Here is a 245,000-nt window from a genome sequence, read left to right as displayed (position 1 = left end):
TAGCATCACTGTAACAAGGAATAAACTGGATTTACTTCCAGTTTACTAATAGCTGTATTAAAACATTTTTTTTTTTTAAGTGGTTAAGTGGATTTTTGTGAAAAGTGCGTGGGCATTCTTTGAAAATGTACAGGAGATGCATATCTGGTTTCTGGGTTGCATATCTGGATTGGAAGCCCACTTTAAATGTAATCGCTGATGGCCATAAACATCGCGAAATTCCCACACTTACCTGACCGTCAAACTGTCGCCTCCAATCTACCTGTCAAATGTCCCGACGGTAAATACATTGGTTAAACACAAGCATTTTATGGTATTTTGAAATAACTTTACTTATTTTAATATAATGTGCTTCTAAATGCATCTAAGAAAACCTAGCAAACCTGGGGACAGCATGCGACAGCGCCCACAATAAGCAACGATACCTGGCGACAAGCCAGCTGTCACCGAGAAATTTCACTCCGGATGATTTCTTAGCGACGCGCCGAGATCCACTATGATTCTTGGAAGACTCCTCACGATCATGCCCACGACACCCGGTGAACTGTTGGTGACAGCCTAGTCGCTGGCAGTCGCCTTAAAATCGCCTAAAGTGGGACAAGCCTTTAACTGATTTCATAGTTCATCTTTCTCGCATGTACATATAATGTATCAGGACTCTTAGGTGCATTATTTTGAAGAAAAGCCAAAGTTGTTCCTTGTGTCCCAAATAATCATAAAATGCAGGCCAGGTGCATCATGGTTGTTTGATGAAGCTTACTCTGTACAAATTGGCTGCATGACCACAGTGGAGAGACTACAAGCAGATAGATTTGGCTGTAGAGGGTATGGAATCACCGGATTGTGAAAGAGTTGCGGTAGAGTTGCAGCTTTACAGCGCTTACACGCCCGAGACCCGGGTTCGATCCCGACTACGGGTGCTGTCCGTACGGAGTTTGTACGTTCTCCCCGTGACCTATGTGGGTTTTCTCCGAGATCTTCGATTTCCTCCCACACTCTAAAGACGTAGAAGTTTGCAGTTTGATTGGCTTTGTATAAATGTAAAAATTGTCCCTAGTGTGTGTCGGATAGTGTTAATGTGCGGGGATTGCTGGTCAGTGTGGACTCCGTGGGCCGAAGGGCCTGTTTCCACGTTGTATCTTTAAACTAAACTAAACTAAACTAAACTAAGCTAAATAATATTGTTTCTTCCTTAAGGGAAAGAAGCTCTCTCCCTCCAAAACAGATTGTTGATCATGCGTTTTGCCTCTGGAACCTCTGCTGTGACAGATACCCTGAGGTTTGAAGACGGGTCTCGACCCGAAACGTCACCTATTCCTTTTCTCCAGAGATGCTGTCTGACCCACTGAGTTACTCCAGCTTTTTGTGTCTATCTTCGGTTTAAACCAGCATTTGCAGTTGCTTCCTACAGATACCCTACATGAGATTATCTGCTCTGCCACTTTACCACACATAGCCTGGGCTCCATCAGGTCTGGGAACCAGCCCTCATTCTCCTCAGCCCTTCCACATCTGAAAGAAATCTGCAACCACACTTGCAAAACAACATTTTAATTACATTATATAATTTTGTGATCGTTAGTAGCAAATATTCCACACTCACGCCCACTTAGATGTCCACACACAGAACAGCATTCAATGTCTCTTAGTTCTAGCCATATAATGGGAAACTAAGGGTACAAATTTACAAACTCAGTAAACATATATGAACTGATATGGCCTCCGTCTCTCCCCCTGCACTGATTTCCTTAAATATAGATAAACATAGTTGACCAAGCGCAGGCTCGGCGATCGTTTCACTGAAATCTCCACTCAATCTGCCTACACCTACATAATCTCCCGGTTGCTAAACACTTTAATGCCCCCTCCCATTCCCATACTGACCTTTCTGTTCTGGTCTCCTCCACTGTCAGAGTGAGGCCCAGCCCAAATTGGAGGAACAGCGCCCCCTATTTCGCATGGTCCCCAGCGATATGAATATTGTCTTCGCCTTCCCCGAATCGCGGGGCTTGGGTCGGCCCGCCGCGGACCTTTCACCGTCCGGCGCGGCGTTTCAATGTCGGGAGCCCCGACCGCCCCGATGTGGCAACTCCAACAGCCTGACCGTGGGAGAAGACGGCAGGGGAAGAGAAAAAGACATTCTGGCCTTCCATCACAGTGAGGAGGTGACTGGAGGAGACTCACTGTGATGGATGTTTCTTTTGTTTGGTGTTGGTTTATGATTGTATGTGTTATTGCATATTTTTATTGCTTATTTTTATTGGTCTTATTGTTGAACTGCGGGTAATTTTTCATTTCACTGCACATTTATGTGTATGTGACAAATAAATTGACTATTGACTATTAACTATTGACTTATTGAACTTCAAGCAACCCTTGTTTTCCCTCTCTCTAGATCTCTCCCGCATCCTACTTCTCCAACCAGTTTGACTGTCCTTCTGATTCCATTTTTATCTTTGGATGCTTCAGTGTCACCTTCCCCTAGCTAACGATGATCTATTCGACATTTTCCTTAAGCTTCCTAACCATTGATGTCTAGTTTTCACACCTAACCCTTCCATATCGCTGTGTCTCCCTCTCCCCGACTCTCAGTCTGAAGAAGGGTCTCGATCCGAAACGTCACCCATTCCGTCACCCAGAGATGCTGCCTGTCCCGCTGAGTTATCCCAGCATTTTGTGTCTGTCTTCGGTGTAAACCACCATCTGCAGTTCCCTCCCACACAAAAAACATAATTGACCCAGAGTGGTGCCAACTGGCCAATTTGAGCGATTGATCAATAGACCTAAACTAAAGGCCCTGTATTCATATTGCACCTCACACTTCCTCAGGGAGTTCCAAACTGTTTTAAATATTTTTTGTCATGATTCTAACTCAGCAAAATAAAATCTGCACATAAGGGCATGATCTTTCCAAGTATCCCAACGAAATTTATTTTAAGACTAGTCACAGATTTAATATGGGAAGTGCAACAACTAATTTCCACATTGCAAAAACAACCGTATGATCTGCTTTAGTAATGGTGCATGAAGAACAGACACTGCTCAAAACTCAGTCAAAATAGTGTGGTGGAACTTTTTACTTCCACCTGGTAGAATAAATAGGGCCCCTGTTCAACATCCAATCCTGGGACCATTCCCTTCAATAGTGTGGCATTGCACTGGACTGCCAAAGTACATTTTGGCACTGAGCTTCAATGTTTGTTTTATTGTCACGTGTACCAGGTACAGTGAAATACAGTTTTTGCATACAGCTCGGCAAGATTATCCCCATGGAGAAGCACAATCTCCCGGATAGTGCAGAATGATCACAACAGCCCTCTTAGTCCATATGCAAAAAGCTCCGCCATTTTGGCTGCAAAAGGGACAGATGAACAACTTACGAATAGAGACTCGAAACTCTGCCTGCATTTTGAAGCTACCATATCATTATATCCGTTCCTCTGCTGGAAGAGATTGATTTCAGGTGTTCCTGCCTCTGCCAGGGTCCGTGCCAGTTAGTATCAGTTTGTATAGACTGGTGTCTATCCACCAGTCATCGAGCTATACAGCGTGGAAACAGACTCTTCGGCCCACCTTGAGCATGCTGACCAAGTCGGCATACTGGGCTAGTCCCATTTGCCTGCATTTAGCCCAGAGCACTCTTCCTATCCTTGCACCTGTCCATGTGTCTTTTAATTTGTAATTATAGCTTCTAGAGGTTCCTCTGGCAGCTTGTTCCAGACCCCTGCAGTGGGACTTGATCCCAGAACCTTCTGGCAAGAGTACAATCGACAGAGCCTCAGCTGACAGCATTCTAACAGTCAAGGAAAGTGTTAAGCAACAGGCTAATAACCTCAGGAGGCATCCTGCCCCGAAACAGGCTGCAAGTCGACCCCATGCCATATGAAGGACAAGGGCGTCATTTTGACTTTTGACAAAATTCCTCTGCAGTCACGATGAGTAGCTTCAACCTCAGGTCTCTGGCTCGATGCTGCCGAGGACCTAGGGAGATGAGGAGGAATTTCTTTATTCAGAGGGTGGTGAAACCGTGGAATTCATTGCCACAGATGGCGGTGGAGTCCAAGTCATTGAGTATTTTAAATGCGGAGATTGAGAGGTTCTTGTTTAGTAAGGGCGGCAAAGGATATGGGGAGAAGACAGGAGAATGGGATTGAGAGGGAAAGATAGTTCAGCCATGGTCGAATGGTGGAACAGACTCAAGAATGAATGAAGAATGAATGAATGAATGAATGAATGAATGAATGAATGAATAAGTTTATTGGCCAAGTATGTGCAGATACAAGGAATGTGCCTTGGTGCTCCGCTCACAAATGACAACACAAACATGCAGTTAACAATTAAGAATAAAGCATAAACACATCAAAACAATAAGGATACAACATTACGGTCTAAACATGTGGGTGAAAATAAACCAGAGCAAAAAAGAGACTACAGACTTTGGTTATTGAGTAGAACTATCACTCGTGGAGAAAAGCTGTTTTTATGTCCGGCTGTGGCTGCTTTGACAGTCCGGAGTCGCCTTCCAGAGGGAAGTGCTTCAAAGAGTTTGTGGCCAGGGTGAGAGGGGTCAGAGATGATCTTGCCCGCTCGCTTCCTGGCCCTTGCAGTGTACAGTTCGTCAATGGGGGGAAGGTTGGCCGAATGGCCAAGTTCTGTTCCTATTGTCTTATAGTACTTTAGGTGGGTCAATGATAAGAGGAAGGATAGTTCAGATAATTGGTAAAAGGGACAGAGAGAAGTTGAGCAGACGTTTTTTTAACATCTACTTAACATTACTGCCCAGATTTGGCTTCCGCCGGCAACCCAAAGCCTTTTCCCATTTGTTCAATTTGCCGTTGCACCTTGAGGTCCTGGATTATTTTCGGAGCAAATTGCTGAACTTTTGAGTGTAAAAGGCATCTGGAATCTCAATGAGGATGGAAACTAACTGGGAATCTGTAACCAAATTGACCAATTGGACAAATAAAACACAAAGTGCTGGAATAACTCAACGGGTCGGGTAACATCTCCGGAGTGCATGGTAAAGTGATGGTTCACGTCAGGACCCTTCTTCAGACTGATTGTGGGGGAGGGGGAGAAAACTGGAAAGGAGTTAGGTGTGGGACCAAGCCTGGCAAGTGATAGGTCACGGGGGGGGGGGGGGGGGGGGAGTGAGAGGGGGTGGCAGAGAATCCTTCGTTGGAGAGAGAAGACTTCACAGCGAAGTAGTAAGGTGGAGACGCAAGGAAATGCAGATCTGGTTTACAAAAAAACACCAAGTGATAGAATAATTCAGCGGGTCAGGCAAATTAAATGTCACAGATAGACACAAAAAGTAACTGGAGTAACTCAGCGGGACAAGGCAGCATCTCTGGAGAGAAGGAATGGGTGTCGTTTCGGGTCAAGCCTTTTTCTTCTCTCCAGAGAGATGCTGCCTGTCCCGCTGAGTTACTACTCCAGCTCATTGTGTCTACCTTCGGTTTAAGCCAGCATCTGCAGTTGCTTCCTACCAAATTCAATGTCATATCAGGTATAGAAAGGGAATGCAGAGAGAAAAAAAAAGCTAGATTATGAGGGGAGAATAAAATGGACTGGGAGGAGGATTTGTTTTACAACTGACTTTTAATTCTGCCATTTTTAATATTTTAAACAACAAATAAAACCTGAAGAAAAGAGATTCAAGAGTGGATTCTTAGTCAGAAACGTTGACAGGCAGCAAATGACATTATTGCGTCCTTAAAAGAAAACAGACATGAAATGATAAAGTATAATTTTCTCCACTGAGTGAAAATTCAATTCAAGAGTAAAAATTGCTTTCCCAAGATTGTTATGGAGTGCCATTTGTTCTGGCATCAAATGTTAGATTTTTAACCTTCCCCTCACTCTAAAGTTGTTCCAGCAATGATGCCCAATTGACAGCATATATCATTAGCCATCAACAATACTTGCAGAGCAAAAACTGTCCTTTATTGATGACTTTATGTGGTCTAAGTATTGCTGGTCCTGGAACAGAGCTGATTGGAAAACCTACCCCAATATTGCACTACTTTGTTTGAATATAAAAATTCTGAACAGAACTAACAGCGATTCCACATCAAATGTGTTTGCATTTGGAACATCCTCGAGCAAGAAAAGAAAAAACCCTGTTAAATGCGGGATTTTATTTAGTTGCAGCTTTTGGCTTGAAAATTCCTGACATTCCATGAATAAAACACAGTTATTTGTAGCAGTCAGAGGATGAATGTTCAGGGGAGAGAACCACTCCCATGGTCACTTGAAGTAGTTCGCCTTAATCCACAGCCACCCTTCAAGACTCACTTCTGGGTGTCTGCCTTTTGCAAGCCACACTCTCCTTGTTTGCCTTCTCGGCTGTGTCCACCGGGACACACACAGCCTTTTCCCGTTGAGGAGGGTCAGCAATTCAAAACAGAACATAATGCACAGCGGGCGTGCCTTACAAAGCATGTCAAATAGTCCTTCGTAATGAAAGCCTGTCTAATGGCTCACTTTATTTGTTTACAAAATGCTGGAGTAACTCAGCATGTCAGGCAGCATCTCAGGAGAGAAGGAATGGGCGACGTTTCGGGTCGAGACCCTTCTTCAGACTGATGTCAGGGGGGCGGGACAAAGGAAGGATATAGGTGGAAACAGGAAGATAGAGGGAGATCTGGGAAGGGGGAGGGGAAGAGAGAGACAGAGGAACTATCTAAAGTTGGAGAAGTCGATGTTCATACCACTGGGCTGCAAGCTGCCCAAGCGAAATTTGAGGTGCTGTTCCTCCAATTTCCGGTGGGCCTCACAATGGCACTGGAGGAGGCCCATGACAGAAAGGTCAGACTGGGAGTGGGAGGGGGAATTGAAGTGCTCAGCCACCGGGAGACCAGTTTGGCCAACGCGGACCGAGCGCAGGTGTTGAGCGAAACGATCGCCGAGCCTGCGCTTGGTTTCGCCGATGTAAATAAGTTGACATCTGGAGCAGCGGATGTAATAGATGAGGTTGGAGGAGGTGCAGGTGAACTTCTGTCTCACCTGGAAAGACTGTTTGGGTCCTTGGATGGAGTTTCACAAAATGCTGGAGTAACTCAGCGGGTCAGGCAGCATCTCAGGAGAGAAAGAATGGGTGACATTTCGGGGTCGAGACCCTTCTTCAGACTTTATTTGTTTCATTGGACCAGCCAGGTTCAATCCTTGGACTGAAGATAGACACTAAAAGCTGGAGTAACTCAGCGGGTCAGACAGCTACTCTGGAGAAAAGGGTTACGTGATGTTTCGGGTCGAGACCCTTCCTACACGTTCCTTGCCCTCTTGGCTTGATTTGATGGGTTCGTCTGCCACGCTCCTTTCCTTCAGCTGAGGCCGACCCAGTTTTTTCCTTTCCCTTCCGAAACTACAGTGCTGCCTCACAGCACCAGAGACCCGGGATCGCTCCTGCCCTTGGCTGCTGTTTGCACGTTCTCCCTTTGACTGCTTGGAATTCCTCTGGGCGTTCCGGTTTCCTCCCATATCCCAAAGACACACGTGCTTGTAGGTTAATTTGCCCCTGTAAGTTGACTCTAATAGGCAGGGAGTGAGTGGATGCAAAAGTAGGATAACATAGAGCTAGTGTGAACAGGTGATTGATGGTCAGCACGGACTCAGTGGGCCAAAGGCCTGTTTCCAAGCTGTATTTCTAAACTGAATTAAAATTAAACTTGGGGAAGGGGTTTTCAACTCTGGTAGAATTTGAGGTTTCATCTCATGGCTTTTAACTCCTTCATCGACTCAACTATTTGTAGTCCCCTATCTGGGGTTGCCAACTTTCCAACTCATGATCTCCCCAGACTCAGTCTGAAGAAGAGTCATGAAACATATAAAATTCTCAGAGGATTGGACAGGGGAGATGCAGGAAAAATGTTCCTGATGTTGGGGGAGTCCAGAACCAGGGGTCACAGTCTAAGAATAAGGGGTAGGCACTCAAGGAATGAGATGAGGAATGGGTGACGTTTCCGGGTCGAGACCCTTCTTCAGACAGATGTCAGTGTTAAAGGGAGATGCATAGATAAGGAAGTGTAAGGTGTGAAGCCAGGACAAAAGGGGTGGAGATCTAGGAACATTTTGCATAGATCATTGTTAGCTGAGAGAAAGTAAGAACAAAGCAAACAGAGACAAAATGTAGTCGGAGACAGTCAGGCAGGTCGGAGAACTGGGAAGGGGGAGGGATGGAGAGAGGGGGAAAGCAAGGGTTACGAGGTTAGAGAAGTCAATGTTCATACCACTGGGGTGGCCCACTGAGTTACTCCAGCACTTTGTGTCTATCTTCGGTTTAAACCAGCATCTGCAGTTCCTTCCTACACTATCCTACAAGGGATGACAAGTTGGAAGCAAAGAGATACCCCTGACATCCAGAGAGTGGCCACAGAAAGCTGCAGGTTGTGGCCTGGGGTTTTTTAAGGAATTATGTGCAAGGTGAGATCCAGCATTTTGTGTCTATCTTCAGTATAAACCAGCATCTGCAGTTCCTTTCTTCACATTTTGAATGTTAAGACTGTCATTTTCAGAAAAGGCAAAGAGGCAATGCTTACTTCATAACAGCTTAATAGACACAAAATGCTCAAGTAACAGGGGCGTTACGGTGGCGCAGCGGTAGAGTTGCTGCACTCACAGCGCTCACAGCGCCAGAGACCCGGGTTCGATGACTATGGGTGCTGCCTGTACGGAGTTTGTACGCTCTCCCCGTGACCGCGTGGGTTTTCTCCGAGATCTTTGGTTTCCTCCCACACTCCAAAGACGCAGACGTACGGGTATGTAGGTTAATTGGCTTGCTGTATGTGTAAATTGTCCCCAGTGTGTGTAGGATAGTGTTGATGTGTGGGGATCGCTGGTCGGCACGGATTCAGTCGGCCGAAGGGCCTGTTTCCATGCTGTATCTCTAAACTAAACCAAACTCAACGGGATAGGGAGCATCTCTGGAGAGAAGGCAAGGAAGACGTTTGGGGTAGCAGCTTCTGCAGTTCCTTCAGTCAAATTATACCAGCTTGTTTAGTTTGGAAAACAGCCACATCTAGGGAAATTCTGTCTATTGTCAGAAGAAAAATATTTGGTTCTTTCTCTCACAAGACGTCATTTTACAGATTCAAAAGTAAAATCTGTTGATAAATAATGTCCATAGCTCATTTCCAGGCATTTTTACTAAAGTAAAACTGGACATGAGAAATAAATTGACAGAGATTAACTGGTGTAGATGTTTTTAATTCACCATCCAACTTCTTAAATCTTGTAAACTCAGGACCCTATTAAATGTAGGTTCAGCGGTAGAGTTGCTGCCTTACAGTGTCCGAGACCCGGGATCGATCCTGACTACGGGTGCCTGTCTGTGTGGAGTTTGCACGTTCTCCCCGTGACCTGTGTGGGTTTTCTCTGGGCGCTCCGGTTTCCTCCCACACTCCAAAGACGTACAGGTTTGTAGGTGAATTGGCTTGGTATAATTGCAAATTGTCCCTAATGAGTGTAGGATAGTGTTAGTGTGCGGGGATCACTGGTCGGTGGGCTGAAGGGCCTGTTTGCGTGCTGTATCTCTAAACTAAACTAAACTAAACTAAACTAAACTAAACTAAACTCTGGCGGATTTGTGTGGTGTCTCACAAGACAAGCAGAAGAGATAAGAGTGATGGTCACACGTTTCTGTGGCTGTACATAAAAAGGTACATTTCTTCAGTCAGCCTGTCTCCTATTCAGTTAAGGTGACTTTGTGATGTGTGGAATGATGCTTGGCACGGTTTTATCTGGACCTCTGACAACTTTAGACACAGGCGACGATGTGGTTATTTTTGGAAAGTCGTGTTCACTCCCAGGTTTTTCATTGTTTGGATAATTTCCTTTCTAATCCTGCCTATTTATCAACTCTTGAAACAATTAAACGCACTGCTCCATTCTCACACCAAATTGTAAACATGAAGGTGCACATTTTCTCTCTGAGCCAAACTACATTGATCCCTATTTGGTTAAAGGCTCGAGCTGTATTGCACTATATGGCAGGTTAAAACATAAAACATAAAATGTTGGACAACTATTTGAAAAGGCTTTATTTGGGAAAAAAGGAAAACTTGAGGAACTTCAGCCCCAGCTTTCCTCAGTCCAGGCTCCCACGAACTGCCTCTGGGTTCCTGTCTGCTATGTGAAACTTGAAAATGTGCATGCAGCATACATGCCAAGAATTAGCAAATGCTAAAGATAGACACAAAATGCTGGAGTAACTCAGCGGGCGAGGCAGCATCCCTGGAGACTGAAAAATGGTCTACGGCTCCCTCGCCAACAATCTGTCTTGTCCTTTTCTTCCTTTGTTGTTGTTTTTAGTTTGTGTTAAATGTATGTTTTAGTGTATCTTTAGCTTGTTTTATGTGGGGGAGGAGGCTGGGAGGGGGGGATTGGGGGAAACTTTTTAATCTCTTATCTCCGTTTTAATCTATTTTTTCCGTATCGTATCTCCATCCGCACTGCGGCCAAACATCGAGGAGCTGGCGGCCTCTTCCTGGGGATCGACTTCGGGAGCTCCAGCCGCGGGTGCCTGCAGCACTTACCATCGTGGAGCTGGTGGTCCCTGTCGGGGATCGACTTCGGGAGCTCCAACCGCGGGAGCCTGCGGACTTTAACATCGTGGAGCTCGCCGTCCCTGGTCAGGGACCGACTTCGGGAGCTCCAGGCCGCGGGAGCTTCGGCCACCCCAATCGCGGCACCTTCGATCGTCAGTTGCGGGAGCTTCGATCGCCCCGACTGCGGATGGTTTGATTGCCCCCACCGTGGGAGAATAAAGAGGGAAGCAGATTAGATTTTTTTGCCTTCCAGCACAGTGAGAAACGTGGGGAATCCGCTATGGTGGATGTTTATGGTAATTTTAATGTAGTTGTGTATCTGGCTGCTTTTCTTAGTATGACTGTATGGTAAATCAAATTTCACTGTACCTTAATTGGTACACGTGACAATAAAATACCTTTGAACCTTTGAACCTTTGACTCGAAACGTCACCCTTTCCTTCTCTCCAGAGATGCTGCCTGTCCCACTGAATTACTCCAGCGCTTTGTGTCTATCTTTGGTGTAACCCAGCACCTGCAGTTCCTTCCTAGACGTTGGCAAAACCTAACTGGATGACTATCTCAGGGAATCTTTTAAGGTTATCATTTTGGGGTTCTCATAAATATAAAGAATAGAGTCATACAGCATGGAAACAGGCCCTTCGGCCCAGCTTGCCCATGCTGACCTAGATGCCCCATCTCGTCCCACCTGCCTGCGTTTGGGAGATGAATGGATTTCTCATTCGCAAAATGGTAGCAAATTAATAAAAGAGTTCCCAGTTGATCATGTCCAAGATAACGCCTCCAAATGCTGGTCATTTGTGCCTCTCATCATTTTGCACAGTCTATCCATTTGTAGCCTCCGCCCTCTGTAAATCCCAGTCCATTCAAACTCTGCAACTCGCCAGGCCCCTCATCCATCCTTACCGGCCCATGCTGACTCCAGTGGCATGCACCGGGATTTAACATGATCATTGGAAGGGACATGTTGACCAGTTCAACACTCAACGTTCAAACATCAACCTGGGGCTCGCTGGGGTTGAGCTGGGATCTGTGCATGTCAGGCTGCAGATTTGAAATGCTGCTTTTAAATCCGTCTGTCCCTCTCAGGAGCGGAGGTTCCTCCGTGTCTGATGATAACATTAGTGGAATGGGAATGCAGTGGATGTTTGATGTGAACTATCTAATCAAAACTGACTTGCTGGGCATGGAGGATTAAATTATATCCTCACATACTCAGAGCTAAATTTAGGCTGAGAGACGTCATGGATTAGTTTTTATTTTCCCTGGGATGTTATTGCCGTTGGTAAAGCCAGTGTTTATTTCCCAGTAGGCTGGATTGTTGCACCATTGCAGTCCTCATGAGGACATTACTGAGGACTGCAACCGCAGGAGATGCAACACCTGTCCCTTTACCTCCCCCCTCAACTCCATCCAAGGACCCAAACAGTCTTTCCAGGTGAGACAGAGGTTCACCTGCACCTCCTCCAACCTCATCTATTGCATCTGCAGCTCCAGATGTCAACTTATTTACATCGGCGAAACCAAACGCAGGCTCGGCGATCGCTTCGCTCAACACCTGTGCTCGGTCCACGTTAACCAATCTGATCTCACGGTGGCCGAGCACTTCAACTCCCCCTCCCATTCCCAGTCAGACCTTTCTGTCATGGGCCTCCTCCAGTGCCATAGTGAGGCCCACCGGAAATTGGAGGAACAGCACCTCATATTTCGCCTGGGCAGCTTGCAGCCCAGTGGTATGAACATTGACTTCTCCAACTTCCCCTCTCTCTTCCCCTCCCCCTTCCCAGATCTCCCTCTATCTTCCTGTCTCCACCTATATCCTTCCTTTGTCCCGCCCCCCTGACATCAGTCTGAAGAAGGGTCTCGACTTGAAACGTTGCCCATTCCTTCTCTCCTGAGATGCTGCCTGACCTGCTGAGTTACTCCAGCATTTTGTGAATAAATACCTTCGATTTGTACCAGCATCTGCAGTTATTTTCTTATATTATACTCCCACAGTGAGGTCAGGTAGGTATCTGCACCACTTTCATCCAAAAAAGAAAAAGCATTGTAAATATATTTCCAAGTTCATGTGTACCATAAAAACAATCTGGGTGGTGCCATTGAATTAGTCTTGGTAAATTACTACAGAACATGTTGTGGGATAGTTTAGTTTAGTTTAGTTTAGTTTAGAGATACAGCGCAGAAAAAGGCCCTTCGGCCCACCGAGTCCGCACCGACCAGCAATCCCCATACACTAACACTACCCTACACTCTACGGACAATTTACAATCTTTACCGAAGCCAATTAACTTAACGACCTGTACGTCTTTGGAGGGTGGGAGGAAAACAGAGAACACCCGGAGAAAACCCACGCAGGTCACGGGGAGAACGTACAAGCTCCGTACAGGCAGCACCCGTAGTCAGGATCGAACCTGGGTTTCTGGCGCTGTAAGGCAGCAACTCTACCGCAGCGCCACCGTGCCGCAACCACAACTGTACAAACCACAACTGCAGCGTGGCAGTGTTGAATATGTGAATGTTTAGAGTGGTGGGACAAAGATTCTGGCTGAGTTGATAAGAATGGTGTTGAATTTATTTTGTGTAGTGGGAGTTGCACTCCAACATTCTGGTGGAGGACCTTCCAACACAGTCCTGCCTTGTCCCCTGTGAATAGTGAAAGGTGGCTGGAGGGACAGGAGGTGATTGTTCATTGTGGCAATACAGTAACTCTTTGACCTACTCTTGAAACAAAATTATTGTTGGTGAAATATTTCTAACATTTTATGGCGAGTCCGAAACTTGCTAGTTGTAGACGAAGTTTATTGCAGCCGCAATACACGAATACAGAATCAAAACAACAAGTTACAGGACAACCAATATAAACTTACTGTCTTCCTTGAAGACTTCGCCGAACTGGCTAAATCGGGCGCCAAACGCGCACCTGACATCGCTGGCCAATCAGCGATGTCGTTTGCTGGACCAATCCTCATGGTCGCGTTCCCACGTGACCTCGCTGGCCAATCCGAGGGTTCGACGACCTGGACCATTCTCTATGGTCGCTACATGACCCCCCCCAGAACCCGAGGTGCGGAACCTAGCAGGGAGCCGGATTTCGCGACCATAACGAGTACGGAGAGGGACAGCCTGAACCACAGGAGTCGGAGGTTCCGGACTTGGTGGAACAGCCGGAACGGGAGGTTCTGGAGGAACTACCGGAACGGGGGGTCCTGGAGGAACTGCCGAAACGGGGGGTCCTAGGGGAACTGCCGAAACTGGAGGTCCCGGAGGAACTGTCGGAATGGGGGTTTGTGGACTGGGCGGAACTAACGGAGGCCGGCCTCTTCTAGGGGTTTGACCGACCAGGACTGGTTGATCTGGGTCCAAATGGGCAGGTTTGAGCCGGGACACCGAGACGAGTTCACTCTTGCCGCCCATGTCTAAGGTGAAAGTAGCCGTTCCCTTACGTAAAACCCGAAACGGCCCTTGATAGACCCTCTGCAACGGGGCGCGATGGGCATCTTTACGCAAAAAAACAAACTCACAGTCCTTCAGGGAAGACGGTTCATGTACCATGGGACACCCATGACGTGAAGTCGGCACTGGAGCCAGGGAGCCCACCCGTTCCCGGAGAGCTGCTAACGCTGATGGGACTGTAGGGAGCAGGGCTGAAGTGTCCGGAAACAGATCTCCAGGTACTCGAAGGGTCGAGCCATATACCAGCTCTGCGGACGACGCACCGAGATCTGGCTTAGGAGCCGTCCGGATGCCCAACAGAACCCAAGGGAGTTGGTCTACCCAGTCTGGGCCTTCAAGCCTTGCACAGAGGGACGCCTTAAGTTGGCGGTGGAACCTTTCTACGAGTCCATTTGCCTGGGGGTGATATGCAGTTGTGGGTTGCAATTTGGACCCGTACAGTTCCGCCAGCGCGGCCCAGAGGGACGAAGTGAACTGTGGTCCTCTGTCAGTTGTAATAACTGCCGGGACCCCGAAACGAGCTACCCAGTGAAGGGCCAAAGTCCTAGCACAAGACGCTGACGAGATATCACACAATGGGAAAGCCTCTGGCCACCGGGTGAACCGATCCACCACCGTGAGGAGGTGGGTGTAGCCCCGGGAGGAAGGCAAAGGCCCGACCAAATCCACGTGGATGTGGAAAAAACGAAAAGCCGGGACTTCGAAATCCTGTACGGGGGGCTGGACGTGGCGCTGGACCTTAGCGGTCTGACAGGGCACGCAGGAACGTGCCCATCCCGCTACCTGTTTCCGCAGGCCATGCCAGACAAACCTTGCTGCCACCAAGGCAGAGGTGGAGCGGATGGACGGGTGTGCCAGCCCATGAATGGCATCGAAAACCCGGCGCTGAAGGGAGGGCGGTACTACCGGCCTGGGGCGAGGAAGAGAAACATCGCACCAGACTTTCGTGCCCTCCGACCCACAAGCTACCTGGGCCAACTTCAATCCCGAAGTGGTGGACTGGTACGTCGAAACGGTATCCGCCAGGAGCTGTGCCTCCGCGAGCTCCTGGGGATCCACTTCGCAGTCCACCGCCGAAATAGGGGGAAAAGCAGGTCTAGACAGGGCGTCAGCAACGGCATTCAGCTTACCCGCGATATGACGGACATCTGTGGTAAATTCTGAGATAGCAGTCAGGTGCCGCTGCTGGCGGGCCGACCATGGGTCAGACAATTTCAAAAAAGCAAATGTTAATGGCTTGTGGTCCGTAAATGCCACAAATGGGCGGCCCTCGAGGAAATACCTGAAATGACGGACAGCTAAATGGAGAGCTAGAAGCTCTCGGTCAAATGCGCTATATTTCAGCTCGGCCGAATTTAGTTGCCGGCTGAAAAACGCTAAAGGCTGCCAACGGCCACCAACCTGCTGCTCCAGAACCCCGCCCACCGCCACGTCAGAAGCGTCAACCGTCAGGGCCGTGGGGGCGGAGGGGCTCGGATGGACCAGCATGGTGGCGTCTGCCAAGGCTGCCTTAGCTGCCGTAAAAGCCGACTCTGCGGCCGGGGACCACAACAACTCTACCGGATTACCTGCAAGGCATTGGAAAAGCGGGCGCAGGACTCGCGCCGCTGCCGGAACGAATCTATGGTAGAAATTAACCATGCCTACGAACTCCTGCAGCCCTTTTACTGTGGTAGGCCTGGGGAAAGCCCGGATAGCCTCCACCTTCTCTGGCAAAGGGACAGCGCCGGCAGAGGTAATTCTGTGACCTAGAAAATCGAGAGCAGGCAGGCCGAATTGACATTTGGAGGGTTGAATAATGAGCCTGTGGTCTTGGAGCCGCTGGAACACGGTCCACAAATGGGCCTGGTGTTCTTGCACTGAGGGGCTGGCTACCAGGATGTCGTCTAAATAAATAAACACAAAGGGGAAACCCCTGCCCACGCGGTCCATCAGTCGCTGGAAAGCCTGTGCCGCGTTCTTTAAACCGAAAGGCATACGCAACCATTCAAACAACCCGAACGGAGTAATAGTTGCAGTTTTTTGTATGTCCTCCGGTCGCACCGGAATCTGATGGTATCCTCGCACCAAATCGATTTTGGAAAACACCACCGCTCCTTCCAGTCCAGATGAAAAGTCCTGTAGGTGCGGTATGGGGTAGCGATCAGCCGTGGTGACAGCATTGAGACGCCGATAATCGCCACATGGCCTCCACCCCCCAGATGCCTTGGAGACCATGTGTAACGGCGAGGCCCACGGGCTGTCAGACTGACGAACAATTCCCATTTCCTCCATCTTCCTGAACTCCGCCCGTGCCACCACCAGTTTGTCTGGCGGTAGTCTCCTGGCCCGAGCGAAAACGGGAGGGCCTTCAGTGCGGATGTGATGGACTACACCGTGCTTAGCTGAAGGTGCGTCAAAACGTTGGACGAGCAGCTCTGGGAACTCTGCCAGAATCGCAGCATACGAGTCGGGGGCCGCGACGACGGCCTGGACAGTAGGGCTGGGCGAGGAGGCGATTGCCGGAGCGACGTGCTCGTCTTCAGCAGCGGGTCGGAGGTCGTTACCGCGGACATCAGGAACCAGTGAAAAAGCCCAGAGAAAATCTGCGCCCAGGATCGCTTGTTTGACGTCGGCTATGATGAATGGCCATTCGTACGTGCGGAGGCCTAAAGCAAGGGACATCTTCCGTGTGCCGAAAGTGCGAATTGGGCTGCCGTTAACCGCGATGAGGGTGGGACCTGTCTTACCCGATCTGGTTTCGAGGTCGGTCGGCGGCACTATGCTGACGATGGCTCCGGTGTCTACCAAAAATTCTGTGTCCGTGAATCGATCATGGACATAGAGGCGCCGGTTCTGGCCAATCGTAACTGCCCCTATGTACAATCGGCCGAGGCATTTCCCGCGAAGGTACAAGGCAAACGACAGTTGCGGGATTCGTTACCCCATCGTAGGTGATAATAGCACCAGCCGCGCTTGTGCGGATCTTTTTGGCGGGCTTTCGGGGAATTGGCGGGAGACGTGGCGCCATCTTTCCGTCGCTGTGGCGTGGTCACCGATGTCGAGACTTTGTTGATGGAATCACTGGCCTTGTTTTTTCCCGCTATGAGCGCGTCCGCTTTCGCTGCATATGCTTCGGGGTCCTTAAAAGAACAATCCGTAAGCAGCAGTCGGACATCCTCGGGAAGTTTCTCGCGGAATGCCTGTTCAAACATCGGGCAATCCGTATGCTCACCGGCTAGCACCATCATTTCAGCCATGCGGACGGAAGGCAGTTGGTCTCCAAGCTCCGGTAGGTGCAGAAGTTTTGCCGCACCACCATGCTTATTTAACCCGAAGGTTCGCAGTAATGCCTTCTTCATGGTTTCGTATTTGTCTTCCGCAGGTGAAGTTATGATAAACCGCATCATGCGCTTGGTTGTGTCCGGCGATAGAGCGCTGACGAGGTAGAAGTACTTCGTGGAATCGTCCGACACCTTCTTTATGTGGAATTGAGCCTCGGCGTGGATAAACCAAGCTTGCGGTGCGTACGTCCAAAATAACGGAAGATGAACGCCTGCCGCGCCTGACTCCGGTGTGCCCTGCTCGGTCATCGTCAACGAGGCGTCGGGTTCCTGCTCAGTTGGTGATCGTCCAGATCACGTTCGGGGTCACCAATATGGCGAGTCCGAAACTTGCTAGTTGTAGACGAAGTTTATTGCAGCCGCAATACACGAATACAGAATCAAAACAACAAGTTACAGGACAACCAATATAAACTTACTGTCTTCCTTGAAGACTTCGCCGAACTGGCTAAATCGGGCGCCAAACGCGCACCTGACATCGCTGGCCAATCAGCGATGTCGTTTGCTGGACCAATCCTCATGGTCGCGTTCCCACGTGACCTCGCTGGCCAATCCGAGGGTTCGACGACCTGGACCATTCTCTATGGTCGCTACAATTTTCTGTTTTCTGTTCTTTTTTATTTTCAGTTTTCCAGCACAAGCTGGGTTACCCAAACTTGTTGACTGCTATATTCATTTCCAAGCTCTTCAATGTGCACAAGTGTAAGACGAGGTGCTGTTCCTCAAGCCCATGTCAATGGTCAATCAATGGCCAATGGTGCTTTATTGTCGCATGTGCAAACGCCCAGCGAAATTTAAGATTGACACAAAAAGCTGGAGTAACTCAGTGGGACAGGCAGCATCTCTGGAGAGAAGGAATAGGTCGAGGCCCTTCTTCAGGCAAAGATGTCAAAGTGGGAGTGAGAGTACGAAGGAGAATTAAAGTGATTGGCAACTAGAAGTAAAGCAGAAGTCATACAATATGCAATTCCCACACAGGGGAGACAACGTTGTGAACGCTGAATGTAATATATTAGATTGGAAAAAAATGCATGTGAATTGGTGACTCACCTGGAAGGACTGTTTGAGTCCCTGGATACTGGGAAGAGATGAGATGAAAGGCCAGGTGGTGTATCCCCTGAGCCTGCATAGGAAAGTACCCTGAGATGGGATTGGTGCAGTTGGAAGTGTGAAAGAGAGTTGCTGAGGGAACAGTCACTTGGGAATACCAAAGGAGAGAAGCGAGGAAGATGAGTTTGGTAATGGAATCTCTCTGTTCCCAATCAAGAAGGATTTTCTTGACGACAGAGCAAATAGAGAACAACTTTTCACCACACCAATCTCGAGAGCTAGTTGCACAAGACTGGCTAAAACAGACAACCTCCAATTTTCCTCTTCTGTTCCCGAAGCAACTGGCCTTTACTGGAATATTTTAATTCATGAAAAATCCAAGCGGGGTATGTGTGAGAATTGCAGCATCTGTGTTGAGCTTTCTTTACCGCTGGTGATTCATTTGAAAACTACTGCCATCATATGCATTTGCACCTCTTTCATTTAAAGCAAATATCTGGATCGGGAAGGTCACTCCCTGGCTAAGTCACCTGAGTGCAGCTCACCTTTAAATGGAGTTGCCAAGCCTCCAGAATTGTACTGGGCACACCAGAAATCTGAAATTACTCCCCTGATTGCTGGCATGAGTTACATGAGAAAAGATGGTTTGCTAAACTCTTTAGGGCCTGTCCCACTTAGGTGATTTTTTAGATGACTGTCATAGTGGAAGCAGGTCGCCGAAAAAACAGCGACTAGACCCCCGTATGACAATGTCTACGACAAGCTACATCAACCTACCACCTAGTCGACATCAAGCTACGTCAAGCTACCGACAACGAGCGACCCAATCGTCGTGAGTAGGGTGTCCACTTAAGACCGCACCTACGACAACCTACGACCCTGTCGGCGACAACTGAAGACAATTCACGTCATCTTCGCCTCCGGTTTTGACGCCGGTACCTGTCGCCGGTTGACGTAGGTTGACCTAGGTAGTCACCAATGGAATTCACCGAGGTCAGCACCAGCGACAACCTACGTCGCCTGGCGACAACCTACGACAGCACCTACGTCAGGAGACGTCAAGCTACGCTCATCGGCGTCGAACCCACTGTCGCCGAAATTTTTTCAACATTCTGAAAATCCAGCGGTGACTAGAAAGACGCTACAACTCTTTGGGCAACTGAGGAGACGACCCACGACCATACAGGCGTCACCACGGCGACCGTGTGGGGACAGCCTAGTCGCCCGTAGTCACCTAAAAAATCGTCTAAGTGGGACAGGGGTTTGTAACTCCCCCTCCCATTCCCACACTGACCTTTCAGTCCTCGGCCTCCTCCATTGTCAGAGTGAGGCCCAGTGCAAATTGGAGGAACAGCACCTCATATTTCGCTTGGGCAGCTTGCACCCCAGCTGTATGAGTATTAATTTCTCTAACTTAAAGTAACCTTTGCTTTCTATCTCTCCATCCCTCCCCCCATTCCCAGTTCTCCGAACAGTTTGACTGTCCTTGAATACATTTTATCTCTGTTTGCTTTGCTGTTACCTTCTCCTGATCTATTCTACATTTTCCTTGCTATCTATCCCCTTTGTCTCGTTTTCTCACCTCACGCTTCTTTTTCTCTGTATCTCCCTCTCCCCTGACTCAGTCTGAAGAAGGGCCTCGACCCGAGACGTCACCCATTCCTTCTCTCCGGCGACGTTGCCTGGCCCTTGGTCAACCCCGTATTTGCAGCGGGAGTCAGACTGGTGCATTTGGAAGGTGCAATGTTCTGTCTGTGAGAAGCGTGTAGAGCAGACAGCCTGTTTCTTTGTTATCGTCACGTGTTCTAAGATACAGTGAAAAGCTTTTGTTTGCCTTCTATCCAGTCAAAAAAGGATTATATATGAATACAATGAAGCTGTCCAATACAATACAATATATCTTTATTGTCATTGTACAGGGGTACAACGAGATTGGGAATGTTCCTCCCATACGATGCAATAATTTAATTAGCTAGTCAGTATTAATTTAAACAACCCAATGAAACAAATTGTAACAGAATAAAGTGCAAGTAGATCTGTGCCAGCTCACTGTGCGATGTGACCATCCGGCTCAGCAGGACCTGTTCATAGCAGCTATGGCCCTGGGGATGAAGCTGTTCCTGAGTCTGGAGGTGCGGGCGTAGAAGGCCTTGTATCGTCTGCCCGATGGAAGGAGTTCGAACAGACTGTTGCAGGGGTGTGAAGAGTCTTTGAGGATGCTGGTGGCTTTTCTGAGGCCACAATACAAAGTTAAAGGATAAAGATCCTTTTGTCCATGGACAGGCATTTGCTAAGTGCATCATTCATGATGTGCCCAGCGCCCGGTATAACACACATGGAGGATGCAGTATTTGACAGCAGGAAGGACCCCTCCCTCCACTTCCCCAGATCTATTGCTATTTAAAGGGTTCATCATTTACCTGCAGTCTAGTTGCTGATGGTTGGTTAGATTGGTGCATGGTGCTTCTAGACTTCTTTTGAGTTGACTCAGCCAGCTCATATAGTTTGTGCAGGAAGGAACTGCAGATGCTGGTTTACACGGAAGATAGACAATAAAGTGCTGGAGGAACTCAGCGGGACAGGCAGTATCCCTGGATAGAAGGAATGGGTGATGTTTCGGGTCGAGACCCTTCTTCAGACTGAGAGTCAGGGAGAGGGAGACACAGAGATAAGGAAGTGTAAGGTGTGAAAAGGAGACATCAAAGGGGATATGGATCAAGGAACATGTAAAATAGATCATTGTTAGCTAGGAGAAGGTGCTGGTGCCATGGCTTCTGCCGCTCTCAGTCACTTTGAGGACCTTTAGGAGTCATTCCTCTAGAAATGCAGCATAACAGAGAATGAGGAAAGGACTTTTTAGTTTTTGAGTTTGTAGTTTTTAGAGATTACAGCATGCAAACAGGCTATTTGGCCCACCGAGTCTATGCCGACCAGCAATCACCCGCACACTAGATCTATCCTACAATTTACAGAAGCCAATTAACCTACAAACCTGCACATCTTTGGAGTGTGGGAGGAACCAGAGCACCTGGAGAAAACCCACCCGGTCACAGGGAGAACGCACAAACTGCATGCAGACAGCAGCTGTCGTCAGAATCAAACCAGGTCTCAGGGGCTGAAAGACAGCAACTCAACCACTGTGCTACTGTGTAGAGAAGAACTACTGTATGTGGTGGAAGTCAGGAAAAAGAAAGAGGTGCCTCTGCTGGAGACCCCATTCACTCATATCATATCACATATATACAGCCGGAAACAGGCCTTTTCGGCCCTCCAAGTCCGTGCCGCCCAGTGATCCCCATACATTAACACTATCCTACACCCACTAGGGACAATTTTTACATTTACCCAGCCAATTAACCTACATACATATAACATATAACATATAACAACTACAGCATGGAAACAGGCCTGTCCGGCCCTACCAGTCCACGCCGACCATTCTCCCTGACCTAGTCTCATCTACCTGCACTCAGACCATAACCCTCCAATCCCCTCCTATCCATATACCTATCCAATTTACTCTTAAATAATAAAATCGAGCCAGCCTCCACCACTTCCACCGGAAGCCCATTCCATACAGCCACAACCCTCTGAGTAAAGAAGTTCCCCCTCATGTTACCCCTAAACCTTTGTCCCTCAATTCTGAAGCTATGTCCCCTTGTTGGAATCTTCCCCACTCTCAAAGGGAAAAGCCTACCCACGTCAACTCTGTCCGTCCCTCTCATAATTTTAAAAACCTCAATCAAGTCCCCCCTCAACCTTCTACGCTCCAAAGAATAAAGACCCAACCTGTTCAACCTCTCTCTGTAGCCTAAGTGCTGAAACCCAGGCAACATTCTAGTAAATCTCCTCTGTACCCTCTCCATTTTGTCGACATCCTTCCTATAATTTGGCGACCAGAACTGCACACCATACTCCAGATTCGGCCTCACCAATGCCCTGTACAATTTCAACATTACATCCCAACTTCTATACTCGATGCTCTGATTTATAAAGGCAAGCATACCAAACGCCTTCTTCACCACCCTATCCACATGAGATTCCACCTTCAGGGAACAATGCACAGTTATTCCCAGATCCCTCCGTTCCACTGCATTCCTCAATTCCCTACCATTTACCCTGTACGTCCTATTTTGATTTGTCCTACCAAAATGCAGCACCTCACACTTATCAGCATTAAACTCCATCTGCCATCTTTCAGCCCACCCTTCCAAAAGGCCCAAGTCTCTCTGTAGACTTTGAAAATCTACCTCACTATCAACTACTCCGCCTATCTTAGTATCATCTGCATATTTACTAATCCAATTTGCCACACCATCATCCAGATCATTAATGTAAATGACAAACAACAGTGGACCCAACACAGATCCTTGGGGCACTCCACTAGACACTGGCCTCCAACCTGACATACAATTGTCAACCGTTACCCTCTGGTATCTCCCATTCAGCCATTGTTGAATCCATCTTGCAACCTCACTATTAATACCCAACGATTTAACCTTCTTAATCAACCTTCCATGTGGAACCTTGTCAAATGCCTTACTGAAGTCCATATAGACAACATCCACAGCCTTGCCCTTATCAACTTCCCTGGTAACCTCTTCAAAAAATTCAAGAAGATTAGTCAAACATGACCTTCCAGGCACAAATCCATGTTGACTGTTTCTAATCAGGCCTTGATTATCCAAATAATTATATATATTGTCCCTAAGTATCTTTTCCATTAATTTTCCCACCACAGACGTCAAACTAATAGGTCTATAATTGCTAGGTTTACTTTTAGAACCTTTTTTAAACAAAGGCACAACATGCGCAATGCGCCAATCTTCCGGCACCATCCCTATTTCTAATGACGTTTGAAATATTTCCGTCATAGCCCCTGCTATTTCTGCACTAACTTCCCTCAATGTCCTAGGGAATATCCTATCAGGACCTGGAGACTTATCCAATTTTATATTCTTCAAAAGTGTCCGTACCTCCTCTTCTTTAATCATCCTAATTTCCATCACTACTCTACTTGTTTCGCTTACTTCACATAATTCAATATCCTTCTCCTCGGTAAATACCGAAGAAAAGAAATTGTTTAATATCTCCCCCATTTCTTCCGGCTCAGCACATAGCTGTCCACTCTGACTCTCTAATGGACCAATTGTATCCGTCACTATCCTTTTGCTATTGACATATCTGTAGAACCCCTTGGGGTTTACTTTTACATTACTTGCCAAAGCAGCCTCATATCTTTTTTTCGCTTTTCTAATTTCCTTTTTAAGATTCCTTTTACATTCTTTATATTCCTCAAGAACCTCATTTACTCCCTGCCGCTTATATTTATTGTATATCTCCCTCTTTTTCCGAACCAAGTGTCCAATTTCCCTGGAAAACCACGGCTCTTTCAAATTATTATTCTTTCCTTTCCACCGAACAGGGACATAAAGACTCTGTACTCTCAAAATTTCACCTTTAAATATCCTCCATTTCTCTATTATATCCTTTTCATAAAACAACAATTTCCATTTCACTCCTTTTAAATCCTTTCTCATCTCCTCAAAATTAGCCTTTCTCCAATCCAAAATCTCAACCCTTGGTCCAGATTTGACCTTCTCCATAATGATATTGAAACTAATGGCATTATGATCACTAGACCCAAAGTGCTCCTCAACACATACCTCCGTCACCTGACCCATCTCATTTCCTAACAGGAGGTCCAACACTGCCCCATCTCTGGTAGGCACCTCTACGTATTGCTGCAAAAAACTATCCTGCACACATTTTACAAACTCCAAACCATCCAGCCCTTTAACAGAATGTGATTCCCAGTCTATATACGGAAAAATGAAATCACCCACAATCACCACTCTGTGCTTACTACTAATATCTGCTATCTCCTTACATATTTGCTCTTCCAATTCTCGTTCCCTATTTGGCGGTCTATAATACACCCCTATAAGTGTTGCTAAACCTTTCTCATTTCTGAGTTCCACCCAAACAGCCTCCTTAATCGAGCCTTCTAGTCTGTCCTGCCAAAGCACTGCTGTGATATCCTCCCTGACAAGCAATGCAACACCCCCACCTCTTGCCCCTCCGATTCTATCACATCTGAAACAATGAAATCCTGGAATATTTAATTGCCAATCGCAACCCTCCTGCAACCATGTTTCACTGATCGCCACAACATCATACTTCCAGATGTCAATCCAGGCTCTAAGCTCATCCACCTTTCTTACAATGCTCCTAGCATTAAAATATACACATTTAAGGGACCCATCATTTCTTATTCTCAGTTTATTTCTTTTCCCTTCTTTCTCTCCTACATATTGGGTCTGAGTGTTTCCCTTTTCTGCCTCCTGCCTCACGCACTGCCTATTAGCTATCTGTGTTTGAGTCCCTCCCCCCAACCGTACTAGTTTAAAGTCTCCGCAGTTATTTTAGCAAATCTCCCCGCCAGGATATTGGTTCCCCTCGGGTTCAGATGCAACCCGTCCTTTTTGTACAGGTCATACTTCCCCCAGAAGAGGTCCCAATGATCCAGAAACTTGAAACCCTGCTCCCTGCACCAGTTCCTCAGCCACGTATTTATCCTCCACCTCACTCCATTCCTATTCTCACTATCGCGTGGCACAAGCAGTAAGCCTGAGATTATTACTTTGGAAGTCCTTTTTTTTAACTCTCTTCCTAGCCCCCTGAATTCTCTTTTCAGGACCTCTTCCCTTATCCTACCTATATTGTTGGTACCTATATGTACCACGACCTCTGGCTCCTCTCCCTCCCCTTTCAGGATATCCTGGACACGCTCAGACACATCCCGGACACCGGCACCAGGGAGGCAAACCACCATCCGGGTCTCCCGACTGCGTCCACAGAAACGCCTATCTGACCCCCTCACTATAGAGTCCCCTATTACTACTGCTCTCCTCTTCCTTTCCCTACCCTTCTGAGCAACAGGGCCGGACTCCTTGCCAGAGGCCCGGGCACCGTCGTTGCCCCCAGGTAGGCTGTCCCCCCCAACAGTACTTAAACAGGAGTACTTATTTCCAAGGGGTACAGCCACCGGGGTACTCCCTAGTCCCTGCCTCTGTTCCTTGCCCCCCCTAACAGTGACCCACTTGTCTACCTCCCGTGGTCTAGGAGTGACCACCTCCCTGTAACTCCTATCTATAACCTCCTCACTCTCCCTGATCAGACGGAGGTCATCAATCTGCCGCTCCAGGTTCCTAATACGGTCCCTTAGGAGCCCCATCTCGTCACACCTGGCGCAGATGTGGATGTCTGGAAGACTATCAGACTCCCAGATTCCCCACATCTGACACCCAGAACAAAAAACTGCCCTGGCAGTCATACTCTCCAAACAAAGCCCCGCGCTCGGTTACTAAACCTACCGCCCGGCCGCTACTCCAACCGCTCCAACCGCCCACCCAAAAGAACTGAGTGATCTCCTGGGAGAGGCGAAAAACCGGATAAAAAACCCAGGCCAATTTGGGAAAAAATCCGGGAAATTCCTCTCCGACCCCAAGCTAGGCGATCGAAACTAGTCCGGGAGATCACACAGGTCTTACTCCTTACTATCCCCACACAATCCCCACACAATCCCCACACACTACTTCCCAAGCAACACAGCTTGGTGCTGCTTGCTGCTGCTTGCTGCTGCTGCTGCTTGCTACTGCTGCTGCTTGCTGCTGCTTGCTGCTGCTGCCTGTACGTCTTTGGAGTACGTCTCATTTAGTACGTCTCATCATCTACAACCGGTGATTCAATGGAAAGATTTTACTGGGATGCACTAAATGCTCCAGTCACACCTACATCTGCACAGCAGGGCTAGAGATGGTGGCTGCTCAGGTTATCGTGGCCACTTTGACTCTTGCTGGGCTGAAGCTGGAAATGCAAACAATGCTCAGAGATTGTTCCTACTGTGCAAGGGAGCTTGATAGATGTTCCCTGCACAAAGGCAGTTGAGTACACCTTACTCTACCTGCAAGACTCCAGGGCATGCTTGTGGATTTACCAAGAAATTGGGTTTCTCAACAGTGGAAGAAATGTAGAAAATAGAAAATGTTGGTGCCAGTGCGTGCATTCGTATCGCATTGCAAACCACAGATGCGATCTCAGTGGGTGTAACCCACCAAGACTGCTGCCCTGCTACGCTGGTGCAAGATTAAACATAGACTATTTGATTGCATCATTGAAAGATACAGCATGGAAACAGGCCCTTCCACCTGCCAAATCCACACCGACCATTGATCCTTTCACACCAGTTCTACGTCATCCCACTTTTTTTTAGATTTTTAGATTTAGAGATACAGCGCGGAAACAGGCCCTTCGGCCCACCGAGTCCACGCCGCCCAGCGATCCCCGCACACTAACACTATCCTACACACACTAGGGACAGTTTTTACATTTACCCAATCAATTAATCTACATACCTGTACGTCTTTGGAGTGTGGGAGGAAACCGAAGATCTCGGAGAAAACCCATGCAGGTCACGGGGAGAACGTACAAACTCCGTACAGTTTAAGGATAAGGAAGTCTTTTAGGACCGAGATGAGAAAGTTTTTTTTCACACAGAGAGTGGTGAATCTGTGGAATTCTCTGCCACAGAAGGTAGTTGAGGCCAGTTCATTGGCTATATTTAAGAGGGAGTTAGATGTGGCCCTTGTGGCTAAAGGGATCAGGGGGTATGGAGAGAAGGCAGGTAACAGATACTGAGTTGGATGATCAGCCATGATCATATTGAATGGCGGTGCAGGCTCGAAGGGCCGAATGGCCTACTCCTGCACCTATTTCCTATGTTTCTATGTTTCTATGTACAGACGGCGCCCGTAGTCAGGATCGAACCTGAGTCTCCGGCGCTGCATTCGCTGTAAGGCAGCAACTCTACCGTGCCGCCCTGCATCCACTCCCTGAGCATTAGGGGTAATTTTCCGAGGCCAACAAACTTACAACTCGCACATCCTTGGGATGTGGGAGGAAACCGGACGAGCTGCTGGAAGAAATCCACAGATTTTAAAGGAATCAAGGGGTATGGCACAACGCAGGAAAAAGATGCCAAGGAGCAGGCCAGAGATGATGCTGATGAAGGCGCAGAGATTTGTTGTCTCGCCACCAGAACACGAGGTTCTCGATCTCCTTCCTACGCTCCAACTCATCCAGGTGTGCAGTGCTGCCTGAGCTCACCGGAGCGCCACTCCTGCACCTCTGTAAACAAAAGCCAAAATAAACAGCGGGGAATTTTAACCGCGGCCGCTCAGGCACCAGTAACAGCTCCGGCACCTAAAACATTAGCACCGCAACACTGGTCTCATCATCATTTGATATCTGGCCCACAGTGGTGGTGTCGTCTGCCAATTTGAAAATTGAAAAGTCTGAAGAAGGGCCTCGACCCGAAACGTCACCCTTTCCTTCTCTCCAGAGATGTTGCCTGTCCCGCTGAGTTACTCCAGCATTTTGTGTCTATGATGTTGAAGAATGCGAGAGCAGGGGCTAAATAGCTGCCATCTGCTCCTAATTGCCTGGTTATGTTCACACACCCACAAACACAGCGTGCGCTCATCCCACCTCCACATTAGCTTCTAGATTATGCAAATTGGTCGTGTCCAGGTGGCTGACTTGCATGCACCACAAAAAACAAAAGAAATAGATGCAAGAATAGATCCTTCAGCCACTTTTGCCAGCTGTGCCATTCAACCAGGTCGTGGCTGATCTGGCACCTCAGGGCCATTTTCCCGAACTAACCCCTGAAGCCTTGTTTCCCCCAGATCAATCAAATCTCAGCCGAGAAAATACTCAGTGACTGAGACTCCAGGGCCTCATAGTTTCCCACGATGATGATGATGATGATGAAGATGATGATATTGTCTTGATAAAGTGAAATCTTTGTTTTACATACAATACACAAAGTAAAGGGCATCGACAAAATTACAAAAGTATTCAATATAGTCTCGATAGTCCCTCTTCATTCTCGGTGACCCCCCCCACCCCCCCACCCCCCTTCCGTGCCCATCTGGGCCCCTCTTTGTTCTCCCCCCAGGAATGAGTGGGTTAACATATGATGAGCATTTGATGGCACTGGGCCTGTATACGCTGGAGTTTAGAAGGATGCGCGGGGGACAATAGACAATAGGCAATAGGTGCAGGAGGAGGCCATTCGGCCCTTCAAGCCAGCACCGCTATTCAATGTGATCATGGCTGATCATTCTTAATCAGTAGCCCGTTCCTGCCTTCTCCCCATACCCCCTGACTCCGCTATCCTTAAGAGCTCTATCTAGCTCTCCCTTGAATGCACTCAGAGAATTGGCCTCCACTGCCTTCTGAGGCAGAGATGTCCACAGATTCACAACTCTCTGACTGAAAATGTTTTTCCTCATCTCCATTCTAAATGGCCTACCCCTTATTCTTTAAAAAATGGCCCCTGGTTCTGTCCCAACATTGGGAACATGTTTCCTGCCTCTAACGTGTCCAACCCCTTAATAATCTTATACGTTTCAATAAGATCCCCTCTCATCCTTCTAAATTCCGATGTATTCAAGCCTAGCCGCTCCAGTCTTTCAACATCAATGAAACATACCGAATAGTGAAAAGCTTGGATGTGGAGAGGATATTTCCACTAGTGGGAAAGGCTAGGACAGAGGTCGTAGCTTCAGAATTAAAGGACGTTCCTTTGGGAAGGAGGTAAGGAGGAATTTCTTTAGTCAGAGTGTGGTGAATCTGTGGAATTCTTTGCCACAGAAGGTTGTGGAGGCCAAGTCAATGGCCATTTAGAATGGAGATGAGGAAAAACTTTTTCACCCAGAGAGTTGAGAATCCGTGGAATTCTCTGCCACAGGAGACAGTGGAGGCCAATTTGCTGGATGTTTTCAAGTGATAGCTCTTAGGGCTAATGGAATCAAGGGATATGGGGAGCAAGTCAGAACGAGATACTGATTTTGGATGATCAGCCATGATCATAATGGATGATCATAGTATTTTTAACACAGAGATAGATAGATTCTTGATTAGTACGGGTGTCGTGGGTTATGGGAAGATGGAAGGTGAATGGGGTTAGGAGGGAGAGATAGATCAGCCATGATTGAATGGTGGAGTAGACATGATGGGCCGAATGGCCTAATTCTGCTTCGATCACATGACCTTAAGACCCCGCAAGGTCATAAGGTCATAACTTTTTCAGTCAGAGAGTTGTGAATCTGTGGAATTCTCTGCTTCAGAAGGCAGTGGAGGCCACGTCTCTGAATGCATTCAAGAAAGAGCTGGATAGAGCTCTTAACGATAGCGGAGTCAGGGGGTATGGGGAGAAGGCAGGAACGGGGTACTGATTGAGAATGATCAGCCATGATCACATTGAATGGTGGTGCTGGCTCGAAGGGCCGAATGGCCTCCTCCTGCACCTATTGTCCATTGTCTATTGTCCCTCTTTGTTCTCTCGGCGACCGCCCCTCTCCCCCCGCTAGGTTCCTCTTTATTCCAGATTCTGAAGATTCACTCTCGGGGATCCTTATCTTCATATCTAGTCAAGTCAAGCCAATTTTATTTGTATCGCACATTTAAAAACAACCCACGTTGACCAAAGTGCTGTACATCAGTGCAGATACTAAGAACGAACATACAATGGCACACAAACATAACAACACATACATAAACAGTTCACAGCGCCCCCTCAGAGGGCCTCAAACGCTAGGGAGTAGAAATAGGTTTTGAGCCTGGACTTAAAGGAGTCGATGGAGGGGGCAGTTCTGATGGGGAGAGTGATGCTGTTCCACAGTCTCGGAGCTGCAACCGCAAAAGCGCGGTCACCCCTGAGCTTAAGCCTAGACCGCGGGATAGTCAGTAGCCCCAAGTCGGCCAACCTGAGGGATCTGGAGATAGAGTGGTGGGTTAGAAGATTTTTGATATGTGGGGGGGGCAAGCCCGTTTAGGGCTTTGTATGTGAATAGGAGGAGCTTGAAGTTGATTCTGTACCGTACTGAGAGCCAGTGGAGAGAGGCCAGAATCGGGGTGATGTGGTCCCTTTTACGGGTACCCGTCAGGAGTCTCGCTGCGCCATTTTGGACCAATTGCAGGCGGGACAGGGATGATTGGCTGATCCCAGTGTATAGGGATATCTACAGTGTATAGTATATCTACTTTGCCATTGGTGGGGCAAGGTAATTTCCACTCGCTCCCTGCTATACTCCCCCCTCGTTTCCAGATTGTCGAGAGGAGAAAGGGCTCTGATAGTGAAAGATTTGTGCTTACATTCTCCGCACTTGCAAATGTGTAAAGAATGGGGATTGAGGGGGAACAATATCAATTGCACACTGGAAAAAAAAATAGCATTTCTACAAACCATTTCCTGACCGAATGATATGTAAAAACATTTCAGCAACAGTCTTGCAAGACAGGAAACACGGCAGCAAGCTCCAACTACGCAACAATGTGATATATAACTCTTCCAGTGATATTGACTAAACAATAAATATTGGCTAAAACACCAAGGGTAAATCTCCTCTAATCCTTTAAATAGTCCCATGGGTTCTCTTACATCTTCCAGATTAGCCAAGCAGGACCTCAGTTTAGTATCTCGTCTGAAAAGTAGTGCCGCACTTACTGCCTCTCTGAATTGTAAGCTTAGATGTTAATGCTAATATGTGAAGTGGTAACTGCAGGCGCAAGGGAGAATGCTCTTCATCACAGCTGACTACATGAGGGACACCTCTACCTCATGAAGATCCAGTCGGAGGAGGCTACCACACCCAAGGCAGAAAAATGGAAGTTGCCAGATGAAGAAAGCAATACCCCAGGACATCATCCTGAAAACATGTTGGAAGAGGGGACTTTATCTACGCTCTGGAGAGAATCCAGAGGAGTTTTACAAGAATGATCGCAGGAATGAGAGGGTTAACCTATGATGAGCGTTTGTCGGCACTGGGCCTGTACTCGCTGGAGTTTAGAAGGATGAGGGGGGGGCCTCATTGAAATGTACAGAATAGTGAAAGGCTTGGATATAGTGGATGTGGAGAGGATGTTTCCACTGGTGGGAGAGTCTGGGACTAGAGGTCACAACCTCAGAATTAAAGGACTTTCCTTTAGGAAGGAGATGAGGAGGAATTTCTTTAGTCAGAGGGTGTTGAACCTGTGGAGTTCTTTGCCACAGAAGGCTGTGGGAAGTCAATGGATATTTTTAAAGCAGAGATAGATAGATTCTTGATTAGTTATGGGGAGAAGGCAGGAGAATGGGATTAAGAGAGACAGATCAACCATGATTGAATGGCAGAGTAGACTTAACGGGCCAAATGGCCTAATTCTGCTCCTATCACTTATGACCTTATGAGATTGCACTTTGGGCAGAAAAAGAAGATAATTGTTCTTCTGTGTGGTTTGCCTTTGATGTTAAGGGAAGCCCAATGCTAGGTGGAGAGGTATGTACAATCAACACATCAAAAGGTTAGGTGGACTGCAAAGTTCTGTGCAACTTTCCTGGGCAGTGAATGGTGCTACTACGTAGGTGCGGGCTCTTGTCTGTATCCAAACGTTCACTTCACACCGTTTCGGGGCTTAGGGGAGAATCAATGGGCACAGGTCGCAGGGGAATTAAAACATTGATTTGATTTTGGCAGTGGATCCCTGGGCTTTAAAAATAAGCATTTTGCGACTAATGGCAATTCTGCCCAAAGGAGCAATTAATGCTGCCAAGAATCCAATCCGCCAGCTTAGTGACAAAGACCTTACATTAATTACAGTTAACGTGTCGGTATTCACAATACTGTAATGAAAACCATGCAGCTTTTTAAAAATATATTTCTTCTGCGCCGACATGTGTGTTTTGAGACAGAGACTGTGCAACAGGATGTGGTTTGAGCTCAGTGCACTAAGGCTGGCTTGCAACAGGTTTCCTGTCGAGCTGAGTGAGACTGACTGACTGGTGGAGGCTTGGAGCCGTTATCTATTTCCCCGCTGTCCAGCTTGTCCTCCTCCAGTGCCTCACTTCCTTGGTTTATCACAGCATTTCCTGAACGCAAATCGATAAACCACTGACATGCAGTGGAAAGGGGGGGAAGAAAAATGTTTTTAAACAACTTTTCCAGCGAGGCTGATGTTTAAACTCAACGTTGCACAGGCCTGAGTGTGAGTGAGAGACTTGAAGCGGTGGAAACTTCAGCGACAGACTGACCGACTGGCTGACAACAGGCGGACCAGCCTCCAGTGGGGAAAGGACAAGCCAAGGAATCCCAGCCGTCCCTCCTCGCCCACAATGTGGACTCTGCAGGGATCATTGTGTGTCAGGAAGATGTGAGTCTGCACTTGCCCCCCCCCCCCCGAGTCTGAGATTTGCTGGGATTTTGAGTGGAGTTTGTTTGTTTGTTTGTTGTTGTTGTTAAAAGAGACAAAGCCCATGGTTGTTTTCGGATAGAGCACTTTGAGCCCAGGATTTACTGAAGTCGACTTTGTCCACTCATGAAGAACAAGGCAGCCAAGCAGAGGGGAAAGCGGAAGGGTGCGAAGGACTCGGCGTTTGCCTGTGACCTGGGAGAATACTTGCACAACTCCAGCCAGGATGGTAAAGTAAACCATTTATTCCAACAATGTTTTTGTACAAGCTGCTTTAGGGATGGGGGTGTGGGGGATTAGCCCATCCCTGCGCTCTACCACTGGACCCCACACTTCTGTTGTAAACCATGTCTCGGCTAACCCAGTGAAAGGGACATTTATTTCAACTGGAAGGTATTTATTCACAAAATGCTGGAGTAACTCAGCAGCAAGTCAGGCAGCAAGTCAGGTCTGTCATAGAAACATAGAAAATAGGTGCAGGAGTAGGCCATTCGGCCCTTCGAGCCTGCACCGCCATTCAATATGATCATGGCTGATCATCCAACTCAGTATCTGTTACCTGCCTTCTCTCCATACCCCCTGATCCCTTTAGCCACAAGGGCCACATCTAACTCCCTCTTAAATATAGCCAATGAACTGGCCTCAACTACCTTCTGTGGCAGAGAATTCCACAGATTCACCACTCTCTGTGTGAAAAAAAACTTTCTCATCTCGGTCCTAAAAGACTTCCCCCTTATCCTTAAACTGTGACCCCTTGTTCTGGACTTCCCCAACATCGGGAACAATCCTCCTGCATCTAGCCTGTCCAACCCCTTAAGGTGTCGCTACTACCCCTCTGTGATTTCTCCTGCCTCCACATTTATTTCAACATTTGTATCTCCCAAATGACACAACGTGAAATGAAACGTCTGTATTTTACGCCGTACTGATTATAACATCAAAAAACAAACGTGGAGTTTCAGCTGAAATGCTGTGCATTGAGAAGCCTTGGAGTTGATGTCTGTATCGTGCATACAATTAGCTTCGGAGCTGCGGTATTACAACGCTCTCCATTATCTCAAACGCTCTGCAGTTGTTGGATCGTCACTGTTTGTTTGTCTGTTGTCTTGTCGTGCCTGTAGCGGGACAGCGTTGTTTTTGTGGAATGAAACGCAAAGGTCAACGAGGTGCATTAACTAACGCACAGTGCCTGCCTTAAATGGTCATGTGTGCTGGCCGGAACCCATTGTAGCAACTTTTTTATGCAGTTTTAAACTGACACTGTGTGGTTGGTGGCTGATATTTAGACCGCAATCGCACAAGAGAAGTGGGGTCAGGAGTAATTTGTCACATCAGCGCCTTCCCGTGACTGGATGTGGCAGAGAGAGCGAGGGGGGTGGGATGGGAGGGAGAGATGGATAGCCGCAGGCTGTGTGTGTGTGTGTGTATGTGTGTGTGTGTGTGTGTGTGTGTGTGTATGTGTGTGTGTCTATGTGTGTGTGTGTGTGTATGTATGTGTGTGTGTCTGTGTATGTGTGTGTGTCTGTATGTGTGTGTATGTATGTGTGTGTATGTGTGTGTGTGTATGTGTGTGTATGTGTCTGTGTATGTATGTGTGTGTGTGTGTGTGTGTGTGTGTGTATGTGTGTGTGAAAGTTTACTGCCCCTAAAGCTGGCGACTGATTTCAACCCACACGTTGAGATCTTGGGCGAGTTCCCAAACAGCTGGCGAGCAGATTTTTCCCCCCTCTCCAGTAACCTGCACTGTTAGTTACTTGTAACTTGTGACTAATGAAAGGAAAGTCCATGGCTGAAAATCCACAGGCACTGGCAGGTGGGAAAAAATAACAGTTGCTGTGAAACCAGGAGGTTCAGCGGACGTTGAGTGTGCCAGTGGAACTGATGCAGAGAGAGGGAGAGGGAGAGAGAGAGAGAGACAATAGATAATAGGTGCAGGAGGAGGCCATTCGGCCCTTCGAGACAGCACCGCCATTCAATGTGATCATGGCTGATCATTCTCAATCAGTACCCCATTCCTGCCTTCTCCCCATACCCCCTGACTCCGCTATCCTTAAGAGCTCTACCAGCTCTCTCTTGAATGCATTCAGAGAATTGGCCTCCACTGCCTTCTGAGGCAGAGAATTCCACAGATTCACAACTCTCTGACTGAAAAAGTTTTTCCTCATCTCCGTTCTAAATGGCCTACCCCTTATTCTTAAACTGTGGCCCCTGGTTCTGGACTCCCCCAACATTGGGAACATGTTTCCTGCCTCTAACGTGTCCAACCCCTTAATAATCTTATACATTTCGATAAGATCCCCTCTCATCCTTCTAAATTCCAGTGTATACACAGAGAGAGAGAGAGAGAGAGAGAGAGAGAGAGAGAGAGAGAGAGAGAGAGAGAGAGAGAGAGAGATTGCTTGGTGTTCTTGAATCCATAAATCAGTATAAATACCACCTCTTCCCTATGGTTGTAGACAGGAACAATGTCCCCCAACCCTGCCTGGCAGTCACATCACATGCCATGAATTGGTTACTGTTCATTTTGCTCGCATTGTTCTTTTCTTAAAAAGTACATTGACAAAGTGGGTGAATCTATCTGTTGGGAGGAGAGTCAAAGGAATGGCTCGTCGATTGATTGATTGATTTAAAGATACAACGTGGAAACGAGCCCATCAAGTCCATCGACCATCCCCTTCGCTCCCTGTCATCCCACCTTTGAGTCCACTGGGTGCAATTCACAGTGGCCAATTAACCTCCAATTAACGTGGGAGGAAACGGGCACGCAGGGGAAACTGGAGCATGCGGTCACAGCGAGAATGTACAAACTGCACACCGAGGTCAGGATGGAGTCTGGATCTGTGGCGCTGTGCTCCACTGCACCCAGCTCACCCCACTGACAGTTTCCTCTTTATTTTGTTGGGACGCAGAGGTTTCTCATCATAAACCTGAATTTCTACTTGTCCCAGGATTCAGATCCTCTCTGTCCCAATCACAAGTAACGCTGCATCGCCCCAGTCCTGACCACCGTCTGAATTTAACCAACACACCAAGTGCCCAACAGAAAAACGCTTGAAATACCCAGCAGGTCAGGCCGTATCTGTGGGAAGAGACCTGTGAAGTATTCCCAACATTTCCTCCTTTCTTTTTTCACTTCTAGTATCTTCGAGATTTGTTTTTGATTTTTCAAGTGCTGGGCGGGTGGCAAATAAATAAGGGCTGATTTCTTTGCTTCGCTCATGCTAGTAGCTCCGAATCTCTCCAAGTTTCGAATTGGCAGCCTCATTGAAAACACGTGATGCCTAGATGTTTTGGGCTCCTTGTAAATGTCAATTCATCTCCAAAACCCAGTTACAGAGGCTTGCAATGGGCGGACACTTGGGAAGGCCTAGTATTAACCCTGCAGGGGCCTATATCAAGATTCCACAGAAATACCGTGTGCCACTTACTTGGAGCGCAGGAGGATGAGGGGTGATCTTACAGAGGTGTATAAAATCATGAGAGGAATAGATCGGATAGATGCACAGAGTCTCTTGCGCAGAGTAGGTGAATTGTGGACCAGAGGACATAGGTTTAAGGTAAAGGGGAAAAGATTTAATAGGAATCTGAGGGGTATCTTTTTCACAAAAAAGGGTGGTGGGTGTATGGAACAAGCTGCCAGAGGAGGTAGTTGAGGCAGGGACTATCCCAACATTTAAGAAACAGCTAGAGAGTTACATGGATGGGACAGGTTTGGAGGGATATGGACCAAACGCGGGCAGGTGGGACAATTGTAGTTGGGACATGTTGGCTTGTGCGGGCAAGTTGGGCCAAAGGGCCTGTTTCCACGCTGTATCACTCTGTGACTCTATGACACTATATCCTCAGAAAACAGGGAACTATGCAGCGCTCTGCTGCCGATCGATTAGCTCCTCCTCAATGCACCTTTACTCAGCCGTGATGCTCTTCATTCTTTACACTTACTAAACTGTGTCTTGTGTGCTATCTCCTGCTTTTCCAGCCAGGGTAATGATATTTGCTCATGTGCTTTTGGATACAGTCGTGCAATAAACTGACTGTGTTATCTTTACTAATGGAACAGGGGAGGTTCAATGGGATGAGTTAATAAGCATTAATGTAGTGGATTGTCATTACTTGCATTATCAGAAATTAAACCTGACCCATTAATATGTACAGCGATAGATCTAAAAAAATACTAATATCAAGGTCCAACTGTAAAACCACACGATGCTTCATTTAATTAACAAGAAGGCAAATTTGCATTTATGTTGCTTCTTTGATAATCGCAGTAACCAGTCCTGTTATCATAGTTTAACACTGAGTCACCAAAAGGCTTTGTATAATCGTTGAAAACACGTGGCAGGTCAGGCAGCATCTGTGGAAAAAGAAACTGAGTTAATGCTTCAAGCCATGGACCTTTTGAACTGAGAAAGCAAGGTAAAAGAGTTGCTTTTCAGTTGTCGGGGAAGGTGACAAAAGGGATGGATCGGAGAAAGGGGATATTTGTGACAGGGTGCAGCCATGTAAAATTGGTTAATAGGCCAATTAACAGGTAATTACATTCTACCATATGTTGCTAAGAGCAATGAGGTGGCCTGTTCACCCACCCACCACCTTCTGAAGAAGGGTCTCGACACCTATTCCTTCTCTCCAGATATGCCACCTGTCCTGCTGAGTTACTCCAGCATTTTGTGTTCTGTCTTCGGTTTAAACCAGCATCTGCAGTTCCTTCCCACACATCAGTTGTATCGCTCACTTTGTTAATCAAAGCACTCTCGCATCAGTAATATAAGAAAATAACTGCAGATGCTGGTACAAATCGAAGGTATTTATTCACAAAATGCTGGAGTAACTCAGCAGGTCAGGCAGCATCTCGGGAGAGAAGGAATGGGTGACGTTTCGGGTCGAGACCCTTCTTCAGACTGATGTCAGGGGGGCGGGACAAAGGAAGGATATAGGTGGAGACAGGAAGATAGAGGGAGATCTGGGAAGGGGGAGGGGAAGAGAGGGACAGAGGAACTATCTAAAGTTGGAGAAGTCGATGTTCATACCACTGGGCTCAGTAATGGTCAGTAAGTGAGATCCAACATGGAATTTTTGTACAGGAAGGAACTGCAGATGCTGGTTTAAACCGAAGATAGACACAAAATGCTGGAGTAACTCAGCGGGACAGGCAGCATCTCTGGAGAGAGGGAATAGGTGACGTTTCGGGTCGAGACCCTACTTGTCGTCAATCCATTCTCCCTCTGCAGTGAGATGTAAGAACCACAGATGCTTAAGATAGTTAAGCTATTCTTAGCTGCCTGGGAAATGTTCCAAGCGCATTATTGCTATTATTATGTTGTTTTTATTTCCAATGTCAAAATCTAATTCTCTGGAAAAAGATTTTGAGGAAGATTTTTAACCTTTTAGTTTTTGTGAGAATTATACACAGATATAATCTTTCTCAACAGAGTGGCGGGTGTTGCTCAAGGGCAGCGATCTCGAAATTGAAGTGTTTCTTTGGCAATTGCTTTACACTGTGGTGCAGGAAGACCTTGTGTGTCGTTATGTGGGGACAAGGTTGTGTAGTGTGTTAACCTGCTATTTTTTTAATGCAATTTGGCAGGGAAGGTTTAATTACAATATGAATCCATAGAATAAGTAGTCCTTCTTGGCATCTTGTGTAATGGCTGAGGTTTCTCGCAAAGAAAAATGGAAAATGCTAAAAACATTCAGCAGGTCAAACAGCATCTGTGAGGAGAATTAATTATCAGTTTCGTTTCTGTCTCCAAAACCTTTCTGATTTTTTTTTGAAGTTCCAGTATCTGCAGTCTTTTTCTCCTCTTGCTTTTTTCAAACAAACAATTTGTGCTGTAGATAGACACAAAAATGCTGGAGTAACTCAGCGGGTCAGACAGCATCTCTGGAGAAAAGGAGTAGGTGACATTTTGGGTCGAGACACTTCTTCAGACTGAGAGTCGAGGGAAAGGGAAACAAGAGATATAAGTCGTGATGTAGAGAGATATAGAACAAATGAATTAAATATACAAAAAAGTGACGATGATAAAGGCAGTGGTCCACTGTTGGATGTGGGCTAGGTGAAAACCAGTTGTACAGACAGTGAAACTAGTACAATGACTGGGGTGGAGAGGGACGGAGAGAGAGAGGGGATGCAAGTTTTACTTGAAGTTAGAGAAATCAATTCTCATACTGCTCGCTGGGTTGTAAGCTGCCCAAGTGAAATATGAGCTGCTTTTGAGCAATTGGATATCACAAAACTCTCTCTTCACAGTGTGGATGGGCACTTTAATGGCAGCTTGTAGAGTTGAACAAACATGTTACTCTGTGATGTGTACCTCTGTGGTTTGGTCTATAATTGGGACCTTCGTTCTGCATATCCATTACTCGTGATGAGCAAAGAACCCTTCATTGTTAGGTGAATCTTGAGTCGTTAATTTAGTAGAGCTATTTCAGAATCGGGCAAGTAAAGAGAATAAAGAGTGCAATAGAGAGTCAGAGTCACACTGAAACAGTCATACTGGTGACTAAGCCAGAAAACCTCCTCGGCAATAATCTTGCACTACATTTTATTCTCCGCACAATCCCCCCTCCCACCCTGATTCTACCACTATCCCACCCCTCCCCCCCACCCCAGATTCTACCACTCACCGTTATATTAGGGGGCATTTACAGTGGTCTATTCACCTGACAACCAGCAAGTCTTTGGGATGTTGTAGGTAACTGGGGCACTTGGAGGGAACAAGAAGAACATGCAAACTCCACACAGACAGCACCCGAGGCCGGGATCGAACCTGGGTTTCTGGAGCCCTGTGGCTCCAGTTATAATAAATTGCACCACTGTGCCACCAAAGTTTGTGTTTCCAATAGAGTTGTACTATTTCATTACAAGTTACTGCACTGCTAAGGACCAGAGCCACAGCATTCAATTATTATAAAGTTATTTCATGTCTCTTCAAGGGATTAGGATGAATGTTTTCTTTAGCTTTCATCATTCTGAAAATGATTATATTCCAACAGGCAATTTATGTGATGTTTCCAAAGAATTGTTCGTTCCCATGGCGTGGTACAAATTGAAAGCTGCGTAGTTTTACAGCGGCTTTTAAACGTGAACATTCTATTCATGTGCCTGGATCAATCATCAAGACATTTTTAATCCAGTTTTAACAGAAGTGGCCATTCAGCCCATTGAGTCCATACTGACCCTTATAGAATATTGCGGTCAGCCTTATTCCCCATTCTTCATCTGAAGATGTGCGGGGAACGGTTTCTACACACAGCGTTGTGTGCACGGGGTCACTGCTAGGGATGGTGTGGGAGGCATATACAAAAGAGGCTTTTAGATAGGCACATATGAGTAATACTTAGTCCCAGGAGATTAACTTGGCATTATATTCAGCATGGTAATTGTGGTTTGAAGGGCTGTTCCTGTGCTGCACTGTTCTGTGGTCTATATTCATCTGATATGCAAGAACAATTTTCAGTATCATCAAATGCTTGAGCTCCCTCGTCATCCAAGGACTCCCGGCTTTGATTCCTCAGAGTTTTTCTCTTGTGCGACTATCCCCAGTCGATACCTGAAGACCCCTCTTAAAGACTGGACTGTTCTTTTCAAGTTTGTCCTGTCAATCTTTGGATTAATTTTACACTGGCAAGTCTTATCATCCCGTCGAAGTTTGCCTTCCTCCAGTTCACACGGCCCACTTTCGATTGACGCCTCACAAGCATTCCGTAATGGGAAAACCAGAACTGCACACAATGGTGGTGCAGCGGGTAGAGCTGCTGTCTCACTGCGCCAGAGACCCAGGTTCGATCCTGACCTCGGATGCTCTGTGTTGAATTTGTATGTTCTTCCCTGGGACCGCCTGGGTTTTCTCCAGGCCTTCCAGTTTCCTTCTACATCCCAAAGACGTGCGGGTTTGCAGGTTGCTCTTAATGTGTAGGGAGTGGGTGAGAAAGTAGGATAGAAACATAGAAGCATTGCAAATAGGTGCAGGAGTGGGCCATTCGGCCCTTCGAGCCTGCACCGCCATTCAATATGATCATGGCTGATCATCCAACTCAGTATCCCGTACCTGCCTTCTCTCCATACCCCCTGATCCCCTTAGCCACAAGGGCCACATCTAACTCCCTCTTAAATACAGCCAATGAACTGGCCTCAACTACCCTCTGTGGCAGAGAATTCCACAGATTCACCACACTGTGTGAAAAAAAACTTTCTCATCTCGGTCCTAAAAGACTTCCCCCTTATCCTTAAACTGTGACCCCTTGTTCTGGACTTCCCCAGCATCGGGAACAATCTTCCTGCATCTAGCCTGTCCAACCCCTGAAGAATTTTGTACGTTTCTATAAGATCCCCCCTCAATCTTCTAAATTCCAGCGAGTACAAGCCGAGTCTATCCAGTCTTTCTTCATATGAAAGTCCTGCCATCCCAGGAATCAATCTGGTGAACCTTCTCTGTACTCCCTCTATGGCAAGGACAACATAGAACTAGTGTGAACAAATGATCGATGGTCGTCGTGGACTCAATGGGTCTTTGCCCCTGTTTCTATGCTGTATCTCTAAACTAAACTAAAATTCCAAAAATCATATCATATCATATCATATATATACAGCCGGAAACAGGCCTTTTCGGCCCACCAAGTCCGTGCTGCCCAACGATCCCCGTACATTAACACTATCCTACACCCACTAGGGACAATTTTTACATTTACCCAGCCAATTAACCTACATACCTGTACGTCTTTGGAGTGTGGGAGGAAACCGAAGATCTCGGAGAAAACCCACGCAGGTCACGGGGAGAACGTACAAACTCCTTACAGTGCAGCACCCGTAGTCAGGATCGAACCTGAGTCTCTGGCGCTGCATTCGCTGTAAAGCAGCAACTCTATGTGACATTGGTCCTCAGCGGTCTGCTGTATGTAAGCCATTAAATGGTAAGTGTATTCAGCCGAGCTGTTACACAATCCAAAATGAGATAAAAGGCCCTTCAGTTAGAAATGATGTTGGGTCTTATATCTTTTGCAGATCCAGAGTCGTTCAGGAATGCCCTGCTCATTCAACAAATCACTGACTTCCTCAGACAGACCTAATCAAAAGCAATGTATCAAGTAAAATAACAACAAATTATACCAGGGCCAAAAGTGCCCAAGAATTAAAGTGCGGGAAGGAACTGCAGATGCTGGTTTACGCCGAAGATAGACACAAAGTGCTGGAGTAACTCAGCGGGACAGGCAGCATCTCGGGAGAGAAGGAACGGGTGACATTTTGGGTCGAGACCCTTCTTCGGAAGGGTGTCGACCCGAAACGTCACCCATTCCTTCTCTCCCGAGATGCTGCCTGACCGGCTGAGTTACTCCAGCATTTTGTGTCTATCTTAGAAATGTGGAATGGTTCATTGTTGGCTGAGGAGAAGGTGACAATGAGGCATACAAACAGTAAAATTAATCAGGACAGTGAAACTAATTGGAGAACTAAAGGTGGGAGAGGGACAGAGAGATCATAAGGCCATAAGTAATAGGAGCAGAATTAGGCCATTCGGCCCAGCAAGTTTACTCTACCATTTCAAGCATGGCTGATCTATCTCTCCCTCCATTCTCCCATTCTCCTGCCTTCTCCCCAGACAGAGAGGGAAAGCAAGGGTTACTTCAGAGAAATCAATATTCATACTGCTTGCAAGAATAAAAGTCTTGTGTTTCTTGGAAATGTTCGAGCTTTTACACTCAAATTGGAGTTGTGCAGATTAAGAGCTCGACAGAAAACTAAGACTTCTGTGAGTCTATTTATCTCTCAGTCACCCCCCCCCCCCCCCCCCACCCCCACCTCCTCTACATCCCATGAATCCAAGCCTTTCCACCCCCCAAACTCTTCTGGTTGTCAAGCAGTGAGGCAATCTGCTTGAAAAGCCCGTAGCAACTGGAGAGACCGGGAATCATTCACCTTTCCAACACCAATCAGGTTCGGGAACAATCCCGTACTCTGTTAGCTCGTCCCCTCATGACCTTGCCAACTCTCTGACCCGCACCATTCTCCCCTCTTCAACAAACGTATAAGATTATTAAGGGGTTGGACACGTTAGAGGCAGGAGACATGTTCCCAATGTTGGGGGAGTCTAGAACAAGGGGCCACAGTTTAAGAATAAGGGGTAGGCCATTTAGAACGGAGATGAGGAAAAACTTTTTCAGTCAGAGAGTTGTGAATCTGTGGAATTCTCTGCCTCAGAAGGCAGTGGAGGCCAATTCTCTGAATGCATTCAAGAGAGAGCTAGATAGAGCTCTTAAGGATAGCGGAGTCAGGGGGTATGGGGAGAAGGCAGGAACGGGGTACTGATTGAGGATGATCAGCCATGATCACGTTGAATGGCGGTGCTGGCTCGAAGGGCCGAATGGCCTCCTCCTGCACCTATTGTCTATTGTCTATAACGTCCCCTCATCCCTGCCCCAGCACAAACTCATGCAAGTTGCCAGATGCCTCTACAGACACAAGGCATCAAATCCACCACCGAAAAGTCTCCAGGTTTATGAATTAAAATGGGGGCCACGGACAATGAAAAACACCATGTGCAGCAGACTATCCCAACCTTGATGGGATTGATGCACTTGATGGGATTGATGCACTTGATGGGATTGATGCACTTGATGGGATTGATGCACTTGATGGGATTGATGCACTTGATGGGATTGATGCACTTGATGGGATTGATGCACTTGATGGGATTGATGCACTTGATGGAATGGATTCTAAATTCTCATCAGTGCCAAGAATAAACTTTGAAATGATAAGCATTCCCTGAAGGTATTTTTATATGCAAAGGGTCTTGAACTTCGGGCACACTCAGTGTAAACATGGATTTCATGTAAAGCTCCTCTCAACCCATAGGACTGGTAGAGTCCAATGAAATGCATGTCTGTGAATCTGGCATCAGTTTAAATGTGATCATCACAACGGTAGAAATAGAGCTGCTACATGGATCTCATTGTCCCACCAGCTGAGCTCAACAACGGCCAAATTTAGTCACATCTTAAGATGACAAATGGGCTGCAAAGATTTAATGTGCAGATGGGAACGCAGAGAGACGGAGGAGTTTGTATTGCAGGGCAGCTGGTCTGGGTTAAACGGCGGAGATGTGGGAATCAACGAACATGTTGAAATGTCGCCAGATTATTTTGGGGAATCAGGGATTACCCAGCCTGTGAAAGGAGCGAGGCTTTTCTTTTGCTCCATTCATCTGACTCTGAGCCAGGCCCCCTTGGGTCCAAACCTGAGGATTCTGCGCATGGGACTGGGCAGAGAAATAACCCACACAGTCTCTGTTGTCGTCTTTAACTAACCGTTTTGGATTCAGGGCTACAAACTCATAGCAATTAATCTCCCCTTCAATAACCCCCCCCCCCTTGCCCCCCCCCCCCCCCCCCCCCGCCCCCCGCCAACCTCTCAAAATAACCAGCATTAAAATCAGGGATGAACTGTGTGTTGTGTTTGAGTTACCATCTCAGTCAGGAAACACCATTGACACACTCATAAAGAACTCAGCAGGCGGTCTTTGTATTTTTGGAACATCACTGAGAAATTAATTGTCTATTAAACCTATCAGATCTGACAGTTATAGTTTTAATAAATCCTGCTTTATAAGATGTGGACTTGTACGTAAGACCAGTTATCGTGCAGATATGGGGATAAGACTTCCTGTGTACTTGGTGGTCTACGACAGGTGTAATCTGGACAAAAAAAGTTAATACCCTGTGTAAAAGAACATTTTACAAACTGGGAAGTACATTCTGTCAAAAATTTAAGTCAATTTGACCCGCTGATTTAAAGCACTGATTTTCAGGCAAGAAACGTAGTAACATAGAAAATAGGTGCAGGAATAGGCCATTCGGCCCTTTGAGCCAGCATCGCCATTTAATATGATCATGGCTGATCATCCAAAATCAGTACCCCGTTCCTGTTTTCTCCCCATACCCCTTGGTTTTGTTAGCCCTAAGAGCTAAATCTAACTCTCTCTTGAAAACATCCAGTGAATTGGCCTCCACTGCCTTCTGTGGCAGAGAATTCCACAAATTCACAACTCTCTGAGCGAAGAATTTGTTCCTCATCTCAGTCCTAAATGGCCTACCCGTTATTCTTAAACTGTGACCCCTGGTTCTGGCCTCCCCCGACATGGGGAACATTTTTCCTGCCAAGGAGTTATGAGCAGATATTTGAAGTTAGTGCCGGCCAGTATTTCTAGGAACACTATCGCCAGTGCCCCTCTGTAAATCTTCACTGTCTTGCTCCAACCCAGACAAGAAGTACAATTGTCGCTTTGCCAGATATGCCCTGTTGTGTTCCTTGGCTCATATGCGTTGCTGTTCACTGAGGCAAGCAACAGGAATGGAAATTACACCAGTCAACACTCAGCTAACAGGAGCTGGTACAAGAACACTTACACCACACGATACCTGTAGGCCTTGAAGAGTTACATTCAAATATACTAAATGTGTTTGTGAAAAGATTTCTACTCCATACAAACCACCAGCTATATATATATATATATATATATATATATATTGAATTAACTCAGCAAACAACATGTATATGTAAAATTATTAAATCGACTATTCTTCAGACCTGAAACGTCACCCATTCCTTCTCTCTGGAGATGCTGCCTGTCCCGCTGAGCTACTCCAGCTTTTTGTGTCTATCTTCGGTTTAAACCAGCATCTGCTGGTTCCTTCCTATAAATGTACTCGTTGTCCAGACCCCTCATCTAGCATTCCAGGGTTCCAGTGTTTCAATGTTTCGGACATGATAAGAGAGAAAGGTAAAAAAGTTGGAGGAGTTGCATGATTAGTCAGGGGGAATGTCACAGTCAGAGAGGACATACTGATGGGTTCATCTACTGAGGCAATGTGGGTAGAGCTCAAAACTAAGAAACATGCAGTCGCTCTAATGGTATTATACTACAGGCTAATGGTATTATACTATAGGGTTGCCAACTGCCCCGTATTAGCCGGGACATCCCGTATAATGGGCTAAATTTGTGTGTCCCGTACGGGACCGCCCTTGTCCCATATTAGGCCCGGGGGGCGCTGTAGGCCCGGACACTGTAGGCCCGTGGGCCACTGTAGGCCCAGACAGTGTAGGCTAACAGAGTGTGTTCGGGGAGCGGGGCCGAGTGTGTTCGCCTAACGGAGGTTGCATAGCAACCTGCCTCCCAGCCCGGGCGGCCGCCATTGGTGGAACCGGAGCATGTGCCGCTGGCTGGGTGAGGTCACATCAGGCGTGGGCAGTGACGTCACCTTGTCCCGTCTTTGGGAGTTTGAAAGTTGGCAACCCAACTTCCCAATAGCCAGCGGGAGATGGTGGAAGAGAGGAGCGGATTGCAGAAAGGTGCCAAACTAACAGGGTTGTTGTGGTGGGTGACTTTGTACCCACTGGAGCTTGCATTGGGAAATGAGCTTGGCCAGGTTACTGCTATCTCAGAGGACGACCATTTTGGTGTCAGTGATTATGACTCCATTTTGTACCTAATTCCACCTGGATTAAATAAATTCTTGACCTTTGGGGAAAGTACTCAAGGGGGGTAAAACAGATGATAACATTGCTAGGCAAGAGATGAGGATAGTGGATTGGGAGCAGCTGTTATTCTGTATGTCTACATCAGGCATGTGGGAGTTGTTTAAAGAGCAGTTGATCAGAGTTCAGCACTGGCATGTTCCAGTGAGTAGGAGGGATAAGGATGGCAAGGGCTGGGAACAGTGGAATGCCAGAGCTGTTGTAAATTTGGTCAAAAATAAAAAGGAAGCATATGTAAGGTTGAGGAAGACGAAACCAAACAGGGGCTTTGAGGAATATGAAGCAAGCAGGAAAGAACTCTAGCAGGCAATTAAAGGAGCCAAAGGGGCCATGAAATATCTTGGCATAAACTGAACGATAATCCCCCTGTTTTTTACATGTACATTAAAAACACAAAGATATCTAGGGAGAAGGTGGGACTGCCGAAGGGAATTAATGCTTGGAGGAGGAGATGTAGGCAAGCTACTAAATTAGTTCTTTGCATCTGTACTCACCAAAGTGAAGGACATGCATAGTCAAAGGTATCACAAAATGCTGGAGTAACTCAGCAGGTCAGGCAGCATCTAGGAGAGAGGGAATGGGTGACGTTTCGGGTCGAGACCTTTCTTCAGACTGATGTCGGGGGGGCGGGACAAAGAAAGGATATAGGTGGAGACTGGAAGACAGTGGGAGATCTGGGAAGGAGGAGGGGAAGGGAGGGACAGAGGAACCTCTCTAAAGTTGGAGAAGTCAATGTTCATACCGCTGGGCTGTAAGCTGCCCAAGCGAAATATGATGTGCAGTTCCTATATATGTATATGTATATCCTGACATGTATAGTCAGATCAGTGAGGGAAGTTTGAGATCAAAATGGAAGTGGCATTGGTTCTCTTGAAAAGCGCTAAGGTGGATAAATCCCCAGGGCCTGATGGGATCTATCCCAGGTTATTGAGAGAGGCAAGAGAGGAGATTGCAGGAGCTTGCCGAAGATCTTTGTATCCTCTCTCGCCTCAGGCGAGTTCCCTGAGGACTGGAGAGTCGCCAATGATGTTCGTTGTTTAAGGAGGGAAGTAGAGATAATGCAGGAAATTATAGGCCTGTGAGCCTCGAGTCAGTGGTTCAGGATAGGATTTACTTGCATTGGGAAGAAAACAATCAGCATAGCATAGTCTGCGGCAGAAGTATCTTACTCATTCGAGTTTTTTTGCGGTGCTAAAGGTGACTGATGAGGATAAGGCAGCGGATGGTTGCCTACATGGATTTTAGTAAGGCATTTGATTAAGTCCACGTGTAGGAAGGAACTGCCGATGCTGGTTTCAACCGAAGGCACAAAAAGCTGGAGTAACTCAGCGGGTCAGACGGCATCTCTGGAGAAAAGGAATAGGTGATGTTTCGGGTCGAGACACTTCATCAAGAGAGTCAAGAGTGCTTTATTGTCATATGTCCCAGATAGAGCAATGACATTCTTACTTGCAGCAGCACAACAGAATATGTGAACATAGTGCACTGTAAACAATATGATAAATGAGAGAAAGAAAAAGTTCAGTGTATATATACACATACTCACAAATATACATATACAGTATATAGATCATTATATATACTGTGTATACACACACACACACATATATATGCACAGTATATAATATATACACATATATACACACACACACGTGCACACACACACACATATATATATATATATATATATATACACACACACACACATATATATACATACATGGGGAGAATTTGGAGGCTTTGGAGAGGGTGCAGAAGAGGTTCACCAGAATGCTGCCTAGATTAGCGGGTATTAAAAATAAGGGGAGATTGCAGAGATTTGGATTGTTCCTCTGTAGTGTGGGAGGGTGAAGGGAGATGTGATTGAAGTACATAAAATAATGAGAGGCATAGATAGGGTAGACAATCAGAACCTTTTATTCCTGGAGACATCAAACACGAAGAGGCCTAGCTTCAACATCAGAGGGAAAGAGTGTGGAGGAGATGTGTGGGGGGGGAGGGGGGGTTAGCAAAGATTGGTGGGAATCTGGGACATGCTGCCAGGGTGATGGTACAAACACATACAATATTGTTGTTTAAGAGACTATTAGGCGCATGAATATGCAGGGAATGGAAAGATGTGATCACATGCAGGCTCAGGAGATTAACCTGACATCATGTTTGGCCCAGACATTGTGGGCTAAACGGACTGTTTCTGTGCTGTGCTGCCCCATGTTCTGTACAGATCCTCCTCTAGAAAATAAACCTCCCATCTGTCCACTATCCATTCCAAGAATAGATAATTCCCATAAAATATTCCTCCTTCTTGCACAGCAGTGAAGAAAGCTAATGGCATGTTGACCTTCATAACGAGAAGAGTTGAGTATAGGAACAAAGAGGTCCTTCTGCAATTGTACAGGGCCCTGGTGAGACCACACCTGGAGTATTGTGTGCAGTTTTGTTCTCCTAATTTGAGGAAGAACATTCATGCTATTGAGGTCGTGCAGCATAGGTTCACAAGGTTAATTCCCGGGATGGCGGGACTGTCATATAATTGTATTCACTGGAATTTAGAAGGATGAGAGGGGATCTTACAGAAACATATAAGATTATTAAGGGGTTGGACACGTTAGAGGCAGGAAACATGTTCCCAATGTTGGGGGAGTCCAGAACAAGGGGCCACAGTTTAAGAATAAGGGGTAGGCCATTTAGAACTGAGATGAGGAAAAACATTTTCAGTCAGAGAGTTGTGAATCTGTGGAATTCTCTGCCTCAGAAGGCAGTGGAGGCCAATTCTCTGAATGCATTCAAGAGAGAGCTAGATAGAGCTCTTAAGGATAGCGGGGTCAGGAGGTATGGGGAGAAGGCAGGAATGGGGTACTGATTGAGAATGATCAGCCATGATTACATTGAATGGCGGTGCTGGCTCGAAGGGCCGAATGGCCTCCTCCTGCACCTATTGTCTATTGTCTATTGTCTATCATATTAAATGGTGATGCTGGCTTGAAGGGCCGAATGGCCTTCTGCACCTATTTTCTATGTTTCCATGTCTGTGTTTCTGACGTCCTGCATGTGACTCGACCAGAAGAAGACCTTACCATGACGACTACTTGTGTGGGGTATCGTCTTGCTTTCACTTGCCCTGAGTGAAACCACTCCACATTATTCATTGCCAACTTACCCTTGCCAGGGAATGTTTGTGTCATTGAGTTTGATGCGATGAAAAACCCTTCAGAAGTAAGTCAAACACAAGAAAAGAAGAATCGTGTGTGGCCAATTTTGCCTTCGGGGACAGTTTTGTGACCTAACTACTTTGAATGGTCGGTGAACTTTAACCAGAAATGTTAACATCCAAGTACAAATGTTTCCTGAAAAAGTTAAACATGTAAACATTTGAAAACATTTATTGCAGGAAATATAATAAACCTTAACTAAATATTGTACGAAATTTAGCACTGGCTGTCTATTAGTGTAAGAAAATAACTGCAGATGCTGGTACAAATCGAAGGTATTTATTTCACAAAATGCTGGAGTAACTCAGCAGGTCAGGCAGCATCTCAGGAGAGAAGGAATGGGTGACGTTTCGGGTCGAGACCCTTCTTCAGACTGATGTCAGGGGGGTGGGACAAAGGAAGGATATAGGTGGAGACGGGAAGATAGAGGGAGAACTGGGAAGGGGGAGGGGAAGAGCGGGACAGAGGCACTATCTAAAGTTGGAGAAGTCGATGTTCATACCGCTGGGCTGCAAGCTGCCCAAGCGAAATATGAGGTGCTGTTCCTCCAATTTCTGGTGGGCCTCACTATGGCTGTCTATTGGCAGTGTTAAACCCTTTTATAAATTTCAGCAATTATTTCCAACAATAAATATTTCATGAACATTGATCAGCATTTGAAGAGTGGAGTAAATTTTGGTAAATGTAGTTAAAGCCTTTGAGAGATGTTTTGAAAGAACTGTATGGATCCTCGCCTTAAAGTGGGCATTCAGGAATGGTGCAATGAGGGTTGTGGATGTATATTTCCTCTGACCCTTGCCTAATTCTGGCTGGCAGGTTTGAGAATTGAGAGGCAGCAGCTGCAGCCAGGGGATTGTGGAAATATGTCCAGCAGTCGAGGGGCGTTGAGACGGCTTTAGGTGTGATCAGCAGAGGGGCGCTCTGGAGCCTGGCTTTGGGGAGCTGGAGGATTCCTCATGAGAACTCATGGACTCCACAATCCACGAAGAAAACTGAAGTCGAATTAATAAAGTGTGGACGAGTTGCAACATCGCTGTTCCAGTGACCTGGGTTCAATACTGAGCTTCAGCGCAGTCTGCGTGGAGTTTGAACGTTCTTCTTGTGACTTCTTCGATTTCATCCCTCACCCAAAGATGTGCAGTTTGGTGGGTCAGTTAATTATTGTAGTTGAGTGGTAAACTCTAGCGGGGAGTTGATGGGAACGTGTGGAGGTCAGGTTACAGGTAGAATTAGTGGATAAACGGGAGCTGGCATAACGTTAAGGAGCTGAATGGCTTCCTTCTTTGTCCATATCATGACACAATACAAAAATATCTGGAAAAAAAAATCCTGAAAGTGATACGCTTTCTATTTTTTCCCTTTACTGCAAGGAGAAAATTTAAAAAAACGAATAACTCAGCAGAATTTTCGTTCGTTATTTGATAGCATGAAAGCAAACACCTTAAAAGGGCCGCACGGTGGCGCAGCGGTAGAGTTGCTGCCTTACAGCGAATGCAGCGCCGGAGACTCAGGTTCGATCCTGACTACGGGCGCCGTAGTTTGTACGTTCTCCCCGTGACCTGCGTGGGTTTTCTCCGAGATGTTCGGTTTCCTCCCACACTCCAAAGACGTGCAGGTTTGTAGGTTAATTGACTGGGTAAATGTAAAAATTGTCCCTAGTGTGTGTAGGATAGTGTTAGTGTGCGGGGATCGCTGGGCGGCGCGGACTCGGTGGGCCGAAGGGCCTGTTTCTGCGCTGTATCTCTAAATCTAAATCTAAAAAAAAAGATATAATGATTTCTAGTAAGTCATGTTCCACCAATGTTCTTAATCCAACTTTGTGGTCCAAACTAGTGTAGCCATTTTGGATGCGGGAATGCACAAATGGAAGAATATACTGTTCGGATCACAAGAGAATAAATAGTCCATCATTCTACTAAAGCGACTTGTCTCAATGATTACTGCCCGGTAGTTCTACCAGCGACCACAATGAAGTGCTTCCAAAGATTGGAAATGGCCCACTCTGTACCAGCCTCCCAGACCACCGACACCCATTACAATTTGCCCACAGGAAAAGCAGGTCCACAGAGCACAGCATCTTCCTTGCCCGACATTCAGCTCGGCATCACCTTGACAATTAGAACACCTACGTCACTGGCAATAGCTCAGCCTTCTACATCGATTAAGCTCACGTCTGAGATCTTGGACCTTGACTTTGGGGCCTCCATATGCAACTAACTTTTAGACTTCCTGACCAGCAGACCTCAGTTACTTAGAATTGGTTGGAACATTTCTTCCACCCTCAACACTGGAGTCCTTCAGAATTGTATGTTCAGCCTCCTCCTGTCAGCCATTCTTGGAGACAATGAATGCAAGAATGGTTAAAGAGGTAGGTTTTACTGCATCCTGTGGGAGCCAAGGGAAGTGGACAGGCTATGAGGTTTAAGGAGAAAATTCCAAAAATACAGTGCTAGGAGGAAGAAGCAAAGATACTAGAGGAGCAAGATGAACCACTCCGTTGAAATCGCCTATACTGAAGTGTAATACGCAAAGGAGCGTAACGTCCACCATTTTAGGAAGCAAAACCTGCCATTCGCTATGCCTCTCGCAGTGTAATCAGCGTTTTGGGGAAACAGTATGTGTGATGATACCATAAAAATGCAGAATATATCCCATCTATCAATTCACAGATTTTTGTTATTTTTCTTTTTAAATGTTTCTGCAAGTTTCTGCCTACTAAAATGGCGCCATGACATACTACGGTTTTTAGGGTCGAGTGGTTTATCTTGCTCTGCTCTATTATCTTTGTGAAGAAGCATGGAAGGATTAACTGGATAGTTGTTTCAACGTGTTGGCATGAGCATGATGGAGTGAGTGGTCCCATTTCTGTACTATATTAATCATGTTTGGGAATCATTGAAGAAAATTGTCAGTCCTATCTGCTCACTGGTAAGTGCCATTTATTGTTACTGCCTTCAGGGTAAAATTGTATCGCAGGTCCAGACCCTATTCATTGCAAAACATGATGGAAATGGAAATCATTTCACGAGAGAGTATTTTCTGAATTACATTCAGAGTGTGAGTTGGTGTGCTGGGAGTTCTCAGTCTGCAATTTAATCCAGAAATCTGGCTGCTTTAATCAAGCACTTCGAATAACAAACAAGTAACTTACAAAATGCAGACATTCCTCGGGCTGTCAGCTCTGAACCAGCAGGTTCCTGAGCTGCAGTTCATTAATCATCTTTGCACCATAATCCTGGATAATACCACTAAATCACATCATTCAGAACATCGAAGATCAAGCATTCATAAAGTCACCAGCAGAAATCCCATAATCCGATTACAACTTTATTCCTGCTTTCTAATGTGCAACATCTGCACCGACACAGGAATGTTACAGATGGGCTAATATTTTATTCTATTGACATTCTGGAAATTGGTCGAACTCTCCAAAAGGGAAGCTGATTAGATTCCATTTTCTAGGCAGAGAAACATTGTTTACCTGCGAGAAGTTACTGGTTCTGCATCAGATCCTGGAGAAAGAATTTATATTTGATGCAAATGGGCATTGACGTCAGGTCGCATTCCAGCTCAGTTTCTACTTTGATGCATCATAAGAACAGAAAAAAATCAAAGGAATAAAGGAACAAAAGTTGCCTGAACCGCCCTTCAAATCCTCAGCCTTTCAATTGAGTCGTGGCTGATCCTTTACTTCAATGGTCATATCACCACTTTCCCCCCCCTCATACGTCGATGTGTCTAGAAATCTATTTATATTCTCCCTTCAAGAATAGAGTCTGAAGAAGGGTCTCGATCCGAAGCGTCACCCATTCCTTCTCTCCAGACATGCTGCCTGTCCCGCTGAGTTACTCCACCATTTTGCGTTCGTCTTCGCAGCTTCCACATCGCTGTTCTCAGAGTCGTGTTGGACTTTGTTGGGGCCCTTACACTTTATTTATCTGCCCTTTCTCTGTAGCTGCTGCACTGTATTCTACATCTTGTGTCCCATCTCTTTTTGCACTACCTGTTGCACGCACTCATGCAAAGTTGGACTGTACACGTGTGTGGTACAATTTGCCTGGACAGCCTGCAAAACTAGGTTTTCCAATGTATCTCGGTACACGTGACAATAATAAACCAAATATCAAATAAATATATTTTCGGAGACTTGCCCTCGGTGGTAGAGAACTTGCAAGAGTTCAACGTTATGTGAATAAACAAATTTCTCCTCCTCTCAGTCCAAATTCTCATCCCCTGCACTGCGAACCTCGCGTCAGTCCGAAACAGGGTCTCGACGCGAAACGTCACCCATTCCTTCTCTCCAGAGATGCTGCCTGTCCCGCCCAGTTACTCCAGCTTTTTGTGTCTACCTCTGTTTTAAACCAGCATCTGCAATTCCTTCATAAGCAGTGGGCCTTTATGGCCAAGCTTAGACTCTACATTTGTCACAACCTGGAACTTGAATTACACAAAATGGTGCCAGAAACGTGGCGATTTTTGCATACTGTCTCAGTGCAATCTCCTTTTCCGACACTCTTGTACTTTAAGTATGATTGTGCACATGTATAGTAAGATTTTTACTGAATTGCAAAAAAAGAATTTCACTGTATCTAGGTACATGTGGCCATAAAGTGCCATTTGAACTACTGGACCATTGAAATGGCGTCTCGTAGTTATGTGCGGCACGGTGGCGCAGCGGTAGAGTTGCTGCCTTACAGCGAATGCAGCGCCGGAGATTCAGGTTCGATCCCGGTGCCGTCTGTACGGAGTTTGTACGTTCTCCCCGTGACCTTCGTGGGTTTTCTCCGAGATCTTCGGTTTCCTCCCACACTCCAAAGATGTACAGGTTTGTAGGTTAATTGGCTGGGCAAATGTAAAAATTGTCCCTAGTGTGTGTAGGATAGTGTTAATGTGCAGGGATCGCTGGGCGGCGCGGACCCGGTGGGCCGAAGGGCCTGTTTCCGCGCTGTATCTCTAAATCTAAAAAAATCGAAATCCCCTTCTTCCTACCAGGGGAAGCATCTTTTCTGCATCCAGGCTGTTTACCCCTGTCAGCATTATATGCATGTCAACGAGATATCCTCTCATTTTTCCAAATTCCATCAAATCTAAACAACCCGATCTCTCCTCATTGAGCATTCTGCCTTCCCAGGAATCAGTCTGGTGAACCAACTTCTCCACTGTAACCCTTCAAGTCTACTTGTCCCCATGTACGGTGACTAAAGCAGCACACAATACACCCAGTGTGTTCTCACCCAATGTTCTACAATCAAATCCTCTTTCAATGAAGGCCAACATACTATTTGTCCTGAAGGTCGACACAAAGAGCTGGAGTAACTCAACTGAAGAAGGGTCTCGACCCGAAACATTACCTATTCCTTTTCTCCAGAGATGCTGTGTGACCCGCCTGGTTACTTCGGCTTTTTGTGTCTATCTTCAGTTTAAACCAGCATCTGTAGTTCCTTCCTATACTATGTGTTCTTTTGCACTTGGATATTTTCCCAGTGACTAGTGTTGAAGGATACTTTGTACATTGTGTTGCTTGGGCTCCACTGCCACTGTGCTGCCCTGTGAACTATTTCCTATCTTCACAAATGAGTCTACGAAGTTGTAATTATTCCCTTGCTGGGCTTGCTTCCCTTGTTGTGGCATTATTGGAATAACCAATTGTTGTTAGAATGGCTCTTGTGAGACTTTCTGCGGTGAGTTTAACTAATTTTAATAACACAAGCCCAATAATGAATTGAAACTCAAAGGAAGTTTGAGCTGTCTTTTTCACAAGGCAAGCTGCAAAGAAGTATAAATCATTGTGTAATCTGAGACTTCTTGTTCTGTCCATTCCTTCTCACATCTCAATGGATGATTTTAACATAACTGACCACCATTATGTGTAAGAAGGAACAGAAAATGCTGCTTTAAACCGAAGATAGACAAAAAAATGCTGGAGTAACTCAGCGGGACAGGCAGCATCTCTGGATAGAAGGAATGGGTAACGTTTAGGGCTGAGACCCCATCTGAAGAATGGTCTCGACCCGAAACATCAGCTATTCCTTCTACACAGAGATGCTGCCTGTCCCGCTGAGTTACTGCAGCATTTTGTGACCGCCATTATTTCCCCTATTGAATGCATGTACCTCTTAAAAGGCAAAACTATCTCAAACATGAATGGAAACCTAAATAATGAAGACCAAATAAAAAAAACTTTTTTTGTGATGCAAACTAATTTTTAATTATTATATAAATTATAATTATTATATAAATTATAATTATTTCATTATAATCAATCCCCCAGGTAAATAGTCATTTCCCCACAGTACATTCGTAATGAAGATAGATACAAAATGCTGGAGTAACTCAGCGGGACAGGCAGCATCTCTGGAGAGAAGGAATGGGTGACGTTTCAGGTTGAGACCCTTCGATGGTTTCGTTCCTTCTCTCCAGAGATGCTGCCTGTCCCGCTGAGTTACTCCAGCATTGTGTGACTATCTTCGGTTTAAACCAGCGTCTGCAGTTCCTTCCTGGTACACTTCAATGACAGCCCGGATCAGCCAGGGAGAAATACTGCTACTTAGCCTCTTAAATACAGACTTTGTATTCTTTGCCAGTCCTGTCATCTAATTTCTAACTTTAGCATCAAGTCAATCAGTGGCAAGAAGGCATGCCAGCCAAATAAACTACCGGATGTGACACACGTACAAAGGCACTTGCAATCCCCATTCATGTACCAGGCATTTGACCTTCTGCATGGAAATCCAGCTTGTGTTTTTATAGCTCTTTAATTATCTTTACTGCACAGTATTCGGAGATGGAAGTGCGTGTCTGCGTGTGTTGAATAAGCTTGGCGTCACGATTTTGTTGATATTAGCTCCCATCAGATGGTCTATCCTACAGTGAGATTTCAGAGGGGATGGTTTGGGTTTATTTACTCTTGCTGAAATCGGGGCCTCCATTGGCATCTGACCAGTGATACAGACATTACAACAGTCAATGTTGGGGGCAAAGGACTCTGAGCAATTGTTCAGGTATTCCAGCAGAGCAAATACCCATTTCCCATTGTTTGAGGAATGTTAACAGTAGCTCAGACAGCAGCACTCTTGTCTACATTCACAGAATCCCCGCCAAAGATACTAGAGGAGCAAGATGGACCACTCCGTTGAAATCGCCTATACTGAAGTATAGTACGCAAAGGAGCATAACGTCCGCCATTTTAGTAAGCAAGCCCTGCGATCGCTATGCCTCTCGCAGTGTAATCAGTGTTTTGGGGGAACAGTATGTATGGTGATACCATAAAAATGCAGAATATATCTCATCTATCAATTCACAGGTTTTTGTTATTTTTCTTTTTAAATGTTTCTGCAAGTTTCTGCCTACTAAAATGGCGCCATGACATACTACGGTTTTTAGAGTCGAGTGGTCTATCTCGCTCTGCTCTATTATCTTTGATTCCAGCTGAGACTCCAGTGCAGTGGTGAGGGGATGGTTGGCTCTTGTTGAAGTGGGGCCCTTCTCCTTCTTCTGTCGTATGTCTTTTAGACCTGCAGCTCCGTTGAGGCGAGCCAGGCCAACGTGTCATCGTCCAGGTCAATCAGACCTCGTTCACCTCGTTCACGTGTCGTGGGCCGTGAGGTCTACCCCTCCACCATGGGGACGGAGGACAGTGCAGTCGAAAATGCCGTGCTGCGCTGTTTGCTGGTCTGCTCCACACACGCAGGCTGTTGATGAACGCAACCCCCAACAATGCACGTTGGCGTTGAACCGGCCGACCCCTGTGTGGAGCCGGTTCAGGGCGACCCACTCTTTGCGGGGCATGTCCGAGCCGGGTGGGGCTGTGGTGTTCGGTGCGACAGTGAATTGAGGAGGTGGCGATGTCTGTTCCCAGCTGGTTCTCCATGTTCCTAGTATGTTGTAACCGGAGCCACAGAGGGTCGCAGCATGACGGGAGAAAGGGTGACGAGATGACAGGCGTTGAGGTCCCAGTTGCTGTGAATCCTGGACGAGGTGGTGCAAAGGATGTTTGGCGTCCGATGGGGCCTTGCACACCAGCCTATGAGTGAAGAACTCTCTGCGAAGCTTGGCGGGTGCGATACCTGTGAGCACCGGCAGGAGATCCGTCGGAGTAGGGCGTAGGCAGCCAGTGATGATCCGCACGGTGTCGTTGAGGGTGGCGTCTAGCTTGCTGGTATGAGCGCTGCGGCACCATGCTGGGGCGGCGTACTCAGCGGCGCTGTACACGAGTGCAAGAGCACTGGTTCGAAGAGTAGATGTCCTGGTGCCCCATGACGATCCGGCCAAGCAACGCAGGAGGAATTCGCGTGTTAGTAGTTGTAAATGGAGAAGTCTAACATGGATTGGACAACTGTCTTTAGACTGATGCTGCTATGTGACGTTTCAGGTTCTAATAATTCAACATTTATACAAAATAATATACTTTAGAAATAGAAGAGTTTCTATTGAGGAAGATGTCCCTGGAAGGTTCTTGTTGCTTTCAAAATCAGCAGAAATTCAAAGTAAGCTTTACACGAGACCAAGCTCAGACTGGGTAATAGTTCCGCTGAATACCTTCGCTCAGTCCGCTTGGGCCTACACTATCTCCCGGTTGCTAAACACTTTAACTCCCCCTCCCATTCCCACACTGACCTTTCTGTCCTGGGCCTCCCCCATTGTCAGAGTCAGGCCAAACACAAATTGGACGAACAGCACCTCATATTTTGCTTGTGCAGCTCACACCCCACCGGTATGAATTTTGACTTCTCTAACTTGAAGTAACCCTTGCTTCTTTCCTACTCTCTTTGTTCCACCCCCACCCTAGTTCTCTGACTAGTTTCACTGTCCTCCTGATTATTTTACTGACTGTGTGCCACGTTGTCACCTCCCCCCAGCCAACGATCAACCATTGTACATTTCCTTATCATCGTCTGCTTTGATCTCTTCTTTCCACACCTTAAATGTTCTTTGTACCCTTCCATATCTCGAGTTTCCCTCTCCCCTGACTCGCAGTCTGAAGAAGGGTCTCGACCCGAAATGTCACCCATTCCTTCTCTCCAGAGATGCTGCCTGTCCCACTGAGTTACTCCAGCATTTTGTGTCTATCTTCGGTGTAAACAGCATCTGCAGCTCCTTCCTTCACCAATTCACCACTTTGATTGAGACAATGCCATTTCATTCATACATCCTGGAGGGAACATTTTTGCGTCAGCTACATCTCTTTTCCTGTTTGGCTTTTGCGGATCTTTCTCTTTATATACAAAAACAAATCTTGTATTTGTTAGGTTTGTGTCGAATGCTGTGATGCAACTTATAACATGTTTCCTTAAAAATTCCATGTTTGCTATGGAATAACTGTTAACCTTTGACATTTGCTTTGGAAAAACAATGGACTGCAGTTGGATTTCTGACAAAAAGTGGACTTCATTTCCATGTGTTTTTTTTTTGTATCCTTTGTATAACAGGATAGAGTTTGAAACTATTTTTTGTTTGGGATCCCTTGATTCTGCTGAGTTTAAAATCGGTTCTGCAATGCTCTAGCCCCTGGATTTAGAAAATCCCTAAAATAAATAAATAGACTGCATTTGTTCAAATCAGACCCATCCGTTTAAAGAAAAGTCCCAGCCTGAAACGTCACCTGTCCAATTCCCTCCACAGTTGCTGCCTGACCCGCTGAGTTCCTCCAGCAGGTTTTTGTTTTCATCAGTTGTATATAATTCCTTCCAGTTGAATTATGGCTCAAGGTTAATGAAGATATTTGGCCATACATAATTAGTTGTCCTCATTGACAGTGTTAACATTCTTCCGTGAAGGCTCCACCTTGTGATGTTCCATCTATAAATATCATGCAGGAAGATCTTTGCACAGTGTGTGGTAATGTTTGCTGAGAGTTTCTGCTGTCCGAAACAATTTGTTGGGCCGGTCGGCTCATTAAGCCTTCTGGTTGATTTTTAAATGTCGAGGTTCAATAAAATCGGCAGCTGGTGGACATGGAAAGTAGATGCATGTCTGTGGGTTGGTGTTCGTTAAAGACAATAAATATAAAAGTACACTGGGAATACAGAGCACTCCTGAAATACATCAAGAGCGATGTATCTGAATGTTTACCCATTAGTTGTGGTTCTGTTCAGTCATTTCAAACACACCCTTGATTTATACTTTCCTTACGGAGAAAGAATTAATAACCTCTTTTTTTAACCAGCTGCTAAGCAAAATAGCAATTCAGTAATTAGAATAAAATAGTATTTTTGAGAAGCTCAAGTTTTTAATTCCCAGTCAAAGCCATACAAAATTCTCCGTCTAATATACATTTTTAAATTTCTAAAAATATAGGCCAGATAAAATAGACTCTGTCTTTGTGCATTTTAGGAAAGTAGAGCTTCACAAATATCTGAGTGGATCAGTTGTAATGGTATGTTATATAATCTCAGTGGTGGGGGTTCTACATTTAGGGTTGCCAACTGTCCCGTATTAGCCAGGACATCCCGTATTTTGGGCTAAATTGTTTTGTCCCTTACAGGACTGCCCTTGTCCCGTATTAGGCCCAGACGGCGCTGCAGGCACAGACACTGTAGGCCCTGACACTGTAGGCCCGACGCTGTAGGCTCAGACACTGTAGCCCAGGGGCCACTGCAATCCCTGACAGTGTAGGCCCGAGGTTGCATAGCAACCCACCTCCCGGTCCGGGCAGCCGCCATTGGTGGAGCGGGAGTGCGTGGCCACTGGCTGGGTGAGGTCACGTGGGACGCGGGGCGGTGACATCACCTTGTTCCGTATTTGGGAGCGAGGAAGTTGGCAACCCTATCTATATTCCATTTATTGACCTGTACAGAATCACCTATTAAATATAAACCTTTACAACCTATTCACAGAAGTCAAACATTCTGAAGATTTCAGTGCTGGCTAACCTTTGAGAAGTGCGGCAACTTCCAATGTCTTAAATTCAGAATAACAGTATCACCCATCCAAAAAGAAATCAGGAATATAATAATATGAACCATTTGTAATACTGTGCATTAGAAGACTAACTAGTAAAATACAAAAAATAAAATAGAATGGAATATCAGATTATTTTGCTCGCCATGTCTTGCAACCATAATATATCTGAAAAGACATGAGTTATAAGAAATCTTAATGTAAGTGGAGATTAGCTATCGTTTGGTTTAAACTGAAAGTCAGAATTTAAAGTCATTTAGAAAAAGGGCAAATGGTCTGCCAAGCATTTTAGGTGTAGCATCACCTGTGAAACTTCATCAGCTTCACAAGAAGTCCACACAGGCATAAGTCTCGTTAACTGTAAAATCTCTATCTAAATTTCTAAGCCACGAAGAGATATAATGAGAGCTGACAAACCCTTTAGATTGCTGCAGGTTGCACTGACTCTCTTCATGTCAAATAAGAAATCAGGATTAGCACAGTGAAAAGCTTTCGTTGTACGCTATCCAGTCAGCAGACAGACTATATGTGATAGACACAAAAAGCTGGAGTAACTCAGCGGGACAGGCAGCATCTCTGGAGAGATGGAATAGGTGACGTTTCGGGTCGAGACCCTTCATGATTATAATACATGATTACAATCGAGCCATTTACAGTGGATAGATACGTGACACGGGAATAACATTTAGACAATAGACAATAGACAATATGTGCAGGAGTAGGCCATTCGGCCCTTCGTGCCAGCACCGCCATTCAATGTGATCATGGCTGATAATTCTCAATCAGTACCCCGTTCCTGCCTTCTCCCCATACCCCCTGACTCCGCTATCCTTAAGAGCTCTATCTAGACTTTAGTGCAAGGTAAAGCCAGCAAAGTCCGATCAAAGATAGTCTAAGGGTCACCCATGAGGTAGATAGTTGTTCAGCACTGCTCTCTGGTTGTGGTAGGATGATTCAGTTCCCTGAATCTGGAGGCGTGTGTTTTCACATTTCTATTAGATTATATTGGCATTATTGCAATTATTCTGCTACTAGATCATATTGAGTATGGCATATTGTTGCAAAATATTGTGCTTTTCATTCTCATGATCAATAATTGTGCATTTAACTAAATAACATCATAAAAATAACAGTGGGGCTTTATAAAATGCATCTGAAGTATTTATAGCTTTGGTGTATTGTTACTGGGCACCACTAAATTTAGATCTGCTTTGAACAATGAGTACTGGCAAGAGGGACACTTTGAAATCTGCACTTCCTTTGTATAACTGATCCTCAATCGACATGGGAGGAGACACAACTCATGGAATGTTGTCAGGACAGGAATTCACCGTGACACTTTAAGTCTGTTTTGAAAGTTATTTTTTAATAAAACATTTTGCTCAGCAGTTTTATCCCCCAAACAAGTTGTGATTAAAAACAACATAAAACAACCATCATCGCTACCTGTGAGAACAGCTTACACGACTTACGATGCATCGACTTACGATATGTCGACTTTACGATGGTGTACAATTGATACACATTCAGTAGAAACCGTACTTTGAATTTTGAATTTTGATCTTTTCGGGCTAGCGATATGCGTTTATGACTTACGATATTTTCAATTTACGATGGGTTTATCGGAGCGTAACCCCACGATACGTTGAGGAGCACCTGTATTTGTTTGTTTTTAATTAAGTCCCAAGGAAGCTAAATACATGGATGTGATTTACTTCAGTTCATGCTGCAGGACAAAGTCAAGCCTCTGATTTCTCTAACTTCAAATAACCCTGGCATTCCCTCTCTCTACATCCCTCCCCCACCCAAGTTTCACCAGCTTCTCGTTTTCACCCAACATACAAGCTAACAATGGCCTGTTTCTTTTGTCATCGTTTCTTTTTTGCATATCTTTCATTCATTGTTCTTTATCTCTCTAAATCATCGTCTATATCTCTCGTTTCCCCTATCCCTAAACTATCTGAAGAAGGGTCTCGACATGAAACGTCACCCATTCCTTCTCTCCAAAGATGCTGCCTGACCCGCTGAGTTACTCCAGCCTTTTGTGTCTATCCTCTGTACTGGTGGTGTAAGAAAATAACTGCAGATGCTGGTGCAAATTGAAGGTATTTATTCACAAAATGAGGTGCTGTTTCTCCAATTTCCGGTGGGCCTCACTATGGCACTGGAGAAGGCCCATGACAGAAAGATCAGACTGGGAGTGGGAGGGGGAAGTTGAAGTGCTCAGCCACCGGGAGATCAGGTTGGTTAAGGTGGACTGAGCGAAGGTGTTGAGCGAAACGATCGCCGAGCCTGCGTTTGGTTTCGCCGATGTAAAGAAGTTGACATCTAGAGCAGCAGATGCAATAGATGAGGTCGGAGGAGGTGCAGGTGAACCTCTGACTCACCTGGAAAGACTGTTTGGGTCCTTGGATGGAGTTGAGGGGGGAGGTAAAGGGACAGGTGTTGCATCTCCTGTTGCAGGGGAAAATGCCCGGGGATGGGGTGGTTTGGGTAGGAAGGGACGAGTGGACCAGGGAGTTACGGAGGGAGCGGTCTCTGCGGAACGCAGAAAGGGGAGGGGATGGGAAGATGTGGCCAGTGGTGGGGTCCCGTTGTAGGTGACGGAAATGTTGGCGGATGATTTGTTGGATACGCCGGCTGGTGGGGTGGAAGGTGAGAACGAGGGGGATTCTGTCCTTGTTACGAGTGGGGGGAGGGAGAGCGGAGCTGCGGGATGTAGAAGAGACCCTAGTGAGAGCCTCATCTATAATGGAAGAGGGTACACCTCTGTGCTGGTGGAGGCTTTGCCCTTCAAGATGGGTTCACCGGGCCTGCACCCCAGTGGCAGTCTCTGTTTCTGGGTGAACTCTCAGGCTTCTCACTGCCAGGTGGCAGGTGCAGTGTGCGGGGGATGGTGGTGGGGGATGATGGTGGGGGGGGATGGTGGTGGGGGGGGGGGGGGGTAGGGGGGTGGTTGTTTCTGAACACCAGTTTTGTTCCTTCATTTGCTGTCCACGCTGTTGCTCGCATCGCCGCTGGAGAGTGGGCGAGGAGCAAGGATACGTTCTCCAAACCTCCCTCCCAAAACCGAGCCGGGATTCTGGCAGTCTGGGTGTGGAAGCTCTTAAGTGCCCAGGTCATCTGTTTGGTCGTGTTGGCACCATTCCAGCTCCGAAATGTGCCCTGTGGCTGCATCATGCTGTGAAGGCTGGCACTGCTAACACTTACTCAGTGTCCTGCTTACCTCTGTGTTGGTTGTTCCACATGGATCCACTGTAGAGAGAACCCAAGCATTCTCCCCGCTGCACTGTCAGAGACAGAGTGAATCAGGCACCACACGGCCGCCAACCCCTTGCACTTGGAAACATAGAAACATAGCAACATAGAAGATAGGTGCAGGAGGGGGCCATTTTGCCCTTTGAGCCACCACCCCCATTCATTGTGATCATGGCTTATCATCCGCAATCAATACCCCGTGCCTGCCTTCTCCCCATATCCCTTGATTCCGCTAGCCCCTCGAGCTCTATCTAACTCTCTTTTAAATCCATCCAGTGAATTGGCCTCCACTGCCTTCTGTGGCAGAGAATTCCACAAATTCACAACTCTCTGGGTGAAAAAGTTTTTTCTCACCTCAGTTTTAAATGGCCTCCCCTTTATTCTTAGACTGTAGCCCCTGGTTCTGGACTCCCCCAACAGTGGGAACATTATTCCTGCATCTAGTTTGTCCAGTCCTTTTATAATTTTATACATCTCTATACGATCCCCTCTCATCCTTCCAAACTCCAGTGAATACAAGCCCAGTCTTTCCAATCTTTCCTCACATGACAGTTCTGCCATCCCGCAGATTAACCTCGTGAACTTACGCTGCACTGCCTCAATAGCAAGGACGTCCTTCCTCAAATCAGGAGACCGAAACTGTACACAATACTCCACATGTGGTCTCACCAGGGCCCTGTACAACTGCAGAAGGACTCTTTACTCCTATACTCAAATCCTCTCGTGATGAAGGCCAACGTGCCATTAGCTTTCTTCACGTGATTGCACGGTGGAGATTATGAGAATCAGCACTCAATTCCCTTCCCCACAAGCCAATGGGCGTTTCAGATTTATCTTTTAGTTTAGAAAGGAAGGTTTAGGTTTATTATTGCCAAGTGTACAGAAGTACAATGAAAAGTTCTGCATGCTACCTAATTCAATCAGAAACACACTACATAAATATATTCAAGCCAAGCTCAAGTACAATAGGTAAAGCAAAGGGAAGGATGTAGAGTGCAGAACATAGATCTCAACCTTTCCTTCCTCTACTCCTCTCTCCAAGGTTCGTGATCCAGCTCACATCAATGGTGTCATCTGCAAACTTAGACATGGAGTTGGAGCTGAGTTTGGCTGCAGAGTCATGAGTGTATAGAGAATATAGAAGGGGACTGAGGATGCATCCTTGCAGGGCACCGGTGTGGAGAGTTATCATGGAGGAGGTGTTGACACCTGTCCTCACTCAATGCCTTCTGTGGGTCAGAAAGTCATGGATCCAGTGGCAGAGGGGGGTGCTGACTCTTAAGGCCTGGAGTTTGAAGATGGACTTTGGGTGGGATTACGGTGTTGAAGGCAGAGCTATGGTGGATAAATAGGAGTCTAATGCAGGTCCTTGTTGTCTAGACATTCCAGAGATGAGCTTAGGGCCAGGGGGATGGTGTCAGCCGTGGACCTGTTGCAACGCTGGGCAAACCGCGGTGGATTAAGGCCGTCTGGCCTTCAGTCAATGTGCACCATCACCAGTCTCTCCAAGCACTTCATGGTGGTATTTCTGCCTGATGCCAGTGGTATTGACTCACCTGGGCCGTGTACAAAGAGGGAATTCAGTCAGAGAGAACACCCTCGTCTAAGGATGCCCACAAGATATTCCATCAGTTAGTTTAAGTTAACGGAAAATCATTCAGAGACGGTCACGATGCATGTGATTTTTTTCCTTTCTGTTTTTCTCCAGTCACTCATCCCAGGTAGGACACAAAATAAAGGAGGGGCAGAATAAATGTTCCAATGAACCTTTTATAGCCCACCAAGTGGAAAATCCCCTTGATTCATAATGTCCTTCGTTAATACATATCGCATCACACTTGTGAAGGACCCACTTGCAGAAGCAAGTTGCTGATACTCTGGTATACCAAATTACAAAGTCTTACAGAGACATATAAAATTATAAAAGGACTGGACAAGCTAGATGCAGGAAAAATGTTCCCAATGTTGGGGGAATCCAGAACCAGGGGCCACAGTCTTAGAATAAAGGGGAGGCCATTTAAAACTGAGGTGAGAAGGAACTTTTTCACCCAGAGAGTTGAGAATTTGTGGAATTCTCTGCCACAGTGGGCAGTGGAGGCCAAATCACTGGATGGATTTAAGAGAGAGTTAGATAGAGCTCTAGGGGCTAGTGGGATCCAGGGATATGGGGAGAAGGCAGGCACGGGTCACTGATTGTGGATGATCAGCCATGATCACAATGAATGGCGGTGCTGGCTCAAAGGGCCGAATGGCCTCCTCCTGCACCCATTTTCTATGTTTCTATGTTACGAATATCAAGAATGCTGCACTTAGAAACCCACATTGTGGATTGCTCGAGTGAAGTTGGAAAACTCCACAGGATATGATCAACATATTTCCGTCAGTTTGTGATCCTTTGTCATTGTGTTACCAAGGGGCCACTGCTGAGATATTTGTTCAATATTCCTTTGACTGCCTCATTGTTTCTTACTAACAATGGGGAGAAAAAAAAATCTAATGGCAAAAAGAACATTTTCAGTTTGGCACAGATTTATGGCCTTCCAGCAAACGGACAAGTGCGTGGATTCAGAAAATACACAACGCAGAGATAGTAGTTCAGAAATCCAGGCCCGTGAGCACAATCCACTCATCTGTGGGAGCCATCTGAATACGAATACATGTTTATATCTATCATCTGCGTATGCTTGAAATGTACAACAGATAATCTGATGGTACATTGCAAATGCGTCGTAATTTTGATGAGCAATCCTACCCTGAATCTCCCTCTGTCAATATTAAAGATACGGAGCAAGATGAACCACTCTGTTGAAATCGCCTATACTGAAGTGTAGCACGCAAAGGAGTGTAACTGCCGCCATTTTAGTAAGCAAAACCCGCCGTTCGCTATGCCTCTCGCAGTGTAATCAGTGTGGGGGAACAGTATGTGTGATGAGCTAGATAGAGCTCTTAAGGATAGCGGAGTCAGGGAGTATGGGGAGAAGGCAGGAACAGGGTACTGATTGAGAATGATCAGCCATGATCACATTGAATGGCGGTGCGTACAGGCTCGAAGGGCCGAATGGCCACCTCCTGCACCTATTGTCTATTGTCTATTGTCGATGATACCATAAAAATGCAGAATATATCTCATCTACCAATTCACAGATTTTTGTTATTTTTCTTTTAAAATGTTTCTGCAAGTTTCTGCCTACTAAAATGGCGCCGTGACATACTACGGTTTTTAGGGTCGAGTGGTCTATCTTGTTCCTTTAGTATCTTTGGTCAATATGCAGATCAGTGATCGCGAAAGGAACTTAACTCAAATTGACCTGTATTTGCTCCCACCCATCCTGTCCAGCTAAAGTGGTCACTGAAACTCATTCATAATAGGAGCTCGAGTTGGCCACATGCCCCTCAAGCCTGCCCAGCCATTCAATATATCATGGCTTATCTGCCCCAGGCTTCATCTCCTCCATCCCTCAGTTCTCCAGACCCCTCAATTCCCTGCTCCTGCAAAAATGTATTTACCTTATCTTGAAATGCTCTCTTAGCCTCTACGTGGTGGAGAATTCCAGATATTCAACACCCTCTCCAAGATGGGTCATGTACAAGTGGACCACTTATGGTCAGCTCAGAGATCTGTGCACAAGTGGTCATTCAGGGTCCGTGTCTGAGAGTTGTCACCAGGACGCTGCAGGAGTAAGTTGCCCAATACGTTTTTAATTCCACAACTTGGTAAGTTAAGAATTGGAAATCAGTTTTGTTTTCCAAAAATGTGTCAACCGAAGATAGACACAAAATGCTGGAGCAACTCAGCGGGACAGGCAGCATCTCTGGAGGGAAGGAATGGGTGACGTTTGGGTCGAGTCCCTTCTTCAGACCCTTCTGTCCTCCAGAGATGCTGCCTGTCCCGCTGAGTTACTCCAGCATTTTGTGTCTATCTTCGGTGTCAATGTTGGGGGAGTCCAGAACAAGGGGCCACAGTTTAAGAATAAGGGGTAGGCCATTTAGAACTGAGATGAGGAAACACTTTTTCAATCAGAGAGTTGTGAATCTGTGGAATTCTCTGCCTCAGAAGGCAGTGGAGGCCAATTCTCTGAATGCATTCAAGAGAGAGCTAGATAGAGCTCTTAAGGATAGCGGAGTCAGGGGGTATGAGGAGAAGGCAGGAACGGGGTACTGATTGAGAATGATCAGCCATGATCACATTGAATGGTGGTGCTGGCTCGAAGGGCCAAATGGCCTCCTCCTGCACCTATTGTCTATTTTCTATCTGAACCCAGCCTGACCTATGCTTTGACTTCAACCTCCCAACCAATGAGATTGTCCTGCCTCTGTAAGTGCCCTCTGATAATCCACTGTCTTCTCAAGGCTATTAATGGTGGCCAATAACTGCTAGCAAGCCTACATCTAAGAGTGCCTTTTAAGTAAGTGCATCTGTTCCTTTTGAATATTCGTATTAGTGTGTGCGTGCTGTGAACTTCCACCTTGTGGTTTCCTGCTCCTGGCGGTTGAGAGTGTTGCCTCATCATTCACCAGAGTTGCAACAGCATTGGCTAATAAAGAATGCTTGTAAATGAGATCAGCTTTTTTGTAAGCTGTCTGTTTTTGTTAAGTTGGCCTCACAGGTTACAGCGGCCTCAATCTGTGGGTAACTTCTAATATCATTACCGTCAGTAACTCACAGTCTGTGCTTGAAAGAGCTGAGACCAAGCACATCTGTACTCTGATACACCACTACTGCTGATGTCGTGGTGCTGATGTTATCAGGATGCATCACAGCTTGGTTGGGGAACAGGTCCATCCAAGACCGCAAGAAATTGCAGCGAATTGTAGGCACAGCCCACACCATCACTCAAAACAACCTCCCTTCCATTGGCTCCATTTATACCTCACGTGGAACCCCATCCACACACAGCCTCCGGCAGCTCACTCCACCACCCCTTCGTGTTCCCTTGGAGATGGAGCCAACATAGTCAGGGATTATTTTCACTCTTGTCATTCCCTTTGCACTCCTCTCCCACCAGACAGTAGATTCAAAAGCAGGTATCACCAGATTTAGGAACAGCTTCTTCCCCTCTGTTATCAGGCTACTGAACCGTCCAACCCATAAGCTAGCGTGTACTGCCGATCTTCCAACCTACCTCATTGCGGACGATGCAACTTTTCTATGAAACTATAATGCTACAATGGGACAACGTTATGTTCAGATTGAACACTGATTTTCCGGCAACTGGTGTTCTGCCCGTCCCTATAACCCGGGCAAAATTACGAGAGCTCAGTTGAAATTCCCTGAGCGGCCACAGGAGGCGTTGCGAGTGGTGAGCGCTCCTTTTTGTTGTGTCCCTCCCTCGTGAAAGAATTAGTTGTTTACATCCAAACACTGAAATCCCTCCTTGGCCTTTGTCTAATTCTATCTCTGCTGGCTCGATGTTGAAGTTTATTGTGTTTCAACTCTGCCTGGGCCCCACGCACCACCCCACGACGCGTCCTCTCACCATTCATCCAACCTTCCTCTTACCCTCTGGGACTCTGAACCTCCTGTCAAGCATTCTCTAACTTACTGGGCACCTTTGAAAGGCTGCTTCCCAAAATCCCTTTTCAACTATGCTCTCGATCTTCTATCTGAGCTGTTCTGCAAATACAAAACAGGAGACCCTCGTTTTAACAACCCCCTTATTATGGATTTCGGAAATAGCGGACAGACCTGCCGACCTATCGTTAAGTAACGATGATCGAGGAAACGGGCCATCGTTGGCTGTGGGCCAGGTGTTAGTGAGTTATACAGACAATGAAACTCACCAGGACGACAGTGAAACTAGTGCAATGACCAGGGTGGGGGAAGGACAGAGAGAGAGAGGATGCAAAGGGTTACTTGAAGTTCAATTCTCATACCACTGGGTTGTAAGCTGCCCGCGCGGACAATGGCCGTTTCCTCGATCATCATTACTTTTTTTGCATATCTTTCATTCCTTTGCTCTATATCTCTCTACTAGACCAAGTGGACCCATTGGGCCCAAACCTCTCCTGCATTGGTGCAGATTTAAACTTGAAAATGTGAATAACTTTAAAAATATAACACCGATTTCAATGAAACCTCTTCCATTAGCACCAAAGGGACGACGGTGAGTAAGGTGGGCCTAAAATTGTCGCGCTATCGTGTACCGTTTTGGCTGTAGTTCAGGAACAAACAAACAAACAAATGAGAGCTTTAGTATATAGATATCACTATATCTCTCCTTTCCCTTTCCCCTGACTCAGTCTGAAGAAGGGTCTCGACCCAAAATGTTACCTATTCCTTTTCTCCACAGATACTATCAGACCCGCTGAGTCACAGCAGCATTTTGTGTCTATCTTTGGTGTGAACCAGCATCTGCAGTTCCTTCCTACACACTTAAAGCCAAACTGGATGAGTTGTACAGATGAGGTCTATCACCTTGTCCATCACCTTGCAACTATGGAGACACAAATCAGATTCTGCTGCCGAGATCTTAAAACCTGAGCTGATAAACTTCAATAAATGGAAGGTATTTATTCACAAAATGCTGGAGTAACTCAGCAGGTCAGGTTCACCTGCACCTCCTCCAACCTCATCTATTGCATCCGCTGCTCCAGATGTCAACTTATTTACATCGGCGAAACCAAGCGCAGGCTCGGCGATCGCTTCGCTCAACACCTGCGCTCGGTCCGCGTTGGCCAAACTGGTCTCCCGGTGGCCGAGCACTTCAACTCCCCCTCCCATTCCCAGTCTGACCTTTCTGTCATGGGCCTCCTCCAGTGCCATAGTGAGGCCCACCGGAAATTGGAGGAACAGCACCTCATATTTCGCCTGGGCAGCTTGCAGCCCAGTGGTATGAACATTGACTTCTCCAACTTTAGATAGTTCCTCTGTCCCTCTCTTCCCCTCCTCCTTCCCATATCTCCCTCTATCTTCCTGTCTCCACCTATATCCTTCCTTTGTCCCGCCCCCCTGACATCAATCTGAAGAAGGGTCTCGACCCGAAACGTCACCCATTCCTTCTCTCCTGAGATGCTGCCTGACCTGCTGAGTTACTCCAGCATTTTGTGAATAAATACCTTTGATTTGTACCAGCATCTGCAGTTATTGTCTTAAACTTCAATAAATGCGTCTGTAACTGTCTGCTGGATCTGTCAGGTTTAGATTTGAACTGCAGTGAAAATGTGAACTGTAGGGCCGAGAATGTTAACCCAACTGACATACCAGCCAGTGCAAAAACTATCCTGTCTTGGCCAGCAACCGTTTTTAGATGTAAAATGAGTGAAAGTATTCAGAAAACTATCCATGGAGATTTTAAAAATTCAACTGATGGAAGCTTTTGATAATTAACGGCCAAAATCGAAATACTGTGCCTTTTTAGTATAATTCAAACTCGCACATCAATGTACAGTCTCATACTGTTTAAAGTTATGAATACAGCAATTCATGGGCTCGGTTTGGGTGAGTCTCTGCCTTTTTCATTCATCCTATTTGGGCCGTCTCCAAAACTAAGTAGAAAAACATTTGCAGACAGTGGTGTGTGTGGACTGAATCCCGTCTAGAGCTGGGTTACTATGGATATCACCACAACACCCAGCATGAGCCATGGGTGGAACCTCAGTGAATATCTGTCCAGAGTTGGGAAAAGAGTGGGAGTTTTAGGGAAGGTGAAGCTGCAGCCAGTTTGACAGGGTGGGTTGCTGGGTCATAAGTGATTGGAGTAGAATTAGGCCATTCGGCCCATCAAGTCTACTCCGCCATTCAATCATGGCTGATCTGTCTCTCCCTCCCAACCCCATTCTCCTGCCTTCTCCCCATAACCTCTGACACCCGTACTAATCAAGAATCTATCTATCCCTGCCTCAAAAATATCCACTGACTTGGCCTCCACAGCCTTCTGTGGCAAAGAATTCCACAAATTCACCACCCTCTGACTGAAGAAACTCCTCTTCATCTCCTTCCTTAAAGAACGTCCTTTAATTCTGGGGCTGTGACCTCTGGTCCTAGACTCTCCCACTAGTGGAAACATCCTCTCCACATCCACTCTATCCAGGCCTTTCACTATTCTGTACGTTTCAATGAGGTCCTCCCTGTGGGTGGGAGGGTGTGTGGGAGGAACTGTTGACGGAACTACATAAGACCAGGAACTGTAGCAAAGCCGAAAAGCTGCACTGTTGGCGGGTAGAATTGAGAAGTGAACACTTTCTCCCAATTCTTTAGCTGCGGTATGCCCAGAGGGACAATCTGCCAAACACTGTGCCGGAGAGTATACTCCAGAGATGCTGCCTGTCCCGCTGAGACACTCCAGCTTTTCGTGTCTATCTTCGATTTAAACCAGCATCTGCAGTTCCTTCTTACACACTGTGCCAGGGAAGCCAGAGTTTTTTCGTATTTGGGAAAATAAAGCTCATGGTTGATTTTTTTGACAAAAGTAATGTACTTTCCTGCCGCTGGCTGCTGGAACAAAGCGTGAGTGGAGAACGGCGGCAGGTAGTGCACAACACTGTGACTTGTTGATCACAGTCTTCCGCGTCAGTAAAGACGCCCTCTCCCCTCCAGACAACTCCACCCCTGGTCATTTTCTCATTTGTCAAAGGGTTGTGAGTGCTGCTCGTATCCAATCTCCCATGGCCAGGCAGGCAGGTGGAGGGATGTATGTAGAATCATCAGAGACGCACATCAGCTTGGCTCAAGTTAGGAGCAGGGGACGTACAACGAGATCTGGGTGCCCTAGTGCACCAGTCACTGAAAGGAAGCATGCAGGTACAGCAGGCAGTGAAGAAAGCCAGTGGAATGTTGGCCTTCATAACAAGAGGAGTTGAGTATAGGAGCAAAGAGGTCCTTCTGCAGTTGTACAGGGCCTTAGTGAGACCGCACCTGGAGTACTGTGTGCAGTTTTGGTCTCCAAATTTGAGGAAGGATATTCTTGCTATTGAGGGCATGCAGCGTAGGTTTACTAGGTTAATTCCCGGAATGGCGGGACTATCATATGTTGAAAGACTGGAGCGACTAGGCTTGTATACACTGGAATTTAGAAGGATGAGAGGAGATCTTATCGAAACGTATAAGATTATTAAAGGGTTGGACAAAGACCCCTTCACCCAGAGGGTGAAGAACTTTTTCACCCAGAGAGTGGTTGGAGTCTGGAACTCACTGCCTGGGGTGGTGGTGGAGGCGGGAACACTCACAACGTTTAAGAGGCATTTGGATGGGCACTTGAAATGCTACAACATTCAGGGCTACGTCCAAATGCGGGAAAATGGGATTAAAATTAGACTGTGTTTGGTATCGGGCGGCGCGGACACGATGGGCCGAAGGGCCTCTTTCTGTGCTGTAGGACTCTATGACTCTATGACTCTATGACTCTATGACACGTTAGAGGCAGGAAACATGTTCCCAATGTTGGGGGAGTCCAGAACAAGGGGCCACAGTTTAAGAATAAGGGGTAGGCCATTTAGAACTGAGATGAGGAAAAACCTTTTCAGTCAGAGAGTTGTGAATCTGTGGAATTCTCTGCCTCAGAAGGCAGTGGAGGCCAATTCTCTGAATGCATTCAAGAGAGAGCTGGATAGAGCTCTTAAGGATAGCGGAGTCAGGGGGTATGGGGAGAAGGCAGGAACGGGGTACTGATTGAGAATGATCAGCCATGATCACATTGAATGGCGGTGCTGGCTCGAAGGGCCGAATGGCCTCCTCCTGCACCTATTGTCTATTGTCTATTGTCATTCTCCACATTTTCTCACTTGCATTCTCCCACACTCACTCTCGTCCCAGTTTCTTATTCTGACTTTGTGTCCCTTTCCTCCCTCCTCGTCTCCATCTCCGGCCCTTCCTTCTAATTGTCCCCAGTTTCCCTCGTCTCTGCGTTTTAGCCCTCCCGTCCATGGTCTCCCTTCTGAAGTCTGGAGAAGGGTTTCAATCCGAAACGTGGCCTGTTCCTTTTCTCCGGAGATGCTGTCTGACCCGTTGGGCGACTCCAGCATTTTGTGTCTCCCTTCAGCCTGTTCGTCTCCCTAACCCTTTCTTATACACGGCACATGCCTTGGTGAGCAGACCATCAGAAGAATAAGCAGGGCACGTGCACCAGGACAAGTTACTGCAAAGCAAAACATGCAAACATAGCATGACGATGACTGGCAAAGAACATGAGTGCCATAAGGTACCAGGCAGTGGCCGTTTCAACAAGGGAGTTGAACCGTCTGAACCCATCACTGTTAGAAACATAGAAACATAGAAACATAGAAAAATAGAAACATAGAAAAATAGAAACATAGAAAATAGGTGCAGGAGTAGGCCATTCGGCCCTTCGAACCTGCACCGCCATTCAATATGATCATGGCTGATCATCCAACTCAGTATCCCGTACCTGCCTTCTCTCCATCCCCCCTGATCCCTTTAACCACAAGGGCCACATCTAACTCCCTCTTAAATATAGCCAATGAACTGGCCTCAACTACCTTCTGTGTGAAAAAAAAGTTTCTCATCTCGGTCCTAAAAGACTTCCCCCTTATCCTTAAACTGTGACCCCTTGTTCTGGACTTCCCCTACATCGGGAACAATCTTCCTGCATCTAGCCTGTCCAACCCCTTAAGAATTTTGTAAGTTTCTATAAGATCCCCCCTCAATCTTCTAAATTCCAGCGAGTACAAGCCGAGTCTATCCAATCTTTCTTCATATGAAAGTCCTGCCATCCCAGGAATCAATCTGGTGAACCTTCTCTGTACTCCCTCTATGGCAAGAATGTCTTTCCTCAGATTAGGAGACCAAAACTGTACGCAATACTCCAGGTGTGGTCTCACCAATGCCCTGTACAACTGCAGCAGAACCTCCCTGCTCCTATACTCAAATCCCCTTGCTATGAATGCCAACATACCATTCGCTTTCTTCACTGCCTGCTGCACCTGCATGCCTACTTTCAATGACTGGTGTACCACGACACCCAGGTCTCGTTGCATCTCCCCTTTTCCTAATCGGCCACCATTCAGATAATAGTCTGCTTTCCTGTTCTTGCCACCAAAGTTGTCGGGTCCTTGTCACAAGCATGCTGGATATCATTTGCTCGTCACTAAAGATGTCCCTTCAGAAAGGTGCCTGCTGCAGCCACATCAGCAACTTCAGAGCAGAGCGAGGAAACATCAAGATCATCGTGGCCATGACTTTTGACGCACACAACTTCCTCCAAGTTGGGACTGAAAATATTTGTAACAGGGGCGTCAGAGTGGCGCAGTGGTAGAGCTACTGCCTGACCGTGCCAGATACCCGGGTTCCATCCTGACTACGGGCGCTGTTTGTACGGAGTTTGTACCTTCTCCCCGTGACCTGCGTGGGCTTTCTTCGAGATCTTCGGTTTCCCCCCACACTCCAAAGACGTGCAGGTTTGGAGGGCTTGGTATAAAAATGTAAATTGTCCCTGGTGTGTGTAGGATAGGGTTAGTATGCGGGGGATCGCTGGTCGGTGGGCCGAAGGGCATGTTTCTACGCTGTACATAAACTAAACTAAACTCAACTCGGAGTTTTCCAAGTCCTGTTCCATAAGGGAGATTGCAAAGACATCTTTAAAGAAAGCTCAAGACATTCTTGCCGGAACCAGCAGATTTCTTGCTGGGGACCATCAGACAGAGAGAGGGTACAACTTTACCCGGATCACACCCATCCCCTTCTCTCTCATGCAGGGGAAGCGTTCAGTGAATGTTGTACAATCATTTTGTTGTTCTGTCTCCAGTTCCTGGCAATGTACTGTGAATATGGGCACTGAGGCTTTTGTTAGATGAGAAACGCAAGAGTTTAATGAACCATGTGAATGTTGCATATCAGTTCTGAATGAAAGAGGTTGATGATGGGGGCTGTGGTGAATTGAACAGTGAGACAAGTAGTGTATTGGAGAGGGTATGCAATTTGTCCATGCATTCAGTGAGCTTTGATAGTTCTTTGTGGTCATTGAAGTTCTTCCAGCACTGCATTCAGGAATCTGAGCCTTACAGCACTGAGTTCCATTAATATCTCTTACTGCTACCGTTGGAATGTGGTCTTCTTGCAGTCCCTCCAACTGGCCCACAGATTCAGCCTTACAAATGCATGCATGTTGTGCCATGTGTCCCTGTTTCCCAGTATATGACAGACCAGAAGGACACCAGCTAAAAAGCTAGAAGAACACAAAATGCTGGAGTAACTCAGCGGGACAGGCAGTGTTTCTGGAGAGAAGGAATGGGTGACGTTTTGGGTCCAGACCCTTCCTCAGATTCTTCAGACTCCCACTTTGTGTCTATCTGAGATATTCCCAGTTGCTACCCAGACCTAACCCCTCAATCAGCTCAAGTGAAATAGAGTATATGCTTCAGAATGCTCTTTATGGGAACTGGCTATGAGAAGAATGTCTGAAGAAGGGTCTCGTTCCGAAACGTCACCCATTCCTTCTCTCCAGAGATGCTGCCTGTCCCGCTGAGTTACTCCAGCATTTTGTGCCTATCTTCTGTTTAAACCAGCGCCTGCAGTTCCTTCCTACACATGTTGCCGGCTAAAATGCTGCCCCGATGTCGAGTAACTCCGAGCAGAAACTTTCAGCAGAAGAAACCCAACGATTACTGGACAAAGTCTGAAGAAGGATCCTGACCCAAAACTCCACCTATCTGTCCCCTCCACAGATCCAGCCTGACCTGCTGAATTACTCCAGCACTTTGTATTTTGCTCAAGATCCCAGCATCTACAGTTCCTTGTACCTCTGATAATTGGTCCTCCTTACTGTGCCCACCAATCTAAAGCGCATCCAGCAGGAGCTCAATGCTGAAACAAGCCATAATACAAAATGGTGGAAATGTAGAAACAAGGAACTGCAGATGCTGGATTACAACAAAGGACACAAAGTGCTGGAGTAACTCAGCGGGCCAGGCAGCATCTCTGGACAACATGGATGGGTGACGTTTTGGGTAGGGACACTTCTTCAGACCAATTAATACAATTGGAATGACTCAACCATGGGAATACTATTGAATGGAGGTGACATCTGACTCAAATAATTTGGAGTTAAAGATATTTTGACCTATTCTACAATCAACAAGAGGTGAAGAGAATGATTTAATCAAATCTCTAAAGAGTATTTGGACGTAGCAAGAGCCTGCTCTGAGGGAGCCGGTCCAGCAAGCCGACAAATTTTGTTCCATCATATCCAGATGAAGCATCACCTCCCACGTAGAAACATAGAGAACAGGTGCAGGAGTAGGCCATTCGGCCCATCGAGCCAGCACTGTCACTCAATGTGATCATGGCTGATCATCCAAAATCAGTACCCCGTTCCTGCTTTCTCCCCACATCCCATGTTTCCGTTAGTCTTAAGAGCTGAATCTAACTCTCTCTTGAAAACATCTTGCAGTATTTGGCAAACTTCATCCAGCAATTGTGCCATTGCGGCATCCTGAAGGATCACTCCTGCCAAGCCAGGGCGAACACCAGTTGGCTAGCAACACCCCTCACCCCATCCACGGACATTACTGACGCCAAGGCCAATTAATTGGCAGATACCCGGGAGGTAACAAGATACTTCAGCACCTTGTGTGTACGAAGGAACTGCAGGTGCTGGTTGAAACCGAAGATAGACACAAAAATCTGGCGTCATTCAGCGGGTCAGACAGCATCTCTGGAGAGAAGGATTAGGTGACGTTTCGGGTCAAGACCCGGATCTGAAGAAGGGTCACCTATTCCTTTACTGCTGTCTGACCCTGGACTCTGACTCTGACTCTGAATCTTGTATACACTGGAATTTAGAAGGATGAGAGGAGATCTTATCAAAACGTATAAGATTATTAAGGGGTTGGACACGTTAGAGGCAGGAAACATGTTCCCAATGTTGGGGGAGTCCAGAACAAGGGGCCACGGTTTAAGAATAAGGGGTAGGCCATTTAGAACTGAGATGAGGAAAAACTTTTTCAGTCAGAGAGTTGTGAATCTGTGGAATTCTCTGCCTCAGAAGGCAGTGGAGGCCAACTCTCTGAATGCATTAAAGAGAGAGCTAGATAGAGCTCTTAAGGATAGCGGAGTCAGGGGGTATGGGGAGAAGGCAGGAATGAGGTACTGATTGAGAATGATCAGCCATGATCACATTGCTGGTGCTGGCTCGAAGGGCCGAAAGGCCTCCTCCTGCACCTATTGTCTATTGTCTATCGACCCGCTGAGTTACTATCCTTACTTCAGGTACATACTGTAGGAAGCCTATATGTGGTTGTACAACTCTCTCATGCAGGAAGGTAGTTGTTGTAACAAATTAAATTTGACAATGTATCCGATTATAACACTTCGAGATGTACAATTACCTCCTAACATGCGATGGAGAACGTTTACTTCAATACAGAATACATTACCATGTATGGATGTAAGAATCACATTAAATATATACTGAGCCCCTTTCAGAGTGGAAGAGTCAGGAAGTCATGTCCCTGCTTTATAAAACTTTGGTTAGGTCACATTTGGTGTATTGCGTGCTGTTTTTACAGTTCTTACATTACAGGAAGGAAGTGGAGGCTTTTGAGAGTGTGCAGAGTACATTACCAGGAAGTTGCCTGGATCAGAGGGTATCAGTTACAAGGAGAGGTTGAACAAACTTAGATTGTTTTCTCAGGAGCATCAGAGGGTGAGATAGAGGTATGTAAAATTATGAGTGGCATAATGGATAAGGTAGACAATTAGAACTTCATTCCCAGAGTCAAAATGTCCAAGACCAGAGGGCATAGCTTTAAGGTGAGAGGGACAACGTTTCAAGGGCAAGTTTTTTACACAGAGATTGGTGGGTGCCATATAAAATTATACAAGCTAGAGGCAGGAAAAATGTCCCAATGTTGGGCGAGTCCAGAACCAGGGGCCACAGTCTTAGAATAAAGGGGAGGCCATTTAAAACTGAGGTGAGAAAAAACTTTTTCACCCAGAGAGTTGTGAATTTGTGGAATTCTCTGCCACAGAGGGCAGTGGAGGCCAAATCACTGGATGGATTTAAGAGAGAGTTAGATAGAGCTCTAGAGGCTAGTGGAATCAAGGGATATGGGGAGAAGGCAGGCACGGGGTATTGATTAGGGGCGATCAGCCACGATCACAATGAATGGCGGTGCTGGCTTAAAGGGCCGAATGGCCTCCTCCTGCACCTATTTTCTATGTTTCTATGGAACACCCTGCCATGGTTGGTGTTGGAGGCAGATATATTGGAGTTGTTCTGTGGCTTTTAGATAGTCACATGGATATACAGGGAATGGAAAGATATGGATCACTTGCAGGCAGAGGAAATTAGTTTAATTTGGCATTATGTGCAGCACATACATTGTGGGCCGAAGGGCCTGTTCCTACATTGTATACTTATCTGCTTTACTTCGACAATAAACTTGAATGTGAAATGTAGACTGTGTGTCTGAAGAGTTTTGTAAATTTCAAAAACAAACTTTATTCAGAATAAAAATATGTGCGGCATAAAAAATTGTGCAAAAACTCTTTGTACATTCTCTATACATTCAACAGACACAGCCAGTGGTGTTTGCATCTCTCTTTAAAGAGAACACCTCATGTGTGTGCTCACCAAGATTGGAAATCTACCTATGACAGGCACAAAATGCTGGAGTAACTCAGCGGGACAGGCAGCATATCTGGAGCGAAGGAATGGGTGACGTTTCGAGTCGAGACCCTCCTTCAGACTTCAGATTCTCCATTTGAGTCTGAAGAAGGGTCCCGACCCAAAACGCCGCCCATTCCTTCTCTCCACACATAGAAAACATAGAAACATAGAAAATAGGTGCAGGAGTAGGCCATTCGGCCCTTCGAGCCTGCACCGCCATTCAATATGATCATGGCTGATCATCCAGCTCAGTAACCTATACCTGCCTTCTCTCCATACCCCCTGATCCCTTTAGCAAAAAGGGCCACATCTAACTCCCTCTTAAATATAGCCAATGAACTGGCCTCAACTACCTTCTGTGGCAGAGAATTCCACAGACTCACCACTCTGTGTGAAGAAATGTTTTCTCATCTCGGTCCTAAAAGACTTCCCCCTTATCCTTAAGCTGTGACCCCTGGTTCTGGACTTCCCCAACATCGGGAACAATCTTCCCGCATCTAGCCTCTCCAACACCTTAAGAATTTTATATGTTTCTAAAGATGCTGCGTGTCCCGCCGAGTTGCCCCAGCAGTTTGTGGCTGTCTTTGATTTAAACCAGCATCCGCAGTTCCTTCCTGCACATTTGGAAATCTGTCTGACAGAATGCAGAGCCAACTTTGCCGTTTCCACAAGACTCCACTCCGACCTCTGCTTGTAAATGGTGAGAGCTATCGCTCTGTACAATACTCTTCCCAGGCGGTGCTTTGCACCATTCTAGGCGGCGAGCCTACATCTGTTACATTTTCAACACCACAGGAACACTCGTGTGTTGGGTGTGTTGCCTTTTCTTCACTGAAACAAACAACCAGCCTTCACTTCCTGTGACCTCAACCTTCCTGTTTGCAATGGAAACAGCCATTCAAAGCCTCGATTTAGCAATTACACAATGCAAGCAATGAGTTAGTGTTAAAAGTGTCAACCCCAGCAGCAACAAGGCCGCACTTGGACAGTGTCAGCAAAAACATCTCGATACACCTGTGATGGGCAGTGGACAAATACTATTACTGCCAGCAGGAGGAGATTTTCCATTAAACTTTTTATCTTAAACTTTTCTCTCTGGTTAAACAACAGGCAGCACGGTAGTGCATTTGGTAGAGCTTCTGCCTCACAGGGCCAGAGACACCGGTTCAATCCTGACCTTGGCTGCTGTCTGTGTGGAGTTTGCACGTTCTCGCTGCGACTGTGTGGGTTTTCTCCGGGTGCTCTGCTTTCCTCCCACATCCCAAAGGCGTGCAAGTTAGTAGGTTAATTGGCCTCTGCAAATTGTCCCGAGTGTGCAGGAAGGGGATGAGAAAGTGGGATAGGAGGACTAGTGTGAATGGGTGATCGAAGGACCGGTTTCCAAGCTTTTTAAGTTTTAGTTTCGGAGATGCAGCGTGGAAACAGGCCCTTCGGCCCAGAGAGTCTGCGCCGACCGGCGATCCCCTCATTCACTATCGTACACACACGAGGGACAATTTTTACAGTTATACCAAGCTAATTGACCTACAAACCTGTACATCTTTGGAGTGTGGGAGGAAACTGGACACCCGGACAAAACCCACACAGGTCACAGGGAGAACGTACAAACTCCATGCAGACACGCACCCCTAGTCAGGATCAAAGCTGGGTCTCTGGCACCTTAAGGCAGTAACTGCGCCACCGTACCGCGACTAAATTCTCTACCACAGAAGGTAGTTGAGGCCAGTTCATTGGCTATATTTAAGAGGGAGTTAGATGTGGCCCTTGTGGCTAAAGGGATCGGGGGTATGGAGAGAAGGCAGGTACAGGTTACTGAGCTGGATGATCAGCCATGATCATATTGAATGGCGGTGCAGGCTCGAAGGGTCGAATGGCCTACTCCTGCACCTATTTTCTATGTTTCTATGTTTAAACATTCTTCTGGGACAATCTAAGCATGACCTATTGCACCCATTTTAAAAAAAATCTTTTTCATGTTACACCCTATACATTTTCTGTTCATTCAGAGATTTCTTTCAAACTATCTAAAGTTTCAAAGCCTTTCTTTGCGTCGGCTCAACATTTTATCGTTTTTGCAGCTTAATTCGCATCACTGCATTATTTAAGAAGAATTCAAAGCACTGGACAGACTGAATTATTAAGTGTTTTGAAGGCAAGGTGCCAAGGTGAGGTCTGGGATCTGTAAATGCCAACGATTTTGACATGCACATTTCAGCACCAAGACAAACAGGCAAAAAGGTGGCTTTGCGACCTCATAAAATGAGGAAAAACTTTTTCACTCAGAGTTGTGAATCTGTGGAATTCTCTGCCTCAGAAGGCAGTGGAGGCCGATTCTCTGAATGCATTCGAGAGCTAGATGGAGCTCTTAAGGATAGCGGAGTCAGGGGGTATGGGGAGAATAAGAAAATAACTGCAGATGCTGGTACAAATCGAAGGTATTTATTCACAAAATGCTGGAGTAACTCAGCAGGTCAGGCAGCATCTCGGGAGAGATGGGTGACATTTCGGGTCGAGACCCTTCTTCAGACTCAGTATGGGGAGAAGGCAGGAACAATGATCAGCCATGATCACATTGAATGGCGGTGCAGGCTCGAAGGGTCGATTGGCCTACTCCTGCACCTATTATCTATTGTCTATTGTAAACAGGACAAACTGCTCAAGCAGCGATATTTTGCAAAAGGTCAACTTCATGTAACAACTCAATTCTCTGCGTGTGGTGTTATGAGATTATGCCATTGGGAAGAGGACAATGAAGGTTTCTATGTGCATGACCCTCCAAAGCCAGACACCCGAATTCCATCCCGTCTTCGGGTGCTGTCGATGTAGAGTTTGCATGCTCTCCCTGTGACTGCATGGGTTTCCTCCCATGTCCCCAAATCGTGCAGGTTTATAGTTTAATTGGACGCTGTAAATCACCCCTTGCGTCTGTGTAGGAAAGAACTGCAGATGCTGGTTTAAATCGAAGGTAGACTCAAAAGACGCATTTTGTGTCTCATTCCAGCTTTTTGTGTCGACCATACCCCTAGTGTTTACTGGGACAATTAGTGCGAACGGGGGACCAATGGTTGGTGTGGACTTGGTGGGCCGAAGGGCCTGTTTCCACGCTGTATTTCTAGACTAAATTAAGTAGCTTGTGCTCTGCATGAAGGGGGACTGGGGGACTGTGGAATGCATAGATTTCCAGAGGGTACTCAGTAAGTACTGCATGGAAAATAACAGCTTATGCCAGAGGAGTCAACTTACTGGTAAGGAAGGCTGGCTGGCTCATGCGGGAAACAGTGGGATGACATTAGATAGACACAAAAAGCTGGAGTTACTCAGCAGGACAGGCAGCGTCTCTGGAGCGAAGGAATGGGTGACGTTTCGGGCTGAGACCCTTCTTCAGACATCAGTGGTCTTTTTCTGTTGGCAACCGTGGTGTGCTGTCAGGGTCATTATTCGGACCTCAGCTTTTCACAATTTATACAAGTAATTAATAGCAAGGTATGGTGAGTACATTTACTCAAGTACGCACAAGGACAGGCAAGAAAGTAAGTTGTAAAGATAAAATGAGGAGGCTACAAAGGAAACATGGGTGGCCTATTGAGGGAGCAATGAGTTGGCAAATGGAAATGTGAACTTTTTCATTTTAGTTTAGCATATTATCGTCACGTGCACTGAAAAGCTTTTTTTGTTTGGCAAGAAACTTAAGAAGCAGCATTTTATCTAAAGGGCAAAGGATTGCAGAGCTGGCCAGTGTAAAGGGCTCTTGTGACCTTGTGCATCACTCTCGAAAGACCAGTCACCAGTTTGATACAGTAAACGGGAAAACGAACCGAACATAGCATGTATTGATAGGGGAATCAATTTCAAATGTAGGCTTCAGTTAATACCAGAAACAAAGTCCGCAGGGCATTTGAAATTACTTAAAGATATACCTTTTGCAATGTGCTGGGGAGGTTTTGCATTTCACCCTTTGCACAGATAACCACCATTTTACATCGACACGACAATGTTGCATTCATTCCGATCCACGACCAAGATCCCGTCCTACCCACATCCCAATAAATTCTGATTCCTGTCTCTTTACTCCTCCCAATTACACTGTCAATAGACAATAGGTGCAGGAGGAGGCCATTCGGCCCTTCGAGCCAGCACCGCCATTCAATGTGATCATGGCTGATCATTCTCAATCAGTACCCCGTTCCTGCCTTCTCCCCATACCCCCTGACTCCGCTATCCTTAAGAGCTCTATCTAGCTTCATTGTTGCAACATTCCTGGATAGACTGACAAAAGAAACAGTTTGCATGCAAACAAGTTACATACCCGAGAAACACCCTTTCATTCTATTATTTGCTCGGTATGATTCCACAGTAAACACGGAACTATTTACACACTGTACCACAAGAAGTGGTGAGCCCCAGACGCAGCAACTACATTTGAAAAGACATCCAGGTCCTTAAACCTGTGGGTAAACATTTGCATTTATTCACAAAATGCTGGAGTAACTCAGCAGGTCAGGCAACATCTCGGGAGAGAAGGAATGAGTGACGTTTCGGGTCGAGACCCTTCTTCAGACTGATGTCAGGGGGGCGGGACAAAGGAAGGATATAGGTGGAGACAGGAAGATAGAGGGAGAACTGGGAAGGGGGAGGGGAAGGGAGGGACAGAGGAACTATCTAAAGTTGGAGAAGTCGATGTTCATACCACTGGGCTGCAAACTGCCCAGGCGAAATATGAGGTGCTGTTCCTCCAATTTCCGGTGGGCCTCACTATGGCACTGCAAGAGGCCCATGACAGAAAGGTCAGACTGGGAATGGGAGGGGGAGTTGAAGTGCTCGACCTCCGGGAGATCAGTTTGGTTAATGCGGACCGAGCGCAGGTGTTCAGCAAAGCGATCGCCGAGCCTGCACTTGGTTTCTCCGATGTAAATAAGTTGACATCTAGAACAGCGGATGCAATAGATGAGGTTGGAGGAGGTGCAGGTGAACCTTTGTCTCACCTGGTAAACATATGCATGTATGTCCGTTTCTATTATCTAGATGGCTTGCTGGAATGAGAGTGGTGGGGGAGTGATGGCACACATTGCCCCATCTCCCCTCCCTCCCCAAGCTATTTAGGATTGCTTTCTCTGGAACATCGGATGTTCAGGAGAGACTTGATGAATAAAGTATATAAAATTATGAGAGACATAAATAGGGTCGACAGAATCTTTTTCCCAGCGTGGAAATATCCACCACTAGAGGGCACAGCTATAAGGTGAGAGGGGGAAAGGTTAATGAAGAGGTGCAGGGCGTTTTTTACACAGTGTCGGGGGCCTGGAACACACTGTGATGGTGGAGGCTTATACGATGGTGTCCTTTTAAGAGGTTTTTGGATAGGCACTTGGAAGTGTGGGGAATAGTGGGTTATGGATCATGTGCAGGAAGATGAGACCATCATGTTCAGCACAAACATTGTGGGCTGATGGAAGGGGTGCCAACTATCTCACTCCCAAATACGGGACAAGGTGACGTCACCGCCCCGCGCCCCACGTGACCTCACCCAGCCCGCGGCCACGTGCTCCTGCTCCACCAATGGCAGCCACCCGGGCCGGGAGGCGGGTTGCTATGCAACCTCCGTTAGGCGGCGCCCGGGCCTCCGGACCTACACTGTTCAGACCTACACTGTCTGGGCTTACACTGTCCAGGCCTACAGCAACCGGGCCTACAGCGCCCCCGGGCCTAATAAGGGACAAGGGCGTTCCCGTACAGAACAAACCAATTTAGCCCAAAATACGGGATGTCCGGGCTAATACGGGACAGTTGGCAACCCTCACTGAAGGGTTTATTCCTGTGCTGTACTGTTCTATGTTCTATGTGCTAAGGAGAAAGATGTTGGATGCATTGAGCATTGAAGCTAATTTTCACCTTTTCGTTTTAAACAGTTCCTCAAGTCCTCAAAAGCTGTGCCGAATTCATTGAGGAACATGGCATTGTAGATGGTGTTTACAGACACTCAGGGATTACATCCAACATTCAAAAGCTAAGGTAAGGCATCGCTTCCACCAGTTTCATTTGGATTTAACAGTGTGACAATGCAGGAGTGGGACACGGGTTTAGGACAACAGTCCAAATTGGAATTGCAGGAGATGAAAGTTACCATCTGTTTTACTGGTGTCATTCCCTCTTGACCCAGATGCCATATTTGAAAAGATAGATGCCAAGGAATGTTAATGAGAAGCTGAACACACATTGTTTTGGCTTCAGAAGATAGACTCAAAATGCTGGAGTAACTCAGTGGAACAGGCACCTTCTCTGGAGAGAAGGAACGGGTGGCGTTTCAGGTTGAGACCCTTCTTCAGACTGAAAGTCAGAGGAGAGGGAGTTGTGAGATATGGAAGGGCAAGGTGTGAAAATTACAGATCAAAGCAGAAGCTGCTCAAGGAAATGAAGAATGGTTCATTGTTGGCTGAGGGGAAGGTGACAATGAGGTATTTAAACAGTAAGATTAATCAGGAGGACAGTGAAACTAGTCGGAGAACTATGGTGGGGCTGGGACAGAGGGAGGGAAAGCAAGGGTCACTTGAAGTTAGGAGAAGTCAATATTCATACCGCTGGGGTGTAAGATGCCCAAGTGAAATATGAGGGGCTGTTCCTCCTAATTTGCGTTGGGCCTCACTTTGACAGTGCAGGAGGACAGAAAGGTCAGTATGGGAATGGGAGGGGGAGTTAAAGTGTTTAGCAACTGGGAAATCGCTTAGGCCTAGGCAGACTGAGCGGAGGTGTTCAGCTAAACGATCGCTGAGTCTGCGCTTGGTCTCACCGACATAAAGAAACAGAATTACATTGTGTTTGCCCGAGTTCCTGTTTGACCAGGGTATTAGTACTGTGTAGGAAGGAATGGGTTAATCCGAAGATAGACACAAAAAGCTGGAGTAACTCAGCGGGTCAGGCAGCATCTCTGGAAAAAAGGAATAGGTGACGTCTCGATCTGAAACGTCACCGATTATTTTTCTCCAAAGATGCTCCCTGACCCGCTGAGTTACTCCAGCATTTTGTGTCCATCTTCAGGATATTAGTAATGCCTGGTTATACTCAGTTCAGTGGTGGCACCCTCGGTTCTGAACTAACGCCTTCTTGACCTAGTCCTTGGAACTAAACATTCTTGACTAAAGGGCTTGAAAATTTATAAGGTAAAATGCTTTGTATTATTTTTGATATATGAAAAAGCACCTTAATAATTACCAAACCCCACCCCCCCCAAAAAAAAATGCCGGAATAACTCAACAACAACTTATGCGGAGAGACAATAAAGATTTCGAATCTGCAAAGCTTTTGATTTTCATTTAATAAATATCAAAATTGATTTTAAACAAATATCTATCATCAGGATATTAGTAATGCCTGGTTATACTCAGTGGAGACACATAGTATAAGACAATAACTGCAGATGCTGATGCAAATCGAAGGTATTTATTCACAAAATGCTGGAGTAACTCAGCAGGTCAGGCAGCATCTCAGGAGAGAAGGAATGGGTGACGTTTCGGGTTGAGACCCTTCTTCAGACTTCTTCAGTGGAGACACCCTCAGTTCTGAACTAATGCCTTCTTGACCTGGTCCTTGGGCTTTATTTATTTATTTATTTATCTATTCGCTTGTTTATTTATTTATTTATTTTTATTTATCTATTTATCTGTCTATATATATTTATCTATCTACTCACTCGTCCATTTATTTACTTACGTATCTGTCTACTTATTTATTTATTTATTTATCTATTCGCCTGTTTATTTATTTATCTGCCTGTTTATTTATTTATTTATTTATTTGACATGTCTATTTATTTGTTTATTTATTTATTAGTTTAGTTATTTATTTGCTGAATCTTTTATATGGAGGTAGAAGATACTTGATGTCTGTTTTAATTTAATTTTAAACAGGCGAATAGATAAATAAATAAATAAATAAATAAGTAGACAGATACGTAAGTAAATTTTTGTCGACGCTGATTATCTTTATTTATATGCTGTAACTGTAATTCTTTTTGTGCACAACCCGCAGGCATTGCCACTTTCATTTCACTGCACATCGTGTATGTGTATATGACAAATAAATTTGACTTGACTTGACTTATTCCAACTCCAAGAGGGATCTGATACAAAATGGGGTTAGTTGCTTCTTCACCTCTTCACACGAGCACAAGCTTTGATGAAATGGAACCCACTCTTGCAGTTCATGGTGCTGACGCTGTCAGGACAATTCAAGCACAACAATTGCTGACCATGGGGCAACAGGGCCAGATGGCCCAGGCAAGGAAGTGTTTGAATTAGGTAGACACAAAATGCTGGAGTAACTCAGCAGGTCAGGCAGCATCTTTGGAGAGAAGGGATGGGTTGCGTTTCGGGTCGAGACCCTTCTTCAGACTGATGTCAGGGGATGGGGCGGGACAAAGATAGGATGTAGTAGGAGACGGGAAGACTGGTTTGAGAACTGGGAAGGGGATAGAGAGGGAAGCGTGGCCGTAGTCGGAGGGCAGGAGTGTACAGTGTGTGCTCCGAGTCCGCATGAAATTAATCTGAGCCGCTGTCATCCTGGGACAAAGCACACTCCCAGCCCCCAAACCCAACACAAAGTCCCGTATAAAGTGCAGATACGTCTTGTTTGGGTAACTATAGTGAGCGTGTAACACACTCCCACTCGTGACACAAAACTGAATGACTATATTAATTGTTAACAAAGGGAAGAATGTGACCTGGAGATACTCTCCTTTAAATAGCGCAATGGAATATTTTACACAAAGCAAACAGGCAGCTAGAACTCACAGTTTAGCTTCTTGGCAATGTGGGATTCCCTCCCTCTGATCATGCGCTCACAGCCAAAACGACATCTTAAAGTCTGTCCTGTGTTGGAAGTGAGAATACTTCCAGCCAACACATTTCCATTGCTATCACTAAGCATCGTCTTCAATTATCGGTAAGCTTTATACGACCTTGTTTAGTATCTTGCTCTACCATTTTGCATTTACATTATCATTCTACTTGTACATTCATCTGGAAATTAGTTTTAGCCTGTGCACAAATGTGCAGAACCTCTGCTATTTGAATTAGTAAGGGGAACGTGCTTGGTGCCTTCCATCACAACAGAATTATTATTCAGAGCAAGACTTTGGCTTAGCAATGCATCAGGGTCATGATGTTAAAAGAAAGAAGCTGGGTGTAGTGGAAAGTTGATTTTAATACTGGACGTGCTTATTACAGACAATGGAAATCAAAGAGTCATTGCCATATTACACACTCGCTTAAAATTGGAATTACTCCTCAGTCTTCTGTTAATAGAACATAGAACAGTAGAGCCCAGGAATGAGCCCTTTGTCCCACAATATCTGTGGTCAACATGATGCCAAGACCAACTAATCTCATCTGCCTCATGAGATCCATATTCCTCCATTCTCTGCATATCCATGTCATGGAGTCATAGAGTGATGCAGTGTGGAGATACAGGCCCATCAGCCCAACTTGCCCACACCGGCCAACATGCCCCAGCTACACTAATCCCACCAGGCAGCATTTGGTCCATATCCCCCCCAAACCTGTCCTATCCAAGTCATGTCAAGTCAAGTCAAATTTATTTGTCACATACACATACACGATGTGCAGTGAAATGAAAGTGGCAATGCATGCGGATTGTGCACAAAAAAGAATTACAGTTACAGCATATAAATAAAGTTAATAAGTTACTATAGTGTAGACAAAAATCCATGCACCTGTCTAACTGTTTCTTAAACGTTGGGATAGTCCCAGCCTCAACTACCTCCTCTGGCAGCTTGTTCCATACACTCACCACTCTTTGTGTGAAAAAGTTACCCCTCAGATTCCTATTCAATCTTTTCCCCTTCACCTTAAACCTATGTCCTCTGGTGCTCGATTCCCCTACTCTAGGCAAGGGAGTCTGTGCATCTAGTGCATGTGCATAAGCGGAAGTGGCGGCGCCTAACGGCTGCGGCTTGCTAGCAGTCTGTTCGTCTTTTTTCCTTTTTTTTTGTTGTGTGTCGGTGTTGGGATGGTTTTTGTATATTTTTTTTTGGTTGTGTATGTGTGGGGGGTGGTGGTGTGGGTGGGGGGTGGTGGGGTGGGGTGGGGTGGGGGAAACTTTTCTCTTCCTCTCGGCTGCGGGGCCTAACATCGCCCGGTGCGGCTCGGCCGCTGGACTTTACATCGCCCGGTGCGGCTTGGCTGCTGGACTTAACAGTGCCCGGTGCGGCTCGGCCGCGGGACTTTTCATCGCCCGGTGCGGCTTGGCCGTGGGACTTTACATCGCCCGGTGCGGCTTGGCCGCTGGACTTGACAGTGCCCGGTGCGGCTCGGCCGCGGGACTTTTCATCGCCCGGTGCGGCTTGGCCGCGGGACTTTGCATCGCTGGTGCGGCTCGGCCGCTGGACTTGACAGTGCCCGGTGCAGCTCGGCTGCGGGGCCTAACATCGCCCGGTGCGGCCGGGACTTTGCATCGCCCGGTGCAGCTTGGCCGCGGGACTTTTCATCGCTGGTGCTGCTCGGCCGCGAGACTTAACATCGCCCGGTGCGGCTCGACCACGGGACTTAGCTGCGCAAGGCTTGGTCGCGGGGCCTTTCGTCGCCCGGCTCGGCCGCGAGACGTTTCGGCGCCCGGTGCGATTCGGCCGCGGGGACTTCCATCCCCTTGCGGGGACTGTGCGGGTCGGTCGGGGACGAGCTGTCTGACCGTGGGCGTGGGGAAGAGAGTGGAAGTTTTGTTGCCTCCATCACAGTGAGGGGGTGTTTGGAGTCACTGTGATGGACGTTTGTGTTGGGGTCATGTGTCTTGTGTTCTTTTTTTTATGACTGCTATGTAGTTTCGTTCGGTACCTCGGTACCGAATGACAAATAAAGCTCTGTTATACCGTTATACTGTTATCTGAAAGCCTTTTAAAATACCACTATCGTAGAAATGTCCGCCACCTCTCATGGCAGTGCACCACTCTCTGTGTAATAGACCTGCCCTGCACATTTCCTCTAAAGTTTGCACTTCTTATCTTAAATCTGTGCCCTCTAATCCTTGACATTACTACCCTGGGAATGTGTCCTCAGCAGAGGCCTTACCTTTGTTCCCCTCCTCCCCCACATCAACGAGTTCTGGGTCAGCCATGACGTGGAGCTCTTCTTCCGCCGCCTCCGAGCCTTTTTCCATGGGAAGGAGTCCTCACCCCCCAGTGATGACCCCTTCTCCCGTCTCCAGCTGACCCCCTCCTCTTGGACCCCCCCTGGTTGGCCAACTACCCTCACTAGAACTTTTCATCCCCAACTGCCTGCGTGACATTAACTGCCTCAAATTCTCCACTCCCCTGACTCACTCTAACCTCTCCCCTCCTGAATGTGCAGCCCTCCACTCACTCCGCAACAACTCGGACTTAGTCATCAAACCCGCTGACAAGTGAGGTGCTGTGGTAGTCTGGCGTGCTGACCTCTACCGGACCGAGGCCAGACGTCAACTCTCAGACACCTCTTCCTACTTGTCCCTGGACCATGACCCCACCGACAAACACCGGACCTTAATCATCAGCACCATCACGGACCTCACCATCTCCGGCGATCTACCCTCCAATGCCTCTCCTCCTCCACCCTGGGAAAAGGTTCAGAGGAGACACTATTTGTTGAAAAGTTATTTTAACTTGTTTTGTTCTATATTTTGTTAACATTTAAATCTTTAAAGCCTACATTGATTCAGTTTTGGTGCTTGCTTTCAAGTTACCCATACTCTTGAAACATTTCCGTTAGAATTTAGGAACACTTTCAATAACTGAACTGAAAGCAATTATCATCAGATTGTTTTTTGCATACGAGATCTTATTATCAAGATTTCAATTCAATCTTCAAAATTCATAATACATCATAACAGATCTCATTCACAAAATGCTGGAGTAACTCAGCAGGTCAGGCAGCATCTCGGGAGAGAAGGAATGGGCGACGTTTCGGGTCGAGACCCTTCTTCAGACTGATGCAGACTGATAACAGATCTCATGTTCACGTTTAAAACATTAAGCAAGTATAATAAATAATTAGTATTTATTATTGGAACTGATTGATCAACTGCAGTGCACAATGTAATATGCAAGTGATTAAAAGTTTTTCTCAGCTGATCTTTCTCACATTTCCAAGTGATTTGACTTCCCAACAATTCCATCCCAGTGCATGGAACAAATTCAGCCTCTTAAAGGATCTTTCAATAGACAATAGACAATAGGTGCAAGAGTAGGCCATTCGGCCCTTCGAGCCGGCACCGCCATTCAATGTGATCATGGCTGATCATTCTCAATCAGTACCTTGTTCCTGCCCTCTCCCCATACCCCCTGACTCCGCTATCATTAAGAGCATTCATCATAGGGCCATGGATTGTTTTTTTTTTTTTTGTAACGGACAGAGTCAGGTTAAAAAGAGCCCGCCACACTCTTTGAAGAATACTTCACCCATCAATTAGGTAGGGTCTTTCCTCTCACTTCCAGTTCAAAAATAAGTTTGAAATAACTTTAGAATATATTTAAGATGAAGATAGACACCAAAAGCTGGAGTAACTCAGCGGGACAGGCAGCATCTCTGGAGAGAAGCAATGGGTGACGTTTCGGGTCGAGACCCGATTTATACTATAGAATAATATTCTATATATTCCTCCTATTCACATAAAAGCCCTAAACAGGCTTCCCCCGCACCACCCCCCCCCCCCCCCCCCCCATATCAAAAATCTTCTAACCCACCACTCTATCTCCAGGTCCCTCAGGTCGGCCGACTTGGGGCTACTCACTATCCCGCGGTCTAGGCTTAAGCTGAGGGGTGACCGCTCTTTTGCGGTTGCAGCTCCTAGACTGTGGAACAGCATCCCTCTCCCCATCAGAACTGCCCCCTCCATCGACTCCTTTAAGTCCAGGCTCAAAACCTATTTCTACTCCCTAGCGTTTGAGGCCCCCTGAGGGGGCGCTGTGAACTGTTTATGTATGTGCTGTTATATTTATGTGCCATTGTATGTTCGTTCTTAATACCTGAACTGATGTACAGCAATTTGGTCAACGTGGGTTGTTTTTAAATGTGCGATACAAATAAAATTGACTTGACTTGACTTGAGAATAATATAGTTCAATATACTATTGAAACAAGCATCTGAACCGCACTTGTGTTGAGACATTCGTTCTTACCCAAAAATCGAGAGAGATATTTTGATTTTTGTCATGCATTCTTTCGCAAATGAAGTGGTTGGGAAAGTGCCACAAAATGCAGTGGCCACCGTAGTCTGAAAACACTTATTGAGCTCATGATCTGTGAAAATAAAGGACAGTGCGTAGATGGAAACATTGTCACTCTCAAGGCCCCAGAGAGAAACAAAACATCCTGAGTTCAATATGCATGGCTGCTTATTCATGACCACTGCACTAAAGCCACGTCTGTACCCTATGACACTGTGGGATAGACACGAAATGCTGGGGTAACTCAGCGGGTCAGGCAGCATCTCTGGAGAGAAGGAATGGGTGACGTTTCGGGTCGAGACCCTTCTTCAGACTCCATCATGGGATGGCATTGTCCACAAGGATTGGAACCGTTGAAGAATGCTGTCACCACCTTCTCATGGGTGGTGGAGAGGGCAAAACATTCCTGCCTCCTTTTTGATATCCAAATCCCAGAATCAATTAAGAAGTATTTTCCATAAAGAACACGCATAAACTATCATTACAAAATTATAGAGTGCAAAGGATGAATCGACATGTGAACGTGAAATGGTTGCAGAAGGAGTCCAGAAGGTACAACAGGCAGTGAAGAAAGCTAATGGCATGTTGGCCTTCATAACAAGAGGATTTCAGTATTGGAGCAAAGAGATTCTTCTGCAGTTGTATAGGGCCCTGGTAAGACCACATCTGGACTATTGTGTACAGTTTTAGTCTCCTAATTTGAGGAAGGACATCCTTGTAATTGAGGCAGTGCAGCGTAGGTTCATGAGATTGATCCCTGGGATGGTGGGACTGTCATATGAGGAAAGATTGAAAAGACTAGGCTTGTATTCACTGGAGTTTAGAAGGATGAGAGGGGACCTTATAGAGACATATAAAATTATAAAAAGGACTGGACAAGCTAGATGCAGGAAAAATGTTCCCAATGGAACTTCTTTACTCAGAGGGTTGTGGCTGTATGGAATGGGCTTCCGGTGGAAGTGGTGGAGGCTGACTCGATTTTATTATTTAAGAGTAAATTGGATAGGTATATGGATAGGAGGGGATTGGAGGGTTATGGTCTGAGTGCAGGTAGATGAGACTAGGTCAGGGAGAATGGTCGGCGTGGACTGGTAGGGCCGGACAGGCCTGTTTCCATGCTAAAAAATTTTTTAATAATAATTTATAATAAAAAAAATGTTGGGGGAGTCCAGAACCAGGGGCCACAGTCTTAGAATAAAGGGGAGGCCATTTAAAACTGAGGTGAGAAGGAACTTTTTCACTCAGAGAGTTGTGAATTTGTGGAATTCTCTGCCACAGAGGCAGTGGAGGCCAAATCACTGGATGAATTTAAGAGAGAGTTAGATAGAGCTCTGGGGGCTAGTGGAACCAAGGGAGAAGTTGGGCACAGGTTACTGATTGTGGATGATCAGCCATGATCACAATGAATGGTGGTGCTGGCTTGAAGGGCCGAATGGCCTCCCTTGCTTTTTATGTTTCTATGTTTCTCCCCATAACCTCTGACATCTGTACTAATCAAGAAGCTATCTATCTCTGCCTTAAAAATATCCACTGACTTGACCTCCATAGCCTTCTGTGGCAAATAATTCCACAGATTCATCACCCTCTGACAAAATAAAATTTCCCTCATCTCCTTCCTAAAAGAACGTCCTTTAATTCTATGACCTCTAATCCTAGACTCTCCCACTAATGGAAACATCCTCTCCACATCCACTCTATCCAAGCCTTTCACGATTCTGTATGTTTCAATGAGGTCCCCCCTCATTCTTCTAAACTCCAGTGAGTGCAGGCCCAGTGCTGACAAACGCTCATCATAGGTTAGCCTACTCATTCCTGATTTCAAGGGATGTATGGGTCAAAATCATGCAAATGACACATGCGTAGATGGGCAACCTGGGTTTTCCCATGCAGGACCGCACTTGTCCCCTATTAGGCCCAGGGGGCGCTGTAGGCCCGGACGCTGTAGGCCCGGACACTGTAGGCCTGAACATTGTAGGCCCGGGGCTCACTGTAGGCCCAGACACTGTAGGCCTGGACATTGTAGGCCCAGGAGTCGCTGGAGGCCTGGACAGTGACTCTATAGCTCTAAGTCTGTTTTTTCCACCTTGTTACACCCTAGCCTGGGTAAATCCAGGGTTGGAAATTCTTCTTTGGCTGTCTCACACCACCAAACCTGTCCCAACCTCACCATCACCTCTACGATATACCATCAAGAATGAGGATAGGCATTGAGCAGATGGGAATACTGGTGCTGTAAAGGGACTGAAATGTTTTTTGAGACAGATACAAAATGGACGTATTATTTTGCTGCACCTGACTCAGGACCGCGGCACTATTCCATTCCACACCACCTTCACCTTCAGAAACGTGGCATAAGACAGCAGAACTGGAAAGGAGGCACAGAATTACTCAGCACAGAAATATTCCTCACCTTATCCCGCCAAATAATTGAGCTGCAATTGTGCTGAGAAATAATAGAGACACATTATTGATAGGTTCATGTGAACCCCCTTTCAAAACAAATTCAACAAAACGGCACAATGGCACAGCGGTAGAATTGCTGCCTTACAGCGCCAGAGCCCCAGGTTCGATGTTGACCTGTGACCTGTGTGGGTTTTCTCCTGGAGCTCTTGTTTCCTCCCACATCCCAGAGATGCACAGGTTCGTAAGTTAGTCGGTTTGATAAAATTGTAAATTGTCCCATGTGTGTGTGTAGGATAGTGTTAATGTGCAGGGATCGCTGGTCGGTGCGGACTCGATGGGCTGAAGGGCCTGTTTCTGCACTGTATCGCTAAACTAAACTGAACTAAAACATTGCCTAATGTCATCCCCTTAGCTATTAATATTTACAGAGCCATTCCTTCTTAAGTAGCCAAAGTTAAAACAGTTATTCCAGCACCCATTCTCCTACATTACCAAGCAACAAAGGGCCAACAGGTGCTATGACCGCTCCATGTGCTTCAAAGGCTGAAAGACGGTGGCGCAGCGGTAGAGTTGCTGCCTTACAGCGAATGCGGCGCCGGAGACTCAGATTCGATCCTGACTACGGGCGCCGTCTGTACGGAGTTTGTACGTTCTCCCCGTGACCTGCGTGGGTTATCTCCGACATCTTCGGTTTCCTCCCACGCTCCAAAGACGTACAGGTATGTAGGTTAATTGGCTGGGCAAATGTTAAAAAAATTGTCCCTAGTGTGTGTGTAGGATAGTGTTAGCTGGGCGGCGCAGACCCGGTGGGCTGAAGGGCCTGTTTCCGCGCTGTATCTCTAAATCTAAAATCTAAAACGCCAATCTTCCTGTCACCAAACCTTAGTGCAATAGCAACCAGCAGTCAGGCACATGAAACGACCATTAACAATGTGAAAACATGAATTATCGTTTGTGGACCAGTATTATGTATGACACATGTCGTATTTTGGGGATAGTGTTTGATAGATATTTTCATTGGTGTTCTGAGTCAGTAATATTTGCAACCAGCCATGAAACACCTCGAGTAAGTCAGTCACCGTGGGAGCTCGTTTAGCCATGGGCAGGTCACGTTACTTTTAGCATTGCTTGAGGCAAGTTGAGAGAGTTCACAAATAACAGGCTGCAGTGTGGTTCATCTCACTAACTCCCACACCCGCTGTCTCACGCTGAACACATCCGCAGGTGGGTGTCACACCAAAGTGTTCCACCAAGTGGGTTCTCAGAGTCACAGCTGCAAATAGCTGTGAGTTGCAGGCCCATCCGTCTCTATTGCTGCTGAGAGTCACACAACACCAAAGGAGGTTATCCAGCCCTTCAACCTTGTGTCAATTGTTCGTAGAATTTCCCCAATTACACCTCCCACTCCATATAATCTTCATAGTCCTCCAGTCCCTTATTCTGTTGGAATCCAATTCCACTGCATACTGTCTAAGAAGGAACTGCAGATGCAGGTTTAAACCATAGACACAAAAAGCTGGAGTAACTCAGCGGGACAGGCAGCATCTCTGCAGAGAAGGAATGGATGATGTTTCGGGTCGAGATCCTTCTTCAGGAGAAGGGTCTCGACCGAGGGTCTCGACTCGAAACGTCACCCATTCCTTCTCTCCAGAGATGCTGCCTGTCCCACTGAGTTACTCCAGCATTTTGTGTCTATCCCCACTACATACTGAATCTGCATCTGAAGAAGGGTCATGACTCGAAAAATCACCCATTTCTTTTCTCCAGAGATGCTGCCTGATCCGCTCAGTTACTCCAACCTTTTGTGTCTATCTTCTGCATCTCAATATGGAGCAATATGTTGCATTCAGTAAATGCTTTCATCAAAAATCGCAAACAACTTAGATTTAAAGCTCCTTCGTACTGACTACGTTTATGGTGAAACCATCAGTACTGTTCCGCTATTCTAGGCCTCTGTTACTAGAAAGGGAGCAGGTTCCTTCAGAGGTCAAGTGGCAATGCTCCCGGCTCATACTGGAGAACAAAAGATCAGAACAAGGCCGGGCAGAACGGTGGCGCAGCGGTAGAGTTGCTGCCTTATAGCCCCAGAGACCCGGGTTCGATCCAGGCTACATGTGCTGTTTGTACGGAGTTTATACGTTCTCCCGTGACCGCGTGGGTTTTCTCCGAGATCTTCGGTTTCCTCCCACGCTCCATAAACCTACTGGTTTGTAAGTTCATTGGCTTGGTATAAGTGTAGGTTGTCCCTAGTGTGTGTAGGATAGAGTTAGTGTGCTGGGATCGCTGGCCGGCGTGGACTCGGTGGGCCGAAGGGCCTGTTTTTGCATTGTATCTCTACAACTGAAACTAAACTAAATGGTTTGCATTTCAACTGGTACCTTGGGACAGAATTCTGATACAACCTCAACACTGCAAAGTATTGTCCAAATTCAATTTCCCATTTTCTTTGCCTTAGACCGTGAATGTTGGCTGTATTACTTGACACTCCGGTGTGTTAGTTATCTTACAGAATCTTGACGAAAAGATCACTTCATCAAAACATACGTTTTGTAGAACAGTACAGTACAAAAGCATGCCTTGTAGCCGCAGAGTCCACGTCAAACATGATACCAAGTTAAACGCATCTCCTCTGCCTGCATGTGATCCATGGGCCTCTATTCTCTGCACATCCATGCGCCTATCCAAACCCTCTTTAATGCCACTATCGTGTCTGCCTAATATTGAGGCTCTATAAGGCGCTGGTCAGGCCACACTTGGAATATTGTGAGCAATTCTGGGCCCCATATCTGAGGAAGGATGTGCTGGCTCTGGAGAAGGGTCCAGAGGAGGTTTACAAGAATGATCCCAGGAATCAGTAGGTCTACCTTCAACCTATGATGAGCGTTTGTCGGCACTGGGCCTGTACTCGCTGGAGTTTAGAAGAACGAGGGGGGGCCTCATTGAAACGTACAGAATAGTGAAAGCCTTGGATAGAGTGGATGTGGAGAGGATGTTTCCACTGGTGGAAGAGTCTGGGACTAGAGGTCACAACCTCAGAATTGAAGGACTTCTTTTAGGAGATGAGGAGAAATTTCTTTAGTCAGAGGGTGGTGAATCTGCGGAATTCTTTGTCACAGAAGGCCAAGTCAGTGGATATTTTTAAGGCAGAGATACATAGATTCCTTGTGTAGGAAGGAACTGCAGATGCTGGTTTAAATCGAAGGTAGACACAAAATGCTGGAGTAACTCAGTTGGACAGGCAGCATCTCTGGAGAGAAGGAATGGATGATGTTTCGGGTCGAGACCCTTCTTCAGATTGATGTCAGGAGAGTGAGTGGTACAGAGATAAAATATTAGATAAGTACAGGTGTCAGAGGTTATGGGGTGAAGGCAGGAGAATGGGGTTAGTAGGGAGAGATAGATCAGCCATGATTGAATGGCGGAGTAGACTTGATGGGCCGAATGGCCCAATTCTACTCCTATTCCTTATGACCTTTTGACCTCTCCCACCAGCCCGAACGCATTCCAGGCACCCACCACTCTGTGGTGTCGAAAAGGAAAACAGAAACAGATAATTATTTTCTAAACTCAGGAAAAGCAGTATTTTGTAATGGTTCTCTCATTTGTCGGTGCACATCGAGTGACATAAATCAAATCTAAATTCATTGGCTGTTGGAGGTTGGCATTGTCACCCTGAGAATGGCAGTCCCTGATTTTCACCCTAGAGAACAACGAACTTTTAATTTAATAATAATAATATATTCCTTTCACAAAATGCTGGAGTAACTCAGCAGGTCAGGCAGCATCTCAGGAGAGAAGGAATGGGTGATGTTTCGGGTCGAGACCCTTCTTCAGTCTGAAGAAGGGTCTCGACCCAAAACATCGCCCATTCCTTCTCACCCGAGATGCTGCCTGACCTGCTGAGTTACTCCAGCATTTTGTGAATAAATACCTTCGATTTGTACCAGCATCTGCAGTTATTTTCTTATACTAAATATATTCTAGGATATTTTTTACATGTCTGCCTGATTTGTTGGATATAACAGTTAGAACTTGCATTTTTATTACTTTCAAATTTCCAGAGATATATAGTCCAGTTCCGAGATACAGTAAAACTATTGGGAAATTCCCAGAGGTCAGGAATTTTACTCTCCCAGTTGGCAGAGTAATTCATTTTCCATTAGCCACTCTTTTGTAAAATTGTTTCTTTGGATAACTCAAGCTGGGCATGGCTTTTTAGACAAGGATTAGCTTCTTCTTTAAACTTGAACAAAATGGGCTTCAGATAGTGATGTTCAAAATTGTGTTTATGTGTGGGGATCACTGGTCGGCACGGACCCGGTGGGCCGAAGGGCCTGTTTCCGCGCTGTATCTCTAAACTAAACTAATCAGAGTAGAAGGAACTGTTCCTGATTCTGGTACGGCACGGTTTCAAGTTTTTGTACCTTTTGCCCAGCGGGAGCAGGGAGAAGAAGGAATGACCAGGGTGGGACACATCTTTGATTATGTTGGCTGCTTTTACAAGGCAGCATGGATTGTAGATGGAGATGGATTCACCGATGAGGAGTCTGGTCTGTATGGTGGACTGGGCCACATTTACAGCTCTCTCCAATATCTTGCGATCTTAGCAGAGCTGTTCCCAAACCAGGCTGTGGTGGAAACCCCCGTATGTTGTACTCGCTGGAATTTAGAAGATTGAGGGGGGATCTTATAGAAACTTACAAAATTCTTAAGGGGTTGGACAGGCTAGATGCAGGAAGATTGTTCCCTATGTTGGGGAAGTCCAGAACAAGGGGTCACAGTTTAAGGATAAGGGGGAAGTCTTTTAGGACCGAGATGAGAAAGTTTTTTTTCACACAGAGAGTGGTGAGTCTGTGGAATTCTCTGCCACAGAGGGTAGTTGAGGCCAGTTCATTGGCTATATTTAAGAAGTTAGATGTGGCCCTTGTGGCTAAAGGGATCAGTGGGTATGGAGAGAAGGCAGGTACGGGATACTGAGTTGAATGATCAGCCATGATCATATTGAATGGCGGTGCAGGCTCGAAGGGCCGAATGGCCTACTCCTGCACCTATTTTCTATGTTTCTATGTTTCTGTGCTGCATCTGTAGAAGTTTACAGGTATTCCCCAACTAGCGATGCTTCGACTTACGATCTTTCGACTTTACAATGGTGTAAACGCTGTGCAACGGCAGCAACCCGTGATCAGGAATATTAAATCCATTTCGACAGATGATATTTTGGGTTAGCGATGGGTTTATCGGAACGTAACCCCATTGTAAATTGAGGAGCACCTGTCACGGGCGATATGCCAGATTTTCCCAGTCTTTTAACGATGAAGACGTGTGGATGTGCCTTCCAATCTGTTACCATGTAAGGAAATAACTGCAGATGCTGGTACAAATCGAAGGTATTTATTCACAAAATGCTGGAGTAACTCAGCAGGTCGGGCAGCATCTCAGGAGAGAAGGAATGGGCGACGTTTCGGGTCGAGACCCTTCTTCAGACTGATGTCAGGGGGGCGGGACAAAGGAAGGATATAGGTGGAGACAGGAAGATAGAGGGAGAACTGGGAAGGGGAAGGGGAAGAGAGGGACAGAGGTGTAATGTACTCTGTAAGACCCTGTTGTGGCTAGCACAATGAATATACGCCCGACATCTTGTAAGAAGATTTTATTACTGATCCTTCACCAGGAAGGTCACCTGACCTCAGTCACAAGGCACAAGCCCATTGGCCAGCTTCTGCTCTTGGCCTCAAGGGGGCACTGGCATTTACATTACATATACATCACAAGAGGGACAGAGGAATTACATCAATAATAATAATAATAATAATAATAATGCATTACATTTGTGTAGCACTTTTCTAAACACTCAAAGACGCTTTACAAGGTTTACTAAAACATAAAAGAAAATAAATAGATAAATAAGTAAACGAAGAGAAAAGGAAAAAGAAGGTGAGGTAACGGTCAGTGATTGAAGGCAGTCAATGTATTTATTCACAAAATGCTGGAGTAACTCAGAGGAATTACATCAATGTGGTCGGTCGACGAGAGATTGTTGGTAATATTCACACCAAGGAGCGTGAAACTCTCAAACATTTATACATCCACGCCATTGATGCTGATTGGAGCATGGGCTTTACCCACACTTCCTGAAGTCAATGACTAGCTCCTCAGTCTTGCTGACATCGAGGGAGAGGTTGTTGTGCTGACACCATGTTACCAAGTATTCTATCTCCCTCCTTTACTCTGCCTCGTCATTGCTCGTGATTCACCCCCGACACAGTGTTGCTCTCTGCAAACTTGTCGATGGACTCAGAGCCACATTCGGCTGCACGCTTGTGACTGTACAGGGAGAATAGTTGAGGACTGAGGACGCATCAGGGCGGTCACGACGGCGCAGCGGTAGTAGAGTTGCTGCCTTACAGCGCATGCAGCGCCGGAGACCCGGGTTCCATCCCGACTACGGCTGCTGTCTCTACCGAGTTTGTACGTTCTCCCCGTGAGTTTTCTCCGAGATCTTCGGTTTCCTCACACACTCCAAAGACTCCAACGGTTTGTAGGTTAATTGGCCTGGTAAATGTTTTCAAAAAAAATCCCCCCAGTGGGTGTAGGACAGTGTTAATGTGCGAGGATCGCTGGGCGGCGCGGACCCGGTGGGCCGAAAGGGCCTGTTTCTGCGCTGTATGTCTAAACTAAAAACTAAAGATTCTTGCAGGGAAGCGATGTTGAGAGTTGCTGTGAAGGAGGTTGGTTTCTCTCCTCAGTGATTGTGGGCCGTGAGTCGAGGGTCCAGCAGCAGAGAGGGGGGAGGGAAGGTCGCTGATTCCTGGGCCCGGGAGTGTGCAGATGATTTTAAATGGGATTTTAGTGTTGAAGGTGGAGCAGCCGCTGATAAATAAGAGTTTAGCAAGGGCATAGGTGCCCTTGTTGGTTCTGGAAACATAGTTATCCCCATTGTTATTGCAGCTGCTCAAAGCTGATAACATCTGCTCAAAGAAGGTAATGGTTATTATTAGGTTGCACATTAAAAATGTGTCACCTTTTTCTCTGTGCTTCTTGGTGTTTGCCATTTATTATGGCCCCAGTTCTTGTCGTGTTTACCTGAGCCTCTGCCAGCTGCTCAGGCTGATTTATGTCACAGATACACCTGTTACTTGTGAAGCTTCATCAGCCTTCATTTCAGTTTAGTTTAGTTCAGTTTAGAGATACAGCGCGGAAACAGGCCCTTCGGCCCACCGGGTCCGCGCCGACCAGCGATCCCCGCACATTAACACTATCCTGCACGCACCAGGGACAGTTTTAACATTTCTCCCAAGCCAATTTACCTACAAACCTGCACGTCTTTGGAGTGTGGGGGGAAACCGAAGATCTCGGAGAAAACCCACGCAAGTCACGGGGAGAACGTACAAACTCCCTACTGACAGCATGGGACAGTCGGGATGGAACCCGGGTCTCTGGCGCTGCAAGCGCTGTAAGGCAGCACCTCTACCAGAGCAGCACCAGACCTCCACAATTTATAATTGACTTAATGAGATCTCTTTAATTTTGGGTTATAACATCGTATTATCGGATTGGCCTCCTGTTATTGACTTCACTTCAGAATTGTGGGTAGTCATGTATGACAGTTTCTCCTCCAAAACATGTTCAAGCCTCCCCATCCTTCTTCAGGGACAATCAACCATTCATCTTGGCCTGATACTGTTTTGCATTATTGCACAGGGATAATGGTGGCAGTAATCCACACATTGCACCCTCTAGCTTGACCGCTCTCTCGGGGAGTGGCCATAATGCAGAGCCAGGCACAGCAAGAACACAAACTATTTGCAACAGGCCGATGCCTCCTTTCAGTAGTTTAGTTTAGGGATACAGCGAGGAAGCAGGCCCTTTGGCCCATCGAATCTGCCCCGACCAGCGATCCCCGCACACTAACACTATTCTACACACACTAGGGACAATTTACATTTCTCCCAAGCCAATTAACCTACGTCTTTGGAGTGTGGGAGGAAACCGAAGATCTCGAAGAAAACCCAAGCAAGTCACGGGGAGAACGTACAAACTCTGTACAGACAAGCACGCGTAGTCAGGATCAAACCCGGGTCTCTGGCTCTGTAAAGCAGTAGTTGTACCACTGCGCCACCGTGCCGCCCGAAAATAGACCCCTTCAGTTATTGAAAGAATCAGAGACTACTGTATTGAAAAAAAATTAATGATGGAGACAAAGAGACACTGAGATATCAGCAATACGGGTGCTGCACTGTAAGGAGTTTGTACGTTCTCCCCGTGACCTGCGTGGGTTTTCTCCGAGATCTTCGGTTTCCTCCCACACTCCAGGTTAATTGGCTGGGTAAAGGTAAAAATTGTCCCTAGTGGGTGTAGGATAGTGTTAATGTGCGGGGATCGCTGGGCGGCACGGACTTGGTGGGCCGAAAAGGCCTGTTTCCAGCTGTATATATATGATATGATATGATAAGTATTATTATGGTAAATGTTGAAGCATTTTACAAACATTCATTGGTGCCTGTGCAAACATTCATAAAAAGAATACAGAGCAGACACGTCGTGATAAAACTAATTTGTCCGCACCGTATACATTATAGGGGTCCCAGAATATCCAAATGTACCTTTGCCTTCAGCACTGAAGCAAAGTGACCTACGTTGTGTGATTGTGTAAGGAGGAACTGCAGATGCTGGTTTAAACCGAAGATCAACACAAAAAGCTGGAGTAACTCAGCGGGACAGGCAGCATCTCAGGATAGAAGGAATGGGTGACGTTTTGGGTCGAATCTGAAGAAGGGTCTTGACCCCATGATCACAATAAATGGCGGTGATGGCCGGAAGGGCCAAATGGCCTCCTCCTTTTGGACACTTCATAAAGGTGACCGCGCTTTTGCGGTTGCAGCTCCTAGACTGTGGAATAGCATCCCTCTCCCCATCAGAACTGCCCCCTCCATCTTCTCCTTTAAGTCCAGGCTCAAAACCCATTTCTACTCCCTAGCGTTTGAGGCCCTCTGAGGGGGCGCTGTGAACTGTTTATGTATGTGCTGTTATGTTTGTGTGCCATTGTACGTCCGGCGCGGCCTGGAACGTGGCAACGACACCAGCCTGACCGCGGGAGAGGACGGCAGGGGAAGGGAAAAGACATTCTGGCCTTCCATCACAGTGAGGAGGGGACTGGAGGAGACTCACTGTGATGGATGTTTCTTTTTTTTGTGTGTTGGTTGGGGTTGTGTAATTTGCTTGTTTTATTGCTTTTAATATTGGACTAAATTTCGTCCAAAAAACTTGTTTTTGGATGACAAATAAAGATATCTTGAATCTTGAATCTTCTTAGTACCTGAACTGATGTACAGCACTTTGGTCAACGTGGGTTGTTTTTAAATGTGCTATACAAATAAAATTGACTTGACTTGACTTGACTCCTGCACCTATTTTCTATGTTTCTATGTTTCTATGACCTGACACGTCACCCATTCCTTCTATCCAGTGACGCTGCCTGTCCCGCTGAGTTACTCCAGCATGTTGGGTTTCTGTCTGATGTGAACCATGTTGTGAGGCACCACATTTTCACTGTGAATGTCTGGTCCATCTCAATATCTCACCGTCACAACCTCTTGCTTCTGGTGTTGCAGGCAGGAGTTTGGCACCGAGCAGCTGCCTGACTTGACGAAGGAAGTGTACCTGCAAGATATCCACTGTGTGGGTTCCCTCTGCAAGCTCTATTTCCGAGAGTTACCCAATCCTCTCCTCACATATGAGCTCTACAAGAAATTCACAGTGAGTACGCTTTGTCTTCTATCTCTGCAGTGTGCTCCTTTCTCCTCCTCCTCGGGTGATGTTATCTCAGTTGCTTGTGTCAAGGTGCAACTGTAACCTCTGCCCGCCACCCCTTCACCGTACCTCGGGACACGTGACAAGAAACTAAACTAAACTAAACTTCACCCTGTGTAGGATGGGTGGTGCAGCGGCAGAGTTGCTGCCTTACAGCCCTTGCAGCGCCAGAAACCCGGGTTCGATCCCGACTACGGGTGCTTGTCTGTGCAGAGTTTGTACGTTCTCCCCGTGACCGCGTGGGTTTTCTCCGAGATCTTCAGTTTCTTTCCACACTCCAAAGACATACAGGTTTGCAGGTTAATTGGTTTGGTATAAGTGTAAATTGTCCCAAGAGTGTGCATGTTAGTGTGTGAGGATCACTGGTCGGTGCGGACTTGGTGGGCCGAAGGGCCTGTTTCTCTAAGCTAAACTGAACTGCAGATGCCAGTTTACAACAAAGATAGACACAAAATGCTGGAGAAACTCAGCGGGACAGGCAGCATCTCTGGAGAGAAGGAATGGGTGACGTTTTGGGTCGAGACCCTACTATACCCTTCGTCTATTATGCAACCCCAGATGGCGTGTACTGATGGGGTCTTTGGTCCGTAGGGAGAGGGAGGGACCACAAATGATCCTGACATTAGTCACTTGCAACTGGGAGTGAAGGTTTGCAAAAAGCGGTCACCATCACGGCAAACCTTTCTTTGGCTTTTGCTGCCCAGTGAAATCTGAGCTGGAATCAGTCTGACTTCAGGCTGGAGGCCGCGCTCGGCTTTGCGTTTTTCTGCATTGGAGAGTAGGCACACTGTCTCAGCAAGGAGGCCAGACTCCTGGTGTGCAGACGAAGTCGCCCGCAGGAATGAAGGCAGGAACGGGGTACTGATTGAGAGTGATCAGCCATGATCGCATTGAATGGTGGTGCTGGCTCGAAGGGCTGAATGGCCTACTCCTGCACCTATTGTCTATTGTCTATTGTCTATAATGAGGGGCCAGCACCTGGTGACAAAGGGCAAATTGGAAATTTATGGCTCAACCATTAATGGCAGTCATGAGCTCATTAAAGTCCATCTCACTGTCATTGCTGAAGCTCAGAGACATTGAAACATAGAAACATAGAAAATAGGTGCAGGAGTAAGCCATTCGGCCCTTCGAGCCTGCACCACCATTCAATATGATCATGGCTGATCATCCAACTCAGTATCCTATACCTGCCTTCTCTCCATACCCCTGATCCCTTTAGCCACAAGGGCCACATCTAACTCCCTCTTAAATATAGCCAATGAACTGGCCTCAACTACCTTCTGTGGCAGAGAATTCCACAGATTCACCACTCTGTGTGAAAAAAAAGTTCTCATCTCGGTCCTAAAAGACTTCCCCCTTATCCTTAAACTGTGACCCCTTGTTCTGGACTTCCCCAACATCGGGAACAATCTTCCTGCATCTAGCCTGTGCAAACCCCTTAAGAATTTTGTAAGTTTCTATAAGATCCCCCCTCAATCTTCTAAATTCCAGCGAATACAAGCCGAGTCTATCCAGACTTTCTTCATATGAAAGTCCTGCCATCCCAGGAATCAATCTGGTGAACCTTCTCTGTACTCCCTCTATGGCAAGAATGTCTTTCCTCAGATTAGGAGACCAAAACTGCACGCAATACTACAGGTGTGGTCTCACCAATGCCCTGTACAACTGCAGCAGAACCTCCCTGCTCCTATACTCAAATCCCCTCGCTAAGAATGCCAACTTACCATTCGCTTTCTTCACTGCCTGCTGCACCTGCATGCCTACTTTCAATGACTGGTGTACCACGACACCCAGGTCTCGTGAGGTTCACATGGTGCTGAGTGTAAGATGCTCGGCAAATATGAAGGATTTGTGTCTCATGGCCAGCTGGCTTACTGACTTTTCCTCAACAGCTACTCATTGCAAAGCAAAGGCTTTTACTTTCACTTTAGAACTGTGAGTGATCCATGTCCATTTGGCTTCCTGGTGGCCCCATGAGTGGCTGTAAAATGAACAGCATTGCGAAAGTGCACACAAGGGTAAATGCAGGAGCAACAAAAAGCAGATGGACCCCTTTATGTGTCTGATTTATGAAGTGTCCAGATCTCAGGCTGAACAAGCAAGGCCAGGCCACTGGCATGTACAGTTGCATTATAATATTTAATCCTAATATGATTGCCTTGGATCAGAATTTCACAACTTTGACAGAGATTCAACTTGCACCACAAAGGGAGCCAATAAAACCTGCTACTCCATAGTCCTGGAAACCTGGCCTGAGCAAGTAGACCTTACGAAGGAATGATTAGTTATGTATTGGGTGTGATTGGCTGGCAATCCCCACACATTGTGCATTATCTCTCGTGTTGGCACATAGAAACATAGAAAATAGGTGCAGGAGTAGGCCATTCAGCCCCACGAGCCTGCACTGCCATTCAATATGATCATGGCTGATCATCCAACTCAGTAACCTATACCTGCCTTCTCTCCATACCCCCTGATCCCTTTAGCCACAAGGGCCACATCTAACTCCCTCTTAAATATAGCCAATGAACTGGCCTCAACTACCTTCTGTGGCAGAGAATTCCACAGACTCACCACTCTGTGTGAAGAAATGTTTTCTCATCTCGGTCCTAAAAGACTTCCCCCTTATCCTTAAGCTGTGACCCCTGGTTCTGGACTTCCCCAACATCGGGAACAATCTTCCCGCATCTAGCCTCTCCAACCCCTTAAGAATTTTATATGTTTCTATAAGATCCCCATATGTTTCTATTAATGGACAGCCTTACGTTCTGTGCGCCAAGCCCAGCTGCTTCCCCAGTCTGAGAACCATTTTAACACCCCTTCCCATTCCTACATCGACCCTTCTGTCCTTGGCCTGCTCCATTGCCAGAGCGAGCCCACCTCAAACTGGAAGAGCAGCACCACATATTCGGCTTGGGTAACTTAGGCAGGTTTGAAATGCAGATGCTGGTTTATACCGAAGATAAGACACATAATGCTGGAGTAACTAAGTGGGTCAGGCAGCAGATGTTTTGGATCGGAACCCTTCTTTGTCTATCCAACAGTGTGGACATTGAATTCTCCAATTTCAAGTAATGCCCCATCGAACACTGTCTCTTTCCCTTGCCCCCCCCCCTCCTTAGATTAGATCTTAGATTCCCCGCCTTATCCTTCAATCCATCTATCCATCTTATTTCTCCTTCCCTATGTCTTCTTCCACCTACATCCCTCCCTCTGGCTTTACATTTCAGTCTTCCACTCTTCTAATCTGACACCCATATGCCTCGTTTTCACTTCTAACCTCTGTCATGTACTCCACCCATCTGCCTATCAACCCCACCCCCCCCACCCCCCACATGTATCCACCTATCGCTCGGCAGACATGCCGAGCTCCTCGACTCTTTTCCAGCTTTCTCCCCACTAGTCTGCCTCAGAAATCTGTGGAGGCCAATTCTCTGAATGCATTCAAGAGAGAGCTAGATAGAGCTCTTAAGGATAGCGGAGTCAGGGGGTATGGGGAGAAGGCAGGAACGGGGTACTGATTGAGAATGATCAGCCATGATCACATTGAATGGCGGTGCTGGCTCGCAGGGCTGAATGGCCTCCTCCTGCACCTATTGTCTATTTTCAATTGTCTAGTCCAACCAGTCTGAAGAAGGGTCTTGCCCCGAAATGTCCATTTTTCCCAAAGAAGCTGTCTGACCCACCGAGTTCCCCCAGCACATTGTGTTTTGGTCAAGATTCCAGCATCTCCAGCTTCTTGTGTCTCCAGCCGTACTTTTTTTTTTTAACTTTCATGCCCGCCTCTCGCTTTCTCCTTGACATGTTTGGGCGGTGATATTGCATGCCGTGAGGCTGGGAAAGGACAGGATGAGAGAGACGAGAAGGTGGCTATGGAAGAATCCTAACCACATTGGGGAGGGTTTATTACTAATCATCATCAACATGTTGCCAGCTCTCAGGAAAGATTGAAACAGAGGAGGCTCAGAGCTATCTAATTATGAGGGACCTGAGCAGAGTTAAGAAGAAGAATTTATTTCCCCAAGCAGATGAGACAAAAATAGGATGTATAGAATTATTATAATTGATTCAAGAAATAGGAGGGGGGGGGATGAGAAAAAAACCTTTTCATCAGTTGTTGGTAAGGGTATGGAACTCCTTGTTTAGTTTAGTTTAGAGATACAGCGCAGAAACAGGCCCTACTGCCCAATGAGTCTGCGCCGACCAGCGATCCCCGCACATTAACACAACCCTACACTAGGGATAGTTTTACATTTATACCAAGCCAATTAACTTACAAAACGTGTACGTCTTTGGAGTGTGGGAGGAAACCAAAGTTCTCGGAGAAAACCCACGGGGAGAACGTACAGACTCCGTACAGACAGCACCCGTAGTCAGGATGGAATCCGGGTCTCTGGCGCTGCAAGCGCTGTAAGGCAGCAACTCTACCGTTGCACCCACGGATAGTGCAGTTTGAAAGTGCTGTCAAGGCAGAAGCTGGAGACACATTTAAGCAGTAACCTGCATGTGCACTTGAAGAATCAAAACGTGTAGGAAGGAACTGCAGATTCTGGTTCCAACTGGATAGACACAAAAAGCTGGAGGAACTCAGCGGGTCAGACAGCATCTCTGGAGAAAAGGTATCGGTGACGTTTCGGATCGGGTCTGAAGAAAGGTCTCGACACGAAGCATCACCTATGCATTTTGTCCAGAGATGCTGTCTGGCCCGTCGATTTACTCCGGCTTTCTGTGTCTATCTAGAGAATCATAACTGCAGGGTTTTGACCCAAATGTTGGAAAGTGAGATTAGAGGGGAGACCTCTTGTTCAACCAGCAGAGAGAGTCACATTGAGCCAAGTCACCTTGCTCTGTGCTGTATATTTTCTTTGCGTCTATGAATACACATAAATACTAGGTTAATTCCCGGAATGGCGGGACTGTCATATGTTGAAAGACTGAATCGACTAGGCTTGTATACACTGGAATCAGAAGGATGAGAGGAGATCTTATCGAAACGTTTAAGATTATTAAGGGATTGGACACGTTAGAGGCAGGAAACATGTTCCCAATGTTGGGGGAGTCCAGAACAAGGGGCCACAGTTTAAGAATAAGAGGTAGGCCATTTAGAACTGAGACGAGGAAAAACTTTTTCAGTCAGAGAGTTGTGAATCTGTGGAATTCTCTGCCTCAGGAGGCAGAGGATGCCAATTCTCTGAATGCATTCAAGAGATAGAGCTCTTAAGGATAGCGGAGTCAGGGGGTATGGGGAGAAGGCAGGAATGAGGTACTGATTGAGAATGATCAGCCATGATCACATTGAATGGCGGTGCTGGCTCGAAGGGCCGAATGGCCTCCTCCTGCACCTATTGTCTATTGTCTAAATGTAAGCTTCATGAACTCTCAGACATACATTCATCTGCACAAATAAAACGCATGTCCAAAGGCATGAGCACGTGCATGTATAGAAAGAGAGATGTGTTCACACACAAAGATTTGCACTGATAGACTTTTTACAAACATATTCACAGAGCCAAGTGCTCATCATGTTCACAAGTCCAAACTTACAAGTTGGCGAAGGTCAATCAGCTAATGTGGCTGCTGTGTTGATTGATCTCTACCTCAGTTCCATTTATACATTCTTCCTTCATATCCCTTGATATGCAGCCAAAACATGAAGCTTTGAGACTTCCATTTGGCTCAAGCTTCTGGAAGGGAGGTGAGTGGATGGTGAGTGGGCTTGGCAGGGAAGGATAGCAGGGCCCCACTAGTTTTCCTCACCTTGCCCATCAGTAAACACCTACCTGGATAAGCGCACATTTACTTTACTTATGCAGCATGGAAACAAGGCCCTTCGGCGCACAATTACACTATCCTACACACACAAGGGACAATTTACATTGAAACCAATCCAATTAACCTACAAACCAGGTAGACACAAAATGCTGGAGTAACTCAGGGGGTCAGGCAGCAACTCTGGAGAGAAGGAATGGGTGACGCTTCGGGTCGAGAAACGTCACCCATTCCTTCTATCCAGAGATGCTGCCTGACCCGCTGAGTTACTCCAGCATTTTGTGTCTACCTTCGATTTAAACCAGCATCTGCAGTTTTCTTTCCTACACAGCCTACAAACCAGTAGGTCTTTGGAGTGTGGGAGGAAACCGATGATCTCGGAGATAGCCCACGCGGTCACGGGAAGAACGTACAAACTCCGTACAGACAGCACCCGTAGCCGGTATCGAACCCGGGTCGACAGTACTGCAGGCACTGCAAGGCAGCAACTCTACCACTGTGCCACGTTGTTCAGCTTAAACATTATGCTTTATCCCTGTCACTGAGTAGCTTTGAAATTCAAAGAACTGGACCATGAATAAATGTTTATCAAATAGCATTGTTGATTAAATCTTTTGCTTGATAGCTCGAGGTCTGGTTTGTAATTTTCATTACAGTATTTTTTACTATGCAGTAACATGAAGTTCTGAAACCAAATGGAACTGGTTTAACAGCAATGAAGATAGAATAATATTTTTGTATAGGAAGCAACTGCTGATGCTGCTTTACACCGAATATGGACACAAAATGTTGGAGTAACTCAGTGGGGACAGAGAAGGAATGGGTGACATTTCGGGTCATGACCCTTCTGCAATGGATTCCAACAATCTCACAAAGGGACCGATTTACTGGGACGGGCTAGATGTGTGTTTTGATGAACCTTCATCCAGTTCCATTTCGCCAGTGTAAATGGGCAGACTATGGGTGTGCTTGTCCCACGTCACCGAGTCCTGTTGTTTCCACCCTCAGGAGGCCGTTGCTGCTCAGTCAGAGGAGGAACAGCTGGAGAAGATCCAAAATGTCATCAAAGAGCTACCTCCCCCACATTACAGGTAATAAAACCAGCCGACAGTCACACTCTGTAAATCACCGCCGGGCTCGCGGCTGATCAGTCAAAACCAAGCCCCGTGCGCTTCTTATTGCACTAAGCACTCTTCAGGCAACTAACACGCAAGGAAACTCTCAACTAAAAAATGTCTGTGAGATGAAACAATCCCAATTGGAAGCACAGGCAAAAATGCATCAAAAAGTAGGAAAAATAATGATGGCATCCTCTTCTAAAGATGCTCTTCCCACTTATGTTGTACTTCGTGGTCCGGTATCTGTTGTACCTTTGTTGTGACTCTGGACGGACCACAAGTACACGTGTTTAAAAGGTTATAATGCTGGAGCTTAAATCCAGGCTGTTTATTCCAAGGCCACCTGGAACCAGAGTGGCCACCTCATTCTCTTATATAGACATTACTACACAGGCAAACAAAGTAGTCCTGGTGATACAATAAAGTAGTCCCTGCAATATCACAACAACTTACTAGTGTCCTTTTGATCCCCGAAAGTTATGCAGCTTTGAAAGATATGTCAATCGTGCATATTTTCTATGTTGGAAAGTATGTTCAGGGAGGATTTCTCAAGCCCTCTTCTCAATGATGCATTAGACACTCAGGATTCGACATCAACAGGAGAGAGTTTGAACCATGGTGAGATCTGGCTTTGTGCAGGAAGAGACTGCAAATGCTGGTTTAAACCGAAGATAGACACAAAACGCTGGAGTAACTCAGCAGGACAGGCAGCATATCTGGAGAGAAGGAATGGGTTTTATCGGCTTTGTTCTGCTGAAGCCCTGCATTGCTTGTGTTGTTACACTGGTAACATCTGTGGCATTCCTGATTAAGTGTTTAGCCTGACAGCCAGGGAGGGCTGGGTTGTTGATCAAAGACACGAGTTCGAATCCCATCATGGGAACAGGAGAATATAAAATTAAATAATTAAATAAATATGGAATTGCTAAAGAAAAAAAGTTGACTCTCAGTAAAAGTAACCATAAAAGTATCGGAATAACATAAAACCACATCAAGGTCACAAATTACATTCAGAAAAATAAATCTTCTGTCTACTTCTTCTGAGCTCCATGTGACTCTGTACTCTATAATGGAATGAAAATGTTGCACATAATATACGGGTCGTGGATATTTTATTGATTTTTCCTGTATTTGTGGATCGGTTCATGCAGATATTTCATTCCCATCTTTTAACATTTTAGTATAATTCAAAAATCATCCTTTTTTCAATAAAATGCCGGTAAACCTGTTCATAATTTTCTCCCCGTCTTTTTCCTCCCACAGAACTTTGGAATACCTGAGCAAACATTTGACACACATTGCTTCCTTTAGCGGCGAGACAAACATGCACTCCAGGAACCTGGCCCTTGTATGGGCTCCCAATCTCCTGAGGTAAGCTACTAAGGTTAACTCATTCTTATTTACAAGCATGTGTTTCGCTGTGCAGGAGGGGATGGAATTATCATTTTACACCAAAAGACTGAAGATGCTGGGAATTTGGAATGAAACCAGAAAACTCCAAAGGCATTCAGCACATCAGCTTGCAACTGTGGAGAGAGAAACATTCTTTGAGTGTGCAGGAAGGAACTGCAGGTGCCGGTTTAAACCGAAGATAGACATGAAAAGGTGGAGTAACTCAGCGGGTCAGTCAGCACCTTGAGAGAGAGAGAAAAAGAATAGGTGACGTTTCGGGTCGAGACGCTTCTTCAAACTGAGAGTTAGGAGAAAGGGAGATGAGAGATATAGACGATGATGTAGAGAGAGATTTAGAAAAATGAATGAAAGGTATGCAAAAAAGTAATGATGATCAAAGTAATGGTCCATTGTTGGCTGTGGTGACAATGAAACTCACCAGGATGACAGTGAAACTAGTACAATGACCAGGGTGGGGAAGGGAGAGAGAGGGGATGCAAGGGTTACTTGACGGAAATCAATATCCATACCGCTGGATTGTTAGCTGCCCAAGCACAACACTCTTTGATATTTTTTCAGATACAGATGCAGCGCGGAAACAGGCCTTTTCGGCCCACCAAGTCCGCGCCACCCAGCGATCCCCGCACATTAACACTTCTTTGATATTTTTTTGCTATTCTTTGATTCTTTGAATGATTATCAGTGTGGTTTAACAGGTTCCGACTCTGTGAATTTGAACTTATCCTAAATTCTGCTGTCTAAATCGTAGCTCACACCAATACTTGTGCAACCTGCACTGACTCCCTGACCTGTGCTCCCCAGAGCTAACATTTTCATTATTGTCTTCAAATCCTTCCTTAGCTCAATAGAACTATTTCTCTAACACTCCAACATATCTATAATCCCCATTTCATGCACAATGATAGAAACACCTTCAGCTATCTAGGCCATAAACACTGAATTCCATCCTTCAAACATTTTTCTGCTCACTCCTTAACATTACCTCATTGACCATTCTGTTTCTTCCGACCTGCCATATTATTATGTGGTTTAGTGTCAACGAGGGGTGCCAACTGTAGCACTCCAAATACGAGACAAGGTGATGTCACCGCCCCGCGACCCACGTGACCTCACCCAGCCAGCGGCCACGTGCTCCTGCCCCACCAATGGTGGCCGCCTGGGCCGGGAGGTGGATTGCTACGCAATCTCCGTCAGGCGGCGTCCGGGCCTCCGGGCCTACACTGTCCCAACATACACTGTCAGGCACAGATTTTAACCAGCATCCGCAGTTTTTTTCCTACTATGCTGTCCGGGCCTACGGTGTCTCGGCCTACAGCGCCCCCTGGGCCTAATACGGGACAAGGGCGGTCCCGTAGGGGACAAGCCAATTTAGCCCAAAATACCGGATGTCCCGGCTAATACGGGACAATTGGTACCCGTAGGTTAAGCCAAAGAGTCTGTGACTTAACTAGTTGCCGTTTGTTGTTCAACTCCCCCCTCCCCCTCCCAGTCTGACCTTTCTGTCATGGGCCTCCTCCAGTGCCATAGTGAGGCCCACCGGAAATTGGAGGAACAGCACCTCATATTTCGTTTGGGCAGCTTGCAGCCCAGAGGTATGAACATTGACTTCTCCAACTTTAGATAGTTCCTCTGTCCCTCTCTCCCCCCACCTCCCCCTTCCCAGTTCTCCCTCTATCTTCCTGTCTCCACCTATATCCTTCCTTTGTCCCGCCCCCCTGACATCAGTCTGAAGAAGGGTCTCGACCCGAAACGTCACCCATTCCTTCTCTCCTGAGATGCTGCCTGACCTGCTGAGTTACTCCAGCATTTTGTGAAATAAATACCCGCCGTTTGTTGTTCAGTCGTTCTGATTGCAGGACTTTCTCTGCCCTGTCACTGTCCCCACCATATGGTCCAATCACATTGTGGAAGGCCCTGTTACTATGCAGGGGTGCTCTGCGCTGGAGGGGGCCACAATTGCACAGTTGGCGATCCACAGAGGTGAGTCACAGTGCAGGTGGTTCACCCTTGGACACAGATTCTGGGCCAATAGTTCAGCTCAATGATCTCCCAACAGAAAAAGGGAAATCCCTCTCCCAGAAACCCACATAAATCCCTCCCCCATTCTCGTTCTCCGACCAATCTGACTGTCCTGATTAAATTTTATCTTTATAAGCCTTGTTGTCATTTTCCCATCTAATCCACTTTTCTTGAACTGCGTCCCCTTTGATCTCCCTTTTTCACACCTTACCCGTCCATATCTCTGTGTCTCCCTCACCCCTGACTCTTAGTCTGAAGAAGGGTCTTGACCCGAAACGTCGGCCATTCTTTCTAACAAGAGATGCTGCCTGTCCCGCTGAGTTACTCCAGCATTTTGTGTCTGTCTTCGGTGTAAACCAGCATCTGCAGTTCCTTCCTACAAACTTTATACGCACGCAGGTTTTAAACAGGGTGCAGAGGGAGAGGAAGTGGGGACGTAAAACACATCCATTCAAAGCACAAGTGTAATCCTGAGCTACTCTGATATCCCTTGATTCCATTGATATTCAGAAAGCCATTGATCTTAGTTTTGATCACAATCAACCACTGATATTCACAACTCTCTGGGATAGACAGTTCCAAAAATGTAATACCTTTTGTAGAGAAATGTCTCTTCATTTCATTTCCAAAAGACCTTCCCTTTATTATGAAACTGTGGCCCCTGGTTCTGGACTCCTCAGCCAGGAGAAACAGCCTCCCCATGTACACTCTGGCAAACCCTCCCCATGTCCACTCTGGCAAACACCCTCCCCATGTCCACTCTGGCAAACACCCTCCCCATGTCCACTCTGGCAAACACTCTCCCCATGTCCACTCTGGCAAACCCCATGTCCACTCTGGCAAACACCCTCCCCATGTCCACTCTGGCAAACCCTCCCCATGTCCACTCTGGCAAACACCCTCCCCATGTCCACTCTGGCAAACCCTCCCCATGTCCACTCTGGCAAACACCCTCCCCATGTCCACTCTGGCAAACACCCTCCCCATGTCCACTCTGGCAAACCCTCCCCATGTCCACTCTGGCAAACACCCTCCCCATGTCCACTCTGGCAAACCCCATGTCCACTCTGGCAAACATCCTCCCCATGTCCACTCTGGCAAACCCTCGCCATGTCCACTCTGGCAAACATCCTCAACATTTTGGATATTTTCATGAGGTTATTCTTCCAAATGTGAAACAGGGTGGTCACGGTGGCGCAGCGGTAGAGTTGCTGCCTTACAGCGAATGCAGCGCCGGAGACCCGGGTTCAATCCCGACTACAGGTGCTGTCTGTATGGAGTTTGTACATTCTCCCTGTGATCTGCATGGATTTTCTCAGAGATCTTCGATTTCCTCCCACACTCCAAAGACGTACAGGTTTGTAGGTTAATTGGCTTGGTAAATGTAAAAATTGTCCCTAGTGGGTGTAGGATAGTGTTAATGTGCGGGGATCGCTGGGCGGCGCGGACCCGGTGGGCCGAAAGGGCCTGTTTCCGCACTGTATCTATAAACTTGGTTCTTGGTTCTTGCTCCTCCAAAATATTCCAAATGGAATTTAAACTGGAGGTGAGCTAAACTAAACTAGACTAAACTAAACTAAAACAGATGCCCGCCCTTTATTATTGTTAGTGATGATGGGACCAATAAAAGAACAGAGATGGGTTTTCCTCAAGACTTCTCGCCTAACTGTTCCAAGTTCCCCAGTCTTCATGTCTTTCTGCAAGGTAAAACAGAGGAGAAATACTGGTTGAGGACCTTGCCCATCTCCTGCGGCTCCACACAGAGGTGACTGGTTTGGCTTCTGAGGGGCCTATTCTCTCTCTCCTTACCTTCTTTACCTTGATGTAGATAAAGTCTCTCTACGATTCTCCTTAAGAATCTCCTCTTAGGATCTTGGCAGACTATAACCTGCCCACTTTTAGTGCTCCTGATTTCCTTCTTAAGTATGCTCCTCTGTGCCCTAAACTCCTCCAGGGATACACTTGATCCCAAAGATAGACACAAAATGCCGGAGTAACTCAGCGGGACAGGCAGCATCTCAGGAGAGCAGGAATGGGTCGAGACCTTTCTTCAGACTTCAGACTAATGCACTTGATCCCAGCTGCCGATATCTCGCTATGTGCCTCCTTCCTTTTTGCTCAATTTCTCTCATCATCCATGCTTCCTTACTCCCAGGTGCCTTGGCCCTCACTCTAACAGGAAGATGCGTGCCCTGAACTCCGGGTCATCCACACTTTTCAAAGCATCCCACTTTCCGGACGTTTCTTTGCCTGCCAGCAATCTACTCCAATCAACTTGAGCAAGTTTCTGTCTGATACCATCAAAGTTGGCCTTGTCTCAATTTAGAATTTTAACTTGTGGGCTCTTCCCGTCTTTATCCTTAACTATGATAAAGCTAATAGAAGGTATTTATTCACAAAATGCTGGAGTAACTCAGCAGGTCAGGCAGCCTCAGGAGAGAAGGAATGGGCGACGTTTCGGGTCGAGACCCTTCTTCAGTCTGAAGAAGGGTCTCGACCCGAAACATCACCCATTCCTTCTCTCCTGAGATGCTGCCTGACCTGTTGAGTTACTCCAGCATTTTGTGAATAAATACCTTCGATTTGTACCAGCATCTGCAGTTATTTTCTTACACTATAAAGCTAATAGAACTCTGGTCGCTGGTCCCAAAAGACTGCCACTGATACTTCAGTCACTTGCTCTTCCCAATTTCCTAAGAGTAGATCAAACTTTGCTGTCTCCCTCTACATATTGCCTGAAGAAACGTTCCTGAATACACTGGACAAACTCCACCCCATGTAAGCTCTTGGCGCTATTGTACCTGCCCTGGTGTTTAGGAAGAGCAGTCTTGCCTGCAAGATCCTAGCTGGAGCCTGCTACGAACAGCCTTCCCTTATTTTCTGCTTTCATATGGAAAGAGCTAGAGAGGGCGTAAATAGCAGCAGCAGAATTATTTTCAGTGAAGCAGAGATTCTGATCTGTAATTGGCGGATTCAAACGTTGAGTCTGCAACTCAGAAAATGAGTTGCTGCTCCTCAAGTTTACATTGGTACCATGTTGGGCCAAATAGGCAGCGAATTCAGAGTGGGAGTCAGGCAGGAAAGTAATCTGGTTAGTAAGAGGAAGCTTGGTCTGAATGGAAATGTGCTTTGTAGTGTTCAGCCAAAGTCCATTTGTTCTCGCCATTATCGAGAGTCAAATTACCCACATTCATTCCTTGTGCTAGTTTGCTCCCACTCACTGTTGAATATAAATAGTCTGTAAATTATGAACTGGAAAAGCCATCGCACGCTTACAGAGAGCATTGTTGTGTAACATTGAAATTTACCATCCATTAGTCCAAAGCAAACATGAAAAAGGGACCATTTCCAGCAGCCAGACTACCTTCAGAAGTTGTTCACTGGCTTGAAAATCCAAACCTGCCCAAGGGGACTCATTCAAGTCCTTGTTGGTTCTTCATTTTAGAATAAACGCTTAGGCCAGCGCTGTGACAATGTTTATAAACAGGAACAACTAACGTGTGGTCTGAGGATACACCAACTCAAATCCTCGCTGTCCCAGGACCCCACTCAGGCAGCGAGGGCACATCAAACGCCACGTGGGCAAGTTTGATCCACACTTAATGAGCAGCAAGACCTGTGGTGAACAGAGAACCCACCCATCCAGTGGCACAAGAGCACTTCTGCTGACTGCATTGTATTATAACACTCCACCTTCTTTAAACTTCACCGCTCATGCGAGAGGCTTCAACCAGCAACTTGCACACAGGGTGGTGGGTGTATGGAACGAGCTGCCGGCGGAGGTAGTTGAAGCAGGTACTATCACAACATTTACTCAGGCAGGTACATGGAGAGGAAAGGTTTAGGAGGATTTGTGCCAAACATGGGCAAATGGGACGAGCTTCGATGGGGCATCTTGATCGGCGTGGACAGGTTGGGCCGCAGGGCTCATTTATGTGCTGCATCACTTTTGACTGCTCTTCCTAAACACCAGAGGAAGTGGTTGAGGCAGTTACAATAACATTTAAAAGGCATCTGCTTAGGTACAAGGACAGGAACGATTCAGAGGATTTGTGTCCAACATGGGAGAAATGGAACTGGTTTAAATGGGCAACTCAATTGGCATTGACGAGTTGGGTCAAATGGCCTTTTTCCATGCTGTATGATTGTATAACGTCTATGACATGACCCCTGCTGTGCACAAACTCTCGCACCTTCAGGTGTGTCTCGGCAGGGGCACTACCCTTTACACCTTTCCTACCACTCGGTGCGCGAAGCTCCCTGCCACACACACACATCCACAGACACACACAAACACACATACACACACACACACACACACACACACACACACACACACACACACACACACACACACACACACACACATCCTCACACACACACAATCCACACACAATCCACACACACACACACACACACACACAGGCACACACACACACACACACACACAGGCACACACACACACTCACACACACACATCCACACACAAACACACACACACACACACACACATCCTCACACACACACACACACACACACACACACACACACACACACACATCCTCACACACACACACACATCCACACACAATCCACACACACACACACACAGGCACACACACACACACACACACACACATCCACACACAATCCACACACACACACACACACACATCCACACACACAGGCACACACACACACATCCACGCACACACACACACACACACACACACATCCACACACACAGGCACGCACACACACACACACAGACTCTGTCTCCAAACTATCTGCTGATTTTGCCACCGTTATGAGGGCTCCAGGTTTGACTGTGGAAGGATGTGAGGATGGGGAAGCCTTGTGCCTGTCCTCTGACCCCCAGATAACACCTTGCGTACATCGCCAGATGTTTGCTATTAGTGTTATCAGGCTGATTTTGATACAGAGCTATACAGAAAGTTTACTGTGGATAAAGACTTGAAGACTAGGGAACTTGGGACTGTTAATGAATTGTCTTGCAGACAGTCGATATTACAGTTGAGGAGGTGCTGAACATCGAAAGGCATTTGAAGGTGGACAAATCGTCTGGGCCTGATCAGATATAAATGAGGACACTGTGTGCAGCTAAAGAAATTCCAGGCGCCCTGGCTGAGCTATACAAATCATCATTAGATATGAGTGAGGTGCCGGAAGACTGGAGGGTAACTTATGTTGTGCCTCTGTTTAAGAAGGGCTGCGAGGAAAAGCCCGGGAACTATAGACCAGTGAGCCTGGTATCTGTGGTAGGCGAGTTATTGGTGAATATTCCGAGGGATAAGACATAGCTGCATTTGGGTAGACGGGATAGTCAGCATGGTTTTGAAGGTGGGACATCAGGTCTCACAAATTTGATTTAGAGTGTTTTTTAAAGAAATAACTGAAAAGGTTTATGAGGACAAGAGCCATAGACATGTTCTATATGGACCTGCAAGGCATTTGGTAAGGTTCCACATGGTAGGCTGCTCTAGAAGGTCATATCGTATGGAATCCAGGGAGAGCTAGCCAACTGGATAGAGAATTGACTTCATGGAAGGAAGCAGAAGGTAATGGTGAAAGGTTGATTTTCAGACTTCTTCTTTCGTGTCCATCATCCATGTTATAAATGTGACATCACTGTCATCGTCCGTCCTGAAGAGGGCGCAAGCTACCAGCGACAATCAGTGGGAGCCATCACTTGTACAGTAGATGATGGTGGTAGCAGAATTAGCTCAGGGCACTTCCAGTTTCCAGCCCCGCGATGTGGACGTTTCTGCTATGGGGCCTTTTTCAGAATGGATGTCTGGGACTAGTGGTGTGCGTAAGGGACCCGTGCTGGGCCCTTTGCTGGTGGTAGTTTATATCAACAATTTGCTTGAGAATATTCAAGGCATGTTTGCAGTTGACACTAAAGTGTGTGGCACCGTAGATAGTGAAGATGGTAATCGAAATTTGCAGCAAGTGGGCTGAGAAATGTTTAATGGATTTTAATGGATTTATTACTGGATTTACGTTCTTTCCAGAAGAATCAGAATCAGAATAACCTTTATTGTCATCCAAGGAAACAAGTCTTTTGGATGAGATTTCGTCACCCACAGTCCAACAATAAGAGCAATAAAAATAAGCAATTCCACACACAATCACAAACCAACACGAAACAAAAAGAAACATCCATCACAGTGAGTCTCCTCCAGTCACCTCCTCACTGTGATGGAAGGCCAGAATGTCTTTTCTCTTCCCTGCCTTCTTCTCCCGTGGTCAGGCTGTTGAAGTTGCCACGTTCCAGGCCGCGCCGGATGGTGAAAGGTCCGCGGCGGGCCGAAATGCATTGGAAGCGCCAACTGTTTAATCTGACCGACGGTCCGTTTATTCACAGGTCAAAAGAAATAGAAGGTTCTGGATATAACAACGATGCTGCATTTCTAGAGGTGCGAGTTCAGTCCATTGTTATCGAGTTCATCCTGAATCACGTCCATCAGCTGTTCAACAGCAACGCCACGCAGATCAAGCAAGACGTTGAAGGTAGGACTGAAGCGGCAACAGTGAGGACTACATTACAATCTGCACACAGTCCCCAGCCCCGGCCCCAGCCCCAGCTGTACCGTCTCAATGTGCCAACTGTTGTGATACTGGGCCCTTCAGCCCAAACCCACACGGAACAAGTGCGTAGGAAGGAACTGCAGATGCTGGTTTAACCTGAAGATAGACACAAGATACCGGAGTAACTCAGTGGGACAGGCAGCATCTCTGGAGAGAAGGGATGAGTGATGTCATGGGTCGAGACCCCGTTTGATGAAGGGTCTTGACGTGAGACCGTTCCTCCTATCCAGAGCTGCTAGCCTGACCCGCTGAGTTACTCCAGCATTTTGTGTCTATCCCCTGGAGAACAAGTCAGGGACAAGCTTGAGATTTTCTTAGGGCCTTATCACATCCTCAGGACACACAGAGCATCTTACTGCCAAATTACAATAGACAATAGGTGCAGGAGGAGGCCATTCGGCCCTTCGAGCCAGCACCGCCATTCAATGTGATCATGGCTGATCATTCTCAATCAGTACCCTGTTCCTGCCTTCTCCCCATACCCCCTCACTCCGCTATCCTTAAGAGCTCTATCTAGCTCTCTCTTGAATGCATTCAGAGAATTGGCCTCCACTGCCTTCTGAGGCAGAGAATTCCACAGATTTACAACTCTGACTGAAAAAGTTTTCCCTCATTTTTCCTTACTTGCTTGTGAAATGCAAATCAAAAAATACTGCAGAGGCTCTGAAATTTGAAATAAAAACAGAAAATGCCTGAATCACTCAGCGGGTCAGGCAGCATCAGTAGACAGAGGCACAGAGTCCATGTTTCATGTCCAATGATCTGACATCTAACAAAGGGCCTGAGACCTGAACATTTTACCCTGCTCATCTTTGCACAGATGCCACCTAATCTGCTAGTTGCACCATTTCCTGCGTGTATTTATGAAAGGCAGTGATTTCTGTTATCTTGCCAAATATTATAACTGGTTACAAGTGTCTTTGCGTGGGTAGGGTGAAGCTGCTGCCTATCATGACTCGTGAACCTTTAGGAATATGGGTGAGGGAGGGAGGGAATGGTGCGGTTGGAGTTCCGAGTGGGAGCGTAGTGTGGGGTGGGAGTGGGTAGTTTTAGTGGGAGACACAGAATGCACAGGTTCTGTCATGTTTGAGAAGCAGAGAGGAATATGGTGCAGAGTCAGAGGATGAGGGGAGATTAGAGGTTGGTGAGGAATAGAAAGACCATTTGAATGTGCGGAGCTACCGTGAGCTGTGCAGGGAGTGGAGTGCTTGGAGAGGGGTTAGGTTTAGAGAATACAGTGGGGTGAGTCAGCACAAGGGCACTCAGTGAGGTGGAGGTGGTGCAGTGCTGGAAAATATTCCATGCGACACATTCCAGGACCTGGTCAGGAAAATGCTCTCAGTGGCACTAAAGTCGATCTCACCTGCCTCGCAAGTTCTGCACGAGCATTCCTGCCAAATGCAGGGCGCACATCTGCGAGGAGGTCTGGTCTTCTATAGTCCAACTGTGCATTGTGTCGCTCGACATGAGTGGATGTCTCCAGGTGTAAGTGTGGGGCGGGCACGGGACTCGGGCGGCACGGTGGCGCAGCGGTAGAGTTGCTGCCTTACAGCGAATGCAGCGCCGGAGACTCAGGTTCGATCCTGACTACGGGCACCGTCTGTACGGAGTTTGTACGTTCTCCCCGTCACCTGCGTGGGTTTTCTCCGAGATCTTCGGTTTCCTCCCACCCTGCAAAGACGTACAGGTATGTAGGTTAATTGGCTGTGTAAAATGTAAAAATTGTTCCTAGTGTGTGTAGGATAGTGTTAATGTGCGGGGATCGCTGGGCGGCGCGGACCTGGTGGGCCGAAGAGCCTGTTTCCGCGCTGTATCTCTAAAATCCAAAATAAAATCTAAAAAAAAATCTAAAGCAGCGCTCTCTTTGAGAACTATGCAACACGTACCCGACCACATATAGATCAGGCTTCTGGTTGAATTCCTTTGCACGCTCAAGAGTTTTCACTGGTGTGCAGAATAATTCTTCGGTCTCTATGGTGGCGCCACGGCAGAGTTGCTGCCTTACAGCGCTTGCAGCGTCGGAGACCTGGGTTCCATCCCGACTACGGGTGCTCTCTGTACGGAGTTTGGACGTTCTCCCCGTGACCTGCGTGGGTTTTTCTCCGAGACCTTCGGTTTCCTCCCACACTCCAAAGTCACATAGGTACAGTAAGTAGGTAAATTGGCTTGGTAAAAAGTACAAATTGTAATAATTGTCCTTGGTGTGTGTACGATCGTGTTAATTTGCGGGGATCGCTGGTCGGCGCGGACCCAGTGGGCCGAAGGGCCTGTTTCCACGCTGTATCTCCAACCTAAACTAGACTACAGTTGCACTGGGTCTAGCTGAAGAGCAGGAATAGAGAATAGGTGAAGTAGCATCTTAGTGACAATCAGCACACTGTTTGAAATACTTTATCCCACAGCACACAATCCTGTCGCTAAATGCAAGTCACTTCCGATTGTATCGCCGTCCATGAAGCTTTTATCCCTGGAGGAGGCCCAGGCCAGGACCTTGAAGCCTGACCACCCGGCCCGACTGGAGAAGATACACAGTGCGCCGATGAACACTGGCCCTGCCGCCGGGACCATTTACCACACGGTCATCGATCTGCCGGACCCCAGGTAAATACGCTTTGCAAAGCCCGTTACTTCCCTGGATACATACAGTGTGTGGTGTGGAGACACAAGGGAAATCTCCAGTAGACATTCACGTGGCAATCCGCCCCTCTGAGAAACTCCCACCAGGTTCCCACCAACCGCGGATAGCCTGGCGCCGTCTCAACAGACTGCGGACAGGCGTGGGGAGGAGCAGAGGGCGGCACGGTGGCGCAGCGGTAGAGTTGCTGCCTTACAGCGAATGCAGCGCCGGAGACTCAGGTTCGATCCTGACTACGGGCTCCGTCTGTACGGAGTTTGTACGTTCTCCCCGTGACCTGCGTGGGTTTTCTCCGAGATCTTCGGTTTCCTCCCACACTCCAAAGACGTACAGGTTAATTGGCTGGGTAAATGTAAAAATTGTCCCTAGTGTGTGTAGGATAGTGTTAGTGTGCGGGGATCGCTGGGCGGCGCGGACCCGGTGGGCCGAAGGGCCTGTTTCCGCACTATCTCTAAATCTAAAAACAAAATCTAAAACAATCGAAGGTGCTGAAGTGGGGTTACACTGAAGATGTGGCAGACTGTGAGTGTGGACGGGGCCTCCAGACTGTGGAACATCTCCTGAGCTGTGACGTGCTGCATGGCACACGCATTGTAAAGGATCTTGCAGAGGCCAACCACGAGGCACTAAACATTTGCTCGCAGTTGGCAAACAGTTGTGTGATGACACGAATAAAAAAAAACTTTCATGGAGTGCTCCAAATTCGCAGCTGAAACGTTACAGCAGCTTGCAAGCTTTGTGGCTCGCACAATGAACGCAGCGGGTGGAGCTGCTGACCCACAGCCCCAGAGAACCAGGTGCGATCCTGACTCTGGGTGCTCTCTGCGTGGAGCTTGCACGTTCTCCCTCCCGGTCACCACGTGGGTTTCTACGGGGCGTTCCGGATCCCTCCCACATCCCAAAGATGTGCGGGTTAATTGGCCTCTGCAAATTGCCCCGACTGTGCAGGAGGTGGAGGCAAAAGTGAGATCACATAGAACTGGTGAGAACGGGCGATCAATGGTCAGCATGAACTCAGTGGGCCAAAGCACCTGTTCCATGCAGCATCTCTAGAACTACAACTAAGATTAAAAAAACCTGCTGGGCCTCCATCTTTATCATGGCTAAAATTAACGTTTTTCAGGTAAGTTTCAGTTACATTGATTTGCCATTTATAATCTATTTTACATCAGTTACTCCAGAAACCCCTCCTTCACCCCCACGCCTTCCTCCCCCTCCCCACCCTCCTCCCCTTTCTCCCCCCCACCCCTTCTCCGCTTCCTCCCCCCTCCCCACCCCTCTTCCCCTTCCTCTCCCCCTCCCCACCCATCCTCCCCTTCCTCTCCCCCTCCCCACCCCTCCTCCCCTTCCTCTCCCCCTCCCCACCCCTCCTCCCATTCCTCTCCCCCTCCCCACCCCTTCTCCCCCCTCCCACCCCCAATCCAGGATACATATTAGCCTGGATGCTTCCTGCTGATCAGCAAGGACATATTGAACACATGGTCAAGAAGGCAGATTTTAAACAGTCCCTGAAGGAAGGGAAGGCAGAGTAAAAAATGATTGGCGAGGGGGAATCTTAGTGGTAAGGATCAATACAGATAAAGACACAATGATTACACGTGGAATAGAGAGATTGAAGGCCTGGATTAAAAGAAGCAGAAAGGAATTTGGAGTTTGCGGAGATGGTGAGAGGTGGGGCCATGGAGGATGGCAGCTTGACCATATCACCACGTCAGCAAAGGGCAACATCGTTCCACCTTCACATGGAGGCACGTCAGAGAGCTAAACCTTCTGCCAGAAAACTTTTGCGCAGGTAGCAACCGTGAACTTTTTAAGGAAATTAGGCAGATGGAAAGAGGAGTGGAGAATGGAATGAGAGTGGCAGCAGACTCTAGGTGACTCATGGTGAAAAGCGCACAGCCTCTTGGACAACATTGCATTCAATGATTTCATGGGGCAGTCAACATTTGATTGCGTTGCTTAGTTACACTGGCAGTCGACCTGACTCCTTTCATCACCTGCAACCAGAAAAATAATTTTTAAAATCCACATGTTCGTGCACGTCAAGAAGTAAAAATAGAAGCTATTGTTTGACAACACTTGACGCACCAAACAGCTGAGTTGCAATTAAAGTGACTGCTTGGTTTGGTTGGCTGAGTGAGATTCACACCAGCAGCCCTCCAGTAACAGTGGCTCCACTATCATTAAGAGACTCTGGTAAAAATTAAGCTGACATAGGGAAATGATGTGAAAACCATCTTCCAAGTGGGTAGCGGACTGGGCTCATACTGGAAACTAAACTGGGAGATGGGTGAGGCGTTGCTGCCATTGTGACAAGACTATCATGGCAAAGGCTCTGGTTTAATCGTGCACCCACCTTGCTTCCCACAACCACAACAACACGACCCTCCCCACCAGCACTCCTCCCAAACCCCAGGTAATCAGAGCGGACTGACTTCAGCGTAGCTCTCAGGAGAAGCTCAGTTACCCTCAGCACCCCAGGGGCAAGGACGGAAGAAATATAATTCATCACTGGTCCCATTTCCAACGACACACTTGCTTCTGGTGAGTCAGATATTATAGACAATAGGTGCAGGAGTAGGCCATTCGGCCCTTTGAGCCAGCACCACCATTCAATGTGATCATGGCTGATCATTCACAATCAGTACCCCGTTCCTGCCCTCTCCCCATACCCCCTGACTCCGCTACCATTAAGAGCTTTATCTAACTCTCTCTTGAAAGTATCCAGAGAATTGGCCTCCACTGCCTTCTGAGGCAGAGAATTCCACAGATTTACAACTCTCTGACTGAAAAGGTTTTTCCTCATCTCCGTTCTAAATGGCCTACCCCTTATTCTTAAACTGTGGCCGCTGGTTCTGGACTCCCCCAACATTGGGAACATGTTTCCTGCCTCTAGCGTGTCCAATCCCCTAATAATCTTATATGTTTCAATAAGATCCCCTCTCAATCTTATATGTTTCAATAAGATCCCCTCTCATCCTTCTAAATTCCAGTGTATACAAGCTGTGTTCTAACAATATTGACGTCAGCAGGACTGATGATGTGGAGTCATATTTAGTCACGATTGAGTTGAGTTGTGTTTTTTTTAGTTGAGTTGGTAAAAATTAAGCTGACATGGGAAAATGATGTGAAAACCATCTTCCAAGTGGGTAGCGGACTGGGAGATACTGGAAACTAAACTGTGAGATGGGCTGAAGATGTTGCTGCCATTGTGGCAATACTGTACTTTGATAACAGCATCCATGGTGAGTTGTGTCCACTGTAATGGTCCTGAAGAATGATGGAATTAGCATCATGTCGAGGAGAATAGGCATCAGGAAAGATTGTTCCAGGAGATGGTGCTGGGACTGAGTGCCTGGGTCGAGATGGTGTAAGGGAATGGAATCATTCCCAGTATCATGATTCCCAGGAATCGTGGTTTTGGGAATTGTTCTTGAGGAACAGCCCTGATGGATGAATGTACCACAAAACCTGTGTGTGGACTCGTAGGGAAGTGGGACTCGGGGGCGGTCCTGTTGGTGTGGTAGTTCTGAGATGAGCTGTGGTCCTGAGGTGTGCTTTGGATAGTTGTGGGACTTGGGGGCTTGGGGATGGGGGGGAAGCTGTCGATAGTCTGGAGAATAGTCCTTGAGGAGCAGACTTTAAATTTGTCTGTGGAGCGGAGTTAATATGCGTCTGGGAGGAGTGCTGTTGGGTAGAGAGGCGGGTTTGATAGGCTGGAGGGTGGTTGGTGAGGACTGTTGCTATGTGTGCACAGTGGCACTGGGTGGGTGGTTGATAAGTCATAACCGACAGAGAAGGATCATCCCTGTGAGAAGGGACTGCTCTGGTTCACCACCCCATCCTCCACCCAACCCTCTCCTGCCAGGTGCCTTTTGCCCCTGAAATGAAATATTCTCATGTGTTTGGTTAGTTCAGCTACCGTGGATTTCAGGGTCGATGCAATTTGGCACAGAAGTTAAACCTATAGCCTGAACATGTTTAGGAAGGAACTGCACATGTTGGTTTAAACCCAAGATGGACACAAAAAGCTGGAGTTACTCAGCGGGACAGGCAGCATCTCTGGAGAGAAGGGATGAATGGGCGACCTTTCGGGTCGAGACCCTTCTTCGGACTGGTTCAGAAGAAGGGTCTCGACCCGAAACGTCACCCATTCGTTCCTCCTCCCCAGTGATGCTGCCTGTCCCGCAGTGATGCTCCAGCTTTTTGTGTCTATCTTCAGCCTGAACACGTTCCAGGGTTTGTAGTTAAAACGTGTGGATCTTGCCTCTTTTCTAGGAGAAAGCTCTCTGCAAAGACGAAGAAGTGGAAGTCCATATTCAACCTGGGGCGATTGGGAAACGATTCCAAGGGGAAAATCAGCAGGAATGGCAGTGTGTTTGTGAGAGCACCACCATTTGCAGGTAAGGAATATACTGACCCCTGGTGGCCGTGCATTTTAGTGGAGTTTAGTTTAGAGACACAGCGCGGAAACAGGCCCTTTGGGCCACTGAGTTCGCACCGACCAGCGATCCCCGCACACTAACAGGTCCTACACTAGGGACAGGTTTTACATTTATACCAAGCCAATTAACCTACAAGCCTGTACGTCTTTGGAGTGTGGGAGGAAACCGAAGTTCTCCTTCGAGGGAACGTACAAACTCCGTACGGACAAGCATCCGTAGCCATGATGGAACCCGGGTCCCTGGGGCTGTAAGGCAGCAACTCTGCCGCTGCGCCACCGTGTCACCCCGCAAACATCTTTTCTCAAACATCTTTTGGGGGAAGAAAGGATAATTACTGGGTGGAGTCATGGCATCGAGCGGACACCTTGCATTTCCTCTCACGTTTATTCCTTCCCACCATTTCACCGGAAGCGCAGCGAAAGCAAGTTTGACAGAAGGAAACATTTCCGTTCTGTCGACCCGCAGAACAAATAAGAATGGACATTTTACACTTGCGGATACGTGACGGGCAAAAGCCGAGTGGTATTTCATTCAGCGTGGGGAATATATTTAGCACAGGGGGAAAAGAAAGAGATTGGTCAGCACAGTAACCTTAGCTCTATTACTGGCTACAGCCACTATTGTCTCAGCTGACAGATCTATATCTGTCCCCCTTCTCAATCCCATTCTTTGTCGGTGAGGCATTACATAACTTGCAGCTGATCTGAGATCCAATTACGGCAGCTTTGCACCAAAGTCACTATGGACCCCAGTTTTTTTAATATCAAGGCAGTGAAAAAAAAATACAAACCACCGCCAAGACAGCCAAACAGCAACAGCCTTCCACAGGATGCGAGTTTAGAATGGCTGGGTTAACCTGGCCACAGTGAATATCTGGTTACTACCCTTGAGAAGTGTTGTGCTGACATTGGCACGTGGGTACAGGGAATATCAACAAAATCGTTCCTGAAGCTAAAGATGATAGAGGGAGGCATGGAGGGAAGGAGATAGTGAGGAAGGGAGGGAAGGAGATAGTGAGGAAGGGAGGGAAGGAGGGATACTTTTTGGCATTTGCGGCACGGTGGCGCAGCGGTAGAGTTGCTGCCTTACAGCGAATGCAGCGCCGGAGACTCAGGTTCGATCCTGACTACGGGAGCCGTCTGTACGGAGTTTGTACGTTCTCCCCGTGACCTGCGTGGGTTCTCTCCGAGATCTTCGGTTTCCTCCCACACCAACGACGTAGGTTAATTGGCTGGGCAAATGTAAAAATTGTCCCTAGTGTGTGTAGGATAGTGTTAATGTGCGGGGATCGCTGGGCGGCGCGGACCCGGTGAGCCGAAGGGCCTGTTTCCGCGCTGTATCTCTAAATCTAAAAAGGAAATCTGGAGTTCCTTTCCTGGTCTTTTAAATTTTTCATTGTTTAAATTAGATACTTGAGTAGCAAGTCATTAACAGCATGGGGATTCATTAATTAGTCACGGTGTAACTTGTCATATTACTTTATCACAGCTGTGAGTCGTCAGTCTTCCGTACAGATCCATATATTTCCGAACTATGCTGCCTGGTATTAGGTCAACAGCAGTGGAGTTGAACTGCTGGATTAATAATCCAGTCAATGCCTTGGTTTAGATGAGAGATGAGTGCAAATCCTCAAACTGCGGAGCATCCTGGACAATACAGCTCAGCCCCTCCATGACACACTGGTCAACCTGAGGAGCACCTTCAGCAACAGACTGGTGCCACCAAGATGCAGCACAGAACGCCACAAGAGATCCTTCTGCCATGTGGCTATCAAACTGTACAACTCCTCCCACTTCTGTTGTGGGGTAGACTGACTCCCCTCCCCTCCCCTCTCCCCCCCCCCCCCTCCCCATCTTTGCACATCCCTCATGCCATGATCACGTTGAATGGCGGTGCTGGCTCGAAGGGCCGAATGGCCTCCTCCTGCACCTATTGTCTATTGTCTATTATCTATTGTGTAAGATATCGAAGTGTGCCTATGATATGAAAATAGGAGGGAGAGCATGTTGTGGTGAAGAAAGTTGTACTCCACACCACAAATGGAGTTCAATGTGGGAAATTGTGAAGTCGTGGTGAGAGGCGGCAGACATCAGACTAATATCTAGATAGCAAGAAATTGCAAATGAGTAAAGGTATGGAATTGTTCTTGTGCATGTAACTCATAAGGTTAGCAGGCAGGTGCAACAACTAGTTAGGAATGCAAACGGCTATTTGGCCTTTATTAGAAGGGTACTGGAATTTAGAAACAGAGAAGGATTGTCACAATAGTGGATGCCCTGGTGAGGCCACACCTGGGGAACTACGTATGGTCTAGGATCCTTAGTTACGGAAGAGTGTATTGGTATGGGAAGCAGAAGAGACTCAATAGACAATAGACAATAGGTGCAGGAGTAGGCCATTCGGCCCTTCGAGCCAGCACCACCATTCAATGTGATCATGGCTGATCATTCTCAATCAGTACCCCATTCCTGCCTTCTACCCATACCCCCTGACTCCGCTATCTTTAAGAGCTCTATCTAGCTCTCTCTTGAATGCATTCAGAGAATTGGCCTCAACTGCCTTCTGAGGCAGAGAATTCCACAGATTCACAACTCTCTGACTGAAAAGTTTTTCCTCATCTCCGTTCTAAATGGTCCACCCCTTATTCTTAAACTGTGGCCCCTGGTTCTGGACTCCCCCAACATTGGGAACATGTTTCCTGCCTCTAACGTGTCCAACCCCTTAATAATCTTATATGTTTCGATAAGATCCCCTCTCATCCTTCTAAATTCCAGTGTATACGCTAATTCCAGAGATGCAACAGTTATCCTATCAAAATAAGCGAAAGTAGTTGGATGTAAACCTCTTGAAATTTAGAAGAGTGAGGTGTGATCTTAATGAGATGTCTAAGATCCTAGAGGACATGGCAGGGTAGATGTTGAGATGTATAAGATCCTAGAGGACATGGCAGGGTAGATGTTGAGATGTATAAGATCCTAGAGGACATGGCAGGGTAGATGTTGAGATGTTTCCACAAGGAGAGGGCCTTGAAGAAGGGGTTATGGTTACGAGAGAAGGGGGCTGTCATTAAAAAATGAGTTGCTAAGGAATTTCTGCTGGGTGAGGATGGAGAATCTGTAAAATCCTCTACCCAAGAGGGGTATGGAGGTATTATTGGAGGTATTACTGGAGGTATTAAGGATGAAGAGATTTTTTTTGAAGTGAAAGATGAGGTGATTGTGTGTTGTGGGGAACTGGGGAACTCACACACAAAGAGTTGAGTTCTGGGGCAGATTACATTGATCACGTTGAATGGGAGGGTGAGCCTGAAGGGCTGAGATGCCTATTCTTATTTCTTGTGTTCTCGTACGAAGAATATTTGTTATTTACTAAATATGAGTCCTTACCGATAGCTCCTAACTGCCCTCTGAAAGGGTGTCGCAAGCCAAACTGTTACGATGAGTGAAGGTGATGTCTTGGTTTAATGTCCCATACAAAAAGGTCGCTACTCAACATACAGAGGTCCCATCATTCAACACTTATGTCAGTCAACACCATGTGCTCTAGCCACCAAAGTCAAATCTGAACCAATAACCTTCTGACTCAGAGACAAGTGAATGCTCTCAGTAAACAAGTAAACAGTCTTTATGTTGAAAGACTGGAGCGACTAGGCTTGTATACACTGGAATTTAGGATGAGAGGGGATCTTATCGAAATGTATAAGATTATTAAGGGGTTGGACACGTTAGAGGCAGGAAACATGTTCCCAATGTTGGGGGAGTCCAGAACAAGGGGCCACAGTTTAAGAATAAGGGGTAGGCCATTTAGAACTGAGATGATATGTAGGTTAATTGGCTGGGTAAATGTAAAAATTGTCCCTAGTGGGTGTAAGATAGTGTTAATGTACGGGGATCGCTGGGCGGCGTGGACTTGGTGGGCCGAAAAGGCCTGTTTCCACGCTGTATATATATGATATGATATGATATGATGATATGAGGAAAAACCTTTTCAGTCAGAGAGTTGTGAATCTGTGGAATTCTCTGCCTCAGAAGGTAGTGGAGGCCAATTCTCTGAATGCATTCAAGAGAGAGCTAGATAGAGCTCTTAAGGATAGCGGAGTCAGGGGGTATGGGGAAAAGGCAGGAACGGGGTAGTGATTGAGAATGATCAGCCATGATCACATTGAATGGCGGTGCTGGCTCGAAGGGCCGAATGGCATACTCCTGCACCTATTGTCTATTGTCTAAACCAAGGCCGATCATGAAAGGTAATGACCCATGGTTGTTGTTTGCACGGCATTGACATAAAGCTTATACTTTGTTCACGGTGTGCAATGGGTGAAAATCTTTATTAACTGGTTACCTTAATATACGCGAGACAAATTAGTTGCTCACCAGACCTCTGTTTTGTTTGTTGTAAACAGAAAAAGGCAACATTCGACCTGCTAAGAGTATGGAGTCCCTTTGCTCCTTGCCATTAGAAGGTAAGACATTGTATCATTGTTCTTTTTGTGAAGAAAATGGAATGTAATCTGGTGTTTAGTTTAGTTTAGAGAAACAGCACGGAATCAGGCCCTTCGTCCCACCGAGTCCGCGCTGCCCAGCGATCCGCACACATTAACTCTATCCTACACACACTACGGACAATTTCTTTTTAACATTTACCAAGCCAATTAACCTACAAACCTGTAGGTCTTTGGAGTGTGGGAGGAAACCGAAGAACTCAGAGAAAACCCACGCAGGTCACGGGGAGATCGTACAAACTCCGTGCGGACAGCACCCGTGGTCGGGATCGAACCCGGGTCTCCTGGCACTGCATTGGCTGAAAGGCAGCAACTCTACAGCTGCGCCACCATGGAGTCTATGTGCGTGAAAAACATTACACCGGATTAACACACCCATGGGTCCATCTTAAAAAGAAGGCAAAAGAGCAGCACTGAGGAGCATTAGAAAGAATTACCTTGAAAAACATTTTTTTTAAATACCTTGAAAAACATTTTCTCTCTTTGCCAGGTCAACGAGTTTGAAATATTAACCCTGTAGCTGTTTCTTCAGATGCTGCCTGACCTGCTGAGAATTTTCATGTTGTTTTGCGGACAGCTCAGAATTACTTTGAGTTATTTTGATAATTTGGAAACACAACTAAAGAAGGGTCTGGACCCAAAACACCATCTGTCCATTCCTTCCACAGATGCTGCCTGAACATGGTTGTTCAGGCCATGGTGAGACTGAGGTTCATGTGGGCCTCCTCTAACCTCATCGACTGCATTTGTATTCCCAATGTGGCCTCCTGAACATCGACAAGACTAAGCGTAGACTAGGCGACTGTATCGCCGAACACTTGCGCTCGGTCCGCCAAGGCCTGCTGGATCTCCCAGTTGCTAACCATTTTAACTCCTCTTCCCATTCCCATGCTCAACTTTCTATCCTGTGCTTCCTCCATTGCCAGAGTGAGGCCACATACAAACAGAGTGAGGCCACATACACATACAAACGTCACCCATTCCTTCTCTCCTGAGTTGCTGCCTGACCTGCTGAGTTACTCCAGCATTGTGTGAATAAATACCTTCGATTTGTACCAGCATCTGCAGTTATTTTCTTACAAACAGGAGGAAGAGCACTTCAGATTCTGCTTTGGTTGCAACTGTGCGAACATTGAATTCTCCAATTTTAGATAACTACCAAACCCCATCCCTCTTCTTTCCCTTGTGCCACTCCGGGATACTCCTATTTCTCACCACCACCTCCCCTTCCACCAACACTACTTAGCGGCACGGTGGCGCAGCGGTAGAGTTGCTGCCTCACAGCAAATGCAGCGCCGGAGACTCAGGTTCGATCCTGACTACTATCATCTGTACGGATTTTGTACGTTCTCCCCATGACCTGCGTGGGTTTTCTCCGAGATCTTCGGTTTCCTCCCACACTCCACAGGTATGTAGGTTAATTGACTGGGTAAATATAAAAAATATCCCTAGTGTGTGTAGGATAGTGTTAGTGTGCGGGGATCGCTGGGCGGCGCGGACCCGGTGGGCCGAAGGGCCTGGTTCCGCGCTGTATCTCTAAAACTAAAAATCGAAATCTAAAAAATCTACTTCTCTAGTTTTGCAATTTGCAATTCTTGAATCCTCTTGTAGCACACCGCCTCGTCTGTTGTTTCATCCTCTATCTAACCACCCCCCTCACCTGTGTCCTATTACCTGCCAGGCTTCGTCCTGCCCCTCCTCTCTTCCATATTTCTTTCTCTCACCCCCCCAAACCCCCCCCCCCACACACAATCTGTCTGAAGAAGGTTCCCAACACAAAATGTCACCTTAATGTTCTCCAGAGAAGCTTCATGGCCCATTGAATTACTCCAGCACCTTGTGTCTTTAATTGCTGCCTCGAGCAGCTGAGTTCCTCGTTTGTATTTTTGCTGGCGATGCTCCCTCTAACCCAAAGCACCGTCTGTCCATTTCCTTCCACAGATGCTGCCTGACCCGCTGAGTTCTTCTACCAATTTGTTCTTCGCTCAAATGATGATGAGGTTTGAGCATCCCCATCTGCTTCATCTCTTAGTCAGGGAATAACTCATTGTCTGAAGAAGGGTCTCGACCCGAAACGTCCCCCATTCCTTCTCTCCCGAGACGCTGCCTGACCCGCTGAGTTACTCCAGCATTTTGTGAATAAATACCTTCGATTTGTACCAGCATCTGCAGTTATTTTCTTATAATAACTCATTGCTTCAGAGTAAGAAATTGTATAGACTTGCTGAGGAGGAATGAAATGAAACATAATGTGTTATTACAGACAGAGTCAAGCCCTCAAATGTCTGATTTGTGCTGAATTTTATTATTCCAAGCCTTGTGATTAAGTACATCTTTGCTGTTTTCTAGATGATGAAAAGGGTGTTCGGTTTAAACATGGAGCGGGTCTGGGAGGAGGGCTCTCGGCATCTATGAAATCGCACACGCTTGGATCCGGAGGTTCCTTCAATCTAAGCCGGAGGCACAGCGACTGGGATCAGGAAGAGCTGGTGGGTGCGATTGGAGGATGTGTGGGGAACATAAGCCCGGGAGCATCAGACACAGAGCCGGAGATGTTGAGAGTGCAGCCGGAGCAGCTGAAGGTGTTCTGTGGAGATGCCTTCAGCAAGTCGGAGCCATCGCCAAAGACCAGACGGCTGTTTTACTCGGCAAATTTCAACGATTCTTCGCCAAAGTCTAATTTCCCGGGTAACCTGTTTCCCCTTGAGGCATCGCCACGACATCGTCGAAAACCAATGGCAGTGAATATTTCTGAGCCGTTCTCCATATCTGTGCCATTACACATCTCAGGGGTTATCACTCCCAGCGCCACCCCCTGTAAGGAAGATGCACAACACCTGAATGAAACAGGATCACAAGAGTCAATGGACAGACCATCGCCTGCTGAAAGCAGCACCTTTCACAACGCCAGTGAAGAGAGGGGAGATCTACGCAGTGGGCAAACTGATTCACACCAGCATGAACAGAAGGGTATGTATGTTCCATAAACCCTGATGGATACCTACTGTCTGTGAATATCTATATACGAAAACTCTCGTTTGTTTGTTTGTTTGTTTGTTCCTGAACTACAGCCAAAACGGTACATGATGGTGCAACAATTTTAGGCCCACCTTACTCACCGTCGTCCCTTTGGTGCTAACGGAAGGTTTCATTGAAATCAGTGTTATATTTTCTAAGTTATTCACATTTTAAAGTTTAAATCTATCTCCTAGGGAGGGAGGGAGGGGGTAGGGTGGGAGGGGGGAGGAGGGAGGGAGGAGGGAGGACAAGGGGGGTTGAGGGGGATGGAGTGGGGGGAGGGGAAGTGGGGAGAGGGAGGGGAGCGGGGGGGTAGAGGGAGGGGGGGAGAAGGGGAGGGGAGGAGGGAGGAAGAGGGAGCGGGGGAGGTGTGAGAGGGGGGAAGGGAGGAGGGAAGGGGGGGAGGGGAGGGGAGGGAGGAGGGTGGATAAGGGGGGTTGAGGGGGATGGAGTGGGACCCATGGAGTGGGTCTGAAGAAGGGTCTCGACCCGAAACGTCAACCATTCCTTCTCTCCTGAGATGCTGCCTGACCTGCTGAGTTACTCCAGCATTTTGTGAATAAATACCTTCGATGGGCGGCACGGTAGCGCAGCGGTAGAGTTGCTGCTTTACAGCGAATGCAGCGCCGGAGACTCAGGTTCGATCCTGACTACGGGTGCTGCACTGTAAGGAGTTTGTACGTTCTCCCCGTGACCTGCGTGGGTTTTCTCCGAGATCTTCAATTTCCTCCCACACTCCAAAGATGTACAGGTATGTAGGTTAATTGGCTGGGTAAATGTAAAAAAAAAAAAAAATTGTCCCTAGTGGGTGTAGGATAGTGTTAATGTGCGGGGATCGCTGGGCGGCACGGACTTGGTGGGCCGAAAAGGCCTGTTTCCGGCTGTATATATATGATGATGATGATGATTTGTACCAGCATCTGCAGTTATTTTCTTATCTAAAGTTGGAGAAGTCAATGTTCATACCACTGGGCTGCAAGCTGCCCAGGCGAAATATGAGGTGCTGTTCCAATTTCCGGTGGGCCTCACTATGGCACTGGAGGAGGCCCATGACAGAAAGGTCAGACTGGGAGTGGGAGGGGGAGTTGAAGTGCTCAACCACTGGGAGATCAGATTGGTTAACGCGGACCGAGCGCAGGCGTTGAGCGAAGCTATCGCCGAGCCTGCGTTTGGTTTCGCCAATGTAAATAAGTTGACATCTGGAGCAGCGGATGTAATAGATGAGGTTGGAGGAGGTGCAGGTGAACCTCTGTCTCACCTGGAAAGTCTGTTTGGGTCCTTGGATGGAGTTGAGGGGGGAGGTAAAGGGACAGGTGTTGCATCTCCTGCGGTTGCAGAGGAAAGTGCCCGGGGATGGGATGGTTTGGGTAGGAAGGGACGAGAGGACCAGGGAGTTACGGAGGGAACGGTCTCTGCGGAACGCAGAAAGGGGAGGGGATGGGAATATGTGGCCAGTGGTGGGGTCCCGTTGTAGGTGACGGAAATGTTGGCGGATGATTTGTTGGATCCGCTGGCTGGTGGGGTGGAAGGTGAGAACGAGGGGGATTCTGTCCTTGTTACGAATGGGGGGGTGGGGGAGCAAGAGCGGAGCTGTGGGATGTAGAAGAGACCCTAGTGAGAGCCTCATCTATAATAGAAGAGGGGAAGCCCCGTTTCCTGAAGAATGAGGACATCTCTGAAGCCCTAGTGTGGAACACCTCATCCCGGGCGCAGATGCGGCGTAGACGGAGGAATTGGGAGTAGGGGATAGACTTTTTGCAGGAGACTGGGTGGGAAGAAGTGTAGTCCAGATAGCTGTGTGAGTCAGTGGGTTTATAATAGATGTGCAGGAGGCCGGGTGGGAAGAAGTGTAGCCGGGTGGATGATGTGCTGACTTTCACTCAAGCTGTGTGGGACGCAGAGTGTGATTCGGATGGAGCCAACTGGAAACTTGGGGTCACGTTTGCACGACAGTGGTCTTTGACAGACACGTTATATAATCACCCAACCAGCATTTGGTCTTCTCCATACAGAGGAGACCTTAACAAGAGCAGCAAATAGCATATACTAAATAGAAAGAAGTGGAGATACATTACTGCACTCGTGAAGATCATTAGGTGCCTGAGAAAGAGACAAAGAAGAGATTAACCAGGATAATGTTGTATGTCTGTGGTTGCCATGGGGATGGAAGTAGGTAATGGAGGGAGAGCAGTCGACCAGAAATCTCACAAAAAATTTCACTTTGTTCAGTTTCGTTTAGCTTATTGTCACGTGTACTGAGGTACAGTGAAAAGCATTTTGTTGCGTACTAACCAGTCAGCAGAAAGATAATACATGATTACAATCAATCCATTTACATGATAAGGGAATAACGTTTAGTGCCAGCAAAGTCCAGTCAAGGATAGTCCGAGGGGCATCAACGAGGTAGATAGTAGTTCAGCACTGCTCTCCGGTTGTGGTAGGATGATTCAGTTGCCTGATTACAGCTGGGAAGAAACTGTCCCTGAATCAGATGGTGTGCGTTTTCACACTTCAGTGGTTGGGGCAAAGTTGAGGGTAGTGCGTCTAGTGGTATAATTCTATTGGAACTGTCATCCCTTGTAGAGGATGGTCCTCTGAATGTAGATACAGGTGGCGTGCAAGTTTAGATCGAGGGCAACACCTTTCCTGGTTCTGGGAGCTTGAGAAGGGCTGAGAACAAAAATGCAGGCAATGGACAGTATCAATGAAATTGTGTCATCTCAGAAAAATACATTAATTAATAATGGTTCATCGTTTTCCTTTTCTTCAAGCTGTCAGATTCACTGCAAACATTTTGGAATTTGAGTTTTGGAATTTGAGTTTTCAATGAAAAATGTCATATTTTGGGAGAAAGTGGTTTCTTTGGTAGGGGGGTTCTGTCGACACTATTTATCTAATTTCAAGACTGTCATGTTCTTGTGATTTAGATGACCAGAACATTGAAGCGGATGGAGTGAAGCCCGAACCCCTTGTTGTTTCCACAAATTCATCATTGCAGAATCAAGCAGAGCTCTCCCTAAACCCAACACATCAGGACTCTGATCCACTGCACACTTTCCCTTCCTCAGAGTCCGTGACCATCTCATCTCCAACCCCCTGTGAAAGCACAGAGCAAGAAGAAGTGCCTCCTCCAACTGTTCCCTCAGCAGAGAATCCATGTGAAAATGAACATCAAAGCGGGAGCATGAAAGAGCATCCAGCAACTAAACAGGTTAGACAAATTACTGATTCACTATTGATTCACTATTTAGATTTTTTAATTTAGATTTTAGATTTAGAGATATCTATATTTAGATTTAATAGGATTGTTGCACTTTGGAATGGCGAAGAAAGTGTCAAATCAGTGTTAATTGTAGATTATGGAATCAGAATCATGCAGCACACAAACAGGACACTTAACCCTATTGGTATTGGTATCGGTTCATTATTGTCACATGTACTGAGGTACAGACAAACACTTTGCGTGTTATCCACTCAAATCTTACCATACATAAATACAATTAGCCCGTCCACAGGTATAACAGGTAGTGCAAAGAGAAAAACACCAGAAAGCACAATATAGTTTAGGTTCGTTTAGTTTAGGGTTACAGCGCGGAAACAGGCCCTTTGGCCCACCGAGTCCACACCGACCAGCGATCCCCGTACACTAATGCTATCCTGCGCGCACTAGGGACAATTTGCACTTATACCGAGCCAATTAACCAACAAACATGTACGTCTTTGGAGTGTGGGTGGAAACCAAAGATCTCTGAGAAAACCCACGCTGTCTCGGGGAGAACGTACGAACTCTACCGCTGCGCCATTGTGCACTGCCCCACTGTAGTATCACAGCATTAGAGTCGGACAGCTGCAGAAAAAGTGCAGATTTTTAAAAGTGCATGGACCACATGACTCTGATTGGGAGATTAGGACGACATCGTTAGTTTATGAGAGGACTGTTCAGCAGTCTGTGAAATTTTCGGTCTAGTTTTAGATTTATTATTGTCATGTGAACTGAGGTACAGTGGAAAACTGTATTCTGCACGCTGTCCAATCAATAGACAATAGACAATAGGTGCAGGAGTAGGCCATTCGGCCCTTCGAGCCAGCACCGCCATTCAATGTGATCCTGGCTGATCATTCTCAATCAGTACCCCGTTCCTGCCTTCTCCCCATACCCCCTGACTCCGCTATCCTTAAGAGCTCTATCTAGCTCTCTCTTGAATGCATTCAGAGAATTGGCCTCCGCTGCCTTCAGAGGCAGAGAATTTCACAGATTCACAACTCTCTGACTGAAAAAGTTTTTCCTCATCTCCGTTCTAAATGGCCTACCCCTTATTCTTAAACCGTGGCCCCTTGTTCAGGACTCCCCCAACATTGGGAACATGTTTCCTGCCTCTAACGTGTCCAACCCCTTAATAATCTTATACGTTTCGATAAGATCCAATAATCTTATACGTTTCAATCAGATACTATAAATAAATACAATGATAAAGATACAGGGAAGAAGAAGCTGTCCCTGAGTCTGGTAGTACGGTAGGGCAACCACCTTCTGTGTGAAAAAATATCCTCCTTGGATCCTTTCTAAGCCTCCTATGTCCCACCTTAAAGCTCTAGCGTGCCCTCTTGTTTTATTTCTCACCACCATGTTAAAGAGATTTTGACTCTCTATGCTATCTACCCTCCTCATCATTTTATGTTATTCTATCAGGTCACCCCCTCAGCCTCCTTCACTTCTGAGAAAACAAACCTTGTCTCTCCTCGTCACAGAAATGATGCATTCCAGGCCACATCCTGGTGACTCTCCTCTACAATCTCTGCACGCAATTACATCCTTCCTCTAATGCAGCGATGAGAATTGCATACATGGTCCAGGTTTGGCCAGACCAATGTTTTATACGGATCGGAGGATCCTGCAGCATCCATGTTGTAGATTTAACCACGACTGTTTCGTTTAGTTTAGTTTAGAGACACAGCCTTGACACAGGCCCTTCGGCCCACCGAGTCTGTGCCGACCAGCGATCCCGCACACTAACACTATCCAATGCACACAAGGGACAATTTACAATTCTACCAAGTCAATTAGCCCACAAACCTGTACGTGTTGGGAGTGTGGGAGGAAACCAGAGCTCCCAGAGGAAACCCACGCAGGTCACGGGGAGAACGTACAAACTTCGTACAGACGGCACTCATAGTGAACATTGAACACGAGTCTCTGGCGCTGTAAGGCAGCAACTCTACCGCTGTGCCAACGTACCGCCCAGGTATTATAGCAAAGCAGCAAAGTGTCACTTCATTATTCAATTGCTTAACACCAAGAGCTTGCATATAATTTTTCATTTTGTGCAATACTTCAATATAGCCAAAGTGAGTCAATTTCCACCCATCCAGAAAACAGAGTGATGTGCCTGTAGACTGTTACCCAAGGGTAAAACTGCCAGCCTACTGTATTATACAGGATAAACCACGTAGACAATGAAATGTCAAATTCACTTCATATTATCTTTATTTGTTTTGAGACCCACAACCTAGAGTTTGCCGTGCCACACGTGTAAGTGGAAAATTTGGCGACTCTCAGATTTCAATTATGCATCCACCCGCTTTTCCTAATGAAAACACCGCACCCTGCCTGACCTCACTCTAAGACATCACCCTTGGGCAGGGAGGGTACTTTGACTGGATATTGTTGCGGGGATAAGAGTACTTTGTGTGTCTTTGCTATGCGGCAGACGCTGCTCAAAATCCACCGTAAATCCTCTGAAGACTGATTCTCAACTTGGCGTCATTGAGAGATGTGGAGGGGACAGCACAGAAAGGGCCCCTTTGATTCACCAAGTCCACACTGACCAAAACCACGTTTACAGAAAAGGAAAGAGAAGCTTAAAAAAATTTTTTTTTTTAAGTTGCTGGTGCAGGAAACAACTGGATATGCTAAAACAAAAATGGCTGCAACCAGACGATCTGTCTGCACACTCACACACTGTGTACAGACAGAGATAACCATCCCTTTGTCCTGTGCAGCGCCACCTGCTGCAAGGGAGGAGCAACGGGTCCTCCCACCCCACACAGTCCACCAAACATCACACTAATCTTCCATTAATTCCATGTTTTATTTCTCCTCACATTGTCATCAACACTACAGCTGATTAGTTACCACTCACCTACACACCAGGACTAATTTACAGTAGTTTTTTTTTAAATTACCAATCGACACGGTAGCGCAGCGGTAGAGTTGCTGCTTTACAGCGAATGCAGCGCCGGAGACTCAGGTTCGATCCTGACTACGGGTGCTGCACTGTAAGGAGTTTGTACGTTCTCCCCGTGACCTGCGTGGGTTTTCTCCGAGATCTTCGGTTTCCTCCCACACTCCAAAGACGTACAGGTATGTAGGTTAATTGGCTGGGTAAATGTAAAAATTGTCCCTAGTGGGTGTAGGATAGTGTTAATGTACGGGGATCGCTGGGCGGCACGGACTTGGTGGGCCGAAAAGGCCTGTTTCCGGCTGTATATATATGATGATATGATATGATATGATGACACGTCTTCAGGATGTGGGAGGAAACCCATGTGATCACAAGGAGAATGTGCAAACTCCAGGCAGTCATGACCAAACACTGGCCTGGGCTTTGTGTTGCTTGCTATCCAACCAGATCAGATAATACTAGAAACGAATACAATCAAGTCAAACTCAAGTACAATAGGCAGAGCAATGGGGGAGATACAGAGTTTCAGCATTGTAGTGCATCACTTCCATAGATACAGCACCGGGAAGAAGCTGTTCTCCAATCTGGTGTACGTGCTAGTTAGCTTTTGTATCTTCTGCCTGATGGGAGAGGACTGAAGAGGGAATGACCAAGGTCCTTGATTATGTTGGTTGCTTCTCCAAGGAAGCGTAAATTGTCGATGAGGTTGATGGGACATCATGTGATGTTCTGGGCTACGTCCATAACTCTCTGCAACTCTCTGCGGTATTGGGCAGAGCTCAATGCTTAACAGTGGAGATCTTAGCAGTGGAGCAATGAGCACTAGGAAGTCCTAATGTTCCTCCTGCCAGGCTGAGCAAACGTGAAGGTGGGTAGCACATGATTATTGTAACCGACCAACAAAACCTACACAACCTCTAATGCAAACGCTGCATGTTAAGAGCTGAAAGCTTGCAAACGACTTGGTAAAAATTCTGACACATCACGAAGCCCCAGGATTTATATTGAATCCTTGAAATAAATCTGGATTAAAAAGCTAATTGTCAATCATGGCGATCACAAGAACATCTGGGTTGCTGTAAAAACCCTTCAGCTCCACTACTGTCCATGAGGAAGGGGAGTTTGGAATATGGCCGCTGAGATTGCAGACCCACGGTAATGTAGACCATCCAAACTGTCCTCTAAAATACACTATGAACCATTCAGTTTAAAGGAAAACCAACAGAGGGGGGGGGGGGGGCGGGGTGGGGGTAGTAGTTGGAGATCCTGGTCTTTCCATTAATGCCCATGTGGATTGAATGAGAAATAGAAACGATCTACCATTGAAACTGCAGGATCAGGAGCTTTATGGTTCCTACTTCCAATGTTCTTAACTAGTGAAGGGTGTGTCCAAGGCCAACACAACATTGCTGAAGGAGCTGAGAGAGAACTCTCAACAAAATTATTTTCATTCTCAGTAAAATCTTTTTTTTTTAAACTTGAGTTTGGGAGAAGTCATTAGTGAAAGTGTACTTCCCACTAAAATCAGTGCAACAAGATGCATTTGCAAGGCACTCCTCAAATTGCAAAATCCCCTGGAGCATTTTGCAGCAATGACTTTCGTTACGACCGATGGAAATAAAGGTGAATAGAAAGGGTGTGGAGATGATTGTATCACATCATCAGTTCCAACTATGAATTGTCTGTAGATAGTGATAGTCAAACGTGTATTGTTATATTTCCAAAGCTGACAGTCTTACAATAGCAATAATGCCATTTGGGTTGAGATTTTTGTTTCTGGATGATGGCAATCCTTGATGATAATGTAGCAGCATGAGGAGCATCACCTGGGATCCAGGCAGGATTGCAGAGGTGGGTGGAGGGAGGTGATGCTGGATCCATGACGTTGGTGGGACCCTTAGCCCTGACCGACCCACATTTCTGGTTGCCACTTTAGGTGACTCTCCCAGACACGTACAAGCAGTTTGGAACATGCACTGATGACTCATGTGTTGGTCGTACGACGTCAGTACTATTCATGGGTCAAACACACCCATATATACTAGTCAATATCACACCCATATATGTTGTCAAACCACAAATAAATTACATTCAAAATTAAAGCAGGTCATGAAAATGGGCACCGCGATGAACCATTCAGCCAGTTTTAGTTCATATCTTCAATTCTTGAGCCTTCTGCTCCTGCCCTGTGACTCTACCTCTCCCAGCACACGGAGATAGTCTTTTATTTCCCTGATTTTTGTTTGGAAGATCAGAGAGAAACAAGGCAGGTCAAAGGGCCCAGAACGCACTGGCCAGTGCTTCATAGAACATAGAAGAGTACAGCGCCGGAGACTCAGGTTCGATCCTGACTACGGGCGCCGTCTGTACGGAGTTTGTACGTTCTCCCCGTGACCTGCGTGGGTTTTCTCCGAGATCTTCGGTTTCCTCCCACACTCCAAAGACGTACAGGTATGTAGGTTAATTGGCTGGGTTAATTAAATGTAAAAATTGTCCCTAGTGTGTGTAGGATAGTGTTAATGTGCGGGGATCGCTGGGCGGCGCGGACCCGGTGGGCTGAAGGGCCTGTTTCTGCGCTGTATCTCTAAATCTAAAAAAAATCTAAAAAGCACAGGAACTGGCCCTTTGGCCCACGACATCTGTGCCACACTAATCTCCTCTGCCCCTCCATACTCCTCCATTCCCATCGTAGCCTTTTAGCTATCTAAAAGCCACGTAAAGGCCACTATCGTATCTGCCTCCATCACCACCACATTTGGCAGCACGTTCCAAGCACCTCTGTGTGAAAACTTGCCCCGCACTTTCCTTTCAAACTTTGCCCCTTTCACCTTCAAGCTTTAGCCTCTGGCCATTGACAGTTCCACCCTGGCAAGAAGGTTCTGATTCGTACCCTCTAATTGTCTCCCCCCAGCCTCCGGCACTCCAAAGCTGCAACAGAATATAGACAGGGGGAATTGTACGTCAGGTGCAGGCTCGGTGATGGTGTTGATGGAGAACTGAGTCCACAGGAGGCACCATCACCACGTCACATCAACGCCCAGTTAGATTTTTTTTATATTTAGAGATACAGCGCAGAAACAGGAGCCGCCCAGCGATCCCCGCACATTAACACTATCCTACACCCACTAGGGACAATTTTTACATTTACCAAGCCAATTAACCTACATACCTGTATGTCTTTGGAGTGTGGGAGGAAACCGAAGATCTTGGAGAAAACCCACGCAGGTTACGGGGAGAACGTACAAACTCCGTACAGACGGCGCCCATAGTCAGGATCGAACCTGAGTCTCTGGCGCTGCATTCGCTGTAAGGCAGCAACTCTACCGCTGCGCCACCGTGCCACAGTTATAGTCTGTGCCAACCTCTACTCACCACAGGAAGCACCATCACCACGTCACATCCACGCCCATTTACAGTCTGTACCAACCTCTACTCAGTAGAGGCTTCACAGCAACGTTGGCTGGAGCTGATAGAGCGGCCTTATGCTCACAGAAATACACCCTTTAAAAATGTAGGTCTTTAAAAATGATTGTTACTCTGTGGCCCCTTTAGTTGAGGAACTTCAAAAGCAATGCCCCTCATTTTGTATTCGTGCAATCTAATTAACTCTTATCTGCCTTGTTTTCATTGTGCACAAATCATCCTCATGTCCTCAGGATTTTGTACACTGAGTAACTAAATGGGGTTTATTTATGCATGCCAAGGATAATCCATGACATTTTTTAAACTGCACTGTAACCAGAGTAGTCCAAAGATTGTTTCTTCACAAGAGTTTAGATCTGAAAGTGGCTTGTACGTTACCATATGAGTCTGAAGAAGGGTCTCGACCCGAAACGTCACCCATTCCTTCTCTCCAGAGATGCTGCCTGACCTGCTGAGTTACTCCAGCATTTTGTGATACCTTGGATGTTACCAATGTTCCACTGAAGTGTAGCACTGTTATCCTCGAGTGGAAAACCTGTATGGAAGCTTTTATTTCTCGGTTTCAAGGGGTATTTAAGGAAATGCTTCTTACAAATTCAAGCTCCCAGAGCAAACAATCTTCAACCAAGCCTAAGCATCGAAATGTCAGATGCTGTGGGATATCCATTTGTTGAACGTTTGTTAAAGATCAGTTTTCTCCACCCCTGAATGCCCAGTACTCATTCAGTGTTAAACTCTGTGTGCTAAGTTTTGAATTTTCCCCCAGCTAATTTTGATTATCCACACAAGAAATCTCAACTCTAACTCAACCTGTGAGGGGATGAACCAACTGGAGTACCTCAGCGGGTCAGACAGCAGCTCTGGAGAAAAGGAATAGGTAACATTTTGGGTCGAAACCCTTCTTCAGACTGAGAGTCAGGGAAAAGGGAAATGAGAGATATAAATGATGGATTAAACCAGCATCTGCAGTTCCTTCCTACACCATCTACATTATATGTCTTGTTTCCAATTCCCCTGACTCTGTCTGAAGAAGGGTCTCGGCCCGAAACATTACCTATTCCTTCTCTCCAAAGATGGTGTCTGTCCCGCTGAGATACTCCAGCTTTTTGTGTCTACCTTCGGTTTAAACCAGCATCTGCAGTTCCTTCCTACACAACTTTGATGGATGTTTGATGTCTTTAGCACATGTGAATCTCTGTGCCAGAAATTCCAATACAGAGATTCTGGGTTATGCAAGTTCCCTCTTTCTTTTGAATGGGGTGATTCTTACTGAAGGACACCTTCATTTTCACTGAACCCTTTAGCACCTGTATCATGTGATCATTTTGCATGTACATGCAAGAAGATAAAGATTTGTGTTTCTCAGGCTTGATAATGATATTGATGAGGACATCAGAGTAATTCCCCCCCCTTCAGCTTCTAAACATTGCTATTGTTTCATTTCTGTAACCTAAGAGGGAAGACAGGATTTTTGAGCTAGCTGGGGCATTCATGCCACTGCAGAACTCTCACCTCTGCAGCATAGGGTCAAACTCAGTCTGGAGTAATGTCATGGCCAGGGATAGCCATGTCCTCATGTCACCTGACCATGTTCATTGTCCAACAGGAGTGAATGAACAGCAGCGTGGAGCAGGAATCTTGGATAACTTTCTTTTTTGTGTTCTTGGATTACTCAGGTCAAATATATCCCTCAGCTACGAGTTACCTGTGGCAATGAACCTTCCTGGTCTTTTATCGTGTAGTGCATTTATCACGGTGAACTATCACATTGATCTACAGTGCATTCAGAAAGTATTCAGACCCTTTCACTTTTTCCACATTTTGCTACATTACAACCTTATTTTTAAATGGATTATAATTCAATTTCAATTTTTCAATTTAAAATACTTTATTGGCATGATAAGATACATCATTATATTGCCAAAGTATAGAACATAACATACATATTTAAAATGCAAGTATACAATGCATGGGTCGATATGCCCCTGTACATACGCAATACATTTATAGCCTTTTATTGATTGCTACTCGTTCTTGCAGTTGTAAACAGTACAGCAAGGTAGCACGTTTAGTAGGTCGATATTAATTTCCTTAGTGTCATATCATATCATCATATGTCTACAGCCGGAAACAGGCCTTTTCGGCCCTCCAAGTCCGTGCCGCCCAGTGATCCCCGCACATTAACACTATCCTACACCCACTAGGGACAATTTTTACATTTACCCAGCCAATTAACCTACATACCTGTACGTCTTTGGAGTGTGGGAGGAAACCGAAGATCTCGGAGAAAACCCACGCAGGTCACGGGGAGAACGTACAAACTCCTTACAGTGCAGCACCCGTAGTCAGGATCGAACCTGTGTCTCCGGCGCTGCATTCGCTGTAAAGCAGCAACTCTACCGCTGCGCTACCGTTTTATCATCAATCTACACACTTACAAAAAAGCAAAAACAGGTGTTTAGAAATTTTTGCAAATTAAAAAGAAATAACTGAAATGTCACATTTACATAAGTATTCAGACCCTTTGCTCTGACATTCAAAAATTGAGCTTATGTTCATCCTATTTCCAATGATTATCCTTGAGATGTTTCTACAACTTGGTTGGAGTCCACCAGTGGTAAATTAAATTGATCAGACATGATTTGGAAAGGCACATACCTGTCTATATAAGGCCCCACAGTTGACAGTGCATGTCAGAGCATGAAGACGAAGGAATTGTCCGTAGACCTCCGAGACAGGGTTGTGTCGAGACACAGATCTGGGGAAGGGTATAAAATAATTTCTGCAGCATTGCAGGTCCCGAAGAGCACAGTGGCCTCTGTCATTGTTAAATGGAAGAACTTTGGAACCACCAGGACTCTTCAGAGAGCTGGCTGCCCGGCCAAACTGAGCAAGCAGGGGAGAAGGGCCTTGGTCAGGGAGGTGACCAAGAACCCGATGGTCACTCTGACTGAGCTCCAGAGTTCCTCTGTGAAGATGGGAGAACCTTCCAGAAGGACAACTATATCTGCAGCATTCCACCAATCAGACCTTTATGGTAGAGTGGCCAGACGGAAGCCACTCCTCAGTAAAAGGCACATAACAGCCCGCTTGGAGTTTGCCAAAAGGCACCTAAAGGACTCTCAGACCATGAGAAACAAGATTTTCTGGTCTGATGAAACCAAGATTGAACTCTTTGGCCTGAATGCCAAGCGTCACCGCTCATCACCTGGCCAATACCATACCTACGGTGAAGCATGCTTGAACTGGGAGACTAGTCAGGATCGAGGGAAAGATGAACGGAGCAAAGTACAGAGAGATCCTTGATGAAAACCTGATCCAGAACATTCTGGACCTCAGACTAGGGCGGAGGTTCACCTTCCAACAGGACAATGACCCTAAGCACACAGCCAAGTCAACGCAGGAGTGGTTTTGTGACAAGTCTGTGAATGTCCTTGAGTGGCCCAGCCAGAGCCCGGACTTGAACCCGATCGAACATCTCTGGAGGGACCTAAAAAATAGCTGTGCATCGACGCTCCCCATCCAACCTGACAGAGCTTGAGAGGATCTGCAGAGAAGAATGGGAGAAATGACCCAAATACAGGTGTGCCAAGCTTGTAGTGTCATACCCAAGAGGACTTGAGGCTGTGATCGCTGCCAAAGGTGCCTCAACAAAGTACTGAGTAAAGGGTCTGAATACTTATGTAAATGTGGTATTTCAGTTATTTCTTTTTAACTATTTTGCAAAAATTTCTAAACACTTGTTTTCGCTTTTTTATTATGGGGTATTGTGTGTAGATTGATGATTAAAAAAAAGAATTTAATCCATTTTTAAATAAGGCTGTTGCGTAGCAAAATGTGGAAAAAGTGAAGGGGTCTGAATACTTTTTGAATGCACTGTATTTCCTGTGTCCAAGTTACCCATATTATACCTCTCCCTTCCTACACATTATACCTCTTCACCGTTGGTACAGTGCGCTACTAGTCAATTGATATGATACACTAAATATGCTATCTCTTTGTAATAAAGTCATGTTTCATAAATGTCACTGTGTGTGTGTGTGTGTGTGTGTTTCTGCAGGATGCCGATTGCTCTGCCAAGCTATTTATGGAGCATCTGCGGCTGCAACGCAAAGAGCTTGAGATCGTTGAAAGTGAGGAGACCACTGGGCCTGGTTTCTTTCCGGAAAAGACGGAAGAAAAATTGGTTCAATCTCGTGACGACAACCAGATCGAGTATATGTCGCTGCCTGATGCTCCAACAGCAGTGAATATTACCGGGCAGCAAAGAATGCACAGTCTCCCCAACCTGTTCTTGCACAGCTCAATGGTTGAAACTGCTCATGAAGAAATGGACTTAATCTCCACAAGTAACAAATGTTCCGGTGATGGGAAGGACACCAAGTCACCTGATCATAGCCAGACTCAGGACATTAAATCTTTGGAGTCCTTGCAAGATGCTTCCTCCAAGATGGAATTTACACAACCAATAACGGATCAAAATACTTCAAAGGTGATAATGGAGACTCCACCAACAGAGTGCTTTGCAGCATCCCCAGATTCAGGTCATGTAGTCGATATTAATTCAGATGTAAAGCATCAATATTCAATTGGTTCTCATGAATTTCAGTCTTCAGAACCTTGCATTAAGAAATCTGGACCAAGCTCAAAATCAGATAATAACTTCACAGAACAATGCCCAGATGTTTTGCACAAGGTGACAGTACATTCGACGCATAATCTGTCTCATGAGAGGAGAGATCAAGAGGAGCATCTGGCAGATGTTCAGTCCGGTCTGAAAGCTGAAACTTTGACAACCGATGCCAGTGAGTTCCTCTCTCCCAAACACTGGATGGACAACGATGCATTTAAAGAACCTAACTCGCCTTCAATCCAGCGGGGCAAAGTCAAAGAGGATGAGGAAGAATGTCTGGCAAAGATGTCACCAGATATCAGGCCAGAGGAGTGGCGATATGCTGCCCAGGATATATGGTCTCCTGATGTTTGTACAGATAAAGTATCTCCTGACGAGCCTTCTCAATCATCATCTCAGTCTGTTGACCAAAATATTGATTGGATCAGTCAAAACCCAGAGACCGCTTTATCAATTGGCAATGATGAGTCCTTCAGCAATAGGTCTCTCGTAACCAAATCTGCAACTTTCCTCAATGAAATGGAGGGAACCTGCAGACAGAGCCAGCAAACTGTTGCATCTACTGAAGACAGTTCATTGGCATCTTCTAAACTGGATAGTTTATATGTTGGAAACTTTGGAGCCAGTGCGGAACCCACAATGGTAACGCCTGGTGCAGTTGAGGAAGGTCGCTTTGCGTCTGACGATAAGACACCATTATATGCGTCATACTCCACAGTCAATAGCCAACCTTCCGTGTCTGATGAATCGCCAGTTCATTCATTCCCAGTTGGTGTCACTGCAGTTCGAACGACCTATATGATAAAGACATGTCAGGTCAAAGCGATCCCAGTCATTCCGCCAAAGGTGCAGTTTACCCAGGTGCCCAGGCCTTTGCCCAAGAAGAGCCTCCCTCTGGACAAAGTTCTAACCGTTCTGCAACCTGTTGAACCAAGTTGGCCTGACAGCAAGCAAAGGCTGGATCCAATTGTAAGCAATTCTTCACCGGCAGAATCTAAAGACGGGAAAGAAAATGGCCGGCCAAAGTCTCAATCACCTGAGCATGGCAGGTGTGTTGTCTCTCCAGATACATCCCTCATCCAGTCTAAACCCAGTCAAGCGGCACCAGGCGTGAAGAAAACCTCCAAGGCAAACGGAGAAGAAGTGCCCGACAGCCCGCCATCTTTAAGAACGGATAGATCCGTGGCACAGCAGAAGCCTGGGTTTATGCGCCACCCTCAGCACAGATCGAAGGCAAGTAGGCCACAAAGCCTCATTCTCTTCAGCTCTCCCTGGCCAAGCATGGAACGCTCTTCCCCTGCCGAGCCCAGCAGAGCGCCCCTCAGTCCAGTCAAATCCAGCCCTGAGCCACGTACAACATCAGAGCTGGATCACTCAGCTCCAGGCAGCTACGCTCATGAACCCACTGACAGTCAGAATGGCCTAGAGGGCGTCACCCTCCGTAATCACATGACCATGCCTAAAAGCGGGCAGCGGCTGGAGACCTCAACAAGCTGTTTCTACCAACCTCAGCGGAGGTCCATGATCTTTGAAAATAGAGGTGGCAGGCAAATTGAATGACTAATTTTAAATGATCCACATATTTCAGACAGCTAACATAAGATTTTATTTTTTTTGGACACTTTTCATATTCTTCCTCCCAAGCTCAAATGTCGACCGCAGTTTTAAAATATGCTTCAGAATAAGGAGGCAGAGAATGTAAAATGTCCAGACTTGGACAAGGTAAAGAATATTTGGTTTATCAGGTGAACCAGCTTTAGATGTTACAATTGCTAAGCCTTTAATAAAGGGTGCTTCCTTCTAATTTTCCAATGCAACGTTTCCACGATCAAATCAAGGTGAGTGGAGGAAATGTAAAATATGCTAATTAACAGCCAAGTTGTTCCTTAAAAAGAACATTTTGTAAGCTTTCTCAGAATTAAAACTGTGCCTTGAATCTGTGGAAGCTGATAACCACAAACAAAATCAGTCCCACTGAACAATCATCTCTCATTTTAGCCTGGTTTCTACGAGGGGTATGTTGCTGTGATATTTCTTATATTTTATAGCAAGCCTTGTAAGAAAAAGATTTTACCTGATGTATTATAAGTGTGGAGAATGCATTGTTGATGGTTAATGCACTTAATGATCGACTTTCATGGTCATTGCAGACCATTTTGTTTTATTATTGCTTACTGTACCATTTACTCTATTACATATATTAATAGAGCAATGTAAATTCAAATTATTTCTCCTTCCAAAATTTTATTGATTTCTTTATACCTCACATAAAAGCAAAGAATGACAAATTAAGAATTAAACAGTCACTTTTGACCAAAGCAGAAAATCTATGTTAGACGTACTACTGTATTATTTATCTAAATACAACCATCTCAGAGAATAGACAGCATCAGTGACCCTGTACATTCTTTACCATCTCAGTTTCAATGTTTATGTACCTCTATTGAAATTATTTCTATAATGTCAAATATTAAATGTAAGTATTTTTTGTCCAGTAAGAGAATTAAACTGTTTGAACAAAAATGTACTCGTCAAATGTTTCATCATTCCTAAAAGCAGAAAATCTTGGAACTACTCAACAGGTTGGGCAGCATCTGTGGAGCAAAAAGCAAAGTTAATGTTTCAGGATGAGGTAATAGGTGCAGGAGGAGGCCATTCGGCCCTTCGAGCCAGCACCGCCATTAAATGTGATCATGGCTGATCATTCGGATCAGTGCAGACAAGGATCTCCTTTCACCTTAGCTCATCCATTCATAACTATCCATCAGAGCTGCATGTAGCATCCAGCTGATGCCCGGGACTGCTGTTCGTTTATTGCTGGCCCCAGTTCCATTACCCAAAGTTGCCATCTTCAGATTGACCAACAATGGCAATCTCTGTGGGCCAGTGGATATCAGGTAAGGTCAGAATGTTTCTGTTTTCTTAAATAACAGGCTACGAGCCATTGCATCGACACACATGTTAAAAGTATTTGCTTTTACCAATCAAGCAGACCTGTCCTGGATGGCATTGAGCTTCAAGTGTTCTTGGAGCTGTAACACCAATTTCCAGCAACATCTCGCAGTCCAGCAGGCAGTCCAGCAGGTATGTAGGTTAATTGGCTGGGTAAATGTAAAAATTGTCCCTAGTGGGTGTAGGATAGTGTTAATGTACGGGGATCGTTGGGCGGCACGGACTTGGAGGGCCGAAAAGGCCTGTTTCCGGCTGTATATATATATGATATATATGATATGATAATGAATTATTTGAAATGTATTCACTGCTGTTATATTGGCATTTAACATTCCATTTTCTGCTGAAGCAAAATTCAGAAACTAATGGAGTGAGAATCAAACGGTACCTGTGCCAACTTTACCCGGGTGGCACTGTTTAGATTGTTGCACCTACTGTCAGAATTATAAACCACACCTGTTATTAAGTGGACTTTTGATTAAAAATTGTGACTCAAAGTAACTTAAGATGTTTGTAATACTGCTACAAATATACTTCTCCTCACGCCCGATATGGGTTAACTTTAAATGGATTTCAGAACAGTTCTTATATAGTGTAACTGGGTTATTCAGTGGTTCTTTCTTGTCATGTGTGCCTAGATACAGTGAAACTCCTCTTTTTGCATAGAGTTCAGTACAAATCTTACTTTACAAATGCACAATCATAATTAAGAACAGGAGTGTAGGAAGTGTAAGACAATAACTGCAGATGCTGGTACAAATCGAAGGTATTTATTCACAAAATGCTGGAGTAACTCAGCAGGTCAGGCAGCATCTCAGGAGAGAAGGAATGGGCGACGTTTCGGGTCAAGACCCTTCTTCAGACTGATGTCAGGGGGGCGGGACAAAGGAAGAGTAGATGACACTGAAACAGTGAATGAGTCACCATTTTGTATGATTCGGGTCCAAAGTTGCTAAAATGTGAAGGGTTAACTTGGTCATGAAGGCTGGTTGTCCTGGAGATGGCACTGGGTCGGAGTTGCAGGGTTAGCCTGGCCAGGCAATGGTGTTGTCATTCTCCGTGCCGCTGCAAGCTGCATCTACTCCACATGCTCGGCCTCTTGGTATGGAATCTGATCCTCTTGAGCCATAGGCTGCTGCAGGGCCTCCAGCGGCCCACTCCACCGACACCTCAATCACGTCGACCCGCGAATATGCCGTCCCTCGCCTCACGAGGCCTTCATCCAGCACCCGTGCCCAGGGGCAACCCTCCGTAGCTGATCTCAAAGCATCCAGAAAATCTTCGAGGACACGGGGGTTAAGAGCCCAGCTCGCTTACCGGCACCATTGTTTCCCTTCGCCCGCTGCTGCCGCCATCTTGAATCACCCTTTGTTGAGGGATATTGATGTCATGGTCACCCCATTAGCACCTCAGGTAGGGAAGGTCCATTAACGAATGCCCAAAAATACATCGACCCTCCAGTTGAGATCTGTTCCTGCATCTGAATTCTGTTCCATTTGCAAGCCTCAGCAACTATGATCTTTTATGTGTCATTGGTTGCACAACGGACTCCAGTTTCAGACTGTAGAAACAAGGAGCCGCAGATGCCAGTTTACCAAGGAAAGACACAAAATGTTGGAGTAATTCAGCAGGTCAGGCCGCATACCTGTAGAACATGGATAGGTGGCATTTTGGGTCGGGACCCTTATTCAGGATTGTGCTGACTGAGAAATACACCTTAGAGCAGACCAGCAAGAGTTGCTTATACCATATCCCAGGAAACTGGAAAGATGAGACAATATTTAGGGATGGTCTGGTGTCAGCAATTAACATTCGCAACACTCAAGCTCCCGGTAATAGCCGTCACTAACAAGGAAGGATCTAACCACCCACTATCCATGTTCTACATGCTGCTCTGTTGGACGGCTCCTGACCCTGCATCGATCTAGCTGTAAGTACCCCAGACGACCTGGTGACGTTCACGAAATAGGATAGAGGTTGAGAGAAGAAGGAGAGGGGGGGGGGGGGGGGGGTATTTGTAATTAAATTGTGTAAAGTAAGTTTTTTTACGACATGCCCGATAATTTTCTTTCCATAGACTTAGTTTAAAGCATAAGTTTAGTCACGTATTATGTAGTATTGGTGAGATTCGATTTTCCATTTGCTTAATAAAGCCTGTAAATTTTAGACTCTCCTTGAGTCCGTCTAGGTTTCTGTTTTCTCTCATCAGCACGCTCTGGTCAAGTCAACCTTTTATCATATCCCACCATAATTCCGAGGTCTGGAACCCAGTGGAATCCGGGCGCCTCGAAACGGCCACTCTCCCTTTTGTATTCTCTCTTGGGAACCGCTGGAGTGGAGTGGTGGCCGGGATGGCCGTTTGACCCAAAGACAAGGGAGAGAATCACTCGGGCAGTTGGGCCCGAAGTGGAGCAAAGGGAACGAAACCCCTACAGAATGGGGTTTAGCACCCCTCTGTGTGCCTGGGTCCTGGACTTTCTCACCGCCAGGCCCCAAGTGGTCAGGATGGGGGAACACACATCTAGCTCCCTCACCCTGAACATAGGATCCCCCCAGGGTTGCGTCCTTAGCCCCCTACTGTACTCCCTGTACACACATGACTGTGGGGCCAGGTTCAGCTCAAACTCCATCATCAAGTTTGCTGATGACACTGTGGTGGTGAGCCGGATCTCCAACAACGATGAGAAGGCCTACCGGAAGGAGGTGGCTGATCTGGCACTCTGGTGTCAGGACAATAGCCTCCTCTTGAATGTCACTAAAATGAAGGAGCTGATTGTGGACTTTAGAAGGGCTAAACATCCAAGGACGTACACGCCACTGGAGATAAATGGGTCTACTGTGGATAGGGTGAGCAGTTTTAAATACTTTGGAGTCCGCATCACAGAAGATCTGACATGGGCAATGCACATTGCCGCACTGGTGGGTAAGGCTAAGCAGCGCCTTTACCGCCTTAGACAACTGAGGAAATTCAGAGTGTATCTGGGGATCCTTCATTGCTTCTACTCTGGGGCTGTAGAGAGCATCCTGTCCGGTATGGCAAGTCTGGAGGCTTGTACTTTGTTAAAGAAGTTTATTGCGGCAGCAATATTCAATTACAAAGGATAACAAACGAGATTACAGACAACCATTAACTCAAACTGTTCACATCGAAGTTCTCTTCCCACTGCCTGGTTTTTGGGCCCCAAAACCACCACCTGACCTAGCTGGCCAATCAGCGGGTTCGACTCTCAGGACCAATCCCTATGGTCGCACCACCATTTGACCTTGCTGGCCAATCCGAGGGTTCGATTCTCAGGACCAATCCCTATGGTCGCTACATGGGCAACATTACAGTCTCGTTTGGGAACAGCTCTGCCCAGGACAGGATGGCCCTGCAGAGAGTAGTGCGTTCGGCAGAACGCACCATGGGAACTACACTCGTCCCCCTGCAGGACCTATACATCAGGAGGTGCAGATTGAGAGCAAGCAAGATCATGAGGGACCCCTACCACCCCAGTAACGGACTGTTCCAGATGCTACGATCAGGCAAACGCCTCCGCTGTCACGCTGTGAAAACGGAGAGGATGAGACGGAGTTCCTTCCCACAGGCCATCAGGACTGTCAACTTTTATAACTCCAGACACTAAATTTTTGTCTACACTATAATAACTTATTAACTTTATTTATATGCTGTAACTGTAATTCTTTTTTGTGCACAATCCGCAGGCATTGCCACTTTCATTTCACTGCACATCGTGTATGTGTATGTGACAAATAAACTTGACTTGACAAATGAAATTGGAATACATTGCCACAACATTAGCATTTGGCATGGAGGATGGATGCAGGGGAGGCATCATGGTTGATCCAAAACTTAATTGGGCAAACCACATTAATCCTATAGCTACAGGAGCAAGTCACTTACATCCTGCACACCCAAGCCTTTCCACCGTGTACAGAGTTCAGTTCAAACCCGATGAAGCTCCACTAGCCTGAACGAATGTAGTTCCAACAACACTATTCAGGTCAAAGAGCCCACTTGATTGGAACTGGTTTATTATTGGCACATGTACTGAGAGACATGGAAAAGCTTCGTTTTGTGGATTAAAAGCACCATTAGCAAATTTGCAGATGATACAAAGCTGGGTGGTAGTGTGAACTGTGAGGAAGATGCTATGAGGTTGCAGCTTGACTTGGACAGGTTGTGTGAGTGGGCGGATGCATGGCAGATGCAGTTTAATGTGGATAAGTGTGAGGTTATCCACTTGGGTGGTAAGAATAGGAAGGCAGAGTATTATCTGAAGTTAGGAAAAGGGGACGTACAACGAGATCTGGGTGTCTTAGTGCATCAGTCACTGAAAGGAAGCATGCAGGTACAGCAGGCAGTGAAGAAAGCCAATGGAATGTTGGCCTTCATAACAAAAGGAGTTGAGTATAGGAGCAAAGAGGTCCTTCTGCAGTTGTACAGGGCCCTAGTGAGACTGCACCTGGAGACAGTTTTGGTCTCTAAATTTGAGGAAGGATATTCTTGCTATTGAGGGTGTGCAGCGTAGGTTCACTAGGTTAATTCCCGGAATGGCGGGACTGTCATATGTTGAAAGACTGGAGCGACTAGGCTTGTATACACTGGAATTTAGAACGATGAGAGGGGATCTTATCGAAACGTATAAGATTATTAAGGGGTTGGACACGTTAGAGGCAGGAAACATGTTCCCAATGTTGGGGGAGTCCAGAACAAGGGCCATAGTTTAAGAATAAGGGGTAGGCCAATTAGAACTGAGATGAGGAAAACCTTTTTCAGTCGGAGAGTTGTAAATCTGTGGAATTCTGTGCCTCAGACGGCAGTGGAGGCCAATTCTCTGAATGCATTCAAGAGAGAGCTAGATAGAGCTCTTAAGGATAGCGGAGTCAGGGGGTATGGGGAGAAGGCAGGAACGGGGTACTGATTGAGAATGATCAGCCATGATCACATTGAATGGCAGTGCTGGCTCGAAGGGCCGAATGGCCTCCTCCTGCACCTATTGTCTATTGTCTAAATCAAGATGAGTACAATCAAGCACACAGGAAGAGCAAAGAGAAAAATACCAGAGTGTAGAATACAGTGCAATTGCATTATACCTTTATAGTTGCAGAGAAAGTGCACAATGAGGTTGGCTGGAGGATCGGAATTACACCCTAACTTATGGTAGGACCATTCAGTCGTCTGATAATTGTGGGAAGAAATTATTCCTGAATCTGGTGGTACGCGCTATCAAGCTTTTGTATGTTCTGTGTGAAGGCGGAGTGAAGAAGAGGGAATGGCTGGGGTGACAATTGTCCTTGATTTTGCTATCCTGCCACCCATCCTAAATATTCATTCCCTGCAGCAACACAACTACTTAGTGTACCATCCACGAAATGCACTGCATTTACCTCCCAAACTACTCAGAAAGCACAAGTAGACACAAAATGCTGGAGTAACTCAGCAGGTCATGCAACATCACTGGAGTGAAGGAATGGATGACGTTTCGGGTCGAGACCCTTCTTCAGACTCAACCCGAAATGTCACCCATTCCTTCTCTCCAGAGATGCTGCCTGTCCCGCTGTGTTACTCCAGCATTTTGTGTCTACCTTCTATTTAAACCAGCATCTGCAGTTTTTTTTCCTACTCAGAAAGCACATCCCCATCGAACTGCATGTGATTCTGTTTTGGAAATGTATCACTATGGCGAGTCTGGAGGCTCGTTCTTTGTTGAAGAAGTTTATTGCGACAGTAATATTCGATCACAAAGTTTACTTAACGAGATTAAAGACAACCATTAATTCTAACTGTTCACTTCGAAGAAGTCTCCCAACTAACCGTTTTTGGGCGCCAAAACCACACGTGACGACGCTGTCCAATCAGCGGTCTCACTCCCTGGACCAATCCCTACGGTCGCACCCACACGTGACCTTGCTGGCCAATCTGAAGGTTCGACTCCCAGGACCAATCTCTATGGTCGCTACATGACCCCCCCCCCCCAGAACCCAAGGTACGGAACCTAGCAGGGAGCCGGATTTCGCGACCAAAACGAGTAAGGAGAGGGGCAGCCGGAACCACAGAAGCGGGGGTCCAGGACTGGGTGGAACTGCAGGAGCGAGGGGTCCTGGACCGGGTGGAACTGCAGGAGCGAGGGGTCCTGGACCGGGTGGAACTGCAGGAGGACGGCCTCGCCGAGGCGGTTGGCCGACCAGGACAGGGCGGTCCTGATCCAAGCGCGCAAGTTTGAGCCGGGACACCGAGACGAGCTCACTCCTGCCGCCCACGTCTAAGGTGAAGGTGGCCGTCCCTTTACGCAAAACCCGGAACGGCCCTTCATAGACCCTCTGCAACGGGGAACGATGGGCATCCCTATGCAGAAACACAAACTCACAGTCCTTCAAGGCAGACGGTTCGTGCACCATGAGACACCCATGACGCGAAGTAGGAACTGGAGCCAGGGAACCCACGCGTGCCCGGAGTGATGCTAACACCAACGGAACTGAAGGCAGCTGACCAGAGGACTCCGGCAGCAAATCTCCGGGCACTCGAAGTGGCGAGCCATATACTAGCTCCACGGACGAAGCACCGAGATCCTGCTTAGGAGCGGTCCGGATGCCCAGAAGGACCCAGGGAAGTTGGTCTAACCAGTCCGGGCCCTCCAGCCTCGCACTGAGGGCCGCCTTGAGTTGTCGGTGGAACCTCTCCACGAGCCCATTAGCCTGAGGGTGGTACGCCGTGGTGTGTTGCAACCGGGAGCCGTACAGCTCTGCTGGCGTGGCCCAGAGGGTAGAGGTGAACTGCGGCCCTCTGTCGGTGGTAATAACGGACGGAACTCCGAAATTGGCCACCCAATGGAGGGCCAGGGCCCTGGCACAAGAGGCAGCGGAGGTATCTGACAATGGGAAAGCCTCCGGCCACCGGGTGAACCGATCCACCACCGTGAGCAGATGGGTGTAGCCCCGGGAGGAAGGTAAAGGTCCAACTAAATCCACATGAATATGGAAAAAACGGACCGCTGGGACCGCAAACTCTTGTACCGGGGGCTGGACATGGCGTTGAACTTTAGCGGTCTGGCAGGGAATGCAGGAACGAGCCCAAGCGGCTACCTGCTTTCGCAGGCCATGCCACACAAACCGAGCGGCTACTAAGGCAGAGGTGGAGCGGATGGACGGGTGCGCCAGCCCGTGAATGGCATCAAACACCCGGCGCTGAAGGGAGGGCGGCACCACCGGCCTGGGACGGGGAAGGGAAACATCACACCAGACTTTTGTGCCTGCCGGCCCACAGGCCACCTGAGCCAACTTCAACCCTGAAGTGGTGGACTGGTATGCCGAGGCGGTATCCGCCAGGAGCTGTGCCTCCGCAAGCTCCTGGGGATCCACCTCGCAGTCTACCGCTGAAATGGGGGAAATAGCAGGCCGAGACAGGGCGTCAGCAATGGCATTAAGTTTACCCGCGACATGACGGACATCGGTGGTAAAATCAGAGATGGCAGTCAGGTGCCGCTGCTGGCGGGCCGACCATGGGTCGGACAATTTGGAAAAAGCAAAAGTCAATGGTTTATGGTCCGTAAAGGCCACAAACGGGCGGCCTTCTAGGAAATACCTAAAGTGACGGACGGCTAAGTAGAGAGCCAGAAGCTCTCGGTCAAAGGCGCTATATTTCAGCTCAGCCGAACTCAGTTGCCGGCTGAAAAACGCCAAGGGCCGCCAAAGGCCACCGACCTGCTGTTCCAAAACCCCTCCCACCGCCACGTCAGACGCATCAACCGTCAGGGCCGTGGGGGCGGAGGCGCTCGGGTGGACAAGCATGGTGGCGTCTGCCAAAGCCGCCTTAGCTGCTGCAAAGGTCGACTCTGCGGCCGAGGACCATACCAACTCTACAGGTTTGCCCGCAAGGCACTGGAAGAGTGGGCGCATGACCCGTGCTGCTGCCGGGACGAACCTATGGTAGAAGTTCACCATGCCCACGAACTCCTGCAACCCCTTCACTGTGGTGGGCCGCGGGAATACACGGACAGCCTCCACCTTCTCGGGCAAAGGGGTGGCGCCAGCAGGGGTGATTCTGTGCCCTAAGAAATCGAGAGAAGGGAGGCCAAATTGACACTTGGAGGGTTGGATGATGAGCCCCTGGTCTTGGAGCCGCTGGAATACGGTCCGCAAGTGGGCCAGGTGTTCCTGCTCCGAGGGGCTGAAAACAAAAGGCAAATCCCGACCAACACGGTCCATGAGTCGCTGGAAGGCCTGTGTTGCGTTCTTTAAACCGAAAGGCATGCGCAACCATTCGAACAACCCGAACGGAGTGATCGTGGCAGTTTTTGGTATGTCCTCCGGACGCACAGGGATCTGGTGGTAGCCCCGCACCAAATTTGATCTTGGAGAACACCACGGCAACCTCCAGCCCAGACGAGAAGTCCTGGAGGTGCGGTATGGGGTAGCGGTCGGCCGTGGTGATGGCATTGAGGCGCCAGTAATCGCCGCATGGTCTCCACCCCCCAGATGCTTTGAAGACCATATGCAACGGCGAGGCCCACGGGCTGTCGGACTGATGGACAATGCCCATTTCTTCCATCTTCCTGAATTCTGCCCGCGCCACCACCAGCTTGTCGGGCGGTAACCTCCTGGCCCGAGCGAAAACGAGGGGGCCCTCGGTGTGGATGTGGTGGACCACGCCGTGCCTGGCCGAAGGGGTGTCGAACCGTTGGATGAGCAGCTCTGGAAACTCCGCCAGGACAGCATACGAGTCGGGTAGCCGCGACGACGGCCTGGACAGTTGGGCTAGGCGGGGTGGCAGCCGGTGGAGCGGCGGGCTCATCGCTGCTGGTTGAGGGTCGAAGGTCGTTATCGCGGACATCGGGGTCTAGTGAAAAGGCCCAGAGGAAATCTGCGCCTAGGATCGCCTGGCTGACGTCTGCGATAATGAATGGCCATTCGTACGTGCGGATGCCGAAAGCCAGGGACATTGTCCGCGTACCATACGTGCGGATGGGGCTGCCGTTAACCGCGATGAAGGTAGGACCAGTTTTACCCGATCTGGTCTCAAGGTCGGTCGGCGGTACGATACTGACTATGGCTCCCGTGTCAACCAAAAATTCTGTGTCCATGAATCGATCTCGGACGTAGAGGCTTCGGTTCTGGCCAATCGCAACCGCCTCTATGTACGATCGGCCGAGGCATTTCCCGAGAAGGTACAAGGTGAGCGGCAGTTGCGGGATTCTCCACCCCATCGTAGATGGTAATAGCGCCAGCCGCGCTTATGCGGATCTTTTTGGCGGGCTTTTGGAGAAATGGCGGGAGACGCGGCGCCATTTTGATGCCGCTGTGGCGCGGCCGCTGATGCCGAGACCTTGTTGATCGAACTGCTTCTTTTTGATTTGGACGCCATGAGCGCATCAGCTTTTTCTGCATTTGCCACGGGGTCCTTAAAAGAACAATCTGTGAGCATAAGTTTGACATCTTCGGGAAGCTTCTCTCGGAATGCCTGTTCGAACATAAGGCAATCCTTGTGTTCACCTGCTAGCGCTAACATTTCAGCCATGAGAACGGACGGCAGCCAATCGCCGAGATCTGGTAGGTGCATAAGCCTCTTAGCTCGGTCATGCCTACTGAATCCGAAGGTTCGTAACAAGAGTACCTTCATTGCCTCGTACATGTCTTCTGCGGGAGGGTTGACGATGAACCGCATCACCCGCGTGGTTGTCTCCGGCGGTAGAGCGCTGACGAGGTAGTAGTACTTTGCCGCATCCGCTGAGATGTTTCTTAAGTGAAACTGGGCTTCGGCATGGACAAACCAGGATTGCGGTTGATGTGCCCAAAATGACGGAAGGTGAACGCTGACCGCGCTTAGCTGCGGTGTGCCGGGCGTAGGAGCCAAAGACGAGGCGTCTTGTTCACTCATGATAGATGATCGGCTGGATCACTTCGGGGTCACCAATATGGTGAGGCTGGAGGCTCGTTCTTTGTTGAAGAAGTTTATTGCAACAGCAATATTCGATCACAAAGTTTACTTAACGAGATTACAGACAACCATTAATTCTAACTGTTCACTTCGAAGAAGTCTCCCAACTAACCTTTTTTGGGCGCCAAAACCACACGTGACGACGCTGTCCAATCAGCGGTCTCACTCCCCGGACCTTGCTGGCCAATCTGAGGGTTCGACTCCCAGGACCAATCTCTATGGTCGCTACATCACCTTCATTGTCTCTTGGTTTAAGTCCAAGAACTTCCGCCCCAGCAGCACCATGTGTGTAACTTCACCAGCAGGACTGCAGTAGTTCAAGAGGACTGTTCCCCATCACCTTCCCAAAGGCAACTTCTTAGGGATGGTCAATAAACATGGTCTTTACAGTAATACTCACATCCTTTAAAATGTATAAATGAAGGGAAAGAACAAAACTAGCTAACACAATGTTACCGACAAGATGAGATCATGATGCGGAGTTGCACATAGCTCAGGCAGGTGTAGCATTCTGAACTATTTGTGCTCCAACAAGATAATTCACATATTGTTCCCAATCTCAGTCTGAAGAAGGGTTTCGACCCGAAACGTCACCAATTCCTTCTCTCCTGAGATGCTGCCTGACCTGCTGAGTTACTCCAGCATTTTGTGAATAAATACCTTCGATTTGTACCAGCATCTGCGGTTATTCTCCTACACTACTGTTCCCAAACGCTCCTCCTCATATGCTGATAGCAATAGGTTTCATGGGCTCCAGTCTTGACACGTGTAGTTTAGTTTAGTTTAGAGGTACAGCGCGGAAACAGGCCCTTCGGCCCACCGAGTCCGCACCGACCAGCGATCCCCGCACTCACTAGGGACAATTTACACAGACACTGAGCCAATTAGCCTACAGACCTGTACGTCTTTGGAGTGTGGGAGGAAACCGGAGATCTCGGAGAAAACCCACGCGGTCACGAGCAGAATGTACAAACTCCGTACAGACGGCGCCCGTAGTTGGGATCGAACCCGGGTCTCCGTCGCTGCAAGCGCCGTAAGGCGGCAACTCTACGGCTACACCACCACGGGAAAACAATATTTGAACGTGTGAGGGAGGTCAGCATACAATAGACAATAGACAATAGGTGCAGGAGTAGGCCATTCGGCCCTTCGAGCCAGCACCACCATTCAATGTGATCATGGCTGATCATTCTCAATCAGTACCCCGTTCCTGCTTTCTCCCCATACCCCCTGACTCCGCTATCCTTAAGAGCTCTATCTAGCTCTCTCTTGAATGTATTCAGAGAATTGGCCTCCACTGCCTTCTGAGGCAGAGAATTCCACAGATTCACAACTCTCTGACTAAAAAAGTTTTTCCTCATCTCTGTTCTAAATGGCCTACCCCTTATTCTTAAACTGTGGCCCCTGGTTCTGGACTCCCCCAACATTGAGAACATGTTTCCTGCCTCTAACATGTCCAACCCTCTAATAATCTTATACGTTTCGATAAGATCCCCTCTCATCCTTCTAAATTCCAGTGTATACAAACCTAGTCGCTCCAGTCTTTCAACATACGACAGTCCCGCCATTCCGGGAATTAACCTAGTAAACCTAAACTGCACGAGGTGAACAAGGTACATACCCTGTTTAACACTAGACTAAAATCACTGACAACCACCCCAGCAGCCACAACCTGCACTTGCCCATAATTAACCAACACATACTCCATTACCCAAAGGAAAAAACAGAGAATATGGAAGAATAATTATTTAACAGCTAGCCTTTAATTTGAAGAGTTGTAATCCTTGTTCAATTGCCCAGGAGTGTTTAGAATGTATTATCAACTCTGATAAATAACAATATGACAGAGTGGAGAAGGTGGAAATGCTTAGGTTGGTGTTTTTTTTCTATTAAGCCTGAGCTTATTTTAGTTTGATTTCACCATGACCTTCAATCTTGCATAAGTGCTGCCCTCAAAACTCGCCAGCTGTGCAGATTCTTGTGAGATAACCAATGATAAAACTAGACTTACGCACCACCAGAATGAGGTTTCTGGACAAGAAGAGTTCTCTAGGGCCAAACAGGGTGGACAATGGGAGGGTGGGACGTCTAGAATCCGGGGGGGGGGGGGGGGCATTATATCAGGATAACAGGTAGGCTGTTTAAGACTGAGATGCAGAAAAATGGCTTCACTCAGAGGATAGTGAAGCTCTGGAATTCTCCAACCCAGAGCATAGTGGAGTCACTGTTAATTCAAAACACAGATGGATATTAATAAAATCAAGGGATATGGGGATAATATTGGAAGATGGTATTACTTTAGTAGCTCAGCCATGACCTTAATGAATGGTGAACAGTAGTGTAGGAAAATAACTGCAGATGCTGGTTCAAATTGAAGGTAGACACAAAGTGCTGGAGTAACTCAGCGGGTCAGGCAGCATCTCAGGAGAGAAGGAATGGGTGACGTTTCGGGTCGAGACCCTTCTTCAGACTGATGTCGGGAGGGGGCGGGACAAAGATAGGATGCAGTACGAGACAGGAAGACAGTGGGAGAACTGGGAAGGGGGAGGGGAAAGAGAGGGACAGAGGAACTATCTGAAGTTAGAGAAGTCAATGATCATACCGCTGGGGTGTAAACTACCCAAGCGAAATATGAGGTGCTGTTCCTCCAATTTGCGCTGGGCCTCACTATGGCACTGGAGGAGGCCCATGACAGAAAGGTCAGACTGGGAGTGGGAGGAGAAGTTGAAGTGCTCAGCCACCGGGAGATCGGGTTGGTTAAGACGGATTGAGCGAAGGTGTTGAGCGAAACGATCGCCGAGCCTGCGTTTGGTCTCGCCGATGTAGAGAAGTGGACATCTGGAACAGCGGATACAATAGATGAGGTTGGAGGAGGTGCAGGTGAACCTCCGTCTCACCTGGAAAGACTGTTTGGTTCCTTGGATGGAGTTGAGGGGGGAGGTAAAGGGACAGGTGTTGCATCTCGTGCGGTTGCAGGGGAAAGTGCCTGGGGATGGGGTGGTTTGGGTGGGAAGGGACGAGTGGACCAGGGAGTTACGGAGGGAACGGTCTCTGCGGAGCGCAGAGAGGGGAGGGGATTGGAAGATGTGGCCAGTGGTGGGGTCCCGTTGGAGGTGACGGAAATGTTGGAGGATAATTTGTTGTATACGCTGGCTGATGGAGCAGAAGTTGAGGACAAGGGGGACTCTGTCCTTGTTACGAATGGGGAGAGGGGGAGCAAGAGCAGAGCTGCGGGATATAGGAGACCCTAGTGAGAGCCTCATCTATAATGGAAGAGGGGAACCCTCGTTTCCTAAAGAATGAGGACATCTCTGATGCCCTAGTGTGAAACACCTCATCCCGGGCGCAGATGCGGCGTAGACGGAGGAATTGGGAGTTGGGGATAGAGTTTACAGGAAACAGAGTGGGAAAATGTGTAATCACGATAGCAGTAGGAGTCAGTAGGTTTGTAGTAGATGTTGGTCACTAGTCTGTCTCCTGTGATGGAGATGGTGAGATCCAGAAACGGGAGGGAGATGTCGGAGATGGTCCAGATATATTTAAGGGCAGGATGGAAATTGGAGGTGAAGTGTATGAAGTCAGTGAGTTCTGCATGGGTGCAAGAGGTAGCACCAATGCAGTCGTCGATGTAGTGGAGGTAGAGTTCGGGGATGGGGCCGGTGTACGCCCAGAACAGGGATTGTTTGACATACCCGACAAAGAGGCAGGCGTAGCTAGGGCCCATACAGGTGCCCATAGCTACGCCTCTGGTTTGGAGGAAGTGGGAGGAGTCAAAGGAGAAGTTGTTGAGGTTACGAACCAGCTCTGCTAGGCGGAGGAGAGTGTTGGTTGATGGGGATTGGCTGGTTCTACGGTCGAGGAAGAAACGGAGGGCTTCGAGACCATCCTTGTGGGGGATGGAAGTGTAGAGTGACTGGACATCCATGGTAAAGATGAGGGAGTGGGGGCCTGGGAACCGGAAGTTATTGAGGAGACGGAGAGCATGTGAGGTGTCTTGGACATAGGTGGGGAGTGATTTGCCAGGGGGGATAGGATGGAGGATGGAATTGAGGTAGGTTGAAATTAATTCAGTGAGACACGAACAGGCAGAGACAGTAGGTCTGCCAGGACAGTTCTGTTTGCGGATTTTAGGGCGAAGGTAAAATTGGGCCGTGCGGGGCTGGGGAACGATAAGGTTGGGAGCATTAGAGGGCAGAGCGCCGGAATTGGTGAGATCAGTGATGGTGTTAGTGATTAAGGTCTGGTGCTCGTCAGTGGGGTCACGGTCCAAGGATAAGTAGGAGGAGGTGTCTGAGAGTTGTCGTCTGGCCTCAGTCCGGTAGAGGTCAGCACGCCAGACTACCACGGCACCTCTCTTGTCAGCGGGTTTGAATGGTGATGCAGGTTTGAAGTAATGGATAGCCCACTCCGGCTGTTTCTGATGAAAGATATTCAACATAAAGCATTAACACCGTTTCTCTTCCCATGATGCACCTTGTTCTGCTGAGTATTACCTGCCCTCTCTTTTTTTTTATTGTGCTCCAACTCTTACTTCTTATGCTCTTATTTTAATCGCACCCCAATATCTCTGAGATCTTTTCCCCAGGATGAAACTAATAAAATGTAATGTTTACAATACGCATAACCTCTCCAAAGCTTGTTGCTGTGAAAACAAAATTCCAGTCGAATTAGAATCCAATTGTAAACAAGTGTTTATTGTTCTGCAAATCAAAAGACTAGCTGAAAAATTCCACAAAAAGTTCCTGGCCCAAAGCATTCCCTCCAGAGATGCTGCCTGAGGCGTGGAGCCAATAACTTGTGCTTCACTGATGGCAAAACAATTGACACAGTTCTAACTAAAATATCTAAAAGTTCAGTCCAGTTTTGTATATTGTCACGTGTACCAAAGACAGTGAAAAGCCTTTTGCTTTAAACAGGATAATGTTGTATGCCTGTGGTTGCCATGGAGACGGGAGGAGGAACTAGAGGTAGAGCAGTCGGCTGGAAATCTCACAAATTTTCACTTTGTGCAGTTTAGTTTAGTTTAGTTTACCGTCACGTGTACTGAGGTACAGTGAAAAGCTTTTGTTGCGTGCTAACCAGTCCACAAAAAGACAACACATGATTACAATCGATCCATTTACAGTGCAGAAATACATGATAAGGGAATAACGTTTAGTGCAAGGTAAAGCCAGCAAAGTCCAGTCAAGGATAGTCCGAGGGTCACCAAAGAGGTAGATAGTTGTTCAGCACTGCTCTCTGGTTGTGGTAGGATGATTCAGTTGCCTGATAACAGCTGGGAAGAAACTGTCCCTGAATCTGGAGGTGTGCGTTTTCACACTTCTATACCTTTTGCCCGATGGGAGAGGGGAGAAGAGGGAGTGGCCAGGGTGCGACTCGTCCTTGATTATGCTGCTAGCCTTGCCGAGGCAGCGTGAGGTATAAATGGAGTCAATAGAAGGGAGGTTGGTGTGTGCGATGGTCTGGGCTGTGTCCACAATTCGCTGCAATTTCTTGCTGTCTTGGATGGAGCTGTTCCCAAACCAAGCTGTGATGCATCCTGATGCTTTTGATGGCGCATCTGTAGAATGCACCATAGAAACCATAAAAGCACCACTGTGAGATAACTAGTTCTTAAAATGCTGTCTTCTTTCCACATACAAGCAAGAAATGCTATAAATACTTAGTACTTCAGGGAAACAGTTAATGGTTCAGCCTGAAGAAGTCTCGACCCGAAAACGTCACCCATTCCTTCTTTCCAAAGATGCTGCCTGACCCACTGAGCTACTCCAGTATTTTGTGTCTACCTAATGGTTCAGCCTATTGACCTTTCATCAGAATAGATTAATTGGCCTCTCAGTGGCTGCAGGAAGGCGTGCAAAGGTCAACAATTACCGTTCTGAAATAGCACTAGCGATTGAGCTTTCAAAGAGTGTGGGAATGATAACTTAAGAAGAGGATACGCTTCTCATATAAAAATTGAAAGGAGAAGGTAGCGGACCATTGATTGCCTAAAGTTTGCTCAGATGTGGAAGAGTCTGGGGTAGAAATTAATGAATATTTCAGAATGAGCAACATCGGAAATAGAATCAGGAATGGATCACCATCGTTAGGATTCCTATATCTCATAGTCAATAGTCAATAGTCAATTTATTTGTCACATACACATAAATGTGCAGTGAAATGAAAGATTACCCACAGTCCAACAATAAGACCAATAAAAATAAGCAATAAAAATATGCAATAACACATACAATCATAAACCAACACCAAACAAAAGAAACATCCATCACAGTGAGTCTCCTCCAGTCACCTCCTCACTGTGATGGAAGGCCAGAATGTCTTTTTCTCTTCCCCTGCCGTCTTCTCCCATGGTCAGGCTGTTGGAGTTGCCACGTCGGGGCGGTCGGGGCTCCCGACATTGAAGCCCCCGCCGGGCGGAGAAAATCCCACGGCCTATTCCAGGCCGCGCCGGACAGTGAAAGGTCTGCGGCGGGCCGACCCAAGCCCCACGTTTCGGGGCGGGCGAAGACGCAGCCGCTGCCGCTGCCGGAGCTCCCGATGTCGGCCCCCACCCAGGGGCCTGCGAGCTTCCGACGTCCACACGGCCACTTTCTACTCATCCACTTTCTCAATGGTCTCAATGTCCTCTGATTTCCTTAGCAACCATAAATTTGCTGACAACTGTGAACAATTAGAGGAAAGAGCGATGGAGACGCTTCAGGAAGAAAAGGCTGGAAATATACAGCAGTTCAAGCGGCATTTATGGAAAGAGAGAAACACTGAGTTAAAGTTACAAGTCACAGAGGGCTGTGGAGGCCAAGTCAGTGGGTGTTTTGTAAGGCAGGGATAGAGAGATTCTTCATTAGAACGGGTGTCAGGGGTTACGGGGAGAAGGCAGGGGAATGGGATGAGGCGGCAGAGATAAGCCGTGACTGAATGGGGGAGTAGACTCGATGGGCCGAATGGCCTACTTCTACTCCTGTACCGTGTGAACTCCATGCGAACAAATCACATGCAAATGACCAGCTGTGCAAAATCATAACAGCAGGCGTAATTTGGAATTATGATAGAGAGAGGCTAAAGGAAGTATTTATTCACAAAATGCTGGAGTAACTCAGCAGGTCAGGCAGCATCTCAGGGGAGAAGGAATGGGTGACGTTCGTTTCGGGAAGGAAGTATATGGCACCAAGGGCGAGGCCGACAAATAGATCTCTAAATTAATCTCATTACAGTATGGAGGAAATCTGACCACAGAGAATGTGGAACAAGAGAGAGGGACCATGAATCTGGAACCAGTAAAGAATTAGTTTGCACATGATCATACAACTGTGAGCTGGATAGGGTGGAGATAATTTGTTAACTCTCAATTAAACAAAAGATGGGAGGACTAGTTGTGATGACTGGTAACACCCAATATGTTTTTAAGTCCTTGCTCTTTCCAAGTGTTGCTCATTGACTGACTGAGTGCTTCCGGCAATCTCCATGTGGGATTCAGGCTCCCAACATTCACTGTGTTTTTTTCCCCTCTTTTTCTTTCTTAACTTTTAATGGAGTCGACCGAGTATCTCAACAATCAACTGAAAGGTCATCTCTGGAATATTCCACATATCCCCGAGTGTTATTGAACAGACATTGCCTTTCTTTTGGAGAGGAATGGGAGGAATGCAGCCAAACCCGTCTCCTGACACTGCCTAAAGGGTGTGCAGTGTTGCCATCTGATGTCAGGTGAAGTCAACAAAGCCTTCGTTTAAAATGAAATAGCCAAATGAACAATCACCACTTAGAGAAATTCTTTAATATTTAACACAAGAATTTCCACTTGCCAAGTTTTAGATTGGGGTATTTATTAGAGTATCGTCCAAAACTATAAACTTCACCTGAAAACACATTATGTTTTCCTTCCAAGGTATTTATTCACAAAATGCTGGAGTAACTCAGCAGGTCAGGCAGCATCTCAGGAGAGAAGGAATGAGTGACGTCACCCATTCCTTCTCTCCTGAGATGCTGACTGACCTGCTGAGTTAATCCAGCATTTTGCGAATAAATACCTTCGATTTGTACCAGCATCTGCAGTTATTTTCTTACACTTATTTTTTCCTTCAATACTCTCAGCCTCAAGAGCAGCCAAAATAATCAAAAAGCTCCCTCTTCTCTCCACTCCGGTCAGGCAGAAGATACAAAAGCTTGAAAGGACGTACCACCAAACATAGGAACAGCTTTTCCCCCTCGGAACGAGTTGGGCTGAAAGGCCTGTTTCTGTGTTTCTGTATAACTCTGTGTCTTCATGTAAAAAAATGTCACAGCTCTATTTATAGTTCCTTAAACAACCTGGACAATATTGATAAATCAGCCAACGTCACGTAAAAAGATTGTAGAACGCAGAATTTACCCATGGGTAAACCATTTCTGAAACTAAACTACCAAGTCATCAGGGATCCCTTGCATCTTAATGATCTGCAGCAAGAGACCTTTCCAAATGTCTTACTAAGGTCTCTGTAGCCAACATCCACTGCCCTATCTTCATCAATCACCTTGATCCATCTCCTCAAAAAACTCAATCATGTTCGTAAAATATGACCAGCCCCACTCAAAGCCATGCTGACTGTTCATGATCTGCCCATTCTCTTCCAAGTATAAGCAAATTATATCCCCAAAAATCTCTACCATTGATGTGACACTCACCGGCCTATAATTTCCTATAATTTCCCTATCTCCATATTCAAACAAAGACACAACACTGGCTCCTCTCCAATCCTTCTGGAATCACCTGAGGGTACAAAGATCTTTCTTCAAACAAATAACTTCAAACTGAATATAACACAAAAGGACACAAAGTGCTGGAGTAAGTCCAATTCCCTCATAAATTCCCTCCATAATCTTAGTGGTCCTGCCATCTCCCTGGTTATCGTCTTGAGTTTAACATAAGTATAAAATGTCCTGGATTCCCTTTAATCCTACTTGTCAAGGATATTTCATTGCCCCTGACAAAGCTACCCCTATGGTCTTTCCAGGTGAGACAGAGGTTCACACACACCTCCTCTAACCTTATCTACAACTTTACGACCTCTCTCATCATCCATGGTTCCCGATGTGGGCTCCTGTATATTAATGAGACAAAGCGTAGACTCGCCGATCATTTCGCTGAACACTTACGCTCAGTCCAACAAGGCCGACTGGATCTACTGGTTGCTAATCACTTTAAATCCCCCTCCCACTCCCGCACTAACCTTTCTGTCCTGGGCCTCCTCCATTGCCAGAGCGAGGCCACATGCAAATTGGAGGAACAACACCTCATATTCCGTTTGGAGAGCAGCACGAGCACTGAATTCTCCAACTTCACATAGCTTTGAAAACACCTCCCTCCCACTCCCCACCTTCTTCCCCCCTCTCTCCAGTAACCGTCAGTTAACCAGTTCCACGGCTTACAACGATGCATCCTTCTTGGGGTCACGCCATCCCTAGCCAACAATTGGCCGATCAGAGAACCTCCTTGCCTGAGGTCATCCGTTGTGGCCCTGATTTGTTCTGATGTTTTAGATTTTTTTTTAGATTTAGAGATACAGCGCAGAAACAGGCCCTTCGGCCCACCGGGTCCGCGCCGCCCAGCGATCCCCGCACATTAACACTATCCTGCACCCACTAGGGACAATTTTTCTTTACATTTGCCCAGCCAATTAACCTACATACCTGTACGTCTTTGGAGTGTGGGAGGAAACCGAAGATCTCGGAGAAAACCCACGCAGGTCACGGGGAGAATGTACGAACTCCGTACAGACGGCGCCCGTAGTCAGGATTGAACCTGAGGTACTTGTATTGGTAATGTTTGGAATAAATATTGTAATTTCGGAAATATATTCATTTTAACGGCATTAACTCTTCCTATTAATGTTATTGGTAATGTCATCCATTTATCAAGGTCTTCTTTTATTTTTCTTAGTAATAATAAATAATTTAATTTATATAAATTCTTCATATCATTATCAATTCTTATACCTAAATACTTTATACCAATTAATGGCCATCTAAATTGGGTTAGTAATTGACATTGAGTGTAATCTCCTTTAGTAAGGGGTAAAATTTCACTTTTATCCCAATTTATTTTATAACCTGATATTCTTCCATATTCTTCTAATCTAAAAGATAATTTGCGCAACGAATCTAATGGTTTTGTTAAATATATCAAAACATCATCTGCAAATAAATTAATCTTAAATTCTTCCTGATTGACTTTAAAACCCTTAATATCTGGGTCAGTTCTAATTAGTTCAGCTAACGGTTCTATCGCCAGGACAAATAAAGCAGGTGATAATGGGCATCCTTGTCTAGTTGACCTTCTTAATTGAAACGGTGTTGAAATTTGGCCATTTGTCGCTACTTTAGCTTTGGGATTCACATTTAGAGTTTTAATCCAGTTTATAAAAGTTGTTCCTAACCCATATTTTTCCAATACTTTATATAAAAAATCCCACTCTAACCTATCAAATGCTTTTTCTGCATCCAGAGCCACTGCTACACTTATTTCATTCCTCTTTTGTGCCAAATGCATTATACTAAGTAACCTAGTTACATTATCTGCAGAATGTCTATTTTTAATAAATCCAGTTTGATCCATATGTACTAATTTTGGTAAATACTTAGACAATCTATTAGATAAAATGTTTGCTACTATTTTATAATCTGTATTCAGCAAAGATATAGGTCTATATGATGTTGGTTTTAAAGGGTCCCTATCTTTTTTTGGTATTACTGTTAAAATCGCTGTCGTAAAAGACTCTGGGAGGTTATGTGTTCTTTCCGCTTGTTGTATTACCTCCATAAAAGGAGGAATTAATAATTCTTTAAATTTTTTATAAAATTCTGGTGGGAACCCATCTTCTCCTGGGGATTTATTACTCTGTAGTGATATTAAAACTTATTTGACCTCTTTTAATGAAAAAGGCATATCTAATCCCATCTGTTCTTCTAAATTTAATTTAGGAAGGTTTATTTGTGCTAAAAAAAAATCTATCTCATTAGTATCTTTTTGTGATTCTGACTGGTATAATTCAGAATAATTTTTTTTAAAGGTTTCATTAATTTCTAAAGGTTTATAAGTAATTTTATTTGTATTTATTCTAATAGCGTTAATCGTTCTCGAAGACTGTTCGGCTTTCAACTGCCAAGCAAGGACCTTATGTGATCTCTCTCCTAACTCATAGTACCTCTGTTTAGTTCTCATAATTGCTTTTTCTGTTCGGTATGTCTGTAATGTATTATATTGTAACTTCTTATTGATAAGTTGTCTTCGTTTCTCTTCCGTTACATACCTTTGAGATTCTTTTTCTAATTTTGTCATTTCTTTCTCCAATTGCTCTACTTCGGCCATATATTCTTTCTTAATTTTGGAAGTGTAACTTATTATCTGTCCTCTCAAATATGCTTTCATTGCATCCCATATAACAAATTTATCATCAACTGAGTTGGAATTTGTATCTAAATAAAATTGAATATGTCTTCTCATAAACTCACAAAAATCTTCTCGATTTAATAATGTTGAATTAAATCTCCATCTATAAGTAATTTCCTCTTTATCCATCATTACCATTGACATTGTTAAAGGGGAGTGATCTGATAATATTCTTGCTTTATATTCAACATTTTTCACTCTGTCCTGTATGTTTGTTGATAATAAAAAGAGATCAATCCTCGAATAAGTTTTATGTCTATATGAGTAAAAAGAATAATCTCTTTCTCTTGGGTTAAGTCTTCTCCATATATCGGTTAGATTTAAATCTTTCATCAAGTGACTGTCCTAACTGATCTATCTAAAACTGGGTCTAAACAAAAATTAAAGTCTCCACCTATTAGTATTTTATCGTGGGCATCGGCCAGATTCAAAAAAGTTTCTTGTATAAATTTTATATCATTTTCATTTGGTGCATAAATATTCATCAAGGTCCATAATTCCGAAAAACGTTGGCAATGTATAATCACATATCTTCCCGCAGGATCAATAATTGTATTTTGTATTTTAATTGGTAATGTTTTATTAATCAAAATTGCAACTCCCCTCGCTTTTGAATTGAATGAAGCTGCAGTAACCGTTCCCACCCAGTCTCTTTTTAATTTCTGATGTTCCATCTCTGTTAAATGTGTTTCCTGCAAAAAGCTATATCTATCTTCATTTTTTTAATATGTGTTAAAATTCTTTTTCTTTTTACCGGCCCATTTAACCCATTAACATTAAAACTCAAAAAGTTCAGTAATTTAACCATTATTCTTAACAAAATTACTCCTATTTATAACATTACTTAACACCTCGTTTCTCATGGTTCTTTGGGGAGTTTCCTTAAAATTCACCATGTTGCTGTACATCCCCCCTCCCCAACATCCAGGCTAAAAGAAGAAAAAGAAAAAGAAATAGTTAAAGAAACCCAAAATAACCCCCTACTAATGCTGTTTATAAAAAAGAAAACAGCATTACCTCCCTCCATTTTACGGGTCATGGCACACGCCATGAATACACACATGAATCCCGCAGTCATCAATTGGTGGTTCTCCACCCCCCCCCCGAACTAGCATAACCTTTTCTCCCAATCATTATTCATTAAATCTTTACATTTCATATCCTTTATCTTCTCTCCGTTCATATCCGTTTCAATCCATGTCTCATTGTTGTTCTTCTTGTATCTGGTGAGCCTTTGGAAGTTTTAAAGCAAATTCCTCAGCTTCCTGGTAATCAGTAAAAAATTTGTTTCCTTCTCTTTCTATAAAAAATTTCAGTGTTGCAGGGTATCGCAGGTAAAATCGATAACCTTTTTGCCACAGGGCTTTTTTCGCAGGGTTGAATTCCTTCCTTCTCTTCAAAAGCTCATAACTTATATCAGGATAGAAAAAAAGTTTATTCTCTCCACTTTTCGGAGGAGTAGAATTCTTTATGCATTGTGCAGCCGCCTTCAAAATTCTTTCTTTATCTTGATATCTCAATAATTTTATGAGAATTGATCTCGGATACTGACCCTGTTTTGGACTTGGTCTTAATGCCCTATGTGCCCTTTCAATTTCAATTTCGATTTCACTTTTTTCCATTCCCAAAATATTCGGAATCCATTTTTGAAAGAATTCTATTGAATCTTCTCCCTCTGCGCCTTCTTCAAGACCAACAATCTTTATATTGTTTCGTCTACTAGTATTCTCCAACAAGTCCAGTTTTTCAAATATCTGTTTCCTTTCTGTTATCCAAGCAGTTACGTTGTCTTCGATCTTATTCACTCTTTCAGTAGTATCTTCAGTCTTAACTTCCAATTTTTAAACTTTTTTATCCAATTTATCCATTTTTTTTAAACTTCTGTTGATGGCGATGGTATTATTTTTTAATTGTTCACATACTTCTTGTAAGATCTCTTCCATACTTCCCCTATATTTTTTACTTTCAATTTTACCTTTAGGTCTATCAAATAGGCAAGGTTCATCTTCTGATGAATCTTCTTGATCGTCTGTGTGTTCTTGGTCCTGGTCCCGGTCGATGTCACTATCTGTGGCAGAGGCATCCTGGGATTGTAGTTTCTTTAACTTCCCTTGTGACAATAAATATGTGCGGAAATTTCTTTGGAAAGGTAAGATGTCAAGAATATCGTTGGAAAAATTGACATGGAAGTTTGATTCAGGAGGATTACAACTTCCGAATTTTAAGAATTATTATAAAGCAAACCAACTGAGGTTTATTGCATCTCTTTTTGAAGAAAAAAACCCGGCATGGATAAGAATAGAACTAGATAAAATAGGAGAAAATATACCAGAAGACTTTATATATAAATGGGAACCTAAATTGATACGGGGACTGAAAGAATCTCCATTATTAAAACACTTGATCGGATTATGGAATAAGGTAAATTTTGAGGATGAAACAAAAAAATCTTTATTAGGAAAGACAACTTTGATTCAGAATAGATTGATACCTTTTACAATGGATAACCAGCTTCTATATAGGTGGCATCAAAAAGGGATTAGATATATAGGTGATTGCTTTGAAAAAGGTATATTGATGTCATTTGAACAATTGAAAAATAAATATCATATATCAAATAATTCCCTTTTCTGTACTTTCAATTAAGAGCTTATTTAAAAGATAAATTGGGTCAAACAATGTTATTGCCGAAATCTAAGGAAATTGAAAACCTAATTCAAAAAGGACAAATAAATTTTTTTACTTCTATTATATATAATCTAATTAAAAAAAAGGCTCCTAAACAAGGAATTCATATATCAAGGCGAAAATGGGAAACGGATTTGAATATTAATATTGATGGAACAAATTGGTCAAAACTATGCCTTGACAGTATGAAAAATACAATAAATGTTCGGTTTAGACTAGTACAATATAACTTTCTGCATCAATTATATATCACACCACAAAAATTAAAGAGAATAAACTCAAGTTTATCTGACCAATGTTTTCGGTGCAATCAAGAAATTGGTACTTTTTTTCATTCTACTTGGTCCTGTTCAAAAATACAACCTTTTTGGACAAACTTAAGAAGTTTTTTAGAACAGATTATCGGAATACAACTTCCATACAACCCAAGATTTTTGTTATTGGGTGATGTTGAAGGAATAAGACCACAACTTAAAATGAATAAATATCAGAAAGAATTTATAAAAATAGCATTAGCAGTAGCCAAAAAAACTATCGCAGTTACTTGGAAATCTGATTCCTATTTAAGTATGGACCTTTGGAATAATGAAATTTCTAACTGTATCCCACTTGAAAAAATTACTTATAATTTAAGGAACAAATATGATACTTTTTTAAATATCTGGCGTCCTTATCTACAAAAGAGGGGCCTATATATATAGAAGAATTGTTCATATTTACAATGGTTCTTTTGGGAGAGATGTATATACATATACAGTTTATTTTGTTTGGAATTCCATGAGGCGTGTGCAGGACCACCAACAACCAGGCAGTCTTTAATCTTTTTTTCTTTTCTTTCTTTTTCTTATTTGGGGTTAGTATAAGGGGGGTGGGGGGAAGGGTGGGGGGGGTTTGTTTTCCAAAAAGTTCTGTAAAAAATAAAAAACAAATAATTTAAAAAAATAAAAATAAAAATAAAAAGGATTGAACCTGAGTCTCCGGCGCTGCATTCGCTGTAAGGCAGCAACTCTACCGCTGCGCCACCGTGCCGCTTCCTATTCCTCCCCCCAACCCTTCAATCAGCGTGAAGAAGGGAACCCAACCGAAACGTCACCTATCCATTTTCTCCAGAGATGCTGCCTGACCCGTTGAGTTACTCCAGCATTTTGTGCCTATCTTCGGTATAAACCAGCATCTGCAGTTTCTTTTCATTACATTTCATTGGTCTTTCGCCTCTCCTAATTCCCTGCTGGAGTTCTTTCCTGCTTGCATTTTTTTCATCAAAGGCCCTGACTGATCTAATTTTCCTAAAACTCATGGTTGGTGCCTTTTTCTTATTGACCAGCTTTACAACCTCTCTCATCATCCATGGTTCCCCTACCTCGCTTCTTGCTGGAACAAGCTGACCATGATTTGTAGGTTAATTGGCTGGGTAAAATGTAAAAATTGTCCCTAGTGGGTGTAGGATAGTGTTAATGTGCGGGGATCGCTGGGCGGCGCGGACTTGGTGGGCCGAAAAGGCCTGTTTCCGCGTTGTATACATATGATATGATATGATATGATATGAAATCGGTCCCACATGTCATATGTGGACTGACCCAACAAAAGGCCAATTTACCCTCCCTAGCTCCTACCTACTAATCCCGTCATTTGTCCTCTTCCATTGAGTATTTCCCCCCAATATGCAGGCTTATTGCCCAGACGACTTAGATTTAAGGTGAAGGGGAAAAGATTTAATAGGAATCCGAGGGGTAAATTCTTCCACACATAAAGGGTGGTGGGTGAATGGAACAAGCTGCCAGAGGAGGTAGTTGAGGCAGGGACTATCCCAACATTTAAGAAACAGTTAACAGTTAAACAGTTAGACAGGTACATGGACAGGACAAGTTTGGAGATATATGGGCCAAACATGGGCAGGTGGGATTAGTATAGCTGGGACATGTTGGCCGGTGTGGGCAAGCTGGGCCAAAGCACCTGTTTCCACATTGTATCACTCTATGACTCTAAACCTTATTCATAATGTTCTTAAAACTTAAGGAGTTGTGAACACCGTTCACAAAATCCTCTCCCACTGAAACGCTAGCCACCTGGCCAGGCTCATTTCCCAGACAAGATCCAGTGTGGTCCCTCCTCCAATTGGACTATCCACGTGATGTTTCAAAAAACCTTCATGGAGACCACACCTGGAGTATTGTGCGCAGTTTTGGTCTCCTTATTTGAGGAAGGACATTCTTGCTATTGAGGGAGTGCAGCGTAGGTTCACCAGGTTAATTCCCAGGATGGCGGGACTGTCATATGATGAAAGAATGAATTGACTGGGCTTGTATTCACTGGAATTTAGAAGGATGAGAGGGGATCTTATAGAAACATCCAAAATCATTAAGAGATTGGACACGCTAGATGCAGGAAACATGCTCCCGATGTTGGGGGAGACCAGAACCAGGGGCCACAGTTTAAGAATAAGGGGTAGGCCATTTAGAACGGAGATGAGGAAAAACGTTTTCACCCAGAGAGTTGTGAATTTGTAGAATTCTCTGCCACAGAAGGCAGTGGAGGCCAATTCACTGGATGCATTCAAAAGAGAGTTAGATAGAGCTCTTAGGGCTAGCGGAATCAAGGGGTAAGAGTGGAAGGCAGGAACGGGGTACTGATTGGGAATGATCAGCCATGATCACAGTGAATGGCAGTGCTGGCCTCAAAGGGCCGAATGGCCTACTCCTGCACCTATTGTCTATGTATCTATGATGCACTCAACAAATTCTTTGGTCCAAATGCAACTGTGACATTCTCCCCGATTGATAATGCAACTCCTCCATCTTTTCCCATCTCCCTCTCAGTCGCATCAAAACCCTGGAATAGTGAGCTGCTAATTCTGTCCCTCTTGCAACAAAGTCTCCATAAAGGCCGCATCATAATTCCATGCACTGATCCAGGCTCGAACTATATCCACTTCACCCAAAATACTCTTTGCATTGAAATAAATGCACTACGCCCCATCTGTCTCAACATGGTCATCAACCTAACATTTACAGTGCATTCAGAAAGTATTCAGACCCCTTCACTTTTTCCACATTTTGTTACATTTCAGCCTTATTTTTAAATGGATTCAATTCTTTATTTTTTATCATAAATCTACACACAATACCCCAGAATGAAGAAGCAAAAACAGGTGTTTAAAATATTTTGCAAAGTAATTAAAAAGAAATATCTGAAATATCACATTAACATAAGTATTCAGACCCTTTGCTATGACACTCAAAGTTGAGCTTAGGTTCATCCTATTTCCATTGATTATCCTTGAGATGTTTCTACAACTTGATTGGAGTCCACCAGTGGTAAAATAAATTGATTGGACATGATTTGGAAAGGCACACACCTGTCTATACAAGGTCCCACAGTTGACAGTGCATGTCAGAGCAAAAACCAAGCCATGAAGACGAAGGAATTGTCCATAGAACTCAGAGACTGGATTGTGTTGAGACACAGATCTGGGGAAGGATATAAAACAATTTCTGCAGCATTGAAGCTCCCGAAGAGCTCTCTCCGTCATTCTTAAATGGAAGAACTTTGGAACCACCAGGACTCTTCATAGAGCTGACCATCTGGCCAAACTGAGCAAGCGGGGGAGAAGGGCATTGGTCAGGGAGGTGACCAAGAACCCGATGGTCACACTGACAGAGCTCCAGAGTTCCTCTGTGAAGATGGGAGAAACTTCCAGAAGGACAACTATATCTGCAGCACTCCACCAATCAGGCCTTTAACGTAGAGTGGCCAGATGGAAGCCACTCCTCAGTAAAAGGCACATGACAGCCCGCTTGGAGTTTGCCAAAAGGCACCTAAAGGACTCTCAGACCATGAGAAACAAGATTCTCTGGTCTGATGAAACCAAGATCGAACTCTTTGGCCTGAATGCCACGTGGCACTGCTCATCACCTGGCCAATACCATACCTACGGTGAAGCATGGTGGTGGCAGCATCATGCTGTGGGGATGTTTTTCAGCAGCTTGAACTGGGAGACTAGTCAGGATCGAGGGAAAGATGAACGGAGCAAAGTAAGAGAGATCCTTGATGAAAACCTGCTCCAGAGCGTTCTGGACCTCAGACTGGGGCGGAGGTTCACCTTCCAACAGGACAACGACCCAAAGCACACAGCCAAGACAACGCAGGAGTGGCTTTGTGACAAGTCTGTGAATGTCCTTGAGTGGCCCAGCCAGAGCCCGAACTTGAACCCGATCAAACATCTCTGGAGGGACCTGAAAATAGCTGTGCATCGATGCTCCCCATCCAACCTGACAGAGCTTGAGAGGATCTGCAGAGAAGAATGGGAGAAATTACCCAAATACAGATGTGCCAAGCTTGTAGCGTCATACCCAAGAAGACTTGAGGCTGTGATCGCTGCCAAAGGTGCCTCAACAAAGTACTGAGTAAAGGGTCTGAATACTTATGTAAATGTGATATTTCAGTTATTTCTTTCTAATCACTTTGCAAAAATCTCTAAACACTTGTTTTCACTTTTTTAATATGGGGTATTGTGTGTAGATTGATGATTAAAAAAAAGAATTTAATCCGTTTTAAAATAAGGCTGTAGCATAACAAAATGTGGAAAAGGTGAAGGGGTCTGAATACTTTCTGAATGCACTGTATTTCAAGAGGGCTTGTGTAGAAAAACAGATGTGTAATGCTGAGGCTCCATGAGGAACTGGTCAGGCCACATTTGGAATATTGTGAGCAATTATTGGCACCATATCTGAGGATGTGTTGGCTCTGGAGAGGGTCCAGAGGAGGTTTACAAGAATGATCCCAGGAATGAGTAGACAATAGACAATAGGTGCAGGAGTAGGCCAGCACCGCCATTCAATGTGATCATGGCTGATCATTCTCAATCAGTACCCCGTTCCTGCCTTCTCCCCATACCCCCTGACTCCGCTATCCTTAAGAGCTCCATCTAGCTCTCTCTTCAATGCATTCAGAGAATTGGCCTCCACTGCCTTCTGAGGCAGAGAATTCCGCAGATTCACAACTCTTATGGGAGATAATACGATATTATTTTATACATTAGACATTGTTGTTTAAGGTTTGTAACTACTTAGGCATTAGGCGCCTCTCTGTAACTAATTAAGGCGCTCTAGACATTCCTTACCCTTGACACGTGTCTGTTGTTGTACTTCGTGGTCCGGTACCTGTTGTACCTTCAGTGACTCTGGACGGACCACAAGTACACGTGTATAAAAGGTTACAATGCTGGAGCTCAACTCCAGGCTGTTTATTCCGTGGTCATCTGGATCCAGAGTGACCACCCAATCACACCAACCTCTTATATACGCACTCCTGCACATGCAAACAAAGTAGTCCTTGGGATACACAAAGTAGTCCCAGGCAATATCACAACATCCCCCTTGTCTTATAAAAGAAATATATATATATATATATATATATATGTAACAACAAACTCTAAACACAAACGTTTTTTTGAAACACCATAAAACATTAACAAATATCAACGGTAACGTGCAGGTTTCTTACTGGCACGTCCCGAGCGTGTCACATAATCCCCATCATCATTACGGGCCGGTCGTTCCTCCGCTTCACATTGGGTCTCAACCCTATCGCTGTCTGGGGGGACACAATGGGGACCAACCCCTGGCTTCTCCAGTGGAAGATCTCTCAACTGCACTCGATTCCTCCTGAACCGATTTCCATTCGGCGTCTCAATAATGTAAGACCTTGACTGGGGTTCGTCGCAGACCGATCTCACTTCTGCTGGAACCCAGACCTGATTCGCTTTATCCAGAACCCGGACCTTCTGTCCAGCGTGCAATGGCAACAAGTCATGTCTCTTGACCGAACTGTCAAACTGTGCCTTCATATTCTGCTTACGCTCCTCAAGTCGCTCAAAGGTCCTCTGCCCTTCGTATGCCTTGTTCATGTCAAGGTTCGTGGGGAGAGGCGTCTGAATCTGTCTTCCAAACATCATCTCCGCCGGTGACGGTAACTTGGAATCAATCGGTGTAGTGCGCAAGTTGAGTAAAGCTGCTGCTACACTCTGTCTCGTTGCCAAGGACTTCTTGATAACAGACTTCACCGTTCGTACCATGCGCTCAGCCAGCCCATTCGACTGAGGGTACCTAGGCGACGACGTTGTATGGGTGATTCCCCATTGCTTGCACATGGACTGGAAAGCTTCACCCACAAATTGTGGACCATTGTCGGAGATGATCTCCGTCGGTGCTCCTAGCAGACCAAACATTCCAGTCACCATATTAGCAACCATGGCACTTGTGGTGCTAGTCAGTCGGTTGACCACCGGAAACTTGGAATGGTAATCCACCATGACAAGATATTGAACGTTGTCAATTTCAAACATGTCCATTGCTATTTTGGTCCAAGGTGTGACTGGTATCTCATGTGGCATGAGTGTTTCCCTCATTTGCTCTGGCATGTGCATCTGGCACGGACTACACCTTCGGACAAGGTCATCAATGTGTTGGTTCATGTTGGGCCAATAGACCATTTGTCTCGCTAGAAGTCTCGTCTTCTCAATGCCTTGGTGGCCAACATTAAGTTGCTGCAATACATCCTGTCTCATCGACTCAGGAATGACTACTTGCCGTCCTTTGAAAATGGCCCCATTTGACATGCCCAACTCATCTCGAAAAGACCAGTAGGGCCGCAGGTCGGTAGGTATCTCCTGTAGGGTCGCCGGCCATCCGGAATGGACATACTGCATAACCCTATGCAGTTTAGGGTCACGACAAGTTTCTGTCTGTAGCTCCACCGTTTTGAGTTTGCCGAAGTGTATCAAGTCGACACCTAGCGTGTCCTCGATGTTGTCGAAGAAGATGCTCTCTACATGTACATCGAGATCTATGCTCTCTGTCTTCTCCGGATTGGGCAGCCTGCTGAGAGTGTCAGCAATGATCATCTCAGCCCCAGGTCTGTGCTCTATGGTGAAGTTGTATCCTTGCACCTTGATGAGCAACCGCTGCAGTCGGGGTGGGGCACTCGTGAGTAGTTTGCCACAGATAGTGACAAGAGGCTTGTGATCAGTCAGCACCTTAAAATCCCGCCCAAATAGGTACGTATGAAACCTTGTGATGCCAAAAACCAATGCAAGGGTCTCGCGTTCAATATTGGAGTAGTTGGACTGGCATGAAGACAGTGCCTTCGAAGCGTACGCAACAGGCCGTCCTTCCTGCGAAAGGCATGCTCCCACTCCTTTCATTGACGCATCTACCTCAAGGGTGACAGGAGCATCAGGGCGATAGTACTGGAGGACAGATTCCCCCTGTATGCAGCTCTTCAGGTTACAGAACGCCGTTTGGTGGTCTTCTTGCCACAAGAATGGGACATCTTTCTTCAACAAATCCCTCAAAATGGCGACCAGGTCAGCATACTTTGGGATGTAGGGCGATAAAAAATTCATCATCCCCAGGAACCGTTGTAAATCTTCCTTATCTTGTGGTGTTGGCATCTTATGAATGTCCTGCACCTTACCAAGATCTGGCCGAATGCCTGTGTCTGAATACATTGTCCCGAAGAAGTTGATGGAGTTAGCCTTCACTACGCACTTAGCACTGTTGAAAGCTAGTCCTTCCCGGGACGCTGCCTCTAACAGCTTCTGTAGATTATAATCATGTTCTTGCGCTGTGGATCCCACTATGACAATATCATCCGCAATGCAGACGCATCCAGGAACCTGTTCTATGATCGTGTCCATACGCTGCTGGAATATATCCTGACTCACCGACAAACCGAAAGGCAACCTCCTATAGCAATACCTGCCAAAAGGCGTGCGGAACGTGGTAAGTTCCTGGCTAGCCTCATCAAGTCGGACAGACCAATAACCCGCTTTAGCATCGAGTTTGGAGAACAATTTCCCATTGGCAAAAGCCGGATTGATCTCCTCAAGTGTCTGGATCTTGTGCGGGCAACGTTTGAGACTTGCATTCAAACGCTTCGGGTCTAGGCATACCCTGATTGACCCATCCTTCTTAACGGAGGTGGTTATTGAACTGCACCAGTCCGTATGGTGAGTCACCTTTCGGATGACTCCATCATCTTCCATTTTGTCCAACTCAGCCCGCAACTTGTCTTTGAGATGGATACTACATTTCCTTGGCGCATCAATGTGTGGTGTGGCCTCCTCCTTGAGATGAAGGGTGGCTGGCCCCTTGAAGTTGCCAATCCGATCAAACTGATTAGGCCACCTCTTCATTAGGTCCCCCACCGAGTTGAAACTGTCTTGCTCCTTCCGAGCATCTGATGGGTGCTACTCTGGTCCCATAGCATGTATCGTGACAACCTGAAGTTGCTTAATACCTGGGAGGCCGATGACAGCGGATCCTGCCACGTCTACCACAAAAAATTCCTGAGGACACCACATCGACCCTTGGTATCGGCACGAAACGGATATAGTGCCAACACACATGATTTCCGTCCCATTATATGCTGTCAGACGGACTTTGCATGGTCGTAGGTGCTGCTTGTATTTGTCATTGGGATACATGTCTCGTATGATCCGAAGGGGAAGAGTATTTCCTCCAGCCCCGGTGTCTATCTTCACCTTCAGTCGATGTTGCCCCTTCATTGACGGGCATTTGATGTTCAACACCGCAAATGCCTCATCACCCATTGGAGGCATCCTGTCCATACCTGAAATGGTGATATTATGGACATACATATCCGATCCTTCCTCTTGACTGTCACAGCACGATGCATCACCGTCATGGGACTACTGCTGCACCTCGTCAACTCGCTTGTATTTGCCCCTGGACCATTTAGATGGGCGCACAGGATCCACTTTATTCCTACAGCATTTTGCCCAATGCCCTTTCTTGCCACACTTCTTGCATGTGTCGCGATACGCCGGGCATTGCCTGGGCTTATGAAACAAATCACAGTAGCCACAAGGGTTTTGTCTCTCATCCTGCGACTTCTGTTTCGTCGACCCTCGTGTCTTGACAGCATCAATATGGCTAGACCCGGGCTCTAAATTTGCAATGCGCTGTCTGCAATGGCCTCATACTGCCTGCCTAACGTAAGCACCTCTGGAATGGTGTGACCTTTAGCCTTTTGTATAAGCTCTCGCTGTAGACCTTCATGGGGCGTGGACGTGATTACCAACTCCATGACTCTGTCAGTGAGCTCCTGCTCAGTGAAGTCACACTGGAGGCTTTTTTCGCGACACCGGGTCACAAACTGAGCAAGCAACTCCCCCGGCTTCTGGCGATACCGCATCAACTCCAACCTGTGGACCCTGAAATTTACCTTCGTCCTCAGCTGGTCCTCAAAAATGCCCATATGCACTCCGGTTTGCTCCGATCCTCCACACTCAGACCTGACGCATTCAAACGACGAAGGCCTTCCACTCCCAAAGCGATTTTTATCTTCGTGGCCTGCTTAGATTCCGATGCAACTTCTAAGTCTTCCAGGCACAGTTGCAACCTTTCCTTGAACAGGGAGAACTCAGTGGGGATGTCCAGCACTTGCCAGTTCATTTCAGGTAACCGAGACATATTATTTGCACTATATGGCGGAAACACGGTAACTTGAACAATTATAAATAAAACCAAAAACAACCGTATCACAGGACCCCAACCCTTGCTATCAGCAAATCTATAGCACTATATGCATTCACAGAAATAAACATACATATACCATAGTATCAAATGCAAACAGTAATCTTGCAGTATTACACACAGATAAGCACACAAAGCAATGTCCAAATCTTCCCTTCAAGAAGCAGACTGGCCGTGTAGATCAGCGTAGCGTAGGCTCTAGATGGGTGAAGGTCGCTGCTCCACTGCGATGATCTGCCTCGCAACGATGGGCTCCAACGATGGGCCCGCAACGATGGGCTCGCAACGATGGGCTCGCAACGATGGGCTCGCAACGATGCAGCTCCCAGCTGCTGTAACCGCGGTGCGATCGGGCCTCGGCTGCGGTGCGCGTTGGCCCCGCCCACAGGTGCTCCCGGCCGCTGCTGCTCAGTCGACGCGTGCTGCCGCTGCCTCGGGCCCAGGGCCTTCCAGACTCACCGGTCGCCGCGCCTGGGTAAGGATGCAGTGCCTCGGCCTTACCGGTCGTCGCGCCTCCGTGGGTGGTCGGTCCCTCCGGTCGCCGAACTCCCCCGCGATGTCGGGTCTCACTGGACTCTGCACTCCCCCGCGATGTCGGGTCTCACCGGTCCTGTCGGTGACGGTGTCGTCGTCGGTGTGGGCCTTCACACACCTCCCTCAGCAGCTTGCAACGTCCCGTCGGCAGCTCAGCGCTGACTGCAGATCAGGTAAGTGCACATACACGGTAGGCCCTGTCGAGAGGCAATCCAGCGTCCCGTACGAGCTGGAAACTACTCTTTATTTCTGTTTCTTTCCCCTAGGGCACTAGTTTAATTATTTTCGTAGTATAATTTTTCCCAAAAAAAAAATTCTTTTAAATTTAATTTTTTTTTTTTTTTTTTTTTTGACTTGTGAACCTTTTCCGCTTGGGTTTCTCTTTACCTTTCTAGGCAAATCACCAAACCGCTGCCACCATGTTGTACTTCGTGGTCCGGTACCTGTTGTACCTTTAGTGACTCTGGACGGACCGCAAGTACACGTGTATAAAAGGTTACAATGCTGGAGCTCAACTCCAGGCTGTTTATTCCGTGGTCATCTGGATCCAGAGTGACCACCCAGTCACACCAACCTCTTATATACGCACTCCTGCACATGCAAACAAAGTAGTCCTTGGGATACACAAAGTAGTCCCAGGCAATATCACAACATCTGTAACTGTTGTACTTCGTGGTCCGGTACCTGTTGTACCTGTTGTACCTTTGTTGTGACTCTGGACGGACCATGTGTACACATGTTTAAGATGTTATCATGGTGGAGCTTAACTCCAGGCTGTTTATTCCAAGGCCACCTGGATCCAGAGTGACCGCCTAATCACACCAATCACTTATATACACAGGCATACAAAGTAGTTCTTGGATACACAAAGTAGTCCCAGCAATATCACAACATCCCCCTTGTCTTATATATTACAACATCCCCCTTGTCTTATATAAAATTGTTTTCTTTACCATTCGAGGGCTAAAATATATTTAACAAACAAAACCAAAACACCATTGCTTTTTGCAAACAAAACCAATAACACAACTATACACAATTAAACACAATTGCTTTTTTCGCCATCATGGTGGTCACTCACTCCGTGTGGTCACTCACTCCGTGTGGTCACTCACTCCATGTGGTCACTCCACAGATATATACATATATACAAAAGCATCACATATAATACATTAAGCTTTCAGTACACAGATCACTACACAGGTCATTAAACACAAAATATTCATTTTGTTCCATATCTTCCCCTCAAGAAGACGTGCTGTGTAGATCAAACGTAGTGTAGGCTCTAGATGCTCCACCACCATGATTTGCCTGCCACTGCTGGCCTCCCATTGCTGGGTTGGCACTGCTGGGCTCCCACTGCTGGGTTGGCACTGCTGGGCTCCCACTGCTGGGCTGGCACTGCTGGGCTCCCACTGCTGGGTTGGCACTGCTGGGCTCCCACTGCTGGGCTCCCACTGCTGGGTTGGCACTGCTGGGCTCCCACTGCTGGGCTTCCACTGCTGGGTTGGCACTGCTGGGCTCCCACTGCTGGGCTGGCACTGCTGGGCTCCCACTGCTGGGCTGGCACTGCTGGGCTCCCACTGCTGGGCTGGCACTGCTGGGCTCCCACAGCTGGGTTGGCACTGCTGGGCTCCCACTGCTGGGCTGGCACTGCTGGACTCCCACTGCTGGGCTGGCACTGCTGGGCTCCCACTGCTGTAATCGCGGTGCGATCACGCCTCCTCTGCAGTGCGCGCTGGCCCCGCCCACAGGTGCTCCCGGCAGCTGCCGCGCAATTCGAACGCGCTGCCGCTGCCTCGGGCCCAGGGCCGTCCCGACTCTACGGTCGACGTGCCTGGGTGAGTATGTAGTGCCTCGGCCTTACCGGCCGCCGCACCTCCGCGGGTGGTCGGTCCCTCCGGTCGCCGCACACCTCCGTGGGTGTCGGTCTCCTCCGGGGCTCTCCCGGTCGCCGCACACCTCCGTGGGTGTCGGTCTTACCGGTCGTCGCACACCTCCGTGGGTGTCGGTCTTACCGGTCGCTGCACACCTCCGTGGGTGTCGGCCTCCCCCGGTCGCCGCACACCTCCGTGGGTGTCGGTCTTACCGGTCGCCGCACACCTCCGTGGGTGTCGGTCTTCCCCGGTCACCGCACACCTCTGTGGGTGTCGGGTCTCCCGGTCTTACCCGGTCGCCGCACACCGCCGTGGGTGTCGGGTCTCCCGGTCGCCGCACATCTCCGCAGGTGTCGGTCTTCCCCGGTCACCGCACACCTCCGTGGCTGTCGGGTCTCCCGGTCGCCTCCGGTCGCCGCACACCTCCGTGGGTGTCGGTCTCCACCGGTCGCCGCACACCTCCGTGGGTGTCGGCCTCCCCTGGTCGCCGCACACCTCCGTGGGTGTCGGTCTTACCGGTCGCCGCACACCTCCGTGGGTGTCGGTCTTCCCCGGTCACCGCACACCTCTGTGGGTGTCGGGTCTCCCGGTCTTACCCGGTCGCCGCACACCTCCGTGGGTGTCGGGTCTCCCGGTCGCCGCACATCTCCGCAGGTGTCGGTCTTCCCCGGTCACCGCACACCTCCGTGGCTGTCGGGTCTCCCGGTCGCCTCCGGTCGCCGCACACCTCCATGGGTGTCGGTCTCCACCGGTCGCCGTACACCTCCGTGGGTGTCGGTCTTCCCCGGTCACCGCACACCTCCGTGGGTGTCGGATCTCCCGGTCGCCTCCGGTCTCTCCCCCGCGAAGCAGTCGCAGGCTCCTAATCTCGGGCCTGCACAGGTGCTGGGGCGCGATGTGGGCCTTCACACACCGCCCTCAGCAGCTTGCAGCATTACGTTGGCAGCTCGCCGCTGACTACTGAGCAGGTAAGTATACCTACATATATTGGCCCCTTACCGAGCGGGAAACTTTTTTCGTCCTTCAGGGCTCTATCTTATCTTCCTGTTAACCTTTTTTGCTGGGTTCCTTTTTGTTAACCTTCTTTTTTTTTTTTTCTTACGTACTTGTTAACTTTTTTTCTTGGGTTTTTTGTTGTTTTCCTTTTCTAGGCTAAACACCCAAACCTCTGCCACCATGTTGTACTTTGTGGTCCGGTACCTGTTGTACCTTTGTTGTGACTCTGGACGGACCACGAGTGCACATGTTTATGATGTTATCATGGTGCAGCTTGTACTCCAGGCTGTTTATTCCAAGGCCGCCTGGATCCAGAGTGACCGCCTAATCACACCAATCACTTATATACACAGGCATACAAAGTAGTTCTTGGATACACAAAGTAGTCCCAGCAATATCACAACTGTAACTGCTGCTCAGGAGGAGGAGAAACATTGATGGATGAACCAGGATAGAAGACAAGGGTGGCAGAATGGGAAGAGATATAGACATTCATCAATGAGTGGGGTTTAATGGTGGCAGGGTAAACAGGGTGACTGCAAAGAGATGAATGACTGTAAAGAGGAGTATGAGGGCGAGATAAGGAAAAGAAGATAAGGCTGAAAGAATCCTATAAAAATAGGCTGCCCGGTGTACTAAGTGGGCAGTCAGATGGTTGACATCCTGATTGTTCCAGTCGTTGGTTGCAAATAAAGGCTTTTAACTTCTTGAAGAATTCTCCTTGTCATCTGCTTCGTTTTGAACACCGGTAACCACGACACTCTCTGACCAAAAACGTTTTTCCTCATCTCCGTTCTAAATGGCCTACCCCTTATTCTTAAACTGTGGCCCCTGGTTCTGGACTCCCCCAACATTGGGAACATGTTTCCTGCCTCTAACGTGTCCAACCCCTTAATAATGTTATACTTTTCGATAAGATCCCCTCTCGTCCTTCTAAATTCCAGTGTATACAAGCCTAGTCGCTCCATATGATGAGTAGACTAACATATGATGAGCATTTGACAGCACTGGGCCTGTACTGGGCCTGGAGTTTAGGCCCAGTGCCATCAAATGTATGGAATAGTGAAAGGCTTGGATGGAGTGGAAGTGGAGGGGATGTTTCCACTAGTGGGAGAGTCTAGGTCTAGAGGTCATAGCCTCAGCATTAAAGGATGTTCTTTTAGGAAAGAGATGAGGAGGAATTTCTTGAGTCAGAGAGTGGTGAATCTGTGGAATTCTTTGCCACAGAAGGCTCTGGAGGCAAGTCTGTGGATATATTTAAGGCAGAGATATGTAGGAAAATAATTGTAGATGCTGGTTCAAATTGAAGGTAGACACAAAATGTTCGAGTAACTCAGCGGGTCAGGCAGCATCTCAGGAGAGAAGGAATGGATGACGTTTCGGGTCGAGACCTCTGTCTGAAGAAGGGTCTCGAACCGAAACGTCACCCATTCCTTCACTCCTGAGATGCTGCCTGACCCGCTGAGTTACTCCAGCATTTTGTGTCTACCTTTAAGGCAGAGATAGATAGATTCTTGATTAGTACAGGTGTCAGAGGTTATGGGGAGAAGGCAGGGGAATGGGGTTAGGAGGGGGAGATACATCATCCATGATTGAATGGCGGCGCAGACTTGATGGGCCAAATGGCCTAATTCTGCTCCTATCACATGATCTTATGAACCTGTCCTTGCCTGTCCTCCCTTTCAGACTTACTTGTCATAACCTCGACCTTCCTATCAGTCTCTCCTCATGTTGACCTGCTTCTCTGGTTCCCTCCCACCTGATACTCAAGTTTAAACACTCTTGACTAGTACTCTTGAACCTCCTGCAAGAATATTGGTTCCCCCTCCAGATGAGGTGCAAAATGTCCCTCTTGCACAGGATCGAGCTGCCCTGGAAGAGAGACAAGTGATCCATATCTCTGAAGCCTCCCTCCTCCACCATTGCCTTCACCACACATAATAAACTGGACTATTATGGCGAGTCCGAAACTTGTTGGTTGTAGACGAAGTTTATTGCAGCCGCAATACACGAATACAGAGTTAAACAACAAGGTACAGGACAACCAATACAAACTTACTATCTTCCTTGAAGACTTCGCCGAACTGACTAAAACGGGCGCCAAACGCGCACCTGACATCGCTGGCCAATCAGCGATGTCGTTCCCTGGACCAATCCCCATGGTCGCGTTCCCACGTGACCTCGCTGGCCAATCCGAGGGTTCGACGACCTGGACCATTCTCTATGGTCGCTACATGACCCCCCCCCAGAACCCGAGGTGCGGAACCTAGCTGGGAGCCGGATTTCACGACCATAACGAGTACGGAGAGGGACAGCCTGAACCACAGGAGCCGGAGGTTCCGGACTTGGAGGAACAGCCGGAACGAGAGGTTCTGGAGGAACTACCGGCACGGGGGGTCCTGGAGGAACTGCTGAAACGGGGGGTCCTGGAGGAACTGTCGGAACGGGGGTTTCTGGACTGGGCGGAACTAACGGAGGTCGGCCTCTCCTAGGGGTTTGACCGACCAGGACTGGTTGATCCGGGTCCAAATGGGCAGGTTTGAGCCGGGACACCGAGACGAGTTCACTCTTGCCGCCCATGTCTAAGGTGAAAGTAGCCGTTCCCTTACGTAAAACCCGGAACGGCCCTTGATAGACCTTCTGCAACGGGGCGCGATGGGCATCTTTACGCAGAAAAACAAACTCACAGTCCTTCAGGGAAGACGGTTCATGTACCATGGGACACCCATGACGTGAAGTCGGCACTGGAGCCAGGGAGCCCACCCCGTTCCCGGAGAGATGCTAACACTGATGGGACTGTAGGGAGTAGGGCTGAAGGGTCCGGAAACAGATCTCCGGGTACTCGAAGTGTCGAGCCATATACTAGCTCTGCGGACGACGCACCGAGATCTGGCTTAGGAGCAGTCCGGATGCCCAAAAGAACCCAAGGGAGTTGGTCTACCCAGTCCGGGCCTTCAAGCCTTGCACTGAGGGACGCCTTAAGTTGGCGGTGGAACCTTTCTACGAGTCCATTTGCCTGGGGGTGATATGCAGTTGTGGGTTGTAACTTGGACCCGTACAGTTCCGCCAGCGCGGCCCAGAGGGACGAAGTGAACTGTGGCCCTCTGTCAGTGGTAATAACTGCCGGGACCCCGAAACGAGCTACCCAATGAAGGGCCAAAGTCCTAGCACAAGACGCTGACGAGATATCAAACAATGGGAAAGCCTCTGGCCACCGGGTGAACCGATCCACCACCGTGAGGAGGTGGGTGTAGCCCCGGGAGGAAGGCAAAGGCCCGACCAAATCCACGTGGATGTGGAAAAAACGACAAGCCGGGACCTCGAAATCCTGTACGGGGGGCTGGACGTGGCGCTGGACTTTAGCGGTCTGACAGGGCACGCAGGAACGTGCCCACCCCGCTACCTGTTTCCGCAGGCCATGCCAGACAAACCTCGCTGCTACCAAGGCAGAGGTGGAGCGGATGGACGGGTGCGCCAGCCCATGAATGGCATCGAAAACCCGGCGCTGAAGGGAGGGCGGTACTACCGGCCTGGGACGAGGAAGAGAAACATCGCACCAGACTTTCGTGCCCTCCGACCCACAAGCTACCTGGGCCAACTTCAATCCCGAAGTGGTGGACCGGTATGTCGAAACGGTATCCGCCAGGAGCTGTGCCTCCGCGAGCTCCTGGGGATCCACTTCGCAGTCCACCGCCGAAATAGGGGGAAAAGCAGGTCTAGACAGGGCGTCAGCAACGGCATTAAGCTTACCCGCGACATGACGGACATCTGTGGTAAATTCGGAGATAGCAGTTAGATGCCGCTGCTGGCGGGCCGACCATGGGTCAGACAATTTCAAAAAAGCAAATGGGCGGCCCTCGAGGAAGTACCTGAAATGACGGACAGCTAAATAGAGAGCTAGAAGCTCTCGGTCAAACGCGCTATATTTCATCTCGGCCGAATTTAGTTGCCGGCTGAAAAACGCTAAAGGCTGCCAACGGCCACCGACCTGCTGCTCCAGAACCCCGCCCACCGCCACGTCAGAGGCGTCAACCGTCAGGGCCGTGGGGGCGGAGGGGCTCGGATGGACCAACATGGTGGCGTCTGCCAAGGCTGCCTTAGCTGCTGTAAAAGCCAACTCTGCAGTCGGGGACCACTACAACTCTACCGGATTCCCCGCAAGGCATTGGAAAAGCGGGCGCAGGACTCGCGCCGCTGCCGGAACAAATCTATGGTAGAAATTAACCATGCCTACGAACTCCTGCAGCCCTTTTACTGTGGTGGGCCTGGGAAAAGCCCGGATAGCCTCTACCTTCTCGGGCAAAGGGGCGGCGCCGGCAGGAGTAATTCTGTGCCCTAGAAAATCGAGAGCAGGCAGGCCGAATTGACATTTGGAGGGTTGGATAATGAGCCCGTGGTCTTGGAGCCGCTGGAACACGGTCCGCAAATGGACCTGGTGTTCCTGCACTGAGGGGCTGGCGACCAGGATGTCGTCCAAATAAATAAGCAAAAAGGGTAAACCCCGGCCCACGCGGTCCATCAGTCGCTGGAAAGCCTGTGCCGCGTTCTTTAAACCGAAAGGCATACGCAACCATTCAAACAACCCGAACGGAGTAATAGTTGCAGTTTTCTGTATGTCCTCCGGTCGCACCGGAATCTGATGGTATCCTCGCACCAAATCGATTTTGGAAAACACCACCGCTCCTTCCAGCCCAGATGAAAAGTCCTGTAGGTGCGGTATGGGGTAGCGATCAGCCGTGGTGACAGCATTGAGACGCCGATAATCGCCACATGGCCTCCACCCCCCAGATGCCTTGGAGACCATGTGTAACGGCGAGGCCCACGGGCTGTCAGACTGACGGACAATTCCCATTTCCTCCATCTTCCTGAACTTCGCTCTTGCCACCACCAGTTTGTCTGGCGGTTGTCTCCTGGCCCGAGCGAAAACGGGAGGGCCTTCAGTGCGGATGTGATGGACCACACCGTGCTTAGCCGAAGGTGCGTCAAAACGTTGGACGAGCAGCTCTGGGAACTCTGCCAGAATCGCAGCATACGAGTCGGGGGCCGCGACGACGGCCTGGACAGTAGGGCTGGGCGAGGAGGCGATTGTCGGAGCGACGTGCTCATCTTCGGCAGAGGGTCGGAGGTCGTTACCGCGGACATCAGGAACCAGTGAAAAAGCCCAGAGAAAATCTGCGCCCAGGATCGCTTGCTTGACGTCGGCTATGATGAATGGCCATTCGTACGTGCGGAGGCCTAACACAAGGGACATCTTCTGTGTACCGAAAGTGCGAATTGGGCTGCCATTAACCGCGATGAGGGTGGGACCTGTCTTACCCGATCTGGTTTCGAGGTCGGTCGGCGGCACTATGCTGACGATGGCTCCCGTGTCTACCAAAAATTCTGTGTCCGTGAATCGATCATGGACATAGAGGCGCCGGTTCTGGCCAATCGTAACTGCCCCTATGTACGATCGGCCGAGGCATTTCCCGCGAAGGTACAAGGCAAACGACAGTTGCGGGATTCGTTACCCCATCGTAGGTGATAATAGCACCAGCCGCGCTTGTGCGGATCTTTTTGGCGGGCTTTCGAAGAATTGGCGGGAGACGTGGCGCCATCTTGCCGTCGCTGTGGCGTGGTCACCGATGTCGAGACTTTGTTGATTGAACCACTTGCCTTGTTTTTTGCCGCTATGAGCGCGTCCGCTTTCGCTGCATATGCTTCGGGGTCCTTAAACGAACAATCCGTGAGCAGCAGTCGGACATCCTCGGGAAGTTTCTCGCGGAATGCCTGTTCAAACATCGGGCAATCCGTATGCTCACCGGCTAGCATCATCATTTCGGCCATGAGGACGGAAGGCAGTTGGTCTCCAAGATCCGGTAGGTGCAGAAGTTTTGCCGCACCACCATGCTTATTAAACCCGAAGGTTCGCAGTAATACCTTCTTCATGGCCTCGTACTTGTCTTCCGCAGGTGAATTTACGATGAACCGCATCACGCGCTTGGTTGTGTCCGGCGATAGAGCGCTGACGAGGTAGAAGTACTTTGTGGATTCGTCCGACACCTTCTTTATATGGAATTGAGCCTCGGCGTGGATAAACCAAGCTTGCGGTGCGTACGTCCAAAATAACGGAAGATGGACGCCCGCCGCGCTTGACTCCGGTGTGCCCTGCTCGCTCATCGTCAACGAGGCGTCGGGTTCCTGCTCAGTCGGTGATCGTCCAGATCACGTCGGGGTCACCAATATGGCGAGTCCGAAACTTGTTGGTTGTAGACGAAGTTTATTGCAGCCGCAATACACGAATACAAAGTTAAACAACAAGGTACAGGACAACCAATACAAACTTACTGTCTTCCTTGAAGACTTCGCCGAACTGACTAAAACGGGCGCCAAACGCGCACCTGACATCGCTGGCCAATCAGCGATGTCGTTCCCTGGACCAATCTCCATGGTCGCGTTCCCACGTGACCTCGCTGGCCAATCCGAGGGTTCAACGACCTGGACCATTCTCTATGGTCGCTACACTATCTTGCTATTTCTGACCACTCTAGCAGTGGTGTTATCTGGTGCCACCTCATATAGTAAGTGCACCTTGATTGCCTTACTTCCTACATTACCCTTGGGTATTCCAAACTCACAAATGTATCAGGTAAATGCAAATCCATTCTATTTTCATTCTCCTTAATTTTGCCTTTGGAAAGCTGGAACAGGTTTAAGATTGGGTTTTTTGTTGTTTTCCTTTTCTAGGCTGAACACCCAAACCTCTGCCACCATGTTGTACTTTGTGGTCCGGTACCTGTTGTACCTTTGTTGTGACTCTGGACGGACCACGAGTGCACATGTTTATGATGTTATCATGGTGCAGCTTGTACTCCAGGCTGTTTATTCCAAGGCCACCTGGATCCAGAGTGACCGCCTAATCACACCAATCACTTATATACACAGGCATACAAAGTAGTTCTTGGATACACAAAGTAGTCCCAGCAATATCACAACTGTAACTGCTGCTCAGGAGGAGGAGAAACATTGATGGATGAACCAGGATAGAAGACAAGGGTGGCAGAATGGGAAGAGATATAGACATTCATCAATGAGTGGGGTTTAATGGTGGCAGGGTAAACAGGGTGACTGCAAAGAGATGAATGACTGTAAAGAGGAGTATGAGGGCGAGATAAGGAAAAGAAGATAAGGCTGAAAGAATCCTATAAAAATAGGCTGCCCGGTGTACTAAGTGGGCAGTCAGATGGTTGACATCCTGATTGTTCCAGTCGTTGGTTGCAAATAAAGGCTTTTAACTTCTTGAAGAATTCTCCTTGTCATCTGCTTCGTTTTGAACACCGGTAACCACGACACTCTCTGACCAAAAACGTTTTTCCTCATCTCCGTTCTAAATGGCCTACCCCTTATTCTTAAACTGTGGCCCCTGGTTCTGGACTCCCCCAACATTGGGAACATGTTTCCTGCCTCTAACGTGTCCAACCCCTTAATAATGTTATACTTTTCGATAAGATCCCCTCTCGTCCTTCTAAATTCCAGTGTATACAAGCCTAGTCGCTCCATATGATGAGTAGACTAACATATGATGAGCATTTGACAGCACTGGGCCTGTACTGGGCCTGGAGTTTAGGCCCAGTGCCATCAAATGTATGGAATAGTGAAAGGCTTGGATGGAGTGGAAGTGGAGGGGATGTTTCCACTAGTGGGAGAGTCTAGGTCTAGAGGTCATAGCCTCAGCATTAAAGGATGTTCTTTTAGGAAAGAGATGAGGAGGAATTTCTTGAGTCAGAGAGTGGTGAATCTGTGGAATTCTTTGCCACAGAAGGCTCTGGAGGCAAGTCTGTGGATATATTTAAGGCAGAGATATGTAGGAAAATAATTGTAGATGCTGGTTCAAATTGAAGGTAGACACAAAATGTTCGAGTAACTCAGCGGGTCAGGCAGCATCTCAGGAGAGAAGGAATGGATGACGTTTCGGGTCGAGACCTCTGTCTGAAGAAGGGTCTCGAACCGAAACGTCACCCATTCCTTCACTCCTGAGATGCTGCCTGACCCGCTGAGTTACTCCAGCATTTTGTGTCTACCTTTAAGGCAGAGATAGATAGATTCTTGATTAGTACAGGTGTCAGAGGTTATGGGGAGAAGGCAGGGGAATGGGGTTAGGAGGGGGAGATACATCATCCATGATTGAATGGCGGCGCAGACTTGATGGGCCAAATGGCCTAATTCTGCTCCTATCACATGATCTTATGAACCTGTCCTTGCCTGTCCTCCCTTTCAGACTTACTTGTCATAACCTCGACCTTCCTATCAGTCTCTCCTCATGTTGACCTGCTTCTCTGGTTCCCTCCCACCTGATACTCAAGTTTAAACACTCTTGACTAGTACTCTTGAACCTCCTGCAAGAATATTGGTTCCCCCTCCAGATGAGGTGCAAAATGTCCCTCTTGCACAGGATCGAGCTGCCCTGGAAGAGAGACAAGTGATCCATATCTCTGAAGCCTCCCTCCTCCACCATTGCCTTCACCACACATAATAAACTGGACTATTATGGCGAGTCCGAAACTTGTTGGTTGTAGACGAAGTTTATTGCAGCCGCAATACACGAATACAGAGTTAAACAACAAGGTACAGGACAACCAATACAAACTTACTGTCTTCCTTGAAGACTTCGCCGAACTGACTAAAACGGGCGCCAAACGCGCACCTGACATCGCTGGCCAATCAGCGATGTCGTTCCCTGGACCAATCTCCATGGTCGCGTTCCCACGTGACCTCGCTGGCCAATCCGAGGGTTCGACGACCTGGACCATTCTCTATGGTCGCTACACTATCTTGCTATTTCTGACCACTCTAGCAGTGGTGTTATCTGGTGCCACCTCATACAGTAAGTGCACCTTGATTGCCTTACTTCCTACATTACCCTTGGGTATTCCAAACTCACAAATGTATCAGGTAAATGCAAATCCATTCTATTTTCATTCTCCTTAATTTTGCCTTTGGAAAGCTGGAACAGGTTTAAGATGAAGGGGAAAAGATTGAATAGGATTCTGAGGGGTAACGTTTTCACACAAAGGGTGATCATAGGACATAGGACACCTCCAAAAAAGAGAAAAAGATTTCCTTAGGTCCTTCCATCAGCCTCTCTTAATCAATACATACAAATCAGTAATTAACTAGGCCATCTGTCACATTTGCTGTTACCTTTTTGCATAAAACTGTTTGCTCTATTTATCTGCTCAACTCCAGTGGCTCCACCTTAAAAGTGGATCATTCTATGACATACTTTTAGACATTTTGGAGAATGGGCGGTGATGTACAAATATTATTGCTTTCTTATATATAAGAAAATAACTGCAGATGCTGGTACAAATCCAAGGTATTTATTCACAAAGTGCTGGAGTAACTCAACAGGTCGGGCAGCATCTCGGGAGAGAAGGAATGGGTGACGTTTCGGGTCGAGACCCTTCTTCAGATTGCTTTCTTCACAGTTTCCAAATTAAGGCATTAGCAGTAAGTTGCTTGTTGAAACGTATAAGATTATTAAGGGGTTAGAGGCAGGAAACATGTTCCCAATGTTGGGGGAGTCCAGAACAAGGGGCCACAGTTTAAGAATAAGGGGTAGGCCATTTAGAACTGAGATGAGGAAAAACTTTTTCAGTCAGAGAGTTGTGAATCTGTGGAATTCTCTGCCTCAGAAGGCAGTGGGGGCCAATTCTCTGAATGCATTCAAGAGAGAGCTAGATAGAGCTCTTAAGGATAGTGGAGTCAGGGGGTATGGGGAGAAGGCAGGAACGGGGTACTGATTGAGAATGATCAGCCATGATCACATTGAATGGCGGTGCTGGCTCGAAGGGCCGAATGGCCTCCTCCTGCACCTATTGTCTATTGTCTATTGTGTTACTCATTGCTTCAGTAGTGGTAGCTCAAAGCATTGCTAACTCAACTGCAATTTTGCCAAATATCTTACCTAAATAAATGTTCACAAAACAGATCTGCAGATGTTGAAAAACTGCCTGGTTCTGAGAAAGGGTCACTGATTCAAAACATTGACTGTTTCTCACCCCACAGATGTTGAATGACTTGCTGATTTTTCCAGTAACATTTGTTGTTGTTTCAAAATAAAATGTTCTCAGCGTATCTGCGGCAATTAATCATAGCCTGAGAGTTAGGAGTTATCTGCGCTAAAATCCAATGTAAAATCTATAATCTTCATCGTCTCCGAGCATGGGATGATAATTATGCCAGAAGGTAGACAAAAAATGCTGGAGTAACTCAGCGGGACAGACAGCATCTCCGGAGAGAAGGAATGGGTGACGTTTTGGGTCGGGACACTTCTTCAGACTTTCGACTCGAAATGTCACCCATTCTTTCTCTCCAGAGACGCTGCCTGTCCCGCTGAGTTACTCCACCATTTTATGTCTGTCTTTGGTGTAAACCAGCGTCTGCAGTTGCTTCCTACACAATAATGATGCCAGCATATTTTTGGCAGCTGAATGGTTAAAATTGACGCCTTCAGTTCGTAGATATTTTCATGGGATTCATTTGTGTTTTTGCTCAGTCCGGTGAGATTGCTTTGGGGCCATGGTTTTATAAATGAGGAACGATGCAAAGGTAAAATATATATTTGTTAGTAACAAGATGCAAATAAAATACCAAACGGCAACAGGCAGTTTGATCAGGCTCCATGTGGAACACGAGTAATGCAAAGAAGTCGTGAAGGAGGAGGCTGTTATGAAGCAACCAAGTTCGCTGCATGGTTTCTGCCAAACCTGTCCGGCCTGTCAGGCAGCACAAAGTTGATTGTCAGTGTGGTGCTGGCAAGCCCTACACTGCTCAAAATTACCTGAACGTCTATCAATTGCATTCCTATTCACATCCTCCAGCTCATCAAAGGTAGCACAAAGTGATAACGCCCTTTCAACTCCGCATTGACGTCAGTTCATCACTTGCTTCATGTTGGCAGGCTTTGGTTTTCTCTTGGAAAAGGTTGTACTTGTGCAATATCGAATTGAATTGAATAAGTTTATTGGCCAAGCGCGTACACATACAAGGAATGTGCCTTCATGTCCGCTCGCAAGTAACAACACAAACATACACTAAACAATTAAGAATAAAGCATAAAACATGAAGAACAAAAAAACAAAAAAATTACGGTTTAAACATGAATGAAATAAACCAGAGCAAAAAGAGACTACAGACTTTTGGTTACTGAGTGGAGCTTCTACTCGCGAAAAAAAAAGCTGTTTTTATGTCTTTGTGTGGCTGCTTTGACAGTCCGGAGTCGCCTTCCAGTGGGAAATGCTCCCAGAGGGAATTTCCCACCCCATAAAGAATTCCCTCCCTCTTTTGTTAAATGTCAGTTTGATTCCACAAACATGAGAGACTGAGACTTCATGAAAGGGATACATCTCCAGATCTGTAAGTAAAAAGCAAAGGAACAGCACTGACCCCATTGCTCATTCAAACAGCCTGGGCAGGGACAAGAAGCCTTCCCCCATCTGACGCAGGGTGCTGAAGTCAATGATATAACCTGGGGATCATTAAGAACATCTACTCTTGTTGATTCACACACTGACCTTTCCGTTCTGACCCTCTTCCATTGCCAGAGTGATGTCAGAATGACGGAGGAACAACACCTTGTTTTAGACAATAGGTGCAGGTGTAGGCCATTCGGCCCGAGCCAGCACCGCCATTCAATATGATCATGGCTGATCATCCAAAATCAGTACTCCGTTCCTGCTTTCTCCCCATATCCCTTGATTCCTTTAGCCCGAAGAGCTAAATCTAACTTTCTCTTGAAAACACGCTGTGAATTGGCTTCCACTGCCTTCTATTCCACTTGAATAACTTGCGACCCAATGGTATAGACGTTGAATACTTGAATTTTAACTAACCCTAACTAACTCTAAATAACCACCACTCCCCTATTCTCCCACACGCTCCCTTCTCTTTCCCTCCCCCCCCCCTCTTCCCTCACCTGGACTCCCGCCTATTTTCCCCCTCCCCCTCCCTCTACTTTCCTCTCCCTGGCTTCACAATCTGCAACTCCAAACCCCCTGTCTCGCAACTGTTGCTCTTATCTCCGGCCTTTGTTTCAACCACCTCCCTTCAAACTAAACCCCCTCGTCTGTGTCAACTGTTGTCCCACTTCCCCCCTTTTCCAGCTTTCTTCACCCCCACCCCCACAATCAGTCTGAAGAAGGGTTTTGACCTGAAACTTCACTTATCCATGTTCTCCACAGAAGTTGCCTGACCTGCTGAGTTATTCCAGCAAGTTGTGACCTTTTGTGTATAAACCAGCAATTTGAAGTTCTTTGTTTCTACCTACTCTTGTTGATCTCAGCCCATCCCTGGTGTTTCACATATCCTGACACACCGTAGCACAAAGATACCTGCAGACATTGGCTCAAGGCAGTTATTAGGACTGTGCCAAACTTATGCAAAGATGAGGAAACAAGCAAGAATGGTTGCAAATATTTTAACCTCTAAAGGAACTAACCATTGAATCCAAATGAGACAGAATTGTAAATTACCAGCAATCAGCCATTTGGACACCACCGGAAATAAAGTAGAACCAGGCCCTTTGGCACAGCGAGTCCACGCCGTGATCCCACTGGTCAGCTGCACACGTTATCCCACTCTCACATCCTAAACATTAGGGGCGATTTACAGGAGCCAATTAACCCACAATCCCGCATGTCTTTGGGCAGTGCGAGGAAAACGGAGCAGCCGGATAGAACCCACACGGTCATAGGGATAATGTGCAAATCCATGGTCAGGGTCGAAGCAGAGTCTCAGGTGCTGTGAAGCAGCAGCTCTATCGCTGCACCAATGTGCCGCCCCCCTGAAGTATTGTGTGCACTTTTATAGACAATAGACAATAGGTGCAGGAGGAGGCCATTCGGCCCTTCGAGCCAGCACCGCCATTCAATGTGATCATGGCTGATCATTCTCAATCAGTACCCCGTTCCTGCCTTCTCCCCATACCCCCTGACTCCGCTATCCTTAAGAGCTCTATCCAGCTCTCTCTTGAATGTATTCAGAGAATTGGCCTCCACAGCCTTCTGAGGCAGAGAATTCCACAGATTCACAACTCTCTGACTGAAAAAGTTTTTCCTCATTTCAGTTCTAATTGGCCTACCCCTTATTCTTAAACTGTGGCCCCTTGTTCTGGACTCCCCCAACATTTAGTTCCTGTACCGGGAGAACGACATACTTGTCTTGGAGGTGAGGTGGCGTGGGTAAACGTGATGAGTCACGGGATCATCTTTTGAATGTTCTATGAGGAAATATTGAGTGAGTCTCGACTCTACTCATTGGAGAGTGAGAGATAGTTTCAAAGTATTTTAAACCCATGGCGTGCATAACAGACCGACATCCACGAGCATGGTGTCCCAGTGTTACACAGTGATACGTCAGTGCCCACCAGTGTGATGGCCCATGTTATACAGTGAAAGATGTGTTCATTCTTGCTGTATCAAAGTATGTACAGTGACAGATCTACCCAATCTATAATGCATACCAGAGTCTTGCAGTTACACATACCATTTAAGATACTCCTCAACACAATTCTGACCATGTGATTCTGCACCTAGACTGGAGTCCTGGCTTAGCCCCAACAGTATCCCTGGAGAATTGGCATGTTATAGAAATGGCACAGTGGTGCAGCGGTAGAGTTGCTGCCTTACAGCGCCAGAGACCCGGGTACCATCCTGAGTACAGGTGCTGCCTGTGTAGAGTTTGGACTTCTCCCTGTGATCGCGTGGGTTTTCTCCGGGTGCTCCGGTTTCCTCCCACACTCCACAAAGACGTACAGGTTTGTAGGTTAATTGGCTTTGGTAAAAATTGTCCCTCGTGTGGGTCACGGAAAGTGTGGTCCCTGCAAAAGGTGGAGAGGAGTAGAGAGAAGATAAAGTGACTGGTGATGGGACCTTGTTACAGCTCACAGAAATAACAAAGAATATTGTTCTGAATATGGAACCTGGGTGAGGTGAAAGTCGAGGATGAGAGGAACTCTGGAGAGAGATGGGATGGGAGTGGAAATCCAAAATGTGAGACATGGCTTGACCAACCACAGTAGAAGGGAAGTCATGTTTCTTGGAAAAGGAGGACATTTTAGCTGTCCTGGAATGGAATGCCCCATCTTGAAAACAGATGCACCAGAGATGGAAAAACTGGGAGAAATGGATGGCATCCTTGCCAGAGACAGGATTGGAAGAGCTAGTCAAGGTAGTTGTGGGCATCAGTAGATTTATGTTCAATGTTGGCTAATGTTAGCTTAACTAATCCCATGTTCCTGCACATGGTCTGTATCCCTCTATTCCCTGGTTATTCACATGACTAACTAAACGAGTCTTAGCTTTTCCTATCGTATCTACTTCTGCCACCCACTCGGCAGCACTTCCCAAACACCGACCACACTCTGTAAAAAAACATAACTTGCCAATCACCCTTCACTTGCTAGAATTTGACATTTCCAAGTTGTGGAAAAAGAATGACTGCCTTATCCATGCCTTCATAATGTTATAAACTCCTTTCAGATCACTCCTCAGACTCCAACACTAGAGTAAATAAGTTAGGTTTGTCTAATGTCTTCTTTTAGATAAAACACTGCAATCCAGGTAACATCCTGGTAACATCTCTTCTGCGCCCTTTCCAAAGCCTTCATATCCTTCGTATGGAGTCCAGAACTGCACATAATACTCCAAGTGTGCCCTAACCAAAGTTTTATACTGCTGCAACATGACTTGCCAACTTTTGAAGGTACTGTAAGTATGCCCTATGCATTCTTTACCACCCTATGTTCTTGTGTTGCCTCTTTTCAGAAGCTGTGGACTTTTACCTCAAGATCCCTCTGTCCAACAGTGCTCCACGAGATACTAGACAATAGACAATAGGTGCAGGAGGAGGCCATTCGGCCCTTCGAGCCAGCACCACCATTCAATGTGATCATGGCTGATCATTCTCAATCAGTACCCCGTTCCTGCCTTCTCCCCATACCCCCTGACTCCGCTATCCTTAAGAGCTCTATCTAACTCTCTCTTGAATGTATTCAGAGAATTGGCCTCCACTGCCTTCTGAGGCAGAGAATTCCACAGATTCACAACTCTCCGACTGAAAACGTTTTTCCTTATCTCAGTCCTGCCATTTACTGCGTACTTTCCTCTTGCATCTGATCTCCCAAACTGCAACACCTCTCACTTTAAGCTCCATCTGCCATTTTGCAGCCCAAATTATCTATAATCCTACTGTATCCTTTGACAATCTTCCTGCACTGCTCACAATTCCATCAACTGTGGTGTCGCCTGCACATTTACTAATCAAACCACCTGCACTTGCACCCAGAGCATTTACATCTATTTCTTGTACCTTAATCGGGACAATTAAATCTTTAATCCCCCCAGTGGAGCCTCACTGAAATCCATTTGGCACATTCAGTTTGTTGAACATCACATTCTGGGAAATGACAACTGACAACTGCTTCTGGACAAACGCCAGGCTCTTCGAGTACAAACACAGAAGGGACCATGGCTGCCACTCACACAAGAAAGCTCATGGGGTAGGAAGAGGTTTACAATAAGCATTCCTACACTTGAGATTTAGTGCAACTCCTCCCCCTTCTGTCGTTGGCTGGACTGACCATGAGATGCGAGCTTCAGATCTCAACACAGCCTTGGTCCAAATGTGAACCAAAAAGTTGAAAGGGACCGAAAAGTTGAGAGAGACCGTTCCTAATGATAAGGCCACATTTGACCAAGCGTAGCACCTTGATAAAACTAGACATATGGGAGCAAGTGAAAAATACTTCCTATCAGCTGCAGACCGAGGCCATCCACAGGTAAACGTTTCAGGATGTTGAGGTCCCAGGACTTTGCTACAGGTGTTCTTCAGGCCTGTGTCGTAGATCCAACCCACTTCAGCTGCTTGTATGTCAAGAGCAGGAACAGGGACATTCACTGATGGTGCAGCAAGACATGAAAGAGCTGCATCTATTTGATGGAAGGAGCCTTACAGGCAAGACAGGAGAGTCTGGATCAGCACATGGGATCATGCTATTGTACCCATCGTGCAAACGTGCACAGGGCAGGACACACAACTCAATATTCCACGCTATAGAAATCTCAGATGAGACAGAGAGGGGTGCAACATGGGAAGGAATGTTGCCTGTTTGGCAGTAAAGAATTACAGCAATAATTGTAGGAAAATAACTGCAGATGCTGGTTCAAATCAAAGGTAGACACAAAACGCTGGAGTAACTCAGAGGGTCAGGCAGCATCTCAGGAGAGAAGGAATGGATGACGTTCCGGGTCGAGACCCTTCTTTAGACTGACGTCTGAAGAAGGGTCTCGACCTGAAACGTCACCCATTCCTTCTCTCCCGAGATGCTGCCTGTCCCGCTGAGTTACCCCGGCATTCTGTGTCGACAGCAATATTTGGGACGGTAAAGAATCAGGGAGCTGTCCAGTACCGGAACCAGTCATAGTCAGGATCAAATCCAGGTCTCAAGCACTGTAGGGAAGCAACTCCCCCACTGTGGCACCTTGCCACCATGTTGATGACATGACATTTGGTGGAAGGCAGCATATTGTATCCGAGGATACAGATAGAGTTAGACAGAGCAGTGGCAGGTGGAATTTAATCCAAACAAGTGTGAAATCATTTATTTTTAGACTTCAAACACTGAAAGACATGCAGTAAAAAGCATAGACATGGAGCAGTACCAAACTTCCTTTGTTTTCTGAGCATTTGGAATATGTTGAGATTTGGTCACCATAACTACAGGGATGTGTGACAACATTAGAAAGAGGGCAATAGCAATTCACCAAGAAGCTACTTGGAAAGGAAGGTGTTGGTTACAAGGTTTGGATAGTCTATTTGTCCTGACTTTTTGGAGTGACTTTAGAGGTTTATAAGATTTGAGGATAAATATCCAGTTTTTCAGGGTAAGATAGTCTAAATCCAGGGCGACCCAGGTTTAAGGCGAGGAGAGAACTATTTACAGAAGGTTTTAGGCACTTTTTTCCCCTACACTGGTGGGGGTTATCCAGTATGAGCTTAACTAATAAAGGCGGATACAACTACGACGTTTAAAAAGTACTTCGTTACTCAGACATGAAAGGAGAGCACTGGGATTAGAAATGCTTCATAACCAGTATTGAAGAATTGGGCCAGTCAGTTGCATAGACAATGACCTGGACAATATTCATGTATAGTCTGTAGTATATAATCTATGTCAAGGGCCAGGCATAGAGAAGATCCTTGACATTCAATGATAAATAATTATGACTGGATCCCAACTAGCCTGAAGGACCAGCAATAAGTATTGCCACTCAGTATCTGTCAGTATCTGGATATTCTGCAGTGAGTGGCTCATCTACTGTTATGTCAAAAAACTTTACACCATCTTACAAGGCACGAGATAGAACCCTCTCCACCTTGCTGGATGTGACCTTTTGAACACCTGATCACACAGTAAAGTCTCATCGCTACCCTTGACCAAGTTGTGTTGGCCATACACCACCTTAAGAAGCACAAGCCTTTATTACAGGAAGTACCCCTTAACGGTAACCACAAATTTGGCCTCATCTGGAAGGGACATAATTAAACATGTGCTTGATCAATCGGGAGAGAAATCTACCTGCAAGAATTAGATGGGTCTTCCTGTCACGGGAAAGTCAGTCACCGTCAAAATGCTACTCGGCAAATTGGAAGCCGCATTTATGAACAATGAGCACGGCCTTCACAATAGACAATAGGTGCAGGAGTAGGTCATTTGGCCCTTTGAGCCAGCACTGCTGATGGCTGATCATTCTCAATCAGTACCCCATTCTTGCCTTCTCCCCATACCCCCTGACTCCGCTATCCTTAAAAGCTCTATCTAGCTCTCTCTTAAATGCATTCAGAGAACTGGCCTCCACTGCCTTCCGAGGCAGAGAATTCCACAGATTCACAACTCTGAAAGGTTTTTCCTCATCTCAGTTCTAAATGGCCTACCCCTTATTCTTAAACCGTGGCCCCTTGTTCTGGACTCCGCCAACATTGGGAACATGTTTCCTGCCTCTAACGTGTCCAACCCCTTAATAATCTTATATGTTTAAATAAGATCCCCCCTCATCCTCCTAAATTCCAGTTTATACAAGCCTAGTCGCTCCAGTCTTTCAACATATGACAGTCCCGCCAATCCGGGAATTAACCTAGTAAACCTACGCTGCATGCCCTCAATAGCAAGAATATCCTTCCTCAAATTTGGAGACCAAAACTGTACACAGTACTCCAGGTGTGGTCTCATTTGGGCCCTGTACAACTGCAGCTCAAAGTAACAGGAAATGCCTTCAATTATCTTACCGAGCCTGTGATTTTACAAAGCCCTTTGGAAGAGCATGATCAGACTGTTGCATTACAATTTTCTGCTGGACTAAATTTTAGTAACTGCAGCAATATTTTAAGTGTCACATTGCAGTCAGTACTCAAAGATAGAGTTTAAGAATAATCAAGACACACAGCACAGAAATAGGCCCATTCGGCTCAATGAACCCAACCTGACAATCATACACCAACTTACACCAATCTCTTACTCCCCTCCTCCCTCTCCTCCCCCCCCACCCAATTTGCATCTCCCAGATTCCCTAAACAGGAGCAACATAGTGGCCAATTAACTTAGCAACCCGCATGTCCTTGATATATGCAGGAGGAAACCTTGCAGTCAGAGGGAGACTGTGCAAACTCCACATAGACTGCACCCAACTTCTGAATTAAACGGGGTCTGCAGCACCAAGGCAGTAGCTCCCCCAGCTTTGCAACTGCACTGCCCTTCAAATCTGCCCTCAGAGTATTCAGGACAAGCCTTTATTCAGCTCCATTATGGCTTCATGCTGAATAGGTTGCAACTCGATTACTATCCATTGCCATTTTGTAGTCTGCATCACTTATTCCCAACTTAAAGTTGTGTTAACCAACTCCATGTCCTGAAGATTCATAATTTATTAAAAATTAATGCTTTCATACATTAGATACAAAAGCCCTATAATCTATATTACATGCTTAATACACGATTTGTTTACAAGTGGAAAGACTAATACAATCTGCAAATATACCTGCATTTATTTTGCAAGACAGGTTGACGTGTACTTGGATTTACCTAATATCCTCTGCACAAGTACATCTCCAGTTACATTCAGCTTACACTGTGTCCAAAACACAATTTCTGCCACTGATTTTATTGGTCATATAGTTTCACCACTACTTAAAAGTGAAAGGCATCGTGAAGAAACAAGATCAATTTTTGATTAATTAAGGCTAGGAACATTACAATGTTAAATATGATTTTGTGGAATGGCCCAGGAGCAAGTTCTTTCCAAAACATCACCTTCAGAAAAGCAGTATCCACTGTTACCAGTTGATAAATTCTAATCCACCATTCAAGGAGCAACTAAGGAAAATTTATCCATAAATCTCGGAAGGCTACTGTTTATAACAATTAGTGAATTGTGACATAGAAATCTGGCCAAAACATTTCTTAATCCAAATTTCAACATATCAATTGTTCATGGCAGGGTTCGAACAGAAGTGGGTTCGATGGAATTCATCATTCCATAGTAAAGGGTCCAGAATATTGCTTGGTAAGAACACAAGTGGGGATTAGAATTCTTCCAAGAGATCTTTCATCAGGTGAGAGGTAAAATAAATTTTAGACAAGAATGGTTACAATTCCCACATCATTGGTGCAGTTTAAGTGTGCTCTCCTCAGTATTGCCAAGTGGTAGACAGCTGGAAATCATTGAACTCCATTCTGATACAAGTCCAACGACGTGACTCAGTTCTGCAGTATAGCATAGTAGTACATTGTTCCAACCAGGACAAAGAACTGAAACAAGAAAATGTCAGCATGTTATTCCACAATCATTTCAAACTCGTTAATCAAATTAAAGTTCAATCACCAGTGATACAAAACTCTAGCAGAGCACCAGGGAAAACCATTCCCACTCATCCCCCCAGTCAGTGCAAATGGTATGAACCCTAAAGTGCAGATGGAGACTAAAAGCACAAATCAGAACCCCCACTCTCATACTCTATTATTGCACTCCATTTTGTAGATTGGTATTGTAGACAGCAACAGTCTCGACCTAATCCAACCAACTGAGCATTTGTCGAGTCATTCTTGGAAGGAAGAGGACTTGCTTTAAAAACTGAACCAATTGATGTTTTCTACAGCAGCAATTTGTAAATTCAATAACACAGGTTGAAGCAGTCAGTTTAAATTAATGGAGGAAGCAGTACTGGGCAGTAGGGAATAGATTTCACACCACTTGAAAATTGAAGTTTCTATGGACTGCATGCACATCCAGTAGAGAATATAGCATTAAAGATAAAGACTTACGGTCCAACAAAGAATGGCAAATCCAAACCATGCAACACCCCAAGCATGTCTATCCAGAGGTCCAGAGATGAAATCATAGCAACCCTAGAAACAATACAAATCATTAGCACAAATTCATATTGTTTGCTCCTCATTAATTTAGTCAAACATTCATTTCATTAAAAGAGGATAAGGAGGTCGTAGAGGCATGTTATTGCATCACGAGATCTTATGGGGTGCACAATAGGAAACATTATCGACAGGGGAAATGCCACACATGCAGGGTTGACGGTTACAATTTTGGATTTGCTGCTGACATCCACTCCCCTTTGTTTGCGTCACGGTGGCGCAGCGGTAGAGTTGCTGCCTTACAGCGAATGCAGCGCCGGAGACTCGGTTCGGACTACGTTCAGTCAGGTTCAGTCCTGACTACGGGCGCCGTCTGTACGGAGTTTGTACGTTCTCCCAGTGACCTGCGTGCGTTTTCTCAGAGATCTTCGGTTTCCTCCCACACTCCAAAGACGTACAGGTTTGTCGGTTAATTGGCTTGGTAAAAGTAAAAATTATCCCTAGTGGGTGTAGGATAGTGCAGGGAGCGCTGGGTGGGCCAAAGGGCCTGTTTCTGCGCTGTATCTCTAAATCTAAAATTTAGTTATCGCTTTAAGCAACCCAAAGCCAAATGAAAAACTTTTGGGATTTTTGTATGCATTTCCAAAAAGGATTTTCATCTTTATAGTAGTTGATACCAACTGCTTACAAGTGCAGAAATCAGGATACTATTTACTTTGTCATACTGAAATGATTATCAAAACTAGTTTCCTCTTGGCATGTACTCATTTCCCCCTCCCCCCCCCCCCCCATAAGAAAAAAATTAATCAAGAGATCTCCCCAACATCAGGATTGTTAATAATCAACAAGGTGGTTTAAGAAAATAACTGCAGATGCCGGTACAAATCCAACGGTATTTATTTCACAAAATGCTGGAGTAACTCAGCAGGTCAGGCAGCATCTCAGGAGAGAAGGAATGGGTGATGTTTCGGGTCGAGACCCTTCTTCAGACTGAAGAAGGGTCTCGACCCAAAACGTCACCCATTCCTTCTCTCCTGAGATGCTGCCTGACCTGCGGAGTTACTCCAGCATTTTGTGAAACAAAGTGGTTTGCTCATTCCTCCAATTGAAGGTGCTTTCAATAACATTTGAAACATGGCAAGTTGGGTCAATTCTCCAGCTATACACGCTGTACCCAACAGTTCCAGAATTTTTTTTAATTATTCTGTATGCAAAAGACTAAATGATAAGCAGAGAAGTGCACCAGGGATGAAGTTTAATGATGTCAATCCGAGCCACATCTCAGTTGACCACACAAACACCAAGGAATTGCAACACGTGGCAAGACAATATTTTCTGATTAGATAGCTGACATGCATGGATGCTTTTCAAGCCTGTGAATATACATTGTGTAAGAATCCCCTCCAGTTAGGAGAAAAGTTGTTAATGTTGTCATTTATTTTTTCAGCCAACTACATTGCACACATGCACTTATTTATTGGAGAATAGTATACCAGTGACAGCCAAGATGACATTTCCACAGCAAATCATTTGTTATTACAGACTTTGTTCCCATGCACGCCAAGGTCAGAAAACCTTCCATCACAGGAGTTGTCCACTCAAAGTTATTGTAGACTTGTGCATAACGTTTGAACTCGCCTTCAAAATACCAGCACACTCTATTATCAAGCTTGTGCAGGGTTTATCTGCCTCCAAAATCCATATCAACACTCAAACTGCCCATAAATCATTTCTTGACAGGGTAACCAATAGAAACATAGAAAATAGGTGCAGGAATAGGCCATTCGGCCCTTCGAGCCTGCACCGCCATTCAATATGATCATGGCTGATCATCCAGCTCAGTATCCTGTACCTGCCTTCTCTCCATACCCCCTGATCCTTTTAGCCACAAGGGCCACATCTAACTCCCTCTTAAATATAGCCAATGAACTGGCCTCAACTACCTTCTGTGGCAGAGAATTCCACAAACTCACCACTCTGTGTGAAGAAATGTTTTCTCATCTCGGTCCTAAAAGACTTCCCCCTTATCCTTAAGCTGTGACCCCTAGTTCTGGACTTCCCCAACATCAGGAACAATCTTCCCGCATCTAGCCTCTCCAACCCCTTAACAATTTTATATGTTTCATTAAGATCCCCCCTCAATCTTCTAAATTCCAGCGAGTATAAGCCTAGTCTATCCAGTCTTTCTTCATATGAAAGTCCTGCCATCCCAGGGATCAATCTGGTGAACCTTCTCTGTACTCCCTCTAAGGCTAGAATGTCTTTCTATAGTGATCTGTCAGCTGAAGATGAAGTTCTCAAAAAAACAAGGCCAAAGGGTGACGACTGGGGGGAAAGGAAGATGGCCTAGCTCTTGGAAAGCTTGCAGGCAACAGGGATGTTGAGGGAGAAGGCAGGTGGATGAGAATAAGGTGGTGGAAAACAAGACTGGAGAAAGCAGGGGACTGGAGTAGAGATGGTGAAGGAGAGGGCATGGGCACATGCCCAAGAAGTGGGGTCAAAAGTGTAACCTTTTGTGCGCCCAAGCAACAGAGCCTGTTCTTCATCAGTAATGGGGAAGCTCGAGGCACAACTAGTGGTTGATGTGTTATGACCATCACAGCTTAGAGAATATCGACAGGCAGCTACAACTCCGCATCGAAGCAAATCATCTTCCACTGAAGACTGCCCAAGATCAGAAGATTCCCAATTGTACTTTACACTGTATTTGTATCAGCATCTGCAGTTATTTTCTTACACTCATTTAATACCACCTCAAATAAAAATATCTTCAGAAAATAAAAAATAATTCATATTTACACATGTTTACCTGATTATAAATGTAGCCAGGAATACCAAGTTTGCAGCCAGTTACATTCAGCATTTGGCCAAATTGGTCCGTGGAACAACACTGTCGAGGCCAGGGAAATTCAGAATCGGTATGCATTGATCTGAATGCAGAGTTAAATTCGATCCAGTCCTGAGGTCCATTGACACCACAACAGTTGTTCTGCAGGAAATGACAAGCGACACTTTGTTTCCATGTACTTTAAGAGAAAACCATTCAATTCCTGGCCAGCCCTACAATGGTTGCCCATTTAGCTAAATTCCCAAAATCTTCATTCAAACCACAGCCTGTTCCAGTATAGGGCAAAGCTGGCAGGAGCAACGAATGCCGTTTGTCCAGAGAGAGAGAGGTAATGGTCAGAAAAGTGGCAGGGGTCTGATTAAGGCTGTTGGGATGAATGCAGGACTAGTCTTTAGGAAGTCGAAAGGCCAAAACAGGGCACAGATAGCTTTGGATTCTCCTTAATCTTCTCGGCCAAAGATATTTAAAGTATATTAAGGGGAGCAATAACAGAATAAGCCCCCTCACGGACCAATGGACATTTTAGGGGAGCCTCAAGGCGAGGATCACAATGAATATTTCACCTGATTTTACCGTAGGAAAAGACACAAAGACCAGTGAACTTGCAGAGGTGAGATGGGGATGCCTTTGGCAGTATCCACATTACAGTAGAGGTGCTGGATGCCTTAAAATATGTGAAGCTAGATAAATCTCAGGACATCAGGTATACCCAAGAACTCGGAGAAATTATAGGAACTCTGGCTGAGATATATGTATCATTGCTAGCAAGAAGTGGTTGAAGACTGGAGTGTGACTATTACTGCAACTTCATTCAAGGGGTGTGAACAAACCTAGGAACTATTGACCAGCAAGCCTGACACCTGAAATAAGTCAGATACTGGAGGGGATTCAGAAGGATAAGATATACAAGTATTGGGTAAAGACAGGTTGATTAGGGATAGGCAGCACAGTTTTGTGCTTTGAAGATTGCCTCACGAATTTGATTTGCGTTTTTGGAAGCAAGAAAGATTGACAAGGGCAGACAGACAGTCTACATGGACTTCAGTAAAGCCTTTGATAAGGTTGGGCACGATCGGCTGCTCTGGAACGTTAAATCGTATGTAATCCAAGCTGAGCTAGCTAATTGGATACAGAATCGATTTGATAGCAAGCAGAGCAGGGTGACGGCAGAGGAGCAACAGGTGGTAAAGATTAGGGAGTGGGGGCCTGGCAACCGGAAGTTATCGAGGAGATGGAGAGCGTTTGAGGTGTCTTGGACATAGGTGGGTCTGAAGAAGGGACTCGACCCGAAAAGTTCAGTCTGAAGAAGGGTCTCGACCTGAAACGTCACCCATTCCTTCTCTCCTGAGATGCTGCCTGACCTGCTGAGTTACTCCAGCATTTTGTGAATAAATAAGGGTGACGGCAGAGGATAAATATTTGGACAGGAGTCCCATGACTTGTGGTGAGTTTCAGTGATTGGTGCTAGGCCCATTGTTGTTTGCCATCTATAACAATTTGGATGAGAACGCACAAGGTACGGTTCGCAAGTGTGCAGTTGACAAACCAGGCCAGGACCTTCACAGCAAATGGTTTGTTGTACAACAGGAGGAGCTAGGAGTCAAAGTAGTTCCTCAAAAGTGGCACCACCGGTAGACAGGGCGGCACGGTGGCGCAGCGGTAGAGTTGCTGCCTTACAGCGAATGCAACGCCGGAGACTCAGGTTCGATCCTGACCACGGGCGCCATCTGTACGGAGTTTGTACGTTCTCCCCGTAACCTGCGTGGGTTTTCTCCGAGATCTTCGGTTTCCTCCCACACTCCAAAGACGTACAGGTATGTCGGTTAATTGGCTGGGCAAATGTAAAAATTGTCCCTAGTGTGTGTAGGATAGTGTTAATGTGCGGGGATCGCTGGGCGTCGCGGACTCGGTGGGCCGAAGGGCCTGTTTTCGCGCTAAATCTCTAAATCTTTATCTCTAAATCTAAAAAATCTAAAGGACACTTTTGGGACATGGCCTTTCATTATCAGGGAAATGAGTATAGAACATGGGACATTATGTTACAATTGTACAAGACACAGGTGCAGCAGTGCTTGGAGCAATGTGTTCAGTTTTGTTAACTCAGCTTTTGGAAAGATGCAACTAAACTGGAAATTGTGCAGAAAAAAAAATTGAGGGTGTCACCAGGGCTCAAGGGATGCATTATGGGGATAGGTTAGGCAGGATGGAACTTTATTCTTTGGAGTGTGGAATATAAAGGGCAATATTATAGAGATTTATAAAATCTAAGAGGGAACAGATATGATTACGGCACAATCTTTTTCTCAGGGTAGGTGAGTCAAGAGACAGATACAAAACATTTAAAATGCATTTGGACATGTACATGAATAGGAAAGGTATGGGCCAAATGCAAACAAATGGTACTAGCATTGAAAGGCATTTTGATCGAAAGGCATTTTGATCAGCATGGATGAGTCAGATCAAAGGGCCTATTTTCATGCTCAATTACTCCATAGCACAGCTCTGTGAATTCCTATCCTCAGTGTTTCAATTAGTCCACGAAAACAGCACTTAAATAGCTACTCTATCAGCAATCTTCCCACTCCTGTGTTTACTTACATCAGGCATGATGGAATTCCAAGCACCAGTGAGGCCAATGGTGTTTCTGATTTCAGCTTCAGTCTGTGGGTTTGGCTGATTGTATAACTCCAACATTTGTTTGAGGAAGAAATTTGGGACAAACTATGGGGAAACAAATAAAGTTACGTTACATATCCAAATCTGAAAATTATTTTCCTCCCCTCCCATCTAATCCGAGAATAGTTCTTAACCAAAAGACAACATAGTATTTGACGTCTGCAGAGTGGTTTAACTTTTCAAATGTTAACTTTAATTCCATTTAAATACTGAAGAAAATTTCAATAGTTTATCTTCCCTTCAAGGTTTGGAAACTAATTTAACTTGGCAATCTTAAAATTTAAGACGTATAAAGACAATAAGTTGTATTAAGGCATAGATTGAACTGAAATGGATTTATGAAAAGATTAGAATGAAGATCCATATATCGCAGCAAGAGTGGATTGATTTATTGTCAATAATCGGATTTATGCGACCTTTAAAATCACACCACAGGATGCCACATACAAGTTTCTTGAAGGGTATGCAAATAGAATATTATTTTTATTTTCTTAGAAGCTAACTATTTGCCAGCATTGTGCTTTGTCTGCTTCTACTTTCATAGTGAATAGGTTATAGAACTTCACCTTGGATTCATTGCTGCCCATTCATGGGGTTTTTAAATGCATGGCAAGACTAAATCTTATTCATACTCAATGTGCCATTAACACAGCATTGTTATCCCCACTGAATATTCAACATGGTGCTGCAAATTATATTAAATAAAAACATATTGGGTGCAATATGCTGCACGTCAGACAGAACTCAGTCATGACGTCAAATTCTTATTTAGTAATGATAATGGCACGAACCCCTGAGCGATTACTTACAAAGTCTCTCTGTGTTGCAGCTGTGATGCAGGAGGCAGCTTCAAATATGTAGACAATTAGCATCAATATTAGGTACTGAAACAGAACAAATATTAATTAAGCAAAGTGGCTACACAGTAATAAACACTTTTTTGGTATTCAATTGCCTGAATGTCAACAGAATTATTGTTGATTAGCCAGTAGAGTAGTACTTTGGCATAATTGGGAATTCCATAGACCTTTAAGCTATCTTGTGGCATTTTCATTACCCAAATAGTGTTTACCTTGATATTTAATTGAATTCCTCACCGAGGAAGAAATGCAACAGACTTCATCACTAGATAGAGCTCTAAAGGATAGCGGAGTCAGGGGGTATGGGGAGAAGGCAGGAACGGGGTACTGATTGAGAATGATCAGCCATGATCACATTGAATGGCTGTGCTGGCTCCAAGAGCCGAATGGCCTCCTCCTGCACCTATTGTCTATGTTCCTTCCACAATCGGAAAATATTTCTTCAATTTGAACAAATTATAAACTAGGCATTTTTAAAAAAAATTAAACCAAAACAAGTAGAATTTCCAAAAAAATTATGTTGCTTTAGTTGCCGTCACAAAATCCAGACTTGTTCCTTTTACGTGGATCAGCAAACCACATTATAAAAAGCAAAAGCAAACTTAAGCAGAGTTTAAACTTACCGTCAAAATAACTTTCTTAGCCGATTTCATGATTCCAAATATACCAACAATGCTCAGCAAAAACAGACAAAAGCCAACAAAAACCCCAATCCATGCAGCAGCAAAAACATCAGTATTATCAGCAGCCGCAAGGATGGGCCACAGGTTATGCTGGTCCGAAACGTGGAAGATGCATTCAGCTGTCAATGCAATGCCACATAGCTGCAAAACACAAGTAAAGGGTCAATCAGAGAGAGTTGTAATTACCAAGCTGCGAACAGTTTCAAATTAATAAACATGGATCCATTTAGAAAACAATGTTGCGCAAAAAAAGAAAATCACATTCCCCGAATGAACATGGTCAAAGAAGCTGCCGATCAGAGAGGGGAATTATTTTTTCACCCAGATTACAACCACTGTCTGCTCCGGCAACTTCCTCAAGATGGATGTCTGCAATGCCCTAGAGGTGACCAGAACACTTGCTGAAATCAGGATTGAAAGAAAATTCAAGTATTAGCAGTAAATTAAAAAGAAAGGGGAAGAAATGTTGGAATATCAATATTGTTCTGTGGAGAGAATGTTGACAGAATGTGGGAACAGCAGACTTAAATTAGCAATGTTTTTGAACTGTACGTTAGGGGTTTGGAGGAATTTTTTTTTTTTTTTTTAATTGCTCAGGTCAGGGGGGCATCTGAAGTATTAATAATTTTCCACAGATGTTCCCTGTGAAGGAACTTGTGAAATATTAAAGTGCCTAATGGATTTTGCTTTGCATCATGCTTGACTTGGTTGCTGTGATGCATTAAGAGTCAACATTAATTGCACCTATGTAGCAAGTACCAGAAATAGGAAGACTACCATTTGGTCCTTTATCCCCAATCTCTAATCACAGGCTGCTTCTCTGTTCTAACTCCATGTCCTTTAATATCTAGTTGTCCATGTCTCAGAGATACTTAGGACCCGAGTAAACAGTTGCACAGACAGCAAATTAAATGTGTATGAAGGAACTGCAGACACTGGTTTAAACCAAAGATAAGACACAAAACAGTGGAGTAACTCAGCGGGACAGGCAGCATCTGTGGAGAGAAGGAACAGATGACGTTTCGGGCCAAGAGCCTTCTTCAGACCACAGATGCTGCCTGTCATGCTGAGTTACTCCAACATTGTGTCCATCTTCAACAGCAAATTAAAACCTATTTAGCTCAAATAAAATAACAGAACCCATTTAGCCAAGTACACAGGTGGTTACTCTAAAGTACAGTTTAAACCTTACTGTATCAAGCACTGGCAATTTCCAAGACAGTTGGGCTTTGGCAGATGGTGAGATAACAGTAAACAACTACCTTGGGATATTACTAGTCACCAGAACAACACCAGGTCTTACAGTAAACTTGGAACCAATCTGCCAATGGAAGCCTACACTCCATAATAAACATCACCACCCAAAGGCACACCACTGGCAAATCCATCAGTAGAAAATCTGATCCATTGTGAAGTTTGTTTTTATGTTGATATTCAATTGATGTGACTAATATGAACACAAACACAAATCCCAGTTAACTCACCATGATGACCACATTTCCAAAAATGAGTAGTCCTTGGATAAGCCTTACTCCTGAAGCTGATGAAGACATTTTGTAATCACCTAGAAAAAAAAAAAGAAAAAAAATGAATCCTTCCTTCTGGTACATCAATGCAAACAATTCTAGCAAAGGATCATAGTAAAGAACTAGACCAAGTGGACCCATTGGGCCCAAGACCTCTCCTGCATTGGTGCAGCACCCTCTCCTCCCCCCTCCCTCCATTCCCCCCTCCCTCCCTTTCCCCCCCCCCTCCAACCCCCCTCCTCCCTCCCTAGGAGATAGATTTAAACTTTTAAATGCGAATAACTTTAAAAATATAACACCGATTTCAATGAAACTTCTTCCATTTGCACCAAAAGGGTGACAGTAAGCAAGGTGGGCCTAAAATTGTCGCGCTATCGTGTACCGTTTTGGCTGTAGTTCAGGAACAAACAAACAAAGAGTTTCAGTATGTAGATGTGTCCAAGAACAGAGGGTGGTGCTCTTCCAAAATGCAACTGCTTCAAAGATTGGCAAGTATTGTCAATCTTTAGCAGTTTTATCCATTTGCAATAAACCTTTGGAAAAATTACCACAGGGAAGGAGAAAATTCACATCCTGACTAGTTACTTGTATTAATAAATCAGTTTCAAAAATTGGATACTGGTATTCATTCATATCTACAGTTTTGCAAGTGCACACTAAAGATAGCTTAGCAAACATTACCATATAGAAAAGAACCAAGACTTGTTCAATTCTACAAATAATGTCACTTCATTTAGAAACTGGGTATTTAAGAAATGTCACATTTACAGTACAGTAAATATAACAATACCACAGTATTTCACAGGAGGGATAGCAATGTGATGGTTTTCCTGAGGCAATGGTCCTGCATGGTAGACAATCTGATTAGGATATCACTTATTCTTGCATGTATTTGTGCAAAAAATTTAACCCTCAAGCTTCTGCATGAAGGGTTTCTTGATAGCTGTGGCACACAGCACACCTGACCAGAATCCAGTCAGCAGTTCATTATTATCCACTATTCTACATAGAAGAGGGTACCCAAAAAAGGTCAGCTAGCATTAAAGTTAAAGACAATAACAGAGATACAAGACTTTCAGCCGTCAGTCACAGTCTACTAACACCTTCAGAAAAAAAATAAGCTTTTACAAAAATCTAGGAACTCAGTTCAACCATCAATCCAGTGCATAAAATCCCAACTGCCATGTTAGACAAGATATTGATATTTTGGAGTCCATACCATTCCTTTCCAATGGGGAACACGAAAACAATGGTAAACATGTAGAGAAACATTCCACCACCCCTTCTCTGTACACTGGTTGGTTTTAACAAGAGAGGCTGCGCCAAACAGCGGGGTGGGAACAACAGGTTTAACGACATTCTTCCACAGATGAAATGCAACATTCCAGGTCAACGCCTGGAGGGGCATCAGTAACCAGTGTCACCAACACACCCATTTAATCACCACGTCTCTGTATTACACAAGGGAGGGGAGGAAGGGGGAGAGGATGTACATGGTTTGATCTTAAAGATGTTCGTCCAAATACCGCGTTCCCCAAATCTCTTGTGTCACAGTGACAACCCGAGATACAGTCTCGACACACCCAATGGGTGTCACCGACTTCACCCGTCACCTGCTGGAGGGGTGAGCAGAGACGAGGTTTAGCATTAAAAAGGTGGAGTGGCAATTCTTATTTTAAAAAAATCACGAATGAGTCCAGGCAAAAGTAAGAAAAACGTTCACAGTGTTCAAACTGCACCTCGTCAGCTGATGGTGCCAGAGTTTGTTTCACGTTAGCTCATTTTGCATGAAGTACCCTCAAACAACACTCAACGCAAGACTGCTCCCCACCCCAACATTATACACGCGGATACAATGTACAGGTGGGGAGAGGGGATCAGAGACAGGCGCTAAAAACATCCCCCGCATTATACTGGACGCTATTTGGTGTTTAGGACTGGTTAAAAAACACACCTGTTCTCTCTCGCCCTCGAGTGCAGTACATGAAGTACACTCGCCCCACACTCACTCTTTCTGCTTCCCTCCCCAGTACCAGAGAAACACGTTGTACCCCCTCCCCTTCCAGTACCTGAACACCAGCAACTATGTCACTGAACACCAGCAACTATGTCCATGAACACCAACAGCCGTGTCCCTGAACACCAGCAACGATGTACCTGAACACAAACTGTGTCCCTGAACACCAACAGCTATGTCCCTGAACACCAACAGCTATGTCCCTGAACACCAACAACTATGTCCCTGAACACCAACAACTATGTCCCTGAACACCAACAACTCTGTCCCTGAACACCAACAACTCTGTCCCTGAACACCAACAACTATGTCCCTGAACACCAACAACTATGTCCCTGAACACCAACAACTATGTCCCTGAACACCAACAACTATGTCCCTGAACACCAACAACTCTGTTCCTGAACACCAACAACTATGTCCCTGAACACCAACAACTATGTCCCTGAACACCAACAACTATGTCCCTGAACACCAACAACTATGTCCCTGAACACCAACAACTATGTCCCTGAACACCAACAACTCTATCCCTGAACACAAACTCTGTCCCTGAACACCAACAACTATGTCCCTGAACACCAACAACTATGTCCCTGAACACCAACAACTATGTCCCTGAACAGCAGCAACGATGTCCCTTAACACCAACAACTATGTCCCTGACACAAACTCTGTCCCTGAACACCAACAACTCTGTCCCTGAACACCAATAACTATGTCCCCAGTACCCTCTGTGCCCAGCAACTCTGTCCCCTGTACCTGAACACCAGCAACTCTGTACCTAAACAGCCACAACTCTGTCCCCTGTCCCCGAACACCAGCAACCCTGCCCCAGTACCTGATCACGACCAGCAGCAACACCTCCTGCCCTCTCCACCCACACACTGTACTGCAGGAGGGGCTGCGCTCACGACTTTATAGGTCGGGTTAGCTGAGCACCTGCACCGCCCCACCCTATCCCACCCCGACCTCAGCTCAGCAGCGCACCCAGTCTGCATCTCGGAGAACAGCGGCCTTTCCGGAGTCACCGCCCTTCTAGATGAACAAGTCCAGCAATTCTCGGTTAGTCCGGCTGTCAGTGGTTATGGGGAGAAGGCAGGAGAATGGGGTTGAGGGGCAGAGATAGATCAGCCAGGTTTCAAAGGCGGAGTAGACTTGATGGGCCGAATGGCCTCATTCTGCTCCTGGAACTGATGAACATAAATTATATAATATAATACAAGACAATAACTGCAGATGCTGGTACAAATCGAAGGTATTTGTTCACAAAATGCTGGAGTAACTCTTGAATCTTGAATAACTTTATTGTCATTCGGTACAAATACCGAACGAAATCATAGCAGTCACAAAAACACAACAAGAAAAGAAAAAAAGTACACAGGACACACGACCCCAACACAAACATCCATCACAGTGAGTCCAAACACCCCCTCACTGTGATGGAAGGCAACAAAACTTCCACTCTCAGGCAGCATCCCAGGAGAGAAGGAATGGGTGATGTTTCAGGTCGAGACCCGTCTTCAGACTCTGTACTTCAGATTGCCAATGTTCATGGTATACTGCTTTGAATGGAATGGAGGAACTTTTTCAGTCAGAGAGTGGTGAAGGTGTGGAATTCTCTGCCTCAGAAGGCAGTGGAGGCCAGTTCGTTGGATGCTTTCAAGAGAGAGCTGGATAGAGCTCTTAAGGATAGCGGAGTGAGGGGGTATGGGGAGAAGGCAGGAACGGGATACTGATTGAGAGTGATTATGGGAGATAATACGATATTATTTTATGCATGATATTATTTGATATTATTTTATACATTAGACATTGTTACGGTATTATTTTATACATTGTTGTTTAAGGTTTGTAACTACTTAGGCATTAGGCGCCTCTCTGTAACTAATTAAGGCGCTCTAGACATTCCTTGCCCTTGACACGTCTCTGTAACATAACACTCCTTTGTTTTAGCCTGTACCTTTGCTTTAGCCTAGACGATAAGGGTTGCAGAATCCGAAGGGATGCGGACATTCATCAATGAGTAGGATTTAATGGTGGCAAGAGAAGAGGTAAGGAAAAACATAGGCCTTGGGGTGATGGATGGATGTGAGGGATGGACTAGCAGGAAATAAGGGAGGCGAAATATGAAGGGATGTGAGCATTGAGATAAGGATATATTACTAAATGGGATTTAATGGTGGCGGGACAAACAGGTACTACAAAGCAATGAAGGACTGAAGAAAGGAGTGTGGGTATGAGGTAATGCAAAGGAGCTAAGGGTTAGAATAATCCTATAAAAATAGGCTGCCCGGTGTACTAAGTGGGCAGTCAGATGGTTGACATCCTGATTGTTCCAGCCGTTGTTTGCAAATAAAGGCTTTTAACTTCTTGAAGAATTCTCCGTGTCATCTGCTTCATTTCGAACACCGGTAACCACGACAAAATTGGCGTAGTCGGCAGGATCGGAAAGAGGCCCGTTTGATAACGGACGACAAGCTAAAGGCGCTTCCAAGCCCGTCAGGGGCTCCCCGGTTCAACAGGTAAAGGGTGGCCACCCGCAAAATAGGTAGACGGTTTTCCGCTTTATTTGGACTAACGGCCTGTTGAAAACGGGGGACCACTGGTGGCATAGGAGCGCCCAGGCGTTCCAAGGGCCTCTCCGATCCAAAGAATCTGTCTAAACTATTCTAAAAAGAGACCCGGAGGATTGCTCAAGAAGGCTGCGCAGTGGGGTAAGTAGAAAATAGATAAGTTAAGAAAGTGGATTTGTGACGTCACGAAGACCTCGTGGATACTGCCCTAAGCGGATAGGGGACGGAATAGACGAGGCGTCCTGTGGATACCGCCCTAGTTAACCGGGGATTACTCTGGTTAGCTAGGGGTCTGGACAGGCAGGATAAAACATCCGGTGGATACCGCTCTAGTTAACTGGGGATCACTCTGGTTAGCTAGGGGTCTGGATAGGCAGGATAAAACGTCCTGTGGATACCGCTCTAGTTAACCGGGGATTACTCTGGTCGGCTAGGGGTCTGTACGGGCAGGATCAAAAATTGGAATAATTGGATAACATACAAATAATAAAAATTGCAAAATATTAAAGGAATATAGTAGAACTGTAAAAAATAAAAATTGCAAAATATTAAAGGAATATAGTAGAACTGGAGAAAATAGAAATAGCGTAGTAGGTAGCCTAGTGACTATAGAGACTGAACGGAGTGAGAACAAGGACTGCATTTAAACTGACTGACCAAGTGCATTAAAATAAGACAAGTACAATGAATAAAATAACTGCAGTTGAAATACTAAGTAAGAAATTCCCCGTATCCAAAGAGGATATTAACAAACACTCTGAGAAATGGGAAAAAAGGACGAAAAAATTGATTATGAAATGGCCCACGGAATGATATAAATTTTGATATAAATGTTGACATAAATTTTGATATATTTATATTTTGATATAAATATGTGTGATGAAATGGAAGTGCTGATTAAGAACTATAAGCCTAAGGATAAATCAGAAATCCGAGTAACAAAAAAGGAAAAAGAACTAGGCGTGCTTAAATTGTTTAGAATAGAAGGAGAAAGGCTGAGAAAAGCATGCCAGGAAAAGAATAGCACCCCAAACAAGGGTGAAAAACCCCCAAAACAGCATGAAAGTCAGGAGCTTCAGGGGAAAAAATCAACTCTGTACCCCAGCCTAAGGGACCCTGGGTATCCCTCTTCCTATTCCGGCCAGGACGGAACAAAGCAGTGCCCTTTGGTAAAAGGGAATAGTGGAGATAGAGGGAGAAGTGACAACTTGGAACGATGAGCAAGACATAAAGGAATATAGACAGAGAAGGGGGCAGCGAGAAAAGGAAAGGATGAAGCAAGAAGCACGGGAACTAGAAGCAGACATCAAAAGGCTGCAGGACCTCAGGGACAGAAAGATTTATGGGACCCGGCAGGCAGCAAATAAGGAGTATGAGGGAGACAGCAACACAGAAACACAGGCGAGTAATCAGCAGGCATCAGAGAGCACAAAACTATGAGAATGAAGCAGAATTAGAAAGTGATGGGGAAAGAACAAGGGAGTGTAGAAGGGAAATAGAGGCATCCATGAAGCACTTAGAGATGGAGATGAGGGAGTTGGAAAAAACTATAGAAAGAGAAAGAAAGGAAAGCGAGGGGTATGCCCAGGAAAGAATGAGGTGGGAAAGTATACAGATCGAACCACAACAAGTGATGGTGAACGAGAGACAGGAGCTGAGGGATGGAATGATGCCGTTACTTTTGAAAAAGGCAGGACAAACCCAGTATATTCCTTGGGCAACCCGAGACCTAGAGGGGCTGAAAAACGCCTTGCCCAACATATATAACGGGGCAGGAACATGGATTAGGGCCTTTGAGGAGGAGACTACAGGACGATTATTGGCTATGGGAGATTTGAAGGCACTACTGGTGAAGGTAATAGGAACCACGAAATTAGCAGAACTATTTGAAATGGCTGGGATAAAAAACGCAGCAAATAACCCAATGATTGATGGCACGCCATTTGGAGACTGAAAGTTGGAGACTTGAAACCGAACAAAACATAGACGGTAACGAGTTAATGACCGCTTTGTTCCGGACCGCTATAGTGGACGCAATGTCTCCTCGAGTTAAGTCCAGACTGGAGCAGGTGGTGGAATTGTCAACCATATCCCACTCCCAGTTCAGGGACCACCTGGTTCATGCAGTCGACAAATGTCGTAAGGAGAGACAAAAAAATGGTGAACCAACAAGAAGAGGTGCAGTGAAAGTTGATGCAAATGCAACTAGAAGAACTAAAAAAGAAAGAGCTTGAAAAAGGAAAGAAAATGCTGGCAGTAACAGCAGACCTGGCTGAAACAGCAGAAGTGAACGATACACTGATGCAGAGTGAGTCCTATGACAGAGCCAGGCAGAGGCCAGAGAATCCCATGCCAATAATAAATGTCTTTGGGGGAGCTTCTCCTCAAATGTCCTATCAGGGGCAAATCAGATCAGGGAATCAGCCCCGACAGGATTGGGGCCCTCAAGGGGGAGCACAAGGAAGGGGAAGAGGAAGGCCAGTAGGCAGACAGGTAGTTGATAGAATATGTTGGGGATGCACCGGAGCAGCGTACTTTTCAGTGATTGGTCTCTGCTCAGCATTCTTTAGCGTGCCGTTAGTTTTTGTTTGCATTTACTTACAGGGGCATTCAATATACTTATACTAGGATGCCGCAGGGATTTAAACACTCGCCTCATGTTTTCAATCAGGTACTGAAGGCAGATTTGGAAGGTGTATCCCTACATAGTACGTTAATACAGTATGTGGATGATTTGTTGGTCTGCTCTGAAAGTGAGGAGCAATGTGAGCAAGACACCCTGACTCTTTTAGAAAGGCTGGCATACGGAGGCCATAAAGTGTCCAGGAAGAAGTTGCAGTTTTGTAAGCAACAGGTGGAATATTTAGGACGGTTGTTCTCCAAGGGAGTAAAGGCTATAGCACCAGATCAAATTGAGGCAATAATTAAAGCTCCCAAGCCTCAGACAGTAAAGCAAATGATGACATTTTTGGGAATGTCTGGATATAGCTCAGACTGGATTGGAGAATATGCTAAAATTGTGATGCCATTGAGAAAAATACTGAAGGAAGCGGGACACACAAATTTGAGAAATGTTTTACAATGGAATGAGGAGGCGGAGACAGCTTTTAACACCATTAAGCGAGAGTTACAGTCAGCCCCAGCCCTGGCCCTGCCAAATTATGAGAGAATCTTTCACTTGTAAGTTTCCAACAGGCAGGAGGGCTACGCTGCAGCAGTACTGACGCAGGAAACAGGCATTGGTAAAGCTAAGCAGCCTGTGGCATACTACAGTACAAAATTGGATGAGGTGGCGCAGGGTTACCCACCCTGCTATCAGGGACTGGCTGCGTTGCACTATGCGTACAACAAAGCCTCATCTATAACCATGGGCTATCTTGTAACTATATATACACACCATAAAGTAGTAGAGCTGTTGGAAAAGGGGAAGTTTGTATTAACACCAGCCAAAATAATAGCATTTCAAATGCTGTTGACATTCCCAGACATTACAATACAAAGATGCACCACAAGTAACATAGCTGATTATGTTCCGCTTGACTATGAGGGGGAGCCCCATGATTGCATTGGGGAAACGATGGTTTTTTCTAAATTAAGGACGGACTTACAATCAGAACCATTGAATGATGAGGACAAGAAAGTTTTGTTTGTGGATGGTTCATGCTATAGGGATTATGATGGCAATCATGCAGGATTTGCAGTAGTGTAGCAGGACCAATCAGGTTTTCAAACAATCGGATTAGAAGCTTGCCCACAACCTTGCTCAGCCCAGTTAGCAGAGATTAAGGCTTTAACAACAGCGTGTGAAATGATGGAGGGTGAGAAAGCTGACATTTACACAGATTCAGCATATGCACATGGAGTCTGTCACCTGTTTGGGGCAGTATGGAAGCAGCGTGGCTTCAAGAAAAGCAATAGGGACCCCATACAGCATTTTCAGCAAATTTCAGATCTAATAAAGGCACTGACTAAACCTAAGGCACTAGCTATCGTTAAATGCCAGGCACATAAAAAGGGAAACGACATGATCACAAAGGGCAATCATGCCGCAGACGAAGCAGCCAGAAAAGCGTCTGGATGCCAATCAGCCATTATTGCCCCGCAGGTAGATTTGAGCCTGCAACTCACACAGGAGGATATAGTTGCGATGCAAGGTAGGGCTACTTTAGCTGAACAAATAATGTGGAGACAGAGGGGAGCCAAACAGAATGCAGAGGGCCTGTGGACTACGGACGAAGGTTTGCTGGTAGCACCTACACCTCTGCTAACCATTCTCATCTCAGAAGCGCATGGGCTAGACCACTGTGCAAGGGGGGGAAGTGTTAAGGAAGATAAAGAGAGATGGATTTTGGTCACCCTATCTACAGGCTTCAGTGGATTACATTTTGTCACAATGTGAGATATGTGCTCAAAACAATGTTAGAAAGGGAATAACAACACCTATAGGACATATACCTGTGCCCGAAGGACCATTTAGGCACCTGGTTATTGACTATGTGGACATGTTGAAAAAAGTAAGAGGGAAAAGGTATATGCTGGTAGTAATTGATAGATTTAGCAGATGGGTGGAGGCAGTACCATCTAAGGATTTAGGTGCAGGAACTGTAGTCAAGTTTCTGACAAATGAGGTCATCCCACGATTCGGTATACCAACCGAAATCAGTTCCGACAATGGAGCAGCATTTATTCAAAAAACAGTTAAGTTGGTGCTGCAAGCCCTGAGAGTGAAACAAAGATTTGGGTGTGTATACCACCCTCAATCTCAGGGCATGGTAGAAAGAGTTAATGGAACATTGAAGGCTAAATTGAACAAGATTTGCGCAACTACAAAGTTAAATTGGATCGATGCCCTGCCATTGGCATTAATGGGCTGTCGCATGCAAACTAATCGAATAACTCATTTAACACCACATGAGATGCTCACTGGCAGACCCATGCCAATACCCAAATGGAGAGGTCCTTACAAGGGACCAAGTTTGGAGCAATTAGAGGTAGAACTTAAACAATACATGCAACAGTTAACTATGATACACAAGTCTATTTACACATAGGAAAAGCAAAAGGAGCCAGAGGCGGACCAGGGAGAAGGACCTATTAAACCCGGAGATCAGGTCTATGTGCGAGCCTTTCGACGAAGGTGGAATGAGCCGAGAAGGGAAGGACCGTTCACAGTAACTAAGGCCTCACCGACTGCTGTTCAGGTAGAGGGCCGGTCCACGTGGTACCATCTCAATCATTGTACAAATACTGTCCCACAGGCACAACCTGTGAATGACCTCGAGGTAAACGGGAAAGAGAACGAAAATACAGAAAAAGAGGTAAGCGAGCGTGAGAACGAAAATACAGGAGAAAAGGTAAGCGAGCATGAGAACGAAAACGCAGGGGAAGGATCAAGCATTGACCAGATCATAAAGGAAGTCTTTGGGGACATTAGTGACTCTGAGGTTGTTGACGATGAGGTTGTGGGCATCTATCCTCCTCGCGACAATCTGGACAGGGGCGACGGGGTGGGGGGCAATAGTGCTTCTCCCGAATCAGATCTGGGAGCCCTCGATTTCACAGCTTTGGTCTGGGTGGAACCAGACTGGTCCTAATACTACCCTGCTAGAGTTAGGGGAACAGAGGCGGGTTCGAAGAAACATTGAGGATAGGGATGGCGATGACTCACATAACTTAAGTCGCATGGCGCACAGCGACCACTAATGATTGATATAAGTGGGCACAGTATACAGCACACACTATGCAACGATCACAATGTATCGTATGCGCCAAAGCCAAGGAACAAATACTGGCTATACCAGACCCTCACAATTATACGCATTGTTCAAGATTAGACTCTTCAGAGGTTAAACAGAATGCACGTTACGGGCACCAACTCTTCGGCTGGCTAGAAAACATTCTAGGCGGATGGGGAGCGTGGTTGGTTAAAGTCGGGGTGACTATCGGAATCACCCTGCTTATAATTGCTATTGTATTGTGTTGTGTTTTTCCATGTATTAAATCTCTTCTAGTGAAAGCTACTGCGAATCAGCTGCCGTTGCTCCAGGATACGGGCAAATTTCACCTCCAAGAGAAACAGATCCCTCCGATAGAATACTATGCTGTTGAGCAATTTACTCTGGAAGATTACTAAGAACGTAGTTGTAAGGGAAGCTGGGTCTTTTTTCCTACCCTAGACATATGGGGGTAGGTTTTTGGCTGAGTGACCCAGGATGTTAGCATGTTGGAAGAAGAACACTGACAAACTGCACATTCTTTATAAAATCCTAAGTTGGGGGGCTAATGGTTGAGAGTGGATTTATGATTTGAGTTAACAACATGTGCGTTTTTTGGTTTTCTTTTTCTGTGAGACCGTGTAGGTCTCAAAGGGGGGAATATGGGAGATAATACGATATTATTTTATGCATGATATTATTTGATATTATTTTATACATTAGACATTGTTACGGTATTATTTTATACATTGTTGTTTAAGGTTTGTAACTGCTTAGGCATTAGGCGCCTCTATGTAACTAATTAAGGCGCTCTAGACATTCCTTACCCTTGACACGTCACTGTAACATAACACTCCTTTGTATAACACTCCTTTGCTTTAGCCTAGACGATAAGGGTAGCAGAATCCGAAGGGATGCGGACATTCATCAATGAGTAGGATTTAATGGTGGCAAGAGAAGAGATAAGGAAAAGCATAGGCCTTGGGGTGATGGATGGATGGATGTGAGGGATGAACTAGCAGGAAATAAGGGAGGCGAAATATGAAGGGATGTGAGCATTGAGATAAGGATATATTACTAAATGGGATTTAATGGTGGCGGGACAAACAGGTACTACAAAGCAATGAAGGACTGAAGAAAGGAGTGTGGGTATGAGGTAATGCAAAGGAGATAAGGGTTAGAATAATCCTATAAAAATAGGCTGCCCGGTGTACTAAGTGGGCAGTCAGATGGTTGACATCCTGATTGTTCCAGCCGTTGTTTGCAAATAAAGGCTTTTAACTTCTTGAAGAATTCTCCGTGTCATCTGCTTCATTTCGAACACCGGTAACCACGACATGATCAGCCATGATCGCATTGAATGGCGGTGCTGGCTCGAAGGGCTGAATGGCCTACTCCTGCACCTATTGTCTATTGTCTATTGAAATAGTTGCGATTTCTTTTTGGATCAAAATCGTTTATGAATCCTTTGAAGGACAATAGAAGTAAATGCTGCCTTCTGGACTCTGACTGCACTGCACTGTTATAAAAGAAAAGCCCCAAAGTCAGTGGGCAATGGAGAAATGTAGCTCAGAAACAGGCTGACAGCCCAAGTCCGCACTAACCATCAACTGTCCATTTACACTAATGCTGCATGAATCCATTTTTATATTCTTCCCCCATTCTTATCAATATTCCATACTTCAGATTCTCCCATTCGCCTACACACTAAGAGCGCTTTATAATGGCAAACTAACCGATCAACCCGCACTTCTTTGTGATGTGGGAAGAAAAAGCTGCACATGCAAACTCCACACAGACAGCATTCAAGGTCAAGACTGAACCCAGGACCATGGCACTCTGAGGAAGTGGCTTTACTTTCTTTGCCACCTACAAACTTTTTTGTAGCATCTGTGGAAATTAAAAATGTTTTATGTTGTTAACCATCCACCTGACTTTCTCCCTCTCCACAGATGCTGCCTGACCCAATGAGTATATCCAGCATTATTTGTTTCATGCCAGATCTCAGACTTTTTGATTATTCCAGACGAACATCCTAATTAAATCCCTTTATAACCAAAGGAAAATAATTGGTTTCAAATAAAAGTTGGATGATGATTGAACAAAGAAAATCAACAACAAAAATTGTTGAAGGCAAAGGTAACTTGTCGGGGAAATGTACTGAATGGATGGCCCCAAAAGGGCATGAATGGTCCCCAAAATGGGTTTTGGTAATACCCAAAATAAACTTTATTCAGAGTAAAACAAATATATGTTTACAATGGGCGTTATATGTCTGGGAAAAGAATGTGGTGGACATGGTGTTAAATTCATGATCAATGAACGATTAGTTAGGTGATAACTTTATCGATAGCATTCTTAAGTTATTTTCCGAATGCACATGCTAATATCGATGAGTGGTCTCTAATAAATTGTTCGTTATTTGACAAGGAAGTAGAGAGTCAGAGTATCATCTTATTTTCTACAGGGCATTCTTAGAAGACTATTGAAACCTACTATTATTTGGATTGACCATTTAAGTGCATTGCCATCTGGCATTGCTATGGATTATACGAAAGTCTTTCCGAAGTCTGAAGAAGGCTCTCGACCTGAAACGTCACCCTTCTCTCCAGAGATGCTGCCTGTCCCGCTGAGTTACTCCAGCTTGTTGTATCTATCTTAGGGTTAAACCAGCGTCTGCAGTTCCTTCCTATACAAAAGAAAGACATTATTCTCTTCCTTGATTAGCTGCTCTCAGAGTAATGGTTGTGACCTATCAATAGTTTTTGAGATCAGCTTTATCAGAACACACCAGGGCTTCCCTCTCCCAACCTGCAGAGTAAAACAAGAACTGTGCAAAAATTCTTCCGACATTCTCAGAGGCAATACCATCCATTCATTTGCGTCTTCGTGTTCACAAGTATTTTACCCGACATCCGTGCCACTCATGTGGCACCCTGGGATGATATTCCTTTCCTCATTTGAGAGGCGTCTCCACCACACCCTACCCCCCCCCCTCAATTTCCAGCAGCAGAAGCACCCTAGACCATGTCCGACCCCACAGAACCTTGCCCTTGGCTGCACCAAGCCTCAGTGCGTCCCTCAGCATGTACTGCATCTACACCACTACCAGATTCAGAAACAATGGTCAGATTGGACAATGCAACTGAAGAGGGAGAGCAAGGGAGGCAGGGTATTGGGTGAATGTGGGGTGGAAAGTGGTAAGTATGCAAGTCAGCTGGAGCAGTGATGGAAGTACAGACTCCACTATTCAGCAGGGGTTTGAGGTCGAGAAAAGGGGGGATGGGCTTTGAGAATAGAACATACTCATTTATGGACCACAGTACAAAATACCATGAAAACCTTATTTTTAAATGGGCCAATTAGTTAAAGACTTTTCCATTGCACTCATCACTAGGATGTACTTTGCGTGGTGTATTTATAATTTGAACCTGTGAACATTTAAAAGATATCAAACAGCAAATACATCTAAAAGGAATTTTGGAAAGTAGTGCAGAATATGATAGGACAGAATCACATAGAAATCCGAATGAGTTTGTATTTTTTTGGCATATTCAACAGCAGAGGAAATCTCCCCATTGCTCAGCAAGTCGGGAGAGGGATGCCCTGGTGTGTTCTGAGAAAGCTGATCTCAAAAACTATTGATAGGTCACAACCATTACTCTGAGAGCAGCTAATCAAGGAAGAGAATAATGTCTTTCTTTTGTATAGGAAGGAACTGCAGACGCTGGTTTAACCCTAAGATAGATACAACAAGCTGGAGTAACTCAGCGGGACAGGCAGCATCTCTGGAGAGAAGGGTGACGTTTCAGGTCGAGAGCCTTCTTCAGACTTCAGAAAGACTTTCGTATAATCCATAGCAATGCCAGATGGCAATGCACTTAAATGGTCAATCCAAATAACAGTAGGTTTCAATAGTCTTCTAAGAATGCCGTGTAGAAAATAAAATGATTCTCTGACTCTCTACTTCCTTGTCAAATAACGAACAATTTATTAGAGACCACTCATCAATATTACCATGTGCATTCGGAAAATAACTTAAGAATGCTATCGATAAAGTTATCACCTAACTAATCGTTCATTGATCATGAATTTAATACCATGTCCACCACGTTCTTTTCCCAGACATATAACGGCCATTGTTTAACTTTTGGTCATGGTCACTTTTGTTATCGCAACAACAGAGACTGATTGCTTTATTCATCAAACACAGGAGAAGGCAGATGGATAGAGAAGCACGCAAAGAGGGAAAGAAGAATCAAAGAGAGGAGAACAAGAAGAGTAAGATGTCAGGGAGGGAGAAGAAAGATAGAATTTGGGCAGAGGAAGTGAGAAGGGGAGGAAAAGAGCACCAGGAAAGCAAGAGGAAGTGGGGCGTGAGTGAAGAGAAAGTAAACGGAAAGAGTAAAGGCAGGGGAAAGGGACCAGGAAGCAAACAGAATGCTTAGAGGTGAAATTCTTCATTATTGAAGATGATTTTGTTCAGAGAATAGACACAAAAAGCTGGAGTAACTCGGTGGGACAGGCAGCATCTCTGGAGAGAAGGAATGGGTGACATTTCGGGTCGAGACCCTTCTTCAGACTGGTTAGGGATAAGGGAAACGAGAGATATAGACGGTGATGTGGAGAGATAAAGAACAAAGAATGTGTAAGAAAATAACTCCAGATGCTGGTACGAATCGAAGGTATTTATTCACAAAATGCTGGAGTAACTCAGCATCTCAGGAGAGAAGGAATGGGTGATGTTTCATCTGAGGAAGGGTCTCGACCCGAAACGTCACCCATTCCTTCTCTCCTGAGATGCTGCCTGACCTGCTGAGTTACTCCAGCATTTTAAGAACAATGAATGAAAGATATGCAAAAAAGTAATGATGATAAAGAAAATAGGCCATTGTTAGCTGTTTGTAAGATGAAAATGAGAAGCTGGTGCGACTTGGGTGGGGGAGGGATAGAGAGAGAGGGAATGCTGGGGCTACCTGAAGTGAGAGAAATCAATATTCATACCACTGGGCTGTCAGCTGCCCAAGCGAAATATGAGACGCTGTTCCTCCAATTTGCGTTTTACCTCACTCTGAAAATGGAGGAGACCGAGGACAGAAAAATCTGTGTAGGAATGGGAAAGAGAATTAAAGTGTCCAGCAACCGGGAGATCAGGTAGGTTCAGGTGGGCTGAGCGAAGGTGTTCCTCGAAACGATCGCCCAGTCTGCGTTTGGTCTCGCTGACGTATAAGAGTCCACATCTTGAACAACGGATACAGTAGATGAGGTTGGAGGAGGTGCAAGTGAACCTCTGCCTGATCTGAAAGGACTGTCGGGGTCCCTGGACAGAGTCGAGGGAGGAGGTACAGGGACAGGTGTTGCATCTTCTGCGTTTGCAGGGGAAGGTACCTGGGGAGGGGGTGGTTTGGGTGGGAAGGGATGAGTTAACCAGGGAGTTGCGGAGGGAACTGTCTCTGCGGAAGATGGAAAGGGGTGGAGATGGGAAAATGTGACTGGTGGTGGGATCCCATTGGAGGTGGCGGAAATTTCGGAGGATTATGTGTTGTGTGCGATGGCTGATGGGGTGGAAGGTAAGGACCAGGGAGAGGGGGAGCAATGGCAGAGCTGCGGGGTACCGAGGAGACACAAGTGAGGGCCTCATCGATGATGGGAGAGGGGAACGCCCGTTCCCTAAAGAATGAGGGCATATTGGAGTTTGTTCAATTCAGTTCAGTGGGAAAGCAAGGGAGGTTGGGGATATGGGATGGTTGGGGATATGAGATGGTTGGGGATATGAGGTTGGGGATATGAGATGGTTAGGGATATGAGATGGTTGGGGATATGAGGTTGGGGATATGAGATGGTTGGGGATATGAGATGGTTGGGGATATGAGATGGTTGGGGATATGAGGTTGGGGATATGAGATGGTTGGGGATATGAGATGGTTGGGGATATGAGATGGTGGTTGCCTGGGGCAGAAGTCCAGGTAAGTTGCAGGAAAACAGGCCACAGTGCTGATGGAGGATGTAGAGTATAATATCAGTTCAAAAAGGAAAATATATAATATTAAGTGTGGCCCAGGGCTATTAACCAGGCAGGAAACAGGGAGGTGGGTCTGGCATGGAATGCACAAGAACTTGTGGCCCTGATGTGCAGGTAGATGAGTGTCTCCAGCATTATACTAATGTAGGATCCACTAGTGGAGGCAGGTAGATGTTCAGCTACCACTGGACATTATGCATTCAAGGCTTGAGTTATGCATTCAAAATATTCATTCAAGTTTGCGAGAAATCCAGAGAGCTGAAAGAAATCAAAAATGTACAAATAAGCTGTATGAAATGATATTGGGCATGAAGTGTGCAGTGGTTGAAAATGATAAAGAATGTAGCAGTCAAATAGCATGTCATGGCAGATAACAATAGATTGGGGGAAGTTGGAATGGAGATTTAACTCTCCTGAATGTGAAGATTTGATTAATATGTTAATAAAATTCAAATCAGTGTCAGGACCTCTGTTGTTTGTGACATAAATAAATGGTTTGGATGAAAATGTAGATGGATTGATTAATAAGTTTGCTGATCACGAAAATGGCAGAATTGTGAATAACGAGGAAAATTGTCAAAGGATTCAGCAGGACCTAGGCCAGTTAGAAATATAGGCAGAGAAATGGTAGATGGATTTTAATCTGGACAAAGGTGAGGTGTTACATGTTGGGAGGTCGGATTTTAGAGGAAACTAGACAGCAAATGTGGAACTGAGGAAGGATATTCTTGCTATTGTGGGCGTGCAGCGTAGGTTTACTAGGTTGATTCCCGGAATGGCGGGACTGTCATATGTTGAAAGACTGGAGCGACTAGGCTTGTATACACTGGAATTTAGAAGGATGAGAGAGGATCTTATCGAAACATATAAGATTATTAAGGGGTTGGACACGTTAGAGGCAGGAAACATGTTCCCAATGTTGGGGGAGTTCAGAACCAGGGGCCACAGTTTAAGAATAAGGGGTAGGCCATTTAGAACGGAGATGAGGAAAAACTTTTTCAGTCAGAGAGTTGTACTCTGTGGAATTCTCTGCCTCAGAAGGCAGTGGAGGCCAATTCTCTGAATGCATTCAAGAGAGAGCTAGATAGAGCTCTTAAGGGTAACGGAGTCAGGGGGTATGGGGCGAAGGCAGGAACAGGGTACTGATTGAGAATGATCAGCCATGATCACATTGAATGGTGGTGCTGGCTCGAAGGGCCGAATGGCCTCCTCCTGCACCTATTGTCTATTGTCTACATGGTAGGACACTTGGGAACATAGATGTAAGAAGGAATCTTATGGGTAAGTCCATAGCTACCTCAAAGTGATATCACAAGTAGATAACTATTAAAGAGGGAATATGGCATCCCTGCCATCATCGGTCAGGGTGATGAGTATGAACAGTGGGAAATCATGTTGCTGTATTATGCACAGTAACTTTGGTTAGGCTTCATTTGAGGTATTATGTGCAGTCCTCTTCACCCTACTATAGAAAAGATGTGGAGGGTCTGGAGAGGATGCAGAGGATGCTGAAGAGCTTCACCAGGCTGGATTAGAGGGTATCAGCTGTTAGGAAAGGTCACACAAATATAGATTACTTTCTCTGATGCATCAGAGGCTGATGGATGACCTGAAATTCAACTCTAAAGCCATCATCTACAACACATGTGTCAAATTCAAGGCCCGCAGGCCGAATCCGGCCCGCCACGTTATTTTATGTGGCCCGTGAGAGCTTAATTGTCAATGGTCGAATATCTTTTAAGTTATAGACATTTTAAACTTTAAACGTTTCATTTCTAAACACATTTTTTAAAGGCCTCTCCTCACTCGCACAAACAAGATGGACGCTGTTAGCGGAGCCGCCCGCCCGCAATCACCACCCTCACTCCCCTCACTCTCCCACACCCGGGGGACACACCCGAGCAGGAGGGAGATGGTCGGACTGATGGTCCGCTCATCCGTCCCTTCAACGCACGCCACAGCATCCTCCAGTCCCCCCTCCCGCCCGGGCCCAGCACCGTTACCGCACACAAGCCGCAGCGCAGCGGGGAGTTTCTTCACCTCCTCCTTCAGCGGCCGCTTCCACCGATGGCGGCGTCGACGAGGGTCGCTGGCACCGACGGCCCCATCGCGACTTCAGAGAGATGGCGGCCTCCTCATGCTCCGCCATCTTGTGCGCGCCTCCCGCCGCGCCTCTCTGCTCTCTCCCCACGCTTCTCTCCCCGCGCCTCTCTCCCCGGCCCACCTCGAGTAGTCGCACCTCCGCTGCCCGACCCGAGTAGTCCGGAGCTCCCTCCTCCTCCCTGCACGCTCGGTAAGTGCCTTTCGCCGCCAACGGCTCCACGGAGGGGAGTGGACGTGGGGGCCGAGTGGTTGGAGGGAAGGAGGGGGGTGAGGGTGAGGAGAGAATGGGGGTGGGGGGTGGGGGGAGGAGAGAATGGGGGGGTGGGGGAGGAGAGAATGGGGGGTGGGGGGAGGAGAGAATGGGGAAAGGGGGTGGTGGGGAAAGAGGGGGGGAGTGAGAGCGGGTGAGGAGAGAGTAGGGGGAGAGTGGGACTGGGGAGGGGGACAGCAGGGTTGGGGGAAGAGAGAGTGGGGGTGGGGGAAGGGGAACAGTGGGGGTCAGAGAAGAGGGGAGAGTAGGGGGGGAGGGGGAGGGGGGGAGAATGGGACTGTGGAAGGGGGTGGTGGTGGGTGTAGCAGAGAGGAGATGGGGGGAAGGAGACAGTGGGGGTCAGGGAAGAGGGGTGGGAGGAAAGGGGGAGAAGGTGGGTGGGGGAAGGGGACTGAGAGTGAAAGGGGGAGGAGGGGGTGGGGGAGGAGAGAGGGGGTGTGGGGGGGAAGGGGGTGGTGGTGGGGGGAAGAGAGTGGGGGTGGGGGAAGGGGGACAGTGGGGATGGGGAAGAGGGGACAGTGGGGATGGGGAGGGGCAGTGAGAATGGGGGTGGGGCGAGTGTGTGGAGGGATGGGTGGGGGTAGGAGGGGGGTGAGGGTGGGGGAGGAGAGGAGTGGGAGAGAGAGAGAGTGGCGCTGCGGGAGGAGAGAATGAGGGGGTGGGGGAGGAGAGAGTGGGGGAAAGGGGGATGGTGGGGAAAGAGGGGTGAGGGAGAGTGGGACTGGGGAGGAGGGCAGAGTGCGGGTGGGGAGGAGGAGGGGTGGGGGAAGGGGACAGCGGAGGAGGGGGGAAGGGGGGCAGTGGGGGGTCAGGGAAGAGGGGAGAGTGGGGGGAGGGAGGAAAAGGTGGGTGAGGGGGAAGGGGACAGCGAGAGTGAAAGGAGGGTGAGGGTGGGGGGAGGAGAGATGGAGTGTGGGGGAGGGGGGTGGTGGTGGGGGGAGGACAGTGGGGGGTAGGGGGAGAGTGGGGGGGAGGGGGACGGTGAGAATGCAGGTGGGGCGGGTGGGTGGAGGAGAGGGTAGGGATGGGAGAGGGGTGAGGGGAGGAGAGAGTGGGGGAGGTGGGGGTGGGTGAGGAGGGGTGGACGAGAGTGTGGGGCTGGGGGAGAGTGAGTGTGGGGTTGGGGGAGGAGAGAATGTGGGGGGTGGGGGGGGGGGGAGGATGGAGTGGGGGAAAAGGGGGGCAAGTTACAACCGGCCCTTTGAGGGCAACCATAATGCTGATGTGGCCCGGGGTGAAAATGAGTTTGACACCCCTGATCTATATCAATGATTTGGATGAGAATATACATGGCAAGATTACAAGTTTGCAGATGATACAAAAGTGGGTAGTTTTGCAGATAGTGAAGGTGGTTGTGAAAAATTGCAACAGGATCTTGATCAATTGGCCAAGTGGACTGAAGAATGGTTGATAGAATTTAATGCAGAAAAATGTGAGGTGTTACATTTTGGGAAGTCTAACATGGACAGGACCTACACGGTGAATGGTAGGGGTCTGGGTAGTGTTGTAGACCAGAGGGATCTAGGAGTGTAGGTGCATAGTTCCCTGAAGGTGGAGTCGCAGGTAGATCGAATGTTCATAAAGGCTTTTGGCACATTGCCCTTCTTCAGATAGTATTGAGTATAGAAGTTGGGAGGTCATGTTACAGTTGTACAAGATGTTGGTGAAGCCACATTTAGATTATTGTGTTCGGTTCTGGGCACCGTGTTATAGGAAAGATGTTATCAAGCTGGAACGATATAGAGAAGATTTACAAGGATGTTGCCAGGACTAGAGGGTCCGAACCATAAGCAGAGGTTGAGAAGGCTGGGGCTCAATTCCTTGGAGAGCAGGAGGATGAGGTGTGATCTTATAGAGAAGTAAGATCATGAGAGGATTAGATCGGGTAGATGCTTACAGTGTCTTGCCCAGAGTAGGTGAATGGAGCACCAGAAGACATAGGTTTAAGATGAAGGGGAGAAGATTTAATAGGAATCTGAGGGGTAACTTTTTCCACACAAAGGGCGGTGGGTTGTATGGAACAAGCTGCCAGAGGAGTTAGTTGAGGCAGGGACTATCCCAACATTAAAGAAGTAGTTAGACAGGCACATGAGTGGGACAGGTTTGGAGGGCTATGGACCAAATGCTGGCAGGTGGGACTAGTGTAGCTGGGGCATGTTGGCCGCTGTGGGCAAGTTGAGCCGAAGGGACACAAATGAGACACAAAGTTCTTGATGACTCATGGGGTCAGGCAGCATGGATAGATGACTTTGGGACCCTTCTTCAGACTGACTCAGTCTGTTAAGTTACTCCAGCATTTTGTGTCGTTTCACCTTAAACCTAGATGCCGATGCCACTGATCTGCACCAATGAGCCCTTCTTCACCGGTTCACGCAGCTGTTGTTAAGCCTCACGTTGTAGACCCTGGGGATAGCGCTTTCTTCAGGCCACTGCTAATGACAAGACACACTCGGTCACCATGGGCATCTTCCCTTCTCATCTACTGCCATTTCCCAGGTGGAGTATGTTGGTGACTGCAGGAGAGAAGGAGGAGGCGGCAGTGGAGGGAAGGGGAGGGGGGGAAAAAAAGAGGCAGGGTGGACAGTGTGCGGAGGAGTGGCAGTGATCGAGCGGGGAGCGGACAAACCATAGGAAGAAGGGGCAGCACGTGCGAGGGGAGGGAGCTCCGCCGTGACCAGGCTCGTCCTTTTGGATGACAGTGGCCTGAAGAATTCTGACTCTGCAGATGATGCAGGGGCTGCAAGGTGAGCCACACCAGCCACTTCAACTGGACCCTGAAGGAGTGTAGTGGGTGAAGAAGGCTTGCTGGTGCACCTTGTGAGTTGGGGGTCCTTGGATGTCTGTGCTTCAAGCAGCCGGGAAGGCGGTAGAAGTCAGGGGGCCATCTGCTTTAACCAAAATCCATTATAAAGGAATCCATTAAAACGAGGGTTTACTGTACTGTGTTTACATACCTGTTGTGCCTCTGCAAGTAAGAATTTCATGTTGCGTTTCGGGACATAAGACGATAAAGCACTCTTGACAGTTTCTCTGGAGGACATAGACAGGTGACATTTCAGGGCAAGACCCCTCTTCAGAATGATTGATTGTAGTTTTGGTGAGGGGGGGGGACAGCGAGAAAAGAGGTGGGTGGGGGACAAAGCTTGACAAGAGACAAGGGAGAGGGGTTTTTATAGGTAGATGGATAGACAAAGGCTAGAGATAAAAAGGAGAGGAGAGAAATGTGAAGGCATAGGTAGGGATAAGGGTAGAAGAGTATAAGGGGGCAGGATAGTGGGAAAGATTGGTGGGGGCGCGTGGGCGCATGAAAGAGAGGGGGGGGTAACATGGTGGAAAAATTGGAGACTCAATGTTCATACCATTGGGTTGTAAGCCACTCAATTTCTTCAATTATTTAGATTGTAATTAGTTTCATTCTATCTTATAATAATAATAATAAGCATTTATTTTATATAGCGCCTTATCGGGAGCTCAAAGCGCTTTACAAGAACAATCATAACATAAAAACAAACAGACAAACTATCCTAACGGAGAAGCGGTGAATAAACAGCGCCAGCGTCCTCTCACGTCAGGGTCCGGCAGTAGACAACAAAAAGCACAGGACACACAGATACAATTTTTACACAAACAGCCATCACAGTGATTGCTCCAGGCACACCCTCACTGTGATGGAAGGCAAATAAAAGTCTTATCTCCTCCTCATTCTTCTCCCGTGGTGCCACGAGGTGATCGAGGCTCCCAACATTTTGAAGCCCCCACCGGGTGATGGAAAGTCCCAGGGCCGAGCCGAGCAGGCCGATGAAAGTCCTGAGCCCCCACCGGGCGATGGAAAGTCCCAGGGCCGAGCCAAGCAGGCCGATGAAGGTCCTGAGCCCCCACCGGGCGATGGAAAGTGCTGCGGCCGAGCCACGCAGGGCGATGAAGGGCCTGCGAGTGGGTCGATCGTACCTCGCGCTCCGGGGCGGTCGAAGCTGCTACGGCTGGAGCTCCCAAAAACCGGTCGCCAGCCAGGGACCTGCGAGCTCCCGATGTTGCGGTCTGCAGGGCCCACGGCCGAAGCCTCCGAGATGGTAAGTCCAGGCCCTGCGACCGGAGTCTTCAAGGTCGATCCCAGCTGGAGGCCGCCGACTCCACAATGTTAGGCCGTAGCGCGAACGGAGATACGACACGGTAAAGGTCGCATCTCCGTTGAGGAGGAGATTAGAAAAAAAGGTTTCCCCCACCCCCCCCACCACCCCCCCACATACACAGAGTTAAAAATAGATCAAAACGTACATTAAACGATGACAATAGACAAAAAAACAAAAAAAAGACAGAGAGACTGCCGGTGAGCCGCAGCTGCAGAACACAGCCACGCCCCTCCGCATCTTGCACTGTCATCTTGCATTAGTTACTTAAGGTACAAGTGTTTTATTCTCCTTCCAAAAGCACTCTACCATGAACCTCGCACCAGGAAACATCAAGGCTGATTGAACAAGTTTGACGTATAAATTCCAGCAACTGAATTTGAGAATCTATGCTATTAGCTGATATAGTCAATTAGAGATATTATATTTTGTTGTAGTAGAGATGGTTTCTTTTGTTATTTTAGCTAATATAAAATGAATGCTTATTTTAGTGGAAAGCAGTAAGATGGATGCTTGTGGCAGAAATGTTATCCTTGGGAACAGAATGTGTTTGTCCCTTTACGAATGATAAGGAGTGTACAGAAGAGATGGGCTATTGTCCTCTCCCACTACTCTGTCTGACTGCGAGTGCTGTGTATTGAAACAGTAAAGCAAGGTCACGCAGCTACGAGATTGCTCGTCTATAGAGATAAGAAAGTTTCTTTCTTAGTAACAACTCCTTATTTGGGTGCGTGTGAAAGTAGGAAAAGTTTTGAATCCACGCTAGGTAAATTGATGCGTTTCTCTAAAAACATGTGACTTATATTAATGGTTTGGTTTCTGAGCATGTGACCTGTATCAATGATTTTGTCTTCTCTGTAACCATGGGAATTGTATTAGATGTGTAATTGGTCCTTGTATTAGATGTGTAATTGGTCCTTGATTTCTTTTTGTCACACCTCTCTTTTTCCGTATAAAAAAGTAAACAATGGTGGAGAAGTTGTTCTTCCCCTCCCCTGAGTTGAGATCTCTTCAGACACTAGTGTTGTGTCTGGAGATCTTCTCGGGAAGAACCCCATGGTGGAATAAATCTGATGTGCTAATCCAGTATCACGTGTGATTATTCAGACTGAAGGTAAAGAATTTGATTTGACATTTGGTGGCAGCGGTGGGATTTCAAAAGACAATTACCACGAGTTCGCGGCCAAGGAGCTGAGAAGTCTCGGAGGCAGAGAGAGGAATTGGGCCCCCGATGCAAGTGGTTTGTTTTACTGCATCGGTTTCCTCTGATCTGTCGTCTGATGACGAATTGGCCATTCGCTAACTCTTGTGTGATATCTTGACGAAATCAGGTCAGTCTGGTGAATACTGGAAGCGGCAGATATTTTGGTCAGTGATTGGTATCACTGGGAGTCGACTATAATTAAATGATATCGATATCAATACCACTGGGTCAGGTTTCAGTCCTGAGAGAGTGGGGCACAGGTCAGGTTTCAGTCCTGAAAGTGCGGACGTTGTTCAGGTTTCAGTCCTGAAAGCGTGGGTTACAGTCGCTGTAAGATTGGGTCCGATTGTGTGTATGAAAGTGTTGTGAGGTGTGTGAGCTTGTGTGAAGTGTTGTGGGGGGTATTAAGATTTGTGACGTTTGGAATGCGACTGTGTAATTTGTGTCATTTGCAACGCACTGTGTTGAATTATCAGTCAGCAAGATGGGTAATCGTTTGGATACTACAACTGAATCAAACAGTGCTTTGCAAATCTTATGTGAACGGTATCCTGACAAATCGGAGCAATTCAGACAATTGTCGGGGGAGTTAAACAAGAAATTAGGGGATGACTTTTGGCCATTAGAAGGAATAAAGGCTCTGGATGATGTTAAGAAGGTTCAGGAGATAATTTGGAAGAGTAATAGGGGTACTCTGGCAAAGGAACTTATTGCCCTGTGGAAACAGTATTGTCAAGAATTAAGGGAAGCTTCAGTGTTGGCAAGTTGGCAGGATAATGCTTTGAAATTGGGAATAGGAATTACTGAAGGGGGAGTGGCTAAATCAGCCGGAGTGTTAAAGAAGGAATGTGCTCATGAGAAACGTTTGAGACAGAAGTCTGGTAAGACCCTGATGGGGTCTGGGGATATGGATGTAAGGGATTACGTAGTCCAATGGCTGGCTTTCCCCGAATGAAGGGAGACTGTTTGTTTCCTGATTTGGATGAATGGAATCACAGAATTGCCTGAAGTCCCTAAATCCCCCATATGTTGTCAGGATGGCAAACTGGAGTCAGCAGCTTTGAGCATTCTGCTCAGCCAGCTGAACTAGTTGTCCTAATACAACAGAGCAGATTTCCGTTATGAAATGATCTGCCCACACAACAGGTCAAACACCGGTGGATGTAGGGAACCGTTTAGGAAGCTAGAGAGGCGTCCCGGGGACAGCGGGTGGTTGTGCCTAAAATGATGGGCCAGACTGAAAGCTCAAATAAAAGCAAGTCTCCCTTGGAAAGGAATGCCAACCATCCAAGACGTCATTAAATCACAGGAGGACGCTCCTGACCGGGATAAGGTACTGTGGAAACAGCTCGGGTGTACAGTTGATTGTGAATCTAAACTGTGGATCATCCCTGCTGGACAGGCTTGTATGTCAGATGATTTAGCAATGTGGGTTATTGAATATATACACTTTGCAACTCATTGTGGTGCTAAAGCAACCAGTGATATGCTCCTAGCCACATGCTGGCATTCACGGTTACAATCTCTGGCTCAAGGTATTAGCAATCGTTGCCTGATTTGTCAGCAACATAATCCTGGAAAGGGTGTACCTTGTGAGATGGGTAAAACACCATTGTCCGTGGGTCCCTTTGAGACCCTCCAGATGGACTACAGTGAGCTGGAGAGATGTC

General features: G+C 46.4%; 2 protein-coding genes and 1 pseudogene across 4 annotated transcripts in view; 1 reads left to right on the top strand and 2 right to left on the bottom strand.

Annotated features, from left to right (window-relative positions):
- The first annotated feature begins 32,258 nt into the window (after positions 1-32,258).
- On the top strand, positions 32,259-152,826 carry arhgap31 (Rho GTPase activating protein 31). Of its 2 annotated transcripts, none has more exons than XM_078408921.1 (12): positions 32,259-32,899; positions 85,046-85,148; positions 104,361-104,505; positions 111,340-111,422; positions 112,713-112,820; positions 121,270-121,415; positions 123,896-124,094; positions 128,407-128,531; positions 132,976-133,035; positions 135,424-136,044; positions 139,161-139,303; positions 149,758-152,826. In XM_078408921.1, exons 1-12 carry the CDS (start codon positions 32,797-32,799, stop codon positions 151,888-151,890), a joined length of 3,969 nt encoding a protein of 1,322 aa, XP_078265047.1. In that variant the 5' UTR covers positions 32,259-32,796; the 3' UTR covers positions 151,891-152,826. The 2 variants fall into 2 exon arrangements, with proteins under 2 accessions (XP_078265047.1, XP_078265046.1); XM_078408920.1 differs by having other exon boundaries at positions 139,020-139,303.
- Positions 152,827-210,091: 57,265 nt separating this feature from the next.
- upk1a (uroplakin 1a) lies at positions 210,092-218,550 on the bottom strand. Its single transcript, XM_078408847.1, has 5 exons — positions 218,530-218,550; positions 217,711-217,911; positions 217,037-217,111; positions 213,513-213,692; positions 210,092-210,142 (listed from the first exon to the last, which is right to left on the bottom strand). The coding sequence occupies exons 1-5, from the start codon at positions 218,548-218,550 to the stop codon at positions 210,092-210,094; spliced, it is 528 nt and encodes a 175-aa protein (XP_078264973.1).
- The window catches only part of LOC144598668 (UDP-GlcNAc:betaGal beta-1,3-N-acetylglucosaminyltransferase 7-like), a 45,116-nt pseudogene continuing 17,905 nt past the window's right edge, over positions 217,790-245,000 (bottom strand). The window contains exons 2-3 of the transcript XR_013547887.1: positions 219,255-219,334; positions 217,790-217,911 (exon numbers count right to left, since the gene is read on the bottom strand). The product of XR_013547887.1 is annotated as a UDP-GlcNAc:betaGal beta-1,3-N-acetylglucosaminyltransferase 7-like (transcript). The remainder of the gene's footprint in view (positions 217,912-219,254; positions 219,335-245,000) is intronic.

Source organism: Rhinoraja longicauda, chromosome 12 (assembly GCF_053455715.1).
Source record: "Rhinoraja longicauda isolate Sanriku21f chromosome 12, sRhiLon1.1, whole genome shotgun sequence".
In the NCBI taxonomy this organism is placed as follows: domain Eukaryota; kingdom Metazoa; phylum Chordata; class Chondrichthyes; order Rajiformes; family Arhynchobatidae; genus Rhinoraja; species Rhinoraja longicauda.
Note: the sequence above shows the minus strand (reverse complement) of the source record. Positions and strands in the feature narration are given on the sequence as shown.

Excerpts from the sequence above, each read along its gene's own strand:
- arhgap31 (XM_078408920.1), top strand. The coding sequence starts at position 32,797 with ATGAAGAACAAGGCAGCCAAGCAGAGGGGAAAGCGGAAGGGTGCGAAG. Across the intron at positions 104,506-111,339 it reads AGCTCTACAAGAAATTCACA|GAGGCCGTTGCTGCTCAGTC; the intron begins GTGAGTACGCTT and ends TTCCACCCTCAG. Across the intron at positions 128,532-132,975 it reads GAGAGCACCACCATTTGCAG|AAAAAGGCAACATTCGACCT; the intron begins GTAAGGAATATA and ends TGTTGTAAACAG.
- upk1a (XM_078408847.1), bottom strand. The coding sequence starts at position 218,550 with ATGGTAGTCTTCCTATTTCTG. Across the intron at positions 217,912-218,529 it reads TGGTAGTCTTCCTATTTCTG|CTATGTGGCATTGCATTGAC; the intron begins GTACTTGCTACA and ends TGTGTTTTGCAG. Across the intron at positions 213,693-217,036 it reads CTGCAACACAGAGAGACTTT|AACAACTGTTGTGGTGTCAA; the intron begins GTAAGTAATCGC and ends CATTTCCTGCAG.